At 42.1% G+C, this 218,858-nt stretch overlaps 8 protein-coding genes and 1 non-coding gene across 17 annotated transcripts; 5 read left to right on the top strand and 4 right to left on the bottom strand.

Annotated features, from left to right (window-relative positions):
* Positions 1 to 4,723: 4,723 nt before the first annotated feature.
* On the bottom strand, positions 4,724 to 16,522 carry srl (sarcalumenin). Its single transcript, XM_030736021.1, is given in 10 exon segments — positions 4,724 to 5,279; positions 5,281 to 5,357; positions 5,359 to 5,519; positions 5,522 to 5,558; positions 5,561 to 5,946; positions 6,056 to 6,289; positions 6,396 to 6,512; positions 8,232 to 8,327; positions 8,540 to 8,647; positions 16,410 to 16,522. Coding segments are annotated over 10 exon segments (1,419 nt in total). The 5' UTR covers positions 16,468 to 16,522; the 3' UTR covers positions 4,724 to 5,134.
* A 7,200-nt stretch (positions 16,523 to 23,722) lies between these two features.
* On the bottom strand, positions 23,723 to 33,696 carry tfap4 (transcription factor AP-4 (activating enhancer binding protein 4)). The gene is made up of 7 exons (XM_030736720.1): positions 33,382 to 33,696; positions 30,099 to 30,264; positions 29,902 to 30,000; positions 29,627 to 29,797; positions 29,375 to 29,524; positions 24,448 to 24,615; positions 23,723 to 24,364 (listed from the first exon to the last, which is right to left on the bottom strand). The coding sequence occupies exons 1-7, from the start codon at positions 33,468 to 33,470 to the stop codon at positions 24,206 to 24,208; spliced, it is 1,002 nt and encodes a 333-aa protein (XP_030592580.1). The 5' UTR covers positions 33,471 to 33,696; the 3' UTR covers positions 23,723 to 24,205.
* Positions 33,697 to 37,205: 3,509 nt separating this feature from the next.
* Positions 37,206 to 63,780, top strand: glis2b (GLIS family zinc finger 2b). 4 transcript variants are annotated; one of them, XM_030736418.1, is made up of 8 exons: positions 37,206 to 38,077; positions 58,420 to 58,626; positions 58,728 to 58,858; positions 60,495 to 60,650; positions 60,791 to 60,924; positions 61,023 to 61,141; positions 61,685 to 62,453; positions 62,954 to 63,780. In XM_030736418.1, exons 2-7 carry the CDS (start codon positions 58,449 to 58,451, stop codon positions 62,425 to 62,427), a joined length of 1,461 nt encoding a protein of 486 aa, XP_030592278.1. In that variant the 5' UTR covers positions 37,206 to 38,077; positions 58,420 to 58,448; the 3' UTR covers positions 62,428 to 62,453; positions 62,954 to 63,780. The 4 variants fall into 4 exon arrangements, with proteins under 4 accessions (XP_030592278.1, XP_030592277.1, XP_030592279.1 ...); XM_030736417.1 differs by having other exon boundaries at positions 61,685 to 63,780; XM_030736419.1 differs by having other exon boundaries at positions 60,513 to 60,650; positions 61,685 to 63,780.
* A 3,501-nt stretch (positions 63,781 to 67,281) lies between these two features.
* On the bottom strand, positions 67,282 to 180,567 carry LOC115784995 (mitochondrial import inner membrane translocase subunit tim16-like). 3 transcript variants are annotated; one of them, XM_030736414.1, is made up of 31 exons: positions 180,413 to 180,567; positions 178,774 to 178,870; positions 177,181 to 177,261; positions 176,969 to 177,039; positions 175,977 to 176,163; positions 174,868 to 174,944; positions 170,328 to 170,378; positions 145,150 to 145,233; positions 143,907 to 143,989; positions 80,520 to 80,574; positions 80,288 to 80,345; positions 80,046 to 80,191; positions 79,840 to 79,938; positions 79,656 to 79,760; positions 79,354 to 79,513; positions 79,067 to 79,242; positions 78,813 to 78,921; positions 78,644 to 78,730; positions 77,950 to 78,092; positions 77,688 to 77,792; positions 77,232 to 77,317; positions 76,990 to 77,131; positions 76,807 to 76,896; positions 76,594 to 76,710; positions 76,322 to 76,457; positions 76,099 to 76,190; positions 75,860 to 75,946; positions 71,487 to 71,571; positions 70,181 to 70,317; positions 69,435 to 69,500; positions 67,282 to 67,448 (listed from the first exon to the last, which is right to left on the bottom strand). In XM_030736414.1, exons 1-31 carry the CDS (start codon positions 180,470 to 180,472, stop codon positions 67,356 to 67,358), a joined length of 3,165 nt encoding a protein of 1,054 aa, XP_030592274.1. In that variant the 5' UTR covers positions 180,473 to 180,567; the 3' UTR covers positions 67,282 to 67,355. The 3 variants fall into 3 exon arrangements, with proteins under 3 accessions (XP_030592274.1, XP_030592273.1, XP_030592272.1); XM_030736412.1 differs by lacking the exons at positions 67,282 to 67,448; positions 69,435 to 69,500; positions 70,181 to 70,317; positions 71,487 to 71,571 and adding an exon at positions 73,277 to 75,438; XM_030736413.1 differs by lacking the exons at positions 75,860 to 75,946; positions 76,099 to 76,190; positions 76,322 to 76,457; ... (22 more) ...; positions 178,774 to 178,870; positions 180,413 to 180,567 and adding an exon at positions 71,899 to 72,033.
* On the top strand, positions 100,276 to 122,588 carry vasnb (vasorin b). 2 transcript variants are annotated; one of them, XM_030736415.1, is made up of 3 exons: positions 100,276 to 100,497; positions 107,081 to 107,139; positions 118,652 to 122,588. In XM_030736415.1, the coding sequence occupies exon 3, from the start codon at positions 118,659 to 118,661 to the stop codon at positions 120,726 to 120,728; it is 2,070 nt and encodes a 689-aa protein (XP_030592275.1). In that variant the 5' UTR covers positions 100,276 to 100,497; positions 107,081 to 107,139; positions 118,652 to 118,658; the 3' UTR covers positions 120,729 to 122,588. The 2 variants fall into 2 exon arrangements, with proteins under 2 accessions (XP_030592275.1, XP_030592276.1); XM_030736416.1 differs by lacking the exon at positions 107,081 to 107,139.
* Positions 180,568 to 180,916: 349 nt separating the features above from the next.
* On the top strand, positions 180,917 to 186,678 carry dnaja3a (DnaJ heat shock protein family (Hsp40) member A3a). Its single transcript, XM_030736624.1, has 11 exons — positions 180,917 to 181,165; positions 182,656 to 182,792; positions 182,891 to 182,974; positions 183,081 to 183,287; positions 183,438 to 183,590; positions 183,674 to 183,821; positions 184,444 to 184,508; positions 184,621 to 184,749; positions 184,833 to 184,948; positions 185,035 to 185,132; positions 185,873 to 186,678. The coding sequence occupies exons 1-11, from the start codon at positions 180,922 to 180,924 to the stop codon at positions 185,893 to 185,895; spliced, it is 1,404 nt and encodes a 467-aa protein (XP_030592484.1). The 5' UTR covers positions 180,917 to 180,921; the 3' UTR covers positions 185,896 to 186,678.
* A 2,228-nt stretch (positions 186,679 to 188,906) lies between these two features.
* On the bottom strand, positions 188,907 to 196,168 carry hmox2b (heme oxygenase 2b). Its single transcript, XM_030735814.1, has 7 exons — positions 196,088 to 196,168; positions 195,387 to 195,541; positions 193,914 to 194,029; positions 192,491 to 192,608; positions 191,810 to 192,301; positions 191,208 to 191,331; positions 188,907 to 191,115 (listed from the first exon to the last, which is right to left on the bottom strand). The coding sequence occupies exons 3-7, from the start codon at positions 193,979 to 193,981 to the stop codon at positions 190,988 to 190,990; spliced, it is 930 nt and encodes a 309-aa protein (XP_030591674.1). The 5' UTR covers positions 193,982 to 194,029; positions 195,387 to 195,541; positions 196,088 to 196,168; the 3' UTR covers positions 188,907 to 190,987.
* Positions 196,169 to 200,856: 4,688 nt separating this feature from the next.
* On the top strand, positions 200,857 to 207,724 carry tedc2 (tubulin epsilon and delta complex 2). Of its 3 annotated transcripts, none has more exons than XM_030736389.1 (10): positions 200,857 to 201,039; positions 201,219 to 201,360; positions 202,544 to 202,602; positions 202,901 to 203,495; positions 203,590 to 203,646; positions 203,743 to 203,863; positions 204,038 to 204,176; positions 204,547 to 204,642; positions 206,401 to 206,597; positions 206,712 to 207,724. In XM_030736389.1, exons 2-10 carry the CDS (start codon positions 201,257 to 201,259, stop codon positions 206,859 to 206,861), a joined length of 1,518 nt encoding a protein of 505 aa, XP_030592249.1. In that variant the 5' UTR covers positions 200,857 to 201,039; positions 201,219 to 201,256; the 3' UTR covers positions 206,862 to 207,724. The 3 variants fall into 3 exon arrangements, with proteins under 3 accessions (XP_030592249.1, XP_030592251.1, XP_030592250.1); XM_030736391.1 differs by having other exon boundaries at positions 203,743 to 203,821; XM_030736390.1 differs by having other exon boundaries at positions 203,593 to 203,646.
* trnat-agu (transfer RNA threonine (anticodon AGU)) lies at positions 201,597 to 201,670 on the top strand. Its single transcript has one exon. It is a non-coding gene; the product is annotated as a tRNA-Thr (tRNA).
* Positions 207,725 to 218,858: the final 11,134 nt, after the last annotated feature.

The raw sequence follows: 218,858 nt of genomic DNA on the forward strand, positions 1-218,858 counted from the left end.
TTGCTGTGCTGATCGAAAAGGTCAGCGGTTAAATTTAAGGCGTGGGTCAACACCGGATACAGGGAACATGGCCACCAGAGTTTTTATTTTTATACCCCCACGCTCCTTGCCGCAGGGCCTAATCGCCAACAGACTCATGGACGGCGCCCCGTCCTTGCCTGGCTTTCCACTCCGGAGTCTCCACCGCCGCTGCGTCCCCGAACCCAGACGAGATTTTGTGCACGGAGTTCTGCGGGGAGAGAGAGAGATGCGGTGCGAATATAGTATTCGGGTTTATTCCAAGAGCTCAGCTGGATTGACTAGTCCACGGAAACGCTCCCAAAGGTATATCAACCAGTCTTACTTCAGTGTTCTATGGCACTGCTTTGGTATTCACAGCCAAATGACGCCAGTTCAGTGCACCCCAATAAAAATATCCAGATTGTCTAAATATCCTGACCACCCCTGGCTATATAGGGGTGTTAAGCGGAAATCTGCGAAGACAACAGATCCTTGAGCAGACTGCGTTAAGTCCAGTCCTTCCTGATATATGAAGTAAAGTTTGCCCGCGACAGTTTGGTCCCCTGTACACGCCAGACGAACGAAATCCCGGGAGAAAGTCAGGCTTAATTAAAAGGTCTCCACCACCGCTCCACACCCTCCACAGCACAGTCCCACAGGTTAAAGCACCGCGCTGCCTCATACGGCCACTTTGATTAATTGGATAGGATACAGAAATATAGTCATACCTCCAGGAAATTCCTCTTTAATTCAAGATTCACATGATAGGGTAGATTAGGGCTGCCGCACCGTCCTGCCTTTCCATCCCTTGTGCCGTCCACAGTGAGATAGGATTGTCCTATTACCGGACTATCCGATCATAATTTGTGCGCCTGCAGCGGCGTCTACACGTGCGCGAAAACGCTGTGCGCGCAATCCAGGCGCGGTGGGCAACGCGGTGGCAGCCGCCGCCACCATCTTCTGTTTCTGTGCGCTTCCAGCCGTCCAGCCGGGAGAAGTGTGTGTGTGTGTGTGTGTGTGTGTGTGTGAGTATGCGCGCGCGTGTGCGTGTGTCTGAGAGAGAGTGACGCCAGAATAAATAACACATCGCATCCGCTCTTTCCTTTAAAAATAAAAGCCATGTGCCTTTAATAGTTTATTAGGCCTTTACAAAAAAGCAAAGTACATAATAATCCATATAGTAGCCTATTACATGGCCTATATACCTTCTAAAAGGGCCCTCAATCCGTTAACATGAAACTACAAAAGAAAGCTCCAGATAAACAATTTATAGTTCCTAAATAAACCAATCATCATTCATACATTCAGACCTTTTTCATTCATTCTTTCTTTCTTTCTTTCTTTCTTTCTTATTTTAATAGAATGACCCGGAAAAAAAAAATCCTATCTGCTGTTTAGGCCTCTGCACCAACCTGTATGGCAAAAGCGCCAAAAATGTTAAATGAACAAAGACAAAGATTAGGGAAAGTAAAACACAGACTGCGCTGCAACATATGTATAGAAGCTCGTTTCTGTCACTGAAGAAAGATCAACATTTCGGGTTTTATCTAAAACTTTCGACTCATAACTCCAAATTTCAAGTTATTTCTCAGAAGTTTGAGTTACGAAGTCAATTTTTGAGATAATGACACAAATGATGTGAATAATTATATATATATATATATTTTTTTTTTTTTGGTCCATTATCCATCGTCCATATTATGAGATAGGCTATTTGCCATAGCAGCCTTTGCATCCTCATCTTTTTGGGGGTCCTTAAAGGCTGCTGATGGCACTAAATTTGGAGCTTCACTTGATCTTCTTTCATTATTGCCTATTTTGAAATTCTCTTTCTGTGCTTCCGTTTGATGGTCACCGTCAGCTTGACCGCTGTCAGGCGAGCGGAGTAGATGAACAGAAGGGCTGACTGGGGGGGGCTACAGTACAGGAACGTGCACGCACTTGATAAAAAGAAATAGACTGAAAGTAGCGAGCAGTATTTAAGGGAAGGGTGGAGATGTATGTTTTTAATGGCACTGAGCGAAACCCCATGTGTTCTTCATCAACAAAGCCCCCCCCCCCCCCCCCCCACACCACACACACACCTTCTTCTCTATTCTGCTGCTGTACCCTTAGAAATTCTGATAACCCTTCTTATTGTATAAGGATACAAACATTTGCCCTAAGGTGAGAGTAAAGAAGTCTTCATTAGAAGACACTGGCATATGTGGGTATCTAAGATATGGAAACAGACTACTAAAACTCTAATTTGAATTCTTAATTTAAGGCAGACTACAAAAAGGAAGGCTGGAGTATGTGCAGCACAACTGAATGAAGAGGCCTCCAGGTTTAATGTTCTATATTTATTTATTCAGCGCCTGACAGAAATATTAAGCAGCCAGCCTCTGTAGTCAGTAAGGAGCTTCGTTGTATTTTGAAAGCATCCCCAGAGGGAACTGTGCTAGCTTCTTGCAACAAAACTCCACCCTTAATTAGAAGAATAAGAAGAATACACTTTTATTTTAAAGTGATGAGTTGAGTTTCCCTTGATTATACATAAAAGACTGTATCATTTTTTCTGAGCGCATGTAAACTAATGGCCCAGAAAATTTGAGTTCACACAAAGAGAAGCTCATATGGGTTCATATCATTGTTCTAGAGTGAGTCTTGGGGCACAGCTTCCGAAACTTAAGGCGATGTACATCACACACACACACACACACACACACACAGACATCCAGAAGAAATGCTCGCATACATACCCCCTCCCCACCTCCCCCAGTCACGACAAACTGCTGGTGCATTGCAGCCTGTGGAACACAAAACTATGCTTTCAATCCAAAAGTGAGAGATCAGACCTTGTTCATATGTTTGGAAACAAAGTGTAAGAGAAATAAAGGAACAGAGTGAGAAACGTGATAGAGAGAAATGTATGGAGACCAGATGTTGGTAACAGGAAATAAGTAAGAACAGGATGTAATCTCCAGATCTTTCTTGATTGATCATTTTTATTTGAATAACCACAAAGTTTCACTACTTGGTCCATCAGAAATCTTTATTCTTGATGTCAAGCTTGCAAAAATTGGGCCAAGATTAACTTAAATTTTATACCAAAAAGAAAAAGAAAAGAAAAGTGAAGCAACAACTTACTTTAAGGGGAAGCACATCCATTCAATATCTAATTCACAGGTAAATGAAGATAAATTACACTGAAATACACCAAAAACACAACCACCTAACGTCACGAAGCCTGAGCTATCACTCCGCTATAAACTTTTGCCAGTGGGCTGCATTTTCTTTCCTCTTTTACACAGCTCTCTCTAGTGGGCATATTCTGAATCTGCAGTGTAAACATACAAAACACCCTGTGCAGCACTCACACTCAAACAAACAAAAATAATGAGCTTATTTGGAGGTTGTTTTTTTGTTTTTTTATCCAAATTCTTTTGCATCATGCTACAGAGTTTAGTTGGAAAAGCAGCAGGGGAGTTAGTGAGACAAGATATGGAGGAAACCAGAAGTGCACTTGGCCATGAGTCAACTTTTTTTGTGGGGTAAAGTTTGAACCATCTACCTGTTCTTTGGGATTTAGGGATTTGTGTATGAAGCGCTCTTGGACATTTTGGAAAATGCATTGCCTAAGCTTAGCTCAAATACTGGGAACAACGAGCCTGGCTCACTCAGAAGCTGCTAACCCTAACACATTCCAACTTTTCTTTTTTATCCCTTCAAAATGAAAGAGAAAGAAACAACATGCAAAGTTGGGCATTGGTTGTGCGACAGGTGTGCAGAGTCTCCGCGCAAGCTGTAGCCGGCGAGCAAAATTTCCCGCTTCTGGTGGTTTCTCCCAAACTGTCCCAAACCTGCAGTTTATAGCTTTTACCTTTTTTTTTTGTTGATTTGTAGTTGGGATTTCCTTCTTTCTTTAGAGGTCAGGGGTCAACTCACGAGTCCTCCACTTCACATTTACCTCCATCCCACCTTTTTGCAAGCTAGGAAATCTGCTGTCGCAGAGTTCCACCATCACAATTTGGCAGCAATGTTTTAAATATTTGATTTTTTAAAAATAAATAGCCTACTCAAATGTCCATTAGGATGGTAATACAGAAAAAATAATAAATATCTTTCTAACCTGCAGAAGAAATGGCAGAATAAATCATTTAAAAGCATCATTCATGTGTTATTTTTATGGTCACTTAGCTAAAAAAGAAAAGAAAAAAAAAAGCGTATACTTGAAGGAAAAATAAATGTTAACACATCATTGAATTTCTGCCAAAGTCTGGCAAATGTATAGACTCAAACAAAAAACAGTAACAACAGTTACGAAGTGAAGCAGAGTGAACACACCTACTCTGCACTGAAGACTCTGACCCTTGATCCCTGACCCCTGCTCATTTCAGAGGTTGTCAACAACCAAGACTGACGAGCATACGAAGCTGTGAGGGGAAATAAAAGGCCGCATTTGTTGCAGGTGTGAGTAACACAAGGGACTATTTCTTACTCATGAGAGGAGGAAAAATACATGCATCTGTTGTGATATCGAGCATGCGGTGTTAATCTAGTTCAAAAGCAAAGGTTTGGATGTCTAGCTTTGTGTAGCACCCACAAAAAGGGGCTGCTTCAAAAGCAGCTTCTGAAGCGTGTGGAAGCAACCTGCTGCAGTGCAATTCTCAGAGTTGTCCAACACACATTTCTGTTTCAAGCCTTTTTCCTTTATTCACATACAAGGGAGCTGATATTTGACTTTTTTTTTTTTTTTAGTCTCGGGATTTAAACTTTTCTGTTTGAGGCTACTTTTTCTTTTCCATTTCTTCTTTTATTCACATTCATTGATTTCCCAAACCAAAGTCCCAGGACAGTTCAGTGTGTGGTTGTGCAAGGGAGAGAGAGGCGTGTTCTCATTTCTTCAGCACTTGTATCGTTAAGCTGCCTTTATCAATGACCCCTCCCTCCCGCTATCTCGTTCTTACGATGTAACTGTACCTCCCCTTATTCTCCTGAGGAAAAACAAAACAAAACAAAAACAAAAATGCATCTTCTCGCCTCTGTCTCCGTTAATGATACAAGCGTTCTGACAAAAGCAGGGTTGGCTTCCACCAGACCCTTTCTCTTCACCTCTCTTTCTCCTTTCTACCTCCAGAGTATTTTTTGTTCCTCAGTTCTTTCGGTATCGATTCTTTGGCTTCTCACCACAGCCGGTAGCCTCGCAGGAGGACAGGCCAGGCTGCTTGCCAGAGTTAATGCTGCTTAGAAGGGCAGGCAACTCAGTGGTGATTGCCCTCTCAATCTTATCAGCAAACAGCCTCGATGTAGGAGCACTGGGCTGACAGGGACTTGAAGTTGGTGATAGGGTTGATGCCAAAGAAGTCACGGTAAGCACTCACGGTTGGGCAGGTCAAATTTGCTGACGTTGGTCTTGGCTAGGATGGACTTGAAAATATAGAACTTGTCTGGATCATCTACAATCTCCTGGAAGACCAACTCAGGATCACTGAAGAAGCTCATCTTCTCTTTAAAGGTCTGAACATAGCGGTCTACAGCAGGCCATGGATGCGTACACGGATACCATGCTGGCGGATATGAAGGCAATTTTGTTCTCCATGCGGTTTTCGATCACCTGGTTGAGATCTTCCAGAAGAGAGATCTCCTCTCGCTTGAAGAGGTCACGGCTGGTGTCAGGTGCATAATCGTACGGCCAGAAGGAGCTGACATAAACACGGGGAGGCTCGGTCACATTGATGAGGGGAGCTAAGCTCCAAAAGAGCGCTCCGTAAACTCTCATCAAGTCCTGGGTGGCCAGGTTGTCAGCCTTGTTTAGGATGATGCGAATCTGCGACTCGCGACCCTTTAACTGCCTGAAGAGCATCTCTAGCTCCAGACCAACATCCAGTTTGGTGGGGTCAAACACGACAAAGATCAGATCAGCACGGTCAATGAACCACTGGCAGACATCATTGAAAGGGTAGCCTAGATGAGAAAAGAAAATAAGCAACAGTTAAAAATGAATGATGAGCTGTACACAGCTGGATTGCAGCATTTGAAAGGTGAAAACTGAGGGTGAGTTTCTTTCTTTTACCTCTTTCCTGCTGCTTGCGGTTCTCAATAATTCCTGGTGTGTCTACAAACGTCACACGTTCCAGTAGCTTGTGGGGCATCTCAATACCGATCAGCTTTTCCAGAAAGTTTTGGCCAAACTTCTCCAGGGGAGAGAAGGAGCGAGAGCTGTCGGCAGCCATAACAATACCCTCAACAGAGCGGATCTTTTCCCCATGCATAATAACGGTAAATTCAGAGGTAGTAGGCTCAGCTCCTACAGAACAATATCATGGAGAAAGAGAAGAGGAGGTTAATGCTAATCTAATGTAGATTTAGCAACATTTTAAGTTTACGTCATCATCGTTGCATCTGTTTCTTACCTGTGTAGAGCTGGTAGGGGCTGTCATGCAAGCCCAGGAGGTAATTGATCATGGAGGACTTTCCTACACTCCAAGGTCCCAGGAATAGCACCATGGGCTTGGAGGTGATCTCGCCATCTGTTGTGCAAGGAGAAGCAACAGTGATCAAAGTCTCAGCAGGGTGATGGAATGGTCATCTAGCCAGTAGTTTAATCAACCATCAATCCAAAAGGTCTCTCTGGATAAATATAGATATATTTTTTGAGATGAACTAAAACTTGAGTTCGAGAGACACTGAAGAGCACATCTACTACGCCAATCCAGAGCACAGGGCATATTTTACAACACTTAAGAAGGAAAGACAAAAACATATTGTAAAGCTGTTAGGGTGTTTAATAGCATCAAGGAAATTCATTAAAATGCAGCAGCCATATCTCATGACACACGATAAAGTATTACACTCTGACAGAGAGGGAGCGCTTCTAAAGCAAGCTGTGTGTCTCATAGCTGTTGTGAGTGGACATGGTGTTTGGGTGGTAGGGTGCAATGTACTACTATGCTTCTGACTGACAGAAAGTAGCATTAAAAGGAGGGGGGGCAACATTTTTAAAAAATGCATTAAGCATTCCTCCTGATGCTGGTGGAATTTAAAAGGATTTAAAAAATAAAAATAAAATGACAAAGTAAAGCAGTTCACTCCTAGCTGAACACTGACCACCCTTTCCCACCAGTGTCCGCTCCTGAAGACTGTGCATCCTTTGTTAAACCCAAAGCTGCACATGCAACCCCTTCCATATTTTTTTACAATTTGCACCATCCAGGTTTTTAAAAAAAAAAAAAAAGATAATGTGCTGTTTAAACACTAATATGCCCAAAGTCTATTAAGGTTTTGCCACAAAGAGCATTTTTATTTCTCTTTTGATTGACACAAGGTAAAAAAAAATATGCCTGCTCTCCAGAAAATGAATTACCCATGGATCACTTTGACCACACCCCGATCTGCGATGGCATACTGAGTGTCATCCAAAGTGAAACATGCTTGAAATTTGCGACCCACAGAGAGCAAATGTATGAAGACAAATGAAAGGTGAAAGGAAAGGGCCGAGCACTGCAGGCACTGCCATGCACAGGTAAGCTCTGGCCACACCCACCTGTGGCTGAGTCCCCCAGGGTTCTTCCCGGGTAGGCTGTTAGATGAGGGGGGGAGTGGAGGGGATGGGATGAGTGGAAGACAGGAGAGGGTGGAGTATAGAGAAGTGAAGGGAACAGGAGGTGGAGGAAAGCTCAGTGAGGGAGTGATGTTTCTACAAGCAACAGGGAGGGATAAAGTAACAATGTACATAAATGGGTGGGAGATCCAGGCTGGAATCGAGTCCCATATTTGACCTGCAGAGTGTCAAACATGTCTGTCAACAGATGGAGGATGTGCCAGTGTAGTCAGGTGATAAGCTGAATTGACTCCTGTGTCTAAAGCGTACGTGTTAGTCTATCATACAAGTTTAATTTTTTTGCTATGTAAGCTAAGCCTGGAAAGCCACAAGAGGGCAAACTTTATTTCATTGTGGGGAAAGTGGGATTTTCTGGGCAGTTCAGTGTGCAGCTTGGAGTGTTAAGTCCACTGTAAAGAAACAGGGCACAGTGCAGTATGTACTGGAGAAAAAAAGACACTTTATTAACAATCAATAATAATAATAATAAATCCACTTCTTGCTCTTATGTATCAGCTGGTGGTGTGAAGATGCTGCATTTGTACAAACAAGTCAACAAATCAGTCACTAAAGCAACTCAAACAGAAAAAATCCACACAACAGAAGAAAGTGAAGCAAAGTGCAGCTGCGGCCGGCGCTTCGGTGATACCTGAGATCTCGTGCTGTCTCAGTTCGTTGTACTTGTAGGCCTGCTCCATCGGCTTGATGGACGTATGGTAGATCTTCCGCAACCTCTCCAGAGCCGCTGAAGGAAAAGGAAGACAGACAAGAAATATTCAAAAAGATGTTAGTAAGGTGGATAAGATAAGAAATGTTGCCTTGGGATCCATTGCTTTTCAAAACACCATAAGAATATATTGTTCTCTCATATTTAGTTTACTCCAGTTATGTTAAAGAGAAATCAGGAGAAAAAAAAATGAGAAAAGTAAAACAGCTAACTTGAGCTTTGACCCTCACCTGCATAGTCTCTTGCTTTTTCCTCTGTTGCAAGCCGCAGCGTCTCATCGATGTGAGATCTGTCTCTAAGGACGGAGATAACATCTTCTTCTTCTTCTGTAGAAACATCTAAAGCAACAACAATAAATTCAGCTTTTTTCAAGACCTCGGCATATGTCTTAAACGGACTCCTAAAATTTAAAGTAAATGCATGAGGTCAGACTTGTTCGAAGGCAACCCAGTGACAGTTTAACAATGAAGCCCACACTGGGTTTGTTGACAGCTGCCATGCATGTTTAATAAAGCGTCACTACTACATGATGCTATTTCTGGACAAAGACCAATAAAAACAAACACTTGATGGCAGTTTTGTACTGGAAGCAAACAAATCAAAGGTTTTAGTATGAGCATTATTATCAGCAGCACTTTGCTGTAGGACACTACAGCAAAAACCCAGAAAATAATCAATCACTTTTTGCTCTATTCTGAGAACTTAATTTCTCAGATTTACCAAGACAAATAGGGAATTACAACACCTAACCTCCTCCTGCACAATCCACCAGCTAAACATTTTGATTTGTAGTTATTAGCATCTAAAAACTTCACAAAACAGTAGCAGCCTTTTGGCTTTTTAGATTACATTTTTTGCCCCCGCTGTAGAATGAGGGCAAACATGTGACATGTGACACTTCAGCACATGAACAGCAGAAGCTCTGAACTGACCCACCATCTGCTGGATAAGTGGACTGACTAGGAGCCCATCTAAGGTGTCCCATCTTAATGCAATCAGTAATTCCTCTGCTATATCTTGACCAGCCCCTCTTTAAATGAGATATAGTTTTCAAGTTGGCGTTTACAATCAGATGTAAACCAGCACTGACACCTTTTGACTGAGCTGTGAGCTTATTTCAGGTGTATGTGTGTGAGTGTGTGTGAGACAGAGAAAGAACGCGCAAGTGAAAATATTTGCTCACCAGTCATGTCCACTTTTGAACATGTCGTATTACTTAGATCACAGCTGTTAGTACGATCAGGTCTTAATTTAGAAAGCAAATGCTGAAAATAAACAAAGACATGTGTTTGGCATCATCATGGGGTTTATAACAACAGCAAAGATAAGACAGACTGACAGTGAGAGGGACTTCCCCAGTTTCATAACACATGAGGAGGAGAACTCAAAGCCGGACTGAGTGTTCCCAACAATAATATACATGAGACAATGGTGTGCAATCCTCCTTCTTTTGTCATCTATATTTACCCACCAATCACAAACTCATCAGGCTGTGAGGCTTGTCCTTGTGTGCCCAGGCCTCAGAACAGACCCCCCATAACGCCTCCCACACACCAGCCTGCTACCAGATATATATAGCAGCAATTGGGAAGTCTTCCTGGTTCGCACTTCCATGCCCTGGGAGGTTATGGGTCTGAGCGTCCAGGCTACCAGACACTCCCTTATCAGAACTGTTAAGCAACTTTAAAGGGTATTTACAGCATGGAAGATTGATGCTGATAGAGTAGCAGCTGTTGAATTATTAACTGCAGTCATTCAGTTGTAAATAAGACTGTGGAAAGCACAGAATATTGATGTTATTCTTAAACACATTATGTGCATACCTTCTGTCAGCAGAGCCCAGTTAAATTCAGTGTACTGGTGCTGGAAAAATATTAATACAGCTCAAAATAACCTCATATAACTTTCTGCACATTACCTGACATTCCCAATAAGGATACACATTTTCATTGCAGTTCTATAACACTAACACTACCTGCATGGAGGATCAGAAAAAGCGTGAAAAGTTGGTACGGTTGCTCGCAGCACAACTCTCTGATCTCAGCATGTGTCTGTGAAGAAATAATTATGCAATGCTCATCAAAAAGTGACGGAATAGTGATTCAGGACACAGACACCCCCCCCCTGGCTCTCTTCCACAGTGTGTCTTTTGTCCCATCTACCTCCCCTCACCCCCAGCTGGTCGCTGATTTGGTGCTATATAAATAAAATTGAATTGAATTGAATTGAATTGAACAGAGCAGAGGTAACTGGATGTGAAGGTAACAGAATTTTTCCAGATTAGAACTGCAGACAAATGGACAACACTGATCAGTTTATGTCCAGGGATGAAAAATGTAAGATCGCCTCAGTCTATTACTGTCTGAAACAGGTCCAATACACTGTGAAGTAAGTTGTACTGTTTTGTTTTTTTCTCTCATAGATATTGCCATCCTCCATGAGAAAGCTGATGTCTAGATTGGCAGTAAGTTGTGGCTGGAGTAAGAAGAAACCAGAAGGTGACTTAAATATTCTTTGAAAATCTCTAGCATCACCACAGGCTACACTCATTCATTCACAAATAATATTAACAAATGCCTTCTTTTTTTTTTTATTTCAGAATTTCAAAACCGCACCAAGAAAAATGTTCATCACAACAAAGCAAAGTTACACGATGACGTTCTTTTAAACATCTAATAAACTCCACCCTCTCAAAGGGCAGCAGCATCCTGACCCATAGCCTGGAGTAACGCCACCAGCCATGAGGTGAATGACTTCTAGTGTTTCTGGCCAAGAGTCAGAATGGCACGTCGCTTTGGCCGAAACCAATGCTGCATCAAATGACAAGTCAAATCATCTGAAGGCCTGTTTGTTTACAAGCCTCGAGCAAACTTACGTTTAGATTTATGAGCCTTGAGTCTTTTAAATGGACTCGCATTCAGTAAACTGACCTGATTCTCATTCATGAAAAATGCAGCCTTCATTTTCTGATCACAAAAATCCAATTGGAGCATTTTGGTATGTGCACATACAAAAATAATGAAGGGCCCCAAAATTACACACCTCTAAGGCTTTAACACAAACCCCAAAGGTTTCTCCTTTGCTGTGCGGCGGCAGTGACACACTGCTGATTCTCACCGAGTCAACCTGCTAAAAATAAGCCTGTGTAATGTTTCTGGTGGCACGATGCAAGAGTAAGAGAAACCAAAAGGTTAGTAGCCAGAATAAAAGGAGGGTATGAGCAACGCTGAGGTCCCTGAAAGCAGCAAATTCATATACAGTGTGTGGCTACGTATTTGCAGTTTAATAATACATATAGTGCACATGTGCATTAAATACATAGAGGCTAAAGGAGCACTGTCTGATTGGTTTTGGCACTGTAGAAAAATTAAGCTTTTTGAACTGATAAAAATTTTCTTTTTTTTTTTATGTGAATTTGTGTGATTTGTCTGCTGGGATGTGGATAGCTGAGAGTGGGATTGGAAAATGAGCAGGACATGTTGGTCCTTCTGTTTTTTTGCCTTGTTGTTTGTTAGTTTATATTAAAAATGTAATCCATGTAAAAACAAACAAAAACAAAGCAGAGACACAGCACGACTTTATAATGAATCAGATTTATCTCTGACAATAACTACAGCCTGTGCAAAGCTGCTTTTGTTCATGTGACCTTTAGAAACACCACCTAAGTGATGTCATCTATTTCTGCTCCATGGCATCTTGGTTGCATTTGAAACTGAGCCACATTGCTCAAGTAATCAGAACCAGTTGCAAGTTTCGGACAGAATGTGATTATATTGCAAAATAGAGGTGACGTGCCCTCTGATGAAACCCATTAGAGGGCAAAGAGGATGATTCTACTTGAGGACTAAAGTGCTTTTCGATGACCAGATCCCATCTCTTCCACATTGCATCACGCCATCACCGCAGCACACAGGGATTACTCAAGCTTCTGTAACTTGACTCGTCATTCAGAAGAGTCATGTCTTTTAACGCTGGCTCCTTGAGTGGGCCTTAACGGCTGTGAACTTGTTAACACCTTCCAATCCAGTCGATCCCTAATTGAGGCCCCCCGACAGCGCTCCGCAAAGATCAGAGAGGTAATGTTGCCTGCGGACGGCGGGCCTTGCATCAGCGCTCAAAATGAACCCTGAAGGCGACAGGGGAGCTGAACCCTGTCCTCACTGAGCTCGTTGCCACACAACCGTGCCAGAGTTTGGAGAAACATTCTGGTGGCATCGGCACATCCTGTTGAAGATCTAAGCCTACCTCTTCGTCAGGAGTCAGTCATCCCTAAACCATACGGAGATCTCCTGTGACCTATCAGTCATTAGAAATAAGTCTGAAAATATGAAGATCCCCTCTGCCCACTTTTGACTGTTTTTTCCCTGGAATGACAGTTAAGCAAAACTTAATATAGGTACAAACCACAAACCTCAACCAGTGTAGACAAGGAAGCTGCACATTATATACTGATGCCAAAAGAAGTATTTAATTTATCCAGTGAATATTCTATTGTATATTATGTTCTCATGCACGTGTGTGCTGCTATGAATCTGTAGTTACACTGTATATAATGACCATCTGTATATGTGTGGAACCCCAGGATCATGTTCTGCTTACAGCACAGTCAAGGTAAATTGAATTAAAGTGAACATGATGAGGGTAGCAGCCCAGGAACCCCCAGATAAAGGATTTATCCTGGGAACAGGGAAGGGGATTCAAGCAACCTCATCTGAAGGCCGATGGTTCCACAGAGAAGCACATTTCCATTCAAAATTAAGAAGAATGCAACAACTTTACATGACCAGTGGTTTGTTTAATGCCTCAGTTCTCATTTAAACTTTATGAATGTACTTAAACAAAATTGTTTTCTCATTCATGCCCATCTTAAAAACACAGTAAACACACTGCTTGCACGCTACACTTAAACCAAAGCAGATGAATGTTAAAATAAACCTACTACCAGCCTATGGGAATGCCTGTTTCCTCCCCTGGTAAGGGTCAGAGGTGTGAGAGCAGAGCTGTGCAGGGTGTGGTGAGAAGATACCACAGATGGCAACAGGTGGCACTGCTTGTGCTGCTAGTACTCCCACACAGTCAAAAATAGCCCTACAATGGGTCAGAAGATGGACAGAGGAGGGGGGCAAAATGACTGCTGCCTATTTTAAGGTTTCGACTGTTAGTCAGTTCAGAGACTTTAGAGATCTCCTCATCCCAGAGAGCTGACTGTGTTGTATACAGGCTAGCCAAGTGAAAGGTAGAATGCATGTAAGTTTAAATACAGTGCAAATTATGGCTTTCCTTGTATCTAGTAATTAAATTGCTGAAAAGTATTTTGTAACAAGAAAAGGAACTCCGGTATAATTGAGTTTCGTTGCTTTTCATTTCTTTCACTTAGTTTTACTGTGTCAACTACCTTTTTCAGAGAAGTGCAAAAATGAAAAGGCAGAGAACCTTCTACTCACAACACAACACATATGAGACTCTTATTAATATGAGCCATATCCACACACTAACCGGGGTCACATCAAGTGCAGGGACAGGCTCAAGGAAAGGTGTGAGGGCAAAGGCACTTTACGCTAAAGTGTTGATCTGATGCCTCAATCCCTGCTCTCCTGTTTTAGAGCCAGCGAAGGATGTCAGGCGCCCTTGGGACTGTGGGGCTCGTCTTAAGGAAGAGTGTGTAATAAAGTCACAGAGTATGACTGGCGTGTCCCTTCCACTACGTCCAGCACAGGGATGTCCTGCGTGCCATTAGAGGGGAATCACATGGACACCGTGCTCCTTTAACTTTCAGTGTCTCCCCTCTGCAAAGTGAGGAGGCCAAAGATATTTTTACCAACTGAGGAAGGATAGTATTGCCACCAACTATAAACAGATACACACACAGCGGTGTGAAGAAATAATCTGAAGACCCAAAGAGGCGAACTGTGGTTCTTTAATGTGGGGAAGAAATATTCTACACATGGTTTTTTTTCCTGGCATTCAAGTTATGAGTGCTCCCTTTTAGGAAAGTGATCTTTCAAGTTTCAGTTCACTACAATTTTACCTACATAGCACTAATTCACAAAAATAGTCATTTTAAGGTACTTTAGATTGTGAGGTGACATTTTAAGCCCCTTCACAGTTTAACCAAATGTTTAACATTATGCGAGAAACAGTTGGAGTCCCTGCACGGTCAATCACAGCCATTCACACACAAGATTCTCTGCCAACTCTTCTCTAACTATAGCAGCTTATGTTTTTCATTGCATGCCAACACTGAGCAGTGTCACATCCACATAAAACCCTGGAACTGGGCAGCATCATCCAGCAGTTGTTAGCCTCATTTACACCACCAAAAAAAAAACCCCACATCTTGCTTTTTCATGACAAATTTTAAGCTATTTAATAAGTGCATGTTAATGTCTGTAAAGAAGCGCTATTAGTTTATCAGATGGAACAGGTCACAATATTTCTGAGTGTGTTTTCACTGCTACATGCCTAAACCCAAAAGATGACCTTCCGGTGTATTTCTCCCCAAAAAACAAGTACATAAAGTACTCTGATGGCGCTGCTTTTCGATGAATAAATCTGGATGGAGATTACACGTTCATGTCCTTTATGCAGAGCTCAGTGGAATTCCTGACAACAACTGAACCAAACACTAACACAAAATATTACACACTGAGTGACAAAGAGTTCATGTCTCAGTGTCGCCATATCCTACAGGTATTTCAACATAAACCTCTTTTTACTCTAGCAAAAATCAATACCCAGTATGCCTATGGAATTCACAGAAAGAGGCCACAATAAGACACCTGCATGAGCCTGCAAAAGGGATCTTTGAAAGCTTGAGCTGCAGCCACAGCCCGGCCCCTCCAGCCTGGAGAATGCATGTCCCTAAAAGGCCAACTGCTGGGAATAAATTGTGATTGTGACAGTGCAGCAGCTGTGCAGTGTATCTAAAGGGAAGCATGGAGCTGGGAGGGGTGACGAGTCAGGAGGGATGGGGAGGGTAGAAGGTCTAAGTGAGAAAGGGAGGGAGAAGCTGTAGTGGCGGGGAGGGCGGGGGGGGGGTTGGGGTTGGGTTTCAGGAGGCTATCCAATCTTAGACACCTGACAGCGGCTTGGAATATGGAGGCCTGGGTCCCGGCTGTGGAGCTGAACGCCACCCCAAGGACGGACAGGGGTGACAGACAAGGGTAACAATACCCGCGCCAGTCCAGCCCCAGAGACCAGCCCGCATTTTTAGAATGGGTAATTTGGGTGTAGTTATGGGTGTTCAGCTCACTATGACATCCAGCTCCATGGACGCCATCTGATATAGTTATGATCTGTGTTGATTATGATGTTAAGGATGTCATTCTTCTAACCATAGCAGGTGAAACTGAAGAATGAAGCAAACAGACCAAATTAGCGCGTGCAGAAAAAGCTCAGAGTTCATTCAAGCTCCCACGTGGCTGTTTCCCCTCTCCTTGGTTAGACTAAGACTTTCCATCAGCTGGTGCCACGCGTTAGGACAGCTGACATGCTGTCAGTCCGCAGTAGAGGCCGGACAGCTTTGAATAATCCTGAAATTCAGAAACTCACCCAAATGCGATTTGTTCATACATGAGAAGTGACAGCTGTTCCAGCGCGGCATTAAATATTTGATTTAATAATGAAGAGTATTAGAAAGAGACAGGTATAGCCACAATTCTGTAACGTGTGCCAGCTTTTTAACTATAAACTGGGACAGATTTAAATAGCTTAGCTCAGTGGCAAAGAAAGTCTGGGATAACATTTCTGTCCATCTATCCTTATCCTTGGCTGGTGGTATACTCTGTCTCTAAAAGCCAGTGCCATTTGTGGCCAAACTGACCCCACAATTGACAAAAACCTACAGGACAGCCCGCATTCGGTCATATGACAGACCATTCCTGGCCATCCTCTGAATCTTTGAGGAACCACTGCAGGGTCAAGCTGACGGAGCAGTCGATTATGGCAGAATTTATCAAGCATTCATTAAACCTGCTTCTAAACTTATGCCACATCACGGTTTCAGTCATCAGCAGCACTTGTACACAAACATTAATCATGCCCACAGTGCACCGCCTCATCTATAACAGCATGTTTTACCAAATTGTCTCTGAATCTTACCTGCTGTGGCCTGCAAAAGCAGCAGAGAGAGGAAACAGATCGAGACTGCACCCTTCATGATGGCTGCCAGGAGAACTCTGATAGTCACACAGACTATATATACCAAGGCAGGAAGGTTAAAGTGCACACAGAGAGAGAAGAGGTGGGATACAGAGATGGCCAGCTGGTGGAGGGGCTGAGATCTGTGTGTGCTCGAGGTGTTACAGGAGTCTATCATGCCACAGCGACTCTACATGTGCAAGCAGCTGACTCTATTTTTTTTTTTTTTCAGAGGCTGCAGCTCAGGCCTCGTCATCAGTGCAAGAGGTTGCTCTGTCCTCCAGAGCAAATTCACTCAACTCCTCACTGACAGTAAATCTAAAAAAATTAAATTAAAGACTGATAACGAACACTGTCTTCCTCTAAACTAATGATGAAAAACTAAAGCATTACCAAATCTAAAAGAAAATGATGGTTAAAAGACTGTAACAGATTTATTACTACATCTCCATGAAGTTGTAGTTTGCTGTAGGCTTAAAGAACTGAAGGGAACTGTCAGACTCTTATGCTGGTAAGAAAGACTTATTGGCTGCCATGCTGGTTAAAGTAATCACCACAAGGGAGTGTGAGTGTGAGCGCGAGGGGGAATGAGAGAGCTGCAGAGAGGGTGTGTCGGAAGCATAAAGACCCCTGAGTCAGCCTAGAATCCCTAACACAGCTAAAGGCTGGGCGGATTACTGCTTTATCACACTCAGGCAGATGTAGTGTGGCGAACATAATCTCACAATTCCTCAGGAATCAACATCTCCACTGTAAATTAATCCCCAAATATGGCAGGAGTTTCTTACCCAAGCATGCCCTTCCCAAATGAGTTGGGAAGCATGTCCAAACATTACAGCATGTTCATTTTAGAGCGGAAAACAGCATTAATCCTGACATGGTTCACTAGTGCTAGGGAGTGGTTGAGGGGGCGATGATTATTTTATGAACATCGTTGCTTTTGATGAGCTTTTTTCTGATTTTCAGTCAGTGTTAATTCTTTATTGATTAAAGATGGAAAACATCAGCCTCACTTGCTGCCTTGTTTTGGCAGAAAATAATCTACAGTCAGTAGTGAACACCTAAATGTGGTTTATTCAGCAGATAGACTATACATAAAAGATGAACATAGCCTCCAGATTAAACTTGTATTTTGTTAAACAGATTAAACTTGTGTTTTTTTAATCCCACAGATTCCATAATTTCCTATTTGATGAATAAGCCCATTTTAGGAATCGTCACAAAATATGAGATGTTGGGTTTTTATTTTAACAGAGTTACAGGATGGACTGATTTTTGTGTCTGCTGGCTAAACTACAGGACCTGGAGGCTGTCTTTGGGCTTTTTTGGTGACGCATAGAGGAACCCAGATGTCAGCTATCTCTCCTGAGGTTTCTGGTTGCTGCCAGCTGCTGCAGTACCCCTTCATCGTTCCCTTCAGCGGTCCCTTCAATGTTTCCATCACTAGCACATAAACCAGCTTTACCCAACTGACTGCTCAAGAGGCTGTGAGTAAAACAACTGCAGGTGCTCACTCCTATCTTGTTTCTTTTCCTGCTTTCTTTGGAAGTGAATGGGTCACAGATTTTCAGACCCCAACACACACGAACAGGCCTGCAGTGTTTTATTGTTAATTTTATATTAAAGGACTTCTTTGATTTGGGGGTTGCAGAAAAGGTGCGTGAGTATTTTGGTTCCTGAGATTTACAGATACTGTTCCCATAAGTAATTTGGATGGTTTAAAGGTGCCTTTATTTTGTTTTATCTTTAAACTTTAATTTTAAAGCGTATTTGAAAAACGAATGTCATTGTTGTGTGTGGTATTTTTTAAGGTGGTTTTCTACCTTGGAAGTCTGTAACATAAGGAGGACTTTCACTGATGCATAAAACAATATTACTTAGTAGGATTAAATGCTGAATGGTTGGGAAAAGCCTTTTAAATCCTTATTTTGAGGCAAGTCACATGTTGAGTATTCTTATCAGATTTGACTGGTGATTCTATACATGCAGATATGATGGCTACCAAAAGGGGGAAGCACACTTCTAGAAGGACTTTGCCCTTAAATAACTGGCTGGCTGTTGGACCAAAAACCAAGACCTGGAGAGCATGATTAAACAAATGCAGGAGGAGAAAAGTCAGCTGGAGGAGAAGTTTAGAGAGATGAAGGCCCAAAATAAACACGTGGGAGAAATGAATGAACTTTTGGGAGAAGAGCAGACAGGACCAACAAGTTTCAGGTATGCAATACAAGCTTGAAGACACGCAGAGCCAAAATGAAGGTTGGGAAATAATTTTTAATGAAGCGCTGCGAAGAAATACTAAAATGCTGAAAGAGAAGGAACAGGAAGAAACACAGAGACGCTTATAACAACTTGAAAGACAAAAATATTGAAAGAAGAGAAGGAACACCTGGAGAAAATATGCACAGAGATGCAATGTAGGATCTGATAGATGTTGAGCAAGAATACATATTTGCAAGCACTATGTAATGAAGTACAACACAGAAATATTGAAATGCAGGAGGAGAAGTGATGACAGGAGAAAACACATAAAGTGTACGCCTCATGAAATGCAGAGGAGAAATCAGGAATTACTCTCTGTTAAAGGACAGAAAAGGAACAAAGATGTGCACAAAGAAGAGGAAGCACAGGAAGAGAAACATAAAGAAGTGAAAGAAAACATGAAGCAGCAAAAATGAGAAGAACTGGAGAAAATGGGTGAGAAACCTGGGGAACAGAATGGATAATGAATTAGTGAGAAGCACAGAATAAAGATCTGCAGGAACTCTGCCTGAAAAAGAAGAAAAAGCCCATCAGCTTTTTCCAGAAGGACTCGGCTGCTTCTCCAGTTCAGCCTGGACAATTTTTACCTTTTTCCTCCACCTTTTTTCCATCTCCTTAATTTTCACCTCTCCCCTCGGCCTTTCTCTCCTACCTCCACTACCCCTCTTCTCTACACCTAATTTATTATCTCTCTCCCTTTCTTCTTTCTGCCCTCCCTTCTTCATCTTGTCTCCCTCCTTTTCTTTTCTTTTCCCCCTCACCCATAAATGGTCGGGGTAGATGGCTGCCCCTTCCTGAGCCTGGATCTGCTAGAGGTTTCTTCCTAAAAAAAAAGAAAAAAAAAACAAAACAAGGAAGGAAGGAAGTTTCTCCTTCCCACCGTCATCTAGTACTTGCTTGTAGGGAATTGTTGTGGATTTCCTTCCTTGATCTCTTTCCTCCTTTCAGTCCGTTTTTTATCACCCTCTTTTACCCTTCTACCTTTCCTTTACTCTGTCTTCTTATTTCTCTTCTGTCTTTATTGGCAGTCTTCAAATCAATAAACACAATCATCAATCATATGTCTACATGTGTCTGTATGTGTTGAGTTTATGAGAAAGTTCTAGTAAATAACTTATTTGATTCAGGAATCAGGAGATTATCCAGAAGACGGAACTCTTACTTTCTACAGGGAGAAAATATACAATAAATACAGTGTGCTTCATGGTCTGAATCATATTCAATGTTGTTTAGAAAACTTTACTGGTGGAAATGATCATTTAGCGGTACATAAGAAAAGCTGAATAACTTAAACTGAGCTTTATGAGTCAACAGGTTTGAGTTGGATTACAGGCACCAGTATTTATTCAAGAATAATCCACCTTAATTTGAAAATAAAACTTAATTCAAATCTCACTTTAATCAGTTTATTTTGAAATACATGTATTAGTGTTTACTTATTCTTTGCAGTGTGACAAATGGAAAGATATGCAAACAGGAAAGGGGTCAGTTAGAGTGCCGGTCTGAGTATTTCAGAAACTGCTGATCTGCTGGGATTTTCCCACACAGGTTCACAGAGAAGGGTCAACAAACTATCCAGTCAGCAGCAGTTCTCTGGTGTCACGGTTTGACAGCCAAATTGCAAGGTGGACCCAAGTGCAGAACCAACAGAGACAATACTGAGAAGAGAGTGTAACACAGAGCAGCGCAAATAGTTTATTGGCAGACTGACAAAACATTATTTAATGTATATCTTCTGTGGCAGCAGAGGGTCCAGGGAATGGCATCACTTCAAGGATGAGCGTCCACAGTTTGTGACGCACACAGCAACTGGCTCATGGTGCTGTTGATTTGAGTGAGGGGTGGAGGCCCGATGTTTGCCCGTGAACCACCTCTGCTGGCTCCTGCCTCTCTTTCTCAGCGTGCAACAGCATCCGTGTTGGAACGTTCCTCTTCCTCCTGCTCTACGTCTGGTTCGCCCGAAGTCACAGTAGCAGCAACAGCGCCAGGCAGCGACATGGCGGAGCTGTACGCGGACCCCCTCAGACGCCGGTTGGTGTCAAAGCAATCAGGGAGGATGATGATGTGATCATCAGAGGAGACTGAGGAGGTTGGGCTGCTGAACTGAGACAAGAGAGTATGAGGACATATGCAGGCTTTATTACATGAGAATTTCTACAACAACTCTCATAATGTAATTTATATCTAAACCATAAGTGAGAAAGAGTCACAACACTGTTTATAAAAATACTGGGGAGGTGTTAAAAAGAGATATTTTTGCAGCCCAAACCAGCGGTACCTCTGCAAGAACGTGCGAGGGTGTGAACAAGAGGTCTGAAATGGATCAGTGAGGGTCAGGATGACGACAAGAGATGCCGTCTACATCGCTGGTGTAAATTTTAACTGTTACAGAGAAGTGGTCAGTCTTAATTTAGCCATGAGCTGCCGAGCAGGAGAGGGAGAGAGGTGTCAAAAGCCCATCCACCAATCAGGAGCAGACACTTGTGCATCAACTCTACTGCTTGAGCAATGGCCAAACAGAACTGGAAATGAATCAAAATCAGATGGTTATGAGCTAGAATAACTGTGACTAAAGAAACAAAAAAAGACACACAGAAAGCCCGGTGTTTACAAAACAAAGTACAAACTTTATTATTCTGTCTTTACAAAGGCACAAGCCTCTTTATCCCCAAAACATTTCTCTTTAAAAAAAAAAGAAAAAAAAAATAGCTTCTTGATGACCGTATGGATTGACGGGTCTAACAAAAAAAATAAAAAAATTTTAAAAAGGAGAGGGAGGAGAACAAGCGGAAAAATGAGGAGACAGACCAGAGATAAACAGACACAGAAAGACAGCATGAAAACAGCAAAAGAGTAAAAACAATGTGACAGGACAAGACGGAGGAGGACTGGACATGGAGGGAAAGGGGGATACACAGCTGTGCGGTTTTTACTCAACCTCAAGAGCTTCAGATGAGGAGTTGCTCCTTTATATATTTAAAAAAAAAAAGAAAAAAAAGAAGAAGAAGCAAACTCCTATATAGTACAGTAAGTGCTTTGTAATCTTGACCCTATTTGGTGAACCCCAAGCCCACCCCACTTATCCAACCACCTGATATGTCAACACACGTTTCCTAACACACAAACCAGAGTGGAAAGCAAAGATGGGAACAAACCACGTCTGGGATTCAGCAAAAAGTGATTAAATGCAAACAGAGGAAAAAAAAAAAAAAAAAGGTGAGCACTCTCCAAACAAAAGAGCATACAGACCTTTTCCATATCCAGGAATCTCCTTCCTATAAAGACAGGAAGTAACTGCGAAATAATCAATTCCACTCATTTCAGTGCAGCTGACATCAATATTTTTTAAAGGGCAATTCTGTGATGCATCTGTCCAGCAGTTCAAAGAGCCATCTATGCACTGATCAAGGGGGGGGTGAGCAGGGATGTGTCAAAGATGCAACTAATCTCTGAATATATCAGGTTTAACTCCTGAAAATTAAACCGTTAAAGAAAATTTATGGAATGTTGACGTTTCTTTGTGGATTTTTTTTTTTTTTTTTTTGCCACCAAACTGGCTTTAAGGGGCTAAACATGTTTAAATCTACAAGTAACCAGAAATCGCATTTTTAATACTCTTTCAGGACTATATGAATGCAACCTGTTCATTTTTTTTTTAAAGAAAAACATAGTAAAAACAAACATGGATTAGACAAAGTCTAAAGTAACTGGACATATAAAATATTCCAACACAGCCCAGGTATTTATAAGCTGGATTGGTCTGAAAAATTGAAAAAAAAAAAAAAAGGGCTCCAGCGGCTACCAAATGGCCAGGGTAAAAAAAAAAAATATATATATAATAATAATAAAAAATAAAATAAAAACTTCCCTCAACCCCAGGGCTGTGTTAAGGCTGGCTTCACAGTGCCTCCCTGCAACTGCTATTAGTAAGGCATGCTGCTGCCTCTCTCCGCTACATGTCTTAATGTCAATCTGTCCGTCAGCCAAGAGTTCCAGGCAAAATAAAACATTAAACTTTAAGCAGAAATATGTAAAAAAAAAAAAAAAATCACGTTACATTTGACAGAAAACGCACTAAAGGACAAATAATCAATATAAGGAAATGCATAGAGCGTGTATGGTCTGCCCAGTCACCTCCATGGCACATTCAAACTCTTTCACTGGGCGTGTTCCTCATATTTCAGGCATATTCTGCTTTGAAACATGTCCCAAACTTTAGACAAAAAAAAAAAAAAAAAAATTTTACACTGACAGGGGCAAAACAGAACAAGCTCCCAAGATCGAGCAAACAAATGATTGTATTCAAGTTATATTTGCACGTGCAAGAATTTCAAGGCAAAAGCGGTTCTGCTGCAGACTGCCAGAGTCCAGAACACCGCTGAGCCTCGCTGATTCAAAACACTAAAAGAGACACACACCTGTGGAAGTTACTCAACAGGGCCCAAATATTAGCTTATTTGGCAAGCCAGGCGCTTTGAAACTCAAGAAGGGAAGGTGTCAGGAAATGTTTAAAAAAAAAATTAAACAAAAATGTCAGGCCACAAGTAAAAACAATAAGCCAGATACACGTGTGGGATTACTGGGAACCCAGCCCAGCAAAAATGGCAACAAACAAACAAACAACAACAACAACAAACAGGGGAAAAAATATAGCGTTTTGAACCAGTAAGTGCACTCGCTTCTCGAGCTTCGCTTCATTTTCTGTGAGCACCAGTCAGCCATGAAAACAGTTTTGAAATTCTCATCAACGTGGCGTTCGAGGACTTTTAGAGAAACACAGCATGAAAAGGTAGACTTCAAAAAAAGTGACATAACACATTAAAAGGTGGAACTTCAGGACAGTCTGTTTCGCTCACAGTGTCTCTCCAAACAGCTCAGATGGATCAGGAAGCGAGGGAGGTTTAAAGAATGTTCATCTTAATGGGGGGGAAAAAAAGTGCTCCAGTGTGGGGCGGTGACGCCACACCACTGGGCTCTTTGTTGACGTTGTCTCCTTTTTTTTTTTTTTTTCTTTTTTTTTTTGTAAATGAGTCACATGGCTTCAGGGCCACACAGAGATAACAGTCCCGGTAGTTAATGGAAATGTTTAGCTGACATTCGAAAGTTCTAGTATCCAGTAAAACAGAGCGTTTATAGAGTCAGTGAAGTAGTTGCTCTATTTATCTTTCTATAGTTTAATGGAAAAAAAGTTTGTGTGAGTGAGTGAATAAAAGAGGGGGCTAAACATAAGCAGAGGGAAAAAAAAAAAAATACGTATGAATGTCTAAGTGTAAACCTATGCGGGCCGCCTATCACGGTACAACATGATGTGTATTAAAAAAGAAGAAAAAAAGGAGAAAAAAAAAAAACAAGTGCTTCAATCTGACTACCAGCTTTCCACTGAACAAGAGCGCTGTGAGTTTGTAGCCTCCCGTAGCCCTGGTCTGCTTGGGCCTTTCGTGTGTGGGTGTGTGCGTGCATGTGAGTGTACGGTGCGCAAGACGTTAGGGATGAACTCAAGGCAGTGAACAGTCATCCGGCCCGTCGCTGTTTGAGGCTGTGTCTGAGCCTGCCGCGTCAGAAAGCAGACGTCCTGAAGTGACAATGACCGCCCTCCGCTGCTCTTCCTCACCAACACCACCCTTCCCCTGGGTGCCCTCAATGTGCTGGATTGCCTGGAGACACAGAGATGGTAACGGATGTCAGTGACAACAGCACCCTCTAGTGGTGGAATATGAGGCAGGATTTTGGGTCTTACTTGAACGATGGTATCTAGGTTCTGTCGAGATGTGGACACTGTATTGATAACTGATGCTGGGCCCATGGTTACCACAGTAACATGGTGGGGCTGAGGAGTCTGGGCAGGTGCAGGAACAATGACTGTAGCGTGGTGTGTAGGTGCTGGGGGAGTAGCAGGGGCCAACACCTGGTAGAAAGGTGCAATCACCATTTATTATTCTCATGTTATCACTTATGCTGACAAGCAACCTCAGTGCACTGGAGCCACATTTTCAACCTGCACAAAGTACTATAAACATATATTATACTGAACTGGTAAATAAAGTACAAATTGGCAATATGAAAGAATTACAGTCCGAATATAAATACATCAAAAGTTTAAAATGAGAAAATTCACTATTTTAAATCAAAATCAAATTGAACTTGATGGCAGCAACACACCTCAAAAAAGTTGGGATGGGGGCAAAAAAAGAGTGGAAAAATAAGTGGGTAGTTAAAAAAAAAAAAAAAAAAAAAAAAAAAGTTGGAGGAACATTTTGCAACTAATTAGGTTAATTGGCAGCAGGTCAGTAACATGGCTGGGTATAAAATGTGTATCTCAGAGGGGCAGAGTCTCTCAGAAGATGGGCAGAAGTTCACCAATCTGCAGAAAATGTGAAGACTTTAAATATTTCATCATCTACAGTATGTAATAACAAAAGATTCTGAAAATCTGGAGAAATCTCTGTGCGCAAAAAACATGCCCAAAAATCAATATTGGACACCTGTGATCTCCAGGCCCTCAGGCAGCACCGCATTAAAAACAGGCGTGATTCTGTCACAGAATTTTTTTTTTTTAATTTACATATGTATGTATGCAAGTGACTGCAACTTCACTGTAAATGTTGGAACAGTCGTTTATGAGAGACGTGAGTTTGCAAACCCCAAAAGATACCAGCTCAGATTAAAAAAAAGAAGAAAAAAAAAAAAGACTGACATGGACTTCTAAGGGGCAGCACGGTGGCGCAGTGGTTAGCACTGCTGCCTCACAGATAGAATACCATCTGGAAGGCCTGGGTTCGATTCCACCTTGGCCCAGGCCTCTCCCTCTCTCTGTGTGGAGTTTGCATGTTCTCCCCGTGCTTGCGTGGGTTTCCTCCGGGTACTCCGGTTTCCTCCCACATTCCAAAGACATGCACTTACTGGGGTTAGGTTAATTGGCTAATCTAAATTGCCCATAGGTGTGAATGAGAGCATGAATGTGAGTGTGAAAGGTTGTTTGTCTCTCTGTGTTGGCCCTGCGACAGGCTGGCGACCTGTACAGGGTGTACCCTGCCTCTCGCCCTATGACAGCTGGGATAGGCTCCAGCCCCCCCGCGACCCTGAACAGGATAAGCGGAAGTGAATGGATGGATGGATGGATGGACTTCTAAGTATTTATTTACTGATGTCAGAGGTAAAGTCTTGTGCTTAAGTTTGTGGAGAGCAGATTGTTGTGTTTAAGGACTACAATGTGAATCGCCATTATGAAACCAAGCATGCAGAGAAATACAAGTGTTTGGTGGACTCTGGGGCACTAATATGCCCTGAGAAAAAAGAAGCATTCAAAAATGTGCCCCTCTCCAGCAAAACCGGAACAAGACAGATCGAGGATGCTGAAGGAAATCTGGAGCTTCAGTTAAAAAAACAAAGCGGACAATTTTGACTTTTCTCCCTCTTGGCTCAGAATGAAAGCTGTGATGTCCACAACACAGCACTTTAACTCATCTTTGTACATGAGATACGAAAAGAGTTTGAGAGTGCAGAGGAGCTGGCAGCAATGTGCTCAATGAAAGGGACTAAGGCAGGGAGTGATTCATTTACAGAGGTAACTGCATGCTTGGATAACCTGGGGCTGAAATGGGACAAACTAGCTGGTGTTACAATGTCGGCCTTTTCAAGCGGATGCAAGATAAACTGACTGAAATGGACCCATAACTGAAACTGGCATTTCTGCACACCAAGAGGTGTTGTATACATCAGTGCTAAAAATGAACCATATCGTTGATGTTTTAACCGAAATAGTTAACTTCATCAGGGCAAGAGCACTGAATCACAGACAGTTTGTCACAGACATGGTGACATAGGCTACCACACAGCTGTCAGGTGGGCACAGCCTGTGCAAACTGCTAAAAGGAGTATGGGACCTGAGAGCAGAAATTCAAGAGTTTTGTGAGAAGAAAGGCGAGGACATTCCAGAGTTCTCAGATGCTGAATGGAAGGCAGATCTTACATTTCCTGTTGATGTGACTGCACTAATGAATGAACTAAATACCAAACAGCAAGAGCCCATTTGCACATGAAATGTAAAGCCTGGTGAAGGCTTTCATGAGAAAGTTACAGTTTCCTTCAAGCCAATTAGAGGACACCATTCTTACTCACATGCCAACAGTGAAGGGAGCCATACCATCAGCTGACCGCCTCAGCTGGTACTCATCCATGTTAGGAGCCCCGCACGATGAGTTTTCAAGACGCTTTGAAGACTTCAAAACAGCTGAGAGTGAAATGCACATGATTTCAACTCCCTTTGCTTGCAGTTTGGATAAATGCACTCAGTGTTCAGCTTGAACTCATTGACCTGGAGTCTGATTCACTGGCAGAGCTTCAAGTCAGTATCACTGCTGGATTTTAATTCTTCTCTCAAAGAAAAGAACTTTCCACACATAAGGAGACATGCTCAGAAGATGACGGTTCTCTTTGGATCTATTTTCATATGTGACCAATCAATCAATCTCAGTGAGGAAGTTTCAGAACTGAGTTCAGCTTATTGGGGCCACCCTCTACAACAGACCCAGTTTCTCATGTGGCCCCTTGGGAAAATAAATTGCCCAACCCTGTTTTAGAGCAAAATGCGCTCCCATTTTGAAATGCAAAATACAAAAAAAAAAAAGCAGACCCAGGACTGCTGAGCAGCTAGAATCCTGTATCAGGGACAACAGTCCTCTCCCAAAGGTCCAGCAGCTGGTCTCCTCAGTTCCCAGGCGTTCATGGACTGTTGTTAAAAGAAGCAGGGATGCTACACAGTGGCAAATGTGGCCCTGTCCCAGCCTTTTTTCCAATGTATTGCTGCCATCAAATGTTTTTCCCTGAAATGCTACAGTTCTTACTTTAAATATTTTATATGTTTCTATGTTGTTTTGTGAATAAAATATGGGTTTATGGGATTTGAAATTTATTGCATTGTTTCTATTATATTTTACACTGCAACCCAACTTCTTTTAAAAAAAAATGAAGAATTCTAAAAACAAATACAGCTGAGAAATATACTGAATACTGATCAGATGTTAGCTACACAGCCTAAATTCCAGTTTTATCAGCGGATGATACGACGCACATGGAAATGTAACGAACACAGTTTCATGAAATCAAACTACTTTCATAAAGCGCTTTCAGTAATCACTGCAGGGTCACTTCAAGGAATCTACATAATGGTACAGAAAATGACATAAATGTTGAGATGAATGTACGTGTGGTCTGAATATGATGATCAATATACCTGCCGACAAGCACTACCAAAACTACTAAGACACGTCGCTTTATTTGAGGGGACACAGAAAGATCTGGTAATGATGAAGGAGTCCTTAAGTAATCTAGAACTAGTGATTAATTAGTATAATACTATACTAAAGACAACACAACAGTGATTACTGTGGAGTTTATTAGTAATGAATGAGTAGTTACTGTTTTGTGGCCGCCACATTTGGAGTTTAGTTCACTAGGAATGACGCATAAGGAAAGCAGAGATTTAGACTGGTTTTCAGGTAAACATCAACTAAAACTTAATGCTTCAATAAGTCTGTTTTCCCAAGAACTTGCACTGGAAAATGGATGCTCGCGTCCTCTATTAAGTTAAGTAGCTGTGACAGTAACAAAGAAAAGAAATCATACCTAAATTAGCTTTTTTTTTTTTCCCCCCAGTAATTCATTGATGCCGAGGCAATTCTGCAAATAGTGATACTGACTTGAGGTTTTTATTACACAACTCAAATGACAATGTGTCATATGGCTAATGTAAAGGGCATCAATCATCTTTTACCGCAAAGGCCCAGCTGCCACAAGGAGCGGATGGGGCAGGGATCACACGGCGATTGATTTGGCATCATGTTCAGTTAGGGTAAGCCTGCAGTAACACTTTGCTGCAGCTATCGGGGCAGGAGACGGCACCGGCAGGAGACGCGCGATCGCCTCATTTAACACACTGTAAATCTGTCTGAGCTGCTGACAGCTCTCACTGTGGACGTGGACCGGACTGTCATGTGCGACTACGTCGATGTGAGATCTACGGTACGCTCTGGGACTAGTCTAGTTGTGTGTGTGTCTGTGTATTTTTAGAAAACGCAACACACTTTGACATGACTGACTCAAAGTACATAAAAAATTTACACACTACGGAGGGAGGGGTGGAGTGGGGGAATCTGGTGCCTGCCAGCTGATGAATTTAGGCTAATGAGCCGAAAATAAACACTTTTACATTTTTTTCGTGTCAAATTTAAGAGCTCACTGCACCACGGCCTCTGTAAATGTCGCAAGGATGAGCAAAGATCCAAAAAGTACAAAGGAAATGCTAACAAATAAATGATGGATTAATTGCAAAAATCCAAAAATTATAATCAGATGGAGTATTGCCAAATGAACCCCGTCAAGTAAGCCTAATTCCTTACTTAAGCCATTGCTTAAACTTCTGAGTTGAGCAGTGTTGGAAAAGGATGTCTTAGTTCTTTGTCAACTGATCCAATATTCATGTCAAAGCTGAAGGTTGATCTAAAGGTCTGATTTTCACTCTTGATTTCCCATCGGCAGCTTTGTGTGAAAAATGGTTCTAAAATCTGCTGTGTGAAACACTGAAAGCATACAGTGGACTTTTCTATATTAGGGAAAGCGCATATATCTTAAATGTATGTGAATTAGTGATATGCAGATGTTTCAACCTGTGGGCTGTGGGCTGGAGTAAGGTCCCTCTCCAGCTGTTTGTGCTGCTGCAGACGGACAAGGCTCTGCGTTTGGGCCTGCTGCTCCTGGAACTGCTGGGCGATTGCTTTCAGCTTCTCTGGGTACAACTGGGCATCCAGGGAACGCATCTAACATGCAAAAACACAATATAATAGTTCCATAAAATTAAAACTACAGCAGTCAGTGGAATTCTAGTCTCCTGAAAGTGTACTGTAATCTTTCTATGTCACCTGTTCTTCCAGGTTCATCCTGGCTGAACGTTCTTTCTCCAGCTGCTGCCTCAGCTCGATCATCTCCCTCTTCAAGTCCTCAGTCTTCTCCTCCTCCAGGATGTCCGGTGAGCCAATCCCTTCATCCTTTTCCTCTGCACGCCTCCTCTTGGGGGAGGAACCGCTTAACTCCTAGGGGAGAGCAAACAGAAATCGGAGCTCTGGCTTAGATGAATGTTAAGACTGATGATAGTGAACCCACTAACTCCTTTGCAAACAGCAGGGTAATGCTTTACCTGTATGATTCGTTTGAGCTGACTATTCTGCTGCAATAGACGTGTCTTCTCCTGCTCCAAAGTAAAAATGTACTCCGCCGTCTGCTGCAGAATGGCAGCCTGAAGAACAACGTTACAGTTTGTTTATGAAAGCGAGTTCAGACCCTTGCGGCTACAGCCAAGTCATCGTCTAATTTCAATCACTGTTTATGACCCACCTTGCTGAGTTTCTCTCCATCGCTGTGTGGGATGAGTGTTTTAAGTGACTGGAATCCAGCATTGATGCTCTGCATACGCCGACGCTCGTTGCTGTTGGCAATCTCTCTGCGGATTCGCCTCTCTTGGTCCCGAGCTGTTTCTGGGGTCAGAGGAATGTTGGCCAGGCTAAGAGAAGGAGGGGGAAGGAGATGGGACACTATTAGGGAAAATAAATAGCTTAAGAAAACCTACAAATAAACCAATCTGTGTTGCCACACTTATGACCTCAGGAAAACTTAAATTGCTGCTGAGAATCAGCTTCCTTTGGAGCTGTCCATGTTAAGATTAGAATGGGAATAACACCAGTTCCACGTGTCTAAATCAAATCTTTTTTTGGTCAAAACAGATTCCTTCAATTTGGGTCTCCCGTACTTCAGTGAGCACTTGTCTTCATTTCTCAGAATTACTTCAAGACAACTCACAGCTGAGTATGAGGAAATTATTAGTGGCCAAATTAGTAAAATAATTCCAAGCACTGGCAAGCCTCTCCTCCTAATGATTCTTACTGGAACTACTTTATACCCCAGAAATAGTTCCAATAAAAACAGCTTATGTCACAGTACAGCTTGCTCCACTCTTCACCAGTGCAATAAACCTGCAGCTGAATTAAGTTTGCATATACCAGAACCACATCACATAAGAAATCATCCTGACATTGGGGGAGGGGGGGGCTGACAGCATTTGCTCCCCTTGACATCTATTTTTTTGTGAGCTGACCCTTTAAATTGTGTATTTATATCACCACCAAAGAGCAGAAATGACCGGCCCATTGCTGTGATTACACAGGCATTTACGACGGATCTGTCCTTTCAGCCCACCAGCAACTGCATGTGCCATTGCTCATAACTGAAATTGTTGCAAATCTATAAAGGATCACGAGCTCCATGTATTTCAGGGTTAAGCACTGAGAGGTAGAGCAGGGATTTCACCCTATACAAAAAAGTTCCATCCTATTTTTGGCTGTATCCACCCTGCTGAAGGGCTGTTGAATCTTAAAAGCAGCACATGTGCTATTACAGGTAACCCAGGCTTACTTAGAGCAAGCAGCATAAAGTTTATGAACATTCCCATACTCAAAGTGTGAGGCACTGTATGCCATATGTTGAAATTCAGTTTGAGTGGAAATTCTAAGCAAACTTCCTCTAACATCCTCTGTATCGAGCTCAGTATCTCTGGGACCCTCTCTAAAACCAAGCTCTTATCTGTACTGACTCAGCTGCCTCAGTGCAAACACTGGGAACAATTGTGCAGACACAGATTAGAAAAGCAGCCTGCATGTATGTGTGTGTGTGTGTGTGTGTGTGTACACAGACCCACACACGTGTAGCAGCACTGCAGCAGCAAATCCAGCAAACACATCCACTGCCAAAACATGACCAACTGAGCCTGAACTTCACAAACACTGACCACTTCAGAGCCTGAATTAGAGCGTGAGCGTGCCCATCACTAGGAAACTAAACAGCTCAACCAACAGGCTGATTAAAATTGATCAAATTGGAATATAGTTCTGCAAGTATCTTCATCTTCTTCCTCTGGCTGCTCCCTTTAAAGGTTGCAGCAGTGGATCATCTGCCTCCATCTCACCCCATCCCTAGCATCCTCTTGTCACACCAACCCTCTGCATGTCCTCCTTCACTACATCCATGAACCTTCTGTGAGGCCTTCCTCTTATCCTCCTCCCCGGCTCCATATTCAGCATCCTTTGTCCAACATATCCACTATCCTTTCCTTGCACAATTCCAAACCATCTCAGCCCTTCCTCTTTAACTTTGTCTCCAATAGTTTCATGAGTATATTAATATTATTAAGTCAGTTTTCAAGCAGAAATGCCAAAGGGGCTCAAATATAGCAAACTGAAAATCAGACTTTAACTGTTCCAGATTAAAAAACAAACAAAAAACTTGTAAAAAATAAAACTTAACAGCGATCTGCATTTTTAAATACAGTTATATTTTACAGACCCAGTGACAAATCAGCAAATTATTAACAAATTATGGATTTCAATGAAAAATAAATTTAATATTAATTGTTAAAAGAAAAATGTGGCAGAGTTCGGTTTAAGTTTAAACCCCATTTAAAGTTTGTCTGCGTTAAGTTTTGGCTTTCCTTGCGGTGCACCAAGTCCCCCGAAGAAAACAGACTACATTTCCCAGGTGCCCCTGTCGCTAAAAGCAGCAGCAACAGTTCCAGATCCCTCCGCCTCCCTCTTGAAACAGGGCTGCGGACGTATCGATGGGCCTTCCGCGACATACACACACCCCCTTATTAATAACGCCACTTTTAATTTTCCTGCCTCCCCGCGAAAAGCCAAATGTCCCCTTTACCGGACACTTGAAAGGAAATGCATTTTAATCGCCCCAAACACGCTCCAACCGTCCTCACAGTGCCCGACACCACCTCCGCGTTGCGAGCAGACTTTCGTGTCCTCCGCCATTACAACAATGCGGCAGGCAGCATGGCAGAGGTGCGGGATGAAAAAGACGCAGTGGAGGCGGCTCCATAGCGCGAACAAGAAGCGCAGAAACGCCCGTTAAACTACTGCCGCCTAAAATAGAAGCGATTACGACATCAGTAGTGCATTTTTGACGTTTGAGGTGAATGAAAACAGGGCGCCATAAACAGGAAACAAACGCCAGACCCCCTCCACACCCCCCCCCCCCCCCTCCCCCGCCATCACTTTTAGCACAAGCCACAAGCATGGCCGCACTACCCACAATAACTTCGGCTCGCCGTGAAGCGAAATCGTCAACCCCCACGATGTGCGAGGCGAAAATAGACCCTTTCACACATCAAGGGGCTCACTCGCTTAACTTTTCCTTTCTGATGTAAATTTCAGCACATACAGGAAACGTGTGAGGGATTATTTGAGCACAAATAGATCGGGAGGGGGGAATGCGTTCCGGAGCGAGTAGCAGCGTGGTGTGCACGGAACCACGTGGTTTATGTTTGTTAGCCACAAAATACATCGATTTCGCAGGCAAAGGTGCAAAATAAAAGCACGCAGAGGACGCTGTGGTCACAGCGGGAGCCCCCCGCGTGCTCAGTCGCCTCTTAATCTCCGCGTTTGATGTTAATTAATGCCCGCAGCTCCGCGTGAGAGGGTCGTGTACACAATAACAGATCGGATGGAGCATGTTGCCCGAACGACATCGCTAAGTGCGTGTGCTCTCAGCGGATGACTTGATGATGAGAATAATGATAACAGGCACACACGTTGTTGTGAAGCGCGCGTGGAATACACACCTACAAAGACCACCAATCACTTCTTTCTCCGTTTTCCTGAAATGTTGCAAGGAGGGCACCTTCTGAGTTGGTACCATGAAATACTCCATGCTCGCCTCTCGCCAGTTTGGTCTCCCCCTTAAGAAAAAAAAAGAAAGAAAAAAAAAAAAGCAGCAAATAGTCTCCGTGGAATAAAAGAAAAATGATGACGCTCGTGGGCAAAAATCCCCGTGATCCGATGCGGGTTAAATCCTCAAAGAAGATACGAATGCCTCGTCCGTGTAATGTAGTACTTTGAGGCTGCTGAGAGTTGTAATGTTACTCGACTTCCAGCTGATGGGGTTCCCTCGTTGTGTGTGGCGCTCTACCTCTCTCTCTCTTTCTCCCTCCCCTTTGCTTTCTCCCTCTGCATGACCGTGTGTGTGTGTCTGTGTGCGTGTGTGTGTGTGTGCAGCTGATCGGATGGCTTTCAAGGCGGGAAACAGCTGGTAGGAGTCACACACTGCACTACCAAAAGCCTCCTTCCGCAGATGGGGGGGGGGGGGGGGACTGCGCGTAAACAAAGGACTATTTAGCGCAGAAATGCGCCGACACATGTGGAGACGCGGAGGGAACCGAAACGCTTAAAAAAACAAAAAACAAATAAACAAACAGCTGATCTGTGATCAGATCTGCCGTTATAGTGTTGAGTTAAATCATAAATCGTCTCGACTCACGCTTGCCTCAGTTTCAGTGTAGTCCACACAGAGGGTCTATAATTTTAACCTAAATAGGCAGTTTTTACATTTTAAATCCTTTTTGTTTTTTAAGGCGAGCAAACGTCAGTGCACACTGACAGCTCAGACTGATAAGTAAATAAAGAGCGGGACTACTACAGGGGTGGACAAACCAACAGCTGCGATAAGGGAACAAGAGGGATCAGCTGACGAGTTGGCAGCGCTGCACAGCAACAGCGCACCGGGGAGGGCTTTTAGGGACACATACACACACACACACACACACAGCACGGCTGAATGTTAATGTTCACCATTTTGGGTGTGACAGACATTGGAAGCACAGGAGGCTAAATTACAGTAACCTAATAATTTGTTAAACCGAGGCTATATGGCGCGCATGCAGCGAATAAGTCACAGGGCGGGAGCAGCACATTTGATCCGGATTGTGCAGCTTTATCTTCTCGATGGCGCATTTTAGTAATTACCTGCAGGTGCGGCTGCACGCTGTCAAGCATTTAGAGAAGAATAGAAGAATACAGCTGTGAGTGATCGCTGTTAGGCACTGTGGCAGTGATTCTTAAGTGGGCCTGTGCGGTTTACCAATGTGCCAAATGCCAAATATTTCCAAGAAACAACCCCTGTTTACTTTTTATTCATACAGCCTACATCATTATATACTTCTCTTTATATAATCTACGATGTAATTATTATGAATTATAATATTAATTTGTTCATGAATGCTGAATCACATCTTGTATTTGAATTGCGTTTTAAGTAGCCTATACAGTCTTTAATGGCTTAAAATCAATGAAAACCCCACAAACATGCTTACCTATTACTTTCCATGAAATTTTAATGTTTTACAGCCGTGATGGTGCAAATTTCGATGTACGTTGTACGAAAAGCAGCTGATGAGATGTGAGGACAACATGAATACTCCATTCAAAGCCATGTAGGGCCCATCAAACCCATGCTATAAACCTTTCTTTTTTTAATGAGTAGGCACCATGTCTAATTTGTTCATGCTCTCGAAATTGCGTAGCTTTCAAGAATAATTAACAAGATAAAAATGAAAATCTGAACTGTTACATTTTTATTTGAAACTGAGGCATCAGCACTTTAGAGTGCTATAAAAACCAGAACCGTCACACTATGGGGATACATTTCTTCTTTATTATGGTTTATTTTTATTTTTAAAAAATGTAGAATGGTTAGATAATCGTATTTTATTTTCTTTTGTTCTATATTTATTTTCTTTTATTTTCAACAAATGTAATGCTCTGGAGGCAATTTTATCTTCCGCCAGGTAACTTTACGCCCTCTGGTGGCGGCAGGGAAAACCGAAGGGGAACCATTACTGTTGCACTGCACATGCTTGCATTCAGCATCACATTTGATGGCACAAGATGGGCAGAATAGAAGCACTTCAGAAAAAAAAAGTGTCATTGGCTATTATAGAGTTTGCTAGACCTCTGTTTGAGAAGGTATCTAAGCTGCTTGTTATAATGTGGATTCCTTTAGAAGTTATAACAGTGCAACATTATGTTTAAAAACCTGAAACAGCAGAAAACAGGGATCTGCTGACTGAACTGCTGTGATACTATATACAGTAGGATATATTACTGCAAAATACTTGCACCTTCACACTGCTTTTTTGTTACATCACCTCATCATCAGACCTTGTGCCCCCCCTCCCCCCATTTACTGTGTAAATGACTGCATGTTTGTTCTTTATTTTTCTTATCTGAAGGTGTAGGCGCTCTGCAGCTTTCATTAGAGTGTATAATGACAACAAAAGGCTTCTGATTCTAATATACTGCAGTAGTTCAGAGTTCAGCATTGACCACATCCCTACAGGTGACTCAAACACAGTGCACTGTTATTGTGGTTCCACTGACTTTATCTGTAATATATTGATACCAAACAACAACAACTACAGTACAATCACATTTTTTTTTCCACATTTGAATTTTAAAATCTAACACACTGACATTTTACATGCATTTCACATTCCAAAACACAACCACGTAATTGTACTGTTACTGTCCCTGGGTTATGGTGAAACCTCAGAGAGGGATTGATGGCTGGGGAACTGCTCACAGTGCCACGAGGAAAATTACTCAGTTGCTGACATTTTCACACGATAGTTTAGAGAGGCCTAAGTGTTTATGAGGTAAAATCATAATATTGGTATGCGATTTCAAGCCAAATGGCAAAAATAATATTTGTTTTCTCACCAGTTGCAGGGGGTTGTTTCATTTTTCTTTTTCTCTTTTTCCCCCCAAGAATGCACTAAATTCTAGGAGTATTCAGCCAAATGTGACAAAACTGGCAAACTAAGTGCATTTCGTCAGGCTACTGGAACAGTAGTTGAATATTTTGTAAATAAATAAAAGGGGTTTTTTTTTGTTTTTTTTTTTTTAAATATGGTTTCTTACGGCTCATGGCGGCATCTTATAGTTTTAGTTCAACCAATCAAAACCAGGCAGGAAACAGCAAATCCTGTTTTGTTTGCTTGGAATAAACACTTTGCTGATTAATTTATTATCTAAATAGGAAACAAACAAACACAAAAACACAGTGATACTTACTTACAGCTAAGCTTTTATGCATAGAAAATACTCTGTTTTTCAAATATGACACTTAGCTACCTCATAGCCTGTAGTTGTTAAAACCAGCTACGTCATGTTAACATGACAGCAATGCATGTTAATAATATTATTATGAAGGATGCATTGCTGTAATTTCTAACAGTGCAATGTATAACCTAAGCAAGGGATGTTTTGACTCATGTGGTGGAAATGTGCGTTTGTCTTGCAGAAAGATCACTGGCTGTTCTCGAGTCTGAACTTTTAAATTATGTAACAGTGTTTCCATCGCTTTGCAGCAGCCTGTTGAGGCTGAGTTAGCGGCAAACGCGAGCAAAGAGACAAATCTGAGAGGAAGAGAACATTTAAACAGAACTGTAAACAAGAGGGGTGTAACCCTGCGCGATGGCTTGTTGTTGGCGGGGAGCAAAGGCGGAGAGATGACCATGAGGAGAGAGAGAGAGAGAGAGAGAGAGTGGTGAGTTTGGAGGGGAGCCTGGGACTGCCCATGGTGGATGGGCGGAGCAGTAAGCATGCGCTGAGCTGGCAGACTCTGGGCTGGTCCTGACGGGCTGGCTGGGCTCCGGGCGGCTGTCTGTGCGCGTCAGACGGTCGTGGGGGAGACTTCCATCAGCACTCAGCGTCTCCCCGAGTGCGGAGAGGAAAAAAAAAAAAAAAAAAAAAAGGCAGAAGAGACACGGGGACAGCTGCGCGAAAACAAAACAAACAGCCCTACCTCGGCATCTGGAAAAGCACCGAAGAAGATAGAGACGATCCTCTCCCTCTACCCCACATCCCGTAGCCAACCCGCCCTATCTATCCTACCCACCACTTCGTGCCCTCCCACCCCCCTTGGAGAAGCAAGACCACCCATAGGAACCCCCCGACTTGACCAGCGTTGCCATTAAGCGATGCGCTTTGAATTTAGGAAGAAATCACCTATGCGCTTTTGATGCTCAACACAACCAGTGGTCTTCGTTTTTCCTCAGCGGGAACAGTTCAGGCTACGGATCTGGGTGTTTGCACTTTCTTGACGGGTTTCCAGTGTCGGGATAACATGCAAAATATCACCCCACGACAACAGATAAGGCTGTCATCCTCTAGATAAGCCTATATTTAAACAACCAGCTGTCACATACGCTGCGTTTAAGCTTATGTTTGATTTTCAATGCTTAGAAATAATCCTGACAATGGTCTGCCAACGGACCGCCTCTCCAGACACCTAGTTTTATTTTTCCAAGACGTGACAGCTGTTTATTTCGTTTTTGACGAAGAAAAAGCGACAAACTGACGAACAGTGTCTTGACACCGACGCCGTTAGAGCCACAGGACTTTGCGTGCGAAGTTTGCACCGGAGAGACTGGGACCAAGCCGGAGATATCTCGACCATATCCACGGCATTTTCGCTGCAAGGTAAGCCAGAAGCAACCCTATCTTAGACGTCAGTTCAGTGTATTGTGCCCGCTGTCTTGCGTGTCCACGTTGCTGTGGGTGCGCTCCTGCATAGTGAGAAAATTTGCGCGAGTTCAAACAGGGCAGTGACCTATTTTCAGAGGCTCTCCAGCGGTGCGCCGAAATCCTGCAGCCAGGACTCCCCGCACTGTCATGGCCAAGGCCGGTGGAGGCGAGCGTGCCATCACCGGCGTTTGTGGTATTCGCCCAGAAACCGTGTCAGTGCCCGTTTCGACATGAGAGCGACCTTTTCCGCGTGTCTGCATCCGTGCTTAATCCAGCATCCCTCTCCACAACCCCGAGAGACATTTTTAGAGCAGTGTCACAGTGTCGCCCTATATAGAGGCGTGCATCACAGATCAGCCAGCTGTTGTGCAAGACGGAGCTCCGTGATAGAGCTCTCTGATGTTTGCCACCACATCTGATAGCGAGTTCAACGTCTACAGGCTTGTGACTGGGACGCCAACCCGTGATGTTTTGTGTTGGTAAATAAAGAAGATGAGGAAATTGTAACCTCTACGTCCACTTGAATCGTCTTCATTTTTAAAATTTCACATATTTTCCCCACTTAAACTTTTCATCTCACAGCAACTGGGTGCTACATGTGCTGTGATTTTCTAACTTAGTTGAGGCCAAGCATGTAGCACAGGGGGCAAGGATGAACCCTGGCAGAGAGGCCTAGATAAAGCGCTATTTTCCTCCAATTAAGCAATTCCACTGTCCCCAAGCCTAATTGTGTGCACACTGGGAATGGCTTGAGATGGACCTTCTGCTCATTGGCTGCCTCCCATGGGCCCATTGTTCCAGAAGATGCCAGGGGAGAGAGCCGAGCTCTGCCCTGCCAAGGCAGACCTAACAAGGCCTGCGCTGGAGGGTAATAAGGCCTGATCATTAAAGCGCATTAGGCCACAAGCAGGAGGAGGCACACTCAGGGGCTGGGGTCAGAGTGGAGTGACTATATATTTCCAAGGTGACTGTGAGGTATTCTATGAACAATATAATGCGCTGGTGCATGAGAAAAACTGTCACACAGGCTGGAGAGAGGTCTGGCCATGGGCCCACTGGACCTCTCTCAAAGAATGTGGAGAAGGAGCAAAAGAGGCCGTGGAGGCTTTCTGCACAGGGAGAACTTTGACTCCCTTTGCTCCCTCCCTCTCCGAGGCCCCTGATATTTAATCCATAAACCTTCCCCGAACTGTGAGCACAGGTGCTCCTCACATCCACAGCCTGCTGGCTGCATTGTTTATCCAATCAGCTGATGATCAGTTCAGCCGGCGGTCAACCATAACATCTATCCGGGAGAAAGACTGTGGTCAGACGGAAAGGCATTTATCACCATCGTTCTCCAGGCGACGCCTCTCTCACACAACATTTAGTCACTGCAGAGAAAAGTCTCTCATCTCCACCATAAAGCCAGATGTCCACTGAGCTCCAGCTGTGCATCTTGGTGGTGGCATTCCACGCTCGGAGGATGTGCGTGTGTGTGTGCGTGCATGTGCTGGCTGCTTTAGATTTTCTTCCTTATTTTTCCCTTAATACATGCTTGGCCATATGTAGGGAACTGGACTTCTGCTGGGAGCAACAGCTTGCACAGAGTGTTGGCCAGAGTTATAGCTTTGACACCCTCTGGCTGCTGTAGTTAGTTCCTCAGAGGTAACGTGCTATTAAAGCTGTCCACCATGCCAGTCTCTAAAATCAGATCAGGGGTGTGGTATTCACCCCCCTCCTCAATTTTCCATGTGTCTTGAGATTGCACCGCAACTGTGACATCATTCATTTTTTGGTCCAAACTGAGAGGGAACAGCAGCTGTTTTATGGTGGAAAAGGTGGAACTTAAAGGCATTTTCCTGCGTCAGCATTACCACAAGGTTTGCGGTAGAGGGATGGTGGGAACCCAGGGTGCACTTGTACTTAAAACCTTAAATGAGGGCCAATAAAAGTGTACCACATTGAATTGATTGTTACATTGTGCTCTGTGTTTCCTCAAAAGAAATTCTCATCTGCAAAAACAAGTTTTGTTTTTCACAGTTTAGTGTAAAACCACAACAAAATGTTTGCTGCTTGGGGGAAAAAAAAAAAAAAAAAAACTCTGTGGAGGGCAAGGATTGCTACCAGTAAGTGGGTGGGATGTAAGTTGCACAAACCTGCCTGGTAAAGCCAAATTGAGTGTTCGAATTAATATCACAGTGGGGCTCCATAGCTGCTTGGGATTACAGGCGAGCTGAAAGGCAACTCAGCAGCAGGGGAGGGAGGATTACAGTGGTCAGTGAATGAGGCAGCATGCAGTGAAAACAAGGCACCTGATACGCACTCGCGTTTATCTTCCCAGGGATAAGAGCTGCAGTACTTGAGATTTCCCATGACACAGCCATCCTTTCCGGGGTTGCATTTGTAGAGAGTTGACGCTAATCAGATGAGCAGCCTTGTGTTTCGTGCATTAGGATGCAAACGCTGTAATAGAAATGTCACGTCTTGAACATGCTCAGTGGGGTTGCACATTCAAGCTTTGTTACGAGTGATTGAGGAGATGCGACTTTACTGGAGCCAGGTGGAGAGATGATGCTCCTGTTTTTTGGATAAATTCACAGGAAAACTGTGCCTATTTAAAGATAGGTCATAGTGAATGATTTTCCTGTTATCAATTAATCAAATTAATGCCATAATACCAAGACAAGGAATTATTCAATTGCTTACCACTGATTGTACATAAAGGGTGGACATAACCACTGTGGCATCACCCACTGGTTAATACAGTCCTCTCTTTTAGCCTCAAGCTGAACATTTTGACCCGGAGGCTACTTTCACATATTATATGCAGTCTGTGGTGGCATTCAACCAAAAATCTCAGATGAATCAGAGTTGATTCAATATCTGAACTCAGATTAAAATTGAAGATAACAGTAAATGACTTCCAGACACTTAGATCTGTTATTCTTAATCATTGCCATGTGCCAGCTGAATGACACAGTCATATTTTGGAGTGCTACAGAGTGATGTGTCCTCATGGGGTGATGGTCAGATACTTGGACCCATACATTAATAGTAGACAAAGTGGATACAGTGCTTGACTCATGCTAGTTTGCAAACTGAAAAAGACCAGTGCATACCGCTTTGCTCCCAGGCTGGCTGGGGCTCACGCACCGTGCATTTTTCTTCAGTTAAACTGTAACCACTAATCACCTCATGGCCTCACTGCTTCCTCCTGAAGCAGACCATTCCTGGGTCCTCAGGGTGGGTTAACCCCCCCCACACACACACAAACCCCAAGGGGATATATGGTCTACCCTTTTTAAAATCACCTGTGTGGGACATCCCAAATGAGTGCTGGGATTTGGCTCTTTCTGTGACGATCTGCCATTGTGAAGTTTAGGGTCAGTTCCTCTGCTGCAAGTCTGCAGGCCTACATTTCCAAAATAAACACAGACAACTCAGTGCTTCACTCCAACCACCCCGCCCTACCTCTTCCCATTCTCTTTAATGCGCCTTCTGCACTCCCTGCTCAGTATTTCTATCATGAGAGAATTTCAGTTCGCAAAGACTTTCAGACGATACACAGACCATGTCTGGGGCAGGGCACTCTTGGTGAGGAAAGATAGAGAAAGAAAGCTAAAACATAGAGAATTTAAAGGAAGTATCTTGTTTTCTTTCTTTCTTTCTTCTTTTCTTTTTTTCTTTTTTTACATTTTTGATTAGTATCCAGAATAGTTACTTATTAACTTGTAAATGAAAGTAAAAATATATCTAGTTTGACCCTTTAAGGTATCAGGGAGCTCAGTTCAGGGAGTTGTGAGTTGTACAGTAATACATCCAAAAATATACCCAAAGCATTGTGGTTTAAGTGGAGACACAGCTGGTTTATATTATTATTTACTCGCTCGGTCAACACCCTGGATTCCCTCGTATACGCTCCACGGCACTACAGCAGTTCAGTATGACTGAGGTATGTATGCGTGCGTTTGCTTGTTTGAAGAGAAAAGAAAGGGAGGAGCTGCATAAAAGCAGCTCTGCTTGTGAGTATGGCTGAGGAGTATCAAACTGGGGAGGGAGAAATGGTGAGTTTTTTTTTTTTTTTTTTTTTTAAGAGAAGGGGGTGAGGGAGAGAGACGGGTGAGGCATTTCTGAGATTCACATAAGGCTCTCAAGTCTGGGCCTGGCTCTCTGTCTGGGCATATCCAATCCTGTCAGCTAGCTTCCAGACTTTGCCCCCTTCACCCTCCCTCCTACCACCCTCTTCCTCTCCATCCCTAATTCCCCGGGACTCCATCTCCTCCTCGTTTTCAACTCGGCTTCTGTTCCCTCTCTCCCCTCGTCCTTCCCTCACGTTTTTGTCTCCCACTTTCCATGAGCCCCCAGCTTCATGTACATTATATAAGACATTCCTCATCTTATACATGCAGTAAAAAAGAGAGGGAGAGGGGGAGAAAAAAAAGTTTGGCCTCTAAGTGTTTGTACCTTTTCTGTGGTGTTGTGGAGATGTTGCCAGCACTAATTTAATTCATATGTACCGTGGTTGTGTTTTTTTTCTCCTTCTTACCAGGGAGCCTTATGTCATTTGGGAATGTTTTAGGTTTGAGGCTGCTTTTTTGAGACTTACTCTGACCTCAGATGCTTCTGTGAAATAGGCTCATTGTTTTTATTTGGGTGCTAAAAGTGAACTGGTTTCAGTGGCCATCTTAACTATTGACAGTTGCTATCTGAAAGCTGCGTCCTTGCTCTTTGTTTGCTTGTGTCTCCAAAAAATTGGTGCTGCCAGTCATAGTTGGCTTAGCCAATCCTTATCTGAGTCTAAATTGTTGGTATTGATTCTGATTGTATAAGAGCATGGATTTCACCCCGACCTTCACCACTAACTGAGATTCTCTCTCAGGCTCGTTCCTTCCAAGGCTGCCGATGAGCAGTTTGATTTCATTCGTCCACAGCACATTTATTAGTTCTCGCTGTTCAGCTTGCTTCGCCAAACGAGAGAAGGAATCAGCTCCAGATCTTTCTGACGTTCGGCTCCAACTGATTGCACGACTTGGACGTGTCAACAAATTTAAATCAAGAGTTTAGTGCTGTTCCATTTTACAGCATTATGCTCAACTCTGTCTGTCGCCATCTCAGTCACCCTCCATCTGTCCCTTTGCATCTGTCTCTCTGCTCGCTTTTTCTGCTTCCCTCTCTTGGATGGAGCTGCAAAAAAAAGATGAAAGCTGCAGGGTGGAGCCTGTCACCAGTTGAGCTAGGACACAGACATACAGAGAGAGAGAGAGAGAGAGAGAAAAGAGAGGGGTGGGAGACAAAGGTAGAAAAAGAGAGGGGAGAGAAAAGACTGTCATATTGACCTTGTCATATTGCCAGCCATGGTGGGAGGAGACGTGGGGCGGAGGGTTACTCAGAGAAAACAGGCGCTCCATGTGAGGAGGGAGAACACAGGGCTGCCATTAAGTTGGCAGAGCCTCACAAGGAAAAGACAACACAAGCTTTGTGCCTACATGTATATGTGTGATCACTGGAGAGGGAGGAAGAAGGGCTAAAATGGAGGTATAGCAGACGGTATGGGGGTTGGGGGGGGTACACCCAGATTTAAAGAAGCAGCAGCTCCATGACAGTCCTGCTGCTGCCCATAACACAAAAACACACATCACGTCACTTAGTCTGCTAATTGCTCTCTGCTGTTGTGCATTTCTCCCTCTTCCTGTTTTCCTCCCCTTTCATTACACTTTGGCTTGGGAAGCTAAGCCCCTGTGCTCTCCCTCCTCTTAGTACATAAACACACTCATGCATATAGACTCACTTGCTAACAAAAGCATAGTAATGGAGACACTCCCAGAGCACATCTGGCCCTGTGGCTCACCTTCTCTGTTGTTGCCATTCAGTACAGTTGGTGCACAGGTGTCACCCAGCCCGCTGGAGAGAAAGGGACTGGGGTGAAGGAGTTGAAAAGTTAACAGCACAGCAGACATAAGCCTCAGCAATACCATGCTGCAAAAAAGCAAGCACCCACCAACCCATGCCTTGCCCCTGAGCCTCCAGGAGGCCGTGTTGCATAAAGTTGTTGTTGGAATCGTATTACCACGGCTATTGAATAAGAAGACCTACTTCTCAGGGATTTCACTGTTGAGTTGCAAGCAAATGAAAGTGGCTGAAGTCAGTGTGTAAACGAGAAAGGGGTTTGTTTCTTATGCATGCGGTGCTATAATATTCCCGTCCAGGAAATGACTGTGAGACAGACGCACCCCTCCCAAAAGCTGGAGCGGTACCACAGTGCTCTGAACTGGTCTGAACTCCAGAACACACAGCTAGCGTGCAGCTCACTTGTGCATATGTCCTTACACAAGAGCTGGACAGTCAGTATTTGTATGTGTGCTTGCACTGCGTTGACGGATGCAGTGCTTCGCACCCTGACCCTTGAAGTTGTCACCAGATCAATAGACCACAGGGACAGAGCGACTGGTGATGAAAGTAGTTCAGTTTTGCTTCTGATTGTGCCACAGTTTCTATAAGTATCAACCCTAATAAACTGCCCTCGGCCTCTTTTGAACTTTGTAGGAGAGGAGGGAGGGGGGAGGACAACAAAAGAGGGGTTTCTCTGACTTTCCCATGCCTTCCTACCCAGTAGCTTAAAACTGATTCTGGGATGTTACCAGTGAGAAAATAACTTGTCCTGTTGAGTTCAGCTGAAGACAATTTATGCAGTCAGAGATGTTTTGAAAGGAGTTTAAAGCCATGGTTGTAATTCAAGTATATACTTTCATACATCCTCAAATTTTAGTGTACACACCTGTTGGTTTTGAGCTGAAGTCATTTCTCTTTAGGCTTAAATCCTGATCTGGGTTTTAGGGAGTGGTCACCAGTAGTGTGTGTGTGTGTGTGTGTGTGTGTGTGTGTGTGTGTGTGTGTGTGTGTGTGTGTGTGTGTGTGTGTGTGTGTGTGTGTGTGTGTGTGTGTGTGTGTGTGTTTGCTGAGAGAACCTGGTAATTTAAAGATTTAGGCAGGTGCCAGTGCTTTGCATTCCTATCCTGACCTTGTGCTCGTATCTGCTGCCTTTAGGGGAAGTCTGCCTCTGCACAACTGGTAAAGCAGGGCTGGATGCACGTGCTCAAACAACCATTTTTTTTTTCATTCACAAGTTTAAATCTTTTTAGTACTTTAGAACTTGAAGTGCTATAATCTGACTTTCTTGCCCCTAACTTTGTGCATTTTGCCTGATAAGTTTCAGCCTTTTAGTGGACCACTAAAAGGCTGACACCGCTGTATACACATAGTACTAACATGTCATCTGCACAGCCCCACCAAGGAAATACAGAGTTAAGGAGGTTTACTTTAGAAAAATGCAGACGACATTCCCTCGTTCATTTAATTTCATATTGCACGTCTAGCTGTTAGAATAATGCTAGTGTTTGTGTGAATCAGCTGGAATGACAGCATCTAGTGTGGGAGTAGCAAAGAACCATCACTTCCGAAATACAGACCCTGTCCAGTAAATCCCAGCAAAACAGGCACAGCTGGTTAGTGGGCTGATGTGAGGATAGGAGCGGAGGGGTGGGTGAGTGGGGTGTTCTAGTGTTGTTTGATCAGTTAAATTCATTAAGTTCCTCCAGTAGTTGTAAGACTTGTAGTGTACTTAAAAGAAGATACTCCCCAACATAGCCGACCTCATGCAAGCAAAACATTACCCAAACTTTAGCTTTGCAAACCATAGCTGTTCACTTTTTGTTTTTTGTTTTTTTGTTCTATCACCCGGCACTCACACAGTCTCAGACTGTTTTACTCTCCCTCATTGGCTTCATTCCTCCTTTTCTTTCCTCTCCTGTTGCTTTCCTACTGAGTGGGGTGTGGTGACGCCCCTGCTTGGCTGGTGCTCCAACTCCAGACCCTGTGATTGCGCGCAGGAGTCAGAGGATTGCATCACTGCCTGTGGGGAGCGGCCACAGGAATGGACCAGGGTAGGGTGGGTGTGGGGGGGGTGCAACAGAAAAGAGCGAGATAAAGAGTCGTGAGAGAAGTCAACAAATGAGAGGGAAAAGAAGAGGAGAAAGCGATGGCAGACACTGGGTATATAGCTGTAGAAAGTGAAGAGGCAGTCAAGAGCGAATGGAGATGAGGCATGTTTTGTTTATGTGGAAGTATGAAAGAGCAAAGGTGAGAGATGTGGAGTGAGGTTTGGAGGGAAGGCATTCAGTAGACTGCAGAAGGGAGAGAGGCTCAACAGAGTTAGTGGGAGGTCAAAGTAAGCCTGGGTGGGGATGTCAATCAGATATCCTGAGACAATCTTCTCTTCTCTTCTCTTCTCTTCTCTTCTCTTCTCTTCTCTTCTCTTCTCTTCTCTTCTCTTCTCTTCTCTTCTCTTCTCTTCTCTTCTCTTCTCTTCTCTTCTCTTCTCTTCTCTTCTCTTCTCGTGGATGGCAGTAGGGCCTCATGCTGAGTTCACTGGTTCCTGCTGCCCCATTGGTGCACCACCCGATGCTGAATGTTGTGAAATGCCCCGCATTATTGTAAGATTACTCACTGCTGTTCAAAGCCTACAGTACTGTTGTGTGAAGTGCCTTAAGCATTATTGTTGGATGGGTTCACAGCTTAAACATTCATCAAACAGAGTCATTGTCCTCGGGGGGGTGGGGGTGGGGGGGGGGGGGGTTAGCTCTTTACCACTGATTGCTGTCCTGATACTATAATATGGATTAAAACTGTTAATTAAAACCTTATGTGGCCCGTCCGATTGTGAATGGGAGTAGGTGGGAGAAAAACAATCCAGTGACTCAAAACACATGTTGCTACACGTGGGCTCTCAGTCATGTACAGTTCATGTCATGCAGCAGCTCATAAATCGACTAAGGCTGGGTAGGAAGGTTTCCTAGCCTTGCGCCAATATGCAGCCACTGTCTCCTGCTTTACCTGTCTCTTCTCTTTATTTTTTCCATCTAAATAGTTCAAATGATATCACACATGTTATTACAAAACCCATTAGACATCAATACAGGTCTAACTGGCAAATTACAACATTTCTATATAATTTTTAACCGTCCGCTATTCTCTTTCCATCCATTCATCCACTCCCACCACTCCTCACCTAACCAAGACCGCCATAATCCCTGGTTTGCCAGGCCATAAGGCTTACCGACACAATGTGAAATCTCAGTCAGGCGGCTTTTTATAGATCATTCGAGGCCTAATCTCACTATATGGCAGACTAAGTGGAGTTGCTGCTCTGTTGTCAGGTCTGTCTCGATGCTGTTACTGTTGGATGCACAGCCTAGTGGAGTGTGTTGATTCAAATTAAAAATACTCAGCACAACATTGCACAACAATGATCCCTCTAATGTGCTCCTTTTTTCCCTCTATGCTGGAATTTTAGCCCGAATAAGCCAGCTGAAATGTATTTGACCAACACTAATCAGACTATGAATGGAAACCATAAAGCTTCTGTAATCCTGCAGATTCTATATATGTTCATATTATTATACAGTTGCAGTCCACATCCTGTAGGTTTAAAATGCATCTTTTAGTCCATAATGTGATACTACTACAAATACCTGAAAATACTGCATATGCTGGTGCTTCACCAGAATCAGAATTAACCTAACCCCGTGTATGTATTTGGACTGTGGGAGGGAGCCCACACGGAGATGGGGATAACCTCCAAACTCCACACAGAACAGCTCCACCTCAGATGCGAACCAGGACCTTCTCTTCCTGTGAGGTGGCAGCGCTAACCACTGCACGACCGATATTTTTCATTATTATATATTCTGAAAGATATTTTCTAAATGGCTACTTTCAGCTGCTCCCTTATTTGCAAGGGGTCGCCACAGTGGGGAGCTCTGCATGTGTGGTTTTTGGCTGCTTTGTACGTCGGATGCCTTTCCTGATCCAGCTTCAGTTGCAGTGCTGGTTGTATGGTATAACATTTCTTTTTTTTATATCAATCACAACTTTGTGTGCCACATCTGGGCTTTTTAAACTCATTATTTATTTGAAGAGAATTGGCTTATATAAAAACACGATCCACTGCTGCATAGTGAACTTTTAAATCAAGTTTACACTTCAGCGATTAAATAAAATAAGCAAAAAAAAAAAAATAAGAAAATGCGCCCATTAACAAAACGTTTTGCATCATAACAAAGTCAACTACGCACCGATGCCGCTTTAAGCGTGTGCTCGTCCATTCTCTTGCAGCAGTCCCCCCTTTGACAACAAACCACAAGTGCGACCCGCCCTCCTCGTTCAGTGCCTCCCTCCCTCCTGGCACCTTCCCTCCCTCCCTGCCTTCTGCCTGGAATTCCTGAGTGTCTGAAAGCTCTGGCTGAAGGCCATCAGTAGCTCACTGAGAAGCTTCCTGTTGCACTCTCTCCCTCCTTCACTCCATCTATCCCTTCCTTTTCTCTTTCTTTCCCTTGCTCTTTTCACCTCTGCTCTGTTTCATCTCGGGCCTCTTTCCTCCTCTCTTGCTTTACATCTTCTATTTGTGGATGATATATGTCTAATGTCTTTTAAAACCCTCAAAGAGTAAGTGGCAATTTTGTGCTTATTTCTCCCTGAAGCATGTTAACACATGTGTGCTTTTTTCTCTTTATTCCAGCCACTGTGACTCCAGCAAAAACAGTTTTTCCTCAATAGCCCTTCCCTTGTGGCTCCATGCATGCTGCTATTACATAATCTTGTGTAAGATCCTGTGTGCCTTTTTTGCAGTAAGGTCAAAGACAAGGGGTAGAGGTTTTTAGTAAAAGCATGAAAAACTGGTGAAACCAGTAAAACTTTTTGAACTCTTTATTATACTTTTTTTTTTTAAAGAAAATGTGTAAATACAGGAAAGAAATCGCAATCTTTGTACCATTACAACAAGGATTGGGTGCAGTATTCGATCAGAGAAGATGGAAATTGAACGTAATGAAATAACAAAGCAACAAATGTAAGAGGGGGGCAAAAAAAAGCAAATAATGAAAGAATAAATACAAAGCGAAAGAGGGAACGAGAGGCCCACAGGAGGAGGAGTGGAAACTGAGGTTTCCTGTTTGAGGAGGTGGCTGGCTGAGGACGACAGAAGCAGGAAAAAAAAGTCTCTCGGCTGTGTGTGAGTTTGTGTGTTGAGCGATCCATCAGGGGGTTAAAGGGGTGGGGGGGTGTATGTGGGGGCTGTGGCTTGGGTGTGTATGTGTCAGCAGAGGTGGGGTCACTTGTGATTATTACTTTGAGAAACGTCAGCAATGACACAAGCGTGAGGGAAAGAGTGACCATTTTTGGGTCTGTTTTCTTGTGACTAAAGATTTGAATTATTGCCTGTTAACGCAGCTCACCTGATAGTATGGAAAACACCTGCATCGCATCCTTCTCGGATTAATATCACATTTGATGTGAATCCACACCAATCTGTTTCCTAAGGAAAACTGCAGATGGGAGACATCTTTTAGAGTGCTGCGCTTGCTCGTATAAAAAAGTGCAGGTTTTATTTATTTCCTCTAGGCCTGAGTCACAGATGTTGAACCCAGCTATCAGGGATCAGAGGTCACACCACACCCTCACCTTATTCAGTCACCTTTGACCCTCTCCTTCCCACCTGTTGGATATAAAATCCTGCAGGTCTAAACACGACTGATGCTGCAGCTGTGGGTCTCTACACATAGCATCAGTGCCAAAACACTGAAAACCTAGAAACACATTTACTAAAGAGAGTTATTGACCTTTAGTTCATTAAATGTGTCAGGCAGCCAGTGTGTTTGCTTTCTGATGGCAGAAAGTCCCCACTTAGGAACTTTAATAACTCTATAATTATTCTGTTTAACATATGATTTAACCGTGCAGTGCTATAAAAAGTTTTTGGATTACTGACTAGACAACACTGGCTCAAAATCAAAGTCTAAATGACTCTAATGACATTATATTGGCTTATGTGAACACATACATACACATACAGTAGGACAACTTGTTCAAGTGTTCTCAGATGGGAACATTTTGTAAAGGAGATACTCCACTGCCTAAATTTGAGGTTCCTATTAAATCTTTATCAGAGCAAGATGGTGAGGAGTTTTTACACCCTGTATGCAAATTTCAGTTGTTTACTGACTTTTCAGAATTAAAAAGATTCATAATGGAATACAATTTAAGATAAAATATTAAATAAATCAGTACATACATAATATGCCTGTGTAGATGTTGAACTATGAAATAAAAGTCCTCTGAAAATAAATAAATGATAGACTGTGAAATATACCCTTTTGAAATAGAGTTTGTGCAGTTCGAACAAGCTTGAAAGTCAATATTTGATATGACCACCTTTATTCTTCAGCACAGCCTGAACTCTCTGAGGCAGCTTTCTTCTCATTTCTTTAAGTAGTCTTCAGGAATAGTTCTCCAGGCTTCTTGAAGGACATTCAGAGCTCTTCTTTGGATGTTGGCTGCCTTTTGTTCCATTCTCTGTCACAATGATGCCACACTGCTTCTGTAATGTTGTGGTCAGGGCTCTGGGGAGGCCATTGTGTATGTTTCTTTTTTTTTTAAATCCAGGTATGCAGTTGTATTGCATTGACAGTATGTTTGGGATCACTGTCACCCTGAAAAATTAAGCTGTTGCTATTCAAACACTTTCCAGATGGTGTTACGCGGTGGATCAAAATCTGATGGTACTTTTTTTGCGTTCATATTTCCATCAGTTTTAACAAGATTCCCAACACCACTGACTGAAATGCAACCAGAACCTCAGCCTTTTCTCCCTGTTTTCTCCCTTCCTTAAGAATGGCTTCTTGATAGCCACCCTTCCACCGAGACCATTTCTGATGAGGCATCAGTGCATCTCACAGTTCCTGTGTCAGGTCTTTGCTGGATTTCTTTTCCTATTTCTTCTGTTCTGTTCATTTGGCATAGATAATTTTTTAGGCCTTCTACTTCCTCTTTTGTCCTGGACTTGTCCAGTTTCCTCAAACCTTTTAAAAACACACTGCACACCATACCAAATTTTTGTTTAATGGCTCTTTGGGAATCACCTTGTTGGTGCAAGAATGCTGTTTTATTAATGCCAAACTGTATTATCTTTGGCACTTTTTTTTTGAGTTAACAAATTATGTTTTCATGACAGGCTGCTAGGAGCAAAGTGTCTAAAGTTAGAATTTGAAGTTGTTTCTTTGCTAAGTTGTCATGTATAGACACAACACTGGTTCATCCCTTGATGCCTTTTTATGCTTGAATGATTCTTAGGTCACTACTCTGAAAATGGTGAGGTACAAGGACTGGACTGAAAATAAGCAAGAAAGCAGCCAAAGAGAAGCTTTCAAAGACTATTGCTCAAGATCACTTTAAAAATGACAAGAAGTCTGGAAGCAAAATCTAAAGAAATGAGGGCTGGCTCAAGATTTTTGCACAGTACTGCATAGGTAGTAATTTATTTAGATAGCTTTATTGACTCAAATATATTTTTAAGTACATTCATTTGTACAGTTATTGTCTCATTTATAAATTTCAGGATACATGTAATTTATGTCTTTATAATTATTCAGTTAATTAAAGTTATTATTTACATATTTATTTTAAATTTAATACTCGCTTAAATGGTATTCCTTACATTAATAACATCAGCCATTAGAAGCTATCGTTCCCACCATGCTTTTTTGCTCTCTTTGTTTTCCGCGTGTGTGTGTGTGTGTGTGTGTGTGTGTGTGTGTGTGTGTGTGTGTGTGTGTGTGTGTGTGTGTGTGTGTGTGTGTGTGTGTGTGTGTGTAAGAGAGCGGGGAGAAAAAAGAGAGCAAAGAGCCCCGGGGAGAATTGGCTTGCCTCCTACAGACCACCTCCCAGGGTCACAGCAGGAGGGAGATTAAGTTACAGCCAAGCTCGGAGTGGGTTGCACAAAATGTGTACACACACACATTCCCTCACTCTGTGAAACCCACACTGTGAAAACAAATTATTACACAATGCAATTTTTTAAACTGTAACATAATCATCTTATACTGCACAATTATGATGTTTTCTGATGCTTTTTTTTTTTTTTTTTTGGCTCTCATATCTGCACAATCAAAACCAAGCAGACTGGGCTGAAAGACAACCCCCCCCACCCCCACCCCCCCCACCCCCCTCCCAGATCAGATTAGGGGAAAGATCAGTCGGTCAGAGCAGGGTCAGCAATCATCCATGCGAGCCTAGCTTCAGAGCACCGAGGTGTTGAAACACATAGCCCTCCTCTGACCTGAAGCCCCCTCGCACTATTTCACCCTTTAAGTGCCGCCTTTCTCATACCCTCCCACCCCGACCCAGGTTCACCCTTGGACACACACATACTTTATCAAAGGAAGGTCAGCAGTGTAAGACTCAGGTGGGAAAGGGTTATACTTGGGAATAGGTGACGAGGGTTGTTAAAGAGGACATGCACAAACCTCCCTTTGAGGACTCTTCCTCCTCCACTTCCTCCTCACCCTCGTATATCCTCGCTGTGGCCCCCTCGGTCATCCCTCTGCTCCGCTCTCTCTCCCGTTCAGCTGCTGTAGTCAGTGTTTACTCTGTTAGAGCGAGAGGAGAAGGCCCAGAGAGGGACAATGCCTCCTTTCAGAGACACTGTTGACCCCACGGCTGAGCGAGGAAGTCTGCATGGGGGCCAGCCAACACCCCTTCCCCAAACTTCACAACCATCCGCCACTAGGGTTTATACAAACGCTCGCATATCACAGAGACATGCACACACAGAGCACCATACTCTTTCCACCTCTGTATCATTCTTTCTGTTAGGTACCCTTTTTCTGTCTCATTTCTCCCACGAGCTCCCGTCTCAGTGACTGAGCATAGAGTCAAGATCCCGTAAATCCTCTCCAAGATCCACACACTGTGAGCCACTTCCCAGCCAGACTTTACTGTTTCTCCATTAAGAAAGAATCATGAGTGTAAGCTGAGGTGAAATCCAGCACATTCATCAGGAGGTGTACTCGTCAGCACCAGGGATCTTGAGGTAAATTGATGAATGAGTAGTAAAGTGTATATGTGTGTGTGTGTGTCGGGGGGTGATTTGACTCCCTGCTGGCTGGACTTTTGCTACATGTCCCCACATTTCCTGTCTGTCGCAGCTGTGCTGTGTTTTTAAAAAAGGCACATCTGGGCTCACATCAGTGAGGTGTGGACCGCTCCTAGGCATTGTAGTTATTGTGCAGCCTTCTGCAATTAGGAAGTCCAAGAAATTTTTAAGTGAATCTTGTTTTAAATATTTGTCACCTTGGTTAGTTTGTTTGTTCTGATAAGTGAGGAGAACAGTTGATAAAAATCACCTTTCACTCACAGCAATAAACAAAATGGGGTGATCTGCATGTAGCCCCCAGCTTCACTCCTGAGGCTACATGCAGATCACCCCAGTGAAAAAAAAGCCATTGGAGCTGTAAGTAACCAAATGACACACCTGCAGACACTGGTCAGTGAATCTTTTTTAGCAGCTTGCCGCTCATTGAATTATCCTTTTTTTCCTCATTCAGCTTGAAGAAATCAAAGCTGCAGGTCAGCAGAAACCTGAATACGAATAAAATAAAATGCATACATCCTAAGGTTTTACACTTGGAGCGCTTTATTTATTTGGAATTTAAAAGGGCAAAAAGATTCATCACTAAACTAAATCTTGGAGGCTCTTTCAGGAGAATCCTGGCATTTTCTCAACATGCAGCAGGACGAATGATACAAACAATGCTCTTTGTTATGCATGGAAACAACACTTTACTTGGCTGGCTGTTGTCTGAGTGGGCCGGGGGTTGATGCCGAGGTGTGCTTAAGAAATTGGAAAAAATAAACTGCATAGTCCACGTTGTGTGTGTGTGTGTGTGTGTGTGTGTGTGTGTGTGTGTGTGTGTGTGTGTGTGTGTGTGTGTGTGTGTGTGTGTGTGTTCTGAAAAAGTTGGAACATTGTCTAAAATATCAATAAAAACAGAATGCAATGATTTGGAAATCTCCCAAACCCACATTTTGTTCACAATACAACACAGAAAACATCAAATGCTTAAACTGAGAAAATGGACCATTGTAAGAAAAGGCTGGGACAGGGCCATGTTTGCCACTGTGTAGCATGCCCTCTTCTTTTAAGATCAGTCCATAAACACCTGGGAACTGAGGAGACCAGCTGCTGGACATTTGGGAGAGGAATGTTGTCCCTGATATAGGATTCTAGCTGCTGGGTCTGCTTTGTCATATTTTTAATTTCAAATGTTTTCAACTGGTGAAAGGTCTGGACTGCTGGCAGACCGGTTCAGCTCCCGGACTCTTCTACTACAAAGCCAAGCTGTTGTAATAGATGCACTTTAGCATTCTCTTGCTGAAATATACAAGACCTTCCCTAAAAAAGGCGTTGTCTGGATGGGACATATGCTGCTCTAAACCCTGTGCATACCTTTTAGCATTGATGGTGCCTTTCAAGATGTGCAGGCTGTCACTAATGCACCCCCCCCCCCCCCCCCCCCATACCATCAGAGATGCAGGCTTTGGAGATAAAGTCCATGTTTTCTAAGAAGAATTTCAAATTTCAATTCATCTGACCACAGAACACTTCAGTCCAATTTAAATGCACTTTGGTTAAAAGAAGACGGCATGTTGACACATGTTGCTGCCATTGAATGCAAAATGAGCTTCTATTTTAAATTTTTTTTTTTTTTTTTAATGGCACATTTTCTCAGTTCAAACATTTGATATGTTTTGTATTTTCTATTGTGAATGGGTTTATGAGATTTGCAAAATCATTACATTCTGTTTTGTGTAATGGTTTGCTGCTGTTTCACAGTGAGACATGCAATCACATGATATCAGGTCCCAAATAGATTTCTATGCCAGAGTTTTATGGATCCAGAAGTTCCATATCCGTTTCTCACTGCATTTTATAGCATGGATCATAATGCTGATAGATCCCTGCAGTGGATGAGAGCAGGATTTATAGAAAGGTTAAGCTGCTTCCTGGTCTGTGCCTCCGGGTGAGGGCTTTTACTCGTTTAAAGTGGATGACAGGCGATTTTCTGCTACTTTGGCCAAACAATAAAGACCAAAAAAAATCTTTGGCAGCATGTGTGGTAGGAGTTACAGTAAGTTAGTCACAGCCACACAGTACAGAGGAGAAAGGAAGTAGTATTGACTGCAGCAGATGCTCACAGATTCACTCTGAGAGATTTTACATTTTTAAAGTTTATTATCACAGCTAATGACAACAGATTCCACTTGACAGCAATTACCAGTAAAATCCCGCCTTTATTATTAGCAACATTCATTATGTATCAGCATGTAATTTACAATAACCACGTGATTAAAAAAAACTGAATCTCCTTGTTTGGAGGTCTGCACTGGTGAAGCTAGATACTTGTAGCCAATTAAAGACTAACTCACAAAATGTCAGGTCTTTATTGCAATGCCAAAAAAAAAAAAAAAAAAAAAAACACTATGCAGACTTTAACCCGAGAACCTATTACATGTCAAAATCATGTAACAGCTTCACATTTTTCATATATTCATTGTTTGGAGCTATACTTGTACCTATTCTAGACACTGGGCATGAAGCGCTCATTTTAAAGCAGAATGCATGCTTGTGTTTTTAATGTTAAAGCATGCTAAGTTTCCTGCCAGTGCCAGCCTGAGGGAGCCCCCCCAAACATTTGTTCTAAGATGCATCTTTATGTGTGGAAGATGAGTGTCTCTTTATGCATCACAGCTCATCTCACTGATGATGCTGCTCTACAGTGCCTTCTTCTGTTTGCATCAGTACGTGTGTGAATTATCATCCTCTTATCTATGGTTGATTGAGTCTCTACACTCCTCCCAACCCCCTGGCTGTGTGTGCATGCGTGTGTGTGTGTGTGTGTGTGTGTGTGTGTGTGTGTGTGTGTGTGTGTGTGTGTGTGTGTGTGTGTGTGTGTGTGTGCGTGTGTGTGTGAGAGAAAGAGATAGAGCTGGTGGCCATCCCTCTTTGGGATGGCGAACCTGGTGACCTCCCTGCTCCATGCCTCCCAGAAACAAGGGCTTCTCATGTGGCCGCTAGCCAGTCGCGCTGAAAGCCCACCATTCACGACTAACCATGCCTTCCATGAGTGTGTCTCGGTATGTGTGTGAAGGAACGAGGGAACAGATGGATTATTTTTGAAATTACAGTTTGAGCAATTGCTTGTGTGCGTGTTTGAGCAAGCTTTTTTTATGTAAGAATCTGTGTTCATATGGTGCGTGCTTCATAATAGAACAATACAATAAGAGTGTGAAACACTCCATGCAACTGTATAGATGGCGTGGATGTTTGTGTAGAGAAGCAGTGAATTCTAGCACTTCATGTTCAGTGGAGAGCTTGGTCTGTATGACATAGACTGCATATAAATGATAGTCACTGGCGTTTAAGTCTCTTTATTCTGTAGCTGCCCAGTGTTTGTAGACAACTGCATCACTTATACTCAAACTATGACCACAGCAATATGATAGCAACCAAAGCAATTACAAGGAGTTTTTTGCCAACTGGTCGGGGAATACTCATTTTACTCACGACTGGTGGTGGGCAGAAGGTCGTAGACCAGTCTTTCTTAAGCCTACATAGTCACCATGATTGTCACACTTCCAAAATGGCAAATAGTAGTGGTGGGCTGATCGATCCAAATATCGATAATATCGATACCAACATTGGTATTGATATTGATCAATATCAGTGTAATGAGATATCCATACTTTAGCTTCAGATTCTCTCCTGTATGCAGTGCTGCGATTTCATCAACGATGCAAGCTGCTCTGTGCCGCCCCTGTCACAGCACAGAGCAGGCGCGCTTTGCTCCTCTCCTCCCTGCAGTGTTTTGACCTTATACCGTCACGTGACACATAACATATTTTACTTGGGAATAAAATTAATTTGTCGGCGGTCTCAAACTCATGGCCCCACCCCCTACTTCTGGCCCGTCATTTGATGTTAAAAATATAAGACAATTTGGCCCTTTAAGTTACTTTTTTGACATTATGCTTTCCCCTCCAATTAAGTAAGTGAAATGTCAAAAAAGTAACTTAAAGGGCCAAATTGTCTTATATTTTTGACATCAAATCACGAGCCAGAAGTAGGGGGCAGGGCCGGAAGCGTAAACGTTCTATAAAGATGTGGAGTGATAATTTTGTATAGTTTATTTATTTAAGAAAAAAATCCAGAAAATTAGTGAATAAGGGATATTTTTTATTACATTTTTTATTATACTTGCTGAACACTATTTACACTATTTAAGAAAAAAAATCCAGATATCACAATGTATGGGGAAAATTGTTTTGTTACTGTTCTAATGTTTCAGAACAAAAACTTGTATTTTGATAAAGTATTTTCTATTTACCTGTAAACTTTGCCCAATTCTATCCTGTTTTTTAACTAATTAATGATCCAAAGGAAAAAAAAATCACTAAACACTTAAAATTCATGTAAATTCTTCGTAATTATTAAAAAGTATCGGTATCGATATCAGTATTGGTATCGATATCAGTATCGGTGATACTGGCCCTGTATTTACTTGGTATCAGATCGATACCAAATCTTGCAGTATCGCACACCACTAGCAGATAGATTAACTCCAAGTGGTTAGTGGTCACCAGGCTGCAAAACCTCAGTTGTGATTGGCTTGTTTTTGAATCCAGCCTCCAGAGGCTATTTGAAGATCTGCAGTTTTTGGCACATATTAGCTTTATTTTTCAGCTCCAGTTGTGCTTGAGCTAAAGTGATAAAAAAAACCATGGCACAATAAAATGACTAATTAATTTGATTAAAAGAATGTGGCTTAAGTGAAATTCCTCATGTCAGTCTTTTTGTTGAGGAAGTTTTAGGATTTCAACTTATAAATTAACAATGGGCTTCACCTAAGTGTCACCTAAGTGTCTAAGAGTGAGAGTTAGAAGCAGAGTCATGCCCACAGCCTCCAGTCTGGGTCCAGAGGTCAGTATGTTTAGAGGAGAGAAGAGATAAGCACAGTGGCTACAACTGAACTTAAAGACCTTCAGGGTTTGGTCTCAAAGGTCTACGGTGTCTGAAGGTGCACAGGATAGGGGTGATGTGACAGGGTGAAAGAGTGGCTAAGGGGTGGGGTGAAGCCAGACTAGCGGTGGGGGCGACCATCTGGATCGGATTGTAGACATTCCTCAGGATGAGTGTGAGTAAAGGTCAGGATAGAAAAAAAGAAGTGGGGTCACTGAGCCCTCAGTGTGCATGTGCGTGTTTATTTTTCTTTGGCTTACTCAGTGTGTCAGTTTATGATTGTGGTCAGTTTGCTAATGTTCAAGGTGTTTCTTACCCGGTGGGATTGTGGAAAATTAAATATTTTCAACAACATTTACAGAAGTATTGCAGGTGTGTATTAACTCCAAGCTAACTTCTCTTTGTGCAGGAGGGAGGTCTGCACAAAGGTCTGCGATCATGCTGTCCCTGGACGAGCCTCTGGACCTGAAGCTCCCCCGGAGGGCCAACGGGAAAGACAGAGGGGCGCGCTCTCCTCTCCTCTCACCGCTGCACCCCAAACGTGCTCGCCAGCTCCACATGGCAGACGATGGAACAGCAGTCATAGAGCCTGCCTCACCAGCATCTCCACACACAGGTGGGTAACAACAAAACAAGACCAAGACAAGCCACACTTGTGTCTATGTTTGAGAAAAGGGGACATAATAAGACTAGTGTCCCTGTGTTGTGTTTTCGTAGGTGTGCAGGTGGTCCCTCATGATCGAACAGACACCCCCACTCCCCCTGCAGTGGACCTGAGCATGTCTCCATCCTCCCGCCACACTCCCAGTTCTCCAGAAATGACCAATGGAAACTACATCCCCTCAAGTGTGAGTATGACAGAGCTGCACACACGCACACACACACAAACCAATACATGTGTTCAACCTTTGCTTTGACCAGCTTTTAACTACCCTCCAGCAGTTCTGCAGTATTCCTTCACATTCTTGTACTCTTTTCTTCGTTCACCTCCAAGTTGTTGGAAGAATAAACACTGTCTTTCACTGCAGTAGTGAGTGAACACACTTTCCTGTCTACAGCTAGGAGTGAGTCAGCCTGCTAGGGTCAGCAAATCAGGAACAGCATCGGGTTGTGTCACACTCACATAAGAGAATCAGGCTATGGAGAGGGTGGGAGGCCTCTGTGTGTGAGAAAATGACAGAGTGAGGGGGTAGGTCTTATCAAACACCTCTTGTGTCCCCAACAAATACCTTTGTCTGTGCAACTTGGACTCAGTGGCCTGCTGGCATAACGTGTGTGTGTGTGTGTGTGTGTGTGTGTGTGTGTGTGTGTGTGTGTGTGTGTGTGTGTGTGTGTGTGTGTGTGTGTGTGTGTGTATGGATGTTGGTGTGTACATTTATAATCGGATTTAAGACATGCAGACCTCACGCCGCCTAATTCAATTCCCATGCAATTGAATTGAGAGATGCTGGCTGGGGCCATTCAGTCGTCCCCTATTGAGTCTTACACACCCCTCCACCCAGAGCCCACCGCTGCACACTTTACTTATCCCCTGTGGACACAGATGGAAGACTATTTCTCCATCTTACTTTCCCACACAAAAATAAGACATCTCACAAAGTAGCGCACATACTTTTGCACACAGAGGTGCAGCTTGGTGCAGGGAAATGGTGTCATTTCATGAAGTTTGTCACCAGCGCATTCTAACACAGTTGAAGATGATGAGACAGCAACAGGACTGTGATCTGTCTGTACCCCCTTTTCTCTCTCTGTGCTCCCCTTGAAATCTCCTTGTACCTGTGCGGCTCTTTGTAAACTCAACATTTCATCCTCCCTGTACTCTCCTCGAGCTAAGTTACACTCTGTCTGTGTGTGTGTGTGTGTGTGTGTGTGTGTGTGTGTGTGTGTGTGTGTGTGTGTGTGTGTGTGTGTGTGTGTGTGTGTGTGTGTGTGTGTGTGTGTGTGTGTGTGCGAGAAATGGTGCATTAGCTCTTTGAGCCCCAGCTGAGATTCAGCGAATCTTACATCTCTCATGCTGAGCTCAGGGAGGTAGGGAGGTTTTGTAGTGCACAGTGGGAAACTACTAGAGGAAAAGTGGAATGAATTTTTGAAGGAAAGGACATGAATCCACAGTTCAGTACTCCATTGATAAAAAAAAAAGAAAGAAAGAAAAGAGAAATACTTTTATTTGTCAGTCAGTCCATCCATCTGTACCTGTCATCCAGTGGATGGTCTATTTTCAAGTGCAGTGCACTTCACAGCTTTATAGCTGAATCTGGTACAGCTAGTACTACACAAAGTTTTACCCTGATACAATCATGAATATGCATGGTTGCAGTGGGATTCTATTTACACGTATCACACAATTTTGGGGGGTTTTATTATTATTCTGGGATAGGCTTTAATCTTTTTTTTTTAAGAACGTTGAAGTACAGTTTTTGACTCCGTGCAGCAGTTTAATAACCCAGTTGCTGTTTTCCCTCTTTTTTTGTTTGTTTTTACTAGAATTCTCATATCTCACAGGCCTTCCAGTTCTTTGTGCCAATTGGACACGGGACAGGACTTCACCTGCCATCGTCCATGTTCATTGGCCAGACAAGTGACAAGAGAGCTTCTCCTGACCTTTCAGCAGATGAACAACTAGCCTGTCGTTGGAAGAAGGTAAAGCATTTTACGATCCCCTTCCAGGGAAACTTGGATCACGTCAAAATAGCTGTATCATCACAAGTATATTTCAATCAATCAATCAATCCTTTATTAGTCATTGTACGCAATGTACACAATTCTTTTCCCGCTTTCAGTGCCATCTGCTCTTTGACTCCCTGCAAGACCTGGTGGACCATGTTAATGATTTCCATGTCAAACCTGAGAAGGATTCTGGGTACTGCTGCCACTGGGAGGGCTGTGCTCGCAAAGGCAGAGGGTTTAATGCTAGGTGAGTCAAAGCTCTTCTTTTGTACGTAAGGGGGGTGGGGGGGGGGGGGGGGTCCACCAGTAGAATTAAATCATTTTTGTTCTTTTCGTGGGTTGCAGGTACAAAATGCTCATTCACATTCGCACTCACACTAATGAGAAGCCCCATCGCTGTCCCACCTGCAACAAGAGCTTCTCACGCCTGGAGAACCTCAAGATACACAATCGCTCACACACAGGTCAGTGGTCAGAACCCAGTGAGTAATGATAGCTATTTGAGGCAGCGTTTGCTATACAGTTAAACTGTAAAGTAAAATTCTTTATAATGGCTAGCAGGGTGTGACTCCTGTCGCTGCAAAGAGACTTTGGGTTTTATAGAAGTTTAGGGGAAAATGTGCTCGGTGAGCTCAGTAAACATGTTACTTTATGGGTTTGATAGCTTCTTTCAAGTCATGCTGGATACAATATGACATTCATTTGGTAAATGAATGTCAATGTGAGTCAGAAAGCAGGCTAAACCAAGCTATGCTCATTAGCTGACTTGTGACTGGGCCTCATTAGATAATAAGCATGCAGTGTCCCTCAGTTTCACAGTCAGACCTGCCTCACACATGTGACGTCTGGTTCCAGACAAACCAAGATGAGGCTGTGCCATCTTTTGTATACAGTCTATAGTTAAGACCTACATGGGCTTGCATTGAAATGCTTTTGTCTAGTTTTGTGGGGTAGATTTTTAAGATTTTGAATCAGTCTAAACACCTGGATCATCTCTCCCCCTACAGGTGAAAAGCCCTACATTTGTCCGTATGAGGGTTGCAACAAGCGCTACTCCAACTCCAGCGACCGCTTCAAACACACACGCACACACTACGTGGACAAGCCCTACTACTGCAAGATGGTGGGCTGCTTGAAGCGCTACACAGACCCCAGCTCTCTCCGGAAGCACATCAAAGCCCATGGCCACTTTGTGACTCAGGAGCAGGGCTCCTCAGGTGGGGTGGGCTCCCTGCTGAAGGGAGGTCAGAGCGGGGGGCTTGCCAGTGGTGGTGGGAAAGATTCAGAATTGTCCTATGTGAGTGGAGCCCACATTATAATCCCAGGGGCAGCGGCTGCTCTCCTGGGAGGCCATGCTCTGCAGGGCCTCGGTGGGAGCCTTCCCCTGTCCCCTCTCAGTTCTCGGCCCTTGGACCTCAGCACACTGGGTTGCGCCAATTCCCCTCCTGGCAGCTTGGGAGGCACGTCCATCCTCTCCTTCAGCGGCTCTCCACTGGGTCTGACAAAGTCCCATCTGCTCTCCCCTGCGTTCCCCTCCTCGGCCCTGGGCCTGCCAATGGTGCCAGTTCTGGGGGCCACGTCTGAACACGGGGCCCAGAGCCACCAGGCGAAGAAGGGAAAAGGAGAGGAGGTAGAGAATGAGGTGACTGGGGGGGCCTTGAACCTCTCCACAGGAGGGTCTCATGATCCTTTGTCCTGGGTGGTCATCCCTCCAGGCACTGTGGTGCTCAAGCCAGCTGTGGTCAACTGATACACATACACATTTTACTAACACACATTCCAGAAGAGCTCAGGGGTCGGGATGGGAGGGTCAATGCCATAGTGAGGGTATGGGCGGTCAAAGGTGATAGGGATTGGCTTGCACAATCAAATCCAGGCAATGCATTTGGGAAAGAGAAAAAAATAGATAAACTTAATGAATAAAAACAAAGAAAAAGGACAGAGAATCATATCGAATCGGCAATCATCAAAACAATTCAGAACACCACACCTCACAAGAAAAAGTGTACAACAGAAGCCTGTTGCATCGTTGGCAAAAACTAAACTTGGGGCCCAAATGCTCTGTTCAGGAAACTTGTATGGGTATGTATTTTTAAGGCTCCTCTTTTATTTTTTACTCTGTTCATTCCTGTTTGCCGTTTCTATGGACAAGGACCATGAACATGACAGTCTTAGTGCTCTGTGTTCTTACAAAAGTCCTCATTCATTGACAAGTATTTATAAGACTGTACTTTGACAGTGTGCCTCCAGCTTAGCAGTGAGATACACACACATACACACACACACACACACACACACACACACACACACACACACACACACACACACACACACACCATGTATTTAGGCAAATAGGAAGATTCTCAGATCATTTTAAAGTTATGACCTATTTTTCACAGGGTGCTGTGATTAATATGATCCAGACAAGCTTGCCAAACCAAAGCAAGTGAACTCAAATGTATTTGTGCGGGAGGCTTTTTCAGCTCCGAGACAAGTCAATTAAACACAGCATAGCGTCAACTGGCTATAGTATTGAAACCTCAAAACTGCTGCTAACTATTGACAATCTGTCCCCAGCTTGGGGAGGGTGACCAACATAGACCAGCCTAGTCCACCAGAATGTGTACCAGGTATGCAGACTAGGGGCTTTTAAGGCACAGAGCGAACTGAGGACATAACACAGACAAATGGTGTTACATCACCTGGCAATCACCAATCTTTTTTTTTTTTCCAAGTGAGATTTAAGGCACTGGTGTGCCTGACTCCCCCCTCTGGTAGGACATAACACAACATCCTGCTTGCCTTTTACAGAACTAGCACTGTTTTGCTCCTGGATTGTCCAGCTGCTTTCCCGTAATTGAATCAACACGGCCAGTTTGTGTGTGAAAGGGCCACTGTGGCGATAAACACTACTGTCTTGTATTTTTTTTTTTAATTTTTAAGTAACCTGACCCAAAACCAGCTGTGAAAAACAGGTGGTGGTCCAGACTTAAGTCCAACTCGGAGCGGTCAGGTGAAGTTTTGCCACCAAGTTCAACAAGTTTCTACGCTGTGCCAAAAGTACCTGGAAAACTGCAAGCAGGATGTTCACATTGTGCCACAGAGGAGGGAGGGGGTGGGTGGGGGTGTGGGTGGGGTTATGCACTCAGTGCCACATCCAGCTGGACTGACAAGGAAGCCACACTATTACAAACTGCCTCATTTTACTCTGTCCAAAGGGGCAAAAATGGACAAAAAAAAAGAAAAAAAAGACTCATTTAACTTCTGGGAAACTTCTTCTCATGGTTCGATAAAGCTGTCGACATGCACTTATCTCAAACTATATTCCTTATGTGTTTTATGAAATGTTACATGGTTCTTTGAAAACTTGTTTTGCTCTTATTCCATTTTCCTCCTGTGGGGTCCTTCCAGGCGTGTATTGCTCAGTAGTTGTGCATGTATGACATTGACTTTGCTGCGTGCACGGAAGAGAGGTAGAGGAGCAGGAGAGGAGGATCACAACACAAGGAACATTCCCTCAAGAGACTGACACAAACACCGACTCCCCTCTCCCTTTACTCCTCCATCTCTCCCCTCTCCTCCCACTTTGTTGGCAGCCTTTTTTCCTCCGCATCACTTTATCCTAGGAGGCGATACATTCAATCATTGCTGTTTCATATTTTTCTTTTTTTTTTTGCTGTTCAGACGAGACATTTCTTCTAATGTTGAAGTTGCTTCTTGTGTTCTGCGATGGCTGCTCTGCAATCAGCTTTCTGCTGTCGAGGACTAGTCTTTTGAGAGGTTGAAGAGTAGAAGAGAGGGAGAGATTTGGTTGGTTTTCCAAGGGCAGTGGTTCTCAATCTGAGGTTTGGGACACAAAATGAGTATTAATATAAATCTTAAGGGTCACTTGATAATTTTTAAACAGACTCACTGACACTTTGAGTCTGTTAGCCAGCCCATTATTTTGCCATTAGACCTATATGTGAATGTCCTGTAATCTTTCTAATCACTTGTGATACCCACAGAATGAATCCAGTGAAATTCATGTCCCCCCTCAGGATGAATTTTAATAACTCAAATGATCCCTTTCAAATAGCGCTGTCATCCGTCCATCCTCTTCTGCTTATGCAGTTCAGGGTCGCAGTGGTGCTGGAGCCTATCCCAGTTTTCACTGGGCGAAAGTACAGGTCACTAGCTTTCACAGAGCTAATGCAGAGAGAGAGAGACACACAACCATTCACACTCACATTCACACCTATTGCCAATTAATCTAACCCATGCATGTCTTCGGAGAGAACCCACGCAAGCACAGGGAGAACGTGCAAACTCCACACAGAAAAGGCCTAAATATGGCTACCTATCCAGTGCCACAAACTCCTTAAAATGAAACAATGTGGCAAGATATCACTGTTTGGTTGATCTGCTGATGGTATGTTGACACTGGTACACTGTGATAAAAGGAAATGTCAGATGAGTAGGCAGGTGGCAGAGAGAATTACAACACACAGTGATCTGGAGTCTGGTAGGTTTTAGGTGCAAATAAATTATTTTATTTAAAATGTGGATTTTTATCTATGGATGCATGAAATTTTCATGCAAAACAAACAAAAGGCAGCAGCAGTTTACAGATTGGACAGGAACCTGGCAACCCTGATTTAGAGGTCATAAGCATAGATCATATCCATTCTGTCTTAAGCCAAAGGGTTGGAACCACTGCTTTAGGAGGGATATGTGGCTTAATCTGAGTATCTGGAGGACCAAATGACATCATATTCCTCCATGACAAACACATTGGTGTGTAATGCAGAAGGAGTGTGAGCATAAAATGTCTTTATTGAGCAAGTATCCAACCCCCCCCCCCTTTCAAAAAAAAAAAAACCAACCCATCTGACTGTGAAATGTTGGGCAGCACTGAGAGAGCGTGAGAGCAAAGAGAAAGGCTTGGCTGAATGAATAAATGAATGGACAAGGGATGGGGAGAGATGAGAGCAGAGGCTGTATGCCAGCAGAGGATGGCTGTGCCGCGCAGCCACTCTCCATCTGGCCACCTACCCCAGCAAAAAGCCCTCTCAGCTCTGAAGTCGCTGGCTGTGCCGTGCCCAATGTGGCAGCCACTCAGAGGCATACCAGCCTGCAGAAAACTAGGCCACTGAACTCTGTCTGCCCTCTGGGTTTTCTTTTCTTTCTTTTTTTTTTATAGATTAAGCCCCAAGGCTCAACTCCCCCACCTCCCGGCCACAAAGTTTGTTTTTTTATTATTATTATTTAACCTAGAGATTGTGAAAAACGGGGATGGTGAGAGGCCACTTTCACAGCAAACAAAAACAAATATAAACCTCCGTTTCTGAGTTTGTGCTGCCCACAGGTCCGCGAGGATTCACAGCCTACCTGTGTTTCTGCCTCAGTAATTCTTAGTCATTGTTATCTCAGAGGACCCCCACCCCCCCAAACTCTACTCCACTCCACCACACACACACACACAGACACCCACCACTGGCCTGTCTCTGGAGTCAGGTTGGGTATTGAATTGAGAAGAATTTCTCTGAGTGGACAATCCTGGCATGTGATGTCATCAAAACAGGTGTTAAGTAGGCTAGACAGGGTTTCCATGGCAACAGCGAAACCCACAGATGCGGCGGTGCTCCTCTTCCTCCTGCCTGCCCATCTCTCCTCTGCTGGTCGAAGCCAGGGACAGAGACTCGGCGTAGCTGCAGAAATCTGAACAATATGACACGGATCCTACCAGGGTCCACACATTTAATATTAAATAAGCTGAATGATCCATTAACCCTTTGAGCTCAGCCTGTAATAAACTCCCTACCCCCACCCCCATAGCGTGTGTAGATAAGGGGATGCTGTGCGTTATTCGACGGTCGTTTTGGGAACAAACTCATTGTAAAAGTCATTCGGAGTCGCTAAAATGTCTTATTTTTCATATATCCTCAAAGTGGTACGCGCCCCTGTAGATTTTAACATGTGAAAGGCTGAAATCCAGGGCAAAGAGCTGTCAGCTGGTTAGGGTCAGTGTAAAGGGGTGCCACTGACTGAAGCGCTACAGTGTTGCACAAAGGGTTAATGATAAGACTAAGGCCACACAAGGCCTGTTCCAAGTTATGTTTTTTTTGCACATTTGTGAGATATTATGTCAGTATTTTAATTTTTCCAAGTGCCTTTTTATTATTATTATAATAATAATTATTATTATTGGTAAATATAGAAGTTATACACTATGAAAAAGAAAATGATTATATGAAAATATATTTTTTCCTGGCATCATGTTCTGTGGTTGAACATGCAGAGTTTTAGAGTTGTAAAAGTCTCCAATTGGTACAACATAGCGGTGTTCTCCTGTTTTAGAGGAATTTTATTACGATATTGATAATAATGTCAATGAAAACAAAACTGTTTAATAAAGTTGCATTTGATACTTGTGTGTGTTTTCATTTCTGTCCCAAATGTACAATCAAAGACAGGTGTTACAGAGTCACCATAACCTGATTAACATTCAATTTGATGCAGTTTAATTCAGCCCAGCGGCTCTCTTAAAAGTGCACGTGTAGATTTATAGCTTCCCTGTATTGCGGTGCATTGCTTGGCAAAAAAAATAAAGTAAAATACTAGAGAAAAGGAGAAGAGTTTTAATTGGGTCATAATTTACAGGGGATGGGGAGAGGACAGACGGCATCATTTTGTCTTTCATGTTTCCGAGTTCTGCTGTGATGGCTGCTTTTTTTCTTCTTGTGTCTGAATACTTAGTTCCTCATCCAGACGCTCTTTGGCTCGCACCACCTACACACAAACAATACAGAAAGAAGGGGGGGGGGTAAATACAAATTTAGTAACAGCAAAGAGGAAGCATCGAGTGACTGAACCTCAAACATTACTAATTTCAAAGACTGGACTCCACCTATATGTGATTTCATACTGATCACTGTTTTTGTTATGAGAAGACTAAAATAGGAGTGTGACATTATTCATAGAGACTAAAGGGGCTGCTCCTGAGAGTGAAAATAACTGAGATGTCAAACATGACCTTTATGTAGACACTTGCTTTCTCACATGAACCTCTGTTGGTGAATTTGTCGGGCGCCGACTAGAAAAGTTGAGAGCTGCAGTGCGTGTGTGAAACTCATTTTTCCTCCTCCACCACCACCACAGGGGATTTTAAAATCAAATAACCGGCACTGAATTGTAGACTTTCACCTTTAATTCAAGGGGTTTAACAAAAACTTTCCATTAACTGTTTAAAAATGACAGACATTCGCGACATAGTACAAGCACAGACACAGACTGAAGAATCCCAGCTGCGCACGAAAACAGCCGAGCAATGATGCAAATCAAGTACAACGGGGCTTTCTGAGATTTCCAGTGTTTATCTTAACTTCCCTGCAAATGTCTCAAAACTATGTCCAAAAACATGTAGTTTACTGAACAGTTTCTGGTGCATGAACTGCAAATAAACAGCACGAATCCTCGGCTATGTCGGGAAAACCCCCCTCTCAGTGCAGCCACACACGCCTAGGGGTGCGACCTGCCCAGTCGGCGGGTGAAATTTGCCCCCCTTTGGTGATGTTTTGGATTTTAGCCTAGTTTTCACATGCTGCTCCACACTTTTATACACAGTCTCCATTGTCAGAGGCTCAGAAGTAATTGGACAAACTAATTTTAAATACAAGGATTGTTTTTAAATATTTGGATGAAAATCCTTTGCAGCCACTGACTACCTTAAATTTAGAGCCAAATGCTGTTTCCTCCCTTGAGATGCTCTGACAGGTTTGATTTAAAATCCACTGTGATGTACACAGAGATAAAATTCTGTAGGTGTCCAAAAAATTTATGGACCTACCTGTATTTACTGGCTCAGTCCTTCACTCTTGTCATGGAGATGATTCACTACACTTGAATGATTAACGCAGTAAAAAGTATACTTATATATTTTTACAGTCCTAGATTTTGACAAATAAGCTTCTTTAAAAACACAAACAAAATTCTGAAAATAAACAACATGTACATCTAATAAACAGTTTCAGAGTGAATCTTTCAGCATTAGAGCTCTTTCACATCATAACTCTTTACTGCAGACTGATCGGACTGGCTGGTTTTCCCCCAGGAGGTAAACAGCTCGTATTAGCAGGGCAAACCTGGCACTGTGGAAGGAGGCAGTAACCGTCAGAATGCCTGCAGTATATGATAAACATGAGCGCCTTTATTCTGCTGAGTTTTCTTCTTTGACAAGGTGTGAAGGAGCACAGCCTTTTCAACATTTCCACAGTGCAAAGGTACAGTTTTGGTATATTTACATGGTAATTACAACCATCATGAGCAAATGCCAACTCTGCTGTTGTACCGTGCTAAATCGCATAGTGATATTTCTCTATCAGATGTATGGTGCAATCATCAGCTAATTTGGAGCAAAGCAGATGAAATAAAACACTTTTTTAATCACAGTTTACAAAAACTTTTAGAAAAGCTGACTCTACACAATATCAGAGAAACCCGGGATGAAGCAGAAATGATTTGAATACTTTCACTTAACTCAGTATGAGGCCTACAGGTATACACTGTACTTCTAATTTACTACTAATATTTTATTTATTGATTTTTTTGGTCTGGTGACTTCCCATTAGCATTTTTGATCTATATGTTCTTGTGCTGATTTCACATTTTGGTGAGCCAAATCAGTTTACCACTCCTTCTGTTAATGCTGCCTTAACTGCTACAACAAATCTGAAAATGGCTGAAAAGTGCAAGTGAATACAGGTACAGAGTACTTACTTTTGACTGTAGGTAAAAGGAACCGCCCACTGACTTGTCATTGACTTTAAAAAGGTGCTCGTAGCTCTGGAAAAGAGAAGCGCTTCAGTGTTAGTATGTGACTACACTGACTTTTTCCTGGCAAAAACACACACTGACAAATTTGACTGCTAGAGGGGAACACAAAGAACAAAAGTGAACCAAATAATTCATCAAATCATATCAATGGCATGACATCACAAAGATTCAATATTCTGATGAATTAATAATATGATCACCAATAAAGTTTGAACCTGAGAAACAAGCATGTCATCGCTTTCTGCAGATGCAGTGGTGAAGCCAGTTCCTTGATTAATCTTAAACCTTTTCAAGTGTTTTTATATCTAGTCGGGAAATATTCTGATGGAGAGTTTCAGGCAAATGATCTAAAGTGGGTCAACCCAAACATTGGCTGTGGGTGCAAGTAAACAGTTTGCTTTTGCTGGTGTACCCATTCACTTGTAAAAAAAACCACAAAAACCCTTTCTTACGCAAAAGCTGGGAAAAAAAAATGCATTACTTGACAAGCAGTTCAGAAAAGCTTCCAGGCAATCTTTGGTTAGTTTATGGTCAATTTACTGTGTTTGTTTTAATAACTGTGTGCGGGTAAAAAGCTCCCACATCAGATGACATCATAAAAAAAAAAAAAAGAAAAAAAAAGGCTTCTTAGATCTCCAAACAAATATCAACCTTAAAAGGATCTAAGAACGACACGAGTGCGACTGTACCTTCTGAATCTCCTCAGGGCTGAGCGTGGAGATATTGAGGATCTGCTGGGCCTCCTGCAAACTCATTCCAGTGATGCTGGAGGCTGCAGCTGACTGCTGACCCGAACGGCTCCTGGCTCGCGCTGCGGCTTGACTGGCTGTGTGGTAAAATACAACAAAAGCAAATCTGATTCACAGACAGATAAGACACTCGCCCACCACTTTATTAGGTACACCTGTGCAACTGCTATTCACACAAATATGAAATCAGCCAATCATATGAAGACAACACAATGCATCGAGACATGTAGGCATGGTCAAGACGGCCTGGTGACATTCAAACGTGGCAGGGTTGTTGGTGCCAGACAGGCTGGTTGGAATGTTTCAGAAACTGCTGGTCTACAGGGATCCTAAGGTTTACAGAGAATGGTCAGAAAAAGAGAAAATATCCAGCGAACAACAGAGGAGACTGGCCAGACTGCTTCAAGCTGATAGGAAGGCAACAGTAACTCAAATACCCAAGGTATGCAAGGTATCTGAACGCACAACATCTGGAATCTTGAATGAGTCTACAGCAGCAGAAGACCACACCATGTGCCACTACTGTCAGCTAAGAACAAGATACTGAGTGCTGCAGTTTGCACTGGCTCACCAAAATTGGACAGTAAAAGATTAGAAAAACATTGCCTGGCCTGATGACTCTCGAGCTCTGCATAAAAACATGGATCCATCCTGCCTTGTGCCAATAACTCAGGCTGGTGCAGGTGATGTAATGGCCCAAAGGATATTAAAAAAAAAAGCAGCAACTGTGTAAAGCTCTCATGTCAATGACGACCAGACTCTCAGAGGAATGTTTCCAGCACCTTGTTGAATCTGTGTCATGAAGAATTAAAGGTGGCTCTGAAGGCAAAAAGGAGGTCCAACTCAGCACTAGCAAGGTGTACTTAATGAAGTGACCAGTGAGCATATAAAGACAACATTCATGATTAACAGACTGATGACTCTGTGTGGAAACATGCAAAAATGTGCTTCAATCTAGGATAACTAAGACTATAATAGTGTGTCCATTTTACCTTATGGCCAGGTGTGACATGTTTGTCTCAGGGATTTGGGTCTAAATGAGAATCAGAATGTCTTCACTCACGAGAAAGTACAAATTACTCATATTACTCTAATACTTTTTGTACTGCCTGACCTGTGAAGACTCTAAAACTAAGTTATTAGATGTAACAATGTACTCTGTGAACTTCAGTGCTGCAGCTGTTATTGTGGTACTCGAAGTGAATTTTATATATCGACTGAATGATCGACTAATTCCGGGTCATACCTGCGTATTCTTGTTGCAAAGCACGAGCAAACGCACGTCCCACCACCTGAGCTCCCATCACTATGATCTGTGCAAGATACTTGGCCTAAAAGACGACAAAAAAAACACCAAGAATGAGAGATAATCACACAAAAAACATCCAGTAGAGTAAATAAATAAATAAAATTACACCTGGAAACAACGACACGCTTTCCACACACGTCTCCGTCCCTTTTTTTTTTCTTTTCTTTTTTTTTTAAAGCTACATTTAGTTCCATTCATAAATCGAAATATAAATTCCCTCTCAGTGAAGAGGAGGCACAGCTATCTTATGTAGCGGCGACTGCGAAAACACAAACCGCAGCTTCTGGGATATCCGGAGTCAGTAACGCTGTGGGCGCACAAACACACAAAGCATAAAATGTATTCTTACCATATTGTGTTATAATAGTAATTACAGCTACAGCTGACAGCACGTCTGTTTTCACATGCACGCTGAAGGTTACAGGTAGGTCAGAGTTCAAGGAAGCGTCGACAACACAAAATTCAAGAAGGTTCAGCTGGACGGAGAAAATTTGAACACTGACACCTGCCGGCCGGGAAGTCAAAGTGCAGCTTTCTTATTTATTTGCGCACCTCAAAGTTGTTGATGAGGTGCAATGAGCGAGAGAGAGAGAGAGAGAGAAAAAAAAAAGCCCCGTTTTAATCCAAACAGGAACACGAGAAAAATGAAGACAACTATACTTCAAAAAAACATGACTAAGCTTTACTGATGACAAAAATGTATGTGTTCCTGGACACTTTATAGTGGGCAATAAAACAACTCAATACAGTAATAACTTTAAGTTGCACCTTTAAGAAAAAGAGTAAAAACAAGATATTATTAGGGGTGTGAATTGACACAGGGGGGCAAAAGAAAGGCAAAACAAACAAAATAAGGGTAAAGCTGTTATTAAGTGAAGGTGAAAATACCATCCATCCATCCATCCTCTCCCCCTCATCCAGGGCTGGGTCGCGGGGGTAGCAGCCTAAGCAAAGAAACTCAGGACTCCCTCTCACTAGCCAACTTCTCCAGCTTATCTGGGGGAACACCTAGGTGTTCCGAGGCCAGCCAAGAGACATGTCTCCATCATGTCCTGGGTCTGCCCCAGGGCCTCCCTCCTGGTAAGACATGCCTGGAACACCTCACCCAAGAAGCCCCAGAAAGCATCCTAGTTAGATGCCCGAACCACCTCACCCGGCTTCTTTCGATATGGAGTAGCAGCTCTACTCTGAACCCCTCTTGAATGACTGCACTCTTCAGCCTATCTCTGCGAGGTTAGCCACACCTCAGAGAAAGCTCATTTCCACCTCTTGTATCCACGATAAATTCACAGTTATAAAGTAAATACTTCATAAATGAATTTATTTGTTAAGACCAAGAGGGGTGACCGCCCTTCCTTGGCCAAATGTTCAAAAGACTTCCTTCAAATGATGATAAAACAATATATGTAATAAAAAAGGGATTTTCAATATTATGTACATTAGACCCAGTGATGATTAAAGGAAATCAAAAATAAACTCAAACCTGTGCACCCAATTCTGCTTTTTGTTTTTTTTAAGTCATTAAAGAGGAGAGAACCTGACACGAACACGATGCTACCTCCGCACCACTGTGTCGCTCACACATTTATTTCGTTTTTTTTGCAGGAGACCCCAGCATCTCCAACAGACATATCTACCAGCTTCCTTTGCCACAGTGAGTCAGTCACACAGAGACAAACAAGCAGAAATGAGTTTAAAAGATGTTTATTGCAAGACAATATTGGAAAAAATTCCACAAACATTACTCAAGAAATACAGAAACAAAACAAAGCTTTACTCACTGTAGAAAAACAAATGGAAGGCAAGTTGATCCAATCCAAAACTAAAAAAAATGGAAGTATGGCCTTTTGAGAATCACTTTCGCTTACAGTATATGTCATAAAAAAAAACCCCAGACCTGCCACACAAAGAGAACACTTTGGTCCATCAGAGGTTGTAAACAAACTTTGTGAGATCGAGCTGATGTTGTGCCAAAAAGTGATTTCTGGTATTTGCCAAGGAATGATTGGCTGTATTTAAATGAGTTTTTTGGGCCTATAATCTGTCAAACATATCTCTCATGAATGATATAAAATCATTTTGAGCAAGAAACAACATTCCTGTCACAAGGCAGAAGCTGCAATCAACTTTCGGCAAAGCGACTTTTATATATCCTTTATTTATGAGGGTAAAAATGGTCATTGATATTAAAATGTCTTTTTTCAGAGATATCCAGCCAAGAGGGCAGCAGAAAATTACAGTTTTATAAAGATATCAAGATATTTCAAGTGGCCAAAAAGTGCTGGGTTAATTATAATGTGGCTACAATAACACACCATCCTAAAGATACTTGTAAATTTCTTAAATTTATATGTGAAGCCTTCATAAATCCTGTTGACTACAGTCTATTTACCGATAGAGGCAAAGGCACAACACGCAACAAACACAGAAACATCATTTGGCAGACGATCACTTTTTGGCACAACACCGTGATTACAGATGATACTGCTGTAGCTCTACAAAGAGGCTACATGATGGCTGTTACGGCTGCATTGCAAATGATTAATACTGTACTGCTGTCTAATTAACATGATGAATCGTTAGTAGTAGTTAAAATGAGATCCTAAAATTAGCTCTTTTAATGAGGAAGATTCCCGAAACGGTCAGAAAGAGTCTAAATTAAAAGTTCCTCTTCCCGATAAACAACAAGAAACAAACAATCATCCCAAAGTCCCCTCTAAAAACTCAAAAGGAAGTGATTTATTTTTATTCCCCTCTGATCGCTAATTATGAGACTGTTACTGGCAGACAATTCAATCATATCAGCCGGGCTCGTACTTATGGTTAAATGGCTTCTGAGTCCAACATCAGCAAATAAAAAGAAGATAACTTAATATTGCTGTAAATAGAAACTCCAGTTCATGGCCAAACATGAAAACTGGTGACCCTGTTGTATCCTCAGTGTGGATTTTTGCTGCCTACCTTGTGCGTGTGTGTGTGTGCGTGTGTGTGTGTGTGTGTGTGTGTGTGTGTGTGTGTGTGTGTGTGTGTATTTTATCCAACTAAACAGGAAGACAAGTGGTTTTATCAGCTGCAAGATGTAAAAATAAACAAACATTTTTTTGCCATGTTACATTTTTCAAAGATATTCTGGGGATGAGCGTGCTTCCCCATGACTGGCCAGTAAAAAATACAAGCAGTGGTTCACTGTGGAGATACAGGATGCGTTCTGACATTAAAACTTAAACAAAGCTTTTTTTAAAATTTGTTTTGTTCATCAGGATACTGCCAGCGTGGATCACGTAATCAAGGCGCGATCACACAGAGAGAGAAAACACAGAGGAAAGGGTTAAGTGCGTGTCCGTGATTTTAAAAAGTCGTTTGCTGTGAGCGTAAACCACGGTTAGGCCTCGTTTTGAGCACTCAAAGTTAACCGGTAACGTATCATAAAGCATTAATATTATTGCTATGATTGCCTGCTATTTCACTGACTTTGCCCTAATCATGGATTATGAGAAATACTGTAAGATTGAGATGACTTCACTGTATATGCTGATAAATATTGTTGTGCTGAACGGTGAGTTCTTCCATTAATATAGCAAAAGGAGTGATAGAATTTCTTTGTCTACATTTATATATATTAAAAAAAAAACGTTTTAGACCAGAATGATGTAATATTTGGGGATTTTCAAGGAGTCAAATTTGATGATATAATCAACACCAACATCATACATACAGCACGGAAACCAGAAGATTGTGATTTTCTTCCCCCCCCAAAAAGGTGTAGTTATTGTGCAGTAATCTTTGTGTGCTCAGTAGGATGAGATGTTTGCCGATATAACACTGGAGCTGTTCTCCTGTCTGCTGTTGGCACCATGACCGAACCAAAGGCACATCCCGATTAGTCATCCTACATGACAGAGAAACAAATGTCAGCCAAAGTGCAGCAGTGACCTATAACTTGCCTTCGGTCCCTACTGACCCTTCCGCTTGATCGTAAACTCAGTGAGCTTTTCAGTGCGTTCTAGCAAAAGCAGATGCTGGAAATGTTAAGTAAAGACAGAACTGTGTCTGTGTTTATTAGCCATGAAGCTTTCTCAGTCAAGCTGGCCAGCTTTATAGAAGATGCTCTATAAACAACAAACACAAGCTTCAGACTGCATTAAATTACAGAAAGGATTAATAAAGTAACTGATGCAAAGTGTGTTTAGGTGCAGCTTAAATCATGAAGATCTGTCTTTAGTGTTCCTCAGTCATTAGTTCAACATCAGTATTTGACAATCAGGAAAAAAAAAAAACTAGACATTCATATTTTCATCACATTCACTTACCCACTCATCTTCATCAACTCCCTGGAAGGACTCTTGTGGTAGTGGGTCATCCATATTCCCCAGCTTAGCCACCATGGCACTCAGAAGCTGAATCACACATGCACGCGCACACACACACACACACACACACACACACACACACACACACACACACACACACGTTCAGTAAGTGCTGTATGGTATTAAGTACTTAAACATGGCTCACAAGTGAAGTATGCAGTAACTGAGCTTCTTCTCACCTCCTCTTTCTTCTGTTCATCAGTCTTTTCCTCCAGGTAAACAGATGAGGGCAGGTATTTCCTCACTGGAGCCTCTTTGGGGGCCTCACTCACTGGGGAGCAAAGAAACATACCAGGACATGTCTAGTACTGACGTGCAGTCTGTAGATGTAAGCATCTCGATTTAGAGTGACAGGTATGCTAGATAAGGGCACGTGAGTATGTGCCGTGTTGTTGACTGCACCTGGCGTCATGTCTTTAGGCTTCAGGCTGATCTTTTTGTGTTGGCCGTTGGAGCCGGAGAGCCAGGCAGAGGCCGTAAGTGCTGGTTCCCACCACACTGCTGTGTCTGAGTACACGTCATCCTGGAAAAACTCTTTCTGGAGACACAAAGCAGGCACACACAATGAGAAACACAGCGTGCAGTAGAAGCTATAGCCATTTATTAGAAATGAGCATCAGGAGGGAAAGCATGCAATGCTCCCTGGTGTCCACAAGGTGGTGGAGCGGGCTCACCTTGACCCGCGGCACTTTGAAGCCCACTGGCTCTATGGTCGTCTTGGTAAGCATCAGTCCTACAGCTATCTCCACATCGCGCACATTGCACTCAGTCTTAGGCAGAAAGGCCAACCCCTGCAAACAGGAAACAGATTTAGTTCAACTGTATCTAATTAACTTGATAAGGAGAAGAAAGCAATGAATGGAAGTAAAAGGGAGTGAACCTGGCACCTTATGAGGCTCAGGAGAATTAAAACTGCTGCACTCAATAAAGTATGGATCTTCAGGAAGGATCTCATAAATGTACACTCTGGTGTCACCCTGAAAAAGAAAAAAAAAACGGTCGGGTTAAATCTTATTTCATGCAATGATGGCTGCAGAGTATCTCACACCTTTAAAATATTTTGTGCTCACTTTTCCAGTAAGGATGACGACACTGGTGTCCGGGTCGTAAAACGGGATCAGCGTGGACGGTGAGACGTTTACAGGAGTGCTGGTTATGACCCCAGCGGAGAGGCAATCAGCAGAGTACAAGTAGAGTCCTCTCTCGCTGCGACTGTAGGAGGAGGAAAAGGGGTGAGCAGTCACCGGCCCATTGCTGCTCCAGCAACCTGCCTGCTTGAATCGATAAACAAATTCTATGTCATTTCCAGTACCTGTCAAATCCAGACACCAGCAGGTACTTGCCATCACACACCCACACCACACGAGCTCCCCTGTGGCCCTCAGGACCTGGGCCCTCCTGAAAAAAAGAAAGAAAGAAGCATGTAAGTGTGTGTTTTTGTTTTGTTTGTTTTTTTAACCTTGATTTAACCACGACGTGGAACTCCTGAGATTAAGATTCTCTTTTGCAAAAAAAGATGATGAACTGAGAGGATGCACAAAAGGTCCAGGATTTCTTTGAACTGTGAGTCACCCTGAGAGAGTCAAGAATATAAAATATGGAGCTGGAAATGAGCACTAGTGCCCTAGAATTTAATTAATCTTCTACAAATTCGACTATTATTTTGTTTGGATTTGTATTATACTCTTCTTGCCTCATTTTCACAATAGACAAATCATTTCTATAACGTGGTAACATCCTACAATGTGGCCCATTTTGTTGCACATACCTGCACAGGTGTAGTGGATTTGCGAGGGTCATAAATACGAACTTTCCCATCCTTGCAAACTGTAGCCAAGAGCTTCCCATCCGGGCTCCATGCCATGCCAAACACCTGATCGTGATCCAAAAAAAAGGAGCAAGAGGAGAAGATGAACTCAGGATTTTAAAATGGTGCAAACAGTTTCTCTGGCTCAGTGAAAACTTTTTAAACACAAAATTGAATTAAGAAATATTTCTGCATTTAATCTTGCATGCTTCTTGTCACCCACCTGCTCCTGGTGTCCAGTGAAAAGTTTGACTTGTTCTCCGGTCTCTAGGTTCCACAGTCTGACTGTGAGATCATATGATGAAGAAACCAGGAGTCCACTGGCCAGAGGGTGGAACTTGATGGAGTAGATCTTCTCTGTGTGGCCTGCAGGGTGTCACAGCAGAAGTACAGTATTGTCTGTAACCTTCTCACGGAGCCCCTGAAGGTCATGGTGGGAACGTGTTTTTGGAATGTTTTTAAACTCCTTTAAAATGGGCATTGAGTTCCCTTGAAATGTTTGTGCATTAAATTTCAATAACTTGGATTCTTTCACATGATAAAATCATGATGTAACCAAAGCTGACAACAAGTTGGTATCACTGAAGTTGGAAAGATAATTGCAGGGGCTTCTTTGCCAGACTCTCTACCTGACTGCTAAGAAGGCCTGAAGCTATTAAGTACAGCCTGACATATGCATTCAACCACAAATGCAGCAGAAGCCTGAGAAATAATCATATCCAAAGTGAGGCAGAGCAGCAGAAGAGTAATGCACCATGTAAACTGTCACATCATCTCTTCTTTCTGTAAACTAGCAGTGCATTATAAGCATATTGCATGGAAACACAGTACAAATTTCTGCATACCTTCTACCTTGCAATAAATAAAACTTAGAGACTGATTTGATTTTAGCATGCTCTGCATTTGATCCTTCCTACCTTGCATGATAATCTCAGGCTCAGTTAGGGTCTCTTTCAACCCGCCTTCTGGTACTCGCCAAACCCGGATCTTAGCATCATCACCAGCTAGCATGCACAGAGAGGGAGACAAGCAGGTTAAATACACAGTGAGACACTTCCATACACCCTGGTGTGCATGTGCACTCACCGACAGCAAGTTTGTGTGGGTCAAAGGGATCCCAAGCAAAGTCAGCCACATTAACAGAGTTTTGGATGGTGGGCAGGGCTGTGTCTGGAAGTTTGCCAGGCTGAGAGCGCTGAGGAAAGGAATAAAAATGCTCACACGCATGCATACAGTACACAAAATCTCATTTCTCAAAAGAATAAAGTACAGGAGAACATAAATAGGCATGAAGACTATCTGCAAAACAACATCCCTGCATTTTGCTGCTCCTGCTGTACCTCAAATACAGCAATCTGGCCTCCGGAGATGGCGAGGGGCACTGCCACACGTTGGCGGTTGACACAGAAGCCATCGCACTCGCCGGGTGTAGTCAGGTTGAGGCTGCGAATGTTTGTGATGTGTGTGTCCCGGTGCATCACTGTACCCTGGATATGACGGAACTTGGAAGTTGGCCCTGAATTTAAAAAAAAAATGATTCAAAATTAACAGCTTAGTATGTTAATAAAGATCAAACCAAACCAAAATAAGTAAGGTGAAATTTAAGGAGTGTTTTTTTTTTTTTTACCTAGAAGGTTTTGGAAAGCTTTCCCACTCTGGCTGGGACTCGGGCTGGGCACGAATCCTGAGGAGAGGCCGGAGGTGGAGGAGGGAGAGCGGGACGGTGCAGCGCTGCTGCTGGGAGTGCTTAGAGGACTGCTGGAGGTAGAACAGCCACGAGCTTGATCCTGTCAACAGAGAGAGATGGTATTACTATCTTCAGTTTGTGGGTGTAAGAATACACTGGTATCTTTAAAATAAAATCAAACCTAAATTGGGAGATTTTGCTCATTTAATGCAAATATATTTTTTATCAAATGTGCGTCTCACCTCCTTGCTCCCTCCACTGGCCAGTTCCTTCTTTGCAGGCGTCTGTTTTGCTGGTGAAGCCTTTTGTTTGGGTCGTTTGTCTGGGTGCAGGCTGACTTTCTCCACCTATGATAAAACCAAACAGTTTGAGCTGCCTGCGCCATGTGAAGACTGGATAAACTCATTGAGAGTGGAGCTCTCTCACCTGCTTGTTCCCGCCCTTCCACCACTCCTCAGCAGACATGGCTGGTGTGGTGCCCACCGTGTCTGGGTAAAGGTCTTCGTGAAACTCCTGACCTGAATTCTGGAAGACAAAAAAATAAAGCACAAGCAAACACAGACAAATTAAACTTAACGTAAAGTGCTACATTACCTGTACTTTTATGCGAATATTGCTGCGCGCGTACACACCTTACGAGGGACCTGATAGCTGATTGGCACGATGCAGCTGTCTGTCAGCTGAAGCACACGCACGACTTCACAGGACATTACATCCAAGGCAAGCTTGGGCACCAAGGCAACCCCTCTTGTTGAGGTATCGGTCAGACAGTGGCTGACTACGGATGTGAAAATTAGAACAGGAGATGCGTTAGGATACCAGGAAGGAGGTTGGTCTCGACATCTGTACAGACAGATAACAAAGAACGCTTCACCTTGAGAGAGGAAAGGCTCAGAGGAAGAGACTTCAAAGCAATCGATCCCAGTGTTTCCCTGAACAAGACAGAACATCAGTGAATTTATCCATCCTGCATGAGTGTCTCAGAGGAGAATCAGAGAGGTGGTGTGTTCCTTCCAGCTGATAGTTAAATACATAACCAATGATAACTGATAATTCAATACTGAAGCAATTCCTGACAGTTGCAGGGGATTCATCTCTATCTTTACCATGCCAGCCAGCAGAAGCAGACCAGTGTCCTTGTCAAATAGTGGGATCAGTGTCCTGAAAGCAGAGACAGGAGAGGAAGAGCAGACATTAGAACCTGATATTCAAAATGATATACAATAATGACATTGCAGTATAGTGCTTCACAAATATAACATACAAATAAAAGGGTGGTGGTTCAATTCCAGCCAGAGACACAAATCCCTTGAGGGCTGCATCAGGAAGGGCATCCAGCATAAAAAAAAACAAATCAAAGCATGCAGAGCTACCCGCTGTAGCACTTCACTGTCTCAAGGGCTCAACCGACTATTCAAAACAATATGCATTCAAATCTTCTTTGGGTTGAAGTTTTGCTAAATTACCACTAGATGGTGCAGTATGCTCATTTTTAGAGTCAAGGAGCCAGTAGAGTCCTGCAGCTACAAAGTTAGACTCAACCACATTCACTCAGAACCAGGCCATGTGACTTTTTACAGTATTAAGGCCAACAAGCTTGTGACAATAACTCATTAACACCGTGAAGAATATGCTGAACATCCCAAATGTTATTTAAAAATGGAAAATATGACTGAAAGTGAGCAGGGAGTAGAACTGGAACCAGGAACAGGTTTGATTGTTTATTAACATTGTGATTTACTAGATGGATTTTTTTTTTAAGCTGCAAATACAGCATTTATTTACAGGATTTATTTAATACTTTTTAATTAATGTTTTGCTCAAACATTCTAGCCCTACCTTGAACTTTCACCCATGCGAGCTGAAGCAAGGCCACAGTCACCTGCCTTCTCGCATGATTTGAGTTAAGAAGATTGAGGGCTGCGGAAACTGAACAAGCTATTTAATCAGCGGGGAAAGTACAATTGGACGCAGTGACCAAACAGGAAACACTTGCGCAAACACTGGCAATGCTGGCAAACCTCTCCTATTCTCTGCCTCTGTGTATTGCAGTCTGGTCTAAAATCTCCACTTCTAGCTTAGTTTCCAGGGCCGGTCACAGACGGGGCAAGAGGACAGAAGAGTGCTGGCTGATCTAACCACTTCACATCACAGGCCACAGATTGGCCGATTGAAGTGGAGAGGCAGTTCGAATGATTGGTTTATGATGAAGACCTTGTGTAATGGTCCTATTCTGGGGGAATGCCACTTGGCTGCCTCCACATCAACTGAGACTGACAAACTGGTGATGTAATGCTTCAACTATGACAGTATAATGACAGACTAAGTTTGAGTATCTTAAGTGACAGGGCATGGAGTCACGCGAGGGTTTATGGTGTATACATGTGTGAGCACTACAAGCAAACAGTGTATTTTTTTATGAATTTGAAAAAAAGGAGCTTGACAGCCGCAGATTTTCACAGTTTCAGTTCACAGTTTGGCCAACAAATAGGACAGGATCAATCACTAACCAACAACTGAGCACCACGACTTTCATGTTAACAGCATCGCTTTGGATCTTTGTATCATTTCTTACATTTTTGAAAGTAACTTTTGCTCTTGCAGTTTTGCAGTGCTGTCAAAGAGAGAAACAGGTCAAATAAAGAAGATCACCCACCCACTTTATATTAATCTGCACTGACACATTTCCTCCATTACCTTTTTCCCCACACTGATGTACTGTCGGCTTCTAATCTATAACCTGTTTCATGAAATAATATTAAAAAAAAAAAAAAAAAAACTAAACAAAAAGACAGACTGGTTTTAGCGCCAACAAGCTGGCACCGGCATGGCACCACAAAATTGCTGGTCCCAAGGTTGAACCCCTTGACGTCAATGGCTAAGAGTCCACTATGATTTTCGTCCCACACAAAGTATTCAGCTCTCAAACCTGTTGAAATATCAGCTGCTTCTCAAAAGCCACAAAGGCAGAAATGACCCCGCGCGGGGACAAGCACTGTGTCGGTGGAAAAGAAGCGCCATATCTGAGTACACATCGAGGAGGATAATTTATTAAAAACCTTTTAGATCAGGCACATCTCTCTCCAGAACCACATTTTAATATTTTGTTTCCTGAAGTGTTTGCCCAGCATTTAAAGCTGACTTAAAGTGTGTAAAAGCCTGCTTTCCCTGCCCTTCTCATGTACCAGACCTGTGACTTCTCTTTCCCCAACATCCCTGCCTCTATCTCAGCCCTGTTAAATCAGCGAGGGGCAGCCACGCTTCATTAGGCCATCTCTGTGTTCCCATATCCGAGCTGCTCCGCAGGGAGCCCCTAAACACCTCCATTCCCACACCCCTCTCGGTGCCCGTCCTCCTGTCCCCCACTCATTCAACCCTTCCTTATTCAAAAACACAACCGTGCTTACACAGTGAGCTCGCTTTGTCCTCCAATACCCAATTATTTCTCCAAATTGCATTCAGTTTCACTGAGGTCTTATCTCTGATTTTCTCACAGTAAAAGCACAAGTCAAACATCCACGTAACAGGAGCGGAGTTGTATCGCTGATAGCGGCCCGTGTTTACTGTCATTTTCATGCTCCACTTCACCACCGGCCCATTTTCCCACACAGGAAAACTCATACAAGCACGCATGTGCATATTTACGCACACAGATTTACAAGCACAGACGGGCTATTTACACAGCTTAATGATGTCTGTATACATGTACCATTAATGACAGCACGCACTTAGACTCACACAGGGTTAAATGTGAGACTGAGCTTGTTATACAGATCTTGATCACATGGGCTGATCATGAATGAGAGGAAAACGATTCCAGTGCTCATTCAGGAGAGGCGTGAGTGTAGTACTGAATGCAGCCAGACATACTAATCCAGACATAAGACCTTTCCAGCGTTGGGTGTGTGCTTACAAGTTAAACAGCGTGCACATGCTAATTAACCATCAAATAATACTGCAGAAAAGAAGGATAAAGGAAAAAATAAAAGGGGGGGGGGGGGGGGGGGGGGGGGGGGGTTTATAATAACAGCTGGAAAACATGACAACTCAACAACCCCGCCTTGAAAGATTTTACTTTTGCCAGACTCTTCTCAGTCGCATCTGCACCCACTAACGCCTCAACACCTTTCAAACTCTTCCAATGATTTGCAACGAGCCGCCCGGTGCTCCCAAATCCCCCTGGCTTCAGTCTGTCACTGGAACTCTGCTCCTGTCAAGAGTTTACACAAAACAGAGCAGAGAGAGCACGCCCGCTGTCTCGTCTGCCATCGCCTCACACGGCTGCCTCACACAGGCCCAAACGAACCATCATAAAATGACCTTCTACCCATGACAGGAGCCTTCAGCACCAGCAGATACGACGGCTATATTACCCCAGCGTGCATCTGTGTGTGTGTGTGTGTGTGTGTGTGTGTGTGTGTGTGTGTGTGCGCAAGTCAGAATCAACGCAAGTATATTATGATTATGTGCTGTCATTTCATAATGTATGAGATAGTGTAATTCACTGGAATAACTGACTGATGGAGGGCCAGACAAACAGACATGTAGATGAAAGACAAGTGCAGAAATGGTGTGTGTGTGTGTGTTTGTATTTTTTTTGCGTGCACAAGAATTGGAAAGTGCATATAATTGGGCACCTGCAGCTAAAGTTGGAAAGAAACTCTAAGGGTGATGGAGTTCAAATGAGCAAAAATGTCCAGTCACTGAACAATAAGAATGGGCCCAGCAATCAAATTGCACATACACACAAAAAGTCCTTTCAGTAAGACACTGAGGTGCGCACACACGTACTGTTCTCACAAAATATGAAAATGCACACACACACTGTGCTTGTGAGAGTGCATACAGGCACATCCAGTCACACCGATAGTATCAAACACACACAGTAGTGTAATAGTATATAGAGTATAGATGGATCTAATGAAAGCAGCCTGTACGGTTGTGGGTTGAGCTATGAACAGATCCGTATCAGTCAAAGGGACCTTTCATTGTTGTGTGAGATCACGACCTTAAAGCGTGGCCAGCCTTACTGCTAAAAACACACACATGCACACAACAGACAGCTCAATAAGCTCCAGATGACAGGTAAGAGCTAGCCAGAAAGAGGAGGCCTTTAAGGAATATGAAACCAGCTCAGTTTTTCTAGTCTTATTCAGACTGGATGGACAAACACTAGAAGACTTTCTGAATTTCTGTCTCAAATCCACTCAGTCAGTACTGTTAATACTTCTATAAAAGGTACCTCCCTTTGTCCCTGTTTAAGCATTTCTCCTCATTTGAACTGAGGGACTAATTGTACAGGATGTTGTATGTTTGGCACATTAGAGAACCCTCTGATTTGTAATTTTGGGCTAGATAAATAAAATGCACTTTTTCATGACACGAACACTCAGATTTCACCAAAATCAAAGCCCTTTTGACTTCATATTATATCACAGCAGTGCAGAGTCTCCACAGTGTTGTTTGTGTGTAATGTGACCTCTCTTTTACTCACATCACCCCACCCCCCCTCCTGTCTTCTTTATCAGTGCCCTGGTTATGTCATCCCAGTCAGTGGGAGTGAGTGAGTGGTGTAGCTCTATCTCTGAGGGTGAGGGGTCTGCTGATCTGAGAGGTCAGTCAGCGAGCTTTATCAGCCCACCTGCTGCTACAGACTGAAGGCTTCGGATTGTCCATCCGAATCTGACTGCTTTGCTTCTGTCCTGTTGGCCGGCTACAGTATCTATTGGACTGTTTGGTCACAAAGAAACTTGGGTCAAGTCAAAACAGAAAAAGTGCATGGTTACGCCAGCAAACCTGGCACAAGGCCTGAGAGACGCACTTGGAAGAAATGAGGGGTGGCTCAAGACTTTTGCACAGTGCAGTATATCTTATCTTCTATTCTATTAGCATGTTTATGTTACCATGCATTTTATTATTAACATTTTATTATGTAAAAAATTAGGCAATTGTCATCATAAACCAAAGGACCAGTGAGTCTTCATCATTTATCCTCTGGGGACTACGAATATCTAGAAAAAGGTTCATGACAATCCATCTAATAGTGTTATGATGTTTTCCACTTAGACCAAAACAGATACCCTCATGCATACACACAACAAAAGGCAGATTAATAACGTGGCATATTTTTACATATGATCTGTAAAAATATTCAGTGTGATAACCATCTGGCTGTAACTAAGAGCTGTATCTCCCATTTAAAAGTGTGACCATATAACCACATGCTTTCCTGTTATCTTCATAATCACTATCTGATGAAGGCAGTTCATATGACTGGCAGAATATCTATTTGTTCTCCTGATAACCTTGCCCTCTTCCTCTCTTTGTTGCTTTCTAGAAGAGCACAACTGTTCTGTTCTAAGTGTTATTACTCTTCTGGAAAGGAGTTGGACACAGCTAATGGTTTTATACACACTTGCACTGCGGGCCCATGGGTGTTAACATTACCTCAACAATGAAGGGACTGGAGTGGAATAATCCACTGATATTAAATGGGATTCATAGAACCAGTAAATCTGTCTCCAGGATGGAAAAACTTAGGTTGGTTTCTAATGTTTTTAAGTGTGTGAAATTAAAGAAAAGGAAATACTTTTCATAGGGGATAATGCAAGTGAAAAGGGATAAACGTGGAAAAGATCACAGAAAAAAAAAAAAATTAGCAAAAGGTTTGGCACAGAATAACGCTTTCAAACTCCAGCACCACAATCCATCAAGTGTGCGGGCAAATCAACAATATATCAGAGCTGATGAACTCTGTCACCTTTGTAAACTGACACAGCAATCAAACCTGTGCACTTAAGCTGTCTAAATGTGCTTAACTGTTTCTATTAGCAGCATCAGAGGATCCACAGCCTGCACCACAGAAGTAAAACCACAGGGTCACAGTGAGGGCACTCTACTCACCATATCACAGTTATACTAGCCTTTAACTCAAATGCATTTGACTGTCCTCATGTAACTCCGTCCAAAATCATTTCATTCCCATGAGAGGAAACCAAAGTTTCAGTGCTAACCTTCAGCTACTAAATAAAGCACTGCACTGATGAGCCACAACATTAAAACCACCTGCATAATACTGTACAGCCCCCCCTCCCAAACACACACACACACACTAAATAACACCACTGACATCAAGGAAACTGCCATGGCAGAGTGTACACGGTCTGTAACAATGTTTAGGTAAGTGATATGCGCTGTGCCGACATGCCTTCTTTCTTCTCCCACGAAAATGACACACACATGCATCCAGCCACCAACAGAGATGCTGAAGAAAAGAGATGCTTCAGTGTGTGTGTGTGTGTGTGTGTTTCAAACCCCATAAGTATTTCCAGAATCCCCAAATCCTTTTCTTTGTCTGGATAAAACAGTGACCAGGAATTTGATTTATTGATATTATTTTACCTCTTTCTTCAGATGTGACTCAATTTCCAAATGTTTATGGTTGGAGAAGACAGATGTATGTCATTGCTTCTGCAGCTATTATCTTTATTTGAATCATAAAATTGAGCTGAACCAGTGAATCAGTGCAAACCCAACAGGTATACAAAAGAGACTTTGTGACTTAACTGTACGCAATAATAAAGAAACTTCACACTGAGGGTGAACCTGCAGGTTCTCAGATGGTCTTAGAAGCTAAAGATACAGCTCTGCTTGAAGTGGCTGCAGGTTCAAAGACATCATGAGTTCAAGGTTCCTCAGCGGGTGTTTGAGCCAAGCTGCATAGACACCCTGCTGAAAACCGAAACGTACAAAAGTGTGACATATTTTTTTCCACTGAGTGTGTGCTTTGTTTCCACTATGTGCTTTTAATAAGTGTGCTGGGCCTGCCTGCCTAGCTACCTTCAGTAGCTAGTTCATTAGAAGGGAATTAGAGTTGACGCAGTGCGTTCCTGAGAGGGGGAGAAAAGCCAGGATTGTCAGTGGAGAGGCCAGCTGTGGCCAGGTCTGAGCCCCAGAGATGAGGCCCTCAGATGGGCTGCCAAGCGCCTGCTCTCTGCTTTCTCCTCGCTTCATCGGGCCCCATCCTCTGGACCAACACACACACGCTTAAGTGCACACACTCATACACATGAGTACATGCATGCTCAGGATTTAATTAAACTCACTGAATCTGATGTCAACAGGTCTGCAGTGACCCTTGTGACACACACCATACAATTCCACATACAACCACATGCAAAGTTGCCAAATGGGGGAAAAAAAATGCAAAAATGCTTCCACGGTATTTTCCCTCATGTCCTCAAGAAACAGAATAACGCTTCATTAGCATTCCAAACTGTCTTCATACTGACACGAGCTGCCCAAATCAGTGCTGCACATCGCTCAGTTAATCCATTTCCACAGGCAGAAACAGAGAGCCCGCAACACGACTACTAAAAATGCTGCAGCCACATAACGTATCTGCAAAATACCAAGTATGTGTAGAAGAACAATTGTAACTTAAACACATCTCAAGGCAACTTGACAGAATGCTGCATGACCACATGAGCGACATTACATCTGCTTTACATAATGTCGACATGAAGAATGAAAAGCCGAATCAATTTTTACTGGAGGAGACGCAGACAGACAACCAGGGCTTAATCGTGTTGAACAGACATTTACACTAAATTGATTAAACACGTACAGATGCTTTTCTGAGATAAATAAAAAAATTTGAAACCTATCTGAAAAATGACAGATGCTTATGTCAACACAAAAACGCTACACAGACCTTTAAAAGTCTGGTAAACTGGTCCAGACTGGCTTAGTTATAAAACAGTCAGGTCACTGGTCATAAACTGGTGGGAGAGATCAGCCTCTTGACTTTCACTGCTCAGTGGGGGTGGGTTTGTTGTAGAACGTGGGTGGGCATGAGGGAGTAGGGGTACAAAGATTGAGGGGGAAATAAGGATGTAAAAGTACTAATGGGAAACACAAATACACACTTACAATAAGACTTGCTTTGAAGGAAATGAAGCGCTACTTTCATTATCAGGACATGGTTAAGTTTGTGTGTTGAACCTCTGTATATCTAACGCGGTGACGGGTGCTGCCAGCTGATGGCCGCGGTGCCCCGGAAAAGATGCGTTCCGCGTTAACCTCGGGGTTCAGCATCAAGGGCCTGGGCTAGACGACCATTACGTGACCTGTCGCTCGGGGCCTGGGAACCAGTTGGTAGCTGTGACTGCACCAGAGCAGAGCGGAGAGAAGATGACGTGGCACAGAAGACAGACAGCGAAGGGGTGAGGGGTCACGACCACTACGACCCTCTCTGCTGTTTAGGTCACCTGAGGAAAGTCCTGCTCTTGTCATGGTTGTATTTTAAACACTAAGCACAGGCAGGGGTACACATGTTAAAGAGGAAGTGAGAAAAAGGACTGAGAACTGTTTTGCACTGTTGGCTTGAAGTTGATGGATTATTAGGCAATATTAGTATTTGAAACAATTATTCAATCAGCATGCTAAATGTACACTGAAACAGGGAGGTGTGGAGCCTTGCATTAGTTTACAGTGGCTCCAAAAGCCTCCCTCTTTTTGCATGACCCCTCCCTGCCTCCTTGCATATAAACCAGGGTTAGTCCTGGGTTAATCACATATATGCACTGCACAGTAATTATTCTACATACCAGAGCCATTGCTGAAAATCACATTTCTAATAGGAATCACACTGGAGATGTAGCTACACTCTAATCTATTTTTCCTGCCGTGGAAAAGCCACACGTCCAGACTGCTGCTGGTTTACCCTACACACACTGAAACGCTCAGCAAAGTCTACTATAAAAATACAATCCACCAATAACGGCCTTGATGAAGGACTTACAGCCCTGTTAAAATATTGTCCAGCTAAACAGACTGTGGTTAAACTCAGAAGGGCATTCTGGTGCTTAAGAGCAACGGCCCAGCCGACAATTTGGAAGACGTCAGTCTTCTTTCAGACGATGGCGGTCCTTAACTTTGGAGCAAAGCTCGCAACTGATGAATCAAACCTCCAGAACATACTCTTCTTAGCGTATATGACTGAGTGTATGTACGGCACCCGCTCATGGCCAGCCAAGACTGAATTATTGGGAATGCTAAAAACCATAAAACCGAGTGATTTATGGACACAAACATGGCTGCTTAATATTTGTTTTTCCTACGAGCCTGAGTACATGTGTGCAGATGAGTTAAAGGGGTCAACTCAAGAGAGGGAAAAAGAAAAATAAAGAGAGAAACATAAACCCTTAAAACAACTTCTTCAGCCCTTCTTCTTTCGCTCCTGCTTGACAAGAGCTGCAAAAGCAGAGCACCTTTCACTGATCTTCAGTCACACATGTTTTGACTCTGTGGTGTCTTCCATTCTTATCGGCGAGTTTATCACAGTCTCTGTCTCTGGTACAAGACGACTGTTGTGGATCTGACTCATCTATTTGTGAAACACACACACACACACTTTGCTAGATGCGACAGTGTCCACACTTGCTTTTTCTGCTCAATCTAGATCCTCTTTTATCCCCTCCACCAATCTCTCTCATATCTCAAAAGCAGAAATTCCACTCCTCTTGGATAAAAATCCCATCTCTCTAAAAAAGAAAAACATTCAGGAATACAAAAGAGGACTGTTGTCAGTACGACAAATGTGATCTTTCTTGAAAAATGACGCAAGGTTTGGTTTAAAATCCCCGAACCACGGTGTAGGTCTAACAACCTCAAAACCTAGCTTGACTGTGACCCAAGAGCCTTGGCCTCACATTTTCCCCCTTTGTTCTGAATTGACTAACTGCGCACGAAATCCTGCGCTTTACTGTCAGCAGGTCCAACAGGCCCACATTAAATCTTTCTTTAATGATTGAAGCAGAAACACGTACAGTAAAAACCAATAAAAACCTCACAGAACAACAGATTTATTATGAGACGCGGCCAAAGACCGGGGGAGGGGGAGAAGAGTCAGAGAGAGAGAATTGAAAGATAAGATCACTATCACATTTGTGTAGTAAATCACAACAGTCATGCATGTCCACATACTTGTGTGTGTCCAAATGCTTTGAGCTCATAACGCAACATCTGGGAGAGTTATTGAACGGAGCGATGAAAAGAGAAAGAGAGATTGTTACAGAAGACACGACAGCCTTGATGAGCTGCGACTGGTACGACCAGATCGGATCTGATTTCTGCCCCCATGTGCACGCATCAAACCACATTTCTCTTCTCTTTTTCCACCATTTCTGTCTGAACCTTGATCAGGGGAGAAAACCACATTTTCTAACCACCCAAATACTGAAACGATTAGTAATGCATAGTAATGCAATGGTAACGTTTAATAACATAACATAACAACATTACAGTTTATGGTAAAAGGGACAGTAAAAAACTATGCATCCCTGAAGTTCACATAGAAGCATACACATCCAGTATAGTTTATGAGCCACCATCTTTTAACAGTAACCAGTGATAACCAGATATATAGAAGGCCACTCATGCTCGACCCGGGCACTTCCACCACTGCATAACAAAGCAGCTTTGAGCGATTTGTTAACACAGCACATGCGTATTCCTCTAGAGGATAAAGATAAGTGGTGCTTAAGTTGCACTGAATCAGACTCAGGTGGGCCTCGGCCCTGCAAACACAAACGCGGCCGGATTGCCGTGAGGTGAAAAGAAACGGAAAATCCAAAATAGAGGCTCGGACACTTCTAAAACCAGTAACAGAGACATAAGCCTCTCCCCTGCTCTCTCTTTTCATTTAATCAACCTCTTGACCTTTTCTCAATATCACACCCTTCATAGCCATCTTTTCATGGTATCAGTGCCGTGTGACAGCTGAAGGAACACCTGTTATCGGTGTGCGCATGTTTGTTTTTAATTTAACCTCTTTTATTTAACTAGTCAGGTCATTTTTGAACTAAATTACTCATATGACTGCCTGGTCAAAGAAGAAGAAAAAAAAACAAAACAACGGCTTTAGACACAGGCATGGTATCATTATGAAACAACACAGAGTGACTGAATGAGAGGCTAGCAATGGTGCCACGATAGTTTAGAAAAGCTGCATGAAGGTAAGACCACACAGTTTGCATCTGGGCATCTAGAGACGGTGGGATAAACACAATGTAGTTTGGAATATTGAAAGATTTATCCTGTACTGTGAAAGACATTAAATAGGAGAGGAGGAGATGAAAGAATTACTGGAATACCGTACCTATAATACTGACAAAAGCCCTCTCTCTGTGCTCCGTAAACTTAATGGGATCTGACTCACTATGAGTCAGAGGGATGGAAATTGTTATTTTCAGTCTGTGGAGATTTTAAGCATTCACGTTTTACGTATAATGTACATATTTGAAAAAAGGGGTTTTATCTGCAGGCTTGAAAAATAAGGTCCTCGAAAAGCAAGTAAAGCTGCTTAAATTAGAAGCTAGAATGACTAGAAGTAAATGAAGGGAATAATGTAAACACATACACAACAGATGCTTGTACACCATTTTTATATGTAAATTGTGCATCTGCAAGCACCAAGATGACCTAATCTGACCTTTGCTGCTCTCTTCCTTCTGAAAGAGTTTCTACCATAGTGCTAATCCTGCAGTCGTCATAGTGAACATAATGTAACTAAGCTTCAGTCATTCTGGTTCGGACATGGTTAACTTAGCAAAAGCTTATCTATTCACAACACAAAGGGAAATGTTAGTAGTTACTGGTAACAGTCATGATTAATGTGAAATGTCAAAAATATCAAATATTCACTGTCCTTGCTCTCTTTTAGGTCTCTGCCAACTTTGGAGAAAAGTACCTGATTCTTTAACTGCCAACTGAAAAAAGCCATCAGCTGTAATGAATAAAGTGTCTAATGAGAGCAATAAGCGCTCTAATAAGCCTAACAAAGTTACAAACCAGAGAATCAAATCAAGTTGAAACGTTCTAATATGGTTGGTAAAGCTGAGGGAAACTGCAGTGAGGGGACACTGCAGAATTTGGCAAAGATAGGCACAGACACAAAACTGCCCCCCCCCTGCCAAAACAAACAAAAACAAAGAAGTAAACAAAAAATGTCTCTTATGTCTCAGACTAACCCAGAGATAGGCCCTCTAAATCCCAAACGGCAACCTGTGGAACAGAAAAATGAAGCTTACAACCAAAGCCTGCAGTTCCTCTCATGGCCACTTGAGGCTGTCTCCAAAAGTGAGTGAGTTCCCATAGACTCCTGTTTTTAAAAAAAAAAAAAAAGAAAAAAGTAATACTTCCTGCACCCTTTAATACCAGCTGTGGCCAGTTAATAAAAGGATCACGTTACTATGGGAGCTAGTCAGCAAACGTTATCAGTCCTGCCCATCTGTAACATTAATAAACTGTTAATTTAACAGGATAACACATATAATTTGTGTCTGAAAAGTGTTAGGTTTCTCTTAGAGCCCCAGATTGAAGCTTAGAAATGTTTACCAGCATCTAAACAATGGCAGCAGCCTGCCTTACCCACTCTGTTTGATCAGAAATGAAAAATATTGACCCAAGTCACCAGAAGTACAGGAAATAAACACAACTGTAGATGAATACATTTGCTCAGGTCAGCACTGTTCTAATCTTTATTAAAAAGAAAAAAGATATAGCGTATTAAGTTTGTTTCTTGGGATTGGTATCAATTGGTACCTTCATAATAACTGCATAACAGTGATCTTTCCTTTATAACACAGACATTTAAATTGTATTTAGGCTCTAAAGTTACTTCTGTGTGACTGAAATAAGTGGGTTGGACTCTTTTCTGAAAGGTGGATGCTGACACAGGCAGCTGTAGCTGCTGTCTTCTGGGCTTCAGCTTCGTTCATTTGAGTCACTGAAATGGCTTTGGACGTTTTTGATGGCATTAGCTGACACTTAACACAGACTGCTGACTGTTCCTGTTTTGGCTAACAGACCAAAAAAGTCTGTGCTGTAAACTTTGGTGAGTGAAATTAGATTAGAACTTACCATTAATTAGCAGGTACCTAGTATCTGGATGTAGCTTAATAAACAAACTTGCTAGCATTAGCTAATAACTTCTCACTGCACCCTATAATCAAAATATGGTCACCTCTGGCTCTCATTAAACAAATGGTTGAAGCTAAAATGCTAAGATCAAGGATTCAAAGTGAGACTTCACAAACCAATACTTGACGTCCATCGTTTATATACAGACTATGCTTTCAACTCATTCTCTTTACCTTGGCTATCAACCTTCAGCTTTTCTAATCAAATCCCCAACGATATGCAAAAAATCCCTCACTTTTAGCTCAAGGGAACAGATAACTAGTAACAAGTGCACTGTCTACAAATGCAAGATACCGCAAGCTGACACAGCACCAAAGAGTCTAAAGACCTTGAAGGGTAAATAATACCTATAAAAATACAAACCACACAGATGCTAAAGGAAACATGTTCTCAATCAGCTTGATAATGTACGTTGGTAAAGCCAGGATTGTTTTCATCCTCGACAATAAAATGAGCTCTAATGGCTTGTGCAGCTCTAAGACAGGAATGAACCAGCTGTGCTGTCTGCCGCTTCTGTCTCGCCCCTTAATGAGAAGAGCTAGCGTGCACAGAGTCAACAGACAAGTAAACCTCAGAGTGAACTATGGTCTGACCTCTGTAGGTCTCAGTGTATTTGCTGTCTCGCCCTCCTCTGTGCGAAACAAACTGCTCCTGCAATCACTAAAAGTTCAGTGTACGGATTCTTGAGGTCTCTGTGTTGAGGGCTTTTTATGTTGACATAACTAGCTCCAATGAGACCCAAATGCAATAACCAAGCCATATGGAAATGAGAAAAAGCCCCCAAAATCATAATCATAAAAAGTATTAAAAACAAAACAATAAATATAGGGCAAACTGGAGACATTTTTTAATTTTCTTTATGACATCCTGTCTGTGTTCCCAGTGGCAAGATTGGCAAGATTTGCTAACACAGCCTGCTAACTCTTTCTCAGACTAAAAAAAAAAAAAAATCATGAGAAAGGGTAAAAATATATTTTGTGTAACCACCCCAAGCCCTTTTTACCCCAAACACAAAGTTAAATTCATCATACACACTGTTCCTTAAGGCATATCAGGCTTGATTAACCAAGAATGATTGACAGTACACAATAGTAATCTTCCAGTGTTATGTACTGAAGGTTCCTCTTAGGAAGACAGTTTTATGAGGAACACACCAACATATAATGTTTAGAGCTGGAAAGAGAATGGGTGGAAACAGACAACACTTCACTTTTATCTGATATGGTGTATTTAATGTTAGCATTATGTGTTTGCTCTCACACAAAATAGTAACAACTTCTGCTTCTTTACAGCTCGCTCTGTTGACCATATTTCTCTGTCACATTCAAGTTCCCATAGCAGCCACTAATTAACCATGCATGTTCCGAGGTACTCCCTCTTCTTTCCCAGGTTTCTTTTCCTCTGTGTGACACTATACTTCCCATGGGCATTTTCTTACTGGGTGCTGGGGTGCTGTGGGAAGAAAGGCGGCTCAGGCCTTAAGAGGAGGGCCCAGGCATGATTCTAGGCAGCCCACACACACACTCCTGTCAAAGCACATTTATGTGTGACGGGAGTAGTAGCTGTGCACAGAGGAAGACAGCATGCATGCGCACAAAACGCAAATCTACACAGTTGCCGATACTTATGCGCATATACTAAACATTAATAAACGACATAATCTCCTCAAACTCTAAAGGACAGGGAGAGGATGGAAAATTCATCTTTAATTATTCCCACACTCTCTGAGTAGAAAAGCAATGCAAGATTCCCTGTGTGTTTGTGCTTGCAAATTATAACATACTTTAAAATTTTCCAAAAGTAAAAGATGTTACACATTTCTATAACAAAGTAACATTAAAGGAACAGCGTATTACAAATTAAAAATCTATATTTTCTAGAGACAGCTCACAGAATGACCAACCCCATACTTCCAACTTAAATATAAAAGCTTAACTTTATACCTCCAAGGAAAAGTAAATAAATATTTATACTTTGGTTTTTATTCTAGTACTTGTAACCAGAGCTTTGTCACAGAGAAAGAAAGGAAAAGAAAAAAAGATCATCCAGTTAGCTTAAATTTTTCAGAAGACAGCCTTTTGTTGTACAGGCTGACAACATGAGGAGTGAGTGAATAAGTAAAATGTCATTTTGTGGTTAACTTGCTCTCATTCTCACTCATTCTTGTCCAGTCTCTCCTCCAAGGACGCCCTTTTTTTGGTTTTTGTCCTAAAAAGCTCCTAAAACTAAATACCCACAGGCATGCTGTGAACAAAAAAAACATGAACACCTCAAACCAAGGCACACGTTTGTGTGTTGGAATAGATCTGCAGATGTGATATTGGAAGTCATGCCTTTGATTTCAATTCAGTTCAATCATACTACAAAGCACCAACTGACAATAACTCTTTAGAGAGTAAGTTAAAGACTATATATTAGCGAGAGAACCTCAGAGATCAGACGATCCACTATGAGCAGCACTTGGCAACAGTGGGAAGGAAAAACTCCCTTTTAACAGGAAAAAACCTCCAGCAGAACCAGCGTTGATCTTACCGTACTTGGTGTAAATATTTGATCACGATCATGTGTTTGCTTTATGTGGCATAACAAAATTAAGATTATCACTATATTATACATTAGAATGAGCCTAAGTACAAGTGAGCAAGACAAGTGGGGGAAAAAAAGGAAAGGGGGTAATTTTCCACAAGAAAAATAACAGTTACTGCACATGCAAAACAAACCTATAATTACAGTCAAGCAAGCACAAACAGCGTATAAAGGGCAAAACAAACCAACAAACATCCAACTCTAATGATTTTTAAGCATCATTACGCATAAAGGAATTACAATTACCCACTGTCCTCGCAATCATTTTAATTTTACTTTGAATTGTCGCTTTTTTTGTATTTAGGATCATTATTGCAAACAATAAATCATGTGTCAGGTAAGATCTACGGTTATGAATAAAAACCCATAAGTGCTTGATGAAAGTTAAGCACGGATTAGAGGGAAAAAAAAGAGTTTAAATGTCACCATGTATCATGGAGGTTAAATAAATAAAGACGAATGAAGACCAAAAAAAAAAAAAAGAAAGATGAGGCAGATGTAAGAGTCACCATCTGCTTCACTACAGGGTGGGGACAGTCTGGTTGATGAAATCCTTCAGCGTGAGTCTGCGCGGCCACATGTTCACAGGAGAGAACGAGAAGGAAAAGAAGATGCCAGAAGAGCACAAGGGAGTTGTTGAGAGCTACGAAAGAGCGGACCTTTTATGAAAACAGACGAGAAGAAATTCTCTGTTAACTCCCTTAAAAAAAAACAAAAAAAACAAGCATGGTGCCGTATGACTAAGTGCCTCAAGCTTTAAACCCCTAGCAGGCTGTAAAAATTGGCTCAGCACCAAACCAGTGTTTTATTGGTTCCCCTGGGCAGTGTTACAGGCTGCCTCACCATCTTTTACTGAGCTCTGGTGATTAGGAGCGCAACGTGCTGATGCCACGCAAAACTCTGTTAGCGCCACTTTGATTTACACCCCTGACCAAATGCCAGTCTGGTAATGTGTAAATATGTGAAACAGATTACCGAAACACGGTCCTGCTCAGGACATTTAACCAGAAAACTAAGCAGAGAGGACCTAAAATAGGGCAGAAAAGCAATCAGCGGGAGTGCAATGAAACAAAAGGATGTTTGATAGTTGAATAAAATTGTTAATTCAAGACACATAAGGTGTGGAACAACTATCCAAGCAACGTTTGCTGAGACTGGATCATATCAGTTGTCACACATATGTCAGAAAAATTTAATTCATACTCTAAAAATAATAAGTATTATAAAGTTACATTTCTCCATTATATAGAATTATATTTTGGGGATTATATACTATATATTATGGTTGAAAGGTATGGAATACAATCCTGCAGAGCAATACATCTTTTAAAGAAAATAACAGCTAAAAGAATGAATAAAAATAAGTGTTTAAACAGAACCTTTGAAAGACGTTGCATAGTCCTGATGAGGATATTTATTATACATCTCTATTATATATTAAATCCATCTTAAATAAACTGTGACTGATTTTTGCTGGTTGTTAAACAAAGCATAAAAAAATATTAATAATCACAGTGGAGAGCAGTCCACGAGTACCTGAGGCACCAGTGCGACACACACAAGCTGACTGACAAAGATAAACGGCAACACAGCCAGAGGGCACAAGCATGTGCAATAAAGTGCAGCAGGATAAAAGTTATTATTTGCTCCTTTTTTAAAATTTATTTTTTACCATGTTAAACGTATCTGCGGCAGGGACTCTGGAGTTGCATCTGGACCAAGCAGAACGTTGTGTGAAATCATTTCTCTATTCCTGTCATTTACTGTAATGCTTTGCAGATGGGAGCGTGTGCGTGTGCGTTACATGGATAATAACTCCTACAGTAGGAGCCGAGGGAGAATGAGCGAGGGAAATTCACGAGCCACAGGCAGCATGGAGACTTCTATCAAATAGTAAACGGTAAAAAAAGTATGCAAGCATGTTCAGAGGATATGGGTCGGTGGGGTGAGGAGACACGTGCGATGGTCTAAGGCTACAGAGAGGTCTGTCAGTTGAGTAATTCTCTTGTCGGAGCGTCTCTGCCTTCATCCATGAGGAATTAGATGTGGCTCAAATTATTTTTTTACAATTTCTGGTCAACAGCAGGAATGTGCCGATAAAATCGGGCACTGCACACTTGAGGTATCTGTGTAATTCTGTGACACGAGGCCAAAAGTACACACCGGTGGTGACATAGTTCCTGAGAGCTATCGCCTTACTGCACCTTGTTGGGAAAGGCTGGCATTGAAATAGGCTCACAGCTGCCAACGGGTAGCTTGTCACTGGAGTTAGGAAGTATTTGATAGCTTTCTCAGCTTGAAGACATCTCCGTGAATGAAGCAACCATATGCGCTAATGTAAACTGCACGTACACTGTGGAGGCAATTGGCTGTCCCTCATAAGTGAAGGAACAGATGAAACTTGTGAATGGACAGATACTGGTATAAGCAGAAGAAACAATTATTGACATATTATTGTTGTATGTCTGTGTAGATTCTCAGTCATCCAGGTCATAGTAGTCTCTGGAGCTTGAAAAAGGCGACTGGACTTCTTTTTGTTTCTTGAAGACGTTTCACCTCTCATCCGAAAGGCTTCTTCAGTTCTCAACCAAATGGTGGAGAGACCCAGGTATTTAAACCCCTGTGGGCGTAGTCCCATGGAGGTGGTTATGACCCTCTATTGATCATGTGCGTGAACACATGTGCCCAGGTGTGAAGAGGGCGTGGGTCATATTTAATCAGTGGTTTCAGTTGAAACCAATTTAGGACTCCGCTCCATTGTTTCCTGTGGCCTATTGAGGTCACTGGAACAAAGGTGTGAATGGGGGTTGAGACGTCTGGGAAGGGAGCTCAGGACAGCACTGTAAGCGGGGGAAAGTTGGTGACGTAATCCACCTCCTCTGTTCAATGATGGTTGTTCACAGTGGACATAGATGGCTTCTTTCACTCCTCTTTCAAACCATCTGTTTTCCCTGTCCAAAATGTGAACATTGGCATCCTCAAAAGAGTGCCCTTTTTCCTTCAGATGCAGATGTACTGCTGAATCTTGTCCTGTCGAGGTGGCTCTTCTATGTTGTGCCATTCGTTTGTGAAGAGGCTGTTTGGTTTCACCAATGTAGAGGTCCGAGCACTCTTCACTGCACTGAACAGCATACACTACATCGCTGATCTTGTGTTTGGCGGGTTTGTCCTTGGGATGAACCAGTTTTTGTCTTAGGGTGTGACTTGGTTTGAAGTATACTGGGATGTCATGCTTGGAGAAAATTCTTCTGAGTTTCTCTGACAAGCCTGACACATATGGGATGACAATGTTTTTCTTCTTGTCCTTCCTATTCTCTGTAGTTTGTGTTTGGCCTTCATTCCTGTGCATCTTAGCTGATTTGATGAAGACTACGTGGGACTACGCCCACAGGGGTTTAAATACCTGGGTCTCTCCACCATTTGGTTGAGAACTGAAGAAGCCTTTCGGATGAGAGGTGAAACGTCTTCAAGAAACAAAAAGAAGTCCAGTCGCCTTTTTCAAGCTCCAGAGACATATTATTGTTATTTAATGTGAAGTTGAATGCATCATGGATCCTTTCTCACCCACCCTTTTCCATCTGATGATGCTTTGGACATAAGTCAGATGAAAAAGATTGCAAAATTCCATACTTCTTTCATAATCCATATTTAAGGTAACAATTTCAACAGCTAGACATAGTCTTACTTTATAATATTCTCCACTTTTTGAACATTACTAATCTATCTGAAGCACCGTTGCATTTTTGTTGCCTATTTCAGTTGCTTATCCATTACTTTTAGTTAGCTATTAATCTTTCTACTCAAACCTGTTCAGATCCACTCTACTTGTAAAATTCCATGCACACTCTGTCTAATACAGAAAGCTATCCTTGATCAGGAATCAATCTGTCACTTCGATTGAGGGTGACTGATCTCACCATTTTATGTATCAAAGCAGAAGCCTATATGCGTTTGCCTACTTCCAGCAGAGCAGCTGAGAAAGAAGCAAACTGTGCTCTAAAGCAAAGTTAATGGTCTCTCAAAGGAAAGGTAACTAACTTCTTGTAACAGTAAATGATAAAACCAGTCATGTATCTTGTTCAAAACAGGTCGTGCAGGTAGGAATTAAGATATAGCGAGCTGAAAAGAGGCTGGAATTTCTCTCTTTAGCGCTCTGCAAAGCTGCAAGGTGAGATGTTTGTTGCTCTCCGGTCAGCGCAGGAGTGCGCCCAACTGCAGCGCGCCTCGCCCCTCCCATTCCTTCGCTTTAAACTCTCCTCTGTGCTCACCAATAAAGCGCTTTTTGTCCGGGGAGTCGGTACTTGAACGCATTCCTTGACGTGGAGGCTGGGGTACCTCTCCAAGGATTTCATGAACACCGTTCCTTATAAGTTTAATATGTTCACAGAAAGACTTTTTCTGCGAGAGCGCACGCACGGAAAACTACCAGGTTTGGAGTTATATCGGTGAAGTGCCCTTCTTGGATAAAGACACAAGCGCAACTGCGCTTCCAACTTAACTTTAACGAAGTTACAGGTAAAAGTTTTCTGTTTTTATATCTCTTTAAAAAAAAAAAAAAAAGGATAGTGTGAGTGTTTTTGAGCTCTAACGCTTTGGATAGGATCGAGTACAGCGTAAAGACGCGTCAATAGGGTTATGTTGACAAACGGGTTAAGTAAATGATAACTTTAAGAACAAATTAAAGGATTAACTGAAAGAATAAAATGAATGTTTTAAATAACAAAAGTCCAACTGCTTGTCAGGTTTATTTCCTCTTTTAAGTAGAGTCCGATATTGAGTTTTTCTCTCATGTTACGACCTTCTTAACAAAAACTCGCTGAAATAATCCAACAGACTCGTTTCTGCCGTGCAAAATAGCGCATTGCTTTTAATGCAGCGTGTTACACAAGACGTTTTGTTTGTTTCTGTAAATGCACAAGACCCCATGTGAAAATGCCAATTTTTTCCCTCCTACAAATGGGTTATCTGCATGGATGCTCCGCTGAATTTTTGGATGCGACAGGTTTATTGCCGATGTGGGCGCCACTAACTTTTCAGACAACAACATACTGTCAATAAACATCAGTTCTTTTATATTTGGAAAGCGCGTAAAACGCGAGCGTGTGCGCGGTGCACAACGAGCCGTCGGGGCGGTAATGAGGCGGGCTGGTGTTGGACCGCAGGACGCCGTGCAGCATGCACGAGCCGTGCCGAATGTCTACACCGCACCGAGCCGTGTTCACCGCAGAGGACAGCTGTTTTTGGAGCCACACAAGGGGACGCCCCACAACACCAAGTTCAGTAGGACACGAGCGCTGAAACGGCTCCAACGCGCACAGCACTCAAAAGTTGCAAAGACCCACAGATGCAAAGTGAATGCATTTGGTTATTTTAGCAGTATTTGGAGGGGGTCGTTGCTTTCATTGTAAAACACAAACTATAGAGGAAGTAAAGCTGTGTTTAAACAGGAGCCAAACGGGCATGCTCTGATTAAACTTCACTCAGATTTTGAGGAATTTCATTAGACTCATACAGAACCAATGAGTGACAGGAAAAAATTATGTAATTTTATTAGCCAACTTAAACTCAAAAGCTTAACTGATGCCATGTTGTAACAGGCTACCCGTAATAACGGAGCTGTCCATCAAATGTCGCTAATGTTCCTAAAGTGACTAAATAACTTTATTTTAAACATGCAGCCTAATTCGACTCTTAGCTGAAAGCGTTTCAGTGCAGAGAGAGAGAGAGAGAGATAAATGAAAGAGCTGCTCAGATGGGCAGAAAGGTACACGCAGAAATTAGACAGGCATCGGCATCCTTCAGCAAGTGTGCAGTAGAGCAGTGAGCGATGGGGTCAAATTCCTGAAAGATTAAATCTCACAGTGATTGAGTCCAGCAATAAACTAGCATCAAACTAGCAACAATCAAGTGACATGACCCAACAGGGTGAGAGCAACCCCCAAAGATAGAAGAAATTGACAGAGTATCTATTTTCCTGATAATATGACCTTATCTTTCTAAATAATGTGCCAAATTAAACATGCCAGGGAGTGATCACACCAGTTCTCCTTAAAGACAAAGTCTCACAGTGGCACTAAATGAACACCAAGAGAAAATTTGTTTTTGTGTGACTAATTCTGAGCAACCACCTGATCAAAGGATATCTAGTCTAATAAATCACAGTATATCTCTTGACATGCAATGCTAATTTCCATTCTCAGATTAGCATCATTTACCAGGCATAAACAAGCAGATGCTGCAAAAATAGTCTGATCTTTCCTGGGGGCCAAATAAGCAGCACAAACTGCCCCAAAAGCCTCACTGTTATTGCCAAGTGTTTCCTCGCAGACTATCATTACGCTATAGGAGAAGCTTACGCATTACTGACAGTATAAAATAGTTGTAATCCATTTATATTAGGCTACCAGACAGTGCAGAGCAGCCACAGGAGACCAATTATCCTCCACTAATGTGGAGAACTTTCAGGGTAATGTGTAGAAGAGATGGCAACATGAGGGACCGTTTTTGGGCACAGCTTGAAATACCAGAGAATGCAGAAGTGCGCTGGTATAATTTTTTTTTTTTATATGTTAAGATAAACAAACACGTAGAGACTTGAAGCTGTTTCAGCCTATAAAGTCACTTGTTGACACAACCGTCTCACTATTGAAAGAGGTGACAAACAAGAACAACATATAAAACGAGGCACAAAGAAGCTGCAGCTCTTCACCTGTGATGAAAAATCAAAGTTGCAGATTTGGAGTTGTGCATGAGATGCGCATGCACCTCAGTTTGATTATCCGTGCCCCACTTTAGGGGACATTTCTTGCCCTTGAGTGTGGGACTGTGGACGGGGAAGCGTGACTCGGGCGATCCCTTTCTCGTAGAGTCTAATTTATACAATTAAGCACAGGCCTGCTGTCACGCCACTGTGACAGTGATGTTGAAACCACAGAACCCATCAGGATCTGGTTACTAACATTGTGTCAGCCTGTACCTTTATCTGTTATTTTTATTACTTCTGTTTTCTTTTTCCTTTTCTTTTTTTTTAACTCAAGGCTGGCATTTCATTATCTGTGCAAAAGAGCTCGGGAGGGAAAGAGCACTGATGTCTAAATCTGCTGCAGATGATGACGACAGTTGGTGCTCTTTCATTTGTTGTTTAGAGATGAGGCAAAAAAGATCTGCTGGATATCTTACAGCAGCATGTGCTGCCTATGAATTTATTTATTATAATGAATACTTCCTCCTTTCTTTCTCCAAACTGTTTAAGAGGGGTTGACTTTCTCTTTTTTTATGCAATTTACTGGCAGTGCCTGAATCATCCCAGCCTCTGAATCAGAGGGATTAGAGGGTTAAAAGTCAGGCACATGAGGTAAGGAGGCCTGGGGAAGGCAAGAGTGGAGTGATATAGGGAGGTGGAGGTACAAAAGGAGGACAAGAGCGGGGCAGTTACGCAGCAGGCAGGGAAAGGAGAGTCGACAGGGCAGAAAGTTGGAGTACGTGTGCAAATATGTGTGTGTGTTTTACCCGAGACCACGTGAAGTTGAGGTCTCATCACAATTAGCCAGGAGTCTGTGTGAGTGATTCAAGTACAAATCTTCCGTCTGTGCACCCCTCTTCAGGTGCTTCTCAGCGGGGGGGGGTTCACTTTCTGGTTGACAACTAAGAGCCAGAGCTGCTCTGTATAAGAGGCGTCTTAAATAAAACCCCTGGCTTCAAAGGCCTCAGCCTCAAACATCAATGCTGAACCAGCGGTATGTGGAGGCAAACCCCAGCCCATACGCCTGCCAAGCTAAATTGAAGAAGAGCTTGCCGATGCAGCCAAATGATGCGTTCAGAAGAGCCACTTCAAAACCTTGCATAAATAGACACACACATGCAAAGGGATCTGCGGGCTTTGGAGTGCCCCGCTCTGAGTGCAAACCCCAAATAACTGCTGTCCTCTGTGTCCATATGTCCACAAAGACACACAGGCTCGCTAAAGTCATACTCTACAGCTTTTCCTATCTCTCTTTTGAAATGGCCCAGTCATGTGATTAACTTTGATAGTTTTTTTAACCTTCTCACTTGGGTGGAAAATTTGCAAAGAGGCAAAAAATTAAAAATCCCCCAAATTCCAGTGGAGTAGAGAGAGGGAGAGAAGCAGAGCGAGAGAGACAGAGGGAGAGAAGCAGAGAGAGGATGAGAAGGAGGATGCTCGTCCCAGAAAGCCACCACAAATTGCTGCATTTCAGTGGACCTCTTAAAAAAAAAAAAAAAAGGAGAAACGGCTCTTAATCTAAGGTTGTAATTACTTCTGGCCAGCACTGTAATTAGGAAATGAGCCTTGAACCAGATTTTACTGGGCAAGAGTAAAAGCAAGGGCAAATGTGCGCATGCACACACACACACACACACACACACACACACACACACACACACACACACACACGGATAAACTATTTGCCCCCAAATTAAAGGTTAGGACATTAATAATGAATGAAAATTAGGACACAAAGGATTAAGGTGAATGTTAACTGTTAATGTTTCACTAAGAAGTGCGTGTACCCTTGGGTTAGTGTTTGTCCGTTCACCACCGGGTCACCTAGAAAGTGGTGACATTCACACACAATTTCATGTAAGCACATGTTACATACAAGCTGACACGTACGCACACGGCTGCTCTCTCTCATCGCATCGGACAGCGTTTTCGTTCGCCGGTCCGCCTTTTGCTTGAGATCTATTTCCGTCGCTCCCGGCAGACACGGATAGTGTTGTTATCTGGCGCTGTCCACACCAATAAAGAGCCAGAGGCCTGAGTCTGACTGAGAAAACCAGTGCACGTATGCACACAAATGCCTACACGTGTATACCTGAATATGATCATGCATCAGCTTGTACACCAGTCACTCAACACTGCAACAAAAAGGCAGTTGTGACAGTGGCACAAGTCACAACTTGTCACTGGTACAGATTTACACCAGAAGAAGCTCTTGAGAGTGCCACATTTAATGTCAGCCATCAAAGGTTAAGGCATTTCCCTGTTTATTCTACCACTGCGCATCCTTTTTTGTTCTGAGCGGCAATCTGTTTTATCCAGTACATATTCACTATACACTGGGCTGCAAACTGTAGGCAGTTTTACGCCACAACAAAGCAGTTCTGACATTATTGCCCGGCTGCTCAGCTCTCTCCTGCCTTAAGAGAGAGATTAAACCAGATGGGAAGGAGAGAAGGAGAAACAGAGGAGACGAGGGTGAGGTGATATTTATGTTGAACAGATGAACAGAGAGGAAGGAAGAAAATTACAGTGGAGAGAAAAACTAAAACGTATCAGTGCTCCAAAAAAAGGAACGAGGGAGTCAGAGAGAGAGAGATTGAATATCAAAGTAAGCCAATAATGGTGAAAAGAGAGAAAATAAGAGGTACAGAGCAGGTTAAAAGATACTACACATGTTTTGGTAGCATGCAGTCTGCAATAATTAAAGACCAAAAGTCTCAGAGACAATCGTGGAAGAGGTTGTCTAAGCTATTAAGGCAAACCAAGACCAGGATATTGTTGTCAGCAGTTTTGTCTTTTACAGTCATTTAAGTCGTTTAGTGGTGAAGACAATTTGTATCTATTTTGAGTGTCTAGTTCCACTTTGAAAGCAAAACATTTACAGTTCAGTTGAAGGACTGTCTGAGAGGGAGATACGGTGACCTCGGGAAACGGATCCGTGGCTGGGTCAGCAGACAGGAGTCCCCATACTTAGCAGCTACACACACAGGATGCATTCACTCAGCCATTAGCAAACATGCACTGTTGCGTTTACCTGTACAAATGTGTACAAATGTATGCAAATGTCCAGGTGGGGGGGTGGGGGTGGGGGGGGGTGGGGATACTGAGCACACACATACACTCACAAAAAAGCTTCTATGCAGCACTCCCACAGAGTAATAAACATGGATGCAGAGCGCAGCACAGGTCAGCGAGCCAAACCCGGCCCTGCAGGGTGACAGGTTATTTTCAGATGTAAACACTACACTCTCAACATGGAGGCGAGTTTGCGGCTACTCAGAGATACGGCATTTGCAGAGTGAATCGAGGTTTCAGGAGTTGCACAGCCAGGTATCACACGTGGCTTTGTAGATATGCTGTTTTTCACATTTACAGACTGTGACTCAGAGCTTAGATATATGAAATATGGCTGATGGCGGGAACATTCTGGACGACTCAGCCTAGTTTATGCTCTGGGGATAGAGGTACAGCGCTCTACAGTACAGTAGAGAGAAGGAAAAAAAGGCATGCCGTGTTTCTTAGGTAACTATCTCAAACAGTTTTAGAACAGTGTTATATAAATGAAAAAAGTTTGCCAATAGAAAAAAAGAAGTTGAAATTGCTTTTGGCCAAAGGCCTCCCACAATAAAACATCTATCAGCCAGTCACAAAGTGTTTAGGTTTTCCGCAAACCAACTAATGTTTATGGTCCTGTAATCACATTCAAAAATAATATCTAATAGTCATAGAAAGCAGCAGGCACTTGAATACACGCACAGATTGTTCTGCGATTATGGCTCGTGTAATGTTAATCATGAAGCCCAGAGAAAAGTGTGGTCGGTTTCTGCCAGCTGATATCATAGAGCAAAAAGCTGTTCTTGGCTGTAAAAAACGGAGGTCCCGTGCTACAGGGTCAAACACACAGGCCTGATCAAAACGTCGGGGGAAGAAAAACATGAGCGCAAATTTTTCTTTGCTGGAAAAGAACCATAAAACAAGGAACGAATTAAAGTGAAAACCTTAATTCTCGTCAGTATGCTGCACATCATTTTTGCATGGTTTAGGACTCATCATCACCCCTAAAACATTGCTATGAAAATGGACTGATACCACGGGACGAGTAGCTGACAGAGTGGAGAGTGGTTGGCCCGCATTCTTCCTCCCACGATCCATCATTTTCGTGTGCTGCCAGCGCTCAGCATGCAAAGCACACACAGATGGAATCTGTCCAATTAACAGGAAAAAACTTCCTGTTTCACTTATGTGCCTTTACCGATGCATAGCAGGGGGCTGGATTCCAAATAAGTAGAGAAGAGTGACTCAAAAACACATTGCAACATCCCTGGGTTGTGGTTACAACTGTTGTGTTACTTACAGGCAAAGGAGAGCTGAAGAATAGTGGAGCACGACTGAAGTACAGGAAGCATCTTCACAGGGTGAGTGACGCTTTAAGTTATATCTGGAAGATGTGGTCAGTTACCTTGACACAAACGTGCAAGAATAGCTTGCATTATTATAGAAAAGAAAAAAAAAAAAGATTGCAAAAGTAATGTAGTACTTCTGACATGCACTAAATAATACAGTCCTGTGAATATTTGCACCCAGAAACCCAAACGGCACGCTGTTGGCGGTCTTTCCCATGTTAACCATAACACTCCGCTCCCTCAATAGGATCCTTTCACACAGCTCCGAGCCTCTTAACAAGACTGGCAGGAGAACAAGAGCACCTCTCTTAGCACACACAGCATTTGATAGATACAGTGAGGCTGTGTAGCGTTACAGACAGAAGGAGAAGGAAAGGGGGGGAAACAGAGGAAGTTTGGAGTTTAGCATGCCTGTCTGGTTGCTGGAGTTAGACTGTTGTGGTAGAAATAGGTAAAATAAAGACCCTGTGTAGCCTGTTTGTGTTTTTCACATTTTCTCAGTAACCTACACAGTTTCTGCTGTTTTGGCATTACTTTTAAATCCCTTCAAAATCTGGTGGCATCATCCTGATGATATTGCATAATGAACAACAATCTAAAAGTTTTGCATACGGCTTTTGGTAATCAGTTTTCTTCAGTGAGGACCTTTAGGCTTGGCCTGAGAACTCTAAGCAAAGTCAATGAGGCAAACAAGCAAGCACTAGGTTTTATTTTGGAATCTATAGGCTACAATACAAGTTACAAATATCACCTTCTATTTATTTATGAAAAAAATTATTATTTAAAAGTTTTTGTGCCGATTACTGCAGTCACCACTCAGGAAATATTTGAGCGGTACAAAAATTGAGAGACAAATAGGCAGAAAATGAATGCAATCCAGTATGCAGTATGCAGTCAATCAAAAACAATGAGCACTAAACATCTGATTGGTGATACTAACAGCCCATCTGTGGCCTAATAATTAAGTGTTGTTGCAATAGTCTAGTCAATTTGTTTTGTTTTTCCTGTCTGAGAGTGCAGGATTCACCTTTACACACTCCTACTGACTCCTCATTCTCCATCCAGCCCTTGTGTTGTTGCTAGTTGTCAATGAGCTGTAACAGCGACTGTGTGGGCTTGTAAAGATACACATACACACCCATACACACACAAAAGACACAGAGGATATGGCTGTAGCCTTGGGCATCTGGACGCACATCGTTGCTTTCACTAACTACCCCCCACCCCCACCCCGTCCATCTCAGGGAAAACAGAGAAGAGTTCTTCTGCTGCTGCTTTTGGCTGTAGAGCATCCAGACATTCCTCAGGTCGGGGTATCTGCTCGCTCGCTGTAAATTATTTGCCATGCAGGCAATGCTTCAATGTCAAAATACACACCGAGTCCACTACTGCCACGATCCTACAGTTTTAACATCAAAGCTTGTGCACGCTGACTTGAACCGCAGCACACTCTGACATCCTGTGCGCGTGTTTTTCCTCTCTTTTTTCTTAAGCACTTCTACACACGTCTGGCCGCACTTACGTGCATTTTAATATTAAGTAAAATATGGGTGTACGCACATAACAAGGCACTGAATTTGAGTCAAATGTCTGGCTGCGAGCAGTCTGTGCTGGCCATTAGCGTGAGCTTTGGCTCTGTGCTTTTAACTTCTAGTCAGTGCGCCTCTGACACTGTGGTGAGAGTCACTTAATAATGTTAATATTTTTACCTGAAAACAAACATCTGAGAGCCAACAAGGATGTACTGTGATCTTTATGTACCGTGACTCTACCACACATACATCCAGATCGCACACGTGTGTGTAAGCAAACACTCACAAAGGTAAGCATTGTTCAGTGTGTTACAGGTCAGCTCAGGAATCTGCTTGACTCATTTAACGACGAGCATGAACGGCTGTGGCGATATGAGCAAACAAACTGCCCTTAATGCGGACAAATTTCTACAATAACAGATAATTTATTTCTTCTTGCTTTTTCCTGAATGTTGAGCTTTCTCTGGCTTTAACTAACCCAGCACAGACCTACACAAGCATGTCTTGTATACTGAATTTACTCTCATCTGAATGTGCTTTTCCCACAGTTTGGACTATCCACTGATTTCTATTTATTCCTTTTTTGATACACAATATACACGGATATTTTTGGCATTAGAAAAGATGTATAGTGCATTGATTTTGATGGCCTTCAACAAAACGTACCAATAACGGCTGCATCCTGTAAGCTAGGTTGCTGAATTTGGCAGAAGGAGTGCCTACTGACTGAATTGTGCCTACTGACACGCAAGCTAAAGGCTCACCCTTTTATTGCTCCCCTTCTGTCATTACCCTGCCCGTCTCCCTTCTCCCTCATATTGTTTGGGTGTTAGGAAACACACACCTGCTGCAGGCAGGCTGCTGAAGTTGAGGGTCAATGTTGACGTCTTAATAGACTGCTGCTGACTGAGGCCTCATCTCTTTAATCAGATGCTGGCCCAGGTAGTGTATACGTGTCAGTGTGGTAATAAAACACTGGCCCACAGCATCCTCATGACATTAAATGGCTCATATTTTGTAAATCAAAAGGGGGGAAAAAAAAAAGTTCCCCAGCAAAGCTAAAAATGTACGGCACAGTTTATGAAATGAGATAAATTTCCAGGAAACCAGTTTGAATACTCTTAAAAAACACTGGATGTAATTTCTTAACAAAAAAAAAGTCACGGAGCACCTGAGGCCATGGAGGAAAGGCATGTCAACCTTGGGGGTTGGGAAAACTGTGCCGACTGACTGTTGATTTGCCAGCCAGGCTCTCCAGTGCTGGCGCGGTACCAACACAGGGAGCAGTTTCACAATAAATTCCTTTGTGACAACGTAATCAGCAACAGCGATCTCCAGTTCGTATTTATCTTGTGTGTGTGGCACATGTCTAAATTTTTTTTTTTTTTTAAAGGGAAAAAAAAAACTGCAGGGTAGAATAACTAGAAAAATAACAAACGGTAACTTGTAGAAAAGGTGGGGGTGTAGAGTTGGGGCCCAGAAAAACGGGTATGGTGCCTGCCTCTTGAGTGACGTTTTATCTTTACATAACATAGTGCGTAACAATACTGGCAAATGAATATGGACATAATTCAATTTGTCACTTGCTTGAGAGCAGAGACTACCAAATCAATGGCTTAGTTTAAAGCTAAAATAGGCAATTTGTCAGTAATTCACTGGGGTGTTTTCCCATAGAATTTCATGTTTCTTTCTCCCTACATCTCATTGAGAAAACTGCCCCGTACTGAATATCTGAATATCTAGACAAAGATTTTTTTTTTTGTCCAGGTAAGACTGCAGAGGTGTTGACACAGTCATATCATAAAACTGTCATGCGCTGATCAGCTGTGAGTTTAGATGTATATTTTCCTAGCCTCTTTGCATGCTGATCGTAGTCTAAATGCCAAAATGCATTTTATTAAACACACCAATATTTACCTGTCAGCACTAGTACTCCCTCAAGCTTCTGTTTACCATCCCATTACTTCCTCGAGCTCTCACAAGTCTAATGAGCACTTTGGCTGCTACATAGCTGCCATGAGACCTCGCAGGGTTGTTGTGGCAGGTGAAGAAGACATGCCTTCGTCAGATTCCATTCGTGCTCTTGTCAGTGACATGAACAAACCTGAGGGAAACAAACGGGGCGAGCAGAGAAGCAAGTAGTGTGCAGGGTGCAAAGATCACAAGGCCAAGAGGGGAATTTTAGAGATCTTTGTGTGAGGTGTTAAACAAGAGAAACTTCTATTCCAACACTGTGTGTGTTTGTGTGTGTGTGTGTGTTGGATTAGATGCTCGGAAACAGCAGCAGCTATAACCGGTTCAAATAATGAGAGGAAAGATGACGCAACAAACAGGTGGATGGAAAATGTGCAAACATTTCCTCCATCAGTACGTGTGGCATTGTTTGTCTAACAAAGATTATTAGCCTGTCAGTCAGTCTGTCTTGGAGGCACTCGGTAAGCCTGCTGTTTTGCCTGACTCATACAAACCCTCTGCTCTGTCTGCTGCAATAAAGGATAAAGGTGAAAACGGTGTCAACATCCAGCTGTGAGCAAAGTAGTGTCCATACCTTGATTTTTAATATAAGGAAAGCTTAAGAGCAGTTTATAGTAATTCTGGCTTACTCTTTACAATTTCCCGATAGGCTTCCTGTGAAAGTGAATTGAACTGGAAAAAACAAAGTAGGCTGGCTTGTTTCAGGTAAATAAAGGTCATTGTGGCCAGGGGACAAACTAGCATTTGTCATACTGGAGCTGAATGATTGTAAGCGGAGCGTCAAAGTGTGCGACAGAACAGGTCCATCCAGTCACTTTAAACCGCAAAACTAACACAGACGCGCTGTCCTGTTCTTTCAAGGTGTTTTGATGACTCACCGCCTGCTGCCTCTCATAGGTCGCTTTGGGTGTCCCTATCGCACACTCCACAGATCTGTGGACAACTGCAAACAGGGTCACAGTGCCAGAAAGCACAATGAAGTTTTGATTCTGGCTAGAGCCATGGATAATCATGCACAGGATATGAAGGCACAAGCCCAGACCTGGAGAAAGTTCAGTTTTGTGACACAAGGATGTCATATTTACTGTTTCCTGGTGATTTAGCACTCTTGGACCCAGACAGTGACTTCTACAATGGTGTGGTTTGCTGTTGTGTCTGACTGAAAAGATAACAGGGAAGAGATGGGGGGAGGGGGGGGGGGGGGGGGGGGGGGCAAGAACCTCTGCAGGAATAAGCAGCAAGGAGAAATAAGAAAACATATCAAAGCCCAGGTTGTCGGTGGTGAGCTAAAATCTGTTGTGTCTGTGTAATGTGAGCATCCTGCGGTGATGATCTCAGACAGATGTGTATGTGAGGCCTCTCTGTCTGTCCCCAAAGGTCACAGGGCATGGTGCGCTGATGAGAGACATGCGTCAAAGTCGAGACAAAACAAGTGCCCCCTGTGTGTGACACAGAATGAGAAGATAATATGAGAGCCAGTCTCAGCCGGGGCGTCCTGTGTCTCCTCTCATGTGAGCCTTTATGAAAGCAAAATCAAGTCTAGCATCTCCTACACCATCAGTCATATCCTTCAGCAATAAAACAAAAGGAAATCGCCCACATTTCCTTTTGGAACTTGTAGTAGCTGACCTCTACACTCTAAAGCTCAGAGGAGACAGAACTAGACTGCACACGAGCTGCTGCAGAGATCCAGCTCTTGTCTGGTTTGGCTGCCTGGCCGCCCACCTCTGCCTGTTTCTTTTCCCCACTCGCCCACTCTGAGGTAGGAGTGTGCAGCCGGCTAAGGCTGGAGGCTTGGCACAGGTTACATCATTTACTCAGCCACACTCCACAGGTTTTGGGTTTCATGTTGCCCTGGAGGAGGAGAGAAAGCACCTGTTGTGGAGATGAGGAGCTGCAAGCCTCAGGTAGACATGCATGTAACTGGAGCAGGGTGTGTACCTATGTCAAACAAGGCCTTTTATCTGTGTTGTCTGAGCTATAGTTACAACAGACACAGAATAGTAAGCAGAAGTGGAAACACTAATCTGAGCCTGACCTCTGACAGCCAGGAGACACTCTATGCTTCACTGCATCATTGGTTTTATTGTCCTTTGGGCTGATGTTGTCTGACAAGATTATGTAGCGTCTTCTGCTACTGGAGTCACTGGTGGCCCATTGGACTCTATTAGAGTAGCTTTGCATAATTCACAATTTGAAATAATCCCTGTCCTGCGCCTCGAACACTTCAGCACCAAAAGTGGCACAAAGTTGGAGTTGTTTGCATAATTTTTGAACTATATAAAAAAAAAATTCCTACCAGTGCTTGCAGTCCTGGTTTTAACATAATTTGATCTGAAGTTGCCACACCAACTAAGCCCTGCTGAACTGCCCCTGCTGGCCTCCTCGTTGTCTCTTGCAGCTGTATTTTGCAATTTCATTCCTAGTACATTAAGACAGATGTGTTACACAGAAATGCAAAATGTAACCCCCTCAGTGCTGAAGACATACACAGTTTTTGTGTGAGCTTTACTATTCCACTACCCTCCCGCTCACCCCTGGACTGTATATTATTGCTCTCTTTCAAGTTCTCCAGCTGCAGGCTCCTTATATGCAGGCATGGTCTGAACTATGAACCCGGAGATGAAAACAGCCGCCTTTAATGCCAATATTAAAGCAGCTAATATAGATATAAATCACTGTATGGAAAGGTAAAAGTGTAGAGAATGGTGAAAAGCGTATCATTGGTCTGTTATTAGGAGGCAGGCCAGCCTGTTTATTAAAACATCAGCCCCTAGACATCAGTCAGTACTAGAAGAACAGATGTGCAATGGGTGCGGTAATTCTCTTTTCTTGTGGTCAGGTTTAAATCAGTAGGAAGCTTTGTTTGTAAAACCGCTATAGACCCTAACCCCCTTCAATACCACTACAAAGCATAGCAATGGTACTGTGGCTTCAAAAGCAGTATTACCAGTGACAAACTCAGTAAAACTATCGTTCTTCTTTTGTTTCACATTCCTTCCCTTCCGTCTCCCGTGTTTGTTTTCTGTCTTCTTGATTGACCTTGATGTAAGTGCTGCATTAGCAGAGCATATTTTTGGAATATGATCTGTCTTTTCAACAAAGCTACAACTGGCCTCAAGTAGATTATGAGCCTTGATCTTCAGGCACCTAATCCGTTTTTGCCTAGTTACAATTTTACCATTATTTGCACTGACAGCACACGATGATGAAAGAAAACAACCAATAGCCTTTGCGTAATCAGAAGATCTGCTATCCTGTTATGCTGCCGAAAGAACTAAGCATCTCATCTTTGAGCGAGGACGACATCAAGACTGAAGAGCTGGGCTCCTCACGCCGCCATCAAAATGTGTTTTCTTATCTACAATAGTTCAACAGGTACAACCAGCACAAAATATGCATTGGCTCATAAACAAGTACTTCCTGCATTTCATGCATACTGGCAGTCTTGTGTTAACACAGCTGACATTTTTTTAAATTATACTTCACATCTCTGGTGTCTGAACAAACGCTTTCATATCTCTCCAGAGTTACACTTTATGTTACCTTTTCATCATCAGATATTCTACATAAGTCTTTTTTTTTTTTTCTCCTTTCCAGTTACCTCTTGACCCCTTTTTAATCCATGTTGATGGATAACCCCACTGGATTGTGGATAACAAGATCCAGCTGGGACACTGCTGACAGTAGAAAGGGACAAGAACAGGAGTGTGTTTGGAGGAGTGGGTAAAAAAAAGAGAGGGAAAAGACTGAGACTGGAAAGGGTCAAAACACTTCTGATGTTGCCTAGATTATTGTGTACTAGTATGAATCCAAGTATCAAGCTGCTGTAATAAGTCTCAGTCTGCAGTATGAGTCTGTATTTTGGCAGGGCACCCCAGAGCCAACAGACCTGCATATACCTCATATCATATCATATACTCTAATGCGCATACCACAAGCATTGTTCCCTTAGAAGATAAGGCCCCTGGAGAGAAGGGCCTTCTTTAATGGGAGCGTGCATTCTGCAGTGAGCAGCCTTATCCTCTTACAGTGACTTGGCATGTTGCTCTCTGGCCCAGCTTGTTGAATTGTGCACAATGCCTAAGCCCACACTCATACACACTACAACTTTGTTGTTGCCTTCATTACCCCTCAGTGTTAGCCTTCAGCTCTGACGATAAGAACTCTTGACACTCAGTCTGCCAGAATTTAATTGCTGAAGCTCACTTCACCCTCTCAAAGCCAGGCCTTATTCACGCCGGTGCCCCTGCTGACAGAAACTCTCTTCTCCACCGTGCTGTTGCTTGTGTTTTCTTTTCTTCCTTATCTTGAAAAGAAAGAAAAACCTGAATAAGAAGTGAGCTGGGGGGAGAGGGGAAAAAGCATTTCTTCCTTTCTTTCATTTATCTTTCCAAGACTAAGGTAATGTTTTTCCCCCTCGTTATTGCGTAAAGATGTTCCCGAGGTCCTTTTTTTTGTTGTAGTTTTTTCTTTACTGTTTCGGGTTCTCGGGTGATACCAGATATTAATCAGTCAACATTCTAATACAGACTACAAACCTGCACTCATGCATAAAGAAACCACAGAAGAAAGCACAGTCATCGTATGACAGACACAGTCGCATTCATTCAATCCATTGTCGGTTCATAAACCTAAAATAAACTTCCTCACTTTTTCAAACTCAGCTGCTGCCTGTCTCAGGAATATCTCAAATGCACAGGGGAGAGAAAAGGAAATTACAAGTCAAGAAGGGAGAAAGAAGGGAAAAAGGGAGGAGGCATTCCTCAAAATTTTAATCTCCTTCTCAGCCTCCACCTCCACTCGCAGGAGTTAGTCAGTACCAGAGCCTATTGGCTCCATGCTGCACCAACGCCACAACTGCACCTTATCTTAACGTCCGATCTGCACAAGCCACTTGCATCTAAAGAGAAAGAAAGCAGGCAAATCTAACCTATCAAGCTACAGTTTATCTGTGATCTGGCTGTATTCACTGGGTAAATTCCTCTCTGTCCACCTCCACCACAGTTTCTCCTCCACTGGGTTATCAGATGTGCCTGGCCCACTCTGGAATGAGGCACGCTCAAATAAACATTCTGCCCCGGGGAGCTACGGTAGAATCACTACGATGAGTTTCTAAGAAAAATATTCTCAGTTTTATCTGCATAGCTTACGCTTCCCTCAAAACTGCCTTGAAGTTGTTGTATATTCTGGCAGCGAACCCTTATACCCGTTTCTGGCCCTGATATGTTGTAACAAAGTAACGTTTCTCTATCTCCAGAAGGAATGAGGACATTTTTGGGCAACCTCTAATACCTTAGATGCTTTTTGTACATATTGAAGAGTGTTCTGCTGCAACATTAGGTTTGTGTACCTTTTCTGACACACATGCTACATCGTGCGCCGAAAGCTGAAATGCAGCACCCCGCACACAGTGATGATATGAAAACCTGAAACCATCTGCATGCGCTCCAGCTGTTGTTTGGTTCTCCCTCTCCTCTTTATCTCCTGTTTATCTTCCCAAATCCTTTTATTTTCCCTTGTTTTACACACATATGCAGCACAGCAGCCACACTTTTCCAATTTTCCGTTGAGACATCCATAATTTCTGAGCTCAGTAATGAAACCTAGTCTCCAACACTTTTTCTGGCCCGTGAATTTATGACTCAACTTTTTTGTTAAGCACAATATAAAATCTCATTTCTAACAGGACAAAATAATGGACATGGCCCTTTACAACTCTGTACATATCACCTGTTTAAGTGAGTGTGTGTATTTAGCTAAAGCCGCCAGCAAGCTAATGCCATCATTACTTTCTACACAGGATTCCAGCACGGAAGGGCTCTAACTTTCCGCATGAATGGGAAAGCTGGTCAGTGTTTCCATCCCGTTAGCAGGTGCAGACTCTGAAAACTAGTAAGCTGTTTTGCTTAATCAAGCCCTAAGGTTTCAGCAGGTTCATTAACATTTGGCTGAACAGAACAGTTGTCTTGTTGGAAAGAGTTGGCAGTGGGAGTTCCGGCCTATGCCATGGTTGCTTTTAGTTTATACACTGGAGAAGGAAAATAAGAGATTGGGGAATCTTTCCAAGGAGGTTGCAATTTCAAGGAGGAGCGGAAAGAAAAGTATTCCGAAAGGGAAGGAAAATAAATGCCATAGCTGTGGTGTGATGAGATAATACTTGTCCTTCCTCTGGCTCACTGATGCAGCCGCCTTGATCTCCTCTCCAAGTTCGGACATCGGACATCGGATACAATGATTTTTTTAAAAATTTATTTATTTACTTTTTTGTTTTATTAAAAAGTGAAAAGAAAAACGAGTGAGCGATATTTAAAAAGTAGGAGTCATTTAAGTTTACATCTGCTCTTGCCACTGTAGCATGTACTGGGCTAAAAGTTACATAGACAAAACTGGCTTTGACACCTACTGTAGGAGTCAGTGAAAGAAAACAACAGAACACTTGATTTTAAAGCTTATATTTCATGGTAAATAGTACAAAGGCAACAAATGTTGAAAGTGTACCATAGATGCTAAAATCTGGACTGTATTTATTTTATTTAGAAGACTTTTTTCCCCACATATTAACATGGAACTGCGAAGAAAAGGAAAATAGTTGCAGCAAAGAGAAGATCATTAAGAAAATAAAACAAAGTCTTTTATTTAACGCTTTTGGTGAAATAGGCACTGATGCGCATAAGCAGTGTAAGAACAGTGTTCTCCCATGCATGTGCTCCATGTGTGTAAAAGATACACACTTGACTTCTTATTAAGGTGTTTGTACAGTGCAAACAACAACTTCAAGGATTCAACCAAAATACAGTATTGAAATACAGTGTGTCATAAATCTTCAGAAAGCAAGTTTTGGAGCTATCAGCTAGTTATTATCCTCACCCCAAGTGACTAAAATTAAATTGTGATTTTAAATAAAGTTGACTAAAAAAGGACAAAAGGAGGGCTAACGTGTCACCTCTTTCTCCAAGGGCGTCTGAACAGCACACAGAGAAAGACTTTTGTCTGCAACTAGCTTCCTCCTTATCTCCCTTCATGCCTCTCTGCCTCTTCACATCCCTCCTCCTCTTTGAGTTCTTTTAAGTACTGTGTTGACACTGCCAGCACTGAGGTGAAATTATTTAGAATCACTGTAATATATCTTATTGATGTCCTCCTCTCGTCACCATTACTCATCCTTCTAACAGAGTTGGAGACATTTATTTGACATGTGACACTAGCAGGCAGGTTGCGTAATAACGACACGGAAAGTGTTTACTTCTGTGGCTGATACCTTCACAAATGGCGTGCAGTGTGGCATACGTTATACACGCAGCCATTATACAGCTGAATTAGACTTAAACATAGATTTTAATTCACAAAGGGGAAATTTACTTGTTTCAACAGCACAAGGGTCAGGAAGAAAACGTGAACTAAAGATTTATTTGAAAAATAAAAATACACACAGGGTGTGTTTCACAGACTTTCAGTGCCAGTCGTTAGCAATATGGAGGGTTGTTAACTTCAATCCCACAGAATGTCCGCTCCAGCGTTGGCATCCTAGGTCCAAATTTAAAACTGAGATCACTGTACACATCTTGCTGTACAGACTGTTACAGGGAGAATGTCTTTTAGCCAGAAAAGTGTGGCAGGGTGCCATTATGTCAGCTTTTCAGAGTATGGCATCAGACTCTAGACTGAGGTCATGGACACAGCCCTATTGTTTCACTGCCTTTGATCACTGGCTGTGTATAGTTAAACCTTTGATAGTAATCTTACTTTATGAAATTCAGTAAAGAACACACTGTGAATCAACAACTGACTCAAGGAAATTAGGAAATTCTCTACTGTGCTGTGTTTGTTGTAGATTGTTGTAGATGCCCTTAAATGTATGTGATTGATAACTTCATTGATACAGAACTTCCCTGGTATTTTAAATACTGTAATGGAGACCATGAAATGTTTATGTACTAGTGTTGTATTTATTCTACATTACTATGAATATTTATGCAGTTAATTAAAATTTGTTTTTTTATGTTATCTTGTTTTAGGCTGAGCATGGAGAGAGAAAGAGTCAGCACCATGAAGATCTTTCATATTCCTTTGATCCCTTTTATGTTTCTCCTCATCCTTCCTGATGGTGTCTTCTCTAGTGATTGCCCAAAAGATTGCTCCTGTTCCACAGGATCCATTTTTTGTTTCCAAAGACGATCGTCTACCATTCCCAGGGGAGTGGACCAATCCATTAAAAGCCTCTACCTGTTTTCCAATGGGATTGAAAGCTTGACAACTCAGGACTTTGATGGGCTACAGAACCTGGAAATGCTGGATCTCAGTCAAAACAAACTGACCCATCTTCCCGATCGGGTGTTTGAACCTCTGACTTCTTTGCGAAACCTGGACTTGTCATCCAACCAGATCACCCACATCTCAGCAGAATGCTTCCATGGTATGAAACTGCTTGAGCGCCTTTATTTATATAGTAATCATATCCAAACCATCAACCCTGCAGCCTTTAAAGGCTTGGAGCACCTGATTGAACTCAAACTGCAGGGTAACCAGTTCACATCCCTGCCAGCCCTCTCAATGCCTCATCTGTTGCTGCTGGACCTTCGCTTTAATGCTTTAGACACTTTGGATCCTTCAGACCTTCAGACCCCAAACCTAGAGTCACTCAAACTGGGAGGTGTGGGGCTTACCAGCCTGAATAAAGAGCTTATTAGCAGTCTCAAGAATCTCCATGAACTGGACATCTCAGGAAACAAACTCAAATCTTTTCCCTCAGTGCTTAAAGAGACCCCAGGGCTGATTCATCTCAGCCTGGCTGGAAACCCAATGGGCCCTCTTAAGGTTCAGGACCTGCAGAACCTTGGGGAGCTGCAGGAGTTGGACATAAGCAGCCTCAGTCTGCAGGGCATCCCTGAAGAGTTCTCCCAACTATTTCCCCACCTCAGAAAGCTCACACTTGCACAAAACCCCTTCAACTGCCTCTGCAACTTAGCATGGTTCCCCAGATGGCTCAGAGCCCAGAGCATCACCCTGGAGAAAACAGAGGAGACACGCTGCCATTTCCCACCTGTCAGTGCTGGAAAGGTATTAGAAAGACTGGATCACAGAGATTTTGGCTGTCCTACCACAACTACGGTCACCACTAGAACTGTAAAAACAACTACCACCCAGCCTGCTCTTGTCACTACCTTCCCAACAACTACTAGGGTAATTTCCCCTCCTAGGGCCAGTGACAACCCCACTGAAAAAGAAGGTGGTTCTCCCCAACCCCCTGTTCTTGCTTCCCCTAGCATAAACCCAGATGAGCATTTCTGTCCTTCTCACAACTGTCTGAATGGGGGTATTTGTCGTTTGGACCAGCGTGGTCAGGTGGAGTGCACCTGTCCGCTCCATACCTCTGGCACATACTGTGAAATCCAAAATCATCACCCACCTTCACCACCTGTAGCAGAACCTCCTATACCAACTATCAGTGCCAACACACCCGACATCAGCTCACGTAAGGAAACCGCGACATCTATCCTCCTGGATCTTCACCGCTACATCGAAATGCGCCCTTACATCCGTGGAATCCGTCTAACCTACCGCAATCTCTCTGGGCCAGACCGCAGACCAATTCAGCTCAGCCTCCCAGCAACCTTCCCAGAGTATACACTTAGAGGCCTGAATCCTAACTCCACCTACACTGTATGTGCCAGTCCATTAGGTGTCCCTAATGGCATAGACAGCGTCTGCACTGAGGCCCATACAGCCCCCGAAATGTCTAGGGGTCCTGGTGCACGGATCGATGAGCCTAAGCTAACCACGATGCTGGTGCCTGCAGTTGCGATCTTGCTTCTGCTTGTACTGATAGCAGTAGCAGTGGGAGTAGTGTGCTACCTTCGCAGGAAGAGGGCCAAGGGCCACCTGGACCTTGACTGTGATCCCTCCCAGCTAGAATTGGATGGAGTTAAAGCTGGCTTAGACAATGGGCCCCTGCCTCAAAAACAGTCACAACTTATGATCCCAGAACCTGCTGTTCAGAATGGAAATCTGGAATATGAAGTTTTACTACTACAAGATCACTGTACATCAAACAACAACATAACAACATCTTTACATAAGCCTTCCTGCTTTTGACACCTTGCTTTTTTATTACTCCAAATGAGGATTTTTAAATCTTCAGCTTTTCCCTCCTAAGTGAAATAAAAAGAGCAGCTATTGCCGCTGTGAAAGTGGAGAACCAAGTCAGCCAATCAACCAGGAAAGGGGAAACTGGACATATATTCAACTTCCTGGTTATTTCTTAGTATAAGCAGACATTAAACAAGTTCAAAATTTGCCTTTGGACTTGGAAAAAGCATCAGATGTGCTTTTCACTCCATTTACATGGTGCATCCTGCTTCAATAATATTTGCTCAAATGCAATCAGGCCCCGTGGTGTGATGCTGGGACTGATGGGGGTTTTTTTTGTTTTTTTTTTGGGCCATTGGCTGACTCACAGGGTTAAGAGACATATTAACCTCATGCCCTCTTTTATGTGTTCATAAAGGGATGTGAACTGAAATGGGGTTGTGCTGCCTTTCCCATCACAACAACCCAACTAAAACCAACTCAGCAATTGTTTTTACTGAGTTCAGTACTACCCCACAAAGGGATCAGTGCTTGCTTGCTGTGAATGATCTTTAAGACACTAGATGAAGTTGTGCAAAGAAAAAACTGATGCTTGTATTATTTTATTTGGCTCCAAGACTTTGTTGTATATGTCTGTTTTTTTTAATATCTGTGTCTGTTTTTTTTTTTTAATATCTGTGTCTGTTTTTTTTTTTTTAATTGTGCAACATTGTGACTGTTAACAGCCCTCAGTACCCTCCTCGCCCACCTCTTGTGACTAACAGACAAAACAGCAGATTAAAATCTTTGAAGATTAAAACTCATTGGTACCAGTAAAGTCAATCAAAGAGCTTTGCCCCCATAATGTCAGACAGTCTAAGTAGATGGGAGTCTGGACAGAGTTGAGACTAAATCCCCCTTCTCCATACTAGAGCCCTCAGCCTGCTTTGCCACCACAAAGGGAGAAGGTAAGCAGGATTAGAAAAGGTACAGAGGGAAGCAGCTGACACCCCCCACCCCCGTGTGTTAATTACAGTAACACACTTGACTATACTGCAGCAAACGACAACTTCAGAAACATAATGGTTTATCTTCTCTGTGTTGTCCCTCAATCAAAATATGCTTACAACATACTAATTGGCCTGGCTGAAAACAAGCAAAGCAAAGCAGTGGATGTGTATTGTGTTTCTCTTGAGTAAAAATAGCCTGCTTGATATAACGCTATGCACAATATCTCCTTGGCAAGCAAGACCCCGGTTTTGCTCATTCGTACCTAACAAGACTATGAAAAGGCACAAGCAACAATGCAGCTAACTTCAGAGTGTTCATATTGTTGTGTAGAGGACAATGAGACTAGCAGGGATCCACTGGATGGTTATTATATAAAGAGGTTACCAAGAGCCAAAGCAAATTAACATTTGTTTGGAAATGAGAGGTGTGTGTGTGTGTGTGTGTGTGTGTGTGTGTGTGTGTGTGTGTGTGTGTGTGTGTGTGTGTGTGTGTGTGTGTGTCTCATCATCAGCGATGATGAAAGTACATGTTCTGTCTTGCAGAAACACTTCTATCAGTTAACCCCTTTACGTGCCTAGCGGGTACTTAAACAACTCCACCTAAAGCCAAACACACCAAAGACACCTCTGTGAATGTCTGTAAAGTTACCTACAGTATTTCCAGTGTACAGTTAACAAGTCCATGCTAACAAAAGCGCCTTGAGAACCCCTGATCATGTGATGAAACTGGAATATTTGTTTGTAAAATAGAAAACATTGAAGATGACCAAAAGTATTTTCGATGTGACTGTTCATTTTTCCCTGTTTACTTTGGGAAACTCTTTGTTATTATGTCTTCTTTATTTTTTATTCTGTGAACATCTTTGTACAAGTGGAAAAAGTGATATCATTAAATGAATATCCAAAAATAAAAAAAACGACCCCACTCATATTTTTTTTTCTTTCCAGCATTCACCTGAAACAGGGAAAGAGATCACAGGAAGAGGAGTTCAGGACTCAGCAAAGACTTGAATAAAAATAAATCAATTAAAATGATGACTTTTTACCATTGATACACTATGTTCAGTAAATAACTCCTCAGGTGGTGTGTACTTTTCTAATGGTCTGCGGCTGCCTTAGCATTTACAATCAGTCTACACCACTTTACTGGCAAACAACACTTAGTCTGTGCCTGCCAACTCTTTGTGGCCATTTCCATTCTTAGGTCATCAATCACCTTCTTAGCTAGCTGCCTACCAGTATTAGTGTATAAAAGGAAGCTCTGTTTATTGTGTGGTCACACTTTTGCTTCAGTAAACATGCAGAGTAGGAGCCATACAAAAAACTTCTATCTGAACGCAAATAGAGCGGCTACAGCGCTGTAGACAACACCAAGTGCCACTCCCGTCATCTAAGAAGAGAAACGTAAGGGTGTACAGCAAGCATGGACTCGCCAACAATGGACAATGGAAGATGGAAGATTTGAAAAAGGTCACCTGGTCTGATGAGTCTCTGCTGTGACATTCTGACAGCAGGGTCAGAATTTTGCGTAAGCAGCTTAAAATTCAATCGTATCAACATTTCAGTTGCTGCTTGGTATGGAGAATGTTTTTCTAAAAATCACATTTTGAGCCCCTTTGTATTAACTGAGCATCAGCAAACCCAAGTATTATTATTATTAGCATTACTAAGTAGTATTATTCATCTTCATCCCTTTATAAACACTTTTTCTATCTTCTGCTTTCAGCAGCATAAAGCACCATGTCAGAAAGCTCATGTTATGTCAAACTGGTCTTGAACATGACTAAGTTCACTGTACTCAAACCCCACACAGCACCATTGGGATTAGGTAGAACAGGAGAACTATGCTGTAATGTAAACATAGAGCAAAACAACTATTGGAAACTATTTCCAGCACATATGGAATCTATGGCACAAAGAAGTAATGCAGTTCTAAAGGCAAAAGGGGGTACAGCCCAGTAGTAAGAGGCACCTAATAAAACAGCTGGTGATTTGTTGTTTATTATTATGTTTATTATGTTAATTGTTAATGTTTGTTAGGCCTCAGTCACACAGGCTAAGAGATCAGTCAACGGTCCTCTGACAACCACTGGTCACTAGGTGAAACTGGTCACAAAGAGGTATACAGCACTGCACCTCCTTGCAGTGGCTTTTGTTGCTGGCAGGATGCTTGCCCCTGATTTTATAAAAGGCACCAACGTATCTGCAGCTACGTAGTGAAACGGAGACCATTCACCTTCAAAGTAAAAGTTGTGGCCAGGGTAGGGCACAACTTTTACTTTGAAGCTGTTCTTGGTTTGCATTTTTCAAGTTTCAGTACGCTTGGTGGTTGCAGACAAGTCGCAATCTTTCATGCAAACTATCAGCAAAGCAACAGCAGTTTGCAGGCATTTCACTCCAGCTACACTGAGAGCTTCTGTTTGTATGTTTGCAGTAGTTTTTCACACAACTGCAAACCGTGGTCAAGTGGGGTGTCTGTGGCTCGGGAGGCAGAGCAGGTCGTCTACCAATCGGAAGGTTGGTTGTTCGATTCCTGCCAAGATACTGAACTCAGAGTTTCAGAGTGTGAGTGTGTGAATGTTTGGTTAAAAGTGCTTGTATGAATGGGTGAATGAGGCTTGTAGTAAGAAAACGCACTGAGTGCTCAAATAGAGTAGAAGAGCGCTATCTAAGTACCGGTCCATTTGCCATTTAGAGGTAATGGACTCTCAAAATTAGAAACTTGAAAATGCTCTCTCTGTTGTTATGTTTGGTGGAACACTTGTTTTCAGGTTAAAAAAGAATAGATTAGGTGAATAACATGACTACTTTTTAAAAAAATTTAATTTACATTGACGCCATACATTCATTATCTTAATAATAAATAGAAGCTCAGTACATTTATGTTCTTGGGTGTACATTCTATTTTGGAAAGTTAAGAAAGCAGTGTTAAAGTCCAGCCTGATGATACCTTGAACATAAAAAAAAAAAAATGATTCCCATTCTTTTCCCCACAGTGAAAATTACAGCTTTTACATATAATACCATTATCAGATTTGGACTCAGTGTTAACACATATCTCAAACTGAGGTATTTGTATCAGACTGTAACTGGAAAAGGTTGAGTCGTGCCATGCCTTCTACCAAGTATTAAATTCTCTCTGCTGTATCCAACAGTAAACCACTACCCAAAACAAACGTTCATGAGGCTGTTTAACGTCTGCTTTAAGTGCACGAGAGGTCTTGGAATTCTTCCTTCCCAGCAGCGTGCTGAAGGCAAAATGGAAATAAAGATTATGATTGAAAACATGCAGAGGAAGGTAATAAATGGATTTAACCATTATGAATGACTCACCAAATAAGTAAGTGTTGTTTGCTAACCCATACAATAAACAGGCTGACCACCCATGTGTTTTATAGGTAGGATGCTGGTAAGGGGATGGATGCAGGAGGCACGCATACACACACCCAAGTAAAAGCACACTTGCTAATAGCTGTGAGCGGCTGTGCAAGGTCCCACACTAACAACGCAACACAAACACATAAAACAGCACTACTCCTGTCATGCAGGCACTATTATATCAATTTGCTCAGACAGCACAAACTTCCTGGTGAAAAAACAGAGGAAATAACGCACCGACCCGGAGGTCAGTGGGTTTTAACTTTTTTGTCCTTCTGAAGCGGTTTCAGCCACCATGTTTCTCGAGGTTTTCAATGTTCAAAGCTGTTATACACATATGGATTATATGGATAATTATTACTGTATGTGTGCACTCTGCAGTGGCTCAAAGTACAAGGACAGGATGTGTATGTAAATGGGAAGAGGTGGAACAAAGGGCGTTTGTGTGTTTGTGTGTGTGTGTGTGTGTTCTCTCCTTTCTTACTGTAGAACAGTCCCCCCCCCGGCTTTAAAAGAAATCTGGTTCCTGGACAGGAGCCAACTTTGACACTCACTCAGCCTGCCCTGCTCAGTGGGCTCTATTGTACTTTCAAGAGACCTTTTTCACAATTTCACCAAAAAAAAAGAAAAAAATATCCACATGGAGTAAGCTTTTTCCCCCTCCATGCCTCTTCTTGGCCTTTCTTTCTCTCACATTCTCTTTTTTTTGTTTCTAATTAGTTTCCATATTCAGGGTTAAGAGGAGGCAGCCAATGACAATGTGTCGAAGCCCAGGGTCATGTGGCTGCAAGCAGCATTTGCATTCCCTCGGCACTTTACAATCTTTAATTCAATTGACCTTTTCGGTCTTTTCTCCCCTCTCTCTGCCTCTCAGTTTTCAATTTTCCAAACAGCCCCACTGCCCACACAGCACAGCTGACCTCCCAGTAACCTCGAACATCTCGCCAACATCAGCCTAGATTATTTACAGTCAGCAGTTGAGGAAATGAAATTATTCACAAAAATCATAAGATGAAGCATTCAGCCCATTATAAGCAGCAAAAAAAGATGAATAACAGACTGATATCTTCAGTATATAAACATCTATACTGATACAAAGGGCATTCAGAGGTTACTGCTTTAATAACATTTCTCAACACAAATCATGTTTTTTATTATCCGAGGAGCGCGATTCCTAGTATTGTTGAGCTGTATTTAGTTTCTTGTGATGCTGCTGTGTGGTACAAAATAAAATTGTGGCAAAAGAGAGTAAAATAGCAGTGAGGGAAAAGAAAAGCTGAGCAGAGAAAACACACGACCACTTTGTTTTTGGATCCTGGTTCTCCAGCTCTAGTTTTTGGCCCTCTACACGATTCCTCTCCTGCCCCACATTCCACATTCCCTTCCTCTAAATCTTTTTGAAAAGTACTAATAACAGATGAAGGGTGGTGTGCCACTGGTTCCTCTTATGCCACACTGCTGCCCGCCTGTGCCAGCAGATGGCCTAGCTGCTGGTCTGGCAAAAAAAAAAAAAAAAAAAAAAAGCAATGAGGAGTGAAAGAAGAGAAGTCAGAGAGAAAGAAAAACAGGAAAAGAAAGAAAAGGAAGAATTTGACATTGGTTAGTTCTTGGCAACATACATTAGCAGGCACACATGCGATTCATTTCACGTGCCGTTCGGTGAATTATTAGAAATAAAAACAAAGTCTGATTTCCAGAGTACAGCTATTTTCTTCCATGCTAGGCTTGTCATTTGTGTCATCTTGCTTTCCTCTCTGGAGAATACAGACTGACCCTACATTATCATTTTTACTGAAGATGGACAATGCAAACTGGTGGGTAACGTAGAACAGAGGCAAACGGGGTGGGGGGGGTGGGGGTGTCTATTTGTTTAAATATGGGTCTACGCATAGCTGGCCTGCAGCCTAAACAATATAAGCACCCTGGGCCCACGTTCATGTCTTGGGGCCCCCAGATCTGTGTTTGGTTGCAGGCCAGAGGATACTGCTGAGGCTTCTGCTACAGTGAACTGTCCAGCTCCATGTGCTCACAGAGAAACTGCTAGTAGGGGGTCAAATCTGCTGGTGATCAAAGCAATCGCAAGATGGTTTTTGGTGCACCACCCTTTGCAACTGGTTTCAACTAGCAAACAGCCAGCAACCCACAGCAACTGTTTGCCAACCAGTCGAGGAATATACATTTTTCCCAAGTGACCAGGGGTCACTGACCATTCTAGGGCTGTGTGATTGGGGCACTCTCTTTCCTTAGGTAATTAATTTGCGTTAACAGATTTTCCCCAAAAAACAAAATTACCTGTAGGCTTAATTAACCATTTAGTTTACTAGCAGGTGAGGGAGAGTGCAGATATCCTCAAGGGCAGCATCTTTTAGGTCTGTGTTAGCGAGCTTTAGTATTCTAAGGCAAGGAGCTGAAGCCAACATGGACCCCACAATGTGTCTTCAGAGACTCCCAAGTCCAGACAACTTTGCTTTGGTGTTCGGTCAAGATCTACATACTGGTAAACACGGATTGTAATACTATGACAAATTTGACCACTAAAATGGCTGTTACTGTAAAAGTCGTAGAGCATGCTCAAACTAAATGAGCGTAGCATGCGCACACTACATATCAACAAATGTACACAGTGAACACAGTCATAAGGTCGACGTTTGGTGCTCAATTGAACTGTCAAATGTACAAATATATATAATTGTGGGATTTGTATACACCATATAGATGTTGGCACTCTCAGTGCCCTAAGTAATGTTTATATAAAGTTTCATGAAGATTGGTCCACATACAAGAACATGCAAACATACACTAAGATTATTATAGTATGATTAATGATTAAAATAATGAAAGAAGAAAAAATTATAAGCCTCAGAACCCTGAGACCAAGAGAAATCCTCAGATCTTGGTGCCAACCAAAAAGTCCAAAACTCAAAGTTATTCAGTTTGTTGTGACAAATGAAATTTACTTTTCTGTTACTAATTTTCTTCAAATTCATTATTTGCTTCATTCAGGCATTTTATGTAGATCTGGTCTTTGGCAGAGAAGTTGTCTGTGTGGTTTTTCACAAGCTAGCAAGGTGTCTAAAGACTCCAATTAAAATCTAAACAGAAATGAGAAAACCAGAAATAGCAAGTGATGATCCAACAAACGCTGCAATATAAAAAAGCAGAGGATGGAAAGAATTAGAGGAAATTAAAGAGGTGGAGCACTGATGAAATGCAAGAGGAGAAGGAGGGGGAAGGTCTGGCTGAGTCCAAGCAGGACCACAAGTTCTGATAAGTTTGTCCGTCTTTGGAAATTTACTGATGCGAGGTATGAGGAGGGGAAGTTGTGGAGGTGTTGAGTGTGTGCATGCGTGTGTCTATGTGTCCAATAGTCAGCAGGGAGCACCTAAAAAGTATGGCCTGTCACCCTTGGAAAGCAACCCAAGTGTGGTTCTCATTTAAAAGGAATGGAGGGATGGTGGGTGGAGGGATTTTATTTATTTAGAAAAATATAAGCAAATGAGTAATATGGTATTAATGAGAGGCGGTTGTAGCAGATGGTGAGGAGGTCACAGAGGGTGAAAGGGGTGCAGGAGGGCTTAAATAGTTGTAAACAGTAAATCCAGTTATTGCAGATGAAGTTCATGTAAGGAAAATTTTTGGTCCTTCCTTCATTTTAATTATAACTAGCTATAACCATCAAGGCATCAAGCTCTAATTAATTAATGGCAAGAGTTCTCCAGCTGGACCTTAGCAAGGCTGCTCACCTCACACGGCCCTTTTAAGAAAAGGAGAAATTATGAAAGTCTAAGCCCAGATGTTCACAGAATCTGTAAAGCTTCAGCACTTCATCCAGTGCCTTTCTTCTTTTTTTGGGGGGGATCCCAAAACCTCAAAACCAACAGCTGAAATCTGACATTAAATGGGAGTGGTCAATGTGAGTTGTCTAAAAATCCTCCTCCTGGTTATTTATTTGTACTGTCTGTTGTGCTGGTAATACTTTTACATAGAACTTAGCTCTTAAACAGAAAGAGTGAGTAAGTTACTCAAACTCTTAGTCACAAAAAGGGGCCAAAAATCCACCCATGAAGGTGGAGGTCACCAGCAGGAAAGGATCTCCTGCCTGCTTGGCCAAGTCCCCAGTGGTGATTAAAAATTAAAAAAAAAGTGTGCTCGTGTGTCTCACCAGATAAGTACTGCTTCACTGACTGAGCATAAGAAACATATGGCACAAACAAAGATTTAAATGTCAGATGAAGCTAAACTAGTAATCCACAATTGTTTGTGAATTAGAATTAAGTGCAGGTCAAAAAACCTTTGGCTAAGTCAGGCATGCTCTTAGCCCCAGTCAGTCCCTGCTGTTGGGAAATTGGACCTATAGCTAAATATTGGGAAAATTGGCCAAAATACCACAACAACTAAATTAAAACTTTTAAACCACAATCTAAATATTTAATAAGAGCCATGTGAGACATCTGTAGCATGTATGGAACTGATTTTGGACTGAGCCTGGGAGTTATTTGACTTGAACAGAACCAAAATTACAACCCAAATCCCCCAAATCAACAATTAAATTAGGACAGCACACAATCGTTCATGTATTTACACATTTCTCCTTTCAACAGGATGAAAAAGATGGCGCACAAACAGTGGGTGGTTTGACTTCGCAAACATCATCCACTCATCTTTTTCTGCCCCTTGCTCATGTCATCTATTCCCAGATATGCAGAAACACTTTTTATCATAACATTTAATATTTATATCAATACCTGCACTACATACCTGCACAGTGACAAGCATCAAGATCGACAAAAGCCTCAGGGGTCAAGCATTCAGGCCTCTGATATAAAACCCTTGTGACACCAGCAGACATTCATCAAAAGCTGCTGTGTACACATCCTGTGTAACTTTCAAACTTGACTTGCATCACAGCCGTGCTATGTATACACATCTGCAGATTCCACATTGTTTGCAGCTGAAGCTCCTGTGTAATCTCAAACTGAGCCGAGCTATGCTGAAACGTGGGTGGGCATATTAGGCATACAGGGAGTGAAAAGAAAAGTTAAAGTCTATTAAGGCAAAGTAACGACTGGCATTTGAATGTTTGGTATATGTAATTGCAGGCGCATTAAAGCTATTTCAACAATGTGTGTGCATGTGTGTGTGTGTACATGGAGGGTGGCGACAGTCGCAGATTATGTGCTGTAATCCTTTTATCACTTTAAGCACTCACTGTGTCTGTGTCAGACACCATGATTTAAAAGCATACAGCTCTTTAAGTATGGAGCCTCTCCCTAAATGTTAAGTGGATTAAATGAAGCAAGTAATTTTTTTAAGCCTTCATGAAGAATTTTGGAAATATTACACAAAACTTCTCAAGGCATATTGTTTGCAAGGACACTGATTAGGGTGGACTGGAACAAACTAGCATAGATATAGTACTTTTCTAGTCTTAGTGAACGCTTGAAGCACTTTAGACTACAAACCACATTTAACCATACAGTCATACAGCGCTTTTATTCTGGTAAGCATTTAGAAATTGGTTAAATTAAAGCCCAAACTGCCTTATGCATATGTGCAAACTTAGCACGTGGAGTGTGCAGTCCTAACGTTTTCTGGCACAAAGGCTGACTTCAGTAATCCATATTAGTCACACTAATTCCATCTGCTCCAAACACACGTCCACTTCCAGGCCAAACACAAACGCTCACTGGCAGAACATAACGGTCATCTCAAACAATCTCGTTGCCACAGGGCGGAGGCCAACTGAACTCTGACCCTTGCATGGGTCAGCAGCTTCCAGCCAACAAACACATGTTTGTTTCTAAGAATTAATAACAGTCAGAGGAAAGGGGGGAGGGGCGTATATAGGAGTGGGTCATTACACTCATTGCACTTAAAAATGTTGATCTGCTAATTCTGTCTGCAGCGAGGGTCTGGACAGTCACAGGTGTCAGGGTGCTGATCAGCAGTGACATAGTGAAGGAGTAGCTGATTTTTACTGGCCGTTATCTGGTAATTAGAAGTTTATATATCCTGATTATTTGGGATTTGACCCTGTGGAAGAAAATGAATGGATGGATGGAACACAGAAACACATCCTTTTTTAGATCAGATTGGCAAAAGTTGCAATAATTTTGGTTGTGCCGTAGACTCCAACCACTGTTTTCCCAAGTGTGACTGTAGCATTACGGTGCAATAGGAGCTATGGTGCGTTGCAAGTCAAAAAAAGAAAAGAAATTCAAGAAAGTTAAAAAAAAAAAAAAAAAAAAAGTTTTAGATAAGCTGTAAATTGAGTAAAAACATGAAAACCACCAGTATGGTGTCTTGAGTAGAACCATTCATCACTCCAGCATGTGAACCAGGAGTTACAGTCCACCTATGTGCAGTCTGCTTGGAATAGGAAAGGGCTACTTACAGCCAGCAGGGCCTAGCCAGGGTGTGCAGGGGCATATCCTGGTATGAGCCAGCTATGGTCACTGCATCACAGTGAGAAACTCACCACCACACGACAAACACAAACAAGGACGTCCGCTAGGCAGGCTGACGCTGTGCGCCTCTGTGGGCGCCTGCCAGCCCGAGCTGTGGCCTGGGGGAGTGGCCGTGGCAGCAGAGAGCCCCAGCAGGCACCCCAAGTCGATGGGTTCAGCCTAGTGGAAAGTCTGCATCAGCCTGGTGAGACTCCGCTGTGGCTAAGAGAAGGTAGCGATACAGCAGACCCCCCAACCCCCAATTGATGTAGCCATTACTTCCCAAGCAACCACAAGCTAAATGTATCCACCACACACAGTAGAAAATAGCATAACTGTGGGGAGGATGAGAGGGGAGGGCAAGGAGTGGGGGGAGGCTGATATAAAGACATAAAAGTAGAGTGTTAAGATAGAGAAGTGAGAGGCAATGAATGGACAAATTAGGACTGGAGTGAAGATGATGAGACCAAAAAGGCAAACAGCTTAATAAGAGTATGAGATGAATATTGAGAGCAAGATAAGGACGAATCCAAGAAGAGAAAGACCAGAAGACTTTAAAGAAGGTCGGGAAGATGGATGGCGTGCTACTGAAAAAAGTAAACGACAGCAGACAGAAATCTGGGAGGGGTGGGGGTGTGGGGGTCCTCTGGTTCAACCACTACATATTTTCCCTCGTAAGGGATATAATTTAAACAAACCCGCTAAAGGTTTGGAGCAGAGCAGGCAGTGCCAACTCCATCTCAGCAGCCAGTATGTATTTTTTTCTTTCCTCTCTTTTTTTATTTAATTCGTTTATTTAACAGAGACAGTGCATGTTAATAACACATAAACCTGCCAGATTTTATAGTGCCTGGGACACAAATACAAGCAACACAAGCATCACATGTCAAGTTCAAAATGATCCCAAATCTAGTGTTGCATAATCCTTTGTTTCAGATGAAACACCAAGTAGAGGAACCAATTTCAGGCCTAAGCAGCATTACACAAAAAAATTTGGACTTTACTGGAAAAATAAGAAAGCTAGGTGTGGGAAATGAGCACCAGTATACCATCACTATCCCAGAATGAATAAAGACACAAATTACAAGGAAACGTAAGCTCTTCCAGAAGCAAACACTGAGCAGAGCAGCAGTGTCATTAGTGAAGATATCTGGCTCACACTCCTCAGTTTAAAATGAGTGCAACTGAAAAAATATTGATGCTGTTGGTGAGTGTGCAGAAAAGTTTAGGAGACATGGCTAAGATTACTGTGAGCACTGTGAGTTAGTTTGCACAGTAGTTAGCTCGCAAGTGACTGTCAAGACAGTGCACAGCCTGTCAGCTCACAGCTGTGGATCCCCACAGCTTCACATCAGCAGTGGACCGTGGACAGGCCATGATGGCCAGGATGTGTGAAGAACAGTTAAGAATAATACAAGTCACCTCATCTGTGTGTGTATATATGTCTATCGCCATTTGCCCGTCAACTGTGTTTTTTTTTTCAGTCCAGTGCTAATGAAAGGCTTCTTCCCCTGCAACACCACCCAAGTAGGTTAGACTGAAAGGCCCAGCAGCTCCCCAGCTTTGTTCCCTTGGACACTAAAGAGCAAGCAGCCCCTAAAGGTTTTTCCAATAACGGGGCCTCCTTTATAAAAGCTGGTCTTTTGGTCAAACATGTTTACCTAAAGTGCTTTGTGATGAATTCTGCTCATCACTTCAAGACCCAATCCACACAGCTGTCACACAAAGAAAAGCAGTGGAAAAGGAAAACAGCAGGATACAGTAAACATTTGGGTACAAAACTGTGTGGGCAGAAGAGCTTCAAAATGACTTTCTATGCCTACACACACATTAGATGAACAGTTAAATGGAAGAGAGTTGATGAGCAATACAGTGCAGTGAAAAAGCAATTACTATCCCTTGTTAAATCATGAATTAACTATGATTAACAACATTTTTTGGAAAGCTGAGTTCAATTTGGCTAAACACACCCAGGTTTGATTACTGCCAGATCTGCTGAATCAAGAAATCATTTAAATAGAACCTGTCTGGCAAAGTGAGCTAGGCTAAAAGATCTCAAAAAGCAACACATCATGCAACGATGTAAAGGAACAGCTAAGAAACAAAGTCCTTGACATCAGTCTGGAAGGGGTTAACATCTTATTAGCAGTCAAACAGGGTGGTGGTAGTGTGATGGTCTGGGGCTGCTTCAGGACCTGGACAACTTGCCGTAATTGATTGAACCATGAATTCTGTCTCTATCAGAAAATCCTGAAGGGGAGTGTCCGGCCATCGGTTCATGTCCTGAAGCTCAAGCTCACTTGAGTTATGCAGCAGGAAAATGATCCAAAACACACCAGCAAGTCCACCTCTGAATGGCTCAAATGTTTAAAAAAAAAAAAAAAAAAAAAAAAAAAAAAAAAAATTGTCTTTTTTTTTTTTTTTTTTTTTTAAAGTGCCCTAGTCAAAGTCTAGACTAAAATCCGACTTTACATGCTTTGTCATGACCTTAAACAGACCGTTCATGCTCGATGATCTGAAACATTTATCTGTGAAAAATATGCAAAAAACAAAAAAACAAAAACAAAAACAAAAAATCAGGAAGGGCCAAATACTTTTTTCGCAGCACCGTATGTTTATAAGAGATAACACATTAGGTTCATCACTTCATGTTGTAGTGACTTATCTGAGCTGAACTGAAGTAAAAAACATGAAACAAAGACAGAAAATAAAGAAGCGCATTTCACACTGTTTTAAAGTGTACAGTCTTGTCAACGCATTGGCTAAACAGCCCATGAATGCATGGCAGAAGAAAGGCGTGGATGATTACGTTTATGTCACTCCAACTGTCAAATCCTGCAGAGTGATGATGAATACTGTTTGGAGAAGGTCTGCGTGCAGTGAGAAAGCCAAAGAAATGGCAGACACGTCCAGACTTGTATGTGTACGACTGCAAGGAACACTGTAGGCGAATGCACGTGTGCATTTGGCTGACCGGTCCAGCTTGCCAGTAAGAATGCAGCTTCTCCAGCTCACGGTTGGGCTGCGGTCTGAGAGACACCTGCGCAACACACACATACATGCATGCCCCCCCCCGCCCCTACAACCTTGCAAATCCCATACCCTGTGTCACAACACACGATTCAATGGATGATATGGATGAGAAACTCTACAGACTCTACAGCAAACCACACTGTAACAATCATCCATGTAGGTCTCGTTACCTGCATCAGTGAGTGCAGCAGTTTCCACTATTATTCAGTAGTTGCTAAATTAAAACAGCAGATCACCATGTTAAATTGGTTGTTTAAGCATCAAAAGGAACCTGTGAATTAAAAACATCTACAAACTATTAAAATAAAGTTTGCTTTTCTCACCATCTTTTGTTTTCAAATGTTTTTTTTTTTCTTTTGAAAAGAAAGGAGAACAAAGGCTCAAAACAGGACTTAAACAAAACTCTGCCTCCCACCAGTCCCCAACCTTTTAGTCCTCTTCCCCTGCAGCCTAACACAAAGCATGCATACAATAGCTGGCTGACTAATTGACCTTACTGAAATAATGTTAGCTGGCCTCATACAGAGGACTCTCAGTCAATGTTGGAGCAGGAAAGTCCACAGAGGTTTCTTCAAGAGTGCACAGACCCTGAGGGTCCTCCACCTTTTCTTCTCTTCTCCTCCTCCAACTTGCTTTGTACAATGGTGAAACTATTTCCTGGCCACCGCCACCTCCTCTGCTCTCCCACCACCAATTACATCTTGATGATTTTTTTTTTTTTTAATCTGCTTAGGCGAAGTGCACTTGCACAGATGCAGGCACACAACTTTGAACAGGAAAACAAGGGGGTCATGCAGGTGCAGAGCAGCTTTGTTGTCATAACATTTCCATAGAGACGAGTGAAATCTGACAGGCAGTGATGGTGTTCAGGCCCTTCCTCGCCATTTTCCTCTCTGTTGTCCACCTTCCACTCAGCAACATGCGCATGCATGTACACATCATTTATGCATGCATGTCTGACTGTGAATAAACACAATTAAAAGATGAGAAGGCGCACACACAGACAGTGAGCAGCAGCAGGCTTCAGCACTTTTCCTATTAAACTAGGCATGGCATTTTACTCCTGCCTCACTGACACTGACATGTTTCCATGCTGTGGGCAAACAAATAGGGTCCACATGGTGAGTGATATCAGCCAGGCCCACCTGCAACCAACCAATCAGACAGCATCGAGAAAACTCGAGAAACAGGAGGAAATTCAATAAAGAATTTCCTCCTGTTTTCTGCAAGTTTTCCCTTTCGGCAGCAGAACTGCCAATGGTAGGTTGCAGATCACTGGTTTCTATCATGGAAACCGGACCATAAAAGCAAATACAATGAGGAGACAATCCACCTCGCCTGCTCACTCTATTAAATGATAGGAAAAGTCTGCTCACTTAAACAGACTTTTAAAAAAAGGAGGGGGGAGGAAACTTGGGCTGGATTTGCTGTAGGTCCAGATGTGGATGATGGCTGTCCAGAGAGTACACAGACTATTTACACATGGGAAAAGTCACCAATTTAGATATTATGAGATCAGCTGTGGCATCACTGTTGGCTATCATATCTGGCTTGCCGTATTTGGGTGACACATTTTCTTTGGCTGAAATTAATAAAACAATGACTGTAGTGTTTAGGTGACACGTTTCAGCTTCAGACATACTCAGATGCATGGAACCTCATTGGACAAGATAGCTCAATGGAGGGCTATGTTCCCAAAACAAAGGGTTTTTTTTTTTTTTTTTTTGGTTTTTCAATTTCATTTGTTGTTGGATTTATTTGTCCCAAAGTATAGCGAGCACTGTAAAGTAAGGCAAGAATAATAATATCCCCACTCATCTGACATGGATGCAAACAGCCTTGAATTAATGCTAAAAGACAGCATTTTCTTCACTATTTTTACTTTAAGGAAAATTTATGATTGCATTCGATGCTTCAACTACTTTTGATTAAATTAAAGGAAAGAACAACCACAAATTTTATCATGCTCTTTTCTTGGACTGTGTAATTTTATCTATTTTCATCTCTCCCGTGCGTGTAACAGAGTGCATATAACGTATAAATTATGTGACCACGAGGCAATTCCTGCATGTCTTTGTTCTAATATATCCTGATCTGTCCGTCACTCCCTTCATACCTCAATTATTTTTTGTAAGACTATAAGGTACACAGTGACAGGCTGCAGTCCCAGAGGCAGAAGTAGAGGCCAGCATGCAGGGTGGGTGTGGGCAGGGTGAGAGGCAGAGGAAACCATGTACTAATGAGAAACACACTTCTCTCCATCACTCAGATTGGTCTTTTTACCACAGCAGAGAGAGGTGGCACGCATCCAGGAGGTGACTGGCGTCCAGAAGCAAGGCATGATTTAAAAACGGGAGCCCAGCCGCACCACAGTTCTTGAGTCTCGTGAAAAGGCACAATCATGAGTCTTGTAAAACACGTGCATTTGTTGAAAGACACTTGGGTCAAAAAAAGAGGGCGTTAAACTAGAACACAAAATTCAAAGGCAGAAAGATATGATAGACAAAGTGGATTTAAAAAAAAAAAAAGAGCACAGTGAAGGTGAGAGGTAAAATACATGGAAAAGACTTTAAAACTGAATAAAGGGAAAAGGATAAATACAGAACAAACCACTCAAGTTTTGGAAGAACTCCTTCAAATTATGCCAGTTCCCTTCATTGACACTAGCAGTGTATTAATTCCTCCCCTCACAATGCATCCATGTGTTGTCGGTGATTCTGTCAACCCTGCCTGCCACACGTCTTTATCAGCTACTGGATATCTAACCCACAGAGCAAAGAAACAAGTGCTAAAATAGCTCAGAGTAGTGCGACTGGCAAAGATCCCAAATGTTATTGTGAGTGCATTTTCAATAAAGGGAAAAGAAAGACAATTTTCCAGATGTTGGAGAAAAACAATACCCGCAGCTGCAAAATGCAACTCTGCTGCTGTTTTTGTTGAGGCTGGAAAGTGAAGTCTGACACTGTCTCAAACTTCAAAACTGAGACAAATTAGAGGGAGGCTTCAGCCTTCCAGTACTGAGTAATTTGTTTGAATACCTTAACAACATTAAGATGTCCTCAGGCGCTAGATACTGTAATGCCGAGCGACTTCCTTTGACCAGTAATCTCCCTGTTTTGTTTGCAGTAAGTTAACCCAAAGGATAAAAGAAACCAAAGAAATATGACGGTAAATGAAAGAAAACAGGAGGTAAAGAGGATGGACGGAGGCAGCCTAAGGTGGGAGTGAGAGACTTTTATTTTTCCTTCTGCGGTGAGTTCACACAAAAGGGTCCTTCTGATCCCTGGAGTGCTGAGCACATACCTGCGGGATGAAATCAAAACCCTCTGTGAATTATATTAAATATCCCCCCGCCAAACGCTTCACATATTTCCATGTGCTTTTACCGGTTCTGAGCAGCTCCATTAGGTCTGGCTCTTAAAAAAAAAAAAAAAAAAAAAAAAAAGCTAAATTAGAAGCCCAGACACAAGCAGCTTCAAAAACCCAGCTCTCTGTTTCTATTTTATCTTTCTGGGGTGAAGAGCGAGTTTTTACATAGATGAGTAGTAGAGACAGATAGCAAGAAACAAAAGGTCTAAGAGGTGGTCAGGTAAGGATAAAGAAAGGTTTGGTTGAAGGATAACAGCTGTGTTTTTTTGACAGGACACTAAGCCCAGGAATTAAAGGTCATTTTTTTCTCTTTTGGTTAATCACAAGGGAGAATTTCTCAAACTAAGAGCAGCCAATAAAGGTTCATAGAGTAAGGATATAAAAAAAAGAGGGGATTTCAAAGCTCCCTCCTCCTCCCTTTCCATCCTGTTCTTCTGGTCAAACTCCCTTCTCCACTTAATCACAAACTGAAACCCTCAAATCGCTAACAGATTTCAGATGCCATGTTTCAACTGTCAGAATGCTGACAGAGCACGTGCGGTCACATCTTTACCCCATACCATCCCCCGTGGCCATCCTGGTGAGGGGCAGCGGCAGCTTGACCCTGAGGATCACCTGGAGAAGATTGTAGTTTTGCTTTTTTCCTCTGCCTCAAACTGTTGTGTCTGAGCTGAAACCAAACAGAAAAGCTCTATTTTCTCTTGGAAGGTGAACTCTAAAAAAGGAGCAAGGTCAAACTATCACTCAAACATTTGGTGGTTTTTTTGGGTCTGGTTTGGTAAACGGCCCTGCAGCTGCACCTAATACCCACAGGAAAGCCATCATCTGGGACTGATTTTGGAGAGCCCAGGCCACGGTGAGAGAAAGAAGGGACTGTTCTGTATAAAAGGCTTGTTCTTTTATGGGGCACAGGCCTCTTCTCAGTCTATCTGATTAAAGGGAATTTGGCTCAATTACACCTACTGACTGGGCCCTGCGCTCAGGCACGACCCACGCAGTCAATAAGGAGCGTGAGTACAGGCGTCACACTGCGGGCGCTCCTATCCGTCCACCACAAAGCCTCTTTCCATCGGTTAACAGCACAGTCTGTCAGCAGTGCTTGCCTCAGAGGGGAAGTCCTTTGTATAACCTGTGACTGGGTTGGAAAAGCAGTGAGGCTGGCTCTCCAGGGACAAGCATATGTCCTCCACAATCAACAGGCGAGATGGTGTACAACAGGTCACGGTGATCTATTTTAATCAGCCTCTAGCCAGACAAAAAGAGACGCCAAAATAACATAAGGTGTAAATGTGCATGCGTGCATAGGTATAGTGTCCATGTGCTTGAGGAGAGGTGGCTAACATAAATAGGGACTGAGAACAGTTAGAGGAGGTCACAGCCAGAAATCCCCCAGAGGCTGCAGTTCTGTCATGCTGAATACATACAAGTGACCCTTGGAGAACCCACTGTCAGCTTTATGACACAATTACAAGCTAGTATCCAAGCAAACATCCGTGAAAGGTAGCTGTGCAAGTGTGGTCAAAGTATGTTTAGCTGCTAAGGGGTGTGTGTGTGTGTGTGTGTGTGTGTGTGTCGTCTCAAGCATTTACACAGCAAGCTGGTAGCAATCGTGCCCAGCTGTAAAGTTCACTGATTGCAGTTGGCTTAAAGACCCAATTAAACTCATTATTATAATTCTGGTTTATAGGGGGAAGAATATAAGGGAGAGTAGTACACACAGACCCACACAGTTCCTCAGTGTGCAGATCTGCAGCTTGTATGGAAAACAGGCTTGCAGTAATAGCTACCTTTGCATAGTTCAAAATGCTCCTCTCAGACTCATCACCCTCTGTCCCTCACTTTTTCATTCTCCATTTCAACCCCGACCAAAAAATAAACATTTCCAGTCCATTATTCTCCATCCAAATTATATTCCACCCACAACTCTATTTTATTGGCTCATGATCCCGGGCCTCTTTATGTTGTGACAGTCCAAAGAAAACAGTTCTACTGAATGCTGTCTACAAGCAAAGCTAACCTGATACAAGCCAGCTCACTGCTTCAATTACACACCATGTTTACCACAGCCATTTTAATTAAAAACGGACAAGAAAACACGAACAAATCCATCTTTATATGCACCTCAGGCTTAAACTGACAAGAGGAAGTGCCCCTCTATGGATGTTTGACTTTGAGTTTCCTTGGCAGCTTGTTTTCAATCTATTAAGCGCAGAGAAAAATTGAGACAATATCTCGTTTTGATTAGTGCATTTTGTCTTTGCCATAGCTGCTTGGTCACGCACTAATGCAATGCTCAGTTAAAACAAAATCATCCCAAATAAGACCAGTCATTGATAGGGATATCCTCCTGCAATTAATGAAAATATTACATACATGTAGGAGTGAGGATAACATTACAGCCCTATTTCATAATGGAAAACCCTTCAGCAGATATCTTATTACCTTCTACAAAACTATTCTGTCCTAATTTGGAGGCCTTGCCCTAAACTTTTATTGAAATACTTTTAGTCACCCCTGGGTTAACCACATCCTAGAAAACACACAAAAATGTTCCATGGTAAAGAAATTAGAGAAAGTACATATTGCACTCTTGTACAAGGGGGTATACTACATAATGTCTTTCTATTTATATAATCTATAACAATAAGCCCAACATAATGCATACTTACAAGGTATTCACATTATATTACACTCATGTATGTGCAGGAATATTAACACATAATGCACCCACACTGCATAATCTGCTGATATAAATGCATGATGTATAACATCACTATAATCATAAGTCAACCATGTTGTTTACATTTGAGTAATACTGCTGAGCAGTAGGTATGGCTTTAATATTACTCAATGATGAATCATAGTCTCTACTATTTATGGCCATGAGTCATCGCTGACCAACATGATAGACGATGCTCAGCCAATCAGAAGTTGGCATCACAGGCTAATCAATAAGACTGCAGCCTAGAACTGAGGTTACTATAAACAGACTGGCTCTATACCTGGAAATTTGGGATTCCCCAGTTTCTCACTATCTAGCTACTAGATATGGGGAATCCCTCCATTTCAGTCAATAATGGTCAAGTAGGTATAGCCAATCACACAACACAATATGATCACATGATTAGGCTAAGATAATCAGGCAAAGCTGCATATCATTAGCATATATTATCATAGCATTAGCAGCCTGAAATCCTCCATGTTGCTTTCTCTCCCCTTCAGATAACTACAGCCAAAGTGTACAAAGGGCACTAAACATCCAGGAAAATGAATATTGTGTTGCCCATCTGTGAAGAGTCAAGAACACATATGCCAAATCCCATGGCTCAACTCAACTAGTTTTAGAGTCTATAGACCGGAAATGTACAACCTCACGGGAGGATAAAAACACACCATAACTACAAAGTAGGAAAAAACCCAAACAAAACAAACAAACAGGGAACAGACTAACTGATGGGAAATTTAAGCACCACTGCCTAAAATATAACAGAGATAACGACAGTGTCTGAAATGAGAAAAAGAGAAAAAAAATAAAAATTTACCCACCAGTTACAATATAAAGCACAGGGTTAAAAAAAAATAAAAAACAAAAGACACAGTGAGACAAACTAAGCAGCCAGCAACATTTTGACCTTGGCCATTAAATAGAAACCAGTCAGCCCTTTCTATTTTATCAGTAAATACTGATTGCAGACTACGTCCAGTAGTTTAGTTTAATAAAGGGGTTGGCCAGTGCTTAGATGGATATGGCTGAATAGAAAATAATCATTGCATTTTCCCCTCAATTTAACTCCTGAAACATTGTTTTTGACAGTGTTCTGGATGTACCCCACTGCAGAGATTAACCAACAACAATGGAGACTCAGCCTGTAAAAGCAGCTTGGGTCAAAAGGACCATAATTAAAAATGCTTTAAAAAAATTGTGTGAAGGTAGAAAAAACTATGAAGAGAAAAATAGGGACAGGGATAAGCTGGTATGAGATGTTAATAAACACAAAGGCTCCCTGATAAGCACAAAACCAGATACTAATGCTTGGCTGATGTGTGGGTGCAGTCATTGCTTCTTTTTTTTTTTTTTTTTTTTTACATTTTTTGCAGTACCCTCCTTTTTTTGGAAACTTGGCAGTACAAACTGTTATCTTTCAGATAATAACTCAAAGTATTTTGGGGGAAAGAAGAATGGCATGATGGAAAAAACGTAGATAATCTTCAAGCTATGTAACAGTGAGAAAGCAATACAGAAAGGCAGTAAAGGGCAAGGTCTCATCCGTCATTTAAATGTCTGCTGCTTTTATATCAGCGCTGGTGTGCAGACATCTGGAAGGGATGTGGCCTTGTGAGTAAAAGCTCTCTGACACACATCTCAGCATGATAGCATGATTGAAGTGATTTAATACAGGACATCCAAAATACTGCTGATGGGACAGCTCCAACACTTACAATTAGGTCCAATGGAAAAGGGAAAAAAAAACAAAAACACAGCATTTAAATTGAACTGCTATCAAAAAAAAAAAAACCAGGAAACCAAAAGGCTTGTGTCAAATTAAAAGTAATGAATTTAATAAGCGCAAGATGATCCGTTCCTCTGTCGGTTCAAAAAGAGGGGGGGAGGCTCATAAAAAATAAAAAATAGACACTGGCTGAAAAAGATGAGAGTCGGAAGGCTTAACAGCTTGTCACAGATTAGTGTGACCTTCCTCACACACTGTGCATTATCTTCGAGTCATGCCATCATCAAACCAACAAAAAAGCTACTAACTCCACAGAGACAAACCATGATGTGCTTTGTGTTTTTTGGGGAGTCTCAAAAAAAATTTACCAGCTTTGGTAACAGGAAGTAAGCACTGGCATTTGTGGCATGACATATCCTCTATTTCCATGAAAGGTAGAGTATACAGGCACCAAACAATGGGATGATTGCAAAAAGGCATTCAGACATGCAACTATCTGTCTCAATCAAATGAAAGAGGAAATGGAGGAAATGGAGACGGGTGGCAAGCACGAGGGCAGAGGGAGGAGGGAGGGCAGAGGCTGGTACTTAGGGACCTTGCTGTGTTAACTCCAAAACATCTCATTCACTGGGAAAAGAAAAAAAAAAAAAGTATGACATTCCACAGCTTCCCCCTGGCAGTGTTTTGGCTAATAAAAACTACACTGTACAGCTTCACACTTTCTGGTCCAACTACACGTGGGCACCCAGTCAGGATACCTGTGCCAGAGAACCAATGTGGACTCTGTCCTTCCAGAGCCGGTTCACAGATTGCAGAAAAAATGCCTTTTTTCTTTTTTTTTAACAATAATAATAAATTCACTTCATCCACCACAGAATGCAGCTTGACCTGACAAAGTACAGTCAGTTTATGTGGAATGACTTGGAAGGCCAGCCTGTTTATAACAGCACTAAAATGCATGAGCTGGATCCGACAAAGGAATCCTCACTCCCACCTCCTCTTTTCTCTTTCTTCCTCCGTCCTTCTATTCCCCTTGTCTCCTCTCTGGAGCCCAGCCACGCTCCTGCTATTCTCCGGTCCTCGGCAGCCCGTGTTTGGAAAAATAAACTGAGCGACTGGAGAAATGACAAGTAGTGAGCTGAGGGGGGAAGTGTCAGTGCGTCTGCTGCTGCTTCCTGACCCTTTGCAGCAGTTGCAGAGAGAGCGACGCTCAGCGCACACGCACACACGTGTTCCTCCACTGAGACATTACAGTAATCTGTCTGCAAGTCTCCCGGAAATGGCAAGAATGTGGAGGGACAGCGTGAAAGCTCTGGGAGGTCCGCATGCCTGTTCGGCCATACATCATTCCATATATGCCAGCCACACACTAATATGCCTACAAACACTATATGCACACACAGCCACACCGTTGTACTGGAACACATGACCTCGCACACTCTCACTGACAGACAGATGGTAAAGTGGGAGAAGGTCAGTGTCACGGCTGTGTAAGTCAGTTATTGATGCCGTACTCACCCTGTGGAAGTGCCGAGTGAAACTGAGCTGAGTGAAGAGCTCAGCTTCCTGCTGTCCCACAGTCGCGCCTCACGACTACGCATCTGCACAAAAAACAGTGAGACACTGAGTGCTGTAAACACAGAGCACGCTCACAAGAGGTCAAATAAGTTACTTTTTTTTCATATGGATTGAGAAGTGTTTTTGAAATTGTCACATGTTCCTCGATATTTGTGCTACTATTTACAGTGCTGTACGATGGTAATTTTCATCTCGGGAGGAAAATCAAAACATTACATTTTTATGTTATTTTATTGTTAATAGTGACAATTATAAATATAGAATAAAAAAAAAGTTCAGTGAAATTTAAGAAATTATCAATTCCTTATTTTGAAGGGAATTTGCTTGGAGATACTTCCTGACCTCAGAAATTCCAAAATTGAAAAAGCAATGCAAATTATTATTATTATTTTATGATCACGCAAATTTTCAAATGCATTTTAGTCAGGAGTTTTTAGGAGTATAAAAGAGGTCTTTAAAAAGACATTTTCTTTACTTGTGTAATGGTAGAAGTAAAAGTACGTTACAGCTCAGTCACACTACAGGAAAAAAATAGGAGGGCAACTTCTTTTACAACTGGGAGTAGGAAGAAGAAAAAAAAAAGTCAGTGATTGTACTGAATTTTTTGCCAGTCAGTGGCAATATAGTAATTTTGCACTTAAATTGCCATCCTGCAGCAACTACGTCACTATTTGTGGAAGAATGTCTGAATTTCCATTCAAAATCTATGTGGGTCGGGCTGGACTCTAAATGTAGTTAATGTGAAATAGATTTACAAGAGATGGCAGCAATTTTCACTGATTTATCACAATTAATGGCTGTATTACCACGAATTGTAGGAAATTGGCAACTTGACCGAATTCAATGGCAAACTCAGACTGACAGCAGACTGAGTGCAACTTACTGCTGTTTTATTACCATCTTGATGCACCAAAGTTACCAAAGATTGCAACTGACTGCGAGTGGTCACATTGCAAGTTTACTGCACACAGTCGCGATAATCGTGGTAATGCCAACCACTGCTTTCCCCTAACGCGATTAGCACAGAGGAAGAGTGGGGGAAAAAAATTCTGCTTGTCGTGTCTCAAATGTATGTTTTTTTACAACTTACAAAGAGACGCTTATTCTATCATTCTTAAACTGTCATTCTATAGTAGCAAAACATTGTCCCAAACATAAAAAGTTGTGATTAAGACTTTCTCACCATATCAAAGCCAGTCGTCAGTAAAAGATCATCTTTGGTCCACAGGATCCGTGAATCCTTGTTGCTCTGAAGGCTCTTGGCACTCTGGGACAAATAATGCAACAAATAAATAAATAAATAACTTGACATTCCCAACAGCATCACAAGAAGACAAACACATCTTATCTGTGGTGAAACCCCAACTTTGTAATTCAGAATTTATATTAAATTAAATGCAAAAAAAAAAACATCAACACAGAAAAGAAAAGGGAGTTCAAAGACAGAGTGAGGTACATTAGACAATTTGTACAATAAGTTACTGGGTAATATTCATTTGCCAAACATCCAGTACACACTATCAGACTCACATCAAATTATGTCTTTAGATGAGAACTCATAAAAACTGTCCTATGGCTCCCTGACCATCTCATTTTGACAATTAAGCCTTCCCAACATTTCCTCACAAGCAACACTGTCCATCATTTGTTCAGTCCACATTTTCAGTATCACAGTTTGAGATTCTTTTCCAGAACTTAAGGATTAGTCTGGCACAAGTCATTAGACCCACTATCAATACTCGCAACACAAACGTATTCATGTGGTAAGGCACCTCTTGTCCTCGGGGAGGCTCATTCTTGGTGACCTGGGCAAATCACAGTTCAACCATTGGCCAATTTAAAACCTTTCTCCATAATGGAAAACCTCTGGAGCATTCCCATAGCACATGCACGTAAGTGCCTCTTTCTGTCCTACATTTCCAACATAAAACATCTTTAATGAAACCCATTTTATGTAATCTGGAAGGAGTCTAATAATACAGATTAATTATTTTATATTAAATAAATTTGCCTCTGACTTCCCTCAGAAATTTCCTACTTTTGGAAATGATGTTCTCCCATGACTCAAACATTCAGCTGAGGTCTTTTTCCCAGGTCATCATAAGGCTACTGGTATTCCTTATTGTCCAGGGGCAACTGTTTATACCACAAGGATGCTTTATGGTACATTGTTGTACCAAACTTACCAGATCTTACCAAATTATATTTTGACGCAAGTCTAAAACATGAAATAAAATCACCTCCTTCTAATAAATCATCTAGAGATCTGACACCATTTCTCAACCACTGAGCCCAACAGAGAAACCCCAACTTTAAACATAACCTCCTGGTCTAGTTGAAGATAATGTAAGGAGTGATGAGTGAATGATTTGCAGGGAAGGGAAAGAGAGGAAGGAACACAGACAGGATTCACAGGTGCCTCACATCCCTGTGGTTGGACAGAACAGGACTTGTCTCATGAAAGGAGAGCTTGTTATTGTTGATGTAGCAGACAAGGGGACTTCTGCCTCGAGTACAGCTTAGATTACTACACTGTGACACTGCTGGTGTGTATGTATTCACGAGTCTTTGCTGCACAGTTTCCATGGGAAATATGTGCACAGCCAGGCCTGGTTTATCAGGTGGTCACGATATACAAATGACACATGTTGTCAGAGGTAATGCTTAATGACAACAGAGAGTGTTGAAATGCGAGGTATGTGGCAATCTGTAAAGACAACACGTTAAAGAGGAGCAAGCCAAAGAGTGCATGTAATTGAGCAGGATTTTGTATGTATTGTATTCAACGGAGTTTCTGTTGACTCAGATCATTTAGCATGTGCTGTGAATATCGACGAAAGAGCTGAGACAAGATAAACTAAGCTCATTCACACAATATCCATCAGCTACTTTCAAGTACAGTTCTCAACAAGAGCTTTAAAACCTCTAAAATCTCTTATTTAGAGCCTATCCATCAGGACAAGTAATACTTGTACTGTCCCACAGCCACTCTCAGTGATTCCCCCAGTATCTATGTAGTAAATACTAATGTTACACTGAGCTTTCTCATGTGGAATGGGAGCCAGCGATGAAGTTTCCGCGGAACAGGAGCGGTTAGCTCCTCAGCCCTATGTGTCTCCCAAAATTAATGTTGTCTTCTTTATGGACATGCTAACCCCGAGGAACACGGCCGAACATCTGCGTATGGCGAGAAGACAGAGGCTTATTTTCTAAGACTCAATTCTAACAACCTCCCTACAGAGCGTGCAGCCTGATTCTTGTGCAACCGTTAAATGGTCACAGATGACAAATTGTAAAAACAAATGGGGACAATTTAAGCTGCCATGTTGCACCCCTGATCTCATTGGAGGTCAGAGGGTAACAGGGCCCGGCACTATACAACCTCCATGAGTATGCTGGAGTCCACTGGGCACATGATAAATATCCAGCTGACGCCCACAGTTGGTCAAACGGGGATGAATACATATGAATTAAATCCAGTTTAGAAAAAAAAGTTTTGCAAACGCGAGTAGGGAAGGACAAACACATGTGGGCCCTATCACTTCAAACTCAAATCCCACCCCCTCCCCTTTCTGATGTTGTTCTTGCCACAGTCTGAGCTTGGTGGTTTCAGAATCGACTGCTTAGAGGAAGAAACTGAAGATTTGGTTATTTAAATTACATTTTGTCTCAAGCAAGCAAGCATTTCATCACAAATCCTCTCCAGGCACATCTTACGCTGAAATTTCGAAACTATGCGTGACACACAATGATAGCTCAGGACACTGTTTGGACAGAAAAAAAAAGCGGGGAAAAAAAGGATGAGGGTGGTCATTTTACTGGAATTGCTGCTTGTTTTATTTATTTATTTCAGTCAAAAGGAATCTTAAAAGTTCACTCCCTTCCCCACAGGGATCGTGGAATTAGGTCTTATCTTGTTGTGTTGATATATAATTGTGGTCAGAAGTTTACGTACACTCATCATGGGCATGAACGTCATGGTAATTTGATGTTTTTTTTTAATTATTTCTTTGAACTGTTCTTTTTCCAGGGTGGAATGATTGTACAGTATACATCTTCAATGACTTTAAAAACAAGAATTGGCTGCACAGGTTTGAATTTGTTTTGGATTTTCTCTGAGCCACACAGGCTCAAATGTATACAGACAGACTCAAATATATACATACACTCACTTAAATCTGTTAATAAATGGTGCTGAAGGTTCTACGGTGTCTTTTAACTTGCCAAGGCCTATTAACTTCTCATTATTGATCATGATTGACTACAACTGGTTGATTCTCTTTGCCAGCATTAAAAAGGATTTGTTTGACAGCACTCACTGGATTGAACAATACTGAGAACAACGGGAAAGTCCAAGGAACTCAGTGAAGATCTAAGAAGGAGAACTGTAGAATTACACAAGTTGGGAAGGTCTCTTGGAGCCATTTCTAAACAGCTGCAGATTCCAAGATCATCACTTCAAACAACTGTATGTGATTATAAGTTATTCAGATATGTCACCACTTTCCCAAAATCTGGAAGAAGACCTAAATGGTCATCCTCAGATGAGAGGAAATTGCTTAGGATGTTTAGGAACAACCCAGGAACCACCAAGGCTCAACCCTGTCATGAACTGGAAACTGCTGGAACACCAGTATCACTGTACACAGTAAATTGAGTTTTACATCACTATGTACTGAGAGGCTGCCGAAAAAAAAAAAAAAACCCTGCTCCAAAATCCACCCTCAAGCTAGACTGAAATTTGCAGCTGCCTGCATGGACAAGCCAAAAGCCTTCTGGAGAAAAGCGGAATGATCAGATGAGACAAACATTGATTTATTTGTCAACAATAACAAGAAGTATGTTTGGGGGAGCAAAGGTGAAGTTTTCAAATATATCCGGAATATATCCGGCCTTTCGCCGATTTTCCCACGTGTCTTCCCTGTATCTTTCCCCCATTTCTTGTCTGTCTAAACTGCCAAAAAAATAAAAAAAAAAAACATGGTGCTGGTAGCATCCAGTTCTGGGGCTGTTTCACTGCTGTTGGCACTGGTACATCACTCAAAGTGGATGGAAAGAGGGCTACCTCCAAATTCTTCAATCTCACCTCAAATCAACAGCTAGACAGTTAAAACCTGGACACAGTTGGGTGTTCCAACAGGACAATGATCCCAAACACACATCAGAACTGGTTTTGGAATGGATAAAGCAGGCTAACATGATGCTTCTGGAATGGCGTTCCCAAAGCTCTGACCTCAGCACCTATTGAAAATTTGTGGACTATGCTTAAAAACTGTGTCCATGCTTTCTTTTAAAAGTCATTAGAGATGTATGCATCCCACCCTGGAAAAAGAACAGTTCAAATAAATGATTAAAAGCCCAAAATGACCCTGACATTTATGCCCATTGTGAGTGTGACCACAACTGTAGATTTACAGAAATGTGACTTTATTGATTTTAGGATGAAATATAATTACCAAAAAAGGAAATTATTTTTAAATTTTATTTTAAAAAAGTACCTCAGTTCTTGGGAAAGAAGGAAATGATGGGTATGGATGCTCATTTTCATGGAATTGCTGGACATCTAAAATTATGTTCCCAGAGTCTGACACCGATGTAACCAAACAATAAGTAATTTTGAGCTTCACAATTGACAAAGCTAGATGGGCAAGATTCCCTCGTTCCAGTCTTTAATGCAGCTACACAAATATGACTTGAAGCTTGGGCCAAGACTCCTGGGCTGGAATCACGTTCCTCAGTAAAATGTAATAACCTATAAATCCTCAGCAGTCAGCTGAAGGTGTTCTTGTTGGCCACACTGGTAGTTCAAACTAAATTTATTGTTCCCAGCTATGAAGTTACTTGACAAAGCTACATTCGCACACGTCGACATCAATCGTGCACTTCTGCACCTCTCTCAGGGGTGATAAGTCTTTGTCCGTACCAGTGTTTTATCTAACACCACCTGTATGTTATACAGATGCATTCCAGCTCCTGGTATGCACCTAAATAGCTTTATCCACTAATAGAGTTTAGAAAATACTCTACTGCCCTGGCTCTCAAACACATTTCTAAAGCAACACTACCAAAGTACTGACAGAGTTGATAATAAGTCCTGGATTGAATAAACACTTAAGCTGAAACTAGGATCATTTTTCAGCCTGCAGTCAGATGGTGTACCCCATGCAGGTAACTGAACTCATATTTGCCTTGATAAGTCCATCCTCAGATGTACAGGAGAGGTCCAGAGTAAACACAGACCTTCAAAAAAAAAAAAAAAAGCAATAGATCAGAAAAGAGCGAGGAAGGAGAAAAGCTAAAGCTAGCGCCGTGTAAACAGACATGAAAAGAAGTCATTGCCACTGAGCAGTTCATCACTATCAACACTGGCTGATTTCCTTCCAGGGGCAAGGCAGTAGTGAAGCACTCTGACCAAACTAAGAACAAGCTGAGCTCAGACCATTTAAAGCATCCAAGCTCTGTTTGACACTCACGCTGCTTTTAGGAGCCACATGTGGTTTTCTGAGTCAAGCTTGTGCTTTTATGGGTCTATTCTAACAAACAGATGGAGATTTCAATTGTGTTCAAATTACATGCAAGAGTAAATAAACTAAATACGGCATCATCATCACTTTTTTGTCTTAGTCATGCTAATCCACAGCTGAAAACCAGATGAGTTTGTCAGTTGTGATGTCAGACTTTTTTTCCCCCAATCATAATGCCAATAAGTAAAAATAGCATCACTGGTGAAGAAGGCTAAGTCTGCAGCCTTAGTGCCAGCTCTGTGAAGCTGTACGTAAGAGGCACAGCACAGCAGTGCTCTGACTACACACACACCTTTGCTAATTATGAACTCAACCTCATGCCTTTGTGGTGTTGGTGCATTTTTGGATTATTTTTAATACTAATCTAATAATTTGGATTCTGTGGCTGGGTCATGGGAGCAGCAGCCTAAGCAGCAAAGCCCAGACCCAGACCCCACACCGAGGCATTTCCAGGCCAGCCAAGAGGCATAATCTCTCCATCGTGTCCTAGGTGTACCCCAGGGCCTCCTACCAGTAGGACATGCCTGGAACACCTCGGCCAGCTCCTTTTGACATAGAGGAGTAGCGGCTCCAGCAGATCTATCCTGCTAGCATGGCTAAAGAAGCCAATTAAAGATACACACAAGCGTCAAATCATATCCCCATACACCTCTATTCTATTTTTAGACAAAAAGACAAAGTTCTCCTCAGTGAAAAAATAAAAAAAACATTTCACCTTTGGGAACCACATCTGGAGAAGATAAGTTTAGTTTTCCAATTGCAGACAGGCCTTCTGAGGCTGCCAGGCAGGGCTTATAAACCAGCCTGAAGTCTTTCTGCAGATATTATTAAATCACACCAACATGTCATCCCTCATCCAGATCTGAAGGCACGTGCAACTCTGAGCCTCTCAATGAAGCTGTCATCAGGACTTGGCAGCTGGATCCACAGCAGTACAATTGAGCATTAGGGGTTCGTGCTGAGCCTCCATTCACCTTTTCCCAGTAAACAATGTTTTAGTTTAAAAAAAGAGTAGCACAGCCATCAGAAGGCTATACTACTACTACTACTGATGCCGGAGGGCGGCCAGAGGACACAACATCTGGACGTTGTGAGTGTGTATATAAATGCTGCCAAACAGTATCTCTCCATTGCGGTCATAAATCTGTCTGAAATCCCATTCACCTAGCTCCCCCCTCCTTGCAGCTAAACCTTACAGACATCCAACAAATCGACCACGACGTGCTTGATAATGGGGGGAAAAAGAGGCGGAGGTAACTGGAAAGGGAAAAAAAAAAAAAGAGGACAACAAGACAAATGTTTTCCTTAGCAGCCAAATCACAAAGAAGTCGAGAAAAAAAGTGAGAAGCAGCTCGTGAATTTACAAAATATGCACAAGGGATCAGTTACACCTGCTTATATGACACAGTAAAGGAAGTAAAGGAAACGACATTACATCTGGGAAAAGAATAAAGTGTCCACATCGAGACTGGGGCAAATATTTTTCAGGCTAAATAATTAAAATACTGAACTCTGTCTAATAACAATAAAGAAGGAATGCCCAAGAAGAATAAAAAGAAAGGACGGAAGAATTGCTGGCTGTGATAATGCGATTCGAACTGAAATGACAGCAGGCAGGGTTTACACTGAGGTTAAACACTTTACAGGCAACAGGAAAGTGCCAGTCAGCAGTCTGGCCAATTATGCTTTTATGGGTCTATTAAATATCCTCTCTCAATATAAACAAATGAAGATCATTCCATCTCCTTCTGTCCTTCTCCCTCAGCTATTTAACTTTTGAACTTGAACAGACGGCGTGCACATCTGTGTCACTCACCGAGAATGTTGATTCACCCACCAGGATGAATATCAGGTGTCTGTATGCACATATGGGAACTATCACAATCTCTCCATCCCTCTATTTCACAGCCTCTCTTTCTGTTCGGCTTTTCACTGTTTTCTGTATCAGCTCAATGGGAGAGTAAGTATTTAACAATGAGTGCCAGTGGTGAAGAATTTAATTTAGCGTGCTGGAAGAACAAGTGCTCATTTCATCCCGTCTTATAATAGTGTGTTGACACTGTCCAGTCTGATAATGCGTGCTCAGAGCTGGTAGGTGTCAATCATATGCTGCTGCTCTGAAACTCAATATTTGGTATGACCAAACAGTGTCTCTCCATTGCAGTCAGGTCTTTGCTGGATATTTTCCTGTTTCTTAAGGACATGACTTTCAGATACTGTTCATCTGCTGTAGGCAGTTTTTAGGTCTATCACTTCTTTTTTTAAAGGCTGTACTGCACAGCATGCTCAGATACGCTACATTTTTGGTGAATACCTCTTTGGAAATCACCTTGTTGGTGCAAAAATACTATCTTATGCATATCAAACTGTTATCGTTGGCATTTTCTGCTAATGTGTAAAGATACAAAAAATTTGCTGTCTGTTATGTGTAAATGCAACACTGGTTCATCCTTTCAGTTAGGGACCTTTGTATGCTTGAATGATTCATAAGTCTGTGTTTTTTAAGAAACAAAAAGAAATTCCTCTGGAATGGTCAGGTACAAGGACTGGATTGAAAATGAGTGAAAAAGCAGCCAATGTCCAAAGGGAGAAAAAAAAACTGGAGAACTAAAATTCCAAGAAAGTGTGTATCCTTGACAGCAAAATGTTGGGAAATGAGGGGTGGCTCAAGACTTGTGCACGTTACTGTATATAAGAAGGTACCACTCTGAATAAATGTAACAAAATCCATCTCCCAGAACCTTTAAAGGTCACTCATTAACTTGCTGTAATGGTTTCTAAATAGTGTAAAAATGACATACAAAGCCAGCTTTGCTTCCCTGTGGCCAAAACTACATCACATGATCACAGCTGCAACCTGCTCCTCATTTTCTCTCTTCAAAGAATTCCTTTTTTCTTTTTTTTTTCTAATTCCACTCTTCTAATCAATAACTCCTTTCCTTCTAGCTTTCATCACCCTTGAAACAGACTCCCTCTCTGTCTTTTCATCTGTAGCTAATTAGTCTTTTAGCGATTGCTTGGTTTTCTTCATCCTTTTCTGCCTTCACGGTCCATTTAACTTGTGTTTTAAGTCAGCATTTGCTGTCTTAAACGTAACTCGGACTCCACAGAAGCATCTAATAGAAATAAGGCACAGGGGGAAGGAAGAAGAAGAGAGCTGGGGTGGGTCGGTGGGTGGAAGATGGTAATCAAACCAGCCATTTTATGCTTTAATTTCCTCTGCTGCCTACCACCACTTTTTCTCTGTTAATTGGAACCATACTTTTTTGGGGGGTGGCTCAATTCTCCAGAAAGTCAGGAAGACACAGTCCGGTCCCTTTTCTTATTTTATACACTGCTCCTTCTGCCCTTTCACTTCCTGAAAAGGAAAATTAATGTGCAAGGTCAGCGGGTGGGCCGAGTGTAAATCCAGCTGTAACAGCATGAATCTACGATATGATCTCACTGCCATCCTCATCTCACCACGCACACATGTAATTGTAATATTTGAGTATTTTTTTGTTGGCACAACTGTGATTACTAACTCGTGTGCGCTTCAGAGAGGCTTGCAGATTGATCAAGGTCAAAGAACCCAAAAACAATCCTGCACACCCTCAAACTTTAGTGCATATATAGAGAGTGTGTGTAAAAAGCGTGCCAGATTATTTGCAACATTAAATGCAGCTGCAGAGCTTAGTGTAACTTCTACTGCTTCACCTCATAGATAACCTTTTTTTTCCTCATTTTTGACTTGCCTGCAGTCATTTTTTCCCCTGTCTCATTTCGCCTGTGTCAGCAAAAGTACCATTCAGTCTGAACTGAGATGTGAGCCAACACGACAATGAGCACAGCTAAGGGGCCACGTCTGCTCTGCAGACAACAGGCAAGACTTGCAGCCCCTGGGGAGGGTCTACTCACTGGACTTTCCCTCAGTTATATATATAGCATCCAGCTAGAATGGGATATCCAGAAGTCTTTTCCTTAGGCCATATGTTTGGATTTTATTCTCCACTTTATACCTAGCCTCTTTTTCTTAGTCTTAATGGATGAGAAAGTGTGGAGAGCTTAAGAGAGAGATGAGTAGAAAATGGGAAAAGGACACATAGCTCACCTTTACACTGGAAACATCAATTTTAGAGGGCTCAAAAAGGCATTTCCTCAGTTTTATCCTACACACGCCTCACATATATCTGAACATATATCCTAGATCTTCTCCATTATAAGGAAACAGGTGCAATGCTGTCATGCACGTTGCTGTAGTTTTGCTTTTTGCTTGCCTGCCACTAAGAGGTCACCCTGTGTTTTCAGAGGGGAGTAAAAATACTGGCCCTAAAAACCTGTCTGCCCCACGAAAAAATACATTAGAAGGTGGAAAAGAAGTACACGAAGAGTTTAATATGTTTTCAGTACAATTTTGGACAGTAAACAGAAACAAAAATGGAGAGAATATAGCAACGTTAGAAAAAAAAAAAAAAATACTGGGAAATTAAATGTAAAAAGAATAAATGCACGGGTGAAAAATATTTTTGTTGCATTGAGTGCAACATAGAGCCATGTGAAAAAAAAGTCCACTCCATAATCTAATAGCGTGAAGAAACATCTGTAGCAGCAATAACTTGAAGTAGTTTTCTGTATAACTTTATCAGTTTCCTCACATTTTTGTGGAGGAATTCTGGCCCACTCTTCTTTACATTGCTGCTTCAGTTCATTAAGGTTTGTAGGCAATTGTTTATGCACAGCTCTCTTAAGGTCCTGCCAAAGAATTTCAATCAGGTCGAGGTCTGACTGCATCACTGCAATACCTCGATTATTTTCAGATTACTCTGTTGCATGAGCCAGTTTCAGCCAAGCTTTAGCCTCACATATGACTCTAGAATACTTTGTTATCCAGAGGAGTTCATGGCTGACTCAATGACTGCAAGGTCCCCAGGTCCTGTGGCTGCAAAAAAGCCCAAATCCTCACCCCTCCACCATCATGCTTGACAGTTGGTATGAACATGGCACTGTGCATTGTGGCCAAATATCTCCACTTGGGTCTCGTCTGTTCCAGAAGTCTTTTACTCAGATGCAACTTCACAAACCCAAGCCATGCCGCCGTGTTCTTTACAGAGAGAAGAGGCTTTCTCCTCATAACCCTTCCAAACAAGCCATACTTGTTCAGTTTTTTATACTGTTATAAACATGCTAAATGAGGCCTGGAGAGTCTGAGATGTAACTCTTAAGTTTTTCCGATTTCAATGATCATTACACGGTCTGACCTAGCGATGAATTTGCTGGGACTCCTAGGAAGACTGGCAACTATCTTTAATGTATCCACTTGTGAATAATCTTTATCACTGTAGAATGATGGACAAACTGTAAAAGTCTTTCCTCCTTGGCATCGTGTTAACAAGCAACCAAATGCTCCATAGCATCAAACTGACAAAACTTCTGCTTTAATTGTGGTGTTCACATTTGCTGATAATCAAATACATTGGCTGCTGCTTACTGTCTTTATTCCTATAGAAGCAGTAAATCCTGTTGAACCTTTTTTCACATGACTTCAAATGTAATCTAAAATTCATCATCTTAAATGTTCAAGCCACTGAACACTTTTATTTTTGCTTATTTTAGACCCCTGCAGACAGGGAGATCACAGCTGCCTAAACATAACTGACTGATGGAGCATACATACTCTCACAGGATCTAGAGAAAGGATTGGTTGAATTATACCTAATTTAATGGTGTTGTCTAATAAAACCATGAATCTTACATTAGAATGTCATAAAATCTATCATGAACACAACTCTAAGGCAGACTTAGATTGTGATTTTTTGGTCTGGAGTATGTGAACAAATCCATTTATCTGCCGTTCTAAAAGAAATTGAACACTGGTGCAAACACTTTGAATATTGAGCCAAGCTGCTAATTGGTGCATGTAGTCACTGCTAGAAATCCATGCAGCCAACAGCACCAGCCTCGGTTGTAGTCGCCAGTCTCTGGGGTCTCAGGGACAACAAACTGGACCCAGTTGCACCCCACTGACAGTAGCAATGGCAGTGTCCCTACTAGCAGGGGCCTCCCTTTGGGAAAACTATCTAAGGTCACAGAGATTGGTCTTGGCTCAGAGCAACACACAGAGTTAGCCGGTTCCTGGAGCAGGCTTGATTAACGGGACCAGTGAATTCCCCAAATCAGTCTTTCAGTCCAAAAGAAGCACAATTCAGCCAGAGGAGATTTTGTGTGCAGTGTTTGGTGATCTCCAGGGTTTTTGATGGTTATTGTGGTTAAGACTTAAGCAAAGAATATTGCAGAGATCCACTTAGTGGCTTGGTCATTTAAATCCGACCAGAGATCCATGGGTCAGTACAGGGCACTAATGACAGAGGGAGGAATGATGCTGCTGACGACAGCAGTACTTCCCAACATCCGGGGGTGATGAGAATCTGCACGGCAGACCTGAGCCATAAAAACAAAGAGACAATTCTTTTTTTTTTTTTGTTTTTTTTTATTTCCAGGGACACAAAAAAAAAGAAAGAAAGAACAGAGAGTGTTTCTGACTGAGCTGGAGCATACACAATTAATCATGCCAACACTGCTGAAGACACCATGAAGCTTCTCAGTCTTTGGAGCCTGACCTAGCCCTTTGGTGCCTGTTGTCATTTATGGCTCTTTCATCGCTGCGACGGATACAGTTGGCTGGCTTTATTCCCTCTCAAAAACCACATCATAGAGGCTTCAAATCTTCAAAGTACACCCCCACGCCTTTGCATAGAAGCACGAGTTGTGAGCAGTGAGATTCAATCGAGAGGCACACGTGTGTGAGGCATGTCTTTTTCACATCCATGTCATTATACCGCAGGAATCCTTTACCCTGTGTAAACACTGGAGGCTGTTCCTTTAATTGTTTCCTTTCCTAAGCGATTGCTTAGATATTGGAACTTTCCTGCATCAATGTCAAAGACTTAAATTATTGATATTACAGAAAAAAAAAACCTTAGCATAAATATAACAACCAGTTTAATGTGATTAGAATGGCTGCAGCAGGTGTTAGCCCGAAGGGACAATGAGATGAGGCAAGTGTATAAAATCCTAACCAATGGGGAGGCGTATACCATTTAAACACTGGACATAATTTCAATGGCTATTGCCCAAGTGTTGACCCCTGGCATACTGCATGTGAAACTCCCAAGCATGGGGAAGCTGAGTGACAGACTGATTAATTACCTCGTCTTTGCTGTGCTAACAAACAGCTCATTCTGCTCTCCCAATTACGACAGGCCCTCAGCAGCTTCGCTCAGGGAAACTTCAAGCTCTTGCATGAAACCACAAATTACAGCACAACCTGTTGTCTTATGAGGCTCAATTAGTAAAAGATGACCCAAGTTGGCTTTCGGTGGAAAGGATGTGGTATTTAAAAGACTTGTGTGAGCCAGATTTCAGCCCCCTCCCCCTCCTCCATTCTCCAATGCTCAATAGTTTCCACTGTTAAGAACTCATTATGTGCTTTGGCCTCAGAGAAGAAAAACATTCAGCACCTATGCAGGTATGCACACCTGTGTCCCATTCTCAGAACCAGTGCATGAACGAGCACTGGAGTCCAGGGCATTCTTCTAATGCATCCCCTCCATTTTCAATATTGAACATCTGAACCTTTAATTTCCAGCAATGCAGTTTAAAGTCAGGATTACAATGAAGCTAATAACAGAAACGCCTGCCCTACTGTACAACACAAGCTCTAAACAATCCCTTCTGAATTAAAACATTCATCGCATGTACTCCTGGGCTCATGGTGAATCACAAATCATAGTTGAGATTATCCAACATGGAAAACAGCCCTAAAAATGTGCGTGCAGATGTCACAGTTACACATGTCACCCCCTGAAACATTGTTAAAAACCTACTGCCCCTTCATGGCAATGATAATCACCAATGGCGACAGCCTCACCCAGCAGGAAAATGTGCAACAAAAAGTGCTCTGGAGCAACTGGAGGAACACAACAAAGAGCCCAAGGCAGCCTCCAAACATCCCATATCCCCCATCAACTGAAGCATCTGAGGAACGAGCCATGCAGGTCGAGCCTGATCCACAGAGGTCCCACCCAGCAGCCCACGGGACCCAGAAGGAAATTGGTTTTAAAGTTGTATAACACTGAAATTCTCCCATTTGGATTCCACCAGTGATTTATGGGCATGATTCGACACATTTCAATAAAATAACACTATTATTCAACTTGAGCCATACATTTTATTTTGCTAATTATTTGTAATTATGTAATAATTATATAATCACTGCATAAACTGTTTCTTTTTCACAATATAATGAGTTTGACATTCCTTTCAGCAAGAGTATGGTAGAAAATGATATATCTAAGTTTTAAAGGGGCTTCACATAAACAATTTCCTGTCAGAATATTGAGTAAATAATTTTAGTTACACAAATGTTTATCGGCTAAACTCAGATTGTAGGGATTACATAGCTAATGAAATAAACTCAAATCGGCATTTTCCACTCTGGCCATGTTTTTGGAATATGCGCTACACCTACAACAAATTTAACAAGATGTATGCACATGATTTTTTTTTTTACCTGTAGGACCTTGAGCATATTAAAACTTAAAACTTTCACCTCTCCTTTCTTTGCGGCGCCACTGTTTGACCTCTTAGTTAACCACAGGTATGATTAAAACGAGCACACAGAGAAAACACAGGCTGCAGTTGTTAAATAAAATATCGCCAGCGTTTCATCAAACTAAGGTCAGCTAGCCTCGTTTTGGATAGAGCCCACGCTGGTCTTGATTTCCTGAGGGCACTCTGAGGTTGGTCTCAGATGTCTTTCAGTTCCTGCTCTCCCTTCCTCTAATGGCGGCTGACTGTACAGCGTACAAATGTAAGTCTCATCACAATCTGACAGGTCAGCTTCTGCTTAAGATGTTCAGTATTTCATACATCTGCTGTGCACTCATCGTGGAGAACGAAGGAGGTCCGACGCACACCCGCTCCATACAGAGTCAGTAACTGTAACCCAAACAGTAACTAATCCTAAGATCAATTCACATGCAAGCAGCACCTGCTGCCTTCAACTGCTGCCCAAAAAAAACATGCACTTAACAAATGAAACAGTGATCATTTCCAACAGGATCAACAAAAAGCCCATTCACACCTCATTCTACTGTTCCAAAACAGACCTCTCCCTTCTCTTGTAATTCCTCCAGGAGCAGCAGGCTTTTGCCAATTTTAAACAAAACACAGGGAAAAAAAATTGCTGTTTTTTTTTTTTTTTTTTTTAAATGCATCACATAAGTAAAACAGCAAAGTAGGCAATTAAGGTCACGTTGAAAACTGAAGCAGAGATAATGAGGGCAAACTGAGGTGAAGTGTAAAATTGGAGCTTATGAGATCCTGAAACGGTGCTGATGTCGGTTCATTTTATTCTTCTATCCCATTTAAAAATAATGATGAAGCGACTGATTCCCATGTGAGCCGATCCTCCGTTTCCAACTCTTTCTTCTTCGCCTCCCTTAAATCAGAGAAAATGCAGATTCAGACAAGAAATGACAGACAGGCTAAAGATGACGCCAATTCCCATGGTGGTGGATCCATGTTCTCAGGATGCAGCAGAGGGGGGAAAAAAGAAAAAAGAAAAAAAAAAAAAAAAAAGAGCTAATCATCTACTATTTTTGGCCCCAGGTGTGACCCACATGTGTGCACAGAGTCTACATTACTTGGAAAATGAGTCTCAGAGCAGCCAGCACGCTAATGGGGCCTCCGCTCCCAAACAACACACACATGTGAGCAAAGAGCTCCGTTTGCTGCCAGCTGGCATCCACTCTATTACCCCTTTCCTCCAAAAAAAAAAAAAAAAAAAGACACCCACAAACACAAACCTGGGTCTCTAATGCAGCTAAAACCCCTTCGGACCTTCAGCCCCGCTACCTCCCCAGCCACCCGTCTTTGTTTTTAAAGAATACTTTGAGACATCAAACTTAACTCCAGACACCATTATCACAAAGACTATATGTGCATAGAGAAGATACTGCATGTCACAAACTAAGCACTGGCAGATCAATCATAACCGAGGCAGATTCCATCCAGTGCTGCAAATGGAATATCCACATTTTATGCCACTGTTTAGTTGAGCCGTCCAGAATTGCAAAACTCCTCATTAGGAAAGAGTCTCCTCAGTTTCCCTGTAAGTAACTAAGACTGGCAGCAGAGCGGCAGCCAGTAACACAGGGAGCTGAGAGAGAGAGAGAGAGAGAGAGAGAGAGAGAGAGAGAGAGAGAGAGAGAGAGAGAGAGAGAGAGAGAGAGTGTGTGTGTGTGTGTGGGGGGGGGGGGGGGGGGGGGGGACAACATCTGGGCCGAGTTAACCACTGGCTATTACCAGGTCCTGAACCCAGCAGGCTCTGATGGAGAAAAGATACAGGCACAGAGTACCATGCATGATACTGATTGGGGGGGACAGTGAGGACAGAAAGACAAACCACAGGAGTAGGACAGTAAAGTCGGAGAGGGCAGGAAGAAATGGAAAGAGGCACGTGGAATTATGCATGCACCAGCTATGAAATACGACATGAAGGTAAAGTTCCAGCAGACCCTAGAAGGCCAAAGGTTGGATCAGTCTATTAACTGGCACTTGAATATGCTAGATTCTAAGATATATGACTTTAGTGCCTTTTATCTGTGGCATGATTTATGCATGCAGTGGAGAATATGTTGAGATAAAGAAAATAAAAATCGTATACGTATTCCAGTCTTCACTGGCAGTATTTGTAAATTGTGATCTGTGGTAGCTGTCGCACATTTACTGGAGGAAAAATAAAAAAAGAAAAGAGGATGTTATGAAGACACTGCGGGCGGGTAAACAGGAATATTTCTGATATGACACGTTTATATTCAGGATGAGAAATTAATGTTAAAGACATTCAGCAGTAGAAAGCGGTGTTTAACAGCCTGCCCCTCAGATCTCTCTAAACATTTTTTTTCCTCCACAAATTGCCTGGTTCCAGCCACGATCAGCTATACTGGCTATATAGACAAATACTTTTTTTAAAACACAGAAGCATTTTTGGCTCAGTTTTAAGTTAAATTATGCAGTTTGTGTAGCTGGAATTTGGAGCTCAGCTTTGACTAAGTCTGTGACATATTCTTGGAATAAGCTCCTGCTCTTTAAAGACATTATATTTCACATTTCACAATGTTGACTCCGTATCCCTGTGGTGTTAGTATTAGACATTCTCCGAACTCTAAACAAGCTTCATTCTGCGGGAAGTGAAACTTCATTCTCTGGCAAGCACGGACCTTCTGCTAGTAGAAATAACTTTGTTGGTATAACAGAATACTGAACAATTCTGAGACGATGAGACTTTGGATGCATATTTTAATGCTTTATTGAACCTTTAAGAACAGATCTGTCTTTAAGTTAAGCCTCCATAACCTGGGGCTCCCAGAAATGGCTTTGAGCAAAGTCAATATTTCTAGAATATTTTAATCTACATCAAAATAGGATCACGTAGTTGTATATTGGAATATATTGTTAATATAGTAAAATCCCACAAACCAATAATGCATTTTGCACCAGGGATCTCTCCTTCTTCTGACTGCTCCCTTTAGGGGTTGCCACAGCAAATCATCCACATCCATCTCACCCTATCCCTTGGATCCTCCTCTGTCAAACCGACCCTCTGCATGTCCTCCTTCACTACATCCATGAAACTTCTCTGTGGTCATCCTATTTTCTTCCTGCCTGGCAGCTCCAAATTCAACATCCTTTCCCCAACATATCCACTATTCCTCCTCTGCACGTGTCCAAACCATCTCAACCTTTGTCTCCAAAACACTCGGCCTGAGCTTTCCCTCTCATATACTCATTTCGAATCTTGTCACCTGTAACCTGCCTTCCCCTCATTTACACACATGTATTCTCTCTTGCTTCTACTAACTTTCAGTCAGTCCAAAGACATGCATGTTAGGTTCATTTAGTTTCCAAACTGACCATAGACGTGAGTGTGATTTGTTGCCTGTCTTTCTGCGTTAGTATGCAAGAGACTAGTGACCTGCACAAGGTGTACCCGGCCTCTTGACATATTGCAGCTGGGACAGGCTCCAGCTCCCCATGACCCTAAAATGATAAGCAGTTAAGAAAATGAATAAATGGATGGATGATGAGCATATAAAACGGTGACTGCACATCTTGCATCAAGTTACTGCACTGCAGTATTTTTCCGCATGTGTGCACACTAATTATCTCTAACAATGCAGATTTCATAATCTGGTATCAGCTGATAATTACAGTTCTTCTATTATACTGGTTGATCCAAAATCCACACATCCCGAAGATTAAATCCATGGGAATTAAATGTACTAGAGTGAGCAAATTTCACCTCAAGTGCACTTTCTTATGCACAGAGTTATACAATAAATGAAGCATCAAAATAGACCAAATGCAGAGGCACAAACACCAAAATTAAGTTCATCCATTTCACGTCATGTCTCTGAATGTTTCTCCTTCACAGTCTGTCCCTCTGGGTCTACATCAGTGATACAAACTAAATTGTTCTAGAGCATTCAAAGAGCCTCTTTGTGCTGCCTGCCAGAGTCCACACACAATCTAAGCTCATCATGCCTGCCTGTAGTTTATTCAGCCTGTAATGAGAAATATGAGCATGAGCACACATTTTCCAAACACACACACACTTATTTTTTTCACAATTATAAGAATTCAAAGAAACACAGATAAGTGTAGTTTATTATGCCTGTAATTATAAATACACAAATGGCTAACACAGAGTTCATTCCGTGTAATTTATAGCGGGATATAAAAGATGGTATAGTGCTGAAACCACTTTGCTTTTCCTTGGCCCTGCCCAGCATTCCCTCCTCAAGTCCAAACCCACGCCAGCCCATGGTCCTCTCTAATTTCACCCCAAGCAGCAGAAGCTCAAGCTGAAAAAAAAGTAATGTGGCCCCCAAGTCCAGCAAACTATTCCCTTTTCCTGTCTCCCTCCTCTTCCAGCGACCACAGATCGACAGCTCTTACGGCCAGCACTGGCCCAAAACTATGAGGGGTATTTTCAGCACTGTAATTTGAAACACACATGGTATACACACAGGCACAAAGTCAAATACAGAACCACACACTCAGCAAATACACAGCCATTGGGGATAGATCAAAAGACAGGAGAGTGGAGAGGACACACAGATGCCCACAAAGACACGTGGCCCATTAGGATCATGTCAGTTCGCCTTGAGTGCCGAGTTCGAGGAGTCCTGCAGCTCAGTACAGGATAGCAGGGTGGAGGCCCAGCTACAAAGACATGCGAAAGAACCTCATCTGAAAACAAGAGGCCAGTATAGGGATGTTATGGCAATGAGGGTAGAACCAAGAATAGCTAAGAGTTTAAAAAAAAGAAAAAGTTTCTGTTTGGTACTTGATGATTTACCACTTTGCTATTCTTACACTGTGTCATTTAATTCTGGAAAGAAATCCAAGGCTGTAATTGATTCGGATAAATGTAATAATTTTAAAACCTTTTCGACAGAAATGAGACAGCTTAACAGGACTGTGTTTAAGACCCGATAAATGTGTTAATAGAGCTTTGCTTTAGGTCACAGAGTGTCCTTCAGATGGCATTAGCTGGTGGTTGATATACTATTCAAAATCAATTTGTAACTCTTAAACAAAGACGTATGAAAGATTATTAAAATGCTTCTTTGATGGGAAAAGAGAGATTCAGGAAAAACAGACAACAAAACAAAATTAAAATCTGAAATTCAATCTTCAGCGTGCCAACCACCTCGACACAGTCGTTTGTGCACATGCATACACACTAGCACTGATTACAGATGCAGTATATACACTGCTCTTTCTGTCCAAGACCTTAATTACCCTGTGCAGTCTTATTTCCCATAAATACAGCAGGAGCAGGGCTGTAATTAGGGCCTATATTTACTCCACCTGGCTAAGGGAGAACCCAATTCAGTGCTGGCCACAGGGATGAGCAAGCCCCACTGAACCAGGCTGGTTTTGGAAGAACGAAGGCACCAGTTGTGTCCCAGCTCATGGGTCTGGATGCTGCGGAGGATGACGAAGGCACGTAGCCTCACAGAATCCAGTCAGGTGCACAACAAAAACTGTGCTGCTCCTGAGTTCCTAAAACAAATACTGTATTTGCTGGAACTATCTCCAGAAAAAAAACTTGGACAAATTTATCCGCTAATACAAACATTCACACTGACACATGGAGCTGTTTTCTAATGCACCTTCCCAACCCATCTCCAATATCTAACTGTTGTTTGTCTGCTGCCTGTTTGTCTTGCTGGTGAGTGTTTTGCTGTCCCGTTGCCTGATGCTGCTGTCTTGTAGCTGGTACCTGTAACCTGCACCCACACTGTTTGTGTGTGAAGTCCTAGTGAGCGATCCCCAAGCAACCACCACGTTTGCTAGGAAAACTGTATTCACTGACTGACTATGTTCTCCCTGTGTTTTGCGTGGGTTTCCTCGCACAGTCCAAAGACATGCAGGTAGTGGGGTTAAGTTAACTGATGAGTCTAAATTGCCCATAGATGTGAATGGCTGTCTGTCTCTCTCTGTGTTAGCCCTGCGACAGGCTGGCGACCTGTCCAGGGTGTCCCTGCCACGCGACCCTGAAAAGGATAAGTGGAGGAAGATGGATGGAGTCATTTTTCACTCATGTGATATATCCAGTTAATTACCTAAAAATACAACATTGTTTCTGCAGTCCTCGGGGCAGGAGGAGAATAGCCAGTACAATCAATTATTGGATGAGCACAACACAGACGAGTGTTTCTTCGAACAAAAGAAAAATATTTCCGTTAGACATATAATTTCACTTTGTTTACTCCAGGGGAATTCATATTCAAAATAAGAGAAATTCATGCTTTACCCTCGTGCTCTCCAGCTTTCTTGCAATATCCTTCCCAAAAAGTCTTTTTAGAGAAGACCTGCGGCGTCTCCTGATGAAGACAACTGTCTGCCGCTCACGAAGGAAGCAAAACAGACCTCCCAGTGAGGTTACAAATTCACATAGTTTGGCCACTTCTCTGCCCCACTCTGTTTACTTTGTGGCCACAATGGCCATTCCCTGCCATCACTTCACATCTACAACAACAAACCATTCAAAATGCAAAGTGGAGAAAGTGCTTGAAAATGCCCTCGCATCGGACAAACATTTTGTGGAATCTTATCGAAACCACTCGTGCAATGTGCAATGTTGTGCTGAGTTGTGTTTTATAGTGTTGAACGGCTCTGTGGCTCAGACTCTTCTATGCATCAAAACTACTGCACTCATCATGTTTCAGTGTGTTTAGGATTCACCGCCCGCACCCTTCAGCAGATCGGGTGCTAATAGGAGTGGCTGCGACTCTCCCGTTCTTCTGACAGAGACGCACATCTGAAAGCTGTCAGGGTGAGGTTCTGCCCACTCTTCAGTGGGCCCAAGCCAAAGCCTTTCAAAGCAGGACCTTCTGGATTTCAGCGAGATAGAGGGAAAAGAAGGAAGCGAGAGAATGCAAAACCAAGCAGGCAAGAGCAAACCCTCTAATAACTCTGATCTGGATCCCAATTCTCCTTGGTTTGAGGTGGTGAATTAATGTGCTGACTAGAGAGAAGCTCAGTTTGCTGAGTCACATATCTGCACATATTAGTATTCTGCAAGGCAATAACATACAGAGAGTGGGGAAAGCAAAGAAAGAGGGTGGAGAAACTAGTGGACTTGGCTCAATGGTCCCTCAGTGTACTTGCGGCCAAGCAGTCTAAGAAAACTTACCACAAACCATTTTTGAATTGACAATTTTGTTGCAGACCAGCTGGGAGAGGGAGGGATAGAAGGGTCTGTCATTAGCCTCTTATATGGATTATACAGGAAAAAAGAAGAGCTAAAGCAAGCATGAAAACAGAGGTAAACCTTCAGTCTGTCTCTTTTTGTGGTCCCTTACTGTATTAATAAAAATAAAGATATCTGACAATGGCTTCACATTTAAAGTACTGCTCATACTGAAAAGTGCTGATGACTGATTTTTTTTTTTTAAATCACTTGTGCTAAAGGAAGTAACAAGGAAAATGCAGCACAGGTTGTAATTTTAAGGTTGTAGCTTGTGAGCAAACGCTGTGCAGTTAGCAACAGGTGTGTCAGCTGGGAGACCTGCAGTATACAATACAGCTAAAATATAGACAAAAGGAAAAGCCAGTACGATGCAAAATTCTTCATCCATCTCTTATTTCTTTATATGTTGCTTCCAAGGAGACAGACTTTATTGCAAACTTTTTAAAGTGGTCTTGAGCAACAGTTCTCCAGGCTTTCTGAAGCTCTTTCAAAGTTTTTCTTTGGACACTGGCTGCTTTTTCACTCATTTTCCATCCAGTCTGTGTACCTGACCATTTTCAGAGGAATGATTTTTCTTTTTTTTTTTAAAGCCACTTAACACTGACCTGTGGATCTCTCCAGCATCAAAAAGGCACCCAACTCAAAGGATCAGCTAGTTTTGTGTCCATACATGACAGACAACTCAACAAAGAACTAAATTTAAAATTGTGTTTTTAGGTACTTTGTTACTAGCAGCCTGTCACAAAAACAAATAATGTTTCTATTTCTTTAGTTGAAACTATAAAACAATAACAAACATAACAGTCTGACAGGCATATACGTTTTTCGCACCGACAAGGGGGACTCCCAAAGAGCTATTAGTGGAAAACGTGGCATATATCAGCATGGTGTGCAGTGTGTCCTTAAAAAGACTTGAGGAAACTGAAAAGGTGGAGGACAAAAGAAGTAGTGGCAGGCCTTAAAAAAAAAACAAAAAAACTATCTACTGCAGATGAACAGTATCTGAAAGACATGTCAATCCAGCCTTGACGTAGGACCAGGTGTGCAATAAAATCACACCTGGATAAACACACAATAAGATACTTACATTGAGGATTGGCCTCCCCAGAGCCCGGACCTCATCACTGAAGAAATGTAGGGTCATCTTGGCAGAGAACAGAACAAACAACAGCCAAGTTCCCAAGAAGAGCTTTGAATGTCCCTTAAGAAGCCTGGAGAACTATTCCTGAAGCCTACTTAAAGAAATGACAAGAACGCTGCCTCAGAGAGTTCAGGCTGTGTTGGAGAATAAAGGTGGTCACACCAAATATTGATTTTCAAGCTCGTCAGAACTGTACAAACTTGGTTTTTGCCTTATATACTGTATTTCCATGTATGTGTGCAGATATTTCAAAACTGCTGCTCCCAATTCTCATTTTCCTAGCAAAGCATAAAGAAACGAGTGGCAGCTATATGTGTTTATACTACTGCAAATGTAAAGCTTTATCAAGTCTTTTGTGACTCAAGAAATCTTTAATCTGCCAGTATGGATGTCACTTGGGTCACCAAGGATTCCCAGCTAAATATCTAAACACCTGCAGGGCTGGTTACAGCCTTCAGGTCTCACAACCTTTCTGCCAGAAACACTGCTGAGTCTCATTAGGTGCTCAAGAGTTTAAAAACCAGAATGTCAATGACAGCTCATCTGGCTCATGATCCATCACAATTCACAGATTAATGTAATATGTGAAGTACAGAAAGAAAGCAATAACTTTTGCTGTCATTGGTTGACTGTATTGCACAAACTAATGAGACTCAAAAGCCACAGAGAAGTCAAGGAGACTCACAAACCGTCATATCCAGGACAAATGAATCTCATTTCAGTAAAGTCTGACCAATACTCTAGAGGAAGTAGAGATTCTTGTTAACTGTGAAAGGATTGACGGACGCCTCGCTGTGGCACAAGACCAGATGAACTAAAAAGGAAACAAAAAGGTGAGTGCAGATTAAAAAAATAAAGTTGTGTAAGCTCCAGCTTGATTTTGATACAGCAGAACTGGTGACAGTGATTTGCAAAATTTGCACAGAATTGTTTTAACTGACCCAGACCTTGCCTTTTCACCCATCTGCTGTTTTCCACTGTCATTTTTCTAACCAAGTCAAAAAGTGCCACAGACTTCCTAAAATGTCCTAGTGCAGCATGTCCCCGCCACTAGGAACCACTGGCTCCTACTGGAGACGCTGCTTGAGACAGACAGACTACCCAACACTGATTTAATCTAAACTAATGAGACCCTTTGGCTGTACCAAGTTGCCTGGAATATCATACTTTCAGACAATTTATAGCACTGCTGAAAAGCTCTTCTTGATGTCTGCATTGCGTGTCTTGTGAGAAAACCCTCCTGCGCAGAAAATTCCAACAGGCGGCTGAACAGCGGTACACTAAAATGACATCAAACACTGAGACACCTGACGTAAACAACCAGGTTCAAAGACGGGAGAGAAGCCAGATCATGTTACTTCAGAAAAGCGAGACACAAGCACCGCACTCATCACTGCATTGTAAAGGCGTATGGCAAGAAGCGCGCCACAAATAAAGTCATCCACATACCCGTACCCTTTCCTGTGTTGGTTTCCTGGCTTCAGAGGCATACCTCTGAAACAGTAACCCTTTCATGAAGGTCTCAAAAGATTCAAAACAAATAAAAAGCACATGGGTGAGAAAATACTGTGCGCATAGATACAAATGTCTACACATGTTCGCAGGTGCATGAACACACAAATATGCCTCACTTCCATACAGCCTGCTGTGCCTTCCAGGTATTTCTGTGATCCAATATTTAAGCTGCATGCAGTGTTTCTTCAGGATTCTTCATATTTACAAATGAAAGCGCCCATGAGGCAGCTTAGCATCCCAGTAATTAAATCAGCCTGGGAGGTCCACCGTGGAAATGTGTGAGATTATTTGCACTATACTGAGCTGCCTCTCACAACACTCACTCATGCCCCCCCACCCCCCCTTCATCTTTTCATCATCGTCCCCTTAGCACACAAATACCCTACCACTCCACTTCCTCATTGTTGCTGGATAAAACTGGCCCAGAGCCAGTTGTCAGTGAAGGAGACACAAAAAAAAAAAAAAAAAAAAAAAAAAAAGGAGGGGTGAGAGTGGGATGGGTTCAGTGTGGGATGGGTACCCATGGGAATACAAGAGCAGTGACGGCATCGTGTGCAGCACATCCATAAATCAATAGTAGATGAATTACTGTAAGTGGCCAGTGGTGAGCTCTCTGGGTTACTTTCAACATGTTTGTCACTAGATGGAGAGGGGGGGGGGGGGGGGGGGGGGTTATATTACAGTAAATAGCAGTAGAGTAGAGTGACAAGAGAACAGAGCGGTTATTCTCCCAATGTCTCCACTTTTTTTTTTCCTAAAATTGAGGAATGCTGATTTTGAGGGGCGATGATTTTCTATTTCTTCATATTGTAAATAAAGTCCCACCTCATGAAAAAGCCAAAAACAGAAAACAATGATGACATCCTGCACGTCTGTAGCCTGATTTAGGGTGTTTCCACACCTGTGCTATTTAGCCTATTTAAAATCAAACTCTGGTTCATTTTCCCCCTCGGTCCAGTTCAACTGTGCGAATGTGAAAATGGTAATCACACTCCGACACATCCGCACCAGCCCATGGGATGCGCCATAAATGTGCAGATGTGAAATACTGCCAGAACAAACATGAATGAGAGGAGTAAATTTTTCATGTTATCCATTAATTCTGAACACAACACCTTCTTCCACTATTCACATTTTTTGCTCCCGCCCCAGACTCATCTGGCCAATAAGCGGACTGAACATTCACTCGTGGTTGGTACTGGCAAATTTTGGTTCGCTTGGAGTTTTCTCTGTGCGTAAAGAAACCAAACCACAGGGGAAAAAAAGCTACAACTTTGAGCCACAAACTCATCAGCTGAGTCGGTAAAGAAATTATAGGTGTTAAAAGTTGCAGTTGTTCTTCTGACAGCACTGTGGTGACTTTACTGTAGACTTACCTGAACAGGTGTCAGCTGGGCTCTGGGATCAAACACTCGCAGCATCTTATCCTAGCCAAGCATGAAAGAAAATAAAGAGAGACTCAGTAAGTGAATTAGTTATATTACAGGACTATTATTTGAAATACATAGACCAAGTCTAAATTCAATTACCCTTTACAAAATTTTTTTTACAAATCAGGTCTGCATAGTTATAGTTCTCCTTTTTTATCCTCAGTTTACTGTAAAGGAACAGTATGTGAAGTTAAGCAATGATATGAGGTCTGGTAAGCAGTAAGAAAAAGCACAAAGAAAATGAGTTAGAGGCTACTCTGTCAATTATTATTTCCTCACTGGTTAAATGACACCTCAAATATATTCTGAGGTTAAAATCAAAAAATTCTGATGATTTAGGCTCATTTTCAAAATAAATGGCAATATAAGTTTTAACAGGATATTGTGCTATTCACAGTAGGGATATTTATGTCTGTATTTTCTGTCAAAACAACGGTTTTAATTAGATTTACATTTATTTTGAGAATCATCCAAAATAAAAGGATTAGTCCATTTCCAATTGAATGATACTATGAAAGCTACATGTTGAAGTTATCAGTGCGATCTCACTCATTCATTGTTAGCAAATGCAATCGAGTGACCTCTCTGTGGCCTCCTGTGCCTTGACCCCAGCCAGCCCAAACACGCATTAGGCATCAATCAAAGCAGCCAATCAGAGACACTCCTGTGTGACTGGAAGGAAATGAGGGGCCTAATGGGATCAAACCGTGACTGGGACTTGTGTGTCTGCAGCTGTGTCACTCGATACTGCTGTGTGTCTGATCACAGCAGCAACTTAACATAATGAGCTGACAGCAGGTAATACATGGAAGGCAAAAACCATACACACACTTAAAAATATACGCGTCACGGGGGATTAGGAGGCTCGTTATGATGCAGTTAAACTCAGAGACAAAAAAAAGAGCACAGCACAATAGAATCTAAATACAAACATGGCAGGCTGCAGCAGAGCAGAGTCTATCAAGTGTATGTTGAAGAATGTGATGCTCCCCACAGCAATCACAGAAGCTACATATTTGCTGTTATTTAACTTGAGGAGTCAACAAGGGTTCTGACTAATGTGCTGCTTCTTTCTCTGCCTCTCCATCTTGTCTGTGTGAGTGAGGCCCACCCACGAGCACGATGCCCCAAAGCTATGTCTTCAGGCCTCTGTGACCTGGGACTAAGCCAAAGACTCAGAAGGCAGACATACACACAAACACATGCACACATGGGTAACAGGCCACCTGCTGCCAAAATGCCAGATTTTTATCTAAAACTTATCTCTGAACTCTCTCTCTAAATGATAAAGATGTTTTTGATTATCTTATTTTGGCAGACAGTGAGCTGGTGCTTCTACTGACAATCATTTCCATAAATTAAAAATAATAAAAAATAAAAAGAAGCCTTCAATGCAAACCTTAGAATAATCAAACGCATACACACAGACTGGCATATCACCCTGAATGCTGTAGTTCAAATAAGATATGAAAGAGGACACTATCTGTCTGCGCAAATACACAATTGAGGGGTTTCTCACATACAGATGTTGTCCACCAAGAAACCACACACACACACAGACAAACACATAAACTCAAATAAGCAAACACACCATGTTAAGCCTATGACAACAACACATATAAACACACACCCCACCTAAACTCATAAATGCACAGAGGCCAGATAGCCGTATGTGTGTGTGTGTCTATGCTGAGACAGCTGCTGTTTAATCAAAGTGATGGAGCCTCATTCTCAAGCTGCTGTTAATGAGTTTTCACCACTAGTGTGCCGCACACAACTTTCACATGCGTTCAAACACACACAGATGCTGGGAATCTTCACCCAAGGCTGCTCTCTTACTCTCTCTTCACTTAAACACACTCTGCTGCCAGCTTGGTGTTCCCCGTTTCCCATGGTTACTAGTGTAAAACCCTGATGTGACCGGCAGTTCGAGACTGTATAATCCTTTAATCAGTTATTCTTTGCTCCGTGGGAAATAGAGCTCAGATAAAATGCCACTTTCAAAATTCAAGGTGAACCATAGGACCAGAAATCCACAGACACCTCACTTCCAGGCAGCGTACCACCCAGGGCCATCCATCATTCAGATAAAAACAAAACAAAACAACAAAAAAAAGAAAAAAACAGCCCTAATTCCATCTCTGATCACACTACCTGTGGGTTACACTGCACTAAATGCTGCCTTCCTCTGCATATCTGTCATAAATATACATCTCTGTAGGTTCAAATGAGGCCTGTCATGATTCCTACTCTTCGGGGTGGTGGTCTCCCCTTGATCTTCTCCCAACCCAGCCCTGTGCCCCACTGTTTATCCTACAGGAGGGCTGGGGGGATTGGACCCACATGTTGGCAGACCCTATTTGCTTTAATAAGCTGGATTGGAGAGATTGAAGGAGGCCTTCTGGTTAAATGACACCAGAGCCCAACGGAGCAAGAACCTCAGAGCTCCCCCCCAGCCTCTGATCTTGCACCCCACCCCACTTCACTCCCACTCCTCTGCACACACTTGTTTCTGAGGTGTCCTGTTCTTTGAGTCTAAGCTGAGGCTGACGGTAAGCTTGGTAGCTCTGGTGAAGGCTATTATCCTGTCAACTTAATGTCATCATTTGGACAAAGCTCATGATTGGCGGAATAATTTGTTACTTGTCAGAACAAAGACAAACACGGGAGACTGAACCAACAATCATACCCATTAAGTAGATGCGTGTGGTATATTTCTGTGCCAAAGTTTGTTTGGTCTCAAGCTCAAGTAAGCTAATTAAGAATGGTCTCTGGTGAACAACAGAGACATCTGCTTCATTTTTAAATTAATCACATTATGTGTCCTTTTAGTAAAGTTTACTCTAGTGCACAATTTGAGAGTTAAAACTTTACAAGATAATATTATGATCCACTGATAAAAAAAATAAATAAATCCCTTAGGCTCTTCCTGCATATGAAATATATTCATGAAATCATTCCACCTAAACTCTTAGATTTACACCACATCCCTTATTCTTTTTCCTTTACTTAAAACATTAACACTCAAATGGAAAACCCTTTGGCCAAAAACACAGTTTCCTTTCTTGAGCAATTAAATTAGTTTATGTTTAAGCTTCTTCCTGTAAACTAAATACCCACTGGACATGTCAGACAAGTGTTAGTACTGAGTAGACTTAAACTTGCACCAAAACACGAACCTATTTATAGGGATTGGGGCTCAGGGGTCAGGTGGGGTTAAGAGAAAACAAAGGCCTTTGATATATTTATCCTTTGCATGCAGCCTGCTTCCATTATTAGAGCCTTTATTGCCAAGAGACTGAAGTTTCCAGAAAACCTCCACATGCCCTCTGTTTTAATATGTTAATAATGATGCCAAAAACATTAATAAATGGCAAATTGCATCTTTTCCCATAAAACTGGCTTTCCAAATTTATCCTTTTTCCCTCTAAAGACCAGCTCAACAGTTCCTAATCCAATGTGTAATGTGACCCCCATCCGTTTTTATGAGTTTGACCCGTGTTAACAGTTTTCTGAAATAAACTGAAATAAACAGATAAAGAGCAGCAAGTTTCAACATGAGGCTCTCTGTCATCAGTGTGAGACACTGACTTCATCTAGTGGTCACAAACTACAACTGCAACTAGAGCAATCAAACCAGGACCCATACGGGCACACAGCAGTTATAGCCTTCTCTTTAAGTCATTGTAATGCACAATCATGGTAAAAAAAAAAAAAAAAAAAAAAAAAGAGCGCCCTCTTTAGCTTCTAAGGTTTTATCTATTCAGATCTAATAAAAAAAAAAAAAAAAATCTGGTCCTTCGCAGGTATTAAGTAAATACAACCTTAGATGAACTACAGCAAATGGCATTTCATTATCTATTTAACAAAGCCAAAATTCAGTGTCCACCCTTAATGCTTCCATAGGAATTATGAGGGTAAGCAGCAGCCAGGTGCTGCTAATCCAATGCACTTAATTTACTGATCTTCAGCAAGTGTGAGCAACTCTATAAAAGCAAAAGTTTTGGTGCTTTGGTGCTTCGCCCATGAACTCCTCTGTGCACCAATGTATTCTAGAGCCAAATGTGAGGCCAGCTGTCTGACAGCTAAAGTTTGGCCAAATTTACGCCATAGAACAGGACAATGATCCCAAGCACAGCAGCAAATCTACAACAGAATGGCTGAAAAACAAAAGAATCAAAGTGTTGCAATGGGTCGGTCAAACAAACTGAAACGCTGCGGTGGGACCTTAAAAGAGCTGTGGTGTAACAGCATGCCCACAAACCTCTATGATCTGAATCTACATCGTAAAGAAGAGTGGGCCGCCGATGTGAGAGACGGCTAAAGCCATCCAAAAAAACAAGTACACTTCAAGTTACTGCAGGTAAACATGGTTCTAAAAGCTGCTGAATCATGGAGTTTACTTAGTTTTTGCACACACTGCTTCTGCATTTTGGCTTCGTTTTGACTTAGGCTGTATATCCTGCACAGGTTCAGCTGTCCTCACCTTGCAAGAGGAAGCCAACAGGGATCCGTCCAGTTTCCAGCTCAGACTCTGCACCTGGTCACCGTGCTGCTCTAGGACTGCAAACACACAATGCATTATTTAGAGTGGTCAAAACTGAAAAAACAATGTTCATGTTATAAAAAAAAAAAAAAAAAAAGACAAAGGTAAAAAGGTTTAGAAAGAAGGGGAAATGATGGCACAAACAATGACCACAGATTGACAGCACATATGCAGACAAGACAGAAAACACGCACATCAATCTAGAGAGGTCACTTAGGAAAATGAAGGGGAGAGATGAGGCCATAAATCAAGCACCAGAGTTCAGAAAACACAGCAATAAAAGTATGGATGATTTACACCAATTCACCAGTTTACGTAAGAAATTAAAAGCATGGCACGTGTAAGGCTGAGCACAGCACAGCTTGTGTGAATTGTTTCATGGTGACACACAAAAAAAAAAAATGAAGGGTGCTCTTGTTAAGACAGTTACACATTATAGAGAGAAAAAGAAAAAAAAAAAAAAAAAAACCCAAACACACGCTCACTAAGATGCACATTTTGTCATTCAGATCTTGCTGCTTGACCACACATGAAAAGAAAACTACAAATGAGGGCGATGAAAGACACGGTGGCGGGTACAGCTCATGAAAAGTTGGATCAGCAGTGAGCAGCAGCAGCCAGGCCAGCTGTCATGGGGGGGGGGGGGGGGGGGGGGGGGCACGGTGTTTGTGTGGGGGAGATTAGGCCAGAGGATAGTGATTATATCCTGAGGCCAGTCCAGGGAGACTGGGACCAGGACTGCAAACCAAAACATTACCTCTGCTGCTCCAGCACTTAGACAGAGCCACAGGGCTGTAAAACGTAGGCAGTGTCAGTGAAGAGTCTCCAAAAAAAAAAAAAAAAAAACCATCCACTTTGCCCCACTCCAAATATAACTTCAGGTTACACACAGAAACAAAACAAGGCACAAAAAAAGACAACTGGCAACTAACTGTCACAGACCAAAATGTTAAAAATGAAAGACAGTACATGATGTACAACAAAGAACAAAGATTTTTGTTTTTTTAACCGAGAAAGCGTACGTGACGCACGTCACCGGCTGTAGTTACCTGCTAGCGGTGCTTCCTGGCAGCTGGTGTCCCAAACCTGAGCAGACTTAGTGGTGCCAACAGCCAGCAAGCCAGAGGAGGTCGGGTGGAAGTGCACCAACTCCAGCCTGCCCTGACCTGGACGCAGGGTCAGCTCCGGGCTGCTGGGCTGCTCCTGCTCTGGATCACGCAAACGCCACAGTTTCACCTGCATACACAAAGAGGAAGAGATATGAAGATAATAGTTCCTTCTCGTTCTTACCTCCATCTCTGAAACAATTTGCAAGTTTCCACATGATATGAAATGCTTCAGATGAGTCTACTCAAACAGCAGTTTTCTGAAGACATGCAAGGCTAAACAACCAAAAGACTTCAGGGGCTGTGGTTGTCTGGCCTCACAAAGGGAACAAACTGTAATTAATATATCAAGGTGTAACATCAGCCAGACATGAGACCCTCAATTGACGTCTGTCTCTATGTCTCTAAGTGTTGAATAATTCAGGGTCTGGACTCATGTCAGGATTTCTTGCAAATGTTGGCAGATCAGATTAAATGAAAATTTATGATAAAGAGTTTACATAAAGTCTAGTTAAGTCAGTAAAAACATGTAATTGAGGTCATATTTCACTGACATTTTCCTTGTTCAGCACAACCAAGCTGGTGAAACAATATTATGTGCTGGCAAAAGATAAGAGGAGTGAAAGTGCTTTGCAGATGTTGGGCATTGCAGATCACTTCGGTTTGCGTGCGGCAACAGTTGCATATGTTTACGGGTCTGTGAGGTAAACCGAGCTGCTGAGATTGAAGACGCAGGACTCCGCTCAGCACATTCCAGTAAGCTGGGGCACCTGCGGCTGAAGACAATATGCTGAGAGAAGGGAGTCTTCAAAAGGTTTAAATAGGAAAAACTATTCAAAGTCCCGCCAGGGACAACAAAACCTGAGAGGATGGAAAAGTGAACTTACTCAAAGACTGAACAAGGGCAGCAAGAAGTAGGACATTAAACAGCTCACCGTTTCATCTCCTGAGCATGTCGCCAGGAGACTCTCATCGAAAGGAGAGAAGTCCATGTCAGTCACGAGATCTGACAGAGAGGAAGGAAAGTTAATAGAAATTATCAGGACCAGGTCACATGTCTAATTTCATTTCTGGGCAACAGGAGTTCGATTTCTCATGTGATTTGTGCTTTAAAAGAGTTGTAAAAAGGTTAAAAAAAAAAAAATACCAGAATGGCAGGAAATCTGGGTGACAGCCCACTGGCCATCTGAGCCAGGTTTGACTGAAGACAGGCCCAGCATGCCTCCACCTGCAGACAGGAAATATCAGGGATCATCCTTTCAAATCAAAAATGTTTCTCCTAAGACACAATCTTTGATTTTTAGATTGTGTTATCTCCATATGTTGAACTTAGGTGACAGTAATACAAACATGACTGAGACTATAAACAGTGGATACTTCTTTGTATACAGTGCAGTAAAAAAGTATTTGCCCCTTCCTGTTTTCTTAGTTTTGATTTTAAAATGATGACTTCATTTATTAAAAGAAAAAAAAACACCTGGCTCTGTGTGAAAAAAGTAATTGCACCCCTTTTTAAAATCATGAATTAACTGTGATTAACAACATTTTTTGGAAAGCTGAGTTAAATTTCATTAACCACACCCAAGCCTGCCAGACCTGCTGAATCAAGAAATCGCTTAAATAGAACCTGTCTGGCAAAGTGAAGCAGACAAAAGATCTCAGAAAGCAACACAAAGTCGCTGACATCTATCAGTCTGAAAATGGTTACACAGCCATTTCTAAGGTTTTGAGACTCCAGTGAACCACAGTGAGAGAAATATTAAAAACCTGGAACAGTCCCAGGAGTGGCCGGCCTACCAAAATTACTCCAAGAGTGCATCCAGGGGGTCACAAAAGAACATCTAAAGAACTGCAGGCCTCACTTGCCTCAGTTGAGGTCAGAGTTCATGTTTCAACAATAAGAAAGAGACTGTGCAAAAATGGCATCCATGGGAGAGTTGCAAGGCAAAAACGACTGCTGACTGCTGGAAAAAAAAAGAAAAAAAAAAAAAATGAGACTTTCAGGAAAATATTCTGTAGACTGACAAGACAAAAGCTGAACTTTATAGGGTTTGAGTCCCGTTACATCTGGTATAAAACTAACAGCATTTCATAAAAAGAGCATCATAGCAACAGTTAAACATCGTGGTGGCAGTGTGATGGTCTGTTGCTTTGCTGCTTCAGGACCTGGACAAGTTGCCATGAATTCTGCTCTCTACCAGAAAATCTTGAAGGAGAACGTCCGCCCATCAGTTCTTGTTCTGAAGTTCAAGCGCACTCAGGCAGGACAATGATCCAAAAGTCCAAACTAAAGGTTTTGGAGTGGCCTGAAATCCAATTAAGATGCTTTGGCATGACCTTAAACAGGCCGGTCATGCTGAAAAACCCTCCAATGTAGATGAAGTAAAATAATTCTGCAAAGAAGAGTGGGCCAAAATTCCTCCACAGCAATGTGAAAGACTCATTGCCATGGTACGGTATTGCAAATGCTTGATTGCAGTTCTTGCTGCCAAGGGTGACACAACTAGTTATAAAGGTTTAGGGGGTGATTACTTCTTCATACAGGTACATGTTGATTTGGATAGCTTTAATAAATGAAATCATTTTAAAACTGCATTTTATATTTACTCAGGTGATCTTTGTTTAATACTAAAATTTGTTTAATGATCTGAAACAAATATGCAAAAACTAAGTACTAAATACTTTTCCACAGCACTGTATGAGGCAATGTTACTGTTCAGCCTAACTTTTATAGCCTTACCAGCCTGCTCAGAATTGAAAGCCACCAGCTTGGAGCTTGCTTTGATGTGGTTCCCTTGGCAGGAGAATGAGCCAGCTCGGACATTGTTGATCCACTCCTAGATTTAAAGGCACGGGTTTGATAATGCACAAACATAAGTCAATGCAACAAAGACCACAAACTACCATCTCTTATTGGTTTCATAATATTATGATTCACATGGCCAAGTTGATGTCACAATCAAAAAAAAAAGAAAAAAAAAAAGAAAGCGAACGCTGCGAAAAACAGGAAGGATCTGACTGAGAACAGACACGCGCACACACGCATGAGTGGGAAGGAAGTGGAAGCACTCCCTGCTTTGCACAGCAGAGAACTCTTAAAAACTCTTTCATAACATTAACAAGGCAGCAAGAGGAAAAGTGCATCTGTACAACATGCTCCAGTAACTACTGCAGCGCTGCTATTCAGGAAACTGAGAGCTATTGTTCTGGTCATTCAGCAGCTGAAGTGCACTTCAACAACTCCAGCAGCTTCACTGAGAGAAGATATACTCCTGCTCTGTTCCAAAGCACTCATCTTATTTATCTTAACAGGATTAAGCGTGTTTGTGACAAAAGAGAGGCAGACAAAAAAAATGTAAATATGCCTGGGTAGAGGCAGTTTGAGCTGAAAATAAGATCCCAACATTTGACTTAAATTCCTCCATCTAAGCCACATATAACGCTGATTATGACAATAAATGGTAGTCATTATCTCTACCACTTAATCCACTTCTTAATATGTCCTCTAACAGATACAAATTTAGGTTGACTGATCACTTTCTTTCACTACTTGCTTTAAATTCCTCTGCAGCCATGCTCAGAAATTGCTTTCTTGCCTGCCTTCTCCTCCCGCTTTGCATTATCTGTCCAATAGTTCACCCTTGCACTGTGCATAAAATGTCAGGCACATGACTTCACATTAAATGTGCTCTCCTGTGCAAAAGGCTAGTTTAACATTTACAAGAGCAAAGCACCACCTGCTGTCCTAAACCCCGTGCACAGATTTGGAGAGATACCACTGTTTCTGTGCATGCCAAGCATTTTACTGCTTCGGTTAAAAAATAATAATAATAAGGCTGGGGATTACATAACATACACCTTAGCAAGCAGAGCTTCAGGCGTTTGAAGTTAAGAAAAAAAATGGTCCAGATATGTATGCAAGACACTGCAGTCCAGTCCAGACATGTCACCATTTGCAATCTGTAGGACTGCTATCACTAAAAAAGAGACTGCGTGGTAATTCAATCATTCATCCCCTTTTCTAGATTTATATTTCCCCCCACTGGCTGAAAATCGGAGCAATCAAAACTATGTACTGCGGGCAATGAGAAAATAAGCTATTTTAACACAAGCATGGTGATGTGCATCTACGCAACATCCTATCAAGGCTGGCAGCGGCGTGCAGCCACAATGAGCTCAGTCTTCCCTAAAAACCCACAGAATACTAGCATCTCATGCTTTGAATACCGGGCAGATTTCCAGATGCAGGAAGTTCAACATCCCTTGCAAACACGCAGGCGCCCCCCCCTCAAAAAAAAAAAAAACATCACACAGCTAATTACAAACGGTAACGCCAGCTACCAAATCGGCTCCTATCCAGGCGCTCGTGAGCTACTCACATCTTTCTTGGCAATTTTCGGAGTGGTGTTTTTGAATTTGGAGGTCTTAAAGCGATTCATGTTGCCCTCTCAAACTGACTTTAGTGCCTTCCGGGTGTCTCTGTCGAGCTGGCTGGTGCTCGGCAGAGGAGGGTTCCTGCTTCAGCTGACAGCTCAGGGTTGCCGCGCAAGTGTTCGCTCGTTTTGCTCCGCGGAGCTGTCCGATTGGGCGGGAATTTATTTTTCGAACGCGTTGCCGTGTTTACACGCTACTCCGATTCACAAAACGTTTGCACCCTCTTTTATTTGTGGCTTTTTATATGCGATTTAGGCTAAAAAAAATAAATAAGATAAAATAAAAACAGGGAGAATTTAATAATTTTAGCCGGTCGTGATTTATACGATGTGGCTTCTCACCCAAACTTTATTAAAAAGAAAAAGAAAAATGTGATTTAAGAAACGTTTTCACAGCTCATGTTTTCTCGAGAGAGTGACATCTCGAATCAAACAGAATATCTTGGTCCCCGGACATGCGTAGAGCGTGTGGAGCGGCGGCCAGTGTAGCAATGATGGCGTCCTCGGCTGCTCGTTGCTCCTCACGTTGGATTACTGTCGCCGTGTCTTCGGGACAGCGGAGAGCTGTCAGTGCTGTTGTATGCTCTGGCCATGGAGAGGTGCGGAGTTTCTCTACGCTGGGAGCCGAAAACCTGTGGCGCGGAGGGAGCCTGGTGTGTGGCGGAGCGGGGAAAGCAGTGACATTGAGAGGGCTGTCAGGTGAGTGCTGTGTTAGCCATATGGGAGTAGCCTAGCCTAGGCTAGGCTAATTTTTTTTTTTGTAGTTGTACTTCACTCAAGTGCCGCAGGGTAAGACTGCTCGATAAAAGTACTTTATGAGGCTCAAGCAAGCACTGAGGAAGAGATGAGCTCATACAGCGGCGCATTTTTCTGATGCCTTCTCAAATGTGATCAAGTGTGATGCAATCAATGTTGCCAACTTTGTAACATTAAGTGCAGCTTGCAGGAGGAGGAGGATGATGTTGTTACATTGTACTGACAGACTGTAGACTTTGACCTAGTCACTAACCACTAACAATAGCTCCATCAAGCCAACTAGTTCACAATCTCCACGTTTAGAGACCTTTAGGGACCTTTGTTTTTCTAGAATATTCTGTCAGGTCAGGGTTACCTAAGCATGCTTTCCATTCCTGTAGGAGTCCATTCCATTAGGATTATTTGTTACTTACATCCGGTAATTAATCACAAATAACACTGTTAAACAAGCCAACTTGTTACACAGTTGCAAACCTGTACAGTCAGTTATTAAGAGCTGCCTTGATGCAGCTACAGTTCAGCTCAGCAGCACTACTAAATAACAGGGGCGGCGATGATGTTTGAAAGCCAGAACTTTCTAGCTTTGGCGGTGCTAGTCACCCGTGGTTTGTAGCTGCTTTATATTGAGAAAACAAGTAATACAAAATCATTATTGTTAGGGCTACAGTCTTTGGTCTAAAGCTTAGAAGAGTTTGGGTGGTACAAGAAGAAAATGGCCAGAAACAAACATTTAAATCAGTGAAAGAAAGCAAGAAAAAAAATTACGATTTTTGGAATAGGTAAGCCCAAGTCCTGATTTTAACCCATCTGAAATTCTTTGACATGGCCTGAAGAGGGGTGTTCAGTCAAGACAGCTCAAATATTGATGAACTGTAGCAGTTCTGTTTTTGAGGAATGGTCTAAAATCTTCCTGATTGTTGAAACATATAATCGATAAGCTTGCATTATCTGTCCAATAGTTCACCCTTGCACTGTGCATAAAATGTCAGGCACATGACTTCACATTAAATGTCCTCTCCTGTGCAAAAGGCTAGTTTAACATTTACAAGAGCAAAGCACCACCTGCTGTCCTAAACCCCGTGCACAGATTTGGAGAGATACCACTGTTTCTGTGCATGCCAAGCACGAGGGTCTTTGAGTTAAGAAGTTCAACTTTACTTACTTACACTGTGTTCAAAAAGACATACAAGTAAAACCTTTTAATTATTCTTCTTATTGTCTTAAGTCAAATTGTGTTTGCCTCTGAGTTACATGAAGATCAGACATCATTTTGAACATTTGCAGCTGTAGTGCTGTTCTGTAGTGTTGCAGGGCTGCATTTTTAGATGCATCCATGTATTACATGACAGCTGTCCTCCAGCTGGATTATTTCACTTGTCTGCATTTCTATCTTGCGACTGTACTCATCCGTTTACCCTGCTGCACAATGTCAGGCCTCAAACCACCCCATGCTGTCTACGCACTGTCCTTTCACACAAGTGCCCCTGCTAGCAGCAAACAGGACTTCTACAAGATTCTTGGGGTTCCACGCACAGCAACGCAGAAAGAGATAAAGAAAGCATATTACCAGGTCTGTTCCTGCCTGAAACACACATACAGTTTTCACTGGACCTTAGTGGAGCGATGTTTGCAGTAACTGACAGTGTGTTCGTGTTTTCTGTCCCTTAGATGGCTAAAAAGTATCACCCTGACACCAACAAAGATGATCCACAAGCCAAGGAAAAATTTGCTCAGCTGGCTGAAGCATATGAGGTTTGGTTTCAGTCATTACCTCTACTGTATATTTAATCCACACATTGAAATCTATGAAACATCTTCTTCAAGTTTGAGCGTTATTACTTTAATTTGTTCTTCACAGGTCCTCAGTGATGAAGTGAAGAGGAAGCAGTATGATACATATGGCACAGCGGGCTTTGATGCAGGTCAGGCGGGTGGAGGTCAGCAGTACTGGAGTGGGCATGCCAGCAGCATGGACCCAGAGGAGCTCTTCCGCAAAATCTTTGGAGAATTCTCTGGAGGCCGTGGCTTTGGAGACTTCAACTCCATATTTGAGCAGCCGCAGGAGGTTAGAGGGATACTGTAAAACGGGGTCAAAGTGAAGCCAAGCAGTTCCTCAATTGATTCTCATTTAGGCGGTTTTACTCCCTGCATATGGAGAGTGATGAATTTCCTCCTCACCCTGTTTTGTTTTTTTTTTCCCCCTCTCCTCTCACAGTATATCATGGAGCTGACATTTACTCAGGCAGCAAAGGGAGTCAACAAAGAAATGTCAGTTAACATCGAAACAACCTGCCAGCGCTGTGATGGTAAAGGCCACGAGCCAGGCACTAAGGTGCAACACTGCCACTCCTGCAATGGTTCTGGCATGGTAAGCACTCTGACACTGAGTTTATCTCAGTAGTTTGTTTTGTTTTTAATTGTGTTATTAAACATGAATCCTCTTCACTGTAGGAAACGGTAAACACCGGCCCGTTTGTGATGCGCTCCACGTGTCGGCGCTGTGGTGGCAAAGGCACAGTCATTTCCACCCCCTGCCACTCCTGCCGTGGCTCGGGACAAACTAAACAGAAGAAGGCGGTGATGGTTCCCGTGCCTGCAGGTCAGTCACACTCGTGTCTGTTTACTTGAGTACTGTTTACACACTATAGATACCTCAAGGATATGTTTGCTCTTGTTCTGTCAATGAGCAAGTGCCGCAGTTGAAAGCAGGCTTTGCTGTAGGCTGTTTCACAAAATTATTAAAACGTTGCTTAAAAGTGCAACTGCACTGATGAACGTAGAGGAAAAATAGTTTAATCGCTCCAGAATTTGAAAGAATGGAAAGATGGAATTCAGTTCTCTAGTTAAATACCTAATGTGACTCTAATTAGGGTTGTTTTGGCCCCTTTTCTTACCAAATAATTATGCATATTAAAATGAAAATGGGGAAAATGATCTTCTCCCAAAGAGTTAATTAGCTCTATCATAAATATGTAATTTAATAGCAGTAGCCTGGAGGACAGTTATGTGTGCTGAGGTTTTTAATGCACCATAAAGACTGTAGTAAAAGCAAAATGGACATATAATCCTACAAATTTCAAGTATGCATTGAAGCTGGATCTCCTCCCTCTACCGTTCAAGCCTGCTGGTGTTGACTTTAGTGGGATTATTCGTTGAGCGAGATCGCTTCACTTGTTCAAATAAAAAAATATGTTTTTAATACTGCATGTTATGCCTTGCAGGGGTGGAAGATGGCCAGACAGTCAGAATGCCAGTTGGAAAGAAGGAGATCTTCATTACATTTCGGGTTAGTGTCTGCTGTATATCAGCTAGCATTTATTGCTGATTTTAGATGTACCAGAAGGTACGTGTTTTCATTCTGAGCGTTGTTAATGGGATTGTCGTGTGAATGTGCCCAGGTCCAAAAAAGCCCCATATTCAGGAGGGACGGTGCAGACATCCACTCTGACCTTCACGTATCCGTGGCACAAGCCATCCTGGGCGGCACAGCCAGAGCACAGGGCCTTTATGAAACACTGAATTTATCTGTAAGTAGAATCTCCAGTTACTCGACTGTTAGGGAAATATTTCAAACACATACAGTGTAAAAATTGACTGGATTTGTCTTCAGATCCCTGCTGGTATCCAGACAGACCAGAGGATCCGTCTGGCAGGGAAGGGAATCGCTCGAGTCAGTGGCTATGGCTTCGGAGATCACTACATCCACGTCAAAATAAAAATACCTAAGTAAGGCCGCGCTGACATCTTTGCAGTGTAATTTCAAGATTTATTTCCAAATTGCAGTAAGGTTAAAACCTTGTTTTCCTGTACAGGAATCTCACAGACAGGCAAAAAGCTCTGTTGTTGAGCTACGCTGAGGATGAGGCGGACGTAGAGGGGACAGTAAACGGTGTCACTGCCACCACCACAGGTACACAGTCTCATTGAGTTTCTACTTTTTTTTTTTTCTTTTTTTTTCATTATCTAACTTCTCCCCCCTTCTTTTGTTCGCTGGTCCACTAAAATGGGGTTTAGGAAAATAATTTATACCTAGTTGATAAATCTGGCTGGTGCAGTATCAATCTCTGTCCAGGTGAGGGCAGCAGTGGTAAACAGTCTGAGGCAGGGCAAAGAAAACATGACAAGGAAGCAGAGTTGAAACAGGGGGCTTCTTCTCCAAATTAAGGAAATTGTTTAGTTCTTCCTGATAAGCCACAAACCAGGTAGGACTGGTTATTGATTTATGTCTCCCACTAAACTTTTTTACACTCTTGTTCACAAATGGACGTGATGATTGCTGAAGCACTATTTTTTTTTTTTTTTTTTTGGATACTTTATATTATCTGGTTTGTGGCAGTCATAAGAGCAGACTTATGCATACGTCCCTTGAATGCATTTGTGTCTTTTGTCGTGTCTCCCTCCTCTCACCCTCAGCCAGCCACTGCAGATGGCTGCCCCTCGCTGAGCCTGGTTCTGCTGGAGGTTTATTCCTGTTAAAAGGAAGTTTTTCCTTCCCACTGTTGCCAAGTGCTTGTTCATAGGGGGTTGTTTTGATTGTTGGGTTTTCTCTCAAATTATTGACTTGACTTTACGATATAAAGCACCTTGAGGCAACTGAGGTTGTGATTTGGTGCCATTTTTTTCAAGTTTTTCTTCCTTCCTTTTTTCAAGGTAAAAGATCTTCCATGAACTGAGAGGCTCCCTCAGTGTGTCAAAAGGCAAACAGGATGACAACAAGAAGAGGAATATTGCGTTTTGGACAACTGTAGTTCTGGATGGAGTATGACAGACCTGCCTACCCAGCCCTGTACTTAAAAACCCAGAGGATTACTCACTATGTTCCTCTGCCAAAATGGATCCAGGGACAAGAGGCCAGTCGCCTCTCTGTCAAACATCCATTGAGGCAATGGTGGTAGCAAACATTTCACATTTTTCATAGCACTCAGTCAATGTTGGGTTTCTGTTTGCCAAAAGAGAAACATAACAGTGATAACAGCATCCACGTGCGTGCAAATAACTCATTGTATGGACAAAGTAGAGCTGCAGTCTAAAGTTTTATTCAGGGTTAAACAATCCTGTTACTAATCTTTCAGTTCTTTATGCATCAGTCGTGTTTTCATGCTCGGACTTCTCCTTTTCCTCAGCACTGTCGGTCCTTACAGGATAACCCTCAAACTAAGCGTTTGCTGTGTTGGGCAGTAGGAAAGTAAAGTCTTCAAACTGTGGTAAAGGAATGAACTGTGGAAAGTCGGACTTTCCTAAACTGTGAACACTGATTTATTCTGATCTGTCCCTTTTGCTTTATGAGGGAAATTCCTTTTAATTTTGAACCACAATCCCATTTGTAAATAGACAGTTATAGAGCGTACATCAGTGTGTTATATAGAAGAGAAATACTGTACAGCTCTAATAAAGCTAGGGTCTGAAAAACCTGTTTTATGTAAAGTGCAAAAGAAATAAAGTCCACAGTCCTTTCACTCTGTCTGCACATGTGTACACTTATAAAATCAAATACACTGTAATGTATATATTTATACATTTTCATTTTAGGTTGACATTGTTGAAAAAGTGATCATTCTTATAGTTGTAACTTGTGAGCTACACTTTCAATATTTGGCCCACCTCATACATGTTAATGTATATTTTAAATGTCTGTCCCACGTTTATATTTACAAGTAAACGTTTGTGAACCTTTTGTAACTTTGAAGATTTCAGTACTACTCACATGTGATTTGATCAATATAATAGACAAAGTATGCTGGTTATAAAAGACTCTGGCTTCCACATATGCTCCAGTTGTTCCTTCAGTCCCTGGTACTGCCACATCGGTCACAACTGCGGTCTTCTGCTCCTTGTCAACCACCACTGTGTCTGGAAAAGTATGTAATTTATTTTTTTTTTTTTTTAATGGATTGGATGATCAATCAGTGTTATCTGAAAAACATAAACTCCTAAGAGCTCCTTTAGCTGCAACAGCTTCTATCTAATGTTTCCTGTAGCTGCTTATGAAAATTTCACAACCACAAAGAGGAATTGTTTAATATTTAAAAACCTGTGAGATGTCTTGATTGAAATATGTTAAGGGCAGGACTCTGATTTGGCAGTTACAAAAAATGAGCTATCTTCTTTTTCAGCAGTCCTGCTGTTGATTTTAGGGTTGCACGATCTTCTATAATCCCCATGTGAGACTACAATAATCTCATTAGTTCATGGGAGGTTTCTCTGAAAGGCAACACTGTCTGCCCTTCATTATTCCATTCATACTGTGTGGTCTAAATACACAAAGACAACAGCAGTGTACCGCCAGCACTATTGCTGCTGGAGAGCGAGAGATACTGGCCCGTTTATTTCCCACTATAGCGTGATAAAGAGGCTGCAGAGCCTGGGTTAAATGCAGAGGAATCATTTATCCTGTGGAATTAATGACTATAAGAAAAATGATATCAGCTCAACAGCTAAAACAGTGCAAAGTATTCACTTTTTCCTGGGTCTTTATCCACTGTTTCAGTCCTAGCTATAACTAACTCATTTACTATGTTTTGTATGTGTAAAATGGCTCGCCTGTCTTTCCCGCACATAAGTAGAGTCTTTCGACCGTACCCTGTGCAACAAAAAAGAGGGAGTAAAAAAAGGAGCAGAGGGACGGTTACACTAAGCTTTAATTCAAAATCAAAACAACAGACAGGCACACCCTCCATATGGTTTCTCTCATTTTGAGGTGAAGATCGATCACTGTAGCCACTTTCCACACAGTGCATTCAGTTCAAAGACCACAGGTTCCAGTATGTGTGTGCTTACATGTGTCCCACATGCTTCTATAGTGGAAGATTAATCATAATGTAATAGATGATATTGACTGAATGCATTATTAGGAAATCAAGGTAAATTTTTGCACTGATTGGCAAGCTCTTGGCGATCACTGTGACCACAGTCCACCCCAGTTTTTATCAGTACACACCTGATTTAGTTGGCCATTTTCTTGCTGTAAAAGCTCCTGTCTCCTAAACCTCAGGTCATTGACAGCTACCCTCACCATGACCACCATGCTTCACAGTCGCACTGGGGTTTTTGTCTTTTTTTGCCCCTCTAAACACGGTTCATTTTTGTCAAAAAGTGCACAATAGGGAGAAGAGCAACAACACTCATTTCCTCCTTCATTTGCAGACTGCTTGTCTTATTGTGGACTGATGGATAGTCAGCTCTTTATTTCAGCTCAGTTTTGTTCTCATCCACCTTTTTCAATATCTATGCTTCTTCTAAGGTCATCTGACATAACCTGGCACTTCTCCTTTCATCTCCTCAGCTAGAACATGTGACACCAGTGATGTGATTACTCAGCGTGCTCAACAAAGGCATGAAAAGCACAACCATGGGTGCACTTTGGATTAGTCAGAGCGCATCTGGTTATGATTACGGCCAAGATGAGTAATGAAAGTTCATAAAAGTTTTCTTGAATTTGTAGAATACTGAACACAAATGCCTCCAATACAGTCTGAGTCAAAGTGCCAGTTTTGATCTGTTGATGCGATATGAAAATTCAGCAGGATTATCAAAGCTATCAATAGATTCTGGGTTGAACATGAATGTTTGCACCAAATTGGACGATAATCCATCTGATAGTTATTTGCACTCATATTCCACCCAAAAATCATGCTATATTTACAGTAGCTTTATGACAGAAAAAAATTACAAAGAAAGAAAAATATGAGTCCAAAAGAATTAGTTTTATTTAAGCATGAACAGGAAAACACAGTTTTTCATTACTAGAAGCATAACATACAGTATTTTCTGCTGTAGCCAGTCACTACTAAAGCTCTAGTTAGATACAGATAGGGACTAAGAGCAGAGTCAATGAAAATGCAAGAAATTCAAAATAAATAAGAGTTAGGCTACCACTCCACGCACTTTAAGTTTCATCTATGGCAATATCTTCAAAACTACTGAATCATTTTGACACTTGCATTATAAAACTGAATTACATGGAAACTACAGGAGCATATCAGGCAGTCCCTGTATTTGTCCTCCATATACGATGCATTATAGCCATCTGTCATCAACTTGACCCTGAGACTCTCAGACAGAAAACTCGTCATTTACATTGTCATATCTGTCTAACAGTTGTTATCCTGAACATGCTTTTATTAAGAAAGAAATACTGCACATCCACTTGTGGATGAATGTGCTGTGCAAACATACTGCACGGGTGATGCTGGATAAACTTTGTTATCAGCAACATTTTTTTTTGGTACTGTGTCTAAACTTCTTGACGTTAATAAAATACTGTTACTGTGTTAGGATAAAAATTATACTTCAGCCACAAAGTACATACAGTACAAACTTATCTGTGCTTAAAAAAAAAACAACAACTCAGTTCGTTGATTTGTTTTCAAACAGTATAGGTGATGATCACACTGTACAGTCACAATGCACACTGATGTATCCAGAACAAATGGATACATAAATAAGTGTTGAGCTCCTGAAGGTATTTCATAATGAAACACAAAGCTCACACATATTTCCCCTTCATGTTGATGAGCATGTAAAAGAATGTGGATGAAGCATCATTATTACAAAAATACAGTTTTCTCTTGAAACAGCTGCACTCACCTCTGTTAACACCTAATGTAGGCTCCTGTTGCAGGTAAAACTCAATCAGCAGTGAATTATTCAAATTGGTTAAATTAATTAAGCTGTGCAATTAAATCAACAGGCAGTTTTTTGTTTTTTTTTCTTTTTACAAGGTACACTATGAAATAATTCTGAAGAGAGATGATATAAATGAACATGCACAAGGAGAGATTAAAATATTCTCTATCATTTACTAGTATGTGAAAGCTGATTCTAGATCAAGTTTTTGACTCTTATCACCCGTCTCAAAGAGCAAACTCTTTGGAAACATTTGAGGCTGAAGCATAGATCATGAAGCCTGGCTGTTTTCCATTAACTTTGTAATTTTGACAAAGTTTACAGTTCTGAATAATCTTCTCACTAAAAGCTTCAGTTAAAACCAACACAGCACAAATCTACTGTGCACAGCATACTTTACTAATCTCACAATTAATTCACTTCTAGATTAAATTTATCATTAACTATCCATCCATACATCCATTCTCTTCCGCTTATCCTTTCCAGGGTCGGGGGGGGCTGGAGCCTATCACAGCGGGCGAGAGGTGGCCTGTTCAGGTCGCCAGTATGTCGCAAGGCCAACACAGAGAGACAGACAACCATTCACACTCACATTCACACCTACAGGCAATTTAGAAACCCCAATTAACCCAACCCCAGTAATTGCACATCTTTGGACTGTGGGAGGAAACCGGAGTACCCGGAGAAAACCCACGTAGCCATGGGGAGAACATGCAAACTCCACACAGAAAAGCCCGGGCCAAGGTAGATTCGAACCCAGACCTTCTAACTAATTAATCACTATACAGCCAATTACAGTTTGGGGTAGAAAATGTCACTTCTATTACAAAGTAGGAGCCACAGGAGGTCCTGAAATATGACCAAGCACATGTTGGAAGGACACAAATTTGATGGATGGTGCAGAGGAGGTAGAGAAATTAAAAAAAAAAAAAAACTAGCGTGATGGATGGAATTATATTGGTCCTATCGATCATTTTGTTTGAATTTGTTTCTGTCAGCTTCCATTATTATGCAATATGTAACAATAAATAAACTTGGACCACAAACTGTGAAATGGTTCACATGGTCTCCTTACTGTCCCTCCTATTACATTCCTCTTTCCTCTCTCACAGCAGCAGAGTGTCAAGACAGAGGGATGGATCACATCAGATACCACGCAGCCAATCCAGCCAAGGCAGCAAACCAAGTAGCAAACAGGACCTGTCCTGTTGGGTGTCTGAGAGCAGCCATGGCCAGCTGACAGATGTATGCTGTTCCCCCTGATGTCGCTGTGACACAAAGGAGGTCCGGACACAAGCTTAGACAATAAAAGCTTCACAACAGTATCACTTCCATATATTTACAATGGCGCTATACTTACCCATTTTGGCAGCATAGTAGGGACATTTACTGATGTCTCCACCCATTGCTCCGTGAACAGGCATGCCAGCATCTAAAACATCTTCCTGGATGGTTTTTCCAATCTCTTCTAACTCCTCAAATACCTGCCAGAGCAAACATAAAACATGTGAGGTTAAATATAAAGTTTACAAATTGCTGATAACACAGGCAGATGGAATGTCTATGAGCAAATGAAACACTTGGAAAGAAGAAGAAAAGTCATTAGGTTGATGGTTTGATCCCCGGTTCATTCACAACATTGAACCCGAAGAACGCCTCGCATCTCCACCTCCAATGGTGTGTGTGTGTGTGCGTGTGTTTAAATTGGTGAACTGGAGACTTGTAAAACTACTTAAGTTAAAAGTCAATATTTAAGTCTGCAGACATTTTTGGTATTACATTATAGACTTTAAAATGTTTAAATTTCAACTGTGGAAGCAGATATGAGACATCTGTCAGAAAACACCACTAAGTAAAACAAGACTCCACGGTCACCAGTGACCGGACTGCCAACCACACAGCTGCCATTTCTTCTTTTCTCTGTTCCCCCCCGACTCAAATTCCTTCTGCTTGGCCTCTCACCTCAATGTTGAACAGGAAAGCCTTAACAGCCTCATCCACCAGTCTCTTCTTTGTTTCCATGTCCAATTCCAGCTCATTCATCCGACTTCGGTACAGCTGCTTGAATTCTTTAGCACTATGGATGGCGTCAAACTGGTAGAACTCCAAACCCTCTCCTGTGGCAGGCAGCTTCAAGGCTCTCTGCGCCACCTTCTTCAGCACCTGACCCCCAGATAGGTCCCCCATGTAGCGGGTGTAGGCATGTGCAACCAGCAGCACTGGGTCTTCCTGCCCTACTTGGTGGATGCGGTCCACATAGTTTTGGGTAGCCTTTGAGCAGCTTGTGTGGCTCTTCCATTCTGGACCATAAAAGTACTCAAGGTCACGGGCCAAAGCTTCGTGGCGGTGCAGCTCTGTGGGAAAATAAAGAGGAGCAAAGTGGGGGTGGTCCTTGTTCCTTTCAATCTCCTCCTCCAGGGCTGTGTAAGTGTAGTAAAGTGCCACCGCGCCAAGCTGAGGAAACAAACATGAAAAGTTAGTTTAAGAACCACTTTTTTTTTTCTGGTTTGTCCCCCCCCAAAGCTTTCTTTGCCTCTTTTTTGCTAACATTTATTTATTTATCTTACTTGCTTTGTAAAGTAGTCTTTAAAATTAAAAAAAAAAAAAAGAGGAAATTATCTGCTTCCTTTTCTTCACACTTACCTTGAAAAGCTCTTTGCGGATGCGCCCCTTGAGGAAATCTTTCACAAACTGAGTGTTCTCAGCCTTTTCGTGAATCTCCTTGGTCCCTGCTGCCAGCATCTCAGACAGATCCTCTGGTCTGGAAAAAAGAAAAGAAGTGTTTTATCTTGAGTATGAAACAAAACTAAAATAGCAGTATTAATTTATGATCTTATATAAAAACTAGGGGTGGGACTTTAACGCGTTAATTACGATTAATTAATTACAGGGAAAATAACAAATTCAAAAATTTAACACATTTTAATTGCACTCTGCACCGTGGAACGTTTCTTATTGCACGAGTTCCAGGCATACAGATTATATCGACACACAATGTGATGAGCGTGATGAGCTGTGTCCAAATTCATATCGCTTATTTGCAAAAAGCGCTCCGCTGTTTTCGGAGCTGTCCGTTGCCGCTGCTCTACCAGCAGCTCTCCTCGTTAGCTGTCAGCTGACCGGGCTATCGAGGCTCACTTTAGCCGGAGAGAACGCCCGACTGCCGGCACATCCTTTTCAACCCCTCACTGGTTTTAAGCGCTGAGTGGAAGTTAAACAGATATAACTCACTCAGATGATCTCTAACAGCTGATGTTTGGTTTGTTTCAGTGTTTCATTTGTTCCTCAGCAAATCGGTTTGGCTGAAATTAAAATTAAGCATCATAACTGGATAGATTTATTAAACATTAATGTCTCACTTAATATAGTTAGAAATTAATCATTTGCTCAACTGTATTCCTTGATGTTGAAATGTGTTATGCTTATTTTAACATCTTATTTTGAATTAAAATTTAAAGACTTAAAATTAAACCACAAAAAGGCGCAAAAGTTCGTTCTCCGTTCAACCAGCTGCTTTTCCACAGCTGTGCTTCGCACTGTCACGGTTGCTAGGAGACATGAGCTATGCTGAGGTGAGGGCAGGTGACGCTGATATGAAGGCTAGACCATCCAATTTCACAGACGCTCACTTCCGGCCTTTGCGGTCTTCGTGGGATGCAAAGGACCCGGCTCCTTCGAAGGATGCCGCCCCTGAATTTGGACACAGCTATGGAGATGATGGAAGAGACTACGCTGGTGGATGGAAAATTTAAATACAAGAAACTTCCAGATGGAAGTACAAGCAAAAATGCTGAGTTTGCTTATCACAGGAGCACTTCCACCCTTTGTTGGTCTGTGTAGTAGACTGGTGGGAAAATAAACAAGATTTTGAAGCGTAAGCTTATGTATATTGATTCATTCATCAACCAAACTTAAGTTATTATTTCTCATGTTAAATATTGAAATGTGATTAAAATGCGATTCATTTTGATTAATTAATTACAAAGCTTCTAATTAATTAGATTAATTTTTTTAATCGAGCCCCACCCCTAATAAAAACATACTACGATACTGGAAGCAGCTTTACCTAAGGGTCTCTTTTTTCTGCTCATACACAGGCCCGGCTCCATTGGACACATCCGCTGTTGTCTCCATCTTCTCCACTGATTTAGTGAGGTAATGTTTCCTGCCACCGACTTAACCCTAAAAATCAGTACAAAGCATTTAACTAGCAGTATAGTCACATTAAAAACCATCACATCACAAGAACAATCGAGAGAAAACCTATACACAAATTAGTAACATACAAGAGCTAAAAGGACACTCAGAGAGTGCATCCTCGGCCAAGAAAAATGTCTCTTAATTTTTATAAAGAAAGTTATCCTGATCTGAACAAGAATTTTATGCAACAGACCTACCAGTTTCTGCACCTACTTGCCGATGGACCCAAAAATAAAAAATCCATCATCTCACAATATTAAAGAAAGTGAAAAGGTAAAGTTCCTGGATCCACCTCTCCAACAAATTTCATAAAATTCAATGCTAAATTTTAGTTTTCTACTGTTATTAGTTTGATCATAAAAACAAATGTTTTGTGAGGAAATCAGGGGCGTTTACAAGCCTTTTCTGAACAGCATTTTCTATGGAGCCGTTGTCAAATAACTATATCTAAAGAACTACTTAAGCTGTGTTTTTCCAAATATCTGCTACTATGACTTCAGGAATACAGAATTTCAAAAGTGTTGCTGAAGTTCAACATAAATTTCTGAGAGCTTGAATATGCTTGGAAAGTTGATAGTATTGCCCGCACTACCGTATTTGAAGGCCTGCAAAAGAACAAGTTCAAAGATAAGAGGTTGAAATTTGTAACACAGACTCACACATATGAGGTGTACGCTATACCATGAAACTACTCAAATCAGATGAATGCTCTTAAAGATATTAGAGCTTTAAAATGGAAAAAGAAAAAGTATAACTTAAATTTTGCTTTTATAGAAAGATTTAATGTCTGGTAGTAAGATATCCAAACTCTGTGATGTGTTCTGCCTCACTTTCCCAAAATGAATTGTTAAAAGATTAATATTTTTGTTTACAGGCAGCATCCACAGCCTCAAGAGTGTATATTCCATATTCCTGAAGTCATAGCAGTAGACATCTGGCCTACAAAAATTTGAATGACACAGCTTAACTAATAACAGTACAGAGTTAAAATTTCACAGTTTTCCTATTACGAAGTGTATCATCACCCTGGAATTTTTTCAAGGACATCAGAGATTGTCGGTCCAGAAGCATTTGGAAAGGTGACATGAAATGACCCCAGTACAGTACATTATTAAATACAATTTACGCAAATTAATGAAGAGAGGCTACAAAACAAAATCGGCCAAACACAATAACATGATCGTTACAATCATACCAGATCCTGATATGATAAAACAATCATTAAACTAACCCTGTTTACAATTTACACTTACTTTGAAGCACTACCAACCCTAGAACCATTTTAAACATCACTTGGATATTTGAATGTACATTCATTTACAGTAAAATAAATTCTTACCTAAGAGGACACAGAGGCTAATCACTAAACACTCCTATCCTCTTCACAGTGGCTGTCCTCCCTGAGTTGTTGATGATGATGATGATGAGGGTGGTCAGAGAAATAAAGCCTTCTGCCACTTAAATTGAGCAGCTTTAAGCCTCTGACCTGATTTACTGTGTAAAAAAAAAAGGAAAAAAAAGAAAAAGGAAGATTAGACCAGGTCAGAGTGAAACCTAATACAGTACAGACGGACAAGTGCTGGCTTGGTTTACAGAGATAAGGCAACAGCCAGGCAGGTCTGACCTAAATGAAGGCAGCCAAACAACAAAGCAGCTCAAACAACACAGCACAGGCCTTCTGGCGTTTACCAGGAGTGTCCAAGAATAACTCGAAAAACGAGGACAGTCAATTAAAGTGATTTAATTCAGCTAAGCTAACCACTCCAATCAGAAATCATAATGTCAAGCTACCTTTTACCGTTACACGAATGTTAAAACTGAAGGGTTCGTTCTTTGGGAGCATCACTCTGACAGCCACAGCTAACTTTACTGAATAACGCTAGCCAAGTTAGCAATAAGCTAGCTAACGTAACATTTCAACAAACACGTTTAACACGTTGACAACCAGCCGGTTACTACACATCAAGGGTCGGCGTGTTTGTTCGCTCGTAAAATTCAATTATTAAATATTGCTGAATTACAAAGTCATAAGCAACAAACCTTCACTGCACCGTAATGAGTAGACCTCAAGCCTACGGAGGTACAGAGCGAAACTATGTCCAACTCCGCCCCGCCCCCGGCAGTCACGTGATACTCTACCGGAAGCGCCAAGGTTTGTAGTTCTCACATAGGACTACAAGAACGCTATAACTTTTGCTAGTAAAATTCTACTACCACTGCTATTACGCAGTACAACTAATATATGGCTTCTTATAGTTGCCATTCTTCTTGTAAGCAACAGAAATAAAGCTCAATAAAAATATTAAAGCCCATAAAATTATTACATTTTGCTACAATAAAAAAAGTAACTCAATAATGAAGAATACATCCGTAGATTTCAGGAGTATTTTAGTGCATTTTAGTGCACTTCTTTGGCATAATAGATAGATAGATAGATAGATAGATAGATAGATAGATAGATAGATAGATAGATAGATAGATAGATAGATAGATAGATAGATAGATAGATAGATTTCATTAGTCCCATAAATGGGAAATCACATTATTATTGTGAAATGACTACAATTAGGATAATAAGATGAGATCTACTTTATTTGTCCCAAATAAACACATAATGATTTACATACAAAGAATAGTAGCTCAATAAAAGAGGATGCAATTGACCAAATAATTATCTTAATTGGCTAAAAACTTACCTCGAATCAAATTAAATACAATAAAGCACAAAAAAATCTGTCCATCCATCCATTTTCTTCTTCTTATCCAATTCAGGGTCGGGGGGCAGGGTGGGGGGTCAGCTGGTACCCATCCCAGCTGTCATAGGGCAAGAGGCAGAGTGCACCCCGGACAGGTCGCCATCTGTTGTAGGAGAAATAAAAATATTAACTAATAATATAATATATAACTAAGTAAAATATTTCAAATTCTGCAAAGTAAGCACATAATTTAAAATGGCTTACTAAATGTAGCAAAAACAGCATAGAAAATATCAGAGGGCATTGACAAATGGCTCAGCATAAGAGTGTAAAGTTCCATGACAGTGCAGTCTTGAAATAAACTCTTAGCATGAGAGAACAGGTGATGTGTTAACTGTAGAAAATGATTGCATGACTTATGAAAGATTTCCTGTCAGAGCTGAATCGGTCTGTTAGAGAAAGTGCTGCCTGTCCAATAAGAGATGCAGAGGGTGGTCAGGATTATCAATGATGGATATCATTTGTTTTCTTCACCACAGGCTTACATGTGTCCAATTTGCAGCCAATCACAGAGCCAACCTTCCTGATCAGTCTGTTGGTGTCACCAACTCCAGTGTCATAACAGACTGACAGAACATCTCCAATATTTTGCTGCACATGTTAAAGGATCTCAGCTTCCTTAAGAAACAGAGCCTGTTCATCCCCTTCTTGGATACAGCTTTAATGTTGATCTTCCACTTCTGCCTGCTGTTGATGTGGATGTCAAGGTACTTCTCCCTGAAAAATAAAGCTCCTGCCATTCAGATGCTTTCCAGATAGAATACCATATTATATTCAGTGAGGTTCAATAACTGTATAAAAGTTTTTTTTTATAGTCATGCTGATAGTTCTCTTGTAGCATCTGCTTTATACAAGTGAGTGCTTGATTTTGCTGAGAGCTACAGATCGACTCATCAGAAGACAATCTCGAGCAGTTGGCAAAATCATTGTTGATACTATTCCTCAAGGAAAATTTTCATGGTAATGAATACCAAGTATGCTAGTTTGCAGGTCATTTCTCATTTCAGTGCTCATCTATCTTACTGGCAGATACAGTATGTGAAACATCATACGTCATAAACTATCAAAACTGGAATAAAGAGAAAGAACTAAGGCCAAATTAAAAAGCAGGAAGAGAATAACAACAATGTGGCATTCCCATCAAACAAATGCAATGGTTTGTTAACAGTTACTGTTATTCCTCAGGGGATAAAGTAGTCCATCAAGCTTTAATGGATGCTCATTTGACCACATTTTGAATTGCAACACCATGCAAATCAGCAAATGGCTTTGATAAAAACCATCTGTTGCCCTCTGTAAGGCCATAATAAAGTAATTTCAAGTCGCATAACCAGATAAAACCATTACTAGGTTCAACAGCAATTATCCCTGTAATGACTGTTTATTGCAGTGTTTTTAAATCATCTCATCAGCTGTTGTTCAGTGGCATGTACATTTTAAGGAAACTATTCTCTTGTTTTCATAGGGCTTACTGCACAATATCCACAAATCTGAAAAGGGAACAATTCTATGGTCTTTATTGTTGATGCTTCAGGTGATACACCTGTGAGATTCAAGGCTCCTGAATAAAACAGTGGCCTCACACACTCATATAATCACAACGCCCTTGCAGCCAAGCTTGCTCCATAGATGAACTTTAACATAATGGTCGACAAGGGTGCTGCTACAATATGCCAGTCACAGAGACGAGTCTGCTATTGACTTTTCGGGTGTTTTGGTGCACAGATGATTTGTACACGCTCATCATGAGATGGTCGTTAATGTCGCCAAGCAGATTCATCTATCAGTATACGGCCGGAAGCCTGCTTGCATATTGAATGTGTGTCTGTGCGCGCATATGCTTATGTGTGGGTGTGATTTTTAGAAGCTGATATTACTCTGGCAAGCCGGTTGCATTGTCAGATGTGTGGTTGGCAGGGGGGCAGCTGAGTGCCTCTCCCCCTCACTCTGCTGCTGAGCCACAGGAGGCTTGTGGGGAGGATAACAAGATGATTCACTTCCCTCCAATGGGGGCCAGTAAGCTGTTGCCATTAGATGAAATTGCTTTGAGAAGTGCTTTTGAGCTACTGATGCAGTCAAGAGTGGAGGGAGGGATTGGTCTAAAAGAGAAGAATTAACAAGCTTAAAGCTGATTTTTACCAGAAAACCTAATATTTCTTTTCAGTGACGGCTATTTTCACTGGATGATTCTGTCGGTCTGTTTTTCCGCTACTTAGTTTTGTTTGCCACTTTGCTTTCCTGCATGTTCTGTATGTGATTTCAAGTTGAAGTGTGGCACATGGTCCATTTCACCTTAGCACTCTCTGACATGGCACCTGCTGGGATCTGACGCTTTATTTTGCATTATAACCCCCAGCCGAGCAGAATAAATGCGAGCAATGATGATTAAGCCACGCGTTTTGCTTCACAAGTCTATGATATAAATGGGGGGGGGGGTAAGCAAAAACTGACTTTTTAATGAGGGCTTACTTTGATTTGTCAGTTAGGTTTCTTTGCTCCTTCCCTGCATTAACAAGGCGAAGTGTCTGCTAACGAAGAGAAGCGCGAAACTGCTTCATTTGGGACCAATATAGAAAAAGAAGAGCAAAACTATCAAGATTTAAATGAATATAGCTTAATCAGAAAGTGAAATGTCATGCAGAGAACATCAAACACAGGCTTTTAAAAGCAAGAATAACAATGTGATGCTTACCAAGAAGACAGATCAATCAAATCCAAAGACAAAGCTATTCCTGTTCACGCATTAGGACCTTTTTATGTGCCTTTGGATCTAAAACCTTCTGTCATTTGAGTAAAGTTTGACTTAGAAACTAATGAGCATGTTTATAAAGTTTAATAAAATCACTGAGTTTCCTCTGTCTAATTGGTAAAGTGGTAATAATAATTGTTAGACAGGAGGAAGAACTGCATTTTAAGCTGTGTATATCCCTGGGGGATTGCACTGTTGGAGCAGATATACACTCACCAGCCCCTTCATTAGGTATACCTTGCTAGTTCAAGGTGGGCCCCCTTTTGCCTACAGAACTGCCTTACTTCTTCACGGCGTAGATTCTGGAAATATTCCTCAGAGATTTTGGTCCATATTGACATGGTAGCATCCTTCAGTTGCTGCAGATTGATTGGCTGCCCAGCTGTGATGTGAATCTCCTGTTCCACCATATGTGCTCTATTGGACTGAGATCTGGTGACTGTAGAGGCCATTTGACTACAGTGACCTTACTGTCATGTTCAAGAAATCAGTTTGAGATGATTTGAGCTTTGTGACAATGTGTGTTATCCAGCACACAGCTGGATAACACAGCTGTGTGCTGGATACTACTGCTGATACAGCGAGCAGTAGAGCAGGTGTACCTAATTAATAAGTGATCAGAGATTGTATGTCGCTGACAGGATTGTATGCATATAAAGTACAGATGTAATGATATTCAGTATGCACAATACCATGAACCTGGAAAATCTAAACAAAATAAAACCATTGTTATTAAATTCACCTCAGCTTGATAAGGGTTTCATGGGAAAAGTCATTGGCTCCACAACGCCTGTGTGCGCTGAATGTCTCAGTGTTGAGGGCTCCTTACTACTTACCTATTTACTTCTGTTTCATAAGCACCAGCTCAACAGGAAATTATCCAAGAGTTACTCATAATCTGTCTGTTTACACCTGCTTTCCAGAAATTTCTTATAATGCTTACTGAAATTGACAGTAACATGCAAGGTTATAAATGTAAACAGGTTACTTGGGAATATCACTGGAACATTTAATGGTTCTGGTTATCAAAAATAATTAGCAGTGCGCTTCTTAATATCTGCAACTAGCATTTCAGATATTATGACACATTTATGAGTCAAGTGTATGAGTGGGAAATGAGAAATTAAGACTAAATGAGTGCTGCTAAATGGAAACATGACTAAAGAGAATAATATATTACAATAGGCCGTAATATATAGCACTTCAGAGATTATTCTCGCCCTTTGAGTCCTGGCAAGGTATTGTATGCGGTAGTGTCCCTGGTAACCATGGCACGTCTCGCGAGATGTAGTGAATGCGTTGTTTATACAAACCCTCAAAGTTTGTGTTTGTGCTCTGGCTACTTTCTAACAAATAGTAGCTATTTACTCAAAAAAAAAAAAAAAAGAAGTCATATTAGTGTCATTGCGTCGATTAGCTACTGAACATTTACTCAACGGTACCTTCTTCAGCCAGACTGGGGGAAATGTGACTTCCGCATCCGTCAGGTTTGAGAGTTTCGCGGGTCAATACAAACGGGCTTTTAAAGAAGATCCGTATTTCGCTAACAGCAGTATATTCTGCACCTTATGACTGAGTCTTACCTAGTGTAATTGTCTCGAAAAGGTTACAAATCAGCTTTAAAGCAGTACTTGAACGTTGAATTATTTATTTTATGTCGTTATAGCAGAGAAGATCACCACATTGACACATCCAGACGCAACCATGTCGCTGCTGTGCGCAGTCGAGCAAGTTGTCAAGTCATGCAAAGTGGAACAAGCTAAGCTGAATGACCGTATTCAAGTCTATAGAGATTTGTTAAAGAGCTTGTAAGTACCTGCTTGAGTTGTTTTCTATGCTGTTTCGGTGGTCACGTTTTTACGTTTGTCTGTGATGTTTGAAGTTGTTATCCCGGAATTCTTATTCTCCTTTAAGCAGTCATTAAAAGATTTACGTAAGTTACAGAAAATAAAAGTACAATGGTGTTTGTGAGCGGCCTTTTAAAGCTTTTTTTGTAGTTCAATGACTGTATAAGTTGAATATGTACTCGTCGGTGCTTCCAGCTGGCGCTGTGGCTTAGTTGGTTAAAGCGCCTGTCTAGTAAACAGGAGATCCTGGGTTCGAATCCCAGCAGTGCCTTTTAGCTTATGCGGTTTGTGTTGTGAATTGCTGCGCTACTGTACTTCTGTTAGTAATCTAGTAGTAATTTCCTTTTGTCAGTCTTTTTGTTGCACTATCCAAGAAGACCAAAATCCCCAAATATTGAATTTACTATAAAGTAAGTAGCTCATTGCTATATTTAATTTTGCTGTAGAAGTATTTTTAATCAGTTCATTTAAATCACAAGAAATCAAGCTAAAAGGGTTATAAGCTTAGGCTGTTATAAGCTAGAGTGTTATAAGCTTAGGCTTATAACACTTAGGCTTTATAAGCTTAGGCTTATAACACTCACCCCCGATACATCAATCAGCTACATCTTTAACCTCAGATTTAGATCCAAAATTACAACAAAAGAAGAAAACAAAAGAAATAATAAACCATTCACATACAGATGAATTCTCAGCATCTAAAGCATCTTCACACTAAACCTTTATCACAATACTAGATAATTATGTTATTTTTGTACTTTTTTTTTTTTTTTTTTTGTCAGGACAACAGTTCCAAAGTTGACAATGACATTTCATACTGGTCCTAACCTTGTGATAGTGATTTTTGACATAAGAAGTCTTTAACTTTGTACACTATTGTGATTGATTTTGACTGAGCAATTAGATTTTTCAGCTGTGTGTTTCATCATTAAGCAATTATGTCCACAAGAGATCACCAATGCAATATATGAGTGGAACAATAAGCCTCTGACTGCTGGCGGCCTTTCTGGCAGTGGCTGATGCTCGTCTGTTGTGTCGCATCAGTTTTGGTTGCCTGTGTTGTGTTGGCTAAATGTTCAAAGACCTTAAAACTTTTATTTTATTTTAATTTTAGTATGTATTCACATGAAATATTTTCCCACAGAACACCACAACCCAAGGTTAGCTCTGAGGAGACCGAACTGGCAGATGATGCTTCTACAGGTAATTAAAAAATAGCTTTTATTTGTTGTTCAGAATAGCCTCTATAGTTATTTTCTTTTGTTGTCTCTTGCTAAATATTAAATTAAATGTCTAGAATAACGATAAATAGATGACAGCAACAGAAAATAGAGATGAGGGCAGTGAAGTGTAATGTCTTGATTGCGGTGATTTTAAGTTGTCATAAATGAATGTTAATATTCATTGTTTCTGTATATAAGGTACCTTAACCCTTTAATGCAGAGTGTGTCACATTTAATACTGTAACCACATGTTTGCATGTTGTTCTCTTCATATTCAGATATCTCCCCATGCGAGAAAGAAGATATAGGACTGCTTGAGAGGGCTCTAGAGAAAGCCCTTCGGGTCCGCACTGGCTCAGAACATTCTAAAAAAGGCTCTAAACTACCTGGACCTCAAAAGGAAATGGGGATTTTAGGTGTCAGTTCCATGGATGTCACACATTTATCTGCAGCACATAGAGGAAGCCAAAGAACAACAAGGTCATCCTCTAAATCTGCCAGCCTTGACAGAAAAGGGTACAGAAAGCCTGCATTATCAGTATGCTCCTCACTAGGCTCGAGACCTTTAGCTAGCTCCAACCCTGGACAGACCAAAACAACAGATAATAGAAACACGCTCCAAAAACATCCTGCCTCATCAGCTGGCGCTGTGCATCAGCAGGCTTCTAGGAAACTGCAGCAGGTTGTCCCACCGTCTGTCTCCCCTGATCACATCACGAGCTTGCTCTCTAAAAACAAGACTGTCAGAAGCAATGTGGCGAGCGGTGATGACCTGAGGAAAGCTGCGCCTGTCGCCGCACCTTCTTCAAATAACACAGTGCCCTGTTCACACACAAATGAGCCCGGAGCAAGCCGTTTGCCTCAACAGAAGGGGTATGTTTTATAGATTTACACTATGAAAATAACTGCTTTGTCCCCCCCAAAAAATTCTGTGTTATTATAATCATTCTTTGACTTTGCTTCATAGCAGGCTACCTTCTGAGCAAACAGCAAAATGGAAATCTTTGAGGAGCAAACAGAACAGGTGGCTACAATACATTGAAATGTGAAAAATATATAAATATCTCTGCTTTTACATTTTCCTTTATTTTCTAAGTTTCCCTCTGTACATTATCTTCAGACTGTGGGATAAAGTCATTGCCCTACAAAGAAACCCCGGGCCTGGGAGGAGTCACTTCATGGAGAGAATGAGAGCTACGGTATTCTTCCTTTTTGTAGAAGAGTCAGGGAAAAAAAAACAGGTCGCGAGGAGTCAGCCATGTTTTCCACATTACATCATGTTAAACTTGAATTTATGCCTTAATTTTGAAAAATAACCAAGTGTATTTCTGAAGAATTTTTATTAATAGGCTTTCGTTTCTCCAAACAAACCCTTAGCCTGTGTTTCATTGTTTACCCACTTTTGATCCATTTAGTTTCCCAGGAATTGGCCGTTTGGCAGCCCATATGAGACCAGGGCTCTAGTGGACAGGCTGATTCACCGAGGTCAAGAACTCACGCTGCTCTGCAGGGAGCTTCTAGCCAAACAGATGACAGAGACAACAACAGAGCTGGGTAAAAAGTCCAAACAGAAGCATTATATGTAAAAAAGTGAGAAATGAAATGGACTGATGGCACAAATATGTGGGTGACAAAATGATAATGTGGGAAGAAACTGCACAGAGTTGGCAGGAAGAGACTGTGTGAGCTGTTTCCTATATATACCATGCATCAGTCGAAATAGCTCACACATACACATGTATATGTCAAGTCTTTCCACTGCCAGGAAACATCAGGCAGTTGACATTTTTCTGTAATTGCAACAACTTTTATAGGCTATAAAGTGACTGTAAAAAACTTAATGCTTTGTGCAACTTCACTTGCTTCTCAATAACTTTGAATTATAATTCTATAATTCTTTTTCTTTTTTTATACTTACCTACAGTTAGTACAGAAGACAAGTATGATTCCTGCATGTCACTGGAAAGCTTGCAGCTCACAGCAGCTGAGCTCCAGAACTTTGCAGATCAAGTGAAACAAGGTAAGAGTTCTGTTTGTATTCTAGTATAATCATGTAGTGTAATCAAACAAAGTCAGCCTTTTTGTAAATAATTTGTTCCTCCAGCATTAGTTGCACATGAATCAACCTGACTTTGTTTGTAGGCAGGTGGTCATTAGTGGGAAGACACCTTATCAAAATTATTTATTACTTGAGGTGATAGAAAGGAAACAGTAACTCAATAACGACTCATAAGAACTATGGTCTGCAGAAGAGCAGCTCTGAATGCACAATAGCAGAAGACCACTGAGGCATGGGCTCACCAAAATTGGACAAAAAAAGATTTGAAAACTGCTGTCTGGTCTGATGAGTCTCAATTTATACTGTGACATTTGGATGGGAGAGTCAGAATTTTTTGTAAACAACATGAGAACCTGGATCCATCCTGTTTTGTATCAGTGGTTCAGGCTGGTGGCTGTGGTCCAATGGCATAAGGGATATTTTCTTGGCACATTTTGGGCCTCTTAGCATCAAATGAGCATCGTTTAAACACCACAGATTACCTGAATATTGTTGCTGCCTATCTCCAACTCTTTATGACCACAGTGTATTGATCTTCTGATGGCTGCTTGTAGCAGGATAAGGTGCTGTTTCACAAAGCTCAAATAATCTCAAACTGTTTTCTTTAACATGACACTGAGCACCCAAAAGGCCCCCACAGTCACCAGATCTAAACCCTAGATTACCTTTGGGATGTTGTGGAATGGAAGACTCACATCATGGATGTGTAGCCAGCAACTGGTCAGCAAATGTATGATGCTATCATGTCAACATGGACCAAAATCTCTGAGGAATGTTTTCAGCGCCTTGTTGAATCTATGCCACAAAGTATTACGGCAGTTCTAAAGGTGAAAGGGGATTGAGCCCAGTACTAGGTGTACCCAGTGAAGTGCCCTGTTAGTGTAAGTATTATTTATGTGTGTCTTTCAAGGCTTTAGTGTCTTGGGGCATTTATCAAGTAAACATATTGTATAAGCAAAAACAGGAAAGGGGAGTAAATCATAGTATGACACATTGGTTTTAGGAGACTTGAAGAGAATAGGAAATAGGAAAGGTTTTTTTTTCTATTCATTTTCCATGTGGGTTATCATGTTTAGGTATCGCACTATGAGTAAGTACCTACAATATGCAACACAGTACAATTTCCATTTCCTCCACTGATACAGTTAGAAAGAATGTGAATGATGAGAGATTTTCCATTTACACCATTCAAACACCCTCTCGACTTCAGAAAGATTTGTTGATGTTTACCGGTGAAAGCACCAGTGCAGCACGAGTAGCAACTAAATCCAGCTTGTGAGAGAAGTTTCCAGTAATTAATAGCTCTGCACGTCTGGTGTCATGCAATCTAGCATCTCACATTTAAGTATCAGTTAGTATTTTTATTTCACTATGTTTTAATATCCAAAGAGGGAATTATCTTTTATTGCTTTTTAACAGCATTTGAAAAATGATTATGATGAATGCAGCGTGCTAACGAGCTAATGGAGCCTCTCCATCTTGGCATATGGAAAATGAAAGCAGAGCTGCTGTGAAAACTCAGTGTCAGCTCAGTACTTTCCTTGGCCTCAACAGATCACCCCCCCCATCCCCGTGACGGAGGGGTTTTAAAGCCGTCTGTCCTGACGCGGCTAAGCAAGGGCCTAGCTATTTAAAGCTGAGGCAATGGAGCAGAGAAAAAAAAAAGTTTTAGGGGTACGGTTGCTCGCGCTCTAAAAATAACCCTTTTTTTTCCGTCAGAGTGGAAAGCATGGGATCAATGGAAGCCAGAGGGAGGTTGTTTTTGCCCCACTGGGGCAAATGGTGTGGTGCAGAGAGATGGGATAACCTCACCCCTACCCCTGACTATAATGTATACAACAGAGGCAGAGCTGCAAGAGCTTGAGAGGCTGCGGATGAGGGTGGCACTGCTGCAACAAGAGGTTGATCTTGAACAGGTAGGAGAAGTATTCTGAAAGGATCTTGAGAGTTTCACATACCTGTGTGTTCTGTGTAGTAGCAGCCAATAATTAAGAGATAATTTGCTTACAGTCTCATCTGCTGTGCCACAGGCTCTGTTGGACACCCTCTCCCCTCAGTTGTCATCTATAGTACCTGGGCCTGGATGTCCGAACCCCAGTGTACTGAGAGACGTGTACTCCCTGCTGGGTGAAGGAGGGGAACGTTTCCCTGCCATAGTTCTCGACTCTGAGCCTGCCTGACTAGTGAGCATGTTAACCAGTCAGTTTGTAGGCTTCAGGTGTGAATACATTAAAAGTCTCTTGGTATACTGCAATCCAGAGGATACAACTGATGAAATCAAACCTCTCTGACATGGTCAAAACAAGGACATAATAAAACCAAAAAAATAATTGAAGTGACCGAACAGCTTCAGGGTGCAGCTGTGGCTCGGGAGGTTCAGCAGGTGGTTCATGCTCTGTGTCACACCTCATGACCCTGAAGATCAAGCAGATATCATTGAATGATGATTGGATGGATAAACAGTTGTACCTAATGAAATGGTAGCTGAATCGTGAATCTTGGTGATTATTTTGAAGAATCTGTTTTTAATTATGGCATCATTGATTTATTTCAGTGTCTCCTGTCATGCCACGGCTTTAAAAAGTTGTGATCATCGGTCGTCTCTTAAACACTCACTGAATAAATGCTGCAGGTACAATTTTAAATAACACCACTAATCAGTATAATATTACAGTGACATCAAATAGTTCTGCGTGTTTGTAATGTAATTTGTATTTTTATGGCTTAAATTATATGCTTGAATTGCTTTTTTGGGCTCTGATACACCATAACTAATACCTTCAGTAATGTTACAGAAGTCTAATATTCACTCAATGATTTTTGCCAGCAGGTGGCACTCAATTCACAGAAGAGACCTAAAATAAAATGAGGCTATAAAAGCAGTTTTCTTTAACAATTAATGGGTGTTAAGTGTGGTCCCTGGATTTGCATGGTGTGATGGAACCACAGGAGATATGTTCCCATCTTATTTTATTCAAAGATGGCCTTGCAACTTTTCCAGCGTGTTTCACTTCATTTCATTTATTTTCAGTGTTAAAAAGAAATAAATGATTGCACCCCCACACTCTTCCATGCTGTTTTTCCATATGATGTTTTTGATCCCCATATTGAGCCAGCATAATCTTTCATACATACATCTGCTAGATAGCATATATGGGGCCATTACTGTGTTTCTGTGATTTGGTACTCATGGTCTCACCGGTTTCAAATGTGCTGTGAGGGCGTATGTGAGATGCAGGAGCGCCTGGAGGAGCCTAAAAGGCTCGTGCCCACAGATGACGTGTGGATGGCAGGGGCTGTGCCAGACTGAGCGACAGGTGGCGCTGGGTTCACGCAGCAGGACGTGGGTGTTGGAGCCCTGCTGCACCAGCCCTCATGTGCGCACACACACACACACAAACACGGAGACATGCACACCCAGAGCCGGCTGAGTCACAAAGATGATGTGCTTGGGAGTGCCTGGCATTGCAGTATGCTGCAAGCTGGAAATGGCATGTTTCCCTGAGTAGAGGGACAAAATAAGGTTATGAAAAAGAGGAGCATTTCAATCTCAGATGGCTAGATGAGTCAAAAACAAGAACCCAATGATTCAGGCATCTGTTCCTGAGTTCAAAGTGGAATACATTTACATGTTTACAAGACCTCTTCAAATAGAAGGCTCCAACTATTTTTGGATTGCAGCCATGTCATCTGCAGGGCATTGTAGCAGTGTGCTGCTGGTTTATGGCCTGCACATGCTCTTAGATCTGTGTTTGTCTGTGTGTGAAGGGAGTAAAAGAGGAGGCACTGAAATTTTCCTGGGTCAACACAACACACAGCTTCCAGTGGGAGTGGCACATATGCAACTCAGCCCTCCTGTGACCTGCATACATCAGCTGCTACACGGCTTTGCCTGTCACCAGCAGAGCTCCTCCATTCCCACAATCATGGCCCGGTCCTGCCCAGGTTACACATGTCTCACGCCTTTGTCCCATTTTTCTCACGCCTCTTTGTGACCCATAATAGATGATCCAAGATAATTTTACTCTCCGTGGGTGAAACTTCATGGAAATTACTGCTATATGCCACACACGCAGAGGGGAAGGGTTCAAATACTGTACAGATGCCACTCACTGCTTTCCCCCTCCTTCTCGTTTGTAATTGCTCGCTGGAGTCCAAGCACAAATCCACAGAAACCCAACAGTGCTACCAAGAATCCACTTCCCTCCTTCAAATGCCCATTGCTCTCGAATGTCTCTTTTCTCCTGCGCCCCCGCTCCTCACAAACACATTCCTCACTTCCCCTCTTTTATTTCTCTTTGGCTATTCTAAATGGCTGTTGCTGATTGAGCTACAGCAGAGATTGTTAAGTCAATGTAGTCATCGGTTAGGCTGCATTAGGGTTTATTATTTAATGTCCCCCACCGATCAGCCGGTCTCGAGGCTTTTGCATCAAGTTTAATTTTTCTGTCAAGACAAAGCATATGTAGTCTTAACAGCAGCTGTCCTGTGCAAATAGAAGCATGTTTTGCATTTATAAGGCAGCATGAAGTATTTTCTATTCTGGTAAGATCGCTGATTATCAAATAATCAAGAATAAGCTGAGTTTTTGTAAAAAACCAAACAAAACAGAAGTCTTGGAAGCATAAAAAGGAAAACATGCTGTAATAGGAAACCCAGTAATGCCTGGAGATAAAACAATCAGATTCCTCTGTCCTTCACAAACATAGTTTTATAGATGTGGAGGAGGAAAATTAGCAAGCGTTGGACATGAAAGGTGTCTGGATTGATTTTTATTTTTGTGGAAGAGCGAGCTAAGCATACAAGGGGATTAACCACTACTAGGCTGCTTTCCATTCAGAAAGAACTGGCTCCAGCCGTGTGTGTGTGTGTGTGTGTGTGTGTGTGGGTGAGAGGGAAGGAAGGGGGGCTGCCTGTATTTTATTTCATTTTTTTGTTTTTCTTTGTTTTGTTTTTCTGTATTTCTGTCACAAGTTGACATGCTCATTGTTGTATTTACACTGTAATAGAGGCCCTATATATTTGATGTCCTAAAAATAACTGTTTTGCATTCAAATAAAGAGAAGCCAGTGAGAATATTTGAACAATTTCTTTCATATTGACGTCCACCCCAATGCAATGGAATCACCATGACTGGGTAATTGCCATGAAGAGGTGATCCATCTGTAGTGTTGTATTATTTGAAATGCCCCCCCCCCCCTCTCTTTTTTTTTAGTAAAGATAGAGATAAACAAGGGTTTCCCTTTCTCTAATTTCAAGCAAGCACCAGGCTTCTGTGTTCCCATGGGAAGTGTTTTATATTGTAGAAAAACAAAGATGCTGCATTTGAGAGGCAGTGATGGAAATGTGAAGAATAGGGAGAGCAGTTAACTCTCCTCCCCTCCCCCTTCCTGTGTTTCGTCAGACCCTGTTCTCCTTACTTCAGTGTTTGATGTCACCAATAAGCTAACGAATCATAGCACTTGGACTTCCCAGTTTTTCCTCCCTAGCTCCTCCTCTTTCCTTAAGCCTTTATATATATATCCCCCCCTCACTATGTTCTGCAGAGTGTACAATGTGCTACCAGAGAGCCAGCAGGCAGTGTACAGAGAAACAGCCAGAGAGGGAGGCAGAGAAGGGGAAAGTGTGAGTGGATTTCAGCGCTGATTTAGAAGCCTTCATCTGACATGCTCAAGCCATTCCTGCTCAAGTCATTTCTTTGGTCTCATGCAGACCTCCTTCTCCTTTCTCTCCCTCTTTCTGCCTCTGTTTGTCTCTTTCTGTCTCTCCAGGCCGGAGCTACCTAGAAGTAGGAATCCCAGAAGCCAACGCTGCTGATTCTGTCAGGATACACCAGCCCACACAGTCAGGATGGGCTGTACAACAGGCCATTTGGCTTGCCAACCACAGTCGCAGACTAACTCCGGGCAGGAGGGTCAGTCCCTAGAGGCTGGTGGTGGCAAAGTGCCAGAGGTGCTCTCCTCTCTGGAGCGTCTATCCCAGGCTACTGGAGGAATGGAGAAGTCCTGGTACCGCTGCATCTTTCCATTTGGAATCATCTCTTTGGTTATCGGTGTAGCAGGAACGGGTGTGACCTACACTTACAATGACCTGCCGCAGACTAAAGTGGTATCAGTTGTGCTACTTGTCATGGGTATTTTGCTGTTAATGATGGCAACCGCTTGCTGGACTGTCCACAAGAAGAAAAGAAGGAAAAAGAAAGAGGGAGGATCATTCACGTCTGAGCAGTGTCCCCTGTGAGTGAATACGGGGAAAAACAGAGGAACTTGAAAGTAGAGACAGGCCTAGAGCTGAGAGCTCTACAAGGTTTGGCCAAAAATTCTCCACCTCATCTCCCAATGCCATATCACTCCATTCTCCAGAGTCACAAAGTTGAGCTCAGATCATACTGGAGATGGCTTGGGTCAAGAAATCAGAATCAAAGGACAGATATTCAGGACACTGAAGATCTGTGAAGTCTGGGCCCGATTTTTTTTGGATTGGCAAGGAGAGATCACCAGTGCCTCACACGCTCTTTTATCATCAGACAGCAGGTGTCCGGTGTCAAAACAACCTCTGAGGAGACATGCAAAAATATGCATCGGACACTGCATGCATATTTACACACACTAACAGGCCTTTGATGACTTGCGCACGAGCAGTTACAGCGGGAGCTCACACAGACACCTAACACGCTATGCAGAGCTGCTGTTGGAGTCAATGCTGGCGTCACTAGGCACGTCAGTCACAGCATTCCTCGCATCAGGACAGGTGACTCTCCAAGAGGCCACAAACAGGCCAAAGACGGCAACCTGATACCCAGCCGAAAAAGCAGCGCACGCACGTCAGCGGCCAGCGTCATTCACTCGTCCTGTGACACTACAGCAATGTGTTGGGGGCTTTTTTTACGCAACGGGAGAGTGGAACTTGAGTCCAGCTGGATCTTGCTGGCATCTGTGTGAACGATCAGTTGGAGAGGGTGGAGGACCTGATGGAGGAGTGCGAAGTGTTTGTGTGTGCTCAAGTTAAGATTCAGGTCAACCGAGAGACTTTTGGAACTTGGTCTTCACTACTGAGGAACAAGAGATTTGCACATAAGTCCATGTCCAAGGCAAGCAAGGTTTTAGTAAAGCAGCATACGCTGAAAGGTCTTTTGTTGCTTCAGCTTCACATTACAAAAGACTGGGGAACTGACTTTATGACTGACTTGATTGCCTTTCTCTTCAATAAGTGAGCATTTACGCCCAGCCCTGCTGTCTTTGTGGGGCACCTCAATTCCACACAAAGCAGTCCAGGATTATTGAAGGACACTGCCTGAGGGGGCATGCCACTGCAGGGACACTTTGACTGATCCTGCTCCCCTAGGGCCCCTCCCGTTTGGTGCCTTGAGCAACCACTCATGGAAAAAAGCTCTGCCACATTCCCCTGTTTACATCTGAACTCCAGGAATTACCCCCTTGCTCTTTCTCTCTCTCTTTACCCAACAGAACTCTTCAAATGTGTTTTTCATTCTGCATTCTCTGTTCCCTACTTAATCGCACTCATTTTCCCATTGTTGTATAGCCCAGGAGGTGTGTGTACAGCCTTGTTACACACAAATTAAGACAACACACGTGCGATCATGAGAGCCTCACAGTCTGCAGAGTCTTTATCTCTCTGTGCCAAAGAAACTATATTACCCCCCCCCCCCCCCCCCCCCCCCCCACTGTGTAAAGAATATTGATTAAAAGTGAATTGCAAAATCCTTTGTGAATCTGAAAATAGGATACAAGGCTGTTCTCTAGTGAAAACTGAGTCATGTTCAGGCTCTAGGTGGCTCTGGGGTTTACTTTTCCTTCGCAGTTTCTTTTTGGAAAGTGAATGAATGTAGCTCTGCTCAGCACCACATCTGTGAATAGGTGCTTTCTCACAGGATGAGATAAACAATGGCATTTTACTCTGTCTTAATCATTCTCTTTTGTGCGACTGAATGTTACATGAGGTTAGAAATTCAGCTCCTAGAGGGAATGAGTGCAATGTATTGAATGTGTAGAAATTTGAGAGGAGACGTTTGTCTCCACACAAAGGACTCTAGTGGCACTTCTTTACCCCTGAGAGCTACTGTAGATCACTGTTGCATTGAATATGGCCACCGTTTTAGTTAAGCTTGCTGAGGAAAATGTGTCCATATAACCAGGGGTAGCAGTTAACATCGAATGCCAATGACATAGAAGACCTTTTGAAGGCCAGCTTGCCAAATTCAAGGCTGCATTTATCAACCTGCATCAATAGGCATGTAAGAGATTGGACCTTTTAATTTTTTTTTAACATGTTTTGCAGCTCAGTGTGTATTTAGGTGATGTCTTACATGCTGATGAAGGAAGGGAAATACCATCAGGAGGTAATGGAGAAATACAAGGAACCTGGGAAGTCATTCCTTTCATAATTATGTTGCAGTGGTTAGCTGCCCCAGCAGTTAGATCAGGATCATCCATCCTGAACAAGGCAGTGTTATTGCTGAGGGTTATGATGCATTACCAGAATAATCAGTGCAAATTGAAATCAAATAGAAGAGGAGTAAGTCTTCTCTGAACCTTAGCCTACTGACAAAAAACAAAGACTAACAGATCGATGTGTTTGTGCAAGAGCACATCATCAGCCTTTACATGTTTTAAAGGTAAATATCAAATGTACAAAGCTCATAAAATATTCATGGGTGGGCCCCATTTTTTTTGTAGTATCCTCCGAATAAGACAGGTGAAGAATCACATTTCTCGGGTTGTCCCGCTTTGCTATCAGAACTGTTCACTTGAATTAGGGTTTCCTCTAATAATGATGAGTGGGGTGGGGGTGGGGAGGGTGGTGGTTAAGGATCATTTTATTGTGGGGAAACAGACTTTTAAAAAAAAAAAGATCGGTGAGGTACATACACTTATACTCTCACTTTGTGTATGAATGCAGATCTCACATGTATAGTGCACATTATGTATGTAGTACACTTTGGTTGCATTGTTGTATTTGTTGACTTTAAAGCTATATCGTGCCAGTATGTTGACACAAAAAAAAACAAAAAACAAAATTGATGGAAGGTGACCAGAAATTGTTTCTTGGAGACGTGATTTCCCTTCTGCCTTCTGATAGATTAAAGGGAAAACCTACCTCTCTCTGCTGCGGGGAAATACATCCCTCTCCCAGAAGACAGCCACGCTGTCGGCCTATGCTGTTTGTCACTCCGGCGAGTGACACAAAATATGTTGGTTAGTGTGCCCACTAATATTTGGTGCTGTATATACAATTATTTTTTTATTTGTACTGTATATTTCTACTCATACGTAAATTTGAATTGTTAATGTATGTACTGTATTAAATAAATGTCACATGAAAAACTTGGTTTGCGATAGCATAAAAGTTAAAGAAAAAAAAACCCTATATGCATTTATTGAATATATATTTGTACTTGTTTGCTTTGGAAAATTATTCAAAATAGTCTGCACGGCTGTGGCATTCAACTCTGTCCCGGTAAATCTGGAAGAATCTCAGACAGGGCTAAAAATACAGAAGACAAGTGGAGAGTGGACAGTGAATACACAGTAGACTAACATTGTTTCGCCTCTATTTTGAACACCGTGCACAATAATTGTCATTCTACTTTTTCCTAAAACACAAAACCTGTCTTTGGTTGACAGCCTTTGCTAGAAATTTCCACACTGTATTTAGACACGCTGCCATGCGCTGCCCTGCCAGCTAGGATGACTTGTTCAGATACCCGGGATGAGGAATCTGGTTGTTAAGAAAACAGACTGGCCACTATCAATCAGAATAAATGACACCCCCTACTGGCAATAGAATAAAATAGGTCAAGTATTCCCACTTATTAAGTAAGTCTCAGTTCAGCTTGAGTTGATTTTCATATTCTAGGCATAAACGTATCTCATCATAGTTGGGTAACAGCTGGGAAATTGTGGGTGTGGAGGGAACAGTGTTTAGGTCTTGATAAAGGGTGGGTAGGCCAGCGGGGGGGGCAAAGTGCAGATGGGGTGGAAGTGGTCAGCTGGATTGTTAGGGTCAGGGTCAGCATGGATTAGAGGAAACCAGATGGAAACAACTCATCCGCCTCTCTATATCCAGAACTTGGCCTCAAACCAAAACATTCAGCACTATTTGGCTCTTTATCAAACTTTGAATGATACAAAAGTCACATCAGTTTAATACAGTATGGTGTGACACAAAGTCTGGACTGGAGCCATCTGGTGTCTGATGACTTTATTTATACTTTATTCAAATTTCTGATCAACACCATCTGTTCAAAAGACAAATCTGGGTGTATTTAATTAGTCACCGACTACAGTTGGTTCCACGCTTTATCTTTGTGGCAGGACGGAGTCACATTTCAATTCTTCGCCAGATATTATGAGCGCTGTTTTGGAGACAGTTGTAGATGAAATTAGACATTCCTGGCCAGACGGTCAAATTAAATCACAAGCAAAATAACGTTACGCTGCAGTCTGTGTGTAGTTATTGCAAAAGCAACAAATGTGATGAGAAGGCATTGGACTTAATCGCTCAGGAACTTGAGACTACTTTAATAACCTGACACTGACACACAAACTAAACGCTGCCTCTTAGTTCTTAAATTACAGACAGGTAGTAGCAATATTTTTCTCATGAATAAATCCTACAAATGAAACCACTGAGATGTGAAGTCATCACTCTCCCATTTAGTTTTCATACATACCTGCTACCTGCTGCTACCTGTGAAACAAAAATGACAGACCTCGCGGTTTCCCGAGCACGGTCGTGTAGCTTTAATTATTTTCGTTAAGGTTAAAAGCACCACCGATTTTCTTTCCCTCGCTATTCCCAGTTACTTTGTGTTTTACTGAGAAAATGATTACTCTGAGTTTCTATGGAAACTGTGCGTCTAGTTGAGGATGTTACAGCCCCTGCCCTCTCTGAGGTCACTTTCCTACAAGATAATTTGATCACACTGCACCTCCAGTTTTAAATAGACCATGATCATAGAAGAAGAATGCAAAGAGGTATTATTGTAAAGCTTTTGTAAATTACATAAAACTTTGCTGTAATCTTATTGAAGCATTCTCTGTGATTCTTAAAGGAAACTACTAAGTGGTAGAGGCAATGCTGAGCACTGGCTCTTGTTAGTGATGATTAGATTGGATGAACAGGTGATGTGCAGATCAATAAAGAGCCTGAAAGGAGCACATGATTGCTCCTGGGAGGTTAGGCTGCTCCCTTATGACCCTTTTTAAAAAGACCAGCAATCAAGAGGACACTATTGAGCTGAGAGAGTGTAGGCTATAACAATGGGGATCAGACACAATGGTTATAATGATGGTGTCATTTCCTCAAAGGCAGCCGCTTCAGAAGCCGTCATTTGCTTCAGTTACATCTCTGCTGAAGCAAACAAATATTGATCAAAAAATGAACTCTGTGTGTGTGTGTGTGTGTGTGTGTGTGTGTGTGTGTGTGTGTGTGTGTGTGTGTGTGTGTGTGTGTGTGTGTGTGTGTGTGTGTGTGTGTGTTATGTGCAAAAGGACAAGCAACTAATTAAATGATTTCTTAAAACATATGGTCTTGGTGAGAAGAAGCTACACAAGATTACAGAATTTCTGACCTCTTGTTCAAGGTCAAATAAGGTCAAATTTTCTACTGCCTTTAATTGTACTGACAACATTTAGGAAATGATACTGGTATGTGGGGATTCTAAATATCACATTATAGTTTGCATCCAAATATCATCATACATTTGCCCTTTGACCTCATTTTTACATTTTACTTGTGCATTTCTTTCAAGTTGACCCCCAAATGTGTTTTACCTTTAAAGAAAGTTAAGAGAAAGAGAATGAGGTGCATGGTTAGTTGGAAATATACTGCAGTATAATGTTATACAATTAGCTCAAGTTATTCATACAGAGTTATTTATAAATTGATACCTATTATCCATTACCTACTCCTACATAATGTTTGTGTAATCAAAGTAAACAATTTGCTGCACTTATCTGATTTCTACAGTGCTACAAACTTCTTACAGTGTTATTAAAACGAACAAATAAAAGAAAATGAATATATACAAAATACAATACTATTCTCTTTAACAGTAAACACTGCTCAGAGGTTGAGCGGTGGTTTGTGCTCTCTGAGTGCCTCTTGTTTGACGATGTTTGTGTATTTTAGTGTATTTATTGGTAATTTAGTGATTGTTAATTATATGCATATTTGACAAAATCTATACAGCATTTTGGTCAACTGAGATTGTTTTAAATGTGTGATAGAAATAAATTTTGTCTTGACTCTACACCCGCCGTCATTTAAGTTTCTCAAAATTTTAACTTACTCAAAAGTAACTAAAAATTTGGAGATATTTAGTCAATAAGCTGAAATTTTGAGATATGTAACTTGAGATTTTGAGATAATTCTAAACTTTGACTTACCTCCTGTTTGGCAGCTTTGTTTTGTTTTGTTTCTTTTCCCCATGGTATGTGTGTCTTTCTCAAATTCAGGTCCTATACTGGAGGCCTAGGAGTTTGAGGCTTCTGCGCAGTATCTTAGCTGTTCCTAGGACTGTGCTCTTCTGGACAGAGATCTCTGATGTTGTGCCTGGAATCTGCTCGACCTACTCTTCCAGTTTCAGCACCTTATGGTTTCAGATCCTCAAACAAATTTTAATATTAGTTAAAGATAACCCAAGTACATTATGATTTTATTTATTAAGGGGAAAAAGTTATGCAAATCTACCTGGCCCTATGTGAAAAAGTAATCACTCCCTAAACCTAATAACTGGTTGTGCCACCCTTGGTAACAAGAACTGCAATCAAGCGATATCTGGCAATGAGTCTTTCACATCACTTTGGCCCACTCTGCATAATTGTTTTCCAGCAACGCTGGAAGGTTTTTGAGCATGAACGGCCTGTTTAAGGCCATGCCAAAGCTTCTCAATCGGATTTCATCCAGACTTTGACGAGGCCACTCCAGAACCTTCATTTTGTTTTGTTTATTTTAGCCATTCAGAGGTAGACTTGTTTTGGATCATTATTCTGCTGCATAACCAAAGTACGCTTGAACTTGAGTTTTTTTTGGCAAATGTGAGACGAGCCTTTGTTTTCTTTTTGGTCAGCAGTGGTTTTCACCTTGAAACTCTCCCATGGATGCCATTTTTGCCCAGTCTCTTTCTTATTGTTGAATCATGAACACTGACCTTAACTGAGACAAGTGAGCCCTGCAGTTCTTTGGATGTTGTTCTGGGCTCTTTTGTGACCTCCTTGATGAGTCATCGTCTTGGAATAATTTTGGTAGGCCGGCCAGTCCTGGGAAGATTTTCACTGTTCCACGTTTTCTCCAGCCCAGTCCCCCCTGCTGTCAGCCCCACCATCTTTAATGACTGCCAACCTTTCTTCTTCTTGGGACCTCACACCTCTCAGCTCTCAGCCATCACCCACCCCCTTCACTTCTGAGGACTCCATCTCACAACCCCCATCCCCCACCTCCATCTTGTCCCTCTCAACTCATCAAGTGAGGAAGGAGCTACGTAAGATCAAGGTGCGAAAGGCTGCTGGTCCAGACGGCATCAGCTCCAGGCTCCTGAGGTGCTGCGCAGATCAGCTGTGTGGCATCATGGGCTACATGTTCAACCTGAGCCTGAAGCTGGGGAAAGTACCACAACTGTGGAAGACCTCCTGTGTGGTACCGGTACCAAAGACCAAACATCCAAAGGATCTCAGCAGCTACAGGCCGGTAGCCCTGACATCGCATCTAATGAAGACCCTCGAGAGGCTGGTCCTCAACCATCTACGCCTCATGGTGTCGTCTTCGTTGGACCCGCTGCAGTTCGCCTACCGGCCTGGCATCGGGGTGGATGACGCCATCATCTACCTCCTGCACCGAGCTCTGACCCACCTGGAGAAGCCTGGAAGCACTGTGAGGATCATGTTCTTTGATTTCTCCAGTGCTTTTAACACCATCCAGCCAGGACTTCTGAGAGACAAGCTGGAACTGTCAGGAGTGGACCACCACATCTCCGAGTGGATACTGGACTACCTCACTGACCGCCCACAGTACGTGAGGACACAGGGCTGTGTCTCTGACAGGCTGGTCTGCAGTACGGGGGCCCCACAGGGAACTGTGCTGGCACCGTTCCTCTTCACCCTCTACACTGCAGACATCTCCATCAACTCCCCACGCTGCCATCTGCAGAAGTTCTC

The sequence above is a fragment of the Archocentrus centrarchus genome, chromosome 8, assembly GCF_007364275.1.
Source record: "Archocentrus centrarchus isolate MPI-CPG fArcCen1 chromosome 8, fArcCen1, whole genome shotgun sequence".
Taxonomy (NCBI): domain Eukaryota; kingdom Metazoa; phylum Chordata; class Actinopteri; order Cichliformes; family Cichlidae; genus Archocentrus; species Archocentrus centrarchus.

Coding starts and splice junctions, on each gene's coding strand:
- dnaja3a (XM_030736624.1), top strand. CDS start 180,922: ATGCGTAGAGCGTGTGGAGCGGCGGCCAGTGTAGCAATGATGGCGTCC. Junction 184,509..184,620: donor AGATCTTCATTACATTTCGG/GTTAGTGTCTGC, acceptor GAATGTGCCCAG/GTCCAAAAAAGCCCCATATT. Junction 184,750..184,832: donor ATGAAACACTGAATTTATCT/GTAAGTAGAATC, acceptor ATTTGTCTTCAG/ATCCCTGCTGGTATCCAGAC.
- hmox2b (XM_030735814.1), bottom strand. CDS start 193,981: ATGGAGACAACAGCGGATGTGTCCAATGGAGCCGGGCCTGTGTATGAG. Junction 192,302..192,490: donor TCCGCAAAGAGCTTTTCAAG/GTAAGTGTGAAG, acceptor TTGTTTCCTCAG/CTTGGCGCGGTGGCACTTTA. Junction 191,332..191,809: donor CTTTCCTGTTCAACATTGAG/GTGAGAGGCCAA, acceptor TTGCTCTGGCAG/GTATTTGAGGAGTTAGAAGA.
- tfap4 (XM_030736720.1), bottom strand. CDS start 33,470: ATGGAGTATTTCATGGTACCAACTCAGAAGGTGCCCTCCTTGCAACAT. Junction 30,001..30,098: donor ATGGAGAGAAACTCAGCAAG/GTGGGTCATAAA, acceptor GTTGTTCTTCAG/GCTGCCATTCTGCAGCAGAC. Junction 29,525..29,626: donor GGATGAACCTGGAAGAACAG/GTGACATAGAAA, acceptor TTTGCATGTTAG/ATGCGTTCCCTGGATGCCCA.
- tedc2 (XM_030736389.1), top strand. CDS start 201,257: ATGTCGCTGCTGTGCGCAGTCGAGCAAGTTGTCAAGTCATGCAAAGTG. Junction 203,496..203,589: donor CGTTTGCCTCAACAGAAGGG/GTATGTTTTATA, acceptor TTTGCTTCATAG/CAGGCTACCTTCTGAGCAAA. Junction 203,864..204,037: donor AGTCAGGGAAAAAAAAACAG/GTCGCGAGGAGT, acceptor TGATCCATTTAG/TTTCCCAGGAATTGGCCGTT.
- glis2b (XM_030736417.1), top strand. CDS start 58,449: ATGCTGTCCCTGGACGAGCCTCTGGACCTGAAGCTCCCCCGGAGGGCC. Junction 58,627..58,727: donor ACCAGCATCTCCACACACAG/GTGGGTAACAAC, acceptor GTGTTTTCGTAG/GTGTGCAGGTGGTCCCTCAT. Junction 60,925..61,022: donor GGCAGAGGGTTTAATGCTAG/GTGAGTCAAAGC, acceptor CGTGGGTTGCAG/GTACAAAATGCTCATTCACA.
- vasnb (XM_030736415.1), top strand. CDS start 118,659: ATGGAGAGAGAAAGAGTCAGCACCATGAAGATCTTTCATATTCCTTTG.
- LOC115784995 (XM_030736414.1), bottom strand. CDS start 180,472: ATGAATCGCTTTAAGACCTCCAAATTCAAAAACACCACTCCGAAAATT. Junction 177,262..178,773: donor TTTCAATTCTGAGCAGGCTG/GTAAGGCTATAA, acceptor TCCTGTCTGCAG/GTGGAGGCATGCTGGGCCTG. Junction 176,164..176,968: donor CATGCTCAGGAGATGAAACG/GTGAGCTGTTTA, acceptor TTGTGTATGCAG/GTGAAACTGTGGCGTTTGCG.